The sequence below is a fragment of the Callospermophilus lateralis genome, chromosome 1, assembly GCF_048772815.1.
Source record: "Callospermophilus lateralis isolate mCalLat2 chromosome 1, mCalLat2.hap1, whole genome shotgun sequence".
NCBI lineage: Eukaryota > Metazoa > Chordata > Mammalia > Rodentia > Sciuridae > Callospermophilus > Callospermophilus lateralis.
Window position 1 is genome coordinate 149,677,356 of NC_135305.1, and position 273,072 is coordinate 149,950,427.

Genomic DNA, 273,072 nt, shown 5'->3' on the forward strand with positions numbered 1-273,072 from the left:
CCTGGACTCGGTGGCTGGAATGCAAAGATGACAAAGAGGTTAAGCAGGCGACCCCTCCCCACCCTGCTCCCTGCCTCGCCTGCCTGGGCGCAGGCGGCCTCGCGGGGTCCCCGCGGGCCTAGCTGAGATGCGGGGCGCCCCAGACTCGCGTGTGGCGCCGGCGGCGCTCGGGCCGCGCTGTCTCCTCCCCTTCCTCCTCCCCCGCCCCCTCCCCCTTCCTCCCGAGCGCGGCCCCGGTCGCCGTCGCCTCCCACCCGCGGGATCCCGGCGTCCGGCAGCGGCTCCTGCGTCCGTCGGTCGGTCGGCGGGGCAGTGTGTCCGCACGGCGGCGAGGGCCGGGGAGGGACCGGCGCGGAGGCGGGACCGCGGGGGAGCCCGGGAGGCGGCGGCTCTGGGCGCGAGCGGAGCCGAGCCAGGCGGAGGAGAGGCGGTGAGCGCGGGGCGACGCGGGGCGACGCGGGGCGACGCGGGGCGCAGGGGACCCACCCCCGGCGCCTGCGGGGTCCGCGCGGGCCGGGCCGGGCGGGGACGGGGCTGCTCCGGGGAGGCGGCCGCGACCTCCAGCTCGCGACTTGGCCCCCACGGTGCCGCGGTCCCCGAGGGGCCCTGGACCGCGCCCGCCGCCGCGCACCCCGCCGCGCACCCCGCATCCTGCGCCCCCCGCGTGCCCGCAGGGCGCGGGTCCGGGTGCCGGGCGACGCGGGCATCGCAGGGGGCTCTGCGGGCGGCGGATCCGGGACCCCGCGCCCCGGTCTCCCCCTTGGGGCCTGTCCCGGCAGCACCGGGCGGCGCGACCCCGACCCCGGAGCCCCCGCCGCCCCCGGCGCCTCCCCATTGTTCTCGGGCGCCCGACGCTCCCGGGAAGGGGGAGGGGGCCGCGCTCGCCTCTTAAAGGGCCCTGTCCCCTCTGTGTCCCGCAGGTCGCGAGCGCCAGTGGGGTGGGGCGTGCCGCGGGCCCCCGCCCCCTCGGCCCCGGTCCCCTGCCCAGCTCCGGAGTCGCCAGCCGCACGCACCGGCCCCGGGTCCGCGCCGCATCCCTGCCCTGTGCGTCCTGCGACCACCGAGGCCTTCCCGGACGACGCGGAGAGGGGACGTGGGGGACACGGACGACCCCTTCCACAGGACCGTCGGGAGGGGCGGGTCCGAGGCCGGGAGAGCCGCCCCGCCGAAGCCGGGCGCGGCGCCTGGGACGCAGTCGGGGCGCAGAGGCTGGCGGAGCGCCGCGGGGAGCAGCAGGCTGGGCCCGGGCTCCGGGCGACAGACAGGCCCTGCGTGGCGGGAGGAAGAGGAGCGAGGCCGGCAGGGAGGAGGCTGGACCTGGAGCAGAGGCGGCTGCCTCCCTCCCTCCCTCGATCGCCGGCGCGGGGGACCCTCCCCGCAGAGAAGGACCCTGCCTGGTTCCCCGGCCGCGACTGCCAGCCGGGAAGGGGTCCTCGGAGCCTGCGTGGCGCCCCAGGTCCGCTTGACTGAGGCCTCCGGGCCGCGGAGAGGGGCCCACATCCTGCCGCCCCTCGGGAGACGAAGTTCCCCGCCAGCTCCCGGGCCCAGGAGGACTTGGGCCTCCCGTGTGGGGACCTGGCCCCAGAGGCAGCAGCGGCCATGTCAAGGCCAGGCCAGGGCGTGATGGTGCCGGGGAGCGGGCTGGGCTTCCCGCCGCAGAACGTGGCCCGGGTGGTGGTGTGGGAGTGGCTGAACGAGCACAGCCGCTGGCGGCCCTACACGGCCACCGTGTGCCACCACATCGAGAACGTGCTCAAGGAGGATGCCCGCGGCTCCGTGGTCCTGGGCCAGGTGGACGCCCAGCTGGTGCCCTACATCATCGACCTGCAGTCCATGCACCAGTTCCGCCAGGACACAGGTGAGCAGCCCCCTCCATCCCCAATGCTGCAATCCCACCCTGCGGCCCTGAGAGGGGGCCTGGGACCTGCTGATCCCCCAGGAAAAGGGCCAGGCAGCAACCCAGCAGAAGCTGGGGGACTCGGCAGATTACGTCTCCTGTCACAGCCTCTCTTTCCTCATCTGCAAAATGGACAGAACCCTCTCTCACGGCTGAGTGAGGAACAAAGAAACATGGAGGGATCTGAGCACAGACCCTGGGGGAGCTTTATCGGAAGAAGGACTGGGCACACCTGGCCTCGCTGGGTGTCCCTTCTCCCACCCCCTGCAGCCCTGTTATTCTAGTTACTAGTCCCATTTCACAGATGAGGAAACCGAGGGCCCCAGAAGCTGAGTGATTCAAACTCAGACTGGCTGTGCAGCCTGGCAGCAGGCCCCGAGCCAGGGCCCCTGGCTGGCCTGGCACGCTGGCTGCAAGTGTGGATGGTGCTGAGGCATGGTGACGGCCGTGGTCGTTGCTGGGGGACAGGGGAGCCGGTGGTGTGGGGGGTGACGAGGGAGCAGCGAGTACCAGAGGTGCCCTGGTGGTGGCAGGGGGTTGTCACACAATGATGGAGGTGGTGGATCTGATGGTGGGATCAGCTGGCGGTGGTGACGCTGGTGGTTGTCCTGGTGCAGAGCTCCGAGCACTGCTGCCGGGTGCTGAGGATGGAGGGCACGGTGTTGGTGGCGGCCTTGGTGGCCCTGTGGTGTGGGTGGCAGTGCCCAGCATGTGGGTGATCGTATCAGGAGTGGTGTGACGGTGCTGATGCTTGCTCCTTGGTGATGTGACCAGTGAGGATGGTGACAGAGATGGTCCTGCTCTCTTGGTGCCCGGATTTGTCACTGTGGTGGGAGCTCTCGGAGCCGCTGCCCAGGGGTCTCCAGCGAGCCGGGCGGGCGGAGGGCAGTGGCGAGATCCTGCCTCTCGGAGGCTGCCAGAGAATCCCTGGTGAGCTGGCCCCGAGCTGGTGGGGGTTGGGGAAGCGCCTGTGAATCCCTGAGTGACAGAACCGTGTGTAACAACCTTGGGGACAATAGGATGCTCTCCTCCTCTCCAGAGCCAGGCTGCCCCTACGCTATCCACTCACCACGTGCGGCTGCCTCCTGAGCTGTGGCCAGGATGATGGAAAACTTAGAATTCAGCCCTGTCCCACTCACCACCCTCTGGGTGCTCAGGAGCCCTGGCAGCTTCTGTAGGGGGCAGCGCAGACTCCGTCCCTGCAGAAAGTCCTGCTGGGCTGCACTGCTCAGATCCCTGCAGGACACCACAGCGTGCTCCCCGAGCCCAGGAGCCCAGGAGGTCCCTCAGCAATGGCTTACTGAGGTGGCATCTCAGGGTCTCTGTCTCCATAACTCCAGCGGCAGTCCCAGGTCGCGCCAATCATTCTCGCATTCTATCCTGTGGTCCTTTGTCGAGGTGTCAGGCTCTGTGCTGACCCTGGGCCACAGCAGGAAGCCAGACTGGTCCTTAGCAAGGCTGGGAAACCTACCAGGAAGGTCCCCGGGTAGCCAAGGAGCAGGCAAACACATGACCATTCAGATAGTCAGCCGCAGGTCTGAACGCATGGGATGGACCTGTCGGGGGGCGCTCAGGGAAGGACAGTCTGAGGAAGCCATGTCAGAAGAAGGAGTCAGTGTTCCAGGCAGAGGGAACAGTCAATGCAAAGGTCCTGGGGTGAGCAGGAGCAGAATACATTCAGGTCAGTTGTGTTTGGATTGCAAGATGAGGCCTGAACAAGGAGCAGACACTCAGACCCGGACACTGTGAAAGGGGGTGAGAAATCAACCTCCAGTCCTCGTGCTGTTCCTCAAGGGGAGCACGCAGGCCCTGATGGAGGAGTGGGAAGTGCTGGGCTTCCCAAACCCTATTCCCTTTATCCTGAGCGGAGGGCCTGTCCCCTGGGCCTGATGGCAGCAGGGAGCGGCTTTCTTGGCCAGTGGGCCTTTTGCAGGCGCTCAGCCAGTGCAGGCTGAGGGATCCTCCAGGCCTGACTGGGGGGGGGGGGGGGGCGGGAGTGTTGGGGTCCTTAGAAGCAGAGCAGGGTAGACCAAGCCCTACCCTCTCTCTGCAGCACCCCTGCCTGGATTCCTGGGTCCCAAGACTCCCCAGCTCCCTCCTTCAGCAGGCTCCCACTGTCTACAGCACCCCCGCCGCTGCCCCTGCCCCAGGAGCCCAGCCCCATTCACTTCCTGCACCCCCAGGCCCCCCCCCCCCCGGGCTGCACACCCCACACCTGCCCCTGTTTGCAGGAAAAGGGAAAAACACCACTCATCTCCCTGCAGGCTCCTGGATGCCTGCCAAGACCCCCCAGGGAGGGAGGCTGGCCGGAACCGCTGGGGCTGGTGGGGGACCTAGGATTCCCGGAAATCTGCTGGAGGGACGGGCAAGCTGCCTCCCCGCAGCAGACTTGCTGTAGATTTTCGCCCCACTTCACCCAGGAGGAGAGCCACGTCAAGAAGGGACCTCTTGACCTCACTGGTCACGGTGCAAGGGTGAGCCGGACCAGCCGGCAGTACCCCGGGCACCAGGTTCCCCTCTGCTCTGACCAGCTGTGCAGGTGCAGCCTTAGCCTGGTGTCATCACCTCTCTGGGTCTCAGTTTCCACATCTATGAAATGGGCAAGAGTACCCCACCACTAGCAAGGTGGTTGGATTGCTGGAGAGCACTGAGTCTATTTGATCCCATGAACATCAACTAATGCCCCATGGTGTGAACCTACTCTGTGTCCACACTACATGTGAGAGAGATGAGGAAGAGATTCTAAGCCTTGAAAAGTTTGTATCACACAAACACCAACATAAAACCGTAAAACCCAAAACTTGTGTGTATGTGCTGAAATGCACAAGGCTTGCATCTAGATTTGCTATTTATGAAATTCTCCCTAAGCTCATTGAAGCTAAACTTTCCGTTTGCGGGGGCAGAGATATGAGCAGGGTCTGGTGTTTCTGGGACCCTAGTGCAGAAGCTGGTAGGCTTTTCTGGTCGGGCAGATGGTAAGTCTTTTGGCCTGTGGGACCAACAGTCTCCTGTGACTACTCAACCCTGAAAGCAGTCACAGGATGATATGCAAATGAGAGACTGTGGCCGTGTCCTAATAAACTAGTTGTGGACACTGAAATCTGAATTTCCTCTCTTCCCAGCTCATGAATTAATCTTCAACTGTTTAAAAACCTAAAAACCATTCTCAGAACCTGAGCTGTATACAGAAGCAGCCAGCCGGTGGGTTGACCCCCAGGCTGCAGTCGGTGACCCCTGACCTCTAATATTTTCATAAGGTGCCCACAGGGTAAGACAGCGCTGGTGTCCGGGGACACCCTGTGGCACAGATGCGCCTGATGGCGTGTGCAGAGTTCCCACAGGTGTGCAGATGTATGCAAGGCCCAGACGGGTGGTCTGCCGCTTACCCAAACGCCCTGTCCCTGCCCCTTCTCAGCCAGTAGGACACCCAGGCATCAGGCTGGGCTCCAGGGGACAGCCTGGCTGTTGGGGGCTGCTATTTTCCAGTGACTCCTGCTCCCCTTCCCCTGCTGGGGGCAGAGGTCCCCTTTGAGGTCCCCAGGCCTGGAGCCCTGAAGCAGAGCCCCCCCATGGGGACAGAGCTGTGACCGGGCCCAGCTGATGGGGCGGGCTAACTGAGGTGACCCAGGCCAAGGGCTGGAGGGCACAGCCAGAGGCAGGCAGGGACATACTCCCTGGCTTGCATGAGGGGTCCATGCTGGGGACACTCCTGCTGAGACGCTTGCTCAGTTGACCCCAGAGCTGTCCTCGTCTTCCTTTGTCTGTGGACGCACCAAGATGGCCACAGACGGGCAGGCCACCGGAGGGGTTGGCCCTGCGGACAGAGCTTGGTGCCTTAGGCCCTGGTGAGGCCCCGCCCCCAGCATGGGGGAAGGCGTGGGGCGGGGCTTTCTGCCCCCAGGGGGTGTGGGCTTCCCCAGGGGCGTGGCATCCCGCCGTGGAGGCGTGGCCTCGCAGGGCCTGAGCCAGACCCTGAATTTCCCCGACAGGGCGAGACAGGGGGTGACTCAGCCTCTTCCCCGAGGCTCTCAGATGGCTCCCACCTCCTGTGGTCAGGGAAAGGCGGGGGCACCATCTGACTGACCTCTGAGCGGCCTCCCGCCCATTCTTCAGAAGGGACAGCGAGGCCAGGGGCAGCCAGGCGGGGGACTGTCCATATCCTGTGCAGGAGGCCCCAAACCTGAAGCGCCTGGCGCTCAGGACTGTCAGACAGGAGTGGCAGGTGGGGGCTGGTCTCAGCATATCTCAGCCTCGTCCCTGCCCCGTAGCCTGTGTCCCCCTCAGCCCTGTGCCCCCCTCTGCCCAGCAGGGAAGGTCCTGTCTAAAGACACTTCACTTTGGAGACCAAGTAGGGCTACAGGAGAGAGTGGGGTGCTCTCAGGGAAAGTACCTGAGAACTTAGACTCCAGAGGAGACGCCTGAGACCCAGAGAGGGTGAGTGACCTGCCCAGGGTTACACAGCCTGCCGATCCCACGCCGGAGCCCTGGCTTCCCAGACAGTCCCCCAGGGCAGAAGGCAGGTGCCATTGACGCCAAGGTTGAAAGAGCCCCTTCCCCTCATGCCTTCGGAGATCCCGGGGCTGTCAGGGTCTGAACCAAGGCAGGCACAGGCAGAGCTACCCTGGGGCCCCCGGGCCCAGCTCCCTGGTACGGGACCCCTGGGGACCCTCTGCAGGCAATTTGGGAGGAACCAGGACTGGCGGGGGGGGGGGGCAGGGAGAGTCCAGCTCCCGGTGGCCGTGGATCCAGCTAATAGGTGGGCACCTCCCACCACCCGATCACAATGCCTACTTCCCTCCATGTCAGGCCCGTCCATTTGGCCCGCGGCCGCTCGTCCAGTTCTGGGAGCCTCTGTTGATACAAGTTCATCATCACGTCCAGTTAAAAGTCATCGGTGCCTGCTCAGTACCCTGGGCGGGGTCTTGGGCCAGGGTCTTCAGAGTCCAGGAACATTGAGTTTAATGGAGATAAAGACAAATAGAGACAGGAAGAGCGTTTGAACCCTCTGACCTGTGAGGCCAGCAGATAAAGACCCGAATTCTAACCTGGCCCCTTGCTGGCTGTGTGACTGTGGGCAAGGCACTCAACCTCTCTGAGCATCAATTTCCTCCTGTGTAAAATGGGGATAAGAACAGCCCCTACCCAAGGTTGCAATGAGGATTAAATGAGATAGTGTGGGAAGCGCGCACACACTCCCGCTCAGGGAGGAGGACCTCTCCTCACTGGAGAGGTCTGGTGGTCTTGAGCTCTGGGGCTGAGCGGCCTTCCTGTAGGAGGACCCCTGGGCACGAGGGTGAGGGCTTCAGTGGGTAGAACGAGAGAGGAGCTCCCAGGGGAGGGAACAGCACCAGCGCAGCCTGCAGAGAGCAGAGGCCTGGGTCAGAGGGCGCGTGATGGAGGCTGGGGAGAGGCGGCCTCCTGGGACCCACGGGACCTGGCAGGCGCGGCTGCCAGCTGCTGCCCTTTAGCGGCCAGGCCCTGGGGACCCAGCGCCACACTGCAGGACCAGCCTGCTGCCTCATGGGCCTGGCGCAGGTGGAGGGGGGCTGACAGGCTCCCCTGTCTCACACAGTGACGCAGGAGCACAGGCAGGGACCGCGGCCTGCTGGGCAGGCCCCACGGTGGGTCCCAGATGCACACCCAGGGCCGCAGCTCAGGGGACAGCCCCTCGCCAGCTCCCCCTGTGCCCGGTACCTTGGACAGCGCCACGGGGACCTGCCCGGCTGTGAGTGGGGCGGATTCTGGGTCCATCACCGCCCTTTCTGGCTCCTCTCAGCGCCCACCTTCTCCTCCTTCACCTGTCTGCAGCCTTGCCCCCCAGCCACACCCCAGCCTCTTCCCCAGCCCCAGCCTCCAGCCTCTTCCCCCAGCCTCGCTCCCCAGCCTCTTCTTTCCCAGGGGGCTGTGGAGTCTGACCAAGAGATGAGGGAAGGGACAGGAGGAGAGTAGAGAAGGGGCTGAGGCAGGGATAGGCTGGAGTGGGATGGGGGCCGAACCCTGGGACGGGGTGCCTGAGGGGGTCTTGCTGGCGAGGAGGGTCAGACTCTGAGTCCTCTTGCTGGCCACTGGCTGGGGAGGGGGCGGGGGTGGCAGGGGGTGCCTGTGATGGGCGGTGACCCACGTTCCCTCCCAGAGCCTCCATTACCTGGAATATGGACCCAACCACACCCCATCCTGTGCCTTGCGGTCAGCGTTCACCCAACAGGAGTTCAGTGAGCACCTACTGTGTGCCAGCCCTGGCCCCAGACACTAGGAATGCCACAAGAGACAGGTGGGCACCGCTGTGCTGGTGGGTGAGGGGGCGATGCAGGAAGCCAGGCACCAAGGAGTCCCCGGGGTATGGAGCCGTTTCCAACCCCGGGGCCCCAGGAGCGGCGAGGCAGGGGACTGTCTCCTGCAGGTCCCACACGGCTGTGCCCTTGCTCTGTCACCCTGGCCGAGGGCCTGTCCCTCTCTGGGCTCCTCCACGGTCCCTCTGGAGCAACTCGAGGCTGCCACCTCCCTCTGCCCAGGCTGCCGTGGCAGACGGTGACAGGGTGCAGGGGAGCCTGGCAGCGGGACCCAGAGCCCAGCACCCTGAGTGCAGAACCCAGGACCTGCCGTCAGGAGAGGCAGTCCCGACCCAGCCCCAGCCGTGTGGCCTCCTCCTGAGCCACTGCCGAGTCCCCCTCCCACAGGGGCACCGGGGACCCAGGGTCTACCCAAAGTCCTGGCCCAGGGCTGGGGGGAGCGCTGCCCCGCCCCCGCTGCCCCTGTTCTTGGGGTCAAGGTTCACTCATGCCAAGGCGGTAGGCCCCTGGTGGCCCCTGGTGGCCATGGGGAGGCCCGGGTTCGAGATCCATCTCTAATGGGCTTGGTGGCCTGGGCCAGGTTTCTTCCTCTGGGCCCCAGTTCCTGGCCCCTTCCCCGCCTGGGCCGCGGGCAGCAGGGTGGCGGGGGTAGGGACAGCAGGGTGGGTGGGGAGGGGGAGGGGGTGGTTTCCAACTCTCTGCTTCTCCTGCACCAGGTATGCAGTAGGTGCTCAATAACGACTTGGAGGTTTGAATGAGGTGACGGAGACTGTGTTCCCGTGCCTGTTGCCAAGGAGGCCCATCTTGTGGTCATGGCTCTGGATATTTGGGACATTTGTCCATGTCACTCCCCCAGGCTGAGGCCACCGGCCTTGGAGGGGCCACAGGACCTGGGGGAAGACAGACCCCTCCACCCTCCCGAGCCTCGCGCCTTCTTGGGCTGCTGCAGGGGCCAGGTTCAGTGGGAGCCCCAAGGAGCAGGGGAGCGATGCCCCCTAAGGATGGCCGAGGAGAGGACAGAGTGCTGTGCTGAGCCAGGAAGATGGAGTGGGAAACGGGGGCGGGGGTGGAAGAGCATTCTACCCAGAGGGAACAGCAGGCGCAGACACCCAGAGGCACGGCCACACGGTGCCCTGAGGGAACAGCTGGAGTCCAGGTGTGGTTACAGTGCCAGCCCGTGCAGACAGCGTGCGGGGGACCTCGAGGGCTGAGCTAGGGAACTGAGCTGGTCACAAGGACACTTGGGAGCCACTGATGGGTGTTGAGCTAAAGAGTTCCACGGTCAGACTTGGGTTTGTGGAAAAGCCCTCTGGCGGCCATGTTAGACTGCATCATTGGGTGAAGGGGCGTGAGCTGGCTGACTGCAGTGGTGTGAGCGGTCACAGTGGCTTAGGCCAGAATGTGGAAGTAAAGAGAAGTCCAGTCCCCGGCTGAACCCATCCTGGCACAGTAGCGCGGTGGCTGTGTGACTCTGGGCAAGTCACTTTCCCTCTCTGTGTTTCACTCAGCTTTTGTACAAAACATTAAAAGTGAGACCAGCCCCTTGGTCATACAGGAGGCACTGGGAGCCATGCCTGACACGAGGTCGCCCTCTGTATTAATGATCCCAGCCGTCACACGGGCAGGAAGGAGCAGCTCAGAGGGCTGGGGCAGGAGAGGATGAGCTGTCCCTTCCGTCCCTCCCCATCTCTGTCCCACTCTGGCCTGTCACCGCTGTGCCAGGACATCAGAATCCAGTGTGTGGGGATCTGGGTGCCAGGAAGCCCCCACCCTGGCCCTTGGGCACGCCCAGCCTCCTAGGAGAGGCCACTCTGAGAGCGGGCGTCCCCTCGGTGTCCCCCAGGTGGGCTGGGACGCCATCCCCTCCACCACCCGGCCTGGCTGCCAGGAGCCCCTGGGGATCACTGGAGCATCCCAAGCAGAAGCCGCTAATGGGCCGCGGTTTAGTGTGATGAGCCCTAGGGGACCGTCACAGAACTGAAGGCCACCGCGGGATTATTGATCGCGGGCAGTGGGCACAGGAGGAGCGGGACCCACAGGCCTCACAGCCGTCACCACGGAGGGAGGGCACGGCTCGCCATGGCAGGGGTGCTGTTGGGAGAGGCCTTGGCACCCCCAGATCACCAGCCAGGGCAGAGGGAGAGGCCACCGTCCCCAGGCCATCACCATCCATCTGGGGCTGGAGACCGCCATGCTGCCACACCACCTCCGGCCTCAGTGTCCCCCTCCAGAGCATGGGCGCATGAGCGCACCCAGGAGGGCAGCGGCCACCGAGCTCTGGGCTCTGGTCAGACCAGCCACCTGCAAGTGGCCCTGAGTATGTCCCTAAATCCCCCCCCCCGTGCCCTGCCTCCTGGGGTCTGAGGTGACGCTACCTCACAGGCCCCTGGGGAGCTCCTGGAACCCGGCCAGCGTGGGGCCTGGCATGCGGGGACCTCGGGCACGCCCCCAGCCACGGCGTCACCTGACAGGATGTCCCATGACCACCTCCCTCGGCCCCCTTCCCCCCAGGGTCTCAGTGCCCCTGACTGAGATCACTTCCGTCTGGGAAGCTACCCCAGAGGGAGGGGACCCTGTGGCCGAGGCTGGCCCAGCCGGGGAGGAATGGTTGGCAGGCCAAGGGGCAGGCCGTGGGGGCTCAGGGCCTCCCCCCTCCCCATGGACCCACTGGCTTCCTCTTAAGACCAAGAGTTGGGGGGCCGAGACCCGCATCCCCTCCTCGAAGTGTGGGGGGTCAGATGGAGACCGAGTAGCCAGGGCAGGAACCTCGCCCCGCTGACCACTGCAGGCCAGCTGAGGGAGGGGGCTCCCTGCCGTGGGGGTACCTGGGCTAGCACCAGGCTCAGCCGAACCCCTCAGAAACCAGTGCAGCCTGGCCTCCCCTTCATGGCGGATCACTGTTCCCAGCCCTCGGCCCTCACCCTCCCAAGACTTCCTACCTCTGGACCTCAGTTTCCTCATCTGTAAAATGGGAATGATCCAGGCGGGGTGAGATGGCGCATAGTAGGGGCTCAGCGAGGCCGCTCTTGCATCATTGCTGTTGCCTTCCTACCTCTGCCCTCTTGGCCTCCGCTCTTGCTGCCCCTCAGCCTCCTGTCTGGGCCTCTGGGTTTCCTGTTTTCCTTTCTCTTCATCCTCAAACTCTTCCGTCTCTGATCTCTGATCCACACTCCCTCCCTGTCTGCCTGCCGCCCACACCCCTGTCCCTGGGAGCCAGCCCCAAGTCCTCCCACTGACACTTGACCAAAGCCCTCGCCCCTCCCCGGGTTCAGCTGGAATGAGGGTGGAATTTTTCGACCAAACATTCTTCAAACCCAAGGAGGGAAGGAGGGAGTGACTTTAAAGGCAGTCGGCTCAGGGAGACGGGGCCTGCGACGGGGGCGCTGGACACCGCCGTCCCTGAGTGCGGATGTGGCTCCTTGTGGATCCGGTGTCCTGGAGGCTGGAAGGTTCTGGGGGCCACTCAAGTACACCCACAGAATGACTGGAAGGACCAGTTGAGCCTCCAGGCCACCAGCCCAAGGCCGTGCCCGTCCTCCTCTCCAGCCTCGTCTTAGACCGTTGTTCTGTCCGCAAATCTAGGCCAAGGCCACTGCAGAGGAGCCTTTGGGTTTCCAGCTCTGCTCCCTTAGAAATCTCAAGATCCAAGTCCAGGCAGGTCACCAGGGCGCCAGCTCCCTCCAGCCTGGTCCTCTGGTCCTCAGCCGGCCAAGGGCAGGAGAGCTGGACAAGGGGCAGGCAGCGGCCGCAGGCCCAGCGGGATGAGGCCCGGTGGGGAGGGCATCAGCCGCCCTAATTACTCCGCTCTCCAGGTTCCAATCTGGTTTCAAAAGGGCCCCAGGGACACAGCCCTTAATAAGTACCAGTAAACAGGCAGGCAATCGATGGCTGGTGGACGAGCCCGGAGAGAGGGAGGCCTGGGCTGGCGGCCAGAGCAGCCTGCGGAGCCTGGCTGCAGAGGGGCCGCACCCAGCTTTGGGCCCTCGGGCTCCCCCAGCTGCAGGTCCACTCCCCACTCCCTCTCCACCAGGACCCCAAGCTCCTCCTCTGCTCCAGGCTTTACGTCTGGGTCGTAAATCTGACCTGACCCTTTTCTTTCCAGAAGCCATAACAATGAGGGAGATTAAGAACAAAAACAACTAATGTGGGTGCAAAGAGTGTTCAAAAAGCTGCTTTACCAACAATGTCGGGAGACCCTGGAAGGCTTGCTAGAGGGGGTGGGCCAGCAGAAGACCCTGGTGATGAACAGGTGGGGGGGGCTGGGTGTGATGACCATCATGTGATCACATGTGGCCGAGTGCTCTGCTAAGTACTTTCTTCTTGTCTCCCGGTAATTCTTTGGGGGAAAGTATGAACACCCCCACTTTACAGATAAGGACGCCGCTCTGTGTGGAGCCCGGGTTTGCACCTCTGAGGCTTCTGAGCTGCTTCCCACCACACACACAGCCTCCACCCTCCCTGACAGCTTGGGGCTTGATAGCATGGTCCCCATCTCTTCCTGTCCCCTCCAACACAGCACCTTGATCCTTGAGGCTCACAGGACATGGGGTTTGCCTGTCACACCCCCTCCTGTTGCAGATGGGGAAACTGAGGCTCTGGAAGAGGGGGACTAGCGCACCAGAGCAGGTGGAGAGAGGACCTGGGGATGCTCACTGGCTGCTCCCTCCCAATCCTGCCCCGGGGGAGCCTCGCCAGGGGAGAAATCGATGCTCGCACACTCAATTAAAAAGATAAGTCAGCCAGCAGGTGGGGGTGGCCCCGAGGCCGGAGTCTTCCTGAGATTGGCTGGAACATGGCAGGGGCCCAGGGACCTCGTTCCCTGGGGCCACTCTCCCCACGACCTCCGCCGGCCTCTCTGTATCCACAGCTCTGTGCCTCGGTCTCCCCAGCTCTCGGGCCCCGGGCGCTGGGGGTGTAGAGGTAAGCAGAGCCGCTGAGATCCCCACCTCGGGAGCCGACAGCTGGAGGGGACACAATGAAGGAGCCCCAGGTTACGTGTCATGTCAGGCCCTGGGGAAGAGCCAGGGAGAGAGAGAAAGCAAGGTGACAGGCAGCTGTCCCAGGGCAGCCCACTTATTAGGGGGCCTGGAGAGGTCTTCCCAGGGCGGTGACGTCTCAGTGGAGACCTGAAGGAGAAAAGAGCCCTGAGAATGCCCGGACGCGGCTAGGTCACATTCAGACAGGGGACAACCGAAGCAAGGGCCCTGAGGAGGGACAGTGCTTGAGACATTTGGGGACAGCAAGCAGGCCAGGGTGGCTGGCGTGCAGTGAGAGGGGACAGGAGGTAATAAGCCAGACGGCGCAGGGTTTTGTAGGTCACAGCAGAGACTTTGGCTTTTACTCGCAGGGAGCCCAAAGCGCTGGGGATTGTAAGCAAAGCCGAGGCTGATGTGACAGGCTGAGCCGGATCTCGGGGCTGCCATGCGGGGACAGATGGCAGTGGGCAAGGGCAGTCGCTCAAACTAGTTATGAGTCTCCTGCAAAAGTCCAAGCCGTGAGGTGCATGGCTTGGCACAGGTGGGGTGGGTGAGGTGGGGGGATGGTCACGTGTTTGAAGGCGAGGTGACTGGGCTGTGGACACGGGGAATGTAGGAGGTGGATGCAGAAATCCAGGAGGAGTCCAAGCCCACTTTCATGATGAGACCCCTGAGGCCCGGGGAGGCTTCCGGGCCAGGCATTCCTTCTGCAGATGCCAAAGGATCCCAGCAAAAGAGGCTCTGCCAAGTCCCGCAGCCGGGACCTCTGGTGAGCGCTGGTTAACCTAGAGTGTCTCATGGAGCCTTGCTCTCGGGCAGTACCCAGAGCTCCGGCAAACGAGGACCAGTCCCTGGCTGGAAGTGAAGTCTCAGTGCCCTAGTTTTCAAAATGGGGCACCCGTTAGTACCCACCTGGCCGGGTATCCGGCCGCTCTTACATGGGCTTCGAAGGAGCGCTCAGCAGAGCTCTCTAAAGAGCAGCAAGTCAGCAAATGTTTGTTGAAGGAAGGGACAACTAGAAAAAGAGATGAATGAAAAAAAATTAATAAGTGGAGGAGAGAATGGAGAAGGTCGGTGTGGGTACAGGGTTTGAAGCGGAAAAGAGCAGCCCAACCCAAACGGACCCGTGCGCCCACGAACGGATTCACCCGCTCCTTCAGCCGCATCTCCTGAGAGCAGTGCTGGGGACATGGCTGTCCACAGACGGGCAGCCCCTGTCCTTGGGGCGGTCACATTCTAGCAGAGGGAGACAGAACCCAAGATAAGTGGGTAAAATGGAAAGTGTATCAGACGAGAAAGTGGAACAGCGCAGGAGAGAAGGAAGCATGTGGGGCGCACAGGAGGTGGTGACCGCAGGCGTGACTGGTGCAGGGATGAAGGTGTGAACTAAGGCTGCAGAATAGGCGCAGGTGTGACTGGGAAGCGTAATGGGTGGCCGCAGGCGTCGACCAACTAGCGGAATGATTGCTGAATGATGGAAGGAGCGCACGGGTGCGTGGACGGAGGCGCGGCCATGTGGGTGGAGGCGTGGCTATGTGAATAGAGGCGTGGCTACGTGAATGGAGGCGTGGCTACGTGATTGGAGGCGTGGCTACGTGAATGGAGGCTTGGCTACGTGGACAGAGGCATGGCTATGTGGAAGGAGGCGTGTTTATGTGGCTGTGTGGATGGAGGCGTGGCTGTGGCTGTATGGATGGAGGCGTGGCTATGTGGGCAGAGGCGTGGCTATGTGGAAGGAGGCGTGGCTACGTGAACAGAGGTGTGGCTATGTGAGTGGAGGCGTGGCTACGTGAACAGAGGTGTGGCTATGTGGACGGAGGCGTGGCTATGTGAGTGAACGAAGGAAAGAATTATGGAATGAATAAATGGAGGAGGGCCGGGATCCACCAGCTAAGATGAGCAGATGACCCAGCCCGGAGTGAATGAGTGAGCTCATGGCAAGAACTGCATGCCACTCCACAGCTGGCCTGGCTCCCTGCTGGTGGGGTCCTGCCTGGTCTGAGCAGCCCCACCTCCTCCGCCCTCCTCCCTCAGGACTCTGCGCCTGGCGTGGCTGGGGCGCTCACTGTCCTGGGCCCCTCAGGCCTTGCTGACTTCCTTCCCCAGCTGTCCTGGACGGAGCCTTGGCTCACTTTCCCACCCCGTCCTCGGCTTCACATCCCACCCGCCAGGCGAGGCATGCGCAGGACCTTCCGCCCTCTCCCCAGCCTAGACGGACCCCCCAGTCTGTACTGAGCCCTGGTCCCCTGCCCGTGCTGACCTCCCTCCCCTCCCTGCGTGTGCTGACTCCCCCCTCTTGGTTACTCCCCCCTGGGGACCTGTGCTGAGTCCCCCTGCCCCTCCACCTGTGCTGTACCCCAGCCCTCTGACCTGACCTGACCCCTACCAGGACTGGCAGTCCCCACCCACCTGCGGGCCTTGCCCTTCGCTGACGCCCCCTCCCCCATCACAGGCACCATGCGACCTGTGCGGCGAAACTTCTACGACCCGTCATCGGCGCCAGGCAAGGGCATCGTGTGGGAGTGGGAGAACGACGGCGGCGCATGGACGGCCTACGACATGGACATCTGTATCACCATCCAGAACGCCTACGAGAAGCAGCACCCGTGGCTCGACCTCTCGTCGCTCGGCTTCTGCTACCTCATCTACTTCAACAGCATGTCGCAGATGAACCGCCAGACGCGCCGCCGCCGTCGCCTGCGCCGCCGCCTGGACCTGGCCTACCCGCTCACTGTGGGCTCCATCCCCAAGTCGCAGTCGTGGCCCGTGGGCGCCAGCTCGGGCCAGCCCTGCTCCTGCCAGCAATGCCTGCTGGTCAACAGCACGCGCGCCGCTTCCAACGCCATCCTGGCCTCGCAGCGCCGCAAGGCGCCCTCCGCGCCCTCCGCGCCACCCGCGCCCCCGCCACCACCGCCCGGAGGGCCACCTGGCACGCTCGCCGTGCGCCCCAGCGCCACCTTCGCGGGCGCCGCGCTCTGGGCCGCGCCCGCCACCGGCCCCGCGGAACCCACGCCGCCCCCCGGGGTGCCCCCGAGGAGCCCGAGCGCCCCCAGCGGCGCGCCCACCCCCGGGCAGAACAACCTCAACCGGCCCGGGCCCCAGCGCACCACCAGCGTGAGCGCGCGAGCCTCCATCCCACCCGGGTAAGACGGGGCCCTGGGGGAGGGGGCTGTGTCACTGCCGGTCAGGAGAAAGCTCAGCCGCCCACTAGAGCCTGGAGCCAAGATTGCAACAACAATGCAAATGGCCATTAATGTAGCACCCTTAAGAATTCACCCTGTGGCTTGCTTTACCTGAGGCTGTAAAGCGTTGCCCAGGATGTATCTTCTGCACAAGGACCTATGAGGTGAGTATCCTCGCCATCCCCGAGGCACAGGTGAGGGCCCTGAATCACAAAATATTCCCCAAGATGACGCCATTCACCCCCCAGGCAAGCACTGCCGCACCTTGCGGTCGTAGCTAGTTCCTCTGCATCCCCATTTATTCCCCTGAACAACTCAGCGTTCCCATGGTACAGACAGGGAGACTGAGGTGTGGTGACTTCTGAGGGTCATTCGGGGAGAGCAGAGATTGGCGCCCAGACCTTAGGATTCCTGTGTGCATTCTGCTGTCTTAGTGAGTTTGGGGCCTTGGGGCCCATCTGAGTCCCTGAGGCTCTTCCAGGGCTGAAATCAAGCTTTGGCCGCTTGCCCATAGTATTTCCCTGTAATCTGCACCAGAAGTATCACCATCACTTTGGGTTAACTTGCTGGTCTTCAAACTGGGCTCCAGGGACCCTGGGATGACTTGGAATAGCCGCAGGGGCTGGGAGGGGCTGCAGGGAAGACCGGCGAGCAGGAGCCGGGGCCCTCTGCCCTCTCATTAGCCAGAGCAGCTCCGCTGCTGGAATTCCCTTGTCCAATCTGGCTTTGCCAACAGAAGTTCACTCGGAAAGAACCCCCGTCGTTACTGAGTCTGGAAATCCCTGGGCTAAGGCGCTCCAAGCCCCAGGACCGGGAGCCAGGGAGCTCCTGCTGGCTGCTCACCCTGGGGCTCAGGCCTGATCTGAGCAGAGGGCCCGGCCTGACCCTCCTACTGAGAGTCCTCAGCCTGGGCCAGAGAGGAAGGAACAGGTGGGTGTGGGCTGTGGTCCTCCAGGGGAGGTGGCAGAAAAGCCAACTCTATCTGTACCACCTTGGACAGCCCAGGAGACTGGCAGTAATGACCTGAGTGCACGACCTTCAGGATCACCACCAGAATCTCCTTGTAATAGAATAGAAAGGACAAGATTGGGTAGGATAGGACAAAGTGGCATGTAGCATAGTTCCAACAACTTAAAATTCGCATAATTTCTGTACACGCTTAAGACCTTGCCAGACAAAATTAATTTGCCTTTGATGAAATGTGTTTTCTTCTTCTTCTTCTTCTCCTCTTCCTCCTCCCACTTCCCTCCCTCCTTCTCCTCCTCCTCCTTTGTATTAGGGACCGATCCCAGGGACACTTTATCACCGAGCCACACCCCAGTCCTTTTAAATTTTTTTTTTTTAATTTAGAGGCAGAGTCTCATTAAGTTGCTGAGGCTGGCCTTGAACTTGGGATCTTCCCTCAGCCTTCCAAGTCGCTGGGATTACAAGCCTGTGCCACCGTGCCCAGCTGTCACTGATGAAAGTTTTGAGAGCCATTGTTCTAGGGCAGGCTGGGAATTACTCAGCTTTTCTCACCCAGTATTAATTCTCCAAATGGGGACTATCCCTCATCCACGGAGCTGCAGAAGACAATGCAGTGAATGTCTTCGTGGAGCATGCAGATGGCCAGGGAGGTGGACCTAGGGCCATAAAGGAGTCTTTGGATCTGACCTCTGGAGAGAGGGCAGAACTGGGGGACAGGACAGTATAGGAAGAGGGAGCGGTGGTCAGGGAGGACCTCTGAGGAGGGCGCAGATGTGAAGCAGGGCTGTTCCAGGCAGCGGGACGCACGTGCATCTCCAGGGGACTTGAAGGCCTGGACGCTCAGGGCAGGAGGAGTGAGGCGGATGCAGGCTGCAGTGTGGGGCACCAGCCAGAGGGAGAAGGGCATCCCGGGCAGGATGAGTGCCTAGGGGTGGGTAGGAATGAATCCAGAAGATTCTGGAGGCTCCCTTGGGGCAGCGGGCGCTGAGGTTCTTTCCAGATGGGGTAACAGAGCCGGTCCTGGGGCCTCCAGGGAGTCCGCGGTCGGTGCTGCCTGCAGTGGGAGCCACAGAGTGCTCTGGAGCTCAAGAGGGCTGTGGGAAGGAAGGCTTCTCCCTGGGGTCCTCCTGGGACCTGCTGGAGGTCTCTCCTTCCCAGCCCCTCTTTGTCCCCCTGGGAGCTACTTCTGACCTTCCCTGAACTCAGACACTGGCCTGAAAGGTGGGTGACAGGCAGGGGCACTGCCCGGGCCTCCCTCCTCCCACCCCCGCCATGCCGTGTGGACGCTGCCCAGCCTCACCCCAGACCCTGGGCACACAGGCGGGCCAAGGGCCTCCAGGGCTGAGCACGGACAGGCAGACCCACCCCGCTGCGCAGGCCCCGCTTCCTCCACGCTAAGCCTCCTGTTGCCAGGGCAACCGAGGCCAGCGCATCACCTGGTGAAAAGGGACTGGGGCTGGGGGCGGGTCTCCCTCTGCACCCTGGCCCCACTCAGCCCCTGTCCTCCCCCCTCCCTCCGCCTGTGTCGGTGTTAGCTGGCCAGGGCTGTGGGGACACAGTGCCCCACTGAATGGCTTGGACACCAGACATGTGTCCTTTAGTTCTGGCCACTGGAATTCTGAGATGGAGGTGCAGGCAGGGCTGGTTCCTCCTGAGGCCTCACAAGGTCCTACTGTGTGCTGAGTTTCCATCCTTTAAAGGGACACCAGTCCTGCTGGATTAGGACCCACCCAGGACCTTGCTCCAACTCAGGGGGCCTCATTCTGAGGTCCTGGGTGAGAATTCTGGGGCCAGGTCACCCGGCCCTTGGCCACCCTCTGAGCATCTCCTCTGTCCCTCCGCCGTCCAGGACTTGCTCTCTCTGGCTCTGTCTGTCTGTCTTCAGCCTCCTCCCCTCAGCTCCTCCATCTCCCTTCTCCCCACCCTTCTGGTTGGGTGACCTTGGGCAAGTGACTTTGCCTCTCTGGCCTCCTTTTCCCCACCTGACAGACAGAGCTGCAGCCACCACCTCTCACAGTCGCAGTTGGCAGAGCTGATGACAGGCAGATGCTTTCCCACCATCCCCCTGACCAGTGTGCAGGGGGCACAGGACGCTCCAGACAGCCCCCACCTCAGACCTGGAGTGAGGGAACATGCCCAGAGAGGGAGACGAACCTGCCCAGAGTCACACAGCCAGTGGGGGTAGAGTGTCCACCTGGCTGGAGGTTTTTTCCACGTGCTCTGTGCTGGGGCAGGAGCCAGCTGGCCGTCTGGGCTTGGGGGACGTGCAGGGGTGGGGAAGATCCGTCCTGTCTCCTGACAGGTCAGCGTCCAGCACTTTGGAACACAGCTGTGGGGCAGGGGAACCAGACTCAGAGTTTCCATCCCACGTGGGAGGTGGGGAGAGGGACAGCTGCGGCCTGTTTCTATTTATTGAGCATCACTGTGTCCCAGGCGCGACTTCAGTCTCTACACGCATCACCTCTCAGCTGTGGCGAAACCCCCACGACGGGTCCTGTTATCTCTGTTTCCAAATGAGGACAGGGAGGCTAAGACACTTGCTCAAGGTCAAGCACTTAAGACCCCAATTTGAAAACCCAAGTTAGCCAGGGTATTAAAGTGCCCACCTATGTCCCCATGCCATTTTGGGCCATGGTCCGGAGGGTATCAGGGAGTCCAAGGGAAGGGGCGGACCTGCAGAGGCCAAGTGTCGGCCCAGCTTCAGCACAATCTTGCTGTATGACCTACCCGAAACCATCACCCTCTCTGGTCTTCAGTTTTTGCTTCATGTCAAAGCACCTGCCTCCTCAAGTCTGCACCCATTCCCTCCCCTCCGTATGAACCTTGTGCAACACTGCCAACCCAACAGGCCAAGGAGGGACCCTCTAAGTTTTCACATCTCTCTCTGGATGCTGAGGACCTCCTGCCATTGGCTGACGCAGCAGACGGTGGGGAGATGGGCTTGGGAGTTGTTTTGGTGGTTCCCTCTTTTTGGGTTTTTTGGTTTAAATTTCTTGCTGTGATTTTATTTGTTGCTGTGGTTCTTTCCCAGGAATTACCTATAATAGGCTCAAAGGTCTTCATAGAGCAAAAGGTACCACCGGCTCAGTCCTGTCCTGGCACAGTCCTGTCCTGGCCTGGTCCCTGCGGCCTCTGGCTTCGCCCTCCCCCTTTTCTGGCCCAGCTGGTGCTAGGGCTGTGACTCTGCCTCCCACGAGGCTGAGGCCGAGCCAGAGGCTCCCCACCCAGCCCCCACCTGAGGCACTTCCTGCCCTGCTCCCTGGGAGGCCAGACCGCACCCCCTGCACCACGCTGCACCACGTGGCCACTCAGGCCGTGGGAACAGCAGCCTCCCTCCCTCCCCACCTGGCCAAGCGCTGGGGGGCCCTGAGACCAGCGGTGAGAGAGGGTGACCCCCAAGCCCCCAGGCCTCTGGATAAGGCTGATCCCCAGATGTCAGTCACCGTCAGATCCCTCTTCAGGAGGTACGCAGGAGGGAGGGGTCCGTTGACAGAGAGGCAGATGGACATGCTCTCCTGCCCCTCCACCCACTGCTGCCAGGGCCCAGGGCTCCCCAGGGAGCTGCCTGGTGTATGCCAGGGACCTGAGGCCAGCAGGAGCTGGACACAGCCATCAGAGAGAGTGAGGAGTCTTGGGGATGGGATGGGGGAGGGGCAGGGGCCAGGTGCAGGCAAGAGATGAAACCCCAGCTGACCCGCAGGGAGTGACCACGTGATCCCCTGGCCATGTACATACTGGCACAGCCCCCAATCCAGCGTCCCTGGGCTGAGCCACCCCACAGTCCAGGTCCCCAGGCTTCAGCCCAGCTCTGGGGCTCAGAGGCTTCTGGAGTCTGGATCGATCCCAGATGGTCCCAGACCAACCTGGTGTGGTCATCCTGCACTCTGACCCAGAAACCCCAGGACCTGGTGCCCGCTGCTCCACTCGCCAGCTGGGGGACCTAGGTGAAGTCACCTCCCATCTCTGCAATCCTCACAAATAGGTTTCGGGGACACAGCTGTCCCAGTGGCAGTGACCTCGGGAGGTGTGTGAAACTGCATCTCGGCCTATTGGTTAGGAGTGCTGGGATTGATTGGTGATGCCTGCCACGGGCGCCCGGTGGGTGGCAGTAGTGTGTACGAGGTCGATTTGGTGTCTCTGCTGTCACCTTGTCTCTGGGAGTGGAGTCACATTTGAAATTAAAATTGGAATCACTGTTTCCGAGGACACCAGCCCCTTCCCCCAGGAGACCAGGTTCCTAACTGCCCCCCCCTTCTGGCACTTACCCAGAGTGCATTTCATAGTGTGTCAATCCCGGGGTCGCGGGGTGGGTTGTGGGTCAGACATTTCTAGCAGCTCACAATCTGGTAGAAGAGATAAGGGTGGAGCCACGCAGAGAGAAAATGCTTTCCTCCTCAGAAAAACAAACACCGTCCTTTTGGGTGAAAAGAAGAAATAGATATGACTCCACTGTGGTCAGGTCAGAAGAGGCCGTGCAGATGGTGGCCTCTGAGGTGTCTCCAAAGGGCAGAGGGAAATCAGGGATGGATAGTGTAGGCGGGCAGTGGAAACCCTGTGGTGGAAGTACCCGGATGGACACGGGCAGGGAACTGTGTGAGGAACAGCCTAAGCAGGTCTCCCTGCATCCTCCCGTCCTACCAAGCATCGCCTCCCAGCCACAGTGGGCAGCATCTGCTCTTCCTTGGCGGGGAGACGAGATGCAGCCCATCCCTGCCTCCCAGACTAACCCTGGGACCCTTTTTTTTTTTTTTTCCCTCAGCCTCTAATCCATGATAAGAGAAATTGCTTCAGGTAGCCACTCCCAAAACCCTAGCCACAGAAGCCCTGCCGGGCAGCATTTCCTAAAGCAAGGTGTCGGCCTGCCCTGCCAGATGCCCCTTAGTGACACCTGGATGAATGCCAGCAATGAACCTCCCGGAGCCGGGAAGCTGCAGGGGATTGCTCTCTGGGACTCTGTGAGTCACTTCAAACCTGTGCAGAGGATGTCTAAGGAGACTGTGTCCCGAGCAGAGCATGTGCTCGTGAGTCACCTGCTCGGAAGAGCCCCACAGAATCCACTCCTGCAAGGAGCGTGCATTGAACATCTACTAGGTGCTTATCTGCTGGTGGGAAGTCAGGTGGTCAAGACAGCTGGGCCCCAGCAGGTGTCATTCAGCCGAGAGGAGTCAGCCGCTGGGAGCTGGGGGCAGGGGGTGAAGCCTTCCTTCCTGCGGAGGACACAGTAGGATTCCTGGTAAAGGGACTGTGCTCCTGCTGGAGGAGCAGCTGAGGTGTCTGGAGTGGAGGGTGGAGAGGTAGGAGATGGGTCACAGGCAGGGACAGGCCAGATGGCACAGGGCCTGGACATGCTCAGCAACTGTTATGACACGAAAACAAAAATAAGTAAGGTAAGGACAAAGACAGGGATGTCACTCCACTATGGTGACCTTTGAGCAGAGACCTGGGTCAAGCAATTCCCTGGGGATATCTGAGAAAGCGTATCCTGGGCACGGAGCCAGCACATGCAAAGGCCCTGGGGTAGGAATGTGCGTGTCATGGTGAGGGACACAGGGACACCAGGGTGGCAGGAGGGAAGCAGTGCCAGGTGCGTGCACAGGAAACAGGGTTGGAAGAGGAGACAGGGTCAGGTGATGGGGAGAGGTTCTGAGCCCTGCGGGAGCCACGGGGACCCAGAGCCAGGAGCACCCCGGTCTGATACAGGACTGAGAAGGGTGGCCACAGCTGCATCCCTGCCCTGGGTGAGCCAGATCTGGCTTCTGGCCAGAGCAGATTTCAAAAGGGCCGCAGGATTCCTCAGACCTGATGGCTGGGCCCCCCGGAGGCAGGGCAGGGGTGATGGTGGTCCCCCTCTGGAGGCCCGCGGCGGCAAGCGGTGTCCAGGCGGGAGGATGTTCTCACTGCCGGGAGGAAACGCACGTCCCACATCAAAAGGGGGCCCTGGGCGGCTCCCACGCTGGGCGTCATGGGAACCCAGCTACCCAGGGTTCTCGCAGGCGGCCTGCAGATGGAGACGGCTGGGGGCCACCTTGGGACTGTCCCCCTCGTTCAGCAGTGGGTACATTTAAAAAAATAAAAACGCCCCGCCGTCACACGCGCTCACAGCCTCTCCCAGGGCCAGACTGGCTTTCGTAAACCAGGGCTTTCTGGGCTTTCAGATATTTTGGGGCTCCAAGGTCTAAAACCTTCTTGGGGCACCCTCTGCCTAGCTCCCAGGCCAAAGGCTCAGCAAGACCAGGTCATCAGTGGGGCCAGACTTTGCCCGCACCATAGACCCGGGTAGCCATGGGCCTCTCTGATTGAGAGCAGCTACTGCATGGCTGTGGCGGGATCTGCTCAGCTTGAGGAATGCTGGGGTGGATTGGTGATGTCTGCCATGGGGGGCACCCAGGTGGTGGTATGCATGCTAAAGAGTTCTCTGTCCACCATTTGATTGATGGTCCTGGATTGGAGGGACGTTCTCTTCTCATGAGACTCAAAGCAAGGAAGAAGGGTGGGCAGACCCCGGCCTGGAGGTGTTTGAGGGCAGAGTCTGGATGAGGAGCACTGGGGACATGCCTGTCTGCTGTCCTATAAAGCATGCGGGAAGTCCTAGAAGGTCCTGGGAGATTGTGACAACCTGAGAAGGGCAGATGGATCCTCAGCCCCACCAGCTTTGAGCCCCAGCAGGTGCCAGGAGAAGAGCGCCCTCCCTCCGCCCCTGTACCGGCCACGAGCTCTGCCCGTGTGGACCCTCAAGACCCAGCCCCTTACAGATGGGAAACCAGGGCACCGCACCTCGCCCACCTGCCCTGACAGGTCCCGGGACACCCAGGGCCTGTCCTCCCACCCCGCCATCCTCAGGGGATGTGTGCAGTGACAACATCACCCCAGGACCTCCTCCATGGCTGGACTCTGATGTCTCTTTCAGGCCCTGGAGGGGTCTGGGGTGAACTACAGCCCATCTGTGTGGTCGAGTGGCCACAAGATGAGAACTGTGTGTGTGTGTGTGGGGGGGGCCCTTCTGTGCTGGGCGTCTGTGTGCCAGCGTGGGGTGCAGATCAGAGTGTGAGCACCTGTGTCCCCCTATGAGGGAAGGAGAGAGTGTGTGAGCATGTCCCAGCTTCTTGCCACTCAGTGTCTTCCCCAAGCATCTGTGTTTATCTGTGTGCAGGGAAGTGGGCCCCCTGGTATGTGTGCACGTTAATTTGTCACAAGTTCCCTGGGACTGTGTTTGTGTGTCTCTGTGCATGTGTGTAGTGTGTTCCTTGGGAGGTTTTGTGTGTGTGTGTGTGTGTGTGTGTGTGTGTTCGTTCCCAGGCATACGTAGGCACAGTGTCTCTGCGGATGTGTGTGTGCCTGTTTCTGGACCCACCACAGTGGTCCAAGCCTGCCAAGGGCACCATTTGCTTGAAGAGGCACCCCAGCCAACAACCCCGAGCCAACTGTGCCTACTGGGGACAAGTGACCAGGCAGCATTGGCCAGGCTCCTACCTCTGCAGGCCAGCCAAGAGGCTGCTGCTCCTGCTTCAGCTGTCCCTGTCCCCTCCCTTCTTGACCCCACCCCCACCCCAAGGAGAATCCCCCGCCCTCAGACGCTGCTGTTCTTCCCAACATGTCCAACCTGGGCTCCAAGCCCAGCAGACGGACACCGTTCGCCTGCATCAGCCGGAGCTAAAGCCATGAAGATTCGGGCAGGCAAGTGTCCAGTCCCCCAGCAGCCCCCCGTGTGAGCCTCCACTTACAGAGCTTAAGAGACTTGCTCCAGGCTGACAGAGCAGCCCTTCCTACTGTGGCTCCCTCTCTCAGATGGAGAGGAGTCACACCATGACTTAGGGGAGGAGGCTCAGCAGAGAAATCCCTTGGCCAGAGGTGTTGGTAACGATGCAGGTGACAGGATGTGGGTGACAGTGAGAATGCAGGTGACAGTGAGGATGTGGGTAACGGTGAGGATACAGGTGACGGTGAGGATACAGGTGACGGTGAGGATGCTGATAATACTTTGGAGTCTTTACTGGGTGCTAGGAATTGTGCTCAGCTCTGGACTTGGGAAATTTCATTGAATTCTCACAGCAAACAAAAAAGGAGGTACCTCGTCACCCCCTGCTGCAGATGGGGAAGCAGACTGGGAGAGGCGGAATGATGTGCTGGGGCTCACGGCTGAGCAGGGGCTCAGGGGAAGCGGAAGCATCTCTGGTACTTTTCCCCAGGGGCTACCTTAGTCCCAAGCACTGATGTTGGTGAATTTTGTGGAAGGAATGTTCATCATCAGATGTCTTTGAAAGACCTGGATGGACTATTGCCGACCCTGTACCCTTACACGGACCCACCAGCGCCTTCAGGGTGCTCTCAGACTCCTTAAGACTCTCCGAGGGAGGGTCAAGTGTTTCCTACTTTATTTTATCCCTGAGTTCTTTCCCAGGATGTTTTATGGGTATTGGCCACATCAGAGCCGACTTAGTGCCCTAAATCACTGATAGTTGGATTTAGGGCACAGTCACCAGGGGAATGGAGGAGGCCGGCTGTCGAGTGCAGAGTCCGAGCTGAGCCCAAGGGACAATCCCACAGAGTCGCAGCCTTCCTGACCACACCACACCCCGAAATAGGATGCCACGGTAGGAGTGGTGTCGTGCACCAAGAGATCAGGGTGTGCCCAGGGGTCAGAGACCCAAGGCAAACGAGACCCTCTAATGGGGTCAGGGGGCTGGTGTCCAGCTGCCGCCTCTTTTCTTATTCCCGCAGTGTCCCCGCGCTCCCAGTGAAGAACTTGAATGGTACCGGACCGGTCCATCCGGCCCTGGCAGGTGGGTTGCAAGCCAGAAGGGGACCAGAAGGATGCAGTTCCGCCCATCAGCCCCATGGCTCCGCCCCTTGGCTGCTGGTGGGCGGATCCAGGAAAACGCCCACTAGTATTGGGTGCACTAGGCTCCGACTAGGGGTGGGGCTCAGTGGGTGGAGTCAGGGGCGGGGAATTTGATGGGGGCGTGGGCCTGAAGGAGCATCTGTCCATTAGTGAGGAAGGGCAGACATGAGCGTGGGCGTGGCCAGGGAGACGCACCACCCCTGGTGTCTCGCCCCGCCCCCAGGGATGACTGGGATCCTGCTGTGTGCCGCGGGGCTGCCAGTGTGCCTGACGCGTGCTCCCAAGCCCATCCTGCACCCGCCGCCGGTCAGCAAGAGCGATGTCAAGCCCGTGCCCGGTGTGCCCGGAGTGTGCCGCAAGACCAAGAAGAAGCACCTTAAGAAGAGTATGCCTTCCGCAACCCTGCCAACCCCGGCCTCTAGTTTGTTAAAACTTGTAACCTCCCCTGTCCCCGTCCCTGACCCACCACATCCTTCGGGAACTCCCATTATAGCTAGCCCCCAGCAAACCTCGCACCTCTGGGCAGCCCTTTATCCCTAACCCGTCCCCAGGCAAGCCCGGGGCAGAGGCGAGACTCTGGATGCCCTCAAGCCCCGCCTCTTGTGTCCCCTGCAGGTAAGAACCCCGAGGATGTGGTTCGAAGGTACATGCAGAAGGTGAAAAACCCACCTGATGAGGTGAGTTCCTGGGGAGGGGTCGGGCCTCGCACCACGCTGCAGACTTCTCTGGGGTTTAGGTAATAGGGGTCCCTTCCCGCAGCAGGCTCTTGCCACTTGGCTTCTGTGAGGTCTCTTGATGACCAGAAGCACTTGAGGTTAATAGAATCACATCTGTCAATCTTTTGAAGATTGACATGAAATTTCACGTCACATTTCCCCCAAAATGTTTTTAAAGTTTTGTTTTTGAGAGTTAAGCCATTAGTACATCTGGAGGGGGTGGAGGGCGAGGGAGCCGTCTCCTCTGGGACCTGAGGGTGTCCTCTCTTCCTCTGCCAAATGGCTGCTGCCTATGGTGGCCGAAGGTCCGGCCCTTCCCCTCCCCAGAGCTCATTCCCCCTTCCTGCCCCCAAGGATTGCACCATCTGCATGGAGCGGCTTGTCACCGCGTCGGGCTATGAGGGTGTGCTGCGGCACAAGGGCGTGCGGCCCGAGCTCGTGGGCCGCCTGGGCCGCTGTGGCCACATGTACCACCTGCTGTGCCTCGTGGCCATGTACTCCAACGGCAACAAGGTGAGCTGCGCAGGCAGGAGGGGAGCCGGCAGGGGCGGGCGCCTGGGCACTCACACCTCCCACCCCCACCCAGGATGGCAGCCTGCAGTGCCCCACCTGCAAAGCCATCTATGGGGAGAAGACAGGGACCCAGCCACCTGGGAAGATGGAGTTCCACCTCATCCCCCACTCGCTGCCCGGCTTCGCCGACACCCAGACCATCCGCATCGTCTACGACATCCCCACGGGCATTCAGGTGAGGCTACCGGCCCCTCAGGCCCCCACCTCAACGCCTTCCCCACCGGAGTCCTCCACCTGCTGTGGCTTAAGTCCCTGCCGCCCCTCCCCATAGGGCCCTGAGCACCCCAATCCGGGGAAGAAGTTCACCGCCAGAGGATTCCCGCGCCACTGCTATCTGCCCAACAACGAGAAGGGCCGGAAGGTGGGTGCCGACAAGGGCGCAGGAGCTGGACACAGGCAGGGGCCCCAGCTACTGTCAGCCTGGGCCTGCAGTCCCAGTTATCCCCAACCTTGCACCCCAGTGATATTGACCACAACCATCTCCTTCATACACCTCATCTCCTTTACCAGCCTGCTGAGGTCTAAGTTGGACCCCGTTTTACAGATAAAGAAATGAGGCTTCAGAGAAGGCAAGTAATTTGCCCATCATCACACAGCAAAGAAGTGTTAGAGCTATGATTTGAGCCCAAGCAGTTCAAGCCCTCCACGGCCACACTGTATATTGATCTTTTTTCTTTTCTTTTCTTTTCTTTTTTTTTTTCTTAGTACCAGGGGTTGAGCTCAGGGGCACTTGACCACTAAGCCACATCCCCAGACCTATTTCATATTTTATTTAGAGACAGGGTCTCACTGAGCTGCTTAGTGTCTTGCTGTTGCTAAGGCTGGCTTTGAACTCTCGATCCCCCTGCCTCAGCCTCCCAAGAAGCTGAGCTTATAGGCGTGCACCACCCACCGCGCCCAGCTTGCTTTCTTTTTCAAGAGAAGCCAGACATTGAGATTTTCCGTGTGGAATTTCCAGGCTTCTGAATGTTCCCGACTAATCCACAAAGCAGCTATTTAATACAGCATGGGGTCTAAACCAAGGACAGCCACCAGCCACCCGTTTGAGACCCTTACTTTACAGCAGACAGGGGGAAGGGAGGCAGGATGGGGCTGGGGGTGGAGGCACTGCCGCTGGGTGGGAGTGGGGGCTGCCTGTGACCATGCCCTGCCCCCGCCTCCCAGGTGCTGAGGCTGCTCATCACCGCCTGGGAGAGGAGGCTCATCTTCACCATCGGCACCTCCAACACCACGGGCGAGTCGGACACCGTGGTGTGGAATGAGATCCATCACAAGACGGAGTTCGGCTCCAACCTCACAGGCCACGGCTACCCAGACGCCAGCTACCTAGACAATGTGCTGGCCGAGCTCACCGCGCAGGGGGTGTCCGAGGCTGCCGCCAAGGCCTGAGGCTCGGCCTGCCCACCCTCCCTCCTGCTTTGCCCTGGCGGCTCATGCCTCGCTCTGCCAGGTGTGCCCTGGTGGCCCGTGTTCGGGGCTGGGGCAGGAGCCCGCAGGTGGAGCCCGAAGCATTCTGGGGACTTGGCTAGTGGCAACTGGGATGATGGGAAGAGGACAGGCCACGGGGCTCCCACCATAGCTCGAAGAACAGGCTGCAGAGAGAGTACCGGCAACCGCAGCGACCTCCCTACCAAAAAGACAGCGACCCCCCCCTCATGTCAACACACGTGTCCTGTTGAACACATGCACGCACACCCACGTGCCTCTACTTGCCCCCAAATTGGGGGAGAAGAGACAGAAAGATCCCATGATACCCCGTGTGCGTCCCACATCTGTTCCCGTGGCTTCTGTACCGCTTGTCTGCACAGAGGACCCATGGCAGGCATGAAGGGGCCTGCTGAGGCTCCCGGGAGGACACGGGAGTCCACCCCTGGGCCTCACCCACCCTGTATCATCCCGTCTCTGCCCCCCACGGGCTGCGCACTGAGTCCCGGGGAGGAAGGCCCCAGGTGACCAATCTTACAGAGGGCTGGACCACAGCGACCCGGGGCAAGGGACATCTTATTTTGTGCTCGTGTCTGTCTCTTCTTCCTTCTGGGACCCTGAACCCCGCCTCTTGTCCCATCTCCAGCCTTATGTCTGTCCCAGATGAAAGCTCTTCTTTCCTCCCGCCCCATCTCCTGGCCAGATCACGCCCATCTTTGAGACCCAAAGGCTGTAGCTTCTGGCTCGAGGAGAGAGAGGAGGCCTTAATCAAGCCAGCGCCTCGACGAGGGACAGCGGACAGCAAAGAGTTACTTTCCCCCTCCTCGGGAGCAGGCGGTGGGGTGGTTGAGAGTCTCCGGCCAACCAGGGGCCCGTTGCCCAGGCAACTCACCAGCTCCGCCTCTGTTGATTGGCTGCCGCGGAGGACGTCAGCCAAGATTTAAAGGGACGCCAGCGACTGCTCTTTTGAAAACCTACCTGTCCCACTGTGGGTGGAGAAATAAATGGTCTTTCTCCTCCTCGCCCAGCCCCGTCTCTTCCTGCAAGCGGTGTGGGTGGGGCGTCCCTGTTGCTGGGACTTTAGGGACATTGGGGGTGATGGTAACCTCAGGGCCACCACCTGGGGCAGCTGGAGAAGAAGCAGGGTTCCCATCATCCTCATGCCCTGGAGCAGAAGGGCAGGTGGGTGGCTGGAGCAGAGGCAGACCCTCCGAGCTCCCAAGGAGGTAGAGGGGACAGCGACTTCACACGAGCAAAAGGTAGTGCACCCACCTGCTCCCTGACCCAGTGACGTGAGAGGATGAACTCGGGCTGGGAGACTCCGGGAAAATACGGGGAAGCAGAGACACACTGTGATCAGCCCGTTCGGGTCTTCGAAACCCTAGACTCTGTCTTCAGGGAGACAGGGCAGACCCCAGGGTCGCCAAGCGTGAAAGGTTAGCCGCAGCCACAGGCCGGGACGCGGCGTGGCAGCGGTGCATGTTGTGGCTCCTGGTGACCCCTGCTGGCCACCCGCGGAATAGCGCTCTGTCCTGGTGCGCTTGGTGCCTGGCCAGGTAGGCTTGGGCTTCAGTCCCACACTCCATGCAAAAACTTGGAGGCCCTTGTGGCTCTGCCAGCGTCTGTGGCTCCTTTTCAAAATTCTCACCCCCAACAGAGAAACTTGCCCACCGCCGGGACCCGTAATTCTCAGACGCGAGGTTCACCACTCACTTGGAGAAAACCCTGATTCCTGCCCCCACAAGTCCGCAGGCTCTGGATCCGTGGTTGGGAGAGACCCCGGAATCTGTATTTCTAACAAACAGCCCAAGAGGTGGGCTTTGGCCCTCCTCTGCCCCCGAGGGACCTAGATAGAAACCAGATTGAAAGCCCCACACCAGGGGCTGGGGACGTGGCTCAAGTGGTAGCGCATTCTCCTGGCATATGCGAGGCACTGGGTTCGATCCTCAGCACCACATAAAGATATTGTGTCCCCCTAAAACTAAAAAAAATAAATATTTTTTTTTTAAAAAGCCACACAGCGAAGCTCACTCCCTCCACTTTTTATACAGGGCAAAAGCTGGTCCACGGTCTCTCAGGCTATGAATCTGACACACCTGGGCTCCCAGCCTCCAATCTCCCAGAGGGCACCTGATTCTGGAAGCTGGGGTTGGAGCCCGCAGGCAAGGACAATATACAGAAGGACAGTGAGGTTACAGGGATTAGCTGATGTGAAAACAGGAAGAGCTGAGCCCATGGGGGCGACAAGGCCACAAGGGCATTGGGATTCCAGGTACAGCTGTATCCAGCAGCTCAGGGCAAGGCTGGCTTCCTAGGTGTGGGTAGAGGCTAGACCAATGAAGAAGACTCCAGGCTCAGAAAAGTCAAGTTCCTCCACCTGTCCACTCCAGTCCCATTCAACCTGAAGACTCCATTCATTCTGCGCAAGGCTGACCCCTGCCAAAGGCCTGCCTGTCTGGACTCAGGGCACACAGGCCTAGAAGGGTCTCTGAGAGTTTCCAGGAAGCAGCGCTGAAGAGGCTCAGGACAGCCAGGGTGCACTGAGGAGGCTCTGGGGCTCCTTGCTCCTCCTTCCAGACTGGCCCTGAGCGTCTTAGGGCGCCGGGGGGCCGGGGGCCACCTTCCCCTGCCCCTGCCCCTGGAACTCCTCGTGGGCGCGATCCAGGTCTTCCAGCACCTCCAGCAGGCGGGCCGCCGCTGCCCTCTGCCGGGCCAGGACCTCGGGGCAGGTCCCTGGGAGGGAGACGAGAGGACCGCAGGGGCCTGGCTGGCTGAGGGTGGCCACAGCGCCTGGTCCCATAGCTCTCTCATGCTGCAGACTTGCTTTGTGCCCCTAAGTCCCCAGATGTGACAGTGGGTGGGAAACGGGGAGGGAGGGACACAGGGGTCCATTTGGGAAGCCATGAGGACGTGTCTGTGAGGGAGAACGGAACCACCTCATCCTTACCGAGGGTGGCACTAGGACCCCTGCCCGTGTCCTCCTCCAGGTCTGGGTCCAGACTGGAATCCTCTAGGAATTTCATCCTGGTGATTGACAGGGACAAAGCCAAGACTCAGGTAGAAGGATCCTAAATCCAGACCTAAGGTTCGTCTGCAATTCCCAGTCCTGCTCCCTGTTGGTCGCAGAAGTTATAGGTGCCCACGTCCGATCACCATTGTCACAGCAAACATTCATGAGTGCCAGACACGGATCTCGGAGACACAGAGAGATGAAGTCACTTGCCTCAGATCACACAGCATAACAATAATTCTTGGCAGGACTTGAAAGCTGTGGGTCCGGGCCTGCAGAGAGCTTTGCCTGGCTTGGCTCATTTGATCCTTAGGACAATACTGAGAGGGAGCCACTACTATCCGCCCCACTTTCCCCATAAAGAAACTGAACAGCGGAGAAGTTAGGTAACTCGCTCCCTATCCAGGGGCCAGGAAAGGAGCCCAGGAGTTGTGTCCCGCCATCAGAACCCACTCGACAACCAGCCAGGACAAACCTCGGTCACTAAATAAAGAGAAAGTGAAGACCCACTTTCAAGGTCCCACGGTGAGCTCAGGAGGCCAGGATTTTAGGTGACCCTGCCGTGTCTCTAGAGCATCAGGTAGAACAACCCCAAGATCCCTCTGCCCGACTCTGCAGACACCGGTCCCCCCACCCCAGCCCCGCAAGCTGCGCCAGTTTGGTGGAAACAGTGACCGCACCAACACCGACCCATCACCGGACGCCACCGTGACAGCAGCAGCAGCCCTGGGTACTCGCCTGAGCTGGTCCCGCCCCAGAAGCAGCTGCCGATACACCATCTGGGTCTCAGCATCGGGATCCAGAGGGTCGCTCCAGTCCCCCAGGGTGATGGCTGAGTGTGTGCGACTGCAACCCGCAGCTGAAGGGGACACGCAGCGTCAGGCGCTCCCCCTCCCCCCTCCCCCCTCTCCCGCCCAGCGTCTCCAAGCCGGGGCCCTCAATCGCACCCTTCTCTGGAGTCCCACCCGCTCTGCTCTGGTCAAGCCCTGGGCTCCCCCAGGAACCTCCTCCCTGGCCTCCCTGCCTCCACTCTCAACGGCCCCAGGCCTGCTCCCTGGACTCCAAAGCCTCGCTATTCTTCTTTTTCTCCTTCCACATTCTGGGACCCAGGGCGCAGACACCCCCACCCTGTCTCACCCCGGGCCTTTGCTCAGGCTGTTCCTCTGCCCGTTCTCACCCACCCTGTCTCCACGCCACTCAGGCCTCAGCTAGCGCCACCTCTTCCCGGAAGCCCTCCTGGATCCCCCTACCCCCCGTCTCGGGGCTGGATCAGGGCATTCTCTGGAGTCCCCAAAGCCCCGTGTAGATGCTTGTAAAGTTGCACTGACATTGTCTGGCTGAGGGTGGAGACGAAGCTCGGGGGTAGAGGGCCTGCTGATCATGCCGCAGACCCCAAGGTCGGTCCCCAGCTCCCTGGAGAGCCTGCACAGGTCTGCGGCTCTGGGTGGTAGAGAGAGTACTTAAAAATAGCACCTCGCAGTAAGGAGCACTGCGGGCCAAGCAGTGTCCTAGCCACTCTGTTCCAGTTAATTGTCTGCCCTATTAACTTACTCCTCACAGGAACCCTGAGCTTGGTACTACTGTCCACCCCATCTCACAGTTGAGACTGAGGCCTAGAGACGTTAAGTAACTTGCTTAAGGTTGCACAGCCCTCCCGGACGGAAATAGGATTCCCGCCAATGGACAGGTGGGAAGGGCAGAACCCGCAGTCTCCCCTGCCCCTCACCTGGGCGCTCAGCCTGCAGGCAACAGGTCCAGCGCCCGCCGCGGAAGGCACCAGGGTGGCAGGCGGCCAGCTTGTCCTGGTTGGGGGCGCTGGCTTTGCGCAGGGCCGACAGCCATTGGTTGAGCTCGTTCACGTTCTGCAGGGAGTGGGCGTGGTCAGGGGTGGGGCGGGGCCAAAGCGCACCCTCCGCCCCCTCGGGGCAGGGCCTCACCTTGCACTGCAGGTAGGTGGTGTGCAGCGCCCCCGCGCCGTCCTGCGTCACCACCTGCATCACGTGGGGCAACTGGAAGGCGCCCTCGTCCACGCGCTCCACGGCGCGGATGTGCGACACCGGGATGGAGCTGCGCTCCTAGGGAAGAGGGGTGTCTCTGCAGGGCAGGCTGCTGGCAGGGGCGGGGTGGCCCAGGGGGCAGCTCTAGGTGTGTGCCTCGGTGGAGCCCCCAGGGCAGAGCACGTTGGACCCTTACAGCTGCGCTCCGTGTCCTTGTCCCTTAGCTGTGACTTCCTTCTCTGGGCCTCAGTTGCCATCATCATCATCACGGTCATCTTCAAAGCCGCTTGGAAAGTGACCCGAGCACTTTCCATTTATCAACGCATTTAATCACCACAACAAACGGCTCAGGTTAGGTTTGTAACTCTCCCCAATTTGCAGATGAGGAAACTGAGGCCCAAGAAGAGAGAGGACCCTTCTGAGACCACTCACGTGGTGGAGCCAGAACGGGAACCCCGGGAGTCCATGCCTAAAAATACCTATATAAATAAAATCCAAGTGACAGCTGGGTCCCCACCAGCGCGAGTCACACAGCGGGTGCGCGCGCAAGAACGCGTGGTCCGCATGCGTCCAGGTCTGGGTTAGCTGGGAATGCCAGCCCCTTGTGGCCATTGCCTGAGACAGGGCCTGGCGGTAGGAGGCAGTCGGTGAATGTTTGCTGAGTGAATGAGCAACCGAGCCAATGCCCGGATGGCGGCCTCCACAGCCAGCCACACCCGAGTCTAAGACCCGGGGCACAGGCCGGCAGGGGGCAAGCGCTGTCCCTGCGCTGGGCCTCTCCACCCCGGGAGGACGCGTCCGCACATGAGGTGGACACTTCTGCAGGACGTTGGTTGGCGCGTGTAGGATCAGGATCATGCCTGTCCCTTCCTGTGCCTGTCCCTTCCTGTGCCCGAACTGGCCCCAGCTGTGAGTTTGGAGGTGCCAAGGTGCCCTGGGGCCTCAGTTTCCCTCTGGGTGCAAAGCATCTGGGGGAGGGGCAGCCCCCCCCCCCAACCGCGCCCCGCAGCCCGAGCCCCACCTGCCCCTCGGGGCCCTTGGCGCAGGCCAGGTGCTCCCCGCTGAGCCAGAAGTAGCGCTTCTTGAAGGCGAAGCGCGTGGCCAGGCCGGCGGGCTCCTCCTTGCGCTTCTGCAGGTAGCCTTCTCGAAGTGTCACCGAGGGCGGGACCAGGGCCCTCGCTGGGCCACCAGCCTCTGGGAAATGGGAAAGGAAGGCCGAGACAGTGAGCCCTTTCTGTCCAGCGCCACCTGCCCTGCCGGCCTGCCAGGACCTCCAAGGCTCTGGACTCCACCGGGACAAAGCCGGCCCTGGCCCCTCTCCCACCCAGGGACCTGCAGGCAGTGGCGTGGGCGGCCAGCAGGGGGAGCCCAGCCCAGAGACACCCCTTGGATCCAGCCCCTCCAGAGGGACCCAGGCCCGCCACAGCCTGGACGGTGTCCACAGGTTGCTCCCATGGGACTTGGAACTATGTGGTGACCTGGGGCCCATACTGTAAAATGGACTCAACCCCAATTCCTCTGCTTAAGACTCTCCCGGGCTCCACTTCTCTCCAAGTCAAAGACAAAAATCCTTCCGGTGCCTGTGAGGCCCCAAGGACCCAGCTCCCTGGGCTCCCTGCTCCTCGCACCCTCTCACTCTTTCTCAGTGGCCCTCCCTGCAGCATTCCTCCTACCTCAGGGCCTTTGCATGTGCTGTTCCTGCCTGGAACACTCCTCCTGGGATCCCTGCAGCTCTCGGTCCTCCTTCAGGTGTTTATTCTGATATCACCAAGTGATGCCCTTCCTGCGCACCCAACCTAAAAGCTCAACCTGCCGCTACCTCTCAACACGCCCCCCCACACCTCTTTTTCTCCTCAGCACTTACAACTCCCTCACCCTCCACATAATTTGCTAATTCATTTTGTTTACAGTCCACTAGAATAAAACTTCTACAACAGCAGGATCTTCTTCGGTCTCATTGGCTGCTATACTCCAAGCACCCACAAAGGTGACTGTTATATAACTTAATAGATATTTGCCGCTGGTGTGCCCACCAAGGCCCACTCCTCTGTTGGCTGAGATGGCCTAGAGGACAAGGCCTGAGTTCTGCTCATCTCTGGGACTTGGCATTTCTGCCAGGGAATGTTTGTTGACGACTAAGCAGATCTGCAGGCCCACAGTCTCCATGCTGAGAACGTGGGGATGGGGAGAGGTCCCGAGTGCTCTCAGTGGGGTGATGCGCTAGGTGTGGGGGCCATGGGAACTCACCCTCATCCCCATCCACGTCCACCAGCTGGTCCAGGAAGGCCCGCACGCGAGAGACACTCTGCAGCAGGAAGGGGTGCAGGGGTGCCATCCACAGTTCCTTGCCCTGGCCCAGCTGCTGGCCCAGGTTTCCAATGCTCTGCACAGCCTGGGGCAGGGAGCAGGGACACCAGGGTCACTGAGAGGCAAGGGTCCTCTGTGGACCCAGATCAGGGCTTTGGGTGGTACCTACTCCTCCCTCCCTCCCTCCCTCCCCTTTTGAGAATCCACAGCCCAGTCACTTTATTCTGTTCCCTCCCAAGACTAGACCCACCCAGGGCAGCCCGATCCTGTACTCAGGAGCCCACCAGAGCCTCAGGTTCCTGCCGCTTTGCCAAAGATGGTCTAATTCTCACTAAGGTGTGAAGGACTGCTAGCCTGCTCCCCCGTGCCTCCTGGAAGGGCGGAGATTTCCTTATGAACAAAGGAAACTGGGAGGCACCCTGGGCAGCCGGTGAGGGGTGCTCTGGGGTCTCCTGGGGTTTCTGGCCTCCGGGGCGGTTCCTGTCAGGCTGCTCCCTGGCTAAGAGGACCCAGGACGGCTCCCCACTGCAGGCACCTTGGCCAGCAGCAGCAGCGAGCGGCTGGTCTGGGGGTCCGCGTGCTGGTCCCGGAGGTCAAAGAGCTTTGGCGTGAGGATGGCCGGGGCGAAAAACCGCAGGAAGAGGAAGCCGCTCACGGCCAGGTACTTCACGTCCTGGGGGAGAGCGGCAGGTGAGAGGGGCCGGAGCCCCCAGCCCGGGGACCCCAGGCAGCGAAGACCAGGAAGCGAGCAGAGGGAAGGACAGGGTCGGAGGCCCAGCCCCGCCAAGGAGGGCCTTGTTCCTCCAGCTGGGTGACGGGGTGACGCCACAACACTGCAAAACCAGGCTTAGCCAGACACCCTTGCTGGGACAAAGACATGGCCCCGCCAGGGAGGCACCACTGTTATTCCAGATTTACACAGGAGGAAGCAGAACCTCAGAGAGGGCAGGTGACTTGTTTGAGGTCACACAGCTGATGAGCGGAGGAAACGGGATTCAAATCCAAGCGTAGGACTCCTGGTAACAACAACAGCCCAGAATCTTCTCCAGACAGCCCTGCATTTCCTGCTCACCCTCCGAGGGATTGTATCCTCACTTTATAGAGGAGGCAACTGAGGCCCCGAAAAGGAAGGTCATTTCCCCAAGGCCACACAGCTGAATGTGGCAGAGCCAGGATTTGCGCCCCAGGCTGGTGGGAGCTGTGTTCTTCTGCACTGTCTCGCCATCCGACCAGGTGGCGGGGGCACACACTCACTGCCAAGAGCTAAACCTAGACCACCACGCTGAGTCCTCAAATAACCTGGGGGGGGGGATCCTGTTATCCCCAACTTCCAGATGAGGAAACTGAGGCTGGGCGGCAAACCCAGGGCAGCAGGCTCCAGAGCCCCTCCCATGCGCACCTGCCCCTGGCTGTTGCCCCCTGCAGGCTGGAGGGAGCACTGCGCCCTTCGCTGCCAGCCTGGGCCGGGCGCTTGGCTCCTCCCTCCAGGCTGCGCCTCCCTCTCCCCAAGCCGGCTCCCCCTCACACTCGCGAGGTGTATGGAGCTGACAACATGCGCCCCTGCTTATTTAGGGGTGGCAGCCACACCCCACACGACGCCCTCAGGCGTGGGCCAGCTTCCTGGGGCATCTCGGTCTTGCCTGGGACCTGCAGGAGCTGGGCACCGCGGCGCCCAAGGAAGGCCTCTCCCCTCCATCTGGACCCTGGGCTGCCCCCGAGGTCCCTCCTGCCCCCTTTCTTGGTGGGTCCTTCACGGGGTGCTCTGGCACCCTCCTCCCGACCCTCCAGGGCCTGAGCGAGGTCCTGCTGCCCACCACCTTGGAGGCAAGGCCTTGCTTCTCCCCGGGGCTGGGCCACCAGGGCAGGCTCCCCCCGCCGCTCCTGCCACCGCGGTGAGACTCTAGCAAAGCGGGACACCAGGGACCCCGCGCTCACTCCCAGTGGGTGGGGGAGAGGGGCCGCTCCTGCTGGGCATCAAACAAGGTTCCCTGACCCTCCAGCAGGGGCTTGGACTTCTCTGGGCCTCAGTTTCCCGTGTTCAAGCAGGAGTGTCCAGGAGAGAGGGCAGAGGGCACAAGTGCTGAGCCAGGTGCCAGGAATTGGGCCACCGCGTCTCAGACACTCAAAGTCTCAGATCTTCCTGCAAAGTGAACCTCAGGCCTGCGTTTCTGCCACTTGGCCCTGTGGAAATTAGTGTTGCAGGGCACGGGACACCCGCCTGTGATCCCAGCAACTCCGGGAGGCTGAGGCAGGAGGATCGTGAGTTCAAGGCCAGCCTCGGCAACGCAGCAAGGCCCTAAGCACCTCAGGGAGACCCTGTCTCTAAGTAAAAATATTTAAAAAGGGGGTTGGGGACGTGGCTCCGTGGTGAAGCAGCCCTGGGTTCCATCCCCAGGACCAAAAAAAAAAAAGAAAGAAATAAGAAAAAAGTCTCAACTGAGATCATCTGTAGGCCAGGACGGTGACAGCCGCCTCAGAGGTGTGCTGAGCCTTAAGCCAGTCCAACCCCTGATCTGTCATGACTGGCCCAAGGTGTCTGGGGGCTGTTGGTGGTGGTGATTTTAGTGCCACCGTTTATAAACCAGAGACCTCACAGAGAACCCAGAGGTTGGCCTTCGAGGAGCGCCACCCTGAGGACGTGCAATCCTGGCCTCCACTCCCCAGTGGACCTTGAGACACACCTGGGAGGCGCGGTTTGCCACAGCCCCCGCCATGCCCCACTGCCCCGCGTCTGCTCTGCTCACCGCCTGCCTGAACCCCGCGTCCCACCTCCTGTCTCAGGGTGGCCGAGCCCTAGAGAGCAGGGAGTCAGGTGGAGCGCCCTGGCTTCCTACAGAGCAGCCCTGTCCCCTCGTCTGTCTCAGCTGAAACACAGGAAGGGCTCGCTTGGCACCGACTCCACCATGGGTGGCGAGGAGCGCAGAATCAGAGCCAGCCCCGGCCCTTCCTTGCTGTGGGACTCCCGCCCTGGGCCTCAGTTTCCTTCTCTGGGAAATGGGAGTGACACGGAGATCCGCTGTGCCCGGCGGGTGTGAAGGTTGGATCAGAAGGTGAAGACGCGAGTCCTTGAAAACAAGATCCGGCCCCCCGGGCGCTGCCTGGGACCCTCAGCCCTGGTCCCACCCCTGCACCGGCTCCCGGTGCCACAAGCTGCCACCGCACCCCGCCCCCCCCACCTGCCCGGGCGCAGGGCGCACCTGGTGCTCGGCCTGCGGGAAGCGCTCTGCCACACAGAGGCGCAGCTGCTTGAAGGCGCGTCGCATGGCGGGCGGGCAGCACCCCACGGAGCCCACGATGGCATCCACGATGGCCCCCAGGTAGCCGGTCAGCAGCCCCAGGCTGCTCTCCCGCACCTGGTCCTCTGAGGGTGCACCCTTGAAGGAGATCCTCCTGGGGGACCAGAGAGACCTTGGTCTGCTGGCCGGAAACACCTCCGCCCCCGCACTGGTACTAGGGATGGAGCCCAGGGCCCTAGCCACTGCGCACAGCCCTTTTATTTATTTATTTATTTTTTAAATTTTGAGACAGGGATCACTAAGTTGCTGAGGCTGGCCTCCAACTTGCGATCCTCCTGCCTCAGCCTCCCATGCTGCTGGGATCACAGGCGTGTGCCGGTTGCGCTTCTTGCTCTTGCTTGATTGCCCCGAGCTTACTCCCACCTCCAGGTCTTTGTACTGGCCTGGGACCTTCTTGTCTCTATGTTCAGCTTAAATGTCACCCCCTCAGAGCAGACATGCCCCTTTTCACAAACCCTGGTTTAGTGCATTTTTAGTGGGGTCAGGAGAGACACCTACTCCCACCACAGGGCCCTTGCACTTGCTGATCCCCCTGCCCAGAGCATTTTTCCACCAAATTTCCACATGACTCCTTCCCTCGAAGCCTTCAAGCCTTTGCCTGAATGTCCCCTGCCACTAGCCAGGAGTATCATGAGCCCCTCCCAGCGTCACCCACCCCCCACTGACCACCTCCAGTGACCTTCTTCAGGTTGATGGTGACCTGCCTCCCACAGAGTGGGGCTTTGTCCCCTCGGTTCCCAGCTGTCTCCTCCATGTTGGGCCCAGAGCCTGGCAAGCAACTGTTATTTTGCTGAGTGGATGACAGGGTAGTGGCCCTTTCTCCCACATCTCGTCTCCCTCCTCCTCTGAGGCCGAGGGTCTGCCCAGCCCGGCCCCACACTCAGAACTCCCTGGAGCAGGCTGAAGGCTCTCAACCCCTCCTTGCCCTGGGCTAAGGCCGCTGGCACTGTGTCACCTAACCCCAGTGAAGACCTGATTCATGAGGTAGCCCGATTGTTCCCTTTGAACAGATAAAGAAGCTGAGGCTCAGAGAGGTCCCCTTGCAAATGGGTGGCCGAGCTGGCCCTGGAACTCAGGACCACCAGCTCCAGCATCTGCCCCACTCCCAGGTCCCAGGTGCCCGTGGAGTCTCCCAGTGTCCAGGTGAGCTGGGGAGAGCCCGCAGCTTGAAGCTTCACAGATGGACTTTGCTCTTTTGGTCAAGGTCTGGGCTCAAGCTCCTGTTTTGTACCTTCCCAGCTGTGTGACCTTAGGCAGACGGCCTTCCCTCTCTGAGCCTCTGTTCCCTCAACTGTAAAAAGGCGGCCTCATGCCTGCCTCTGAGGGGACTGGAACATGTGGGCAGGCCCCAAAGGGAAGGAGACACCCTCTGCTGTCCCCACCAGGGCCCAGCAACCAGCTCCTCTGGCCCTGCAGAAGGGGAGAAGATTCTGGAAAGAAAAGAGGAGGAGCCCAGAGGGGCATGGATGACTCCATCCCGGCCCTGGTCCCTCCCTGTCTCACGGGGCTTTGGCTGGTTCCAGGTGAGGTCTCCGCAGCACAGGGGTCAGTCCCTGGGCTCCACTCACCTGGCCCGGCCCAGGTCCATCTTGCAGGGGTCCAGCTCCACGTACTTCTTCTCCTCAAAGATGCGGCTGACCACTGGCTTGAGGACCTCGTGCAGGTAGCGCATGCCCACGAGCTGGGAGCAGGGGCACCACAAAGAACAGCTGAGGGCTGGGGGGGGACCCTGAGCTGGGGACAAGGGCCCTGCAGGGAGAGGGTTGGGGGCCTGGCATGCCCACGGGCACCACCCAAGGAGAACCGGCCACCAGCCCCAGTACCGCAGCTCAGCCACCAGTGCCACCAAGGCCAGCCAAGCTCTCGGGCCCAGGTGGCACTGGGAGGGGAGGAAGGGAGTCCCCAAGGGAGCGGCCCTGACCCCACTGGACGCAGACTCACCTTCATGAACTGCTCCATGGACTTGGAAGCCAGAGAGTTGGAGCGGAAGAGCGTGTTGGGGTCGGCTGCGGGGAGGTGAGTGTCACTGGGTCTGGCAGCTGCACCCAGCGGAGCCCAGGCACCCGAGACAGGGGCCCTGACCCTCCTGGCTTCAAGCATCAGGGAGACTCCAACATCTCTTGGTTCACAGTACCAACCCCAGAGAGGTCAAGCAAGCTGCCTGTGGTCACACAGCTCCCAGGTGGCCAGACCAGAGTCTGGGCCTGGGAGGCTGACTGGGGGGTGTGCAGCAAGGGATCCGCAGGCAGGAACCCCAGCCTCAGCCCAAGGCCCTGTGCTACCCCAGGGCCCCCGCAGACCCTGCCCCGGGAGGACAGCGGGCAACTCACTGGTGCGGGCCACCTCTCTGCGGGTGAGGTAGCCCAGCAGGGGCCCGGCCAGGCCCTGGCCCAGGAAGAGCTTCACCAGGGTGGTGGCCAGGTCCCGGCGGCAGTCCCCCGAGGCCACCTCCTCCAGCACAGCCAGGGGGCTGGCAGTGTCCTCCTGGGCAGGGACAGGAAGCCAAGAGGTGACCTGGGGCCCGGGACCCCGGAGCCAGGAGCCCAAATGGGGTTCCCTGGGCAGGGGGTGCCCCCACCTCGGCCGGCGCCCTCACGGCGTCCAGGAGCAGCGCCCTGAGCGGCTGGTAGCGCCCCGGGGGCAGCACGCGGTCCTCCGAGAGCCGCACCTTCAGCCGCAGGGCCCCCAGGCTGCCCCTGAGGGACGAGAACACAAGTACGCATGGGCAGGGGGACCCTGGCACTGGGGCCTGGGCAGGTGTCACAGCCTGGGTGGCGTGCACACCTGGGGACAGGGGTGGGCAGGTGTGAACTGAGGCCCGCAGGTGCAGGCAGGGAAGGACCCGGGAGACCCCATGGCCAGCGAGAAGGAGTGTGTTGCGACCCTCGGCTCTGAGAGGACATCAAGGTCGCCCCTGTTCCCGCTGGCCAGGGGACGGGGGAGGTGGACACGCTGGACACAGCTCATCCAGCAAATGTGGTCACCCACAGAGAACGATGAATAAGGAGCACCGTCTGGGGCTGGCCATCGAGGACCCGCCCACCGCCCGGGGACCCTCCCCCACACCTACCCAGAATCCTCCTCGGGGCGGGACAAGGGCAGGAGGCGGAACCAGCCGCTGGGCGGCTTCTGCTGCAGGGTCTGGGGCGGGAACTCCACCTGTGGGGACGCACCCCTCAGCGGGCTCCTAGAAGAGCTGAGGCTGCCCAGCCACAGTGCGGAGGCAGGACCTGCCAGGGGTCACCTCTGCTCTCCCAGTCCCAAATCGTTAGCTCCTGCCAGGGAACTTGGGGCCTCCAGGGGACACTGAATTTACAATTGAGGCAACTAAGGCCCAGAGAGGTGGTGTGACTTGCCCAGGGTCACCAGGCTGCTAGAGACAGCAGACTGGACGGGGTCATCTTCAGCTGTTCAGAGATGCAAACGGCAACACCAACAGGCTTCAAGACAGTCCAGGAGACCCCTAAGTCCCCGCCCTTCCCTTGTGTCAAATAACAAGTTTTCAGAGATAGACTTCACATCCTTCCATTGACCCCTTTAAAGTGCGCTCGATGGATTCTCGGATTCTCACAGTTGTTCGATCCTTGCTATGAATCTCAGAACATTCCCTCCCATTCCCTAGAAAGCCCCACTCCCCAGCCCAGCCCCTGGCGGATACACGGCCCTCTGTCCACCTCTCTCTGTCAGTGGAATCCTACAGTTTGGATTCCAGTGGGCTGACTACTTTCATTGTCTTCAAGTCTTATGAGGTGTAGCATGCACAGGTCAGTGTTTTATCTTTTTCGTAGCTGAATAATATTCCACTGTATGGGCATACCACATTGTGTTCTTCTGTTGGTGGATACTTGGTTGTTTCCACTCTGGGCCACTCTCAACAATGCTGCTATGAACATTCATGTCAAAGTGTGAACACGGGTTTTCATTCCTCTTATGTATACAGGGGTGGAATTGCCGGGTCATAGGAGAATTCCATCTTCAACGGTTTGAGAACCTGCCAGACTGTTTCCCACAGCTGGACCATTTTACATCAGGCAGTGCGGACATCCACCTCCCTCTTACTTAATCTTGCCTCCTGCTATGGTCAGCCTTGAGCATGCGCCCCCCCCCCCCACCATCCCAGTCACCCTGCTGTTCCCCGGAGGCACTGGGGAGCCACGGAGGGTGCTGCAGGGGCGGTGCTCACCATGCCCAGGAAGTCGTTCTTGCCCACCATGTCCCAGTCCCAGAGCTCCACCCGCAGCGGGGACTGGGCACCCGGCGTCGCCCACAGCTCCAGCACCTCGTTCCAGTGTGGGAAGCGCGTCTTCTTGATGGTCTAGGGGTGCGGGCGGGTGGTGAGGGGCCAGCGCAGGGCCCCGCCCCGCCCGCAACGCCGCCTGCTCACCCCGTCCCTGCTCACCGACGTCTCCGCGCTCTGGCCGCCCCAGAACACACGAGCGAAAGGGTCAGAGGTGCCAGAGATGTCCCGCGGGGCCAGGTCCCTGGGGACAGACGAGGGGAGAAGTGAGGGGACCCGGGACCCACGAGGACCAAGACCCAAGCTGGACCTTGGGCAGGGGGCTCAAGGTCACGGGTTCCGATAGCATTGGTTTCCAAGGCAACCAGCGGTTCTGCACAGGGGCCCAGCTGTGGCTGAGCTTCCGCACCTCCCAGGCCCAGGGAGAAGGGACTAGCGTGTCCCCCTCTCCCAGCTGAAACTGAGGCACAGAAGGTCCAGCCCACGGAGGTGCAGTGGGGAGGGAGGGGCCTCGGCCACCCGCAGGCCCTACAGGACGACTCTTCGGCTGGGGGACACTAGGGAAAGTGAATGCCCCTCTCTGAGCCCCAGTTTCCTCATCTGGAAAATGGCAGAAACAGCAGACCAACCCTACGGCCTGGGGTGAAGGAGAGGGAGATGGCCGAGTCCAGGGCACAGGGCAAGGACACAGCGCCCAGTGGGTGGCAGGCCTCAGTCACTCATTCACTCAACAAACATGCATGCCCACACCCCGCCTGGGAACAAAGAGACGGCAGGAGACGGGGACCCTGTACCTCCCATTGCCATGACAACTCGAGCCGCACCCCAGTCACCATCCCCATCCCTCCCTCTTGAGGCCCCCAAATCCGGGAACACCCCCACTGGGGGCTGCAGGCTGCTCCCTCCCCAGCCCTGCCGCATCCCAAGCCTTTGGTTTCCTAGGAGCCAACACAGTTGCTAAGCAACAGCCACCGTCCCTCTCCTGCTCTCACTAGGCTCCTGCACAGCCTCACGGCTGGGGAGGGGGCCACGGGCAGAAAGCAGTCGGAGCCTCCTTAGCCTGCGCTGCCTCCTCGAGGCTCCTTCAGCCTGACTCCGGGAGCCCCAGCTGGGACCACGCTGGGGCAGAGACCTGGAGGTGGAGGCAGAGGCCCAGAGAGGGCAGTGAAGGGATTCATGGTCACACAGCAAGCTAGAAATGGAGATCCTCCCCGCTCTGGATGAGCAGCGGCCTAAGAGTGAGGGTGGGGGGTGAGGGAGGAGGGAATTACAGTGAGAAGTGGGAGAAGGAAGGTGTGGGTCCCCTGGCCCTGTCTCTGTCTTCCCACTGACTCCTCTGGGCCAGGACCACCCACCCCGCACTCTCATTTCCATCCCTGGGGTGGGCTTGTGACTCAGGCCTAACCAAGCAGACAGGGCCACCGTTTCCAAAGTAGGCCTGGGCCCCACACCCAGCCGACACTACTCGGAAATGGTGAGAAACAGAACTTCTCTGTCAATTGGAGCAGCTCGGTTGGTAGGATGCCAGCCTGGGACCGCAAGCGCCCTCTTGTCCCCACCTTGGGAGAGGCTGCCTAAGACCGAAGCTAACACAGAGGACAGCGGAGCCAAAGACACGTACAGATCCCTGATGCCGCCCTGTGAGCACCTGGATCCAGCCATACCAGAAGCTACATGCCCGTTCCATGAGCCATTAAAATGGCGCTTCTGATTAAGCCAGTCTGAACTGAGTCGGTTATAATCGGATGAATGTCTGCCTGGCCATCCTGGGGAGAGTCTAGCCTCTTATTGCCGATCCCTGAGCGCCCAACAAAATTGTGCTTCCTTTTGCAATCTGTTGAGCTTGGGCCGTTGTCCACACAGCATCCCAGCTCAGAAGTGCACCAGGTGAGAGGAGGAAGGCCAGGCACAGGGGACACCCAGGGGTTCCTGCTCATTTTCAGAACTCCCCCCACACCCCATGCCACTTCCATCAGGGCCATACCTGGCTTGAAGCACGTGGCAGCGGAGACACCGGCCGCGGGCATCCTCCTGCACCTGCACGGCCAGGCAGACCTCACCTTGCACCTCCGAGTCCGGGTGCACAGGGCTCAGGTTGATCCAGCTGTCGATCCCTGGAGGGCACAGGCGCTAATGCTGAGTGAGCCCCCACGGGCGCCAGGCGCCGGCTTAGCTTAAACCCCAGAGCCCGAAGCTCTCGTGGAGCCTGGGCCCAGGCAGCCTCCTCCTGCGGATGACGCGAGTCCCTGCTCAGATGGCGAGAGCAAGGCCAGGCAGAGACCCAGACCCCACAGCTAGGAAAGGGCAGAAGAGCTGGAGCCTTGTCAGGGACCCGGATCCCTCCTCCAGCTCTGGGAAACCCTGGGCTCTTGGTTCTGTCCCGTTTACTCCCTCTCCTCCCGTTTGGAGCTGCAGTTGACCGGATATTAGACCTTCCCGGTCCTCCCCCAGGCCTCTGCCTGCTCTTGTGCATCTTTCTTCTCCTTGTTCCCTAAAGTGGAGTCTGGATGATTCTTCTGGACTCTGGTTCACTGGGCTCTCCCTGCAGCTCTGCATGAGCTGACGTTTAACTCGGTTTAGGTTAGAATTAAAACCAAGGTGAACTAAAAACCTAGTATTGGACTTCAATAGTTGTAATTTTCTAGAAAAGTTTTGTTCAGTTACTTTTTTCTGGGGGGGATGGGGAGGGGTACCAGGGACTGAACTCAGGGGCACTTGACACTGAGACCCATCCCCAGCCCTATTTTGGATTTTATTTAGAGACAAGGTCTCACTGAGTTGCTTAGGGCCTCACTAAGTTGCTGAGGCTGGCTTTGAACTCACGATCCTCCTGCCTCAGCCTCCCCAGCCGCTAGGATGACAGGCATGCACCACCGCACCCAGCTCATTTGGTTACATTTTAAAATACACCTGTTTATTCACGTTTTCATTCATTCATTCTTTGTGCTATTGGGGATCAGACCCGGGCCGTACGCATGCTAGGCACGCATTCTCAACCAGATCTGCTTATTTTTCTTTAAATTATTGCTTTAACATTTTGTTGTTCATGTTGGTCTTTCTTGTGGCTACCCATTTTATTTCTTTAAATATTTGATTTTTTAGCCAGGCGTGATGGCGCATGCCTGTCATCCCAGCAGCTGGGGAGGCTAAGGCAAGAGAATCGCAAATTCAAAGCCAGCCTCAGCAATGGTGAGGCACTAAGCAACTCAGTGAGACCCTGTCTCTAAATAAAGTATAAAATAGGGCTGGGGACGGGGCTCAGTGGCTGAGTGCCCCTGGGTTCAATCCCTGGTACCAAAGACATCACAACACAGTCTGAAGCCTTGGTGACCCTGGAGCCCACGGCACGTGGTGATCATCCATGGTGCAGTCTTGTCTGTGTGACCTTCCCCTGTAGGACACCTCCACCTCGGGGGTGTGGAGCCCTGGAGAGGGGCACTCCCTGCTCACCCTGGGAGCCTTGAGGGGCTCCGTCTCAGGGGCTGTCCTTGTTCTGGGTGACTCTGCCAACACGGATGCTGACGTCTGCTCCCAGGGAGACCCTTCCTCGTCCCCTGGCTTGCCCCTCCCCTCCCTGCAGGTTCAGCCTGTGGCTGAGGGTGGGGAGACACTCAGAGGGGTTTCTTCTAGACGGCAAATCCAAGGAGGTCCTGGGGATGCTCAGTGACTGGGGATCTCCCGTGATGTGGCAGGAGGGCACGTCTGAAGTTCCCTGTGTTGCTGGACGCAGAAGTCCCCCATCTAGCATCTATCTCCACGTCCCCACCCCCAATCCAGGATGTCATCGGCTTCCTGTCACTTGATCATTGCCACAGACCCCTAACTCCTCTCCCAGGTCTACCCTTGTCCCTTCGGGTAGCAGTAACCCCAAGGCAACCACAGGGACCTCCTGAAGACACACTCAGGCCCTGCTGTCACTCCTCCTTCTGATAAGCTAGCTCCCATCTCTCCCCGGTCTTGCTCAAGAACCATCAATGGCTCCCCATTGCTTCCGGAAGAAAACCCAGACTCCAGCCTGCATCCACAGCTGTCTCTGTGGACCCCACCCGGCTCTGCCGAGGGCTGACTCTGCAGGAGTCCCCAGGGGCTCCTGGACCCCAGTGGCTTCCAGAGCCGCCTCCTCCCTGTGCTCCGGGAAACCTCGCTTGGCCACGCCCACCCTCACCACCCCGCCCAACGCCACCTCCACTGCCTGTCCAGCTCCCACCCGGGGACACTCCCAGGCCACTCTCTCTCCTTGCCCTGTTCTGGAGAGAGGCGCTTCATCTTCCTGTCTAGATCAGAACTTGGGATCCTCCCGCCTCAGCCTCCCAGGTGGCTGGCTTACAGGCGTGGCTCGCAGCCCCCAGTCCCTATTTCTTGTGCTGTTTAAAAAATCTCTAGGGCTGGGGTGTGGCTCAGCACGTGGGAGGCCTGGGTTCCATCGCAGCACATGACAGAGACAGAGAGGGACAGGGAGGGAGAAAGAGGAGAAGATTCTAGAGGGGCCCTCGAGGCTCTGACCATCCTGGAAGAAGCCGGAGTCCCTGGGAAGGAGGAAAATCTCGCCCCTTTTGATGAAGTGAGATGCTCAACCACGTCCAGGGAAGAACTGCTCAATGCATGGACTGAATTTGAAGGTGAAAACAGAAACCACAGCGGACATCATTTTCCACCAAGGGTGCCCCTGCTCACCCCGGGGGTCAGCCGTGATGGCCTCCTTGCTCAGGGAGATCTTGCCGATGACGTCATCGTGCCTGCGGGAAGGCAGAGGGGAGTCAGGGAGCAGCGGCAGCCCTCAAGGGCTGGGCGGTGACCTCAAGCCTCACCTCCTGAGCGCCCCGCCTGCCCCCACGCACCCGACGGTGTCCTCGTCCAGCACATACAGGGCCAGGTGGTGGAAATCCAGGGGCAGATGAACCGTGTATTCCTCGCCCCAGAAGGGGCTCAGGCTCCGCCAGATGGTGGCTGTTCTGCAAGAGGCAGGAGGGGAGGCTGGGCACCCTGAGACCCCCCCTCCCCCCCCCCCATGCTCCGCCTCAGGCCCAAAGCTCGGGAGGCCCCACTGTGGACTGAGACCCTGCAACCTGGAGCCGAAATACACCTTTGCTCCTTCAAGTGATTTTCCTCAGTAATTTTGTCACAGCAACAGGAACCCACAAGCACCCACCCAGGGACACACATGTGCATGAGTACGTGTGCACACACACATGCACAGGGATACACATGGACACACAGACACTCCCAGATACACCAAGGAAGCCAGAGACACACGCGTATGGATACACATATGCATGCTCAGAAATTTCTAGAAACACATTCATAAATACAGTCACCCAAATAGACACGTCAGAACATAGAGACACACAAAGACCCAGAGACACACACAAACTACAGCTATACACAGCTCACTCACACACACACACCCCCGACACACACACACACTCACACCCACCCAATTCCATTTGCTCCTTCACTCCATGGCCTCCACCCAGATTGAGGGAGCAGCCTGGTGATTGGGGGACCGCTCCATGTGTCCAGGCAAGTAAGGTGCGGGAGAGAGGGGTGGGGGAGGGGGAAGTCTTCCTGCAGGAGTTAGTCAGGCAAAAAGGAGCCAGATGATGAGGACAGGTGGTCTAGGTGGCAGGACAGCATGTGCAAAGGCCCCAAGGCAGGAACGAACGTTTCAGGAAAGTGTTGGGTGGAAAACGAGGGAGCGTCAAGGGCCACCGTGAAGTCAGAAGGGGCAAAGCACCCGGGGTTTCACAGCATGCAGCTAGCCAGGGTGACCACAGGGGGCTAGGGACCAAGACAAGCAGGCAAGGGGCAGGGGCTCGCAGCATCGGGCCCTGGCAGCCTGCAGACGCACTTCCTCTGACCCAACAGGGAAGAAAGAATCGGCTCAGCCCACTGAAGATGCACCCAGAGTCATGGCTGCAAATCGGGGGCTTCCTCCCTGGCGCTCCCTTCTCGTCTCACTGCCCCAAAGGAGAGCGCATGCGCAAGTGTGCACACGCACCGCCCCCCCATGCCCAAATGGCCCCACCTTCCACCTCAGCGTCTTCCCACCCAGGTCCCCTCAAGCTCCCCACCCCGTGACCCAGGTGGCTCCTCACAACCCAAAAAGGGGGACTCAGCAGCCCAGGGTCACATGAAAAATCAATCTGTGGGTCTGGGGGCAGCATCACGGGACAGGGCCAGGGGGCGCCTGGGCACAGGCAGAACGACGCAGGTCAGCCAGGGTGCTGCAGCTGACCCCCAAGGTGGCCTCCCCACCCCCACTCCCGGCCCATCTGGACCAGAACTGGCGCCAGAAGCATCCTGAATCCTGCCGTCTCCATAGGAACAGAGGCCTCCGCTGCCCGCCCACCCGCCTCAGGCCCGCGGGGGCTGAGCGCTGTCCCTCGGCTGCGGGTGGGAGCCCCGCGCAGCCGGCACCACGCCCCCTTCAAAGACCCGTGCACTGAACACGACAGCTCACCCTCGCGGGTTCACTCCCGTGTGACCAAGTAGGCGGACCCTGGTGCTCACGTGTGCACACCTGTGTATATCCATGTCACACGCCACACACGGGCACACACAGCCCTGCAGGCCTGCACACCCACAAGGACAGCCACACGTGGTCACATGCACTCACACCCGCTCTGCGACACCCACACCCACACTCACAAGCAGGCCATGCGGGGCAGGCATAGCCGGATGCACACCCGCTCACACACACGTGCACAAGTGCCCACAGCACCAGCAGGCCCGGAACAGCCAGTCCAGCCGAGCGTGCGGTGCCCGCCCCCAGGGAGGCCACTGTGGGAGGCACAGACTGGCAGTGGCTGAGTCAGCCCCAGGGACGCAGCAGGAGCATCGTAGGTCTCAGGGAAGGGCATCAGCGGCCAGTGGGGCTGGATGGGGACAGCAGCTGGCAGCCTTGGCCAGGCAGAGAGTGGCCACCTTCAGCCCACACTTCGCCTGGGGGGGTAACAGTGACCTTCCAGATCCTCTTTAAAATGTGGGTTCCCATTCCTGGATTCCAGGACTGGAAGGCATCCTCCCCCAGCTCCCTGGGCCCCTCCTCACCTAGCCACCACCTCGTCATCCACTTTCACGAGGCAGTAGGGGTCGCTGCTTCCAGAGCTGTGGAAGAGATGGGAAAGGGTACCCATGGGTGGGAGTTCCCATCCACCTTCATTATTCAGGTAGGGTGAGCCAAGGCCCAGAGAGGGGAGGAGACTTGCCCAGGGTCACACAGCATGTTGATCAGAGGCAAGACCCATAGCATGCCTGGCCCACCACACGCATGGGCTCTGGGCTTCCACTGCAGAAGTGGAACACTAAAGCCAGAAAGTCTACTCTAACAGCCAGGAAGCTCAGAGCACTGGCCAAGGGCCTGCACTGGGGGTCTCGGACACTTGGCGGCACCCTGCCACCACCCGTGGTATAAGCCTGGCAGGTCCCGTCCCCTCTCTGGGCCTCTGTTTTGCTGTTCTAGAAACTGGACATGGCTGAACACAAGCCTCTTGGGGGTTGGAGGGACCAACGGACAGAGGGATCATGGGCCAGTCCCCGAGCCCTCCCTGATGGGGCCCCCATGCCACCTGCTGGGACAAGCACCGTCCCCCAGATCTTCATTTTGGGGGTGTTTCCCTGGAGAGCAGAATCCCCATCCTCAGCAGGATGAACCTACAGGCACAGGCTGGGGACCCCAGGGGACGTCTGTGTGGCCTCCTGCAGCTGGCCAGCTCTGGCCCTCCTCGCGACAGCGGCTACGGGGAATCCTAGGCCGTCCCCGAGGGCCTCATTCTAACCTCCTCCAAAGGCACCTCCTCAGAGGGCAGCCCTGACCACCAGGTCCTGCGGGCCAGGCGCGCGGCTGCTGAGGTCGCTGAGGCAGGACCATCTGGTCCCCTTTCCAGGCTCCACCTCGGAACTTCCTTCCCAGGGTGCCCAGGACTCCTTCCCCCTCCAGCTCCATCCCACCTGCAGGACCGGGTGACCCCAGCCTCCGCTCCCCCACCCTCTGGACCCTGTGGCTGAGTGACACCTGTGTCTCCATGGCCTGTGTGGGGCTCTTTGTCCCTGAGCCGCCCTTGGGCAGAACCCACCCTCAGCTTCCCCAGCGCACACATGGGTCACCCCTGCTGGGACCCACCAGCCCTCCCCATGGACCCGGCCTGACCCCAGGTCCCTCTTGGGAGCCAAGTTCCACACGTCAACCCCGGGCTCTGACGCACAGTGGCCTTATCAGGCCCCTATCGGGTAGGGGCGGCGGTGGCACCAGGGGCGGGCTTCGTCCGGACCCTGATCTCCCAGACTCTTGGCCTCTCCCACGGCCCCAGCTCAGGCGCGGGAAAGCAGCCCTGCCCAGTCTGTTCTGCGCCCTGCCTTGGCCAGCATTCAAAGCTGAGCTGTGCCGCCTCAGGCAGGTGCCTGGGGTCCGCAGTCTCCCCATTAGTAAAGCAGAAGTGCAGAGCCTAGGGCCTGGCCGTAGGAGCCCCGGTGACTGACAGCCTGCGTGAATCATGACCACTCCTCATGCCCGGACTGAGAGGGCACTGGCCACCAGGAGCCCCTGCAGTACAGCCACCCCAAGAGGCAGGGTGGCTGGGTCCCCAGCTGGGCAGAATGAGGCCCCCTTGTCCTTGCTGTGGGCCATCACCCACCTCAGAGCTCACCTTGACCAGGAAAATCGAGAGAGCAGGGGTGGCTGGGAGAGGTAGGAATGATACGTGCCTCAGATCCTTCCCTAGAGAACCAGGAGCCGAGGCCAATATCCTGGCAGGAGCCGAGGCCAGCGTGCTGGCCCAGGGACAACACTGGCCACCTCCTCTCAGGACTGACGGAGGAGCCAGACCTCAGCAAAATGGGCAGCCACTTTCTGGATGGGGCCCTTCAACTCTCCAGCAATGGGCAGGTCCGACCCTGGCCTCTGCCCCACCAGGTCCATAATCTCTACTTCTCAGGAACTCTGAGGACGTCCCAGAAAGAGGGTGACATAAGATACACTCGCGCGTTTGCTCTCATTGCAGTCTGTCTGGGGTGTTGATGGGAAAGGAGGTGGCCGGGTTGCTCTAGTGAGGGGCGGGGAGGCAGCAGGCTCCTGAGGTCAGAGGCAGGGTACTCCTGGCTGGGGTCCACGGCTCGGGGGGATTAGGGCAGGACTGAGCCCCAACCTTGGCATGGGCAGAGGCTCCCAGCCCGGGAACCTGCTCCCATCCTGCCACAGGTTCTCCCTCCAGGTCCCCCAAGTTCACAGCTGTACCTGAGATCCAGATGGAGACTCCATCCAGAGCTCCCTCAGCCCCAGGGGAGGGAGACCCAGGCCCAGAGAGAAGCAGGTTCAAGGTCACCAGGCAAATGCCCTCCCAAGGATTCCACCCCTGTCTTGCAGCTGCCACCCTCAGGGCGGCCCCTCCCCCACCTCGTTCTGCTGATTCAGCAACTGCTGACTCAGCCTGGGGAACCACAGCAGGGGCTGAGACTGAGGGGACCCCAAGGGTGCCCAGCCCCATCACAAGGGCAGGGGAGGGGCTGGAGGGGCAGTTGACTCTTTAAGTGGCTGAACATCCAGGGAAGGCCACTGGGCTGTGGCCACACTGGGTGCTCAGGGCTCTGAGCCCTGAGGGCCACATGGGATGCTTTGCAACCTGAAGGTGACACACACAGATTGTTAGGGCCCTTTTGATCCCCACACTCTGGGGCTCCTCCCTGAGGCCCGGTCATGGCCACCTGCCCACACCCCTCTCCCCACCCCCCAGGCCTGGAGAAGAGGCTCCACCGGCCCCTGCCTGGACTGAGGAAGCCACTCCGCAGCTCCCTCCTGGCTTGGATAGGATTCCCCCGGGGCCACCCCAGCAGCACGTCCCAGGGACAAAGGCCTCCCATCCCGGGGCCGGGGCGGGGCAGGTGCCAATCCTGGGCGCCCCCTCTCAGGGTATCGGTGGGCAAGGGGCCTCTCGCCCACCCTCGCGAAGGCGGACTTGCCCCCATACCGGCTCCCAGCCGAGACCCCAGTCCTCCCGCCGACGCTCCCGCACGGGGACGGGCGAGTCCAGCCCACCCGTGCCTGGCGCCCCTCGCCCCCAGGCGCCCGGGGTACTCACACGTCCTTGGCGGGCAGCGCCCGGCCCTCCACCACGCGGATATTCAGGGAGCTGCTCTTGGCCATGGCGCCTGGCCCCAAACTTTGCGGGCAGAAGGGCGCCCAGGTTCCGAGGCTGGACCAGGGGCGCCTACATGTCACCAGCTGCAAGCTGGCAGCCCTGCCCCGGGTCCCGGCGCCACCTGTCCGAGACGCGCGTAGCTGGACGGGAGGTTTCCGAAGGAGGAGCAATGGGTGCCCGGGGAGGGGGCGTCCGCCCGGACTCCACAGGTAGTCGCCGCGCTCCGGACAGGCGGGGCGCGCGGGCGGGGACCCTCGGCTCTTGCCGGGCGCCTGGGGATCGGCGAGGACCGACTGGGCGGGCAAGGGGCGGCCGGAGGCCCAGGTCCTTCCCCCCAATCCCGCCTCCCGCGGGGTCCCCCGCCCGCCCTCGGCCCGGCTCGCGCGCCCCCTGCCGGCACCCCGGTGGCGCGCGGGAGCTCACCGGCTGCGGCGACCCGGGTGCGCCCGGGCGGGCTCGGCAGGTGGGGCAGGGCCGCGGCCGTGATGGGCGTGGCCATGGCTCTGGTGAAGTTGGCCTCGGGCTCCAGAGGCACAGTCGGCACCTGCTGGTCCCCGATCCAGCGCGGTCCCTTCTCTCCCGCCCTCCAGGCACCGCCTCCCGGTGCAACCTCCCGGGCTCGCCCAGGAGCGGCATCCGCGGTCGGCGGGAGGCGTCGCTAGAGAGAGTGGCACCTTCCCTGGGGGTCCGTCCAGAGTCCAGCCAGGGACCCCGAACGTCCCCCTCCGTCTCCTCTTAGTTTGCAATGAGCCCTGAGTGTGACACGGCTCTCAGACGTCACGGGCTGGCACTGCGGGGGAGGACGCCGCGGCCGGAGGGGGAGGGGAGCTCGGAGATCACCGCTGCCACCACGGTGATAAGAGCCAGTAGGTCCCTGGAACGCTGACCGCGGGCCAGGCAGTGTCCCGCATTATCTCGACTCAGCCCTCCTAAGAACTCGGTGCTCTCCGCACTGCTTAGTGTTGCCCCCATTTTGTGAATAAAGAAACTGAGGTTCAGAGAGGTTAAATGGCTTGGCAGACATCAAAACAGTCAGTTTGCCTTCCTGGGTTCGAATCCTGGCTCTGCCAGTTGGCCGCTGCATGGCCTTGGGAAAGCCAGTTACCCCTCTGTGCCTTGGCTTGGTTTTCCCTCATCTTTTCAGTGGGGACGATGACATGGTATCTCACTCCCCGGGCTTTGAATTAAATGAGATAATGTGCTCAAGGTCTGAGGACAGTGATAGACACCTTGTAAGTTTTCAGTGAGTGTTTGATATTATCATTGTCCCTCAAGGTCCAACTAAATGCCACGTCTCCTGGGAAGGCTTCCAGGAGGCTCTTCCAACCCAAGCAGAGATTTTCTTCCCTTTCTGTCTGCTACCGCGGCTCCAGGTTTGTACATGTGACAAGTTTTTAATGAGATAATGTGAGCAGAAGGGCCAGTCTTGGGGTAGACACTTAGATTTATTTTTTCCTGACAGCTCATGTGTACTTGCTCAAGACCTCTTAAGCTGGCACGGAGCCTGGTCCACTCAGGGCTGGGCACCAACGGGAGGGCCCTGCAGCACGGAGCACAGTCAACACCCAAACCGGCAGGACAGGGAGTGCCCTGCCCCGTCATAGGAGCCACCTAAAAGTCTGCTTCCTGAGCTCCCCCCACACACCCCAGCCAGGCTGGGAAGGATTTGGAGCCCTGGACTTCTCTCCCCAGCTGGTTATGCCTGGTGAGTCCTCATGCCCCAGAGACTGGGCCTCAGTGGCCCTGCCCGGGAAATGGACCAAGCAGAAGCAGCCCAGGGGCTTGCAGCATTAACAGACCCTCAGGAGGATACGAGGCTGGATTCAGGGTGGGACCCAGAACCCTGGTAGCCCCAGAGGAGTGGTCAAACTCCCTGCCCCCACGGTCTTCAGCAGTCACCCTAGATTGCCCCCAAAGTAAGTATCCAATCCGGGAGGAACCCAGTACGTGCTGTGTGGCCACAGCTTCTAGACAGGGTCCTGCGCCACCCCTCCCCCTCCTGGGTGGGGGCATCGGGCTGAGCCCTTTCCTCCAGGGACCAGGGAAAGGCCATCCTGCACCCCGGGAGTCCTGGTGGAACCCGAGGGGCCCATCTTCCTGAGCTGAGCAGGGAATCCATTCCCCATCACCCCACCAGGCCCCCAGGGAGAATCACCAGAGCTACAGGCAGCCCGGCCCCCAGGGAGCCAGCTCCGCCACCAGCTCCACATCTGGCGTCTGACCCTTCAGTGCACCTGGGGCTGTGGCCACGCTCCCTGAATGTTCCGCATGGCCTGGCCACTTCCTGTTGTTCCGAGAGGCTGTGAGTTCTCCTAGGACAGCACCTGTCAAGGGGCCAAAGGGAAAGAGTGGTCCCCAGAGGTGGTATGACCTGCTGGGCCACCAGCTGGGAAAGGTGGATGGGAGGCCTGTTGTTCTCATGGGTTATTATGAGAGTTAGTCAGGAGAGAAGGTGAGGTGCCTGGTGTCCTTCCTGGCACATAGTAGGTGCTCAAGAAACAGTCAGGCTCCTCCCCCCTGAACTCCTTAAAGGCAAACCCACTGTGTCTTCTTGCCTTGCCAGCTCTCTTTGTAGTCAGCACCTGTGGGCTGCAGACAGCAGATCTTAAGGGGGTGCAGTGCTGGCCTCCAAGTCCAAGGTTTAGGTCGTGCTGACCTGGATATCTGTAGGCAAGTGTGCTCCCTCCTAGTGTCTCAGTTTCCTCGTCTGTAAACTGGGACTAATATAAGTGCCATCTCAGAATGTATGTGAGCCTGGAGGAGAGGGTCAGATGCTCAGCACTGCTAGTATACAGCAAATGCTCACCAGTGTCCAGGCCATGGGGGCACATCCTGATTCCACACCTGTGCCTGATCCCGAGCCCCACTTGGTGGCTTGGTTTTGAGGCCACCTGGGTGCCGATGACTTGGCGGGGGTGCAGCCCCAGACCTGGCCCCAAATTCCTGGGATGAGTGACGCCAGGTTTCAGGGATCAGTGCTGTTCCAGACTGCAGAGTTGGAGGAATCTGGGGATTTTTTCCCTGCTAAAAAATCTGATAGAGAGATCCCCAGGTGCTGGCCACCCGGTAGGCCTCACTGCCCAGGCCTGGCCATGTCCTCCCTCGTCTAACAGACGAGCCAGGACCCACCGGAGCTCACAGATGGAGCAGGGAGGGCTCCTCGTGCTGAGGGGGGTCAGCCTGGGCGCAGGCAGTGCTGAGCAGGCCTGTTCCCACCTGCTGGTAAGATCTCAGGTGCACGTGACTTTCCAGCCCCATGGTCAGTAAAACCACCTTGGGAACTTGAAATTGACCACGATAGGAAAAATTACACCATGGAAATTGGCAAACTTTTTTTGAGAGTCAGTTTACCCACACACCACTGGACATGGGACTCCCCAGCCTCACGGGCCTCTGGAAAACTCCTGAATTCAACCCCTTAGACTTTCACACACACACACACACACACACCCCAGTCCCACCACCTCCTCTCATCTTCCTTTTTTGTCCTCCCAGTACCAGAGGTGAAAGGACATAAAACACAGATATCTATCTGCTGGGTGCAGTGGCACACACCTGTAATCCCAGCTACTCAGGAGGCTGAGGCAGGAGGATGCCAAATTCAAGTCCAGCCTAGTCAACTGAGAAAGATCCTGTCCTCCCAGAAATTAAAAACGTGCTGGGAGTGCATCTCAGTGATAGATACTTGCTGACCATGCTTGAGGTCCTGGGTTCAATTCCCAGAACCACAAAAAAAAATAAATAAACAAATAAATAAAGCACAATGTAACATCAATGCAGTGGAATATTACATGGTTATTAAAAAGGATACCATCAAACAATATTTAATGGCAAGAAAATATTTTTTAAAATGGTGCGGGGGGGGGGGCGGGAAACAACACGTACAACTTATATACAGCATGATCTTAATGCCATAAAAGAGTCTATGTGTGTGTGCGTCATGGTCACTGACTCTTCAACAGGTTCGTATTGAGCGTCTGCTGTGTCCTGGGCCATGAGGATAGAGGAGGGGACAGTTCCACTCTGCTTTCCTGGGGCTCTCAGAAGAGTGCAGGAAATGGACAAAAGTAATAGATACTAAGCTGGGCGCAGTGGTGCATGCCTGTCATCCTAGGGGCTCGGGAGGCTGAGGCAGGAGGATCTCTTGAGTCCAGGAGTTCAGGGCCAGCCCCCGCAGCAGAGAGAAACTCCAGCTTCATGCTGGCTCCAGTTTCTGAAGAGCCGCTATCCTTCCTGGGCAGCCCCTGCGCGGCCCACAGGAAGCCCCGGGAGGGGGCGGGCCGACGGCGCCACCCCTGCCCACCGCGTGCCCGGCTGGCCCAGCTCCCAGCCTGGTCCTTGTTCTCTGGTTCCGTGGTATCTACATCCTCATCTTATCTCCTAAATGTCAGGGACAACGTCTGATTCATGTCGCACCTCCCACGCCTCTTGGCACAGAGCACTCGACACACTCGCTGGGTGAAGCAGAACTCGGCTCCCCGGGGGGTTGGGGCCAGCCTCTTTCCGTCTGTCTGCGGGTCTGTCTGTCCCTCTATTACTTTTCTGTCCTCTCTGCTCTCGGGTGTTGATGAGGGTGGCTTCCTCCGTACCCTGCACTCTCAATCCTCTAGACCTCAGCCTCCCCTCCTGGGAAGTGAGGCTCCTTTTGAGGCCGAGGCTGGGGCAAGGCAGGGGGCCCCTGGCTCGGGCGAGGTGAGGCCGCTCTCTGTCTCACACACGAAGACTGCCTGTGGTGGCCAGGCGGGACTCCAGGCCGGAGGAGACGTGGGAGGAGCGGGCCGGGTTTCCAGAACCCGCCTGTGCCAGCTGCCAGGAAGCAGGGCTGCTGCGTCCCCTCCTCCCTGAAAACAAGGTGTCTGTCTCCCGGCGGCACCGGCTCCCTCCCCGAAGGCCCCTCCGCCCAGCCTCGGAATGGAGAAGAGGAAGGGGAAGCCACCCAACGTGAACTGGGGGTGGGGCAGTGGATATTTCCAGAGCTGTGGGTTTGTGGCCAAGGGCCAGGCCAGCTGGAAACGGTGTCCTGCTGTCACTCCGCAGCCCAGCCAAACCCATCCCCCAGGAGGTGGGGACAGGGACTGAGGAGGCTGAGCTGGCAGGAGCCTGGAACCAGCCCCACAGCATGGCAGAGGACTTAGAAGCAGTCCCTGTTTAACAGAGAGGCCGCTGAGGCCTGGGGGTGGTGTGCCGCGTCCCCCAGAGATGAAGGCCCCTCTCGGTCCTGGGGACTCCCTCCTCCGTGCCAAGCCATGAGCCACTCCAGGGCAGTCATAGGTTGCACTCTCTCCGTTCACACTAACACCAGCTCCTTAACTACACTGGGCCCTGGTGCTTCCTCCGTGGTCACTTGTAGCACAGATCTGGCCCCTTCTTGGCCCTCCCCATCCCTGACTTACCCCTTTGTGCCACACACCAACCTACAGACTTTTGTTCTCTTGTAGGAGCACAGCTACACCCTCCTGCCCCAGGACCTTTGCAAATGCTGTCCCTTCCATCTGGACCACTCCTCCTGTCCTTGACTCAACCCTCCCGACCCTTCAGGTCTGAGCTTCCCTGCCCCTCTCTTCACAGTGTAATGACACATTGCTGGGTTGTTTGAGTCCTCTGACCTCCCCACTGGCCTGTAAGCCCCACGAGGACAGGTATTATCTTGTTTGCTGCTGTAAACTCTGCATCCACCTATACTGCCTGGCGAAGATAGTAGGTGCTCAATAAAAAATTGCAAAAGGTGTCTAAGAGCGTAGAAATTAGACAGGCTACACACCAGCCTTCCTGCCTCAGCGTCCCCTGAGGCAGGAAGGAAAGAAAAGGGGCTGGGGAGGGAAAGACCCAAGAAGGGCCCCCACATGTCTGCAGTCTTGTGGTTGAGGGGGGAGGGAGTTCCACACCCAGGTGGCCTCAACACCAACTGCACCAAATGCACCCTAGGTACCAGGAGAGGGCAGAACACGGGACCTCGTTGAAATTAAAAATGTTGCTTTGCAAAAAGACCATGTGAGAGGGAAATGCAAAGGAAAACCACAGCGAGACATCGCCTCGCCCCAGTTTGAACAGCCACCACTAAAAAGAAAAAAAAATAATAACACACACTGGCAAAGATTCCAAGAAAGGGGAGGCTCCTAGTCCCCGGTGGGATGTAAATTAGCCTAACCAAAAACAGCCAGGAGGGTCCTCAAGAAGCTGAAAATAGAATCCCAGCCCTCCAGCATCTGCCCGTAAGTGGGTCTTGGCTGGAGAGGAGTCAGTGCACTAAGATCTGCATACCGCAGCCAGAGCGAGAGGGAACCAACCTCGGCAGCAATCGAAGGGTCAAAGATACAGTGGAACGTTATTTAGCCATAAAAAGAGAAATCCTGTCATTGCCAACGGGGACAAGCCTGGAGGACACTGTGTTGGGTGAAATAAGCCAGGCTCAGAGAGGCAGATGACCCCGTGTCCTCACCCACAGAGGGAGGCTGACAGTGTGGACGTCACAGAAGCAGAGAAAGAGATGGTGGCCACCAGAGGCTGGAGGGGACCTGGGGTGGGGATGAGTCACAGCGAGGCCGATAAGTTTGCAAAGTTAGAGCTTGGTGGGAGGAACGTGCTTTGTATATCTCAAAATAGCCAGAAGACAGGGCTTTGCACGTTCTCACTGCGTAGAAATAATAAATATGGGCTGGGGTGCACCTAGACATAGAGCGCCTGCCCAGTGTGCGTGAGGCCCCGCGCTCAGTCACCCATGTGGCAAAAAAGAAAAACAAAGAGAAAATTCATATTTGAGGAGATAGATATGAAAATTATCCTGATCTGATCACTGGACTTTCTTTACATACATCAAAATATCACACAAAAAGTGTAAAATTATGTGCCTATTAAAAATGATTTTTTTCCAGGTATAGTGGTGCATGCCTGTAATCCCAGCGATTCAGGAGGCTGAGGCTGGAGGATTGCAAGTTTGAGGCCAGCTTCATCAATTTGGCTAGACCTAAGCAATTTAGTGAGACTGTGTCTCAAAGTTAAAAAATAACACAGAAAAGTCTGGTGATGTGGCTCAGTGGTTAAGTGCCCCTGGGTTCAATCCTCGGTGCAGAGAGAGAGACATTGCCAGCTAGGTGTAGTGGTGCACACCTGTAAACCCAGCACCTTGGGAGGCTGAGGCAGGAGGATCTCCAGTTCAAGGCCAGCCTTACCAATTTAGCAATTTAATGAGGTCCTGTCTTAAAGTAAAAAAGGGCTGGGGATGTTGCTCAATGGTAAAGCACCCCTGGGTTCAACTTCAGTACAAATAATAAATAAATAATAAAAATAGAAACAAAGAAACAAAAAAAAATTTTTAAAGGGTTGGGGTATAACTCAGTGGTAGACTATGCCTTGGTTCAATCCCCAGCCACAAAATAAATAAATAAATAAATAAATAAATAAATAAATAAATAAAAATGAAGAATTTTCAAATGTTCGCTACTGTCATATATAACTAAAAAGAACAAGAACAACAAAAGAAGTTTAAAATGTGGTATATTACAGAAAAGAATGAAAAAACAATACAGAGGGGGAGAAAATGTTCCACCAAGAACTACTCAGAATAACTAGATAGGCGTCTAGAACATATAAAGAATTCTCACAGAGAGAATCTCAAAACTCAGCACAGAAAAATAACCCAACTGGAACAGGGTGAGATGTGGGCTGAGCTCCGGGGTGGAGCGCTGGCCCTGCGAGGGTGAGCCTGGGTCCTATCCCAGGCACTGAAGAAAAGAAAAAAACAAAAACAAAAAACTGTATCTACTGTATGATTCTATTTATATAACACTTCTTTTTTTCCTTTTGGACTGAGGATTGAACCCAGGGGAGCTTTACTACTCAGCTGCATCTCAGATCGTTTTATCTTTTTTATTATTTATTTTTTTAGTACAGGGGATTGAACTCAGGGGCACTCGACCCCTGAGCCACATCCCCAGCCCTATTTTGCATTTTATTTAGAGTCAGGGTCTCACTGAGTTGCTTAGGGCCTTGCTTTTGCTGAGGCTGGCTTTGAACTCATGATCCTCCTGCCTCAGCCTCCCGAGCAGCGGGGTTGACAGGTGTGCACCATCAACCAGACTATAACATTCTTGAGGAGACAAAACTATACAAACGCGTGGTTGCCAGGGGTGCGGGAGGGACATAAAAACTGTTAAATACAAATGACTGAAGGCCATGGCATGGAACTCAGCTCCTGCACAGACCAAACTAAAAATCAAAATGGAATCATGAAATTAAGAGGTTTATCTGACCTTCCCAGAAATTAGGATTAGAGAGATAACAAGTTAAATTTCCCAAACAGGCCAGTGTCCCCGGACACTGTAATGAAGTTTTGCTGCTTTGATCCCTACACAAAAGAAGTCACCTGAAATAACCTAATGTTGGCTCAGGGGGTCTTCCTAGCCTGTCTCCCTGCCTTGGAAGGAAAGGAGTTTTGAATGGTCAGGGTGATTTTAATTTCTCTTTGCCCTTTCTTCAAGCCCCTCCATTTCTGTAACGCCCTCCTCTGCTTCAGTCATCAATATATTTATTCTATTTTTTTTGTGGAATAATGTGTTGCCAAACCCTAGAATTGAACATAGGCCAATTAAGCTCCTCCCACTGGGGCCTGGGCCTAGCTCAGGGGCGGAGCCAGTGTCTACCAAGAGCTAAGCCCTGGCTGGGTCCCTCCCTCCCTCCCTCCCTCGCTCCTTCCTTCCTTCCTTCCTCCCTCCCTCCCTCCTTCCTTCCTTCCCTCCCTCCCTCCTTCCCTCCCTCCTTCTTTCCTTCCTTGGTCTGGCAATGTTGCCAATGCTGGCCTCAAACCACACCCACCCTGAGGGGAGCCTCCTGTGCCAGCCTCCCAAGAAGCTGGGACTATAGGTATACACCATCCAAGCCAAGGCCCTGGCTCAATCCCCAGCACTGCAAAAGAGAAAGCAGGAAAAAAAAATGGTAGACCCATTCTGATAAACCATTTGTAGTTTTTTGGATTATTATTATTATTATTATTATTATTATTTATTTGTACCAGGAATTGGCATCTAGCCACTGAGCCACATCCGCAGTCCTTTCTATTTTTTTATTTTGAGATAGGGTCTCGTTAAATTGCTGAGGGCCTCACTAAGTTGCTGAGGCTGGCAACCCTCCTGCCTCAGCCTCCTGAGCCGCTGGGATTACATGCAGTTTTTGATACAGTTAAAAATTCACTCAACAGACAAGTCAACAATAATTCTACACTTACATACTCACACAAGTGAAATGACAATTTATGTTCACACAAAACCTGCACATCAATGCAGGATGTATTTGCTTTTGCCTAGAACCGTAAACAACACAGCTGTCCTCCATCTGAGGAAAGAATCAAGGAACTGTAGAATAAATACTACTCAGCAATAAAAAATCATGGACTTCCGATTTGGGTCTTTGCTTGACAAATACTAAATGAATATTGCTAATTGAAGGAAGACAGATACAAGGGGCTACCTTGATTCATACACACCTATGATATTCCAAGAAAGAAGAAACTGTCAAGGACAGGGAACAAGTCTTGTGGTTGCCAAAAGCTGGGTAGGTTACAAACAGGCACAGGATTTCTAGGGATGATGGACATGTTTCCTATCTTGATTGGGATGGTGGTTACACAATTTTATGCATTTGCCTCAACCCTAAGAACCATATGTGGAAAAATGAATTTTATTACATGTATATCATACCTCCAATTTTTATTTAAGAAAAAAAAAAATGAGCCAGGTACAGTGGTGCACATCTGTAATCCCAGAGACTAGGGAGGCTGAGGCAGGAGGATCACAAACTTGAGGTCTGTCTCAGCACCTTTGTGAGACCCTCAACAACTTAGCAAGACTGTGGAATGGGTTGGGATATGGCTAAGTGGTAAAGTGCCCCTGGTTCAATCCCAGTACCAAAAAATGAGAGAAAAAAATGAGATGATGTGGCTCAAGCGGTAGTGTGCTCGCCTGGCATGCATGCAGCCAGGGTTCGATCCTCAGCACCACATAAAAACAAAGATGTTGTGTCCGCTGAAAAACTAAAAAATAAATAAATAATATTTTAAAATTCTTTAAAAAAAAATGAGATCATGTATTGTAGCTTGACATCAGTTCATGCAGAAAGAAAATATGTGCAATTCAATGTAAAATGCTCAAAAACAAAATGTACATTATTATTAATATTATTATTATTATTATTACTATTATTATCTGTTTTGCTATACTAGGGTTTGAACCCCGGAAGCTTTATCTCTGAGTTATATCCCAGCTATTTTTATTTTAATTTATTTATTTTTTAAGCCCTAAATTCTTTTGGATGGTTGAGTGGACACACAGGCACATTAGTGAGGCCCAGGCCCACCCAGCCGGGAAGAGGTTTGGCCAGTCGTGGCAAATTCTTTTTATTTCTGTACTGGGGATTGAACCCAGGGGCGCTCTACCACCGAGCCGCGTCCCCAAGCCGTTTTATATTTTATTCACTTATTGATTCATTTTCAGTACTGGGAATTGAACGCGGGGGAACTTTACTACCGAATCCCAAGCTCTTTTTAATTATTATCTACAGACAGGGTCTCACTAAATTGCTCAGGGCCTCCCTAAATTACCGAGGCTGGCTTTGAACTCGCGATCCTCCTACCTCAGCCTCCCAAGACGCTGGGATGACAGGCGTGCGCCCCCGCGCCGGCCTCCCTTGGCAACAACTTGGTGGAGGACCCCCCTCCCCACTGCACCCGAGGTGGAGGAGCTGGGTGGGGGGAGGGCCTCCCGCCTCCGCCCCTCCCTTCCTCCCTCTCCCAGGGCGGGTTCCCCTGGCCGCAGCCTGGCAATGGAATGTTGTGTCGTTGGTTGCCCAGGCAACCAGGGTCCGCTTGGCCACTGCCTCCCGGGAGTCCTGCGCGCGCGGCCGCGTTCCCAGGGCCTCGTAGGCTCCTGCAAGACTCCAGCAGGTTCAAAGACAGAGAGGCGAGCGCGGGGACGATGGCAGTGCCCTGGGAGGACTATTTCCGGCTGATCTTGCAGGAGAAGCTGTCCCAGTGAGTGTGAAGCAGACAGGGAGGAAGGCAGCGGTGGGCGGGTGGCCCGCGCCTGCTCCCCCAGCCCCTGGGTCCTCGTTCCTCTGGACAGTTCACAGTGAGAAAGAAGAAGCTGAGGTTCTCAGAGGCACCGCGACTTCCGCGAGGGCTCAGGCATTAAATCCTTTGCCCCAAGGTGGAGAGGAAGGGAGGTGACCCTTGGGCTGCTCCCCCACCGGGAAACAGCGTTTTGGGGAGGAGTGCCTGCATTGAATTGGCCGGTGCCACCGAGTGTCCCAACCTCAGTCCGAGCATCTGCAAAATGGGTCGGTGGGGGTGTCCCCGATCACAGTGGGCAACCCTTGCCACATGAAACCTTAGTCTAGCCCCTCTAGGAGAGCAGGTCACCTGGATCCTGCCACTTCTGGCCAGCTCCCTGACTGCGTCTAACAGGGTCACCCTGGAGCTGGGCCCAGGAGGGAGCAGGTCCCCCACCCACAGCCTTCCCTCAAACACCATCCCTCGCCCACCGAGGTCACCCGCCCGGCCCTCCGTCAGCCCTGCTCTCAGCTAGTGCCCTGAAGGGACCCCTTCTGCCCTCCCCAGCCCTCCCTGACCCCTGTGTTCCCTGCGGAATCTCCAGAGCTGGTCACTGGGCTCCTGCAGCTGTGTGCCTAGTTTCTTTTTCTTTTTTCTTGTCACAACAGCCACAGGAGATTCTTCTCTGCTCCAAACCCCTCCTGGCTCCCATCCCACTCAGGGTCCAGCCCAAAGTCCTCCCTCACCATGACCGCTGCAACCTGCCCTGGGCACCCCTCTGCTCTCAATCCCCGCCTCCCACCTCCTGGCTCTTTTCTCTGGCCTCGCCGCCCCCCTCTGCCCCTTCCCTGGGGTCTTGGCATGGCTGTCCTGGTCTCTGTCCCCTGGAGACGTCCACAGGGCCTCTCCCTCCTCTCGGACCCCCCCCCCCCCCGTCTCTGTTTTGCTGTCCCCTCTGCAGAGGGATTTCCTGACTCCCTGTGGAAGTTCCCCTGGTCTGCTTACATCGTCATCTTGGGGTCTGCCATGCCCTACCAGTACTATAATTGATTAGCTTGATCTTCTGTGGTCCCAGGAGAATTCCAGCTCCTGGGGGCGGGGGGCAGGGACTTTCTTTTTTGTCTTCTTTGCAGTGGCCCCAGCACCAAGAGAAGTCCTGACACACAGCAGGTGCTCAGGTCAACCTGCCCAATGAGTGAAGAATTCAGTAGCCAGTGGTGGCTGGCGGGGACATCTGGGCTCGAGGGTGGAATTGGGGAGCCCTGATTTTTGCTTCCTTGACCTCCACCTCCTTCTCGAGCCACTCTAGGAAGACACCAGAGGAGAGTGTGGACCACTTCCCACCCGTGCTGCGCCTCCTGGAGAAGAGGAAAGAGCTGGCAGCTGCAGACAGGGGTCTGCAGGCCCAGAGGGAGGTGAGCTTCCTCTGGGAGACTGTTCGGACCAGGCACGTCCCCATCCTGAGCCTTGCCTTCCTCTTCTCTCAAGAGGAGAATTGAGTGAGAGAGGTTGTGGGTGCATTGAGCACCTACTTGTGCTGGGCATTGCATTGGGATCTGGAGTGCCATCACAGTCCCTGCCTTCACTAGGCTTACAGTCTAGAGAGGAAAAGAGACAAGTGACCAGATGGGGATCGTTACAAGAGGGAGCACTGGGCCGAGGCCATCGGAGCCCAGAGGAAGCCCCTGTTTCCCTGTGGGAGTGGTCAAGGAGGACTTCCTGGAGGAAGGTCTTGGGACTCAAGAGGGGCAATTGGGCTTATTCAGCAAGGGGAGATGGGTTCGGGAGGGGGTGGGAAAGAAACAGGCAAAAGGGACCATCCTATGCAAAGACAGGGAGGCAAGGACAAAGCACAGATGACCAAGTGGCTGGATGACAGTTTCAGGAGGAGAGGCTGAGACCAGGCAGGGCAGGGACACAGGCTTTCAGGCTACAGGAGGGTGTCTGGGCTTCTTCCTGGAGCGGGAGAGCGGTGGCTGGATTCGAGCAGGGACAGTGGATCGGAGGGGTTAAGTGTGAACTGAAAGCATCGGATGACTTGACTCCCCAAACTCAGAGCCACCCTGCTCTTCACCCCCAGGAGTTCCACACCGCGATGACAGCCCTGGAACAGCGCTGGGCAGAGCTGGCACAGAAAGAGCAGCAGCTCAAGGGGTCCTTTGTCCGCTTTGACAAGTTCCTGCAGGTAGGTGGCGACGGCTGGGGGAGGTCACAGGGACCACACCGTACAACCCAACAGGGGCCAGGGGTCCACACAAGTAAAAGGATGGATTTAGTAACGCAAAAGGGACAGCCTGAGAGGAGGGGGAGGGGCGTGGGGCCCAAATCTGAGATTGGGCCGAACTTGGCCCGCGGGCGGGTGTTTGTCACCCTTGGTGGCTCAGCGTGCGTGTCGGGGCGAGGAGGAGACGGAGGCGAGCTCCAGCTCCGCAAGTTCCCGAGTCCCATGGGTCGCGGGTCCCGCTCCCCAGGACGCGGAGATTCGGCGCGGCCGCGCGCTGCAACGTGCGGCGGAGGAGCGACACCGCGCGGACCGCCAGGGGGCGGAGGTGCTGCGGCTGCGGGCTGAGCTCCAGGAGCTGCGGCGGGAGCGCGCGCGTCTGCAGCGCCGGCTGCAGAGGCTGGAGCCGTGCGCGCGCCTACTGGAGCGAACGCTGGAAAAGCTGCCCGAGGTGAGCTGGGGAGCACAGCTGGGGCCCAGCTCCACCGTGCAGCGACAGAGTCCCCTGGCATGGACGGAGCACTAATGGAGCGCTGACTATATGCAGGCACCATCACTTACTGAGTGCTCACTGTATACCGGCAGCACGCTTTGTTCCTGAATCATCCCCACAGTCAGTGAAGTGGGTTCTGTTAGTGTCAACCCCATTTTACAGAAAGTCAACTCAGCCGATGTCACATAATTAGGCAAGTGTGTGTGGCAGGTGGGGAGAATTCGGATAATCAACAGGTATCACTAATTGAATGAATCCAGGAACGAATGTTAACCAGGCAGTGAGGCTTGATGGTGGCGGTCGGAAGGTGGAGTAGGGCTCACATCTGACACCCTGGGGCCAGCGAGGTGCGACGCCCCCCTTTCACAGTTGAACAAATCGAGGCGCCGCTGGAGCGTTGGCGGCCCAGGCGCGGAGGGCAGGGCCAAGGGAATCCTTCTCCGGTCCCAGTTCCAGGAGGTCCCAGAGCTGGTGGCTCGTTTCGACACCCTGGCAGACACGCAGGTGGCCCTGAGGCTCACGGAGCGAGAGCGGCTGGCGGAGCTCGAGGCGACGCGGGCGCAGCTCCAGCGGCTGCGGGACAGCGAGCAGGACGAGCTCCTCGCGCAGGCGCAGCGGCGAGCAGAGCTGCGGGAGCGACTGGAGTCCGCGCGGGAGCGCGCGCTGCAGTGGGTGCGGCCTGCCGGGAGGCGCGTGCCGGGCGCCACCGCGCACTCTGGAGGGGCGGGCTGCGCTAACAGGGGGGTGTCAGACGTGAGAGTGCGCTACAGGCCCCAGAGGCTGGCCCGCGTGACATGCCGAGCTCCTTCCCGCAGGTGCACCTGTCTGGTGTAGGTGGATGGGGGAAGCCCCAGCCCTTGGAGGACCCGTTCCCGACTTAACCGGGAGCCGGGCGGGTGTATGGTCTCCAGGAATCTAAGTGGATTCAGATCCAGAACACGGCAGCCGAGAAGACCCTGCTCCTGGGCCGCGCGAGGATGTCAGCGCTCAACCTGTTCCAGACAGTGTGCCAGCACCGGAGGCAGCCACCAGCCCTGGACATCGAAGACACTGAGGGGCAGCTGGAGCAGGTGAGGCTTCCCCGGTGATGTCATGTCCTTCTTCAGAAACACCCAGCGCCTCAAAACCCTCCCACCGCAACACCTTCTCTGGCTAAGCTCGGCGCTAGCCCCGGATGTGGGCTCCATCAGCGCCCAGGAACCCTGCCTTTCATCTCGGCTCTGACGGTGACCTTGACTGCTGTGCAGAAGACAGCCCCATGCCCCTCGGCCTCAGGGCACCTTGTGCCGAGTGTCAGGTGCCTGCTGGACACCCCAGGTTTGTGCCCAGTCTCAGCAACAGCTCTGAGAAAGCGTACACTCTCTCCTGACACGAGGAGTCTCGGCCTCTTTAGGGAGCCTGAGCACAGATCAGACACCATATATCCTTTCGGCCCAGTGGTGCCACCAATCGTCCCTGTGGACGGAGCACACCTGGCTTCTCAAGGTTGAAGAGGCATAAGACACACAACATGGCCTCCAAGGCCTCTTCCTTTTGCAGTACTGAGCACTGAACCCAGGGCCTTGCACAGACTAGACGAGTGTTCTGCCACCAAGCTACATTCCTAGGTCTTTTCAAAATTCGAGATAGGGCCTCAATAAGTTGTCCAGGTCTCAAACTTCCCACCCTCCTGCCTCAGCCTCCAGAGTTGCTGGGTTACAGGTGTGCACCACCACACCTAGCAATTTCATTATGCTTTTTCCATCTTTGCTGGAGGGTTCCCTTCTCAGATGCTCCCTTAGGTGAGAAACCTGAAGGCAGCCCAGGGATGGTGGGTGGTGAGCTGGCCACCAACACCTATGACAGTGGATCTATGGATTCCTAGTATTATGTTCATATTACAATAAAAGAGGGCCACCCATCTATGGAGATGAACAGATCACAAACCAATGAGTATGCCCCACCCAACGAACCCCACATCCAGGACATGGACACATGGAAACATAAACTGAGTGATAAATAACACCTCTATGGTAACTTTGTTGCTCGGTTTCAGTCCTATACATAGGACACTGGGACATAACGGGTTTTTAAAAAGGGTGACATGAGGAGTGAACACCAACAGCTGGAAATATGGACTGTCTGGGGAGGAGTTGCCCTGAACAGCCCTGGGAACCAGGTGGCTTTGCTGCTGCCCCATAACCAGGCCTCCGGCCCCTACCCCTGCCTAACCAGGGAGGAGGCTGGCCATCCAATAGAGGCTGGGATGTGCCATGGCTGCACTCGGTCCCCCAGGTGAAGCTCTTCATCCTGGACCTCTCTGCCATGCTGACCAGACATCGCCAGCCTGAGCCGGTGGCCGCCACCTCCCAGCCCTGACCCAGGCGAGTGGTGAGCGGGAGCTGAGGGACCCAGCCCTGGGAGGAGGCCCCACACTCCCTAGGGGTGCAGGCTCTGGGCCACCCTGACCTGTTTTCCCAGGAGGAAGACGGAGCTGCGCCTGCCCAGGCCGCAGTGTCTAGATGCGTGTCTGTGTGATCAAGGTGGACCAGCAAGGGGCTGCGGGCAACGTGCGGGGCACCCCCTACCCAGAGGCCGCACACCCAGAGGCCTGCAGGCTCTGTACTCCGCAGGGGATGGGCCGTCCTGAGGGGCAGCCGCTGGAGGCTCCTGACTCTGAGAACCTCAACAGGGTGACAGGAGCTCTGAGCAGGACAGAAGCAGGATGGCTCTGACCTCTCACAGCCAGAGAGCAGCAGCTGGCCCTGTGGCCCCAGCTCGCCTGTCCTGAGCCCGCACAGGCAGCTGACTCCCCTCTGAGCCAATAGAGCACCCTCAGGGGATCCAGGTGGCATCACATGGGGCGTACACACTCTCAACTGGTACATTAGCTGTGCGACCTGTGTCTCCCCCTTGTCTCTCCAAGAAGACTCTACACTCAGGTCGCACAGAGGCACTCAATAAAGGTTTATCATGTTGAAAACCATCACTGAGTCTGAGGCACTCGGGGCTGGGACCATGTGACCATGACCTCTGAACCCAGAACTCACAGCAGCAGCAGCAGTGACTCAGTTGCCACCTTGGGTCCTGCCTGTCTGGCTTTGCTGGCAAACTCCTACATAGGCTCCAAGGCCTGACTCCAGTGTCCCTTGGTAGAGGCAGGGGCTGCCCCTGTGGCCAGAGGCACTTCCTTCCCACAGGGCACAAGCTCCTGCAGGCAGCCCCCCAGTAGCGTGTGGGAAATAACTGCTCGTGTCCACACTGGGGCCAGGCTGCGGGCTGAGTCTGGTCCTTACATCCTCTTCCTCATCTTGCCCTTCCTGGAGGGGGCACCCCGGCCAAAGGCGCCCTGCTGCAGCTCCCGGACCCGGCGGCGGTTGCGAGTGGAGAGCTGTTTGAGGCCCCCGCGCTGCAAGAAGCGCATCTTCTGGGCCCGGCGTCTCTGCTTCAGGATCTGCTGCTTGGTCTTGAGCTCGGAGCGCACATGGCCTGTGGGGGCACCTGGGGCGCGGGGCTGGGATGCACCTGCCAGGACATGAATCGGGGGCTGAGCAGCTCCTCCCTGCCCCTGTCCCTGCTCTGCTCAATGCTGTGGCCCCCAGTGGCTGGTATGCAGTGGGAGAGGGAAAGAGGAGACTCAAAGGCAGCCGAAGAGAGGGAGGAGGGGACAGAGGAGGCAGCGCTGGCAGGAGGACACCAGAGGAGTGGGCCTGCGACCTGGGCAGGAGACAGGCAGGCCCTGGCAGCCCCAGGCACAGAGGGCAGGCAGCGGCCAGCCCCACCGGGCTGTGGAGATAAGTAGAGGCTAAGGCCACCCAAGGGATCCTGGGACATGGTGCCAAGTTCCCCTCTCCCCAGGGGTGGATCCAGGTGGAGGGTGGCAGGCAGCTGGGCAGCCTGCGTTCAGTCCCTGTCCTCACCCCGGTTTCCCTGCTTATAAAGTAGGCACTGTCTCCTAGCCCCACAGGTCATGTGTGACATGTCGAGGACACAGCCTGTACCTCCCTAACAGTAGGCTAACCAGCAGTGTTTGGGGGCAGGGTTAGAAGGGGCCCAGCTGCAGATGAATCCCTTCAGAGCATGAGGAGGACTGAGTGGGGTCGGAGGGCAGGCAGTGGCCTCTCTGCTCCTCAGGCTGCCCCAGGGCCTTGCACACAGGGGTCTGCCCCAGGGACTGCTCCATGCCGGTCCATGCCAGAGTCTGTGGTCACTAAAGACTCTGGCAGACGGAGTGGCTTCTGATCCCATCCCAGGTGGATCAAATCAACCAAGCCCCAGGTGGCCCAGGGGTATACTCGCCAGCCCTCACTTCCAAGGACATCTCCCAACCTCCCCCCATCGCCTCCTCCCTGGACCAAAGCGGACTCCTGACCGTCAGCTCTTGTAAAAAGAACGCTACAGTGTGCCAGAGAGAACCCCAGTCCTGCCAGCAGGACTCCCCGCGCTCGCTCCCCCAGGTCCAACCGCCAGCAGCCGAGGTTGGTGCAGGCGAGATGGTTTTGTCATGGCCATCCCAGAGCCTCCCTCTGAGGTGGGCGGATCAGGGACAGGCACCAAGTGGCACAGCTCTTCCAGTGCCTGTCAGCGGGTGCTAGTGACTGGGGGAGCCCAGGTCAAGTCCACTGAAGGACTTCACAGGGGCAGTGGTTTTGAGCCCACAATCAGCCGGCCTGGGGGCAGGGTCTTGTTGGTGAGTGGGCAGTGGGAGCTCCGAGGCCTTGGCAGTGCCCAGCTGGGCCTCCTCTCTGTGCCTGCTTTTCCCTAATGTGACTACACCTGCTCTGTCCACCAGCGTGCTCACCTTCCCCGCCCTGCTACTCACCTTGGCCACGCCCCCGCTTCCCACCTCTTCGGGCTGGACCTCGACCGTCAAATGTCCCTTCCTCCTCTGAGTCACGATCATCAATTTTCTGTTTCTGTTTCCACTTCTGGTAGCTGGGAAGGCATGTTAAGGAAACTTCACGTGGTACCCTACTGCCCACTACAGTGGACACAAGCCCCGCCCTGGCAGAGAAGGCCCCTGAGAAAGCAGCCCTACCCTGTCCCTTCCCCACCCTTGGCCCCGCCCCCCAGCAAGTATAGGCCCTTGGCACAGGAGGCCCCCAAGGAAGCAGCCACCCCGCCCCTCTGGATACAGGTCCCGCTTGTAGGAGCTGCTGATGTAGCGGCCGCTCTCGGTCTTGATCTTCTTTTTGTCCTCCTGTCCTGACTGTCCCACAAACCGCTTCTTCTTCCGGTCCCTGGTAGAGGAGTTAGTGGGGCTGCCATGAGGGAGATGGCCTGGGACGCTCAGGTTCCCTGTGGGGCCTGTTCCCTCACCGGGACCCCTGCATGGGCCCTGGGCCATCAAAGGAAAGCAGTGCTGCCACGCCCAGGGCCCAGCAGGTGCTCTGCCCACCTCACCTCACCTTTCCTTGGCAGCCCAGGGGGTTAGGGGGTCAGAGGACTGGCATCGGCACTGCAGTGGGGGTTGGGGTCCTGGAAGGTTCCAATCCCCACCTACCAGTTCCTGGCTTTGTGACCCAGGTAGAGTGGCACTGAGAGCCCTCATGAGCAAAACTGGTCATAAGCTTGTCAGGAGAGCTGGCAGGAAGAACCCTGCAGTGTGCGACCAGATCACGGGCGGGCAGGCAAGGAAGGGGCACAGACAGGGGGCTGCAGCAGACAGCCCCCACCAGTGGGTACGCCCACTTGCACTCACCACTTGAGCTGCTGCTGGCCTCTGGTCAGGTTCTGCGCTTCGTCCCCCATCAGGTCCAGGACGGCACCAGCCACCTGCTGCTCGAAGGCTCCCCCGATCCCACTGACACTGAGCCTGAAGGGAGGGTGTGCAAGGTAAGGGGGGATGACGTGGCCCAGAGGGTCCCGGTGCCCACCCAAGACCCAGCTGGCCACTCACCCCCGCTCGCTGTCGAAGTCCTTGGGTCGGTAGGGGACGTAGAACTCCTGGTGTCGCTGCTGGGCCTCCGCTCTCCGTCTCTTGGCTCCCCCGTGAGGTGCTGGCCTCTGCCGCTTCTGGCCCACGACCTCTGTGAAGACATGCTGCAGGCAGGAGGCCCAGCGTCACAACTGTGGCCCCTGGGGAGCCACTATGGCTCTCCACATCCACTGCCCAGCCAGAGCTTCCAGGGGCTTTCAAGTCTGGCTTTCCCATTTTTGGGGTACTGGGGATTGAATGCAGAGGTGCTTCACCACCGAGCCACTTCCCCAGCCCTTTTTATTTTTTATTTTGAGACAGGGTCTCCTTAAGTCGCAGGGAACCTCACCAAGTCGCTGAGGCTGGCTTTGAATTGATCCTCCTGCCTCAGCCTCCCAAGCTGCTGGGCCTACAGTCGTGGGCCACCGTGCCCAGCATGGCTTTCCCATTCATTAGCTGGTGAACAGGTCTCCCGTGGGACCCATTTCCCCATCTGCATGTGCAGCATAACCCCTGCCTTGGCCATCAGAGGCAGGATGGATGAGGAGACAGGGTGCCGACTCTGAGACCCTCATTCTAGTCCCAGCTTGGCCCCCAAACTGTGTGACCGAGGCGAAGCCCTAGCATCTGCGCCGGGGCTTGTTCCACACAAGGACTCACTGGGGCCTTCAGCTATGCCCGTGCCCACCAAACCCTCCACCAACGGGACCAGAGAGAGAGACAGGTGCTGTCACCGGCCAGGGACCTTCTGCCAGGCAAGTGGGACACTTCAGGACCCATCACGATCCTCCAGCTGCCTTTCAGAGGTCACTATCTGATGCTGCTCCTGTCACCTGGCTGCTGCCCACATCCCTCCTCTGCCCCTTCCAACCTGCCTGAGCCTCAGCCTGGAACGGACAATGACCCACCGACAGCGCCTCAGGGCCAGGGCAGGCGCGGCTGCCACTCACCACAAGCCCTGGGCCCTCTTGCTCTTCCGACCGGGCAGTGGCGCCCTCCCTCTGGTCAGCCCTCCTGCGGGTGTGGAGGCCCAAGGCCTCGCTGCTGGGTCTGACATATCTGACCCCCGACCCCCGAGTGACTGTGCTCTGCAGACACTGAGCCTGGGGCCCGGGCTTTAGAGGACGGAGATGGGCGCCTCCCCAAGGAGGGCCCAAAGCCCCAAGGACAGCCCTGTGGGCTGCTGGGACATAACCACCCTTCCCCCAGTCCCAGCTCCAGGGCCCCAGGTCGAGCCGGTACCTCTACGTCCTCTCCCTCGCCCTCCTCTTCCTTCTCGGGCTGCTCCTGAGGTGCAGGGCAGTGCTGGGAGGGGCCAGCCAGACCTTTCTGACGCTCCTGTTGCTCCTTTCGTCCCTGCTGGAAGCTGGCGATGGCTTTGCGGTCCTTTTGCCGCTTGGCACGCATCACCTGGCTACTCAGGTCCCGGCTGGAGGCATTGATCTCAAAGATGGTCTGTGCAGGAGACACCAAGTTGGTTGCCTATGGGCCCCCTGCCCACTCTCGCCAGCTGGGTGAGCCCTCTGTGGACATCCCTCCTGGTGGCTAGATAGGCATGCTGGTTAACTGCATTTCACAGTGAGAGAGGGGGCCCAGAGCAGGTGAGTAACTTGCCCCAGGTCACACAGCTAGGGAAAGCCAGAGCTTGGCAGTCACCCCCAGTCCATCTAGACCCCAAGTCGGTGCACCCCACGGGCACTCTGCAGCTCTGTGTGCTGCTAGCTGGCAGGCCACCTGCGACCTTCCCTGCTTTTGTGCACCCCACTCCAGGTGCAAAAGGTGCACTTGTCCAGGGAGAGCAAGGGGGAGGGAGGGAAGCGGGCTGGGGAAGACGAGCATCCAGACCCAAGCAGGCCGAGGGCCCATCACTCCCACTGTGAGCCTCAGTCACTCTGGAGATGGGGGACAGCTGCCCCACAGGGCCTGCAGTGGCCCAGCAGGGTCCGGGCTGATGGCGTCTCTGGAAGCCGAGGAGCCAGGGCTGAGGGCTGGAAACCCCAAGCTCAGATGGACCCTGCCGCAGGGTCCCCCGGGGGCCAGCAGCACCTTGCGATCCCGGTCCTGGCAGGACCTGCGTGCCCCACCCTCCTCACTCACCGAGCGTGCACGGTAGCTCCTGATGCCGTCCACCAGCCTCAGCCGCTGCAGCTCCCCCTCCCCGAAGCGCGCACCTGGCAGGGAGAGGGCGTGAGGACGGGGCTGCAGGGCTAGGCTGCCGCCTGCCCACCACCCCACTCCCGGGGCAGGACTCACTGAAGAGGGGGTGCAGGCCCAGCCCAGCCACGTCCAGCTCCTTGGCCCTCTTGATGGACTCGGGCGACGGTGCTGGCCGCGAGCGCACGTACTGCTGCTGGGCGTTGTCGGCCACGCGGCCCAGGCTCCGCAGTTCCAGGGACGCCTCCAGGGTGCTCCTCAGGCCGCAGTCCTCGTCGTCCACCACACTCTGCGGCACCCTGCCCAGCACGCCATCGGCGCCCGCAGCACCTGCCAGCCCACAGGGTGCACTAAGGGCAAGCTGCTGGCCCACCTGCCCTGGCCCTGTGCGCCCCCCCAGGTGCTCCAGCGGTCACTGTTAGAGCAGCTGCCACATCAGACTTGACTTCGCCAGAACAGGGGCCAGCACGGGCCCGGAGGTGGCTGCTGTGTGTGTAGACGAAGTCCCAGCAGAGCGGCCGCCATTACTGACGCACTGACCACAGCTCTGCGAGCACTGGGGGGTGGGGGCGGTCCTCTCCTGGGGTCAGATCCAGCCTGCCGCCTCCCAAGGCCAGCACAGGGCGCCCACCTACATGCACCATGGACCACGGACCCTCAGTGCTGCCCCGGCCTCCCCTCACCTGAAGGCTCCTGGTGGGGTGGCGCCAGGGCCAGGGAGCGGCCCAGGAACAGGTGCAGGTCCAGCAGGTAGGGAACCTCGTCTGGGGCCACCAGGGAGTAGGCTGTGCCACTTCGGCCAGCGCGGGCCACACGGCCTGAAGAGGAGATGGTGGTTCAAGCATGATAGCCACTGGGCTGGGCACTCGCAGTGGCTAAAAGGGTGAAGTGTGTTACAAACATTCTATGGGGATGGAGGAAAGGACCCGGTGACAGCTTTGTCACCAGAGAGCAATAGGAACAGCGATGGGGGGTCTCTGAAAGGACGACAGGGTTCCATGCCCACTTTGCCACCCGGCTGCGACCTGGCCAGCTAGTCACCCCCCTGGCCTCCATCTCCCCACCTGTGAAGGCACCGTCGCCCATACAGGCCAAGCAGCATGCAAGGGACATGGCGCCTGCTGCCAGCCTCCCACCGTGAGTGGGGACTGGACCGTGTTCCCAGCCAAGCTGAAGTCCCCATGGCCAGTGCCCCAAATGTGGCCTCCACGGGACACAGTGGCACTGCTGCTCTAACTACTTAAAACAAGGCCGTGCAAGGAGGGTGGGCCCTCCATCCCAGGGGACAGCTGGTGCTCTGTAACGGCGACCCAAGCACACGGACACGCTGTGACATTGGTGACAAAGAGGTTAGGCAGGGCCGGGTTGAGCAAAGCCCTGGGGAAAGGTTAACGGAGCAGGTGGCCAGGCAGGGCCGAGGGGAGGCAGCCCAGATCCCGGCCCGACAGAGTGGGAGGGACCTGTGTAGGACAGACTGGTAGAGACGGCCCCTGGGGCAGCCAAGGACACGGAGTCTCAGGGAGGGGACCCCGAGGAGACCAAAAGGCCATGCTGTCAAGTGCCACAGCAAGAGAAAGACACAGCCCAGGATAGGGCGAGTGGCCTCTGCAGAAGCAGAACTGCACTGCCCAGCAGGACCTGCCCGCCTGCATCCCCACGCCCCGGCTCCCAGCAGACCTCGTGCTCACCCACGCGGTGCAGGAAGAGCTTGCCCTTGGCGGGGAAGCTGTAGTTGATGACGTTGTCCAGCAGCGGGATGTCCAGGCCCCGGGCGGCCAGGTCGGTCACGATGAGGGCAGAGCACTTGCCGTGTGTGAACCTGGCCAGGTTGATCTTGCGGGCCGTCTGGTCCAGGGCGCTGTAGATGTGGGCGCAGCTGACCCGCTGGGCCGTCAGCAGCTGCTCAGAGGAGGGCAGGAGGGAGGTGAGGGACGTGAGGGAGGTGAAGGAGGCTCTGGGCCGGGGGGGCCGGGCAGGGCGCCATGTGCAGAGGCCAGCCCTGCCGGCCCACAGCCTGGCACCGCTCAGTGACCTCAACTTGGAACCCTCACCAGTATCACTTCCTGGCCAGCTCCTGCCCAGGTGGTGGGCACAGAGGGCTCACCAGGACAGCCTGGGCTGACCCTCTCCGGGCCTCCCTGCCCTCGGTTGAGGGGAGAGCCATGCTACTCACGGAGGCCCTGTTCCGAGGACTGAGCCCACAGCACTGTGTGCAGAAGAGCCCGGAACCCAGCAGGCAGGTGACTGTCACTGTTCTCTAAGAACTGCTGTTGGCCTCATGCACAGGTGACCTTAGCTACACAGGGGAGGCTGAGTGAGGAGATAGGAGCCGTGTCCTGGGACAACAGGGCCAGGTGTGCTGAGGGTTGGGAGACAGTGAGGGGCTGGGCAGGGCCCGCAGCCTCCTGGGCGACTGGGACTCCGTAGACAGGGTCACGCTGGTACCCATGTTTGACACAAGCCAGGGAACTGCCTGCACTCCCAGGGTACCTCACACCCCCATGGGTGTGAACTGTGCCCGACACACTGAAGGCTGACACCCAGCTGCAGAGTGACAGGATGGCCGGGAGATGGCTCACAGCAGCCTTGACAGAGGGGAAAGCAGATGGATGGAGCCAGGCCAGGGGCTGTGAACAGCTGTGCCCAGGCCGCCAGGACCCAGAGCGACCACCTAGCCTTTCTGTGTGCTCAGGATCTGCTCAGGGAAGGGAGAGCCCTGCCCTCCCTGCAGCCCCAGCCCCACGCCCTCTGGTGGCCACACTGAGAAGAGCAGGTCCAGGCTCAGGAGGAAGATGGCGCTGCTCCCTTCCCCACCTCGTGGCACACCAGGCCCACGCACCTCCGTGAGGTACTCGGCGTGGTGCTTGGTGGCCACGAACACTACCGTCTGGTCCTGGGGCCGCACGACGTTGCGCAGCAGGTGCAGCAGCACTGCGGCCTTGGTGTCCTCGCGCACCAGGAGGAAGGAGGTCTGCGGAGAGAGGGAGCTGGTGGGCTCTTGGCCAGCCATAGGCCTGCAAGGTCCCTCATCCCCCAGCCACGGGCCTGAGCAAGGGGCCCGCGGTGGCCTCACCTTGAGCTGCTCATTCAGCTTGGCGTCCACGTCCAGCCGGATGAGCACGGGCTCCGTGAGGCCTGCGGGGGCACAGGGGAGATGGGGTCACCAAGGGCTGGGACAAACAACCTTGCCCGAGTCCAGAGCCACCCTGCCACTCACCTGCCCGGGCAAATTCCACCAGCAGCTTAGGCAGCGTGGCAGAGAAGAGCACCGTCTGGTGGCCCCCGGGGAGGCGGCCGATGATCTCCTGCAGCTGCTCCGCAAACCCCATTTCAAAGAGCCTGGAGGGGAGGAGGCGCTGGATGCTGGGGGGGTCCACCTGGAGCTCCCAGCCAACCCACCAACCTCACGGCCACCCTCACGGCCAAGGCCTCCCCACTTGTGCTGACATCCGACTCTCACGTTTAACCCAACTTGCCCTTTCCTTAAGGCACAACCTCAGCCTAAGTGACCATGACCTTGAGATTCTCACCCTGTTGCCCGTGTCCTGAGCCCCGTGCAGGGGTCGGTACCCACGAGTCTCCACCTTTCCGCCCCAGGGCACCCTGCGCGTGCGGTCCCTCCCTCCCGAGGCAGCCACGGCCCAGGGACACCCACGATTTGACCAAGTTGGCAAAGCTGAAGAAACAGTGGGGTTGGGTCCCCCTTTCTGGCTCGAGTCCATGCTCTCGACTCTCTTGCTGTTTCTTTGAAAACATGTGCTAGACCTTAATTATTCTTTTTAATATTCTTAAAATGTAAAACTAAAAAATATGGGTCCAAGGTACCCCAGATGAGCTCTGGCACCTCCTGTGATCTGCAGCCCGCGTATGGAGACCGTGGCCACGCAGGTCTCTCTGGACAGAGCCCTCCCCCTGGCCGGCCAGCCCCATGCCCTCTCCTTCCTAGCTGGGGGCAGCCGCAACAGTGCTGGGGGCACCCGCAGCCTCACCTGTCGGCTTCATCGAAAACCACATACTCCACGCTCTGCAGCTTCAGGTTCATCTCCACAGCCACGTGCACCAACCGCCCAGGGGTGGCGATGATTCTGGAAGGGGTGCACAGGCAAGGTCACCCCAGTCACGGCACCACCACAGTCCCCTGCCACACACCAGCCACTGGCATTAGCCCGGGTCTACCAACTCACATGTCAGGATTTTCGTGCAGGGCTGCGAACTGGTCTTCCATTCTGGGGAAAAGAGAGTCCGGTTGACAGGAGAGTCTCTGCCCTTTCCCGTAACCAGACGCCCAGCGAGTCCCCACACCCTTTCCCAGGGACACAGATCCTAGACTTGCAACCAGGGAAAGGCTACCACTGAGACGCTGGGCAAAGGCACGGCCAGGACCAAAGGTACCAGCTGAGATGTACAAACAGCTCCCGAAAATACAGGCTCGCCTTCAGAACCCGCCTTTTCCCCACCGTGACTCGAGACAGCCGGGGGCTGCTTCTAACCCATGGTGCTGCCCAGCAGCTAACCCTGGCACTGCCACTTCAACCAGAACCCAGGTGCCCGACCGTGCCTGCCTCTGGGGCATGAATCTCAAGGTCAGTCCTCCTCTACAGTATTCATGGGGCACCTGAAGGAGCCAGGATCCTGGGACAGGCACAGCTTAGGAAGGCTGGGCCTTCCCACAGCCACAGACAGGAGAGAGAAAACCCTATGTGGCGCCGTGGACTCGCCATAATCCCTGCAGCTCGGGGGGCCGAGGGGGAAGGATCTCGAGTTCAAAGCCAGCCTCAGAAACTCAGAAAGGCCCTGAGTGACTCAGTGAGGCCCTGTCTCTAAACACAGAATGAAGAAAGCTCGAATATGGCTCAGTGCTTAAGAGCCCCTGCATCCAATCTCTGGTAACAAAGCAAAATAAAATCAAATTAAATTTCACTCAAGGGAAACTCAGACTTGAGAGCGACCATAACAGCAGCTTCCCGAGGGCAGAACGCAGGGGCTGCCTGGAGGAGACACTGCACAGAGGCGGGAGAATGGACCAGGCCTAGCTCTACTGCAGAATCTCCTCACAGCCCTGGACCCTTCACCTCCAAACCGGCCATCTGTGAGCAGATGTAGCACCTTCTCCCTGGGGGAGGCAGCCCCCAAGGAATGACACACCTGGCAGTGAGCCGCTGCTCCCAGGCCCCCATTTTTCCTTTGGGTACTGGAGATTAAACTCGGGGGCACCCAACCACTAAGCCATGTCCCAGCCCTATTTGGTATTACAGGGTCTCACTTTGAACTCGCGATCCTCCGGCCTCAGCCTCCCCAGCTGCTGGAACAAGAGGCGTACCCCTCGCACCCGCCTGGGTCAGGCCTTCATTTTTCACATGCTACTTTGAATCGACCCTCAGCATGGCGCCCACACCACCCAGGCCTGGTTGACCCTGGGAGCCAGGAGCCGCCGCTCGGGAACCTCAGGACCGGCCTGAGCTGCGGGCGGTGGGCCACCCTTCCAGCACTCTCCATGCGCCTGTGCGTGTGAGTTGGTCTGAACATGGAGAGAAGCTGCCATTAGACTGAGCAGCAGGGGCTCGGTCAATCCAGTGTCCTGGAGCACAGGGGCACGTGGGCACGCTGGTGACTGTGGCGCAGGGGGACCAGGGCATGGGGTGAGGGGGGTCCTTACTTGTCCCCACCCAGGATCAGGGCAGTCTTGAGGCCAGTGAACTTGCCCAGCTGTGGAGAGGGAAAGGAAAGAAAGAAATCGCTTGAGAGGGTGACACCAGAGGACCCGCCCCACACATGGCCCCCGGGGACCCAGGTCAGCCCGAGCTGCAGACCCCACCCCAACGCACCTCCTTAGTGAACTTCATGGTCTGCAGGGCCAGCTCCCGGGTGGGCGAGAGGATGAGGGCGCGGGCCCCGGTCTGGGCGCTGTGGGCCTTGAGCCGCTCGAACATGGGGAGCAGGAAGCAGGCCGTCTTGCCGCTGCCGGTCCGGGCCATGGCTACCACGTCCTTGCCGTCCAGGATCACTGGGATGGTCTGCAGACACAGGCGAGTGGCGGGGTGGTCAGTTCCTGCCCAATCCAGTGGGGAGTGGGCAGAGGAGGGGCTCTCAGCGATGGGCAGGGCCTGTCCCAGCCCTGATGGCATTCCTGCAGACACCCGTCCTGCCTCCTGGGATCAGGGGCCACCTTCTTCAGGGTGAGCTAGGTTCCACCTCCTTCTAGGCTTCCTCCTCAGGACCCAAGGAAAGTCTCCCAGGAGCTGACAGCTGAGGACAAGCCCATAACCCCAGTGATGATGGGTCCTGTGGGCGGCCTGGCAGGCCCGGCAGTCCTAGGGGGCATGACCCAGGGCCAAGCCTCTACTCTGCTGGCCCAACATCCTCCATGTGTGAAATGGGTGAGCTAGAGAACAGGGGGCAAGATTTGTGACATCTGGGACAAGGGGTGGCCGTCACAAGGCCAGAAAGGTGGGCAAAGCCACGCGACCCTCCCAGCCCTTACCTTCCTCTGGATGGGCGTCGGCACCTTGTAGCCCTTCTTCATGATGCCTTTGAACACGGGGTAGCTCAGGCCTGCAGGAGACAGGGACAGTCAGGGCTGGAGTGGCCCCGGAGGGCACAGAACAACCTACAAGACAGATGACTGCATCACGGACAGACAGATACCCAGGAAAAGACATCAGCAAGGCAGAATCTTAAAGAGTAAATGAGACTTAACAGGCAAGTCTGCCACGTACAGCGTGGGGGGGCACACCTGTAATCCCAGGTGCTGGGGAGACTGAGGCAGGAGGATCGCAAGTTTGAGAATAGCCTTAGCAACCCAGCAAGACCCTGAGTCAAAAAATAAAAAAGGGCTGGGGATGTGGCTCAGCGGTGAAGCCCCCCAGGTACCAGGTTCAATCCTCAGTGGGGCTGGGGGGGGGGGGTCTGCCAACCGCAGTGGACACAGCTCATGCGGATGCCGGTGTGAGCCCACTCATAATGCCAAGAGCTGACAAGGGTCTCCGAAGGTGCCTGTGTGACATGATCACGGACACCTTGAGATCTTGAGAGGATGTGGGGTTTGCTTCAGAATCACCAGGCTGGTGAGGAGGTTAAGTGTTGAAGTCAGTTGAAGCTAGGTGACAGATATGTGACACTCGCTCTATTGTATGCAGGTGTTGAGAAGTGAAGCTCGGGTGCTGGAGAGGAGGTTTGGGGCCCAGTAGGGTGTGGGCTGGGGGAGCTGGCGCCCTTGAGATTCGAGAGCACAGTTCCAGCAGCTTGTGTCCCATCTTTCATCTTTGGGATTCAGAAAGGCACATGAGACCCTGTTTGGCTCTCCTTTGGTCACTGATGACGTTTAGCACGTTGTTGTTGAGCTCAGCGGCGGTGTGGACTGCCTTTGTGAACTGACCACCCATCCTCTTCGCCTACTTCTCCCTCAGGATGCTTTCTTACTGATTCATAAGTTCTTTGTACACTAGGGCTGATGACTTTTTGTCCCATAGCTTGCAAATTTATTCCTGACACAGCATTATTTTTAGCGCTTTCTGGCATACACGTATCTAACCAAAAGAAATCAAATTACATGATTCAGGTCACACTTGGAAAGCTGTCCTTTCTTAAGGTTTTATACGTATAATATTACATATACATATGGTTATGATTTTTCCCATACCAGGGATTGAACCCAGGGACACTCAACCACTGAGCCACACCCGGGCCTTTTTTGTATTTTATTTAGAGAGAGGGCCTTGCTGAGTTGCTAGAGCTTTGCTAAGCCACCCCCTTTTTTATATCTTTATTTTATTTATTGAGATTTTTTTTTTTTTTTTTTTAAAGTGGTGCTGGGGATCGAACTCAGTGTCTCAAGCGTGCCAGGCAAGCACTCTACCACTGAGCCCCAGCCCTCACACTTTTTATCCCTTACTGAGACAGGGTCTTGCTAAGTCACTGAGGCTGGCTTTGAGTCTGCAATCCTCCTGCCTCGGCCTCCCGAACTGGGGCTTATAGATGTGTGCCACTGCTCCTGGCTGGATTATGAACACATTCATTTTGATGTCACATCCTTGCCACAGCAGCTGAAGGTTTTCAGGAACAGGAGGGTTCAGCTTTGTTTCTGCTACAGGTGCTCCGCCACCTTCCCCACCTCTGTCCCGCTGCCATGCCATGCTGTCACACAGCGAACCCTCTGCTGGGTCTGGCTGTGCCTGCACTGTGTCACTGTTTCTGGGGCTTGTTCTGCATGCTTTCTCCTTGCTTCAGGCCTGTTGTCCCCAGAAGACCCTGAAGGCCTTGGTCTCCAGGTCTGCTGTGCTAGTCCACCTAACCCCTGGCACAGTGCTGGGCCAAGAGCAGACCCTGCAGCTCAGTGCAGAGGGCAGATGACCTGCTGCTGCTGCTCCCTGAAGCCCTGGATGCTCCGGGGGCGCACCCACCCATGGACTGGAAGCCTCCAGACTTCTTCTTCTTCTTGTTCTGGGCTCGCACCATCTCCCGGGTGTCTGGTTCCACATCTGAGGTGCACTCTGAGGTGGGAAAGGTAGGCAGGGGCCTGCCAGGTCCCAGCTGGGAGAAGAGAACAGACCAGGCACAATCACTCCAAGCAGTCAGACCCTGGAGGCAGAGGGGGCTGCCCACGGCCTGTCTCTCCACCTCCATCAATTTCTAACAGGTCGTCCTCAGCTGAGCCAGGACACAGCATGAGTGCCCAGTGTGCTCTGCAGACACCCTGCCTGGGGCCCAATTCCAACTCTGTCTCTGTCTTGTACAGACTGTGAGCTAAGAATGTTTTTCACATCTTAAAGGATTACATTTAAAAAAAAAAAAAAAAAAAAAGGGTCAAAGAAGACCAGGACTTCATACAGTCCCACAAAGCCTAAGATTTGTCACATGGCCCTTACCAGGGACAGTCTGTCATGAAAAGGTGAGCAAGATATCCGGAACCACAAGCGCCTGCCACACTGACTGCATGAGTGGCATATATAGACACGGTGTAGTTATCTTTTCAATAATTTTTGGAGCACATATAATCACCTGCCTTCCACACAGTGGGGGCACAGAGAGGTTAAGCAACTTCTCCTGCATCCCACAGCTGGTGCAGGGCTGGGCCACAGCAAAACCCCTGGTGTCCACAACACAGTCTGACTCCTCCTCCGCACTCACCACCTATGCTGCCTGCATCCTCACTGCCTCTAGCAATTTCTTGGCACCCACTGGAGCACCTACTTAGTGCCAGGCGCTGGCCGGGCTGGGAAAATGGAATGAGGCCTTATCCCAGCCCTACCCGGGGTGCAGTCTTTTCACTTCATATAAATGCCCATTTATTCATCACCATACCCGGGGCCTATTCCGTGCCAGGCACAGCTGGGCACAGACTGTGAAGAGCAACGGGCGGCAGCTCTTCTGGCAGCTTGGTGTTCACACTCATTTGCATTCATTTGGCACTCGGTAGTGGAATGCCACAGGCCTTCAAGCCAGATCACCCCGAGTTTGAGTGCGGGCTGCACTCACTCTAGCTCTGTGATCCTAGTCAAGTTTTTTAACCTCAATTTCCTCCTTGGGAAAATGGGGATTCCAATAGTTAGCCATAGGCGGGGGTGAGGCTCGTATAGCTCTCAGCTCGGGGCCTGAGACATAGTAAATGGTCAACAAACACGAAATGAGCTTGTTTTTAGTTTCCCAGCGGCCTGGGGGCGTCACTGTCTCAAGCTACTTGGGTCTGGCATCCCCTTAATTCAATTTCCCAAGACCGTCCCAAACTTTGTCAGACCTTCCGCACCCGCACTTTTCATTGGACGGCTGGGACACGGGGATCCGCCCCCTGGGCCGAGATAACCAATGAGGAGCGCGCGACCCAGGGCCGGCTGCAAGGCCCGAAGGCCCGGGCGCCAAAGGAGCGGGGCTGCGGCCGCGGGTCGCGATTGAGCCCGACTACCGCCCGTGTGGCCCGGCGGGCGGCCCTGAGCCCCGTCCTGGCGCGACAGACCCCCTCCCCGCGCCTCCCGGGGTGACTGCGGCCGTGAGGCGCTGCCTGGAGCCGCCCCGCGAGCGCCAGCCGCACACTCCTACCTTCCCCGCCCGGGCGTCATCTTCCGCCCGAATCTCAAACTCGCCGTCCTCCGAGTCGCTGTCGCGGGCCTGGGAGGCCGCGCCCCGGCGCTTTCGGAGCCCCTTCTTCTTCCTCCACTGGGCCATAGCAGCTGGCGACCGAGGCCCGGCCGCACCGCGCTTGCCGGCCGCCATGCGGGCCGGGCGCTCCGAACCCGGAAGGGGGCGGAGCCTGCGGGACGTACCAACTGCGCGGGGCGGGGGGGGGCGGTGCCCGGGCCGCGCGGTCTCAGCGGCGCCAGGGCTCTCGGGCCGCCCAGGAGGCCTGTGCCCACGTCCCCGGCTGCGTGCGCGGCCCTCCGCGTGGCTTTGGGCTACTCTGGGGCGGCCGGAACTGGACGCTCCCCGCAGGCGCCTATGGTCCGCGCCGCGTCTGTCCAGCTGCTCGCTGGTTGCTGTTTGCGGGATGCGGAGCACGGGTCACTAGGTGCCCTGGTGACTCCGCGGCGCCCCGTGTCGGGGCGGCCTGAGCTACCCAGGGTCCCGAGCCCCTGGCATTCCAGGCTGCAGATTAGGAACTTGAATGCAGTGTGCGCTGCGGGTGCCCGAGCAGCCCCGCCCCACCGCCGAGGGGTCCAGACCCGGCGCGAAGGAGGCGCGGGGAGGGGGACCTGAAGGTGTCCCCGACGTTCGCAAGCCGAGTCGCGCAGGTAGGAAACTAACCCAAGAATGCAGAGACCCTGGGCTCGAACTTGGGCATCACCGCATGTGGGGAGAGTGCGAACCCCGGTAGCAGAGTGGTTAAGCGCACAGGCTTGGACTGCCCATCACGTTCGATTCGTGCTTCTCCTGTTTTCGGTTTCTTAGGCAGGACCGCCATGTGTGACTTCACCTTTTGAAGCCTCTGATTTGTGATCTGTAAAATGGATGTAATCAAAGCTACTTCCGGGGGCTGTTGAGAGGATTAAATGAGACAATGCTTGTAAAGCTCTTTGCACGAGGTAGGCCTGAGATCACCTGATTCTCCTGACCCCCTGTCTCCCCTCACACCCTAATTTTTTTTTCTAGCTGGGGCCTGCCGTTATACCCCTAGTCATTCTACAAATATTTGTTAAGCACATATTATTTACTCATTGAATATTTGCCAGTAGTACCCTTTTCCCATCATGAAGGGGAACAAATTTCTAGAATGCCCTTGGGTTGGTTGCTCCCCTTTGAGAAGGACAGATCCTGGGAGAACTAGACCCTTTTGCCCTTGGGATGAGGATGGGGACTTCAGGGACAGCCAGTCTTCCTCCACTGCTATTGGCTCAGGGCTGCCACCTGACCCCTTTCACAGAGAGCTCTAGAGGCAGGGCCTGGCGGGCAGAGCGAACCTGCTGTCACCCAGGACCCTGGGCAGCATGAAGACCCCCGTGGAGCTGGCCATCAGTGGGATGCAGACCCTCCACCTTCAGCACCGCTGCCGGGGTGGCTACCGGGTCAAGGCCAAGGCGTCCTACGTGGATGAGACTCTGTTTGGCAGCCCTGTGAGCCCCAGGCCCCCCCCACCAGATTTTGACCCACCCTGGGTGCAGAAGAGTGACAGCACCAGAGGACCAGTCACCAGGGCATCACCATCGCAAGCCTCGCTGTCCAAGGGAAGTTGTGAGACCACCCCCTCTAGGAGTAGCACCCCGACCCTTACGCCAAAAAAGAAGAACAAGTACAGGTAACCAGGGTGGGAGATGCACTCCTGTGCTCTGTATAGTCACCTGGGTTCCTGTTACAGCCTTGCTGTTTGCTGCTGTGTGACCTTGGGCTAACACCTTGACTTCTCTGAGCTGCATTTTTTTCTACCAGGTAGTATTGTGGAGAGGATGGAATGGAGGGGTGCATGGTGCTTGGTGCCGTAACCTAACTCTGAGGAAGCTCTCAGTAAATGGTCATATTAATGACTGTGAAGTTGGGACCCCCAACTTCAGATGACGTAGATGTACTCCTGAGGCCCAGAGAAGTCAGACGACTTTTCCAAGATCACAGAGAAAGTTGTAGAGTATTAAAGCGATTGATCTTTGAAAGGATAAAAAATTCTGTTTCAGAATTTCAGCAAGTCATTTTGAAAATGGGTCTTGCTGCCCTTCGTGAACACGTCAGAAAAATAGAAGCTGATGCTAACAGTTATTAGTTAATTATAATTAGATTATTTGGATTATTTCAAATTAATGTAGCCTGGCGGGAGGTTCTAGTTGTGACCCACAGGACTGTGTCCTGTAATTTGTAATTGTGTTTTGGACAAGGACACAGAAAACTAGTACGTTACCCAGGCGATAGAGCAAAATAGCACAAGCTGGTGGCTTAAACCACACCAATGTGTTTGGTCACAACCCTGCAAGCTAGAGGTCCCCGTCAGGTGCTGGAGGTCTCATTTCTCCTGAGGCCTCTCTCCCTGGCTCACGGAGGGCCATGTCACTGTCTCCTCGCAGACTGGGCAGGTATGCACTCTTAGGATCTCTTAAGGACACCAGTCCTATTCTATCAGGGGTCCATCATTACAGTCTCAGAATTTGGCTCATAACAACTGGCTGTTATGGTTTGGGAGGTGTTCCCCAAAAGCTCACTCTGAGACCATGCTAGAAGGTTTAGAGGAGGGATGATTGGGTTATAAGAGCCTTAATCCAATCGGTGGATTAGTCTCCTGATGGGGATTAACTGGTAACTGACTAGGGTGTGGCTGGAGAGGTGGGTCCCTGGGGGTGTGGCCTTGGGGCATAAATTTTGTAACTGGGCAGTGGAGTCTCTCTGTCTCTGTTTCTTGATCATCTAGAAGCCAGCCGGGCCATTCCACCGCACTCTTGCACCTGGAGCCGGCTGTCTGTGGACTGAGACCTCTGAAACCATGAGCTCCCAAATAAACTTTTCCTCTCCTAAAACTGTTCTGGTCAGATCTTTTAGTCATAGCAGTGAAAAAGCTGACTAAACCACTGGCCAATTCAATTTTAGGGTGTTCTAAGGCAGGTGGAGGGCATGTGTCAGATAGAGAAATGAGAGTGGAAATGGTACCTGTGAAGAGACTAAAATCAACAAAGATCAGAGCAGGATCCAGGCATCATGGCAGTTGAGAGTGATAGTTCCAGACCTCGAGGCAGGGTCAGGATGAGATTAACAACACTGACACCCAAGTGTCAGTGGAAAGTCACTGACACCCAAGAAGTCGCTGGAATGCTGATGTGCCTGGAGGCAGTATCAACAGAAGCATGCTGTCCATGACAGTGGAGGTGACACTGGACCCCAAGCTCATGGAATTTTCTGGATGTGACAAGTTAAGGAGTGTGTAGAAGATAAGGATGTCATTGAGCCAGAACCCTGGTGCTGTACAGATGCAGGCAACAGACAGATGTGGTTTGAGCAGCTAAACCCAGAAGCAAAAGGTAGCCTTCTCAGAGGCTTGAGCGCTCTCAGTTCTGCCTAAACATCATGGGCCTGGCACCTAATAGGTATAAATTATTGCCAAAGGAATCTGATTAAGAATAGAGATCTGGAAAGCACGCAGGTGTGATTCAGCGATCAGTAGCTTGGAACCTTGAGCCGGGCGTGGTTTGAGGATGTTTGCAATGTTCTTGTGTGTTAGTTTTCTGTTGCGATCACAAAATAACCTGAGGAAACTGAAGGAAGGTTGTTTGGCTCAGGGTTTCAGAGGCCTCGAGACCACAGTTGACTGGCTGCGTTGTTTCTGGGCCTGTCTCGAGGCAAAGCTTCGAGGTGGAAGGTCATGGTGGCCCAGAGCTGCTCAGCTCGTGGTGGTCAGCAAGTAGAGATGGGGGAGGGAGGAGCTGGGGACACAATCTGCCCTTCCAGGGTATAGCCCCACCTCCTCCAGTTTCCACCACCTCCCAATGCTGCCATTCAAATGATGAACCCGCCAGGGGATTTATCCACAGATGAGGTCAGAGCCTCATGATCCAGTCACTTCCCGAGGCCCCACCTCTGAACATTGCTGCCCTGGGTACCAAGCCTTCAACACCAGCCTTTGGGGGACAGTCCAGATCCAAGGGATACCTGTGCCTCGGTTTCCTTATCTACAAAATGAGATTAATTTTGATATCTCGGTTTGCATTTTGTGAGAAATTAAACAATAACGCATGTGACGTGCTGAGCCCTGGGCCCGCAGAAGAGAAGTCCTCGGTGAGTATCCCACACTGTAAAAAGCTCTGGTGGAATGGCCCGGCTGGCTTCGTGACACATCCTCTGTCAGCCAGGCACCGGCCAGCGCAATGTCAAATACAACCAGAGACAGTAGGACTGCAGAGGACCAACAAGATCCCTGGGGCAAAGAAGAAAACCTCATGGGAGGAAGGCAAAGGATAATAACTAGGGGCTGGGGCTGGGGATGTGCCTCAAGTGGTAGAGTGCTTGCCTAGCACGCGTGAGGCACTGGGTTCAATCCTCAGCACCATATAAAAATAAAAAAATAAGGCCAGGTGCAGTGGCCCACACCTGTAATCCCGGTTCAGGAGGCTGAGGCAGGAGGATCACAAGTTCAAAGCCAGCCTCAGAAATTTAGTGAGGCCCTAAGCAACTTGGGAGACCCTGTCTCTCATAAAATACAAATAGGGCTGGGGATGTGCCTCAGTGGTCGAGTGCCCCTGAGTTAAATCCCCAATACCCCCCAAAATAAAATAAAATAAAGGTATCGTGTCTATCTACAACTAAAGTATTTAAAAACAAAAGAACTGGTTGCATGCCAGTTGGCCCTCTGCATTCTTGGTTTCCACATCTGTGGATCAGAACTGTTTGGGGACAATAATTGCATCTGTGTTGAATAATGTACAGACTTTTTTCCCCCATGATTCCCTAAACAATATAGTACAACAACCATTTACGTCATCACCTTGATGAGGTCTCATAAATAATCGTCAGTAATCTGGGGGTGATTTTTAACTATCTGGGAGGACGTGTGTAGGTCACATGCAAGGTCTGTGTTATTTTACACAAGTGACTCGAGCATCCACAGATTTTGGTCTTCAGGAGGCCTCGTGAAACCAGTCCCCCTGCATGGGACAACTGTAATTGGAACTCTCCGGGGCAAATGACAGAAAACTTATCCAAACTAGCTTCAGCAGAAAAAAGGCACTTGGGGCCTGTATAACAGGGGTTCAAGCTGTCATGAGGACTCTGAGTCCTGCCTCCCCTGCGTGTCTTCTGTCCCCAGAAAGGAATGCACTGGCACAAGCTGCTTGGACCTAGCAAGGCCGAGGCCAGGTGGCAAGAGAGGTCTCTCTGCTAGTTTCCTCAAAAATCCAAAGGCAGGTTTTCATTGGCTCGACTTGGGTCATGTGCCTACTCCCAGACCAATCAGAGCTAAAAGGATGGGAAATGCAAATTGGCCGGCCCTGGGCCCTCGCCAGGGCGAGGGTCTGGATGCTTCCCAGGGGCAGCGAATGGGAGGGGACAGTGGCCTCCCTGCATGTGCTGAGCTGGGCGGCGGGGACCCCGGGGTCTGCGGCGGCACTCGGGGGCTGGTCGCAGCTCACTGCCTGCTCTTCCCTCCAGGCTCGTCCGTCGCTCCCCGTCCTACTGCGATGAGTCACTGTTCGGCTCCCGACCCGCCGGCCCGGAGGCCTCTGGGATGGCGAAGGGGGATGCCGCCAAGCTTCGAGCCCTCCTCTGGACTCCGCCAGCCACCCCCAGGGGCGGCCACTCGCCGCGCCCCAGGGAGACCCCGCTGCGAGCCATCCATCCAGCTGGTCCCTCCAAGACGGGGCCCGGGGTGGCCGCAGATGCCCATGAGCTGCCCTCTGGTGGCCGCGGAGCCCCTCACCCCCCAGGGCGGGGGCGCTCCCAGTCCCTCACCCACCTGAACACCCCCAGCGCTGGCTGCCCAGCCCACGGAGAGGGAACCCAGGCCCCCAGGCCCTCTACTTCGGGGGTCACCTTCCGGAGCCCCCTGGTGACTCCCAGGGCTCGCTCAGTCAGTGCCTCAGTGCCCGCCACCCCGCGCCAAGGTGGGGCCACCCAGAAACCAAAGCCCCCTTGGAAGTGAGCTTCCTGCATCAGGTTTGCCTGGCTGGCACCCCGTGGGGGTCCCCAGGGAGACCAGCCTCTCCTGTGCATCCCTTCACCCTGACGGTCTGTCCTTCCTGCCTTCTCCCCTGATGTGGATGGACGGCCACCCTGGAGTTGACTCTCTGGCCCAGTCCTAGCCACTTGAAGCAGTGCCAACCCAGGCCCCCCAACCTCCTGCTGGCCAAGTGCAGATTGCCAATGGAGGGTCCCTCCTCCTCCCTCAGGACCAGCCTGCTACTGAGGACGCAGCCTTCTCTGGGTCCAGTGGCCACAGAGGTGTTTTCCTGGGCTGCATTTCAGTGGGGGAACACGAGGGCATCTGAGGACCTTGTGGGTGGACATTTTTCATTTAAACATTCATGTGTTTATTTCATGTATGAAATGTGTCATTCGCTCATCAAGGCCACGAGTGTCACTTGCTTATTCCCTTCTTGGGTATAGGCCGTTGTTAGGCCTGACTTGATTTAAATAAAGGAAAACCTGACAGCCAGTGTGGGGACATGACGCAGATGCCAGGGGCTCCTGGCTCCTCAAGTTTGGGGGCTCAGGCCTGAAGGCATCATGGAAAGCCGCCCCTGCCAACTGTCCAGCTGGCGTCACTAGCCAGTAGGTCACTGCCGCTCCCCGGGTTAGAACATGGACCCTGATGGTTTTGTTTTGAAATCAAAAGGGGCATATGCATTTCCCACCTTAGAAGAAATGTTCAGTGCTTTACAATGAAGAGCCCAAGAAGGTGAATTGTTTTAACAATGAAGAGCCCAAGTGTCGGGTGCACCTGGAGGGGACTTGGGACGAAGTCCTGGGCCTCTGTGCTGCTGCAGGACCCCCGGGGCCAGGGTGACCCCGGCATCCAGCTGGCGGGATGGGGCTGGACCCCAGGCCTCTCCTACTCCCTCCTCCCCTAAGCACCAGGTCCAGGGAGCCTGGTGGGAACCCTCATTGCTACACTGGTGATGCCTTGGGGAGGGGAAGGGGGGACATGGCTGGGGAAGGACCCACAGTGCCCAGGATGAGGGCACGATGTGAATGCCTGCAGGGGTCAGAGGGCCACAAGGGAAGTAGACAGCGGTACAAACATGCTTTTGCGTTTTAAACTTGGGCTGTGTGAACTTCCTGGGACTTTCAGAGGATTGCTTGTTTTTTCTTGAAACATCCACCTCTCAATGGCTTCCCCCTTCCCATTTTAACAGGCAAGGGCTGGAAATGCCTCTTTTTCCTGTCATCTACACCAAAAGCTAGCCATAGTCCAGCGGGATGCTTGTTGGCCAGCATCAGGGCACAGTGTGTGGGAGGCCACTGGGAGCCTCCTCGGAACTGGGCCACCTGCAGTCTACACTGTCTGGGGTGGGGAGCTGCAGACCTGAGAGTTGAAGAGATTTTTCTAGAAAAAAAAAGCAGCGAAGTTGCTAAGTGATAGCTCCCAGTGTGTTCAACTTCATGGGGGCCAGGAGGCTGCAGGTGTGCACCATCTGGACCGTGAGCTTGCATGGGCCAGAGGGCAAGCCGCCCATCCCAGGGCAGCCCGAAGCCCTGCCTGGTCCTGGTCTGTCCCCTGCAGGTTGCTGTGACTCACACCCTGCTCTGCCCAGGTGGGTGATGTGTCTGTCACAGTCTTGGCAGCTTCCAGCCTGGGACAGGGGGCTGCAGTCCATGGTCTCATTTCCCACTGGGGCTGAAGGAGGGAATGGTTGCCTGTGGATGGACACCTAGCTGCACACAGAGCTGGGCACCTGTGGGCACCCATAGGCAGCACCCAGCCCACAGCCAAGTAAAGACAGCTTCATTTGTAGGATGCTTCTTTGAATGTAGTTTTTTTAAAAAAAAAAAATTTTAATTTAAAACAAACAAAGCCCCGGATGGCGGATGGCGGATGGCGGTCTCTGCACTCTGGTGCCGCTGGCCTGGTTTGGGGAGGAGGTGCGGCCTGGGGGCAGGCGAAGCCTGGGCGGGCTCACTTTTTGCCCTTGCTCTTCTCCTTGCCCTTGCCCTTCTCCTTGCCCTTGCCCTTCTCCTTGCCCTTCTCCTTGCCCTTGCCCTTGCCCAGGCCCTTGCCCTTGCCCTGGCCCAGGCCCTTGCCCTTGACCTGGCCCAGGCCTTTGCCCTTGATCTGGCTTAGGCCTTTGCCCTTGCCCTTGCCCTTGCCCCTCTTCTTCCTCTTGGACTTGAGCATGGAGCGGACCAGGTAGCCCTTCCACACGGCCTGGATGAGCGTGGCGGCCCTGACCATGCGCAGCATCTCGCGCTCGGCCTCCATCCTCTTCTTGGTGTTGACCTCCCTCTCGGCCAGGATCTGGGAGAACTCCTCCACCAGCACCGCGTGCCTCAGCTTCAGCTCCTCCAGCTGCAGCTTCTCCTCCTTGTGGATGAGGTCCAGGTCCTCGTACTCCTCCTGGGGGTCAGAGGCGGCAGGCCCCTCCTGCTGTGACAGATGCCCTCCGCTTCCCCTCCCTCCTCCTGTTTCCTTCCAGTAACAGGACAAGGCTAGGTGGGCAAGGTCCCTGTCACAAGGAACCCACGACCCTTATTGGACCATTTTTGGTGAGGCTGGGGAGGGAGCCATGCTGGGCAGGTACGGTACCACTGAGCGACAGGACCCTCACAGGGACTAGAGAAATGAGCTGTAGCCCCAAGGCGCCCCTCCCAGGGGCACTCAGTCAGATAGAAGGACAATGCCCCCTGGTTCTTCTGAGAGCAGAGCTGGCCTTGAGCCACATGGGCTGATGTCATCTCCCCAGGCCTCCCTACCTCAGAAGTGGGTGGGCGCTTGGGGATTCCCAAATCTGTAGGCTATGGGTCCCCAGCCCTTCCTGCAGACCCTGCTCTGGGGACTGAAGTCCCTCCACTGCCTCTAGATCAGATGCAGGCACAAGCTCAGAAAAGTAAAGTTCCCTTGCTTCAGGTCACTCAGCTGATAAGTGACACTAAATTGGGACCTTCGGGTGACAGTGGGGACTTTCCTCACTGCTGAACCCAACACCTGGTTCATCTCAGTGGAAGCCTGCTGAGTGACTGTGGTGGAGACTGACTTCTGTGGGCTCCCGCGGTGGAGTACAGGATGTGACCACCAGGGGGCGCCGGGACCGCCAGCCCTTGGCGCAGGCGCTTCCCTTGGCTACGCAGCCTGGGGCCTCTCCTTGCCTACTTTGGCCTCTCTGCCCAGCCTGGAGGAGCCCTTGAGACGACTTGTGGGGCGGCTCCGGGGACCATCCTGGGACCTTTCCTCCATTCCTCCTATTCCTCGAGGATCTGGCTTGGGAAGCCACCAGAAAGAGACTTAGTGACAAATACCTGCTTTTCACTCATCTCCGAGTCATACTTCTGGATCCAGTTCTCGATTTCTGTCTCCACTTTATATTTTTTCTAGAAAAAAAACCCCACAAAAGCCCACAGTCGTGATTTGATGGGATAATGCGGACCCGGACAGCCCTGAGCAATGCACGCAGGCCCCTGTGTGGCACTGTTCTCCCGCCTCGCCTGCTGCGCCACTACGGCAGCCTCATCCTCCATTTCACAGATGAGGAAACCGAGGCTCAGACCTGCTCACTCGCTTGCCTCAAGGGACAGAGCTAGTGGGTGGTCTGTCAGCAGTGGCTCTGAGGACACTCTAGGCAGGGGGAGCAGCAGGTGCCAAGGCCCTGAGGTGGGAACAAACTTGAGGTGTTTAAGACACACTGAGCCTGTGTGGCTAGAACGGAGTGGCCAGGATGGGAGTGGTCCCTGAAGACACCCAAGTGTCACTGAAGGGGTGACCTTGAAGCTTTGGATTCTCATATAAGGGAGAGGGGAAGCCACTGGGTGGATCTAGGTGCTTTTAGAGGATCAGCTCACAGGCATATGACAGAATGTTATTCAGCCAGAAAAAGGATCGAGGCAATGACACGTGCTACCACGTGCTACCTTGAGGACAAGGTGCTGAGTGGCAGGAACCAGGGTGCCCAGGATCAGTGAATCCTAGAAGCAGAAAGGAGGCCCCTCTGCAGCCCCCGTGTCCCCCGCCCGCAGGCACCTTCCTCAGCGCCTGCTCGGCCTCCCGGTTCTCCATGACCAGGTTGTGGTACTGTGAGCGAAGGGTCAGGATCTCTTGCTGGAGCTTGGCCAGCCTGGCCTGCGACGCCCGGGAGTCGGCCTTCTGCTGCTTCTCGGCCTCCTGCTTGGTGCGCAGGAGGCTGCTCTCGGAGAACTTGAGCACCTGGTGCAGGTGGTTTTTCAGTTCTTGGATCACAAAGTTCTCCTTCTCCACCTGCGCAGGACGGGAGGGTGGCAGTCACACCCACGCCGTCACCAGCAGGCTCAGGACGGGCGCCACCCCTGCCCTTCCCTTGGGGCCTGGCATGCCACCTGCCACCCTCCTCGCTGAGTCCTGCTCTGGACCCATGAGGGGTAGGGACAGGGACATTTGATGGCAAGGGAGGCCAGTGCTCTTGTGCACAGCTGCAGCGGCTCTTCAACACCCTGGGTCCCCTCTGGCCACCGTAGGGCTGTGCCTGCCCATGCTGGCAGCCTGGGGCGCTGCCCCAGGCTCAGGACTGACTCCCTGGGCACACACCCGGGCGGGGCAACATGGAGAGCCTGTCCCGGGACAAGGCTTTGTGATCGAGGTGTGGGTTTCAGGTCGAGCAGCATGACCGGCACTCAGCACTTTGCTTAAGAATCCCCAAGGCATGCTTGACTGACACTGTCCCTCATTTTCCACTGATACTCAATGATATAGTGACATGTGCCCATCTGGAAAAATGGCATTTGACCCCAGAGCTAGAAAATCCCATGCTGGCTCTACCACCTGGACGGGACCCACAAAGCTGGCTGTGGCCCTCGCCCTGTCCCTAGATGGTGGCCTCTCCCATCTTACCTGCCCTGACTGAGGACCTCTGGGCCTTACCCTTCCCACCCCCAAATATTTACCCCCTATCATGCAGGCTCAGTGCCAGACACAGGAGAAGGGCTCCTGCTTCCTCGTGGGGGGCTAGCCCCAAATCAGTAATCATACGGCTCCTCCGACACCTCCAAGGGGTGTCTTAAGGGACAGACCCAGTGAGGACTGCGGGGCAGGGGCGGCTGCCTTGGGCCTTGGCTCTCTTGCCCCCTGTCATGGTGGACAGGAGTGGAGGAGTCCTCAGCCCCCCACCCGGGCTGCCTCCCGGAGACGCTGTGGTGCAGAGCATCTGACTGAGACTGTGCCCCAGAGACAAAGGACCTGTCCTGGCCTCTCTTTGTGCTGGGCATGGCCAAGGCACAGGCCCTCTGGCTGGCTGGGGCAGAGGAGGGCCCCTGGCTACAGCTAAAAACGCAGTCACCTCATAGGTGATCTAGATAGAAAACCCTGGAAAGAAAACTGTATGTAAAGCCCAAGGTGTGGGTGGTCTGGTCTGAGGAAGGTGCTTCTCTGTGGGCGAGGTCCCTTCTTGACCTTCCCAGGGCTTCCGCCTGCCCTGGCCTGGCCTGTAGCAGGATCCCTGGGGTGGGCCACTCTCTGCCCCCTTTCCAGGCCCTTCTGGGTCCCCTCCCTGCTCACTGGCTCCCTGGGTTTCTGAGCACTGCAGGCCTATTGCCACCTCAGGATCTAGGCACACACTTGATAGACCCAACCTGATCTTTTCTTAAAATTGGGCATCTCGCCACAAAACCATGAAAAGATAATTTTGGCTTTACTATAAATTACTGCAAATTCTGAACCTGCTTGGAATGCCTGCCCATGCCTTGAACTCACCCATGCCTGGCTCTCTGACCAGAGAGCAGCCCTCTCTGAAACTTAGTGACACCTCGTAAATATTGGCCTTCCCTGGCCAGACAACGACCCTCTCTGAGGCTCTAATGGTCCTCATAGATTCTGACGTTGGGGCCAGCAAAAAATGTAAACTACCATCAGTGTGATGCTCGTCAGAGTTCTGTTATCTGTGACCCCCCTTTGTGTAACTTTCTGGGCTATAAAGCTGGGCTGCAGGAAAGGTGGGGTTGCTGTCTTGTTACCCCCGTTTTGGGTGGGAGAGGCAGCCCGGCCGGTCGAAATAATAAGCTTGTTTTAATTTGATTTTAATTGGAGTCAATGGTCTTCTCTTGCATCCTGGTCTAACACACTGTCCCCACCTGGATCAGGGCTCAGCAAACTGAGGCCGGGGGTTCCAAACCCAGGAGGCCACCTGTGTTTGTGAGTAAAGTTTGATGGGCACACACTGCACAGAGCTGCTCTCAGGCAGAGTCACATGGAATGGTGGCAGCAGGGCCTGGGCGGCCACAAATCCTGCTTCCCTGCTCCCCACAACTGACTTGAGGCTTCTGCGCCACGGGCTGGGTTTGCTCCCGCCTGTCCTGCAGGTCTCCAGTTCTGGGTCCCTGGCCCCTCTGGCCTCGCCCTGGTTCCATCCTTTAGCACCCTGTACTGGCCCTTCCTCGCACTTCCCAGCCTGATATTCACGAGCCTTTGCCAACCCCCCCTGCTCCCGGGGCCCTGTGACCCACCCTTGGGGGAGGAGAGGAGAGGAGTGGGGACCCGGGCCTCCAGAACCACCTGCGCCTTACCTCGGAGTCCCTGTTCTTCATCCTTGCGGTCAGCTCCGTCTCCAGAGCGTCGATGACCTCTTGGTTCCTTCGGTGGCGCCTGGTGATGTCCTGGATGAACTGGGCTCTGTCCCTTGCCTCCATGGGGCTGGTGAGGAGCCTCTCAAACAGGAAGCCCCGCAGCTCCTCCAGGCCCTCGATGAAGCGCTGCGCCTCGGGGCTCCTGCCCAGCGCCTGCAGCCGCAGCAGCCTGGCCGCCGGGGGGTCGGTCAGCAGCAGGCGCAGGATGTCCCTGCTGGAGTCGCGGACCTTCTGCATCTGAGGCTGCAGGCTGGCCTTGAGTTGCGCCACGGCTGCCAGGCAGTCCTGGAACCACGCCTCCTCCTCAGCCTCGTCCTCCTCCGCCACCTGCAGCTGCAGCTCCTTCTCCTGCAGGTCGCTGAAGGTCCCCAGCAGCACCTGGCAGAGGTCTCCGTGCTCCCTCACTGCCGCCACCACGCCCTCGCTGGGCATCCCCTCCAGGGCCTCCGGGTGGGTGATGGCGTAGGACAGCAGGGTCACCAGCTCCACCTTGTAGATGGCCTCATCCAGGACGGACATGATCCTCTTGGCCTCGATGGTGGTGAGCTTGGACTTGGAGGGGACCGGAGGCTTCACCAGGTTGCCTGGCTTCTGCCACGCCTCCGTCCTCAGGGGCATCTTGCTGAAGGAGGGCCCTTGGTGGAGAGGGGTCACAGCGAGGGTGTCCAAGGCCATCTCGCTGGCAGTCCTCCCCGTCTTCGTGGGCCCCAGGAGATGGAGGCTTTGGGGGGCCAAGGGGCTTTTGTGCTTCTACTGTGTCCTGCAGTCCTGCAAGGAAGGAGCCGGTGTTCAGTGCCACGGGCCCAGGAGCTCATGGGGAGGGGGCACTTTCCCACAGAACCTTGTGGTGGTATTTGGGCCACCAGGGTGCAGGGCCCAGGCAGAGGTGAGCCACAGGGCCAAGTGCCACCGTTGGGAAAAGAGACCCTGCTGTGAGGATTTTAATCAAGGATTTGTGGGTGGCACAGAGTGGCAAGGTCACCCCAGGAAGACGAAGCCACCCAGCTACTGCTAATGGGAGGGGGTGAGCTGGGGACCTGGGTCACCATGGGAAGCTCAAGCCACAGCCATCAGCTCCCAGAGGAGGAGAGCGGGGCTCGCAGGCCCTGCAGCCTGAGGCGGAGGGATGGGAAGCAGCCCCTTCCTGCCTCCTCACGCTCTGCTCAGACACCAGACTCGCCCCTGGACCAACACCAGAGGGAAGCCCATGGACAAGGGAGCCAGGCACACGGCCTGCAGGCGTCCCCTGTGAAGACCCCCGAGCAGGACAGGCACAGGACAAACCACGGAGCGCAGGGCACGCAGGACTAGGAACAGCACATTTCCAAGGATTTCGAGGGCTGGTTTTAAAAGATGCTGGCTGGGGCTGGGAGCACTGAAGGGTAACTCCAAATACAACCTAAAAAATGGTTTCACTCAAAATGCAACGTGAGATCTTGGATTGGATCCTGGAACAGAGAAGGGACATCAGTGGGACAACCAGAGGAATCAAGCCCCACGGCGGAGTTAGCAGCCTTGTTCCCTTAGTGACACCGTGGACTGACTGGATAGGACGTCGACCTTCCGGAGCCAGGCATGCCCCGCAGGCTTGGCAATGCTTCTGTAAATCGACGATTATTACAAAATAAAACGGCTTATTCAAAAGGCCATTTCAGAAAAACCCAGGGTGGCAATGAGCAGTTCTGACCTGTGTCCCCCATTGCACAGGCTCAGCGGCTCGGTCCTGGAACAGCCCCAGGTGGGCTCAGAGTCTCTCTGGGGCCCTGGGATCCTCAGGATGGCGGGACCCTTCCTGCACAAGGCCCAGGCGTGAGGGCTCAGTAAGTGACTGGTATAAGTCCCAGGTCAGGGACTCGGTGGTTCACATGCACCCACCCAGGGGCGATGGCTCAGGGTCAGCGGGCCTCCCAACGTACCAGGACCAAGATGGACCCCCCCTCCCAGCCAGCTTCTCTCCTCGCCCGTTCCCCTCTGCCCACGAACTCTCTCTCCAGGCTGAGGGTCGCCACCTGAGTCCCTAGGTGGACCTGCGCACTGTCTCCTCTCTCTTCTAAGAAGTGAGCTCCAATGAAGTAGGGCTTCCTCCATCTTGACCTCAACCATTTACCCAGCACGGAAGACCCTGGCCATCACCTGGGGAAGAGATGTCCACTTGGGGTCACCCTGTGCTCTCCACTTTCCTACTCTGCCTGTGGATGTGAGAGATGTTTTAAAAAGTCACTAGGACTTGAAGAGTGAGGAAGAGTTTTGAATTTGGGTGACAGGGAGAGAACGGCAGGACCCGTGGAGGACTCTGGAGGGGAGGAGGACGCAGGCTGTGTCACCGCAGGGTCGTGGCTGCCTAACTGGAGCGGAGGGTGGGCGGTGGTGTCTGGGCCTTCCCTGATCCGGTTGTCAGTGACGGCACCCGGGTTCTCTCTGGGGGAAGGCAGTCTCTCATTCTGTGGGCAGTTGCTGTGATATGCAGAAACGTCTCCAAGGCCCAGGTGCCATCGGCTTGGTCCCCATCCTGGGGTGCTCTTGGGAGGAGTGGAGGCTTAGGAGGTGGGGCCTGGTGTGAGAAAGATGGGTCCCTGGCGGGGCTAGGTCCCCCTAGAGGGGGAGACTGGACCTGCTCCTGCTCTTTCTTTGGTGCAGGGATTGAGCCAGGGTGCTTAACCACGGAGCCACACTCCCAGCCCTTTTTACGTTTTATTTTGAGACAGTGTCTCACTAAGTTCCTAAGGGCCTCACTAAGTTGCCCAGGCTGGCCTTGAACTTGCTTAGGCCCTCTGGGTCACTAGGATGGCAGGCGTGGGCACTGCACCTGATCTCACTCTCTTGCTTCCTGGCCACCAAGAGGCGAGCAATCTCCTCATCAAGTGCTTCCACCATGAGATCCTGTTCTGCCACAGGTTCAAGCACACAGAGCCCACAAGCCCTGGACTGAAGTCCCGAAACACAAGCCCAATAAACCCTTCCTCTTCCGAAGTTGTTGAGCATCTTGTCAGAGTGACAGGAAGCTCACAGCAGTCTTGGTGGGGCTGTCAATCAAAGAGCCCTCCCACTCTCCTAGGAGCATGAGTCCTGATTCGAGGGTGGGAAACCCTAGGAACTGATGCTTCACGTTGTTTCTGAAGCTCCTGCTGCCAAGACCCCAGAACCTCCTGACCAGTGTCCATTCTGAGGCCTGGTTCAGCCTTTCCTTCAGCATTTTGCTTAGCCAGGGCCAGTTTCTGTTACTTGTGATCAAAGACTCCTAGCTGATAAAATACCAGCGGCAACTATGTGCAAGGCCCTGGGTTCAACTCCCAGCACTGACCCCACAGGATCAGAAGGCCCTGGGGCTGGAGCTGCAAAGGCGAAGGAGAAGTGGTGTCTGAAGCCCACAGAAGATCATCTTCAATTCACCAAACCAAAGAGTAAAGAAAGAGAAGAGGAAGGAATCAGGAAAACACTGGAGCCGGGTGCAGGGGCGTGTCCCTGTCATCCCAGCGGCTCAGGAGGCTGAGGCAGGAGGATTGCGAGTTCTAAGCCAGCCTCAGCAGCTTAGTGAGGCTCTAAGAAAATCAGTGAGACCCCGTCTCTAAATAAAATCCAAAATGGGGCTGGGGATGTGGCTCGGTGGTTAAGCACCCCTGAGTTCGATACCCAGTACTCCAGAAAAGAAAGAAAGAAAACACGTGTGGTGACTAAGAACAAGGAAGAAAGAGGCCAGCAAGGTGCTGTATGTCTGGTTCCCTGACTAGCAGCGTGGACCCGAGTCAGCAGGTTCTTCGGGAGCTGCGGAGGGAGGTGAAGAAGGTCACATTGTCTGTACCCCCTTGATTCCCACCCACTTCCTGCTCTCCAGTCAACGTCCTCAGTTCCTCTGAGATCTTTCCTGAAGATAAAGTTTTGGGGGCAGCCCTGGGGTTCTGGGGTCCGAGGATGCGGACCTTCACCCCAAGGCTGCAGAATGCATGTGAACGAAGCACTTAGGAGCACTCTTCTCCCCTCTGTCCCCCAGAGCTCTCGGGCATACATCAAAAGACGGAGGCTAGAAACGAGAGACGTTCTAGGAAATGTTTCCAATTTGCTTTCAGCCAAATTACCTCCCCTGCTTTAAAGGGCAAACTTGTTTTCTTTGATTATGACGAGGACCGTCAGCTCTTGACAGCTCATTTGGGTGGACAAGAAAGACCCCGTGGAGCTAGGACTTGGGGGGAATCGCGGCTGACTCCCTGACAAAATCGCTGCAGAATCTCTTTTCCTTGAATTCTAATGTGATCATCTCATGTCCCTTTTAATGCCACCAGCCTTAATATTTAAATCATTTTCAACTTCAGCCTCCCCTCTTAAGCTTCCTGCCCTGAGTGAGGCAGGATGGTTAATGGACGGGGAACGTTAATTGGATCTTCCCTTTATTTGTCATTAATTCTGCTGATGAACTTTATAAATGGAAATATATCTTTATCATGCAAATTATACCTCGGCTTCATTCAAATGGGCCTCTTGGATATTTTATTACTTTCGCTCTCAGAGCATTTGGGAAAAAAATAAAAAAGACTTGAGCTAAGTGATCTATTTTTTTTCCCTTGGAGAGAAAAAGGGGAAGAAGGTCCCACACCCACCAGCACTCTCCAAGTCCAGCAGTGGCACCCAGAGAGTCACAGGGTGGTGAACCAACAGGACTGGAGTGGGGTGGGTCTCAGGTTAAGGAATTCCACAGCAGTGTCAGCTGACTCTCCAGAACTTTCCACGCTGCTCTTTTTTTTTTTTTTTTTTACCAGGAATTGAACTCAGGGGCACTCGACCACTGAGCCACATCCCTAGCCCTATTTTGTATTTTATTTAGAGACAGGGTCTCGATGAGGTGCTTAGCACCTCGCTAAATTGTTGAGGCTGGCTTTGAACTCGAGATCCTCCTGCCTCAGCCTCCCAAGTGGCTGGGATGACAGGCATACACCACCGTGCCTGGCCCTGTGAATGACTTCCCATAATCCCCCCAATCTAGAGGTGGGTGCCACTGTGACCTCCAGTTTACCCAGGAGGACGGGGAGCAGAGAGACTCGAGGACTCCAGCTGGTAAGCCACAGAGCAGGATTTCAGCCCAGGCCGGCTGGCTCAGGCACCTGCATCCCGCAGCCCATATTTCGTGCAGTCTAGTTAGTTCTTTAGACACAGCTGCTCACAAAGTTGCCCCGGCTGGCCTCGAACTCACGATCCTCCTGCCTCAGCTCCCTGGTCACCTGGATCGCAGGCGTGAGCCCTGTGCCCAGCAGTCTTTTGACTTCAATGTTGACTTCTATGGTGGACAGCGTAGAATGAGATTTCTGGGCCAATTTCAGTGAATCCTGTCAAGTAGAGACCTCGAGAACCGTGCTCAAGGTCCAGTTCCCGAGCACCGGAGCTATTTAAGAACTCCAGGGCAGGGCTGGGGCTCAGTGGGCGCGTGCCTGCCCAGAGGGCAGGAGCCCTGGGTTCGACTCCAAAAAAAGTTCAATAAGATTCATGAATAAGTTAAATATTCTTTAAAAATAAATAAATAAATAAAACTGTAGGGCTGGGGTGCTGGCTCAGTGGTAGAGCACTTGCCTGGGGTGTGTGAGGCCCTGGGTTCAATCTTCAGCACCACATATAAATAAATAAAGTAAAAAAATCTACTGACAACTAAAAAATATTTTAAAATACCTGAAACACGAATATATATATTCATAATCATATCTATTCTTATTTGTTGTTATTGTAAGTACATATACACATGCATATATAAATGTATGTATATGTACATAATTAACAATAATGCATGTGTGTGTAGGTTTCCTGGTTGAGGTATATTTTACAAGTGCATGTGTGTGTGTGTGTGTGTGTGTGTGTGTGAACAACCTCAGCTGGGAGCAGCGGCACACCCCTGTAATCCCAGCGACTCAGGAGGCTCAGGCAGGAGGGTTGCAAGTTGGAGGCCAGCCTGGGCAACCTATCGAGATCTTGTCTCAAAATAAAAGGAGCTGGGGACATGGCTCAGGGGTAGAGCACTCTGGGTTCAACCACTAGTACCACCAACAAAACATAACCCAGGATGGCCTCAGTAGAGGGAGGCAGGGACATTCCTGCCCCTGTGATGGGCTGCTGGTCGCCAGTAGTGGCACTGCAGGAACGTCGTGGGAAGGGGCCAGACTTCCAGAGTCAGTAGGGAGGAGATAGGGAAGTGATGGCAATGGGGCGGGGTGGTCTTGATACTGGGTGGGAGGATAGAAGAATGTGTTTAGAAACAGTACTAAGGCTGTCGATCCTCAGCCTTAATAAACAAAATAAACATATTGTGTCCATGTATAACTAAAAAATTTCTTTAAAAAAGAAAGAAGTAGTATTGAAACACTATAAAACTCCCAGTAGAAAACAGGGGAGTCAATCTTCATGACTTGGACTTGGCTTTGGATTCCTAGATACGACATCAACAGAGTGAGACACATAAGAAAAAACAGATGAACTGGAATCCCAAACTCTAAAGTCCTTGTGCATTAAGTGATGTCATCTAGAAAGTAAAGCGACGACCTCTAACAGCAGAAAAGACTTGCAAATCACACACCTGATGAGGCTTCTGCAGCCAGAGTCTAGAAAGAACCCAAAAGCCCAACAACGAAAACAACCTGATTAAAACATGGAGAAAGGGCGGCCTGGGCTCAGGGCGGCCTGGGCCTGCCATCCCCCGCCACTGTAAAAACAAACAAAACAACACACCGCAGACATTCCTCCCAAGAAAATATACAAATGGGCAATAAGCCCATGAAGATGCCCAGCACCATCAGTCACCAGGCAAATGCAAACCCAAACTACCAGATACCTCTTCCTACTCCCCAGGATGGCTGCAGTTTTCCTCTTTTATTTATTTATTTACTGGGGGTTGAACCCAGGGGCACTAAACTACAGAGCCACATCCCCAGCCCCTTTTTATATTTTATTTTGAGACAGGGTCTCCATAAGTTGCTTAGGGCCTTGCTAAATTGCTGAGGCTGGCTCTAAACTCATGATCTTGCTGCCTCAGTCTCCTGAGCTACTAGGATTAGGCTGCAATTTTTTTTTAAGTGGAAAATAGCAAGTGTGGATGAGGATGTCCTGCAGTTGGAACCTCATTTACAACCAGTGAGACTGGAAAGTGAGAATCACTGTGTAAAAAAACTTTGGTGGTTCCCCAAAAACTTACAACTGGAATCACCATACGACAGAGCAAGTCCACTCCTAGGTGTCCACCAAAAGCGCTGGAGAGGAGGCCTTCAGGGGCACCTGTGCGTCGGGAGGCAGCGATAGTTACAAGCCAAAGGGGGAGACACTGTTATGTTTGGATGTGGGCGTGCCCCAAAAGCCCAAAGTGAGACAGTGCGAGAAGGTTTGGGGGAGAAATGATTGGGTTGTCGCTTCACTTACTCAGTGAATTAACCCACCTGGGATTCACTGGGAGGTACCTGGGGGCCTGGGCTGAGGCTGGAGGAGGAGGGCCTTGGGGGCGCGGCTATGGGTGCATATTTTGTATCCAGAGAGCGGAGTCCCTCTGCTTCCCGGTCACCACGGGAGCTGCTGCCCTCTGCCACACAATTCTGCCTGACATCCTGCCTCACCTCGAGCCCCAAGGAGCGGAGCCCTCCAACTTCCCTCCTCCACAACTGTTCTGGTGGGTCTTTAGTCACAGCGGCAAAAAAGCTGACTAGAACAACCACCCAAGGGTCCATCACCAAATGACGGGATAAAGGAAGTGTCCTATATTCACACCGTGGAATATTAGCCATAAAAAGAACCGAGTGGCGAGGCTACGACACGGGCAACCTTGAAAACATGCTAAGTCAAGTCACCTGTTCAGAGTGAGGGTGGTGGCCAGCATGCTCTGGCCCTGCTCGGGCCTCCGTGCCACAAGTAAAATTGACAAATATCATATGTAAATATATAATCATTGTATCATTTTATAATATAAAATATATTATGATTATATTAAGATAAAATATAATAAAATGAAAATATAGAATAATATAATGTATTACAAACTATAATAATTATATTTATTTATTTTTTTTTGAGAGAGAATTTTAATATTTATTTATCTTTTTTAGTATTTGGCGGACACAACATCTTTGTTTGTATGTGGTGCTGAGGATCGAACCTGGGCCGCACGCATGCCAGGCGAGCGCGCTACCGCTTGAGCCACATCCCCAGCCCAATAATTATATTTATATAAAATAAAAAAGTATATATGTTAATTATATATATATATGTCAGAAAAGCTGGAGATCGCTGGCACGGTGCTCGCCCCTATAGTCCCAGCCACTCAGGAGGCAGGCGCAGGAGGACAGTTTGAGCCCCAGAGGCGGAGACCTGCCTGGGCACAGGGACACCAGGGCCTGATCCCATGGTGTGACCGTCAGGAAGGGAACCGAGCCGGGGCGTGGGAGGTGCTGCGGGGCAAGAGGGGGGTTAGCGTTTATGGGGTGCAGATTCCTGGGGGCGATGAAAGAGTTTGGAAATAGGTTCTGATGGTCGCACAGCATGTGTATGTAATTTTTTTTTTAAAAATTATTAGTTATTGATTTATTTATTTATATGTGCTGCTGAGGATTGAACCCAGTGCCTCACACATGCTCGGCAAGCCGTCTACCACTGAGCCACATCCCCCGCCCCGTGTGTATGTAATTGATTCCACTGAATCGAATACTTCAAGTGCTTAAAATGGCAGATTTCATGTTACATATTTTACCACCACAACAAAAGAAAAAAAAAGTTTAAATCCCGAGAGAACACTTGGAAGTTCTTTTGAACTGACCGAGATGCGCCTCACACCTGCTCCACACCCCTGTGGGCTGACGGGTGTCACAGAGCTGCTCGCCGGACCAGGAAGGCTCTTTCCCATTCAGCGTCACCTGAGTTTCTCTCCCTGAGAGGCCACTGCTGTGGTTTCTGCCAGATTTACACACAGAGCCACACTATGATCAACTCAATTTTTTAAAGAATTTTTTCATTCCTAAGTTCTTTTGAATAAAAAGGAAACTATATCTCCATTGTAACTGGAAAAGTGTCACTTTCGCCAGGTGTGGTGGTGCAGGTCTGTAATTCCAGTGGTTTGGGAGGCTGAGGCAGGAGGAAAGCATGTTGGAGGCCAGCCTCAGCAACTTAGCAAGGCCCAAAGCAACTTAATGAGGCCTTAACTGTAAGTTAAAAAATAAAAAATAGAAAGGGCTGGGGATGTGTCTCAGTGGTTAAGTGCCCCTGGGTTAAATTCCCAGTACCTACCCCCACCTCCCCAAAAAGAAAGAAACCTAGGACTGAGGGTGTAGCTCAGGGATAGAGGAGATGCTCAGAATTTATGAGACTCTGAGTTCAACCCCCAGCACACACACACACACACACACACACACACACACACACACACAAGACCTGAAGCCAGGTGGCAGTGGTTCACACCTATAATCTCTGTGACTCAGAAGGCTGAGGCAGGAGAATTACAAGTTCAAGGCCAGTCTCAGCAACTTTGTTATTTTTGTTTGTTTGGTTTGGTTTTGGGGATTGAACTCACAGGCACTCGACCACTGAGCCACATCCCCAGCTCTATTTTGTATTTTATTTAGAGACAGGGAGGGTCTCATTGAGTTGCTTAGTGCCTTGCCGTTGCTGAGGCTGGCTTTGAACTTGCAATCCTCTTGCCTCAGCCTCCCCAAGTTGCTGGGATTACAGGTGAGTGATACCACTCCTGGCTCAGCCTCAGCAACTTTGTAACACTCTCAGCAATTTATCAAGAACATGCCTCAAAATACCAAATAAAGCTGGGCATGGTGACAGATATTACATGCCTATAATCCCAGCAGCATGGGGAGGCTGAGGCAGGAGAGTCTTGAGTTCAAAGCCAGCCTCAGTAACGAAGGGAGGCCCTAAGCATCTCAGAGAGACCTGTCTCTAAAAAAAAATATAAAAAAGGGCTGGGAGTGTGGCTCAATGGTTAACCACTCCTGGGTTCAGATTTCCAACACCAAAGAAAGGGAGAAACTTGAACCAACAGAACCAAGTAAACAAACCCTCCCTTAGTGGCACCTCCCATTGAGAATTCCCAGCACGTGCGCTCCTGGGCAACTGAAGGATTTCCTCACTGGGTTTTGGCTGCAGCTTCCTGGCCCCGTTCCTCTTCCTTCCTGTGACTGGACAGTACAAAGGCCACGTTCAGCTTCCACGTGAGAGCACTTGGAGGGTGACCTAGGGTGCCCCATGGCTGGGGTATAGTGGCAGAGACAGCAGTTCTCGTGAGATGGAGCTCATGGTCTTTGCTCTTATTTTCTACCCTAATGAAAACTTTGTGATTTCTGCACCATGGCAGGCTGAACCAAGCTGGGTCATGGATTCCCCAATGTGCACCGCTGATTTCGTGGACTCTTGACAGCTCTGGGCTGGAACAGTTCCCACTACCTGCCTGTCTTACCCCCAATGTTCTGCTGATGACTCACGACTCAGGACTCTGCTTATGACTCAGGAACGAGACTCCTGGACACTTACCTCCAAATCTACCTGCTAGTGGCTGGGTAGAGGCTCGCCTTGGAGGCTGCAGGGTTTCCTGTTGGCGTCAGGAAGCCCCCGCAGCCTGCCTACACGCTGGCCTCAGAGAGCTCTTTGTGCTCTACCTGAGCCTTCCCGGCCCAGGTCAGGGAAAGCCAGGGGCCATACAGGGAGGGCAGCAAGGAAAACCGCAATCCCAAGCAACTCCTGCCAAGTAGATGCTCAATAAACACGGCTGTTGAATGAACGAAAAGACGGCAAGTCCACCTTTACCAATAGGCCTGCTTCTTTGCAGGGAGATGCAGGCACCACAGGGGACTGTTACTTCACAGAACCTGTTATGCCCCCAGTTAGAACCAGGAAATAGTCACATCTTAGTAGTGAAAGTTGTGAGCCAAGGTTCAACTATGGGTTGTCTCTTATTCCCATGCTCAGGGCTGAGAATTCTAAAATAAAAAAGATCTAAATCTAATTGGTTTTTTCTTTTTCATAGTTTAGGAGGATATGTTTTTCTACTGCCACTTTTGATCTATTACAGTACCTCTCTTGTCCCTTTTGAGGGCCCAGGTTTTATGGACGGCATTGGTTGGCCAAAGGTGCCCAGGTGGGGGGGACACTGGGTGCTAGAGCACTGCAGACGGTGCTCCTCTGTAGGGGTGGCCGTAGCCCTGGCTCCAGGGCCTCCAGGGCAGTTTGGCTGTAACGTTGGAGCTTCAGGCCCCTGGCCACAGCGAAGGCCTGAGCACGTTCCCCTGACCTCCCGGCTTCGATTCTTCACCTCGGCAGTAGAAGAGAAAACCAGGAGCCTCCTGGAGAAGCCTAGTCTGGGGTTCAGTCCCAAGCTCCCACTTTCCAGCTGTGGCTTGGGAAAGATGCCCGACCTGGCCAGGCTCCGGCTCCCTCTGCTCTAAGTGGGGACAGGGAGGACCCCCTTGACAGGACTGTGTGACATGGAATCCTGTGTGACTTTACTGCTACTTTACATGATACCATCCAGTATCAGCCCTGAGGCCTTCTTAAAATAGAAGATGTACTTTTCCTCAAAATAATGTTTGGAGCAGAAGGGTTTACGAAGAGCCAAAACGGAACCTCGGTGGCTCCTTTGTACTATTTCTATTTTTAATTTGGCTGATTTTTACATTCCTGCTGCGTTTTTGCTGGAGGTGGAGGAGGGCTGGGCTCCCTCCAGCCACTGGCCAGGACCCCATCTCCTCCACCTTCCAATCAGGGCGGTTAACCCCTCTTTTGGTTATAGTGGCCTTTAGAAATGTTCATTTCTGGTTAACTAGACCTGTAGACGACATAATTTTGCTTATTTCAGAAAGAAATTCCTAGTAGTGAGTTTAGAGATTTCTTTTTTTTTTCTTTTTAATATTTTTTTAGTTGTAGTTGGACACAATATCTTTGTTTGTTTTCATGTGGTGCTGAGGATCGAACCCAGTGTCCCACACGTGCCCGGCAGGCACCCTACCTCTGAGCCCCAGCCCCAGCCCCAAGTTTAGAGATTTCTAAAATAAACTTTCTCCACTTGAAAAAAAAAAAAAATAACCACTATACACCTAGAAGAATGGTCCCAGGGCTGGGGTGTGGCTCAGTGGTGGGGAGCTTGCCTTGCCCAGTGCCTGCAAGGCCCGGGTTCAACACACACACACAGATGCCAAGCCAGGACACTGCAGGGCACCAGGTTTGGGAGAACGGGGGCAGGAGTGTCATCCTCCCTGGAGGATGTGCAGAGCAGGGCAGCCACTTTGCAAGGTTGTTTGATGTCATTTTTTACAAAACTCAGCGTGCTGTTAGCATTCAATCCAGCAATTGCCCTATTTGTTATTTACCCCGAGTTGAAAACTTCTATCTGCTTATCCACCGCTCCCCACTGCCACAGATGTTTTTTTTTTTTTTTTTTAAATAGAGAGGGAGAGAGAGAGAGAGTTTTTTTTTTTTTTAATATTTATTTTTTAGTTTTCGGCGGACACAACATCTTTGTTTGTATGTGGTGCTGAGGATCGAACCCGGGCCGTACGCATGCCAGGCGAGCGCGCTACCGCTTGAGCCACATCCCCAGCCCCCAAAGCAGTACTTTTGAGCTCTCTCCAGCGAGTGTGATGTGAGGTGAAGCGAGGTGACCTCTGCGGATGACCCTGTTGCGACCCCACTCAGGCCACGGTGGATGTCACCTGGGCTCACGGCAGAAGGAAACCAACTGCAGTTCTATGAGAGGGTGGTAAGAATGAAGGGGTCATTTTTCCCAGCCTCGCTCTGTGGACCCCCCAACTCCAGCCTAGAGGTCTGCTGGGCTCCCCGAGTTCCCCATGCATCACCCAGTCCCGCTCCTCCTTGGCTCCGGGGGCTGGCATCTTCGGCCTCCACCCATTTGATGCCAACAGCATTATCTGGTTCTGACCAGCTAGAGACAAAATGTCTCCAGACATTGCCAAATGAAATGTCCCAGGTCGGGGCAGAGGGGGCAGACGCTGCTCCAGTTGAGAACACTGGTCTAGAAACCCTGGTCTCCCTTAGCCTACTCCCAGCCCCATCCGGAGGCCAGCCTCTGCCCAGGTTTAGCGCGTGTAGCCCAGGGCTGCTCTCTGTCCATCTAAAGTCACCATCCTCTAGAAGGAGGGCCGGGCTTACCTGCTGGGTGTTAGGAAATGGGGTGCTACCCTACCTGCTAGAGGCTCTTGGGACAACCCTGGGAAGTCCCTTATCTCTCGGAGAATGGGAGGCACCACCTGTCCTAGCCACATCAAAAGGGGGCTGGGTGGAGGAGGGAAGAAGGATGGGAAGCCGGTCAAAGTGTGAGGATGGCCTAAGGCCTGAGCCTAAGCAACTCCATTTTAAAAACTCCAGTTTGAAACCTGCAGTCTCCCCAGGCACACCCACAGAGCCCTCCAGTATGACCTCAAACAAGTCACTTCCTGTCACCCTGATAAACAGAGTGAAGCCCCTGGCAGGCTGTCCTGGCCTGATCAGAGGGAAAGATCAGGGTGGAGACCACCAGACCAGATGTTTCTGCACCTAGGGTAAATGATGTCACTGAGAAATCTGGTGGTAGCTGATAAGAATTGAAAGGGGGGTCAAAAAACCCCAAAATTTAGTATAAATATTAGAGCACATGAACAGGGATTCAGCCAGCTGAAACAAGGACGCACTCCAGCTGGAGAGCCTGATGAGGACCTGACATCCCATCACTTGTCACCGTTTCCTGAGCCTCTGTGTGATCCTCACCGCTCTCAAACTCTACTGCCTCGTCTGGACCTTGGTGAGAGCAGCAACTTCTCCCTACGACCCCCTCCTCAACCGGTCATCCACTCCACGCCAGGAAAAGCCTGCCTTGGTTCCAGACCTGGTTGCTGTGGTCTGAGTGAGTGTGCATCTGCTGGATGTAAAGCCCAAGGCTTGAGACTTTTGAACTTAGCACGCGGAGGAAATGTCTGTCATTAGCCTATAGTGATTAAGTGTGTTTTGCAGGGCTTAGAATTCATCTAGAGTTGTTTGCTATGGATTGATTATGTCTATTGCAGTGCCCAGCATTAAGGATTGTCGTTTTCTTGATTAAGAACCTATAGAGTGAAACTGTATGGAGTAATTTGAGTGAATAAAGCACTGAAAGGGGCAGAAGTGCATGGACATTCTTTATTTCTCCCCTCGACTGCATACGTTGCAATTTTGCCCTCTCACGACATAAAGCCACAGGCCCTCTTCACGGTGAGGGGTCATTACGCCTCAGTGAGGCAAAGACCAGGTGGTGCCTTGGCCTCACTGCCCTGAGCCCTTCTCCTGGGCACAGAGGGACATGTGTGGGAATTTAGCAATCGAGCAAGCGGCGCAGACTCAGCCCTTTAATTAAGTTCTTGCTGGGACAGAGGATAAACCCCAAGCTGAAAGCCTGGCATTTACCCGGATGACGTCTGCCTGGAATGTGTCCCTGCAGGAATGCCTGGCTGAACCAGAGTCCTGGCTGGGTGCTCCGGGTGGCCAGTCAGCCTGGAGGCAGGGAGGCTCTGCCTCCACAACCTCGATTAAGGCTGCCTTCAGCCCAAGGGTGTTTGGGCTCCAGACAGAGGGTGCGCCTGGCAGAGGGAATGCTAGGTTTCATTCTTGCCTTGGACACATTCAGGTGGGGCATGACAGAACAGTGACCCAGGGAAGCATCCTCTCCACCTCCCGATGGCACCGCACTGTCACTGCTTGGCCTTCCAGCCTGGCCTGGTGGTTACATCGGTTCTCCTTCTTACTTCCTCTTGACCCCCTTCCAGGTGGACAGGGAGTAGGTGTCTGGTTCAGCTGAGTTAGAGGATTCAGCATGGCTGCTTCCCTTCCTGCTCCAGAGGAAGAGGCTAAGAGACCCCAAGAGTTTTAGGCCCCGAGTGAGTGGCCTGGTCAGATACACCGCCTGGGCCTAGGTGTGGTGGAAAGGCTGGTAGGTGCAAGACAGCAGGGGGACCGGGCTGAGAAGGCTGTCACCGTGGGCCTCGGGAAAAGCGAAGGTGGCCTCAACAGGGGCGAGGCAGTGATTCTGGAGGTAAGCAGAGGAAGAAGGTGAGGACAGAGCACAGGATGAGGCCCATTTCTCTGGCATGGGTTGCTTAGGGCCTCACTAAGTTGGTGAGGCTGGCTTTGAACTTGAGATCCTCCTGCCTCAGCCTCCTGAGCAGCTGGGATGACAGGTGTGCACCACCTTGCCTGGTTTACATTTAACTTTTAAAGAAAGTGCCAGACTATAATTCAGATGGTTGTGCCTTTTGATGTCCTCACCAGCAGTACTGGAGAGAGAGCTCCAGCTTCTCTGTTCCACACCAATTCTATTAACATGCTGATTAACTGTTCTTCAAGTGTTTGATCTTGCGTTTCTGGAACAAGCTCACTTGGTCATGGTGTATGATCCTTTTTATGTGTTGCTGGATTTGATTTGCTAATATTTTGCATGTATTTTCTTGAGGGACACTGGCATGTAATGGGGCTTGGTAAATTTTTTTCTTTCTATAGAGGGTCAAGTAGGAAATGTTTTTGGCTTTGTGCCTACTGTAGCCTCTTCTACTGGGGAAAAAGCAGGCATAAATAATAGGTAAATAAGTTGGTTGTCATGTTCCAATAAAACGTTATTTAAAAAAGAGGTGACAAGCCAGACTTGGCCCGTGGCCCCTGGTCTGCTGACCCCTGGCTCCACAGCTCCTTTGCCCATAATGTCTCTTCCTGGCCTCGGCCTTGGGAAAATCAGCTTGGGCAGGACAAAGGGAAGTATTTCCTCTGCCTCTCTTTACTAAAAGAGTTTGGGTAGGACTAGTATGATTTATTCTTTATGTATTTGATGGAATTCAGAGTGAAGACCCCTAGTCCTGGGCTTTAATTTGAAGGAAGATTTCACATTTCTAACTCAATTTCTTGTTATAAGTCTATTCAAATTTTCTCTTTCTTCTTGAGTCATTTTAAATAATTCGTTTACTTCATTTGTCTTAATTTTTGGGTATAAAATTATAATTTTAATTTCTGTAAGACACCGGGCATGGTGACGTGTGGCTGTAATCCCAGTGACTCTGGACACTGAGGCAGGAGGATCACAAATTAGAGGCCAGACTGGGCAACTTAGTGAGACCATGTCTCAAAATCAAATAAAAAGGGCTGGGATGCAGCTCAGTGTTCGCCAAGCATGTGCAAAAATAAAATAAAATAAACCTCTTATTTCTGTAAACCTTTTCTTTTTTTCTTTTCTCTCTTTTGGGTACTGGGGATGGAACTCAGGGCCTCACACATGCTACACATTCTACCAGTGAGCTCCAGCTCCAGCCCAAATTTCTGTCATCCTAATTTGGGTAATTTGTATACTCTCTAATTTTTTAGGTCAGCCCAGCTGCAGTTTCCTGGTGTATGGACCCTCCTGTCAATATTAAGTGCTCTTCACTGAGTTAATGATCTCTCTCTCTTTTTTAAAAAAATATTTTCTTAGCTGTCAATGGACTCTATTTTATTTATTTTTATGCAGTGCTGAGAATCAAACCCAGTGCCTCACACATGCTAGGCAAGTGCTCTACCACTGAGCCACAACCCCAGCTTTAATAATATCTCTTGTCTTAGTTTTGTTTGATAGTATCGTAGCTGCGTAGCTGCGGGACCTTGCGTGGTTTGCTTTCAAACTATGTGTGTCTTTCAAATCTAAGGTATGCCTGTCCACCCCACCTTTAGATTAAAGTTTTTATCATTTCTATTTATCTATTTACATGCAGTTATTCATATCTGCTGGCTCTCCACCTCATTCTATTGTTTTTTATTCCTCTCATATAGTCTTGTTTCCCTGCTAAGTTGCCTTTTACTATATTAAATAAGTATTTAGTGCATTTTTAAATTCTTGTCTTTTTAAAGATATTGAGGTTTTCCCGTTTCTGCTTTCCCAGTACTGGGGACTGGACCCCCTTAATGTCTACCACTGAGCTCCATCTCCAGCCTTTTCACAATTTGGAGGTAGGGGTCTTGCTACATTGCCCTGGTCAGCCTTGAACTTGGGACGCTCCTGCCTTAGCCTCCTGAGCAGCTGGGATTATAGGTATGCACCTGGCTATTTTTTTAGTTTTAGGGGTTGATCTAGGGATTATAATGTGCATCTTAATTTATCAGTCTATTTTAGAATAATAATAGCTTAACTTTGGTGCAGTGATTCTTCTTCCTCTTTCTTTATTTTGTGTTTTTAAAACTCTTTCCGGTGTTGGGGATAGAACCTCACGCAAGGGCTCTGTTCCTGAGCCACATCCCCAGTCCAGTTTTGTCCAGTTATTGTCACAAATATCATATCTTTTTTATACATCTAACAGCATCATGCTATAAATACTGCTTTGTACAATCTAATATTTTTTTTTAGTGAAGAGATAACATGAGGAAAATATGCTGGTATTTTCTATTTGATGAGTCCTTGTTTCCATGCCTTCTTTTAATTTAAGCCTGGTTTCTTTTGAATGTATTTAAAATAGCTGCTTTGAAGTCTTTGTCTATAAATCAGACGTCTGGAGACAGATAGTTTCTGTCCTCCCTTGCTCTGGGGTATGCTTGCATTTCTTCTTTCTTTGCTCATCTCACAACTATTTGTTGAACGCTGGAAATTTCAGACAATAATTGTAGCAACTGTGATTCTAATTTTTTCCCCTGTTGACAGTTGCTCTTGTTTTGCTTGCGAGTTGGCTCAGTCACTCCCTGCACTAAATCTGTCAAGTCAGTGTCCTCTAAATGTGCAACTCTGCTTAATTTTTTCTTCCTTTTTTTGGGTACTGGGGATTGAACCCAGAGGCACTCAACCACTGAGCCACATCCCCAGTCCTATTTTGTACTTTATTTAGAGACAGGGCCTCACTGAGTTGCTTAGCGCCTCGCTGTTGCTGAGGCTGGCTTTGAACTGGCAATCCTCCTGCCTCAGCTTCCTGAGCCGCTGGGATCACAGGTATGTGCCACCGCGCCTGGCGTTTTCCTTCCTTTTTAAACTTGACTTCTTCTGTGGTCGTGTATCTTATAGTTTAAAATTCAGCCCCAAACTGGTAAGAGTATGTGCTTAAATACTTTGAATCTATAAGTCTTCCATTCTCGGCTGCAGATGCAATCTTCAAGTCCACCTGAACTTTAGCTCCTTCTGGGCCCACTGGCCTCTCCTCTGCGAGTCTACACAGGCTCCACTGGCCAGGACTGTGTATGTGGCTGGCCTTATTAAGGCCCATGGCCGTCTCAGTTCCCAAACTCCAAGTCTGCTGCCCAGCACTTGCCCAGCTAAGACTAAACCTTGGACCGTGGGAGCCACTGGCCCACTTTGATACAGGGTGCCACTTTAGCCAGTCAGGCTCTACATCAAGGGAGACCCAGGAGGCAGTGGCAGGGACGCTGCCGGTTGTCATGGACCCCCAGCTCTCATGGAACTCTCATGCCAGAGCTGGGGGTGGGGGCGTTCAGAGAAGGCCTAGGTAAGTACCGCCAGCTCAGTTTCAGTCGGGTTCATGAACACGCCAGGTGTCCTAGGCCCTTGGTCAGTCTTCAGAGTGCTAAAGGTGCAGTGGGAAGTTTTATTCAGCTTCATAGTTTTTTTTTTTTTTTTAATTCAGGTAAAATAAACATAGCAAAGTTTACCCTTTTAACAATCTGTAAGGGTACAGTTCAGGGGCATTAAGATTGTTGCATTCATAATTATGTGCAAACATCACCACTGTCTACTCCTCACTGTTCCACTTTCTGTCTCTATGTGTGTGTGTGTATATTATATACACCCTATATCAGTGAAATCATATAAAATTTGTCATTTCGTGTCTGACTTCCTTTCACATAGCATATCATCATGTTTCACCCATGTTGTAGCATTTTTCTGAATTTTATTCTGTCTCATGGTTGAATAATATTCCACTATGTGGATATACCACAGTGTGTTTAACCATCCATCCATGAACGGACTATATAGTGGCATTTTGAGGAGGGAATTTTTCCACTTCTTCACTCTCCATTCATACTACACTGTTTCATTATTGACTATCTCCCAAATTAGACTGTGCTCCATGAAGGGAGCAATGGAGCTTTTTAAATTGATTGCTCTATCCCCAGCACCCATAGTAAGCACTCAGTAGATACCTGAATATTTAAGGTAGGAACCAGGAGAATTTCCTCAGATCTGTTTTAAGCCGGGAGAGTTAAGACCAGATGTATTTTAGGGGAAAAAAACGGTTGCCACTATTTGCTGAGCACTTACTATGTTGCCCATGCCAACTTCTTTATAGCCTTATCTCATTTAATCCTTACAAGCAACTCTTTGTCTTAAGAATGTATGAGCTGGAGAGGCTGAGGCAGGAGGATTGCAAAATACAAAAGACATAAATTGTATAATCAAAATACCTTTTTTTTTTTAGGGGATGTGTGGTACTGGGGATTGAACCTAGGGCCTCCTACATGCTAGGCAAGCACTCTGCCGCTGACTGAGTTATATATCCTCCAGCCCCCAAAATACTCTGATTTAAGCATTCACTCAAACGAGATGCCTTCCTTGTATGTCGTCCTTAGGTGGGATGATGCCGGACTTAAAAAGTACCCCCTCAAGTCCTCCATCTACATTTGACTTGAAGTAAGTTCAGTGTGATGCGCCTCCGATTGACTGGTATTCGGGTCTGGGGACGAGGGCCTTGCAAGGGACAGGTGGAAGGGGCACAGTAGGGGCAGGTCCCAGTAGATGTCCTGTGGTCCTCGCAGGCACCAAGAGGGAGGTCCAGACTGGGGCAGGGGCTGGGGGCGAGATGCTGAAGCTGGGATGGGGGCTGCTGATTTCTATGGGGGCCAAAGGAGGCTGGACGAGAGCTCACTCCACCCTTCTCCCGGCGGACGCTTCCTCGCCCGGTTACTCACCTTCTCCGAGGGCTCCAGGTTTCTCCACGCACTGTTGTCTCCGTCGTCCCCGCGTTGCTAGGTTACCCGCCAATCTCAGAAGGTGGGACTCGGAGTCTGACAGACTTTCCGTTTCACCATTCAATTCCCGGTTTCTCTCTGTCAGCTCCTCCTCCTGGGTTCTGACCAATCAGGATCGTCGTCCCTCTGACGTTCCACCAATTGAAAGATCTGGGACTCCCTCGGGTTCGGGCCGAGCGAGTAACGCGGAGAGTATGGGAGGGGGAGGGAGGCGGAGCTTCTTTGTTCCGCCTCCTCCCAGAGAGGCGGGCGGCGAGTCCGGCGCCAGCAGTGGGCGAGAACTGCGGAAGGACGCGAGGCTTGACCAATCAGAGCTCATCTGGCAGCCCGGGTGGCCAATAGGCCACGGCGGAAGGGAAACGGGGCGGGCCGGCGGGGTTGAGGGGCCGGTAGGCGGCGGATCGGAGAGCTGGCGCAGCTGCTGTGGTGGCAGCAGCTGAAGTGGCGGTGGCGGTGGCGGCTGCAACAGCTCTGGACTCGGGGCTTTGGTGGCGGCGCCGGCGGGCTGGGCTGCGCGGTGCAGACGCCTGTGTGCGATCCGGGTTCCTGGGGCAGTGCGTGTAAGAATCCAAGGGTGCGGGGGCTTGGCCCGAGGGAGAGGGCAGGGGTCGGGGGTCAAAGGTTGCCGGAGTGAGGGGTCGCGGCAGGGCAGCGGGTGTGGGTGGTGGACAGCGGGGTTCAGGGCGACCTCGGGGAAGTCGCAGCGGTGCTTTTCCCTTCCATCCTGGGCTGGCACTTTGCACCCCTTTTGCCTCCCGTTTCCTGGGGCGACCCTCGCGTGGGGACCCTGATGGGAGCCTGGAGCACCTGGAGCTGGCGCTCCTGCCTCTTCCTTCCTCAGCCCGCTCATCTCCCCGCAGTCCCCAGGTGACCCTGCGGGAAACTCGTGCCCGGGGCAGGCTGCCCCAGCGGACGGCCGGTGGTGGCCAACTCAGTGTCCCCTTTCTCCAGGGGTGACCTTTCGGGTCCTCTGTAGAGGGAGAGTCGGAGCCTGTGGAAGGAGCAGTGGACTAGGACCCCGGAATCCCGAGTTCCAGCTCTACGGGTCCACTGTGTGACCTTGGACAATTCCCTTCCCCTCTCTGGGCCCCATTTTTCTCTCTGTAAAATGATGGGTTTGAATTCAAATTGGGGAACCGGTTCTGGGAGGAAAAGGTAAGGTTTAAGCAGGGAGAGTCCCTGAATTCAGACTGCCTGAATTGAAATCTGGCTGCCACAACTTTCCTTGCTGTTTAGGGAGTTGGGCAAGTTGACCAATCTAAGACCCAGTTTCCAAATCTGTAAAGAGAGGTGTTTGAATTTGTCGGCAGCAGTACTGTCCACATTTTGAGCCTCGTGATCCTTTTTGTGGGTGTGTGGGGGCTCAGCTATGTATTATAGGCTGCTCAGTGGTACCCCTGGCCTCTGCTTACTAACAATCCCTCCCAATTTATGACAATCAAAATGTCTCTAGATCTTGTTAGTGTTCCCTGGGCCATATCACCCCAGTTGAGAGCCACTGAGCTAGGGCAACACATGCGTGTGTTAAACAGCTAAAACACAAACACTACTTGCTATGATGATACTTTTTGTCATGACAAAGTTTAGAAACCTCTTCTTGATGAGTTGAGAGGGTTAATAGTCTCCTGTCTTCAAAATAAATACCGGAGAGATAATTATCAAAGCTGAGAAATGTCTACAAGGAAGTTCTTTAATATATTCTTTCTACTTTTGTTTGAGAATATCCATGATAAAAAGTTAAACCAGAGACTGAGGATACAGCTCAGTGGGAGAATATGTGCTTAGCATGTTTGAAGCCTCGGGTTCACCCTAGCACCAAAAAGAAAAAAAAGAAAAAAAAAAAAAGAAGAAGAAAAGAAAAAAAAAGAAGAAGAAGAAAAGAAAAAAAAATGTTGACCCAAAACCAAAATGAAGCATAATTCTTAAGACAGCCTAATATTAGGTAGGGTCTCATTTGAGATTTCCTCTTCTGCTTCCCTCTAGTGAGATCTAAAAGCAAACAATCCCCAGATCTGGGGAAACTTTAAAAAAAATCCTGTCACAGGAAGTCTGCGGGGCGGAGAGCTACAGGCTTAGCCATCTACTTCTGCCTCCTTGTTTTAAAAAGATGTGCTGTTCCCCTGTGATGCACAGGGATCTGCTCAGAGATATTCGGTGATTCATTAAAGAAAATTGCCCAGTTGCCATTCAGCGGGTCCATCTGGAGGCAATGTTGATTGAGCTCAGAGGTCACAGTTGAGGAAAGATCTTGCTACTCGATTTTCAAGTTCAAAGGTCTTTAGATGGATCTGCTGAGTCTCGGCATTTCTTTTGGCCCTCCTAGGCGGAAATGGGGAGGTATAAATAGAAACTCTAACAGGCTAGTTCTGAGTGTTTTAAATTGGGAGTTAGGGATGAGCACTTCTGCTGAGTGATACGGACATCATTTAAAAAAAAAATTACTTTCCCCTTTTCTTTCCTCCTCAAGCACCTAAACATTAGGAGAACAGTGTCTGTATGAGAAGGGAGTATGTTGCTTACCACCATGGTCCAGAGTAATCTTGAGAGTGTGTGTGTCTCAGAGGCTGCTTAGGAAAACCAATATGGAAGTTGTTAGTCAAAAAGAAAAAAAAAGTGAAAAAAGAGATTAGCAATCGTGGATGACCTGTCATGCTAACTCTTCATTAGTATTGAAGTTAGGTGCTGCCTGACTATAAGAGCTTGGGGACTTGGAGGAGTTGTAGCCTCCTGGGAATATGGGATTAGGGTCAGGCTGCACGGTTCAAAGCTTGGCGTTCTATCTGTGTGTTCTTAGGAAAGTTATTTAACCTCTCTGTGCCGGAAGTGTCCCCTTCTGCAACTGTCATAGTAATTGTACCTATCCCTAGGGTGATTATGAGGCTTCAGTTGACTTTTACTTGTACAGAGCATATACTCACTGAGTATTAAGTACTAATTATTTTAATGCTTTTTTTTTGGTCTTCAAAATCTTTACAACATTCACACCCAGCTAAGTGTGAAGAGGGGTGGAGGTAGAACCGGTCAGCCCTATCTTACTCTCCAGATGTCATTCCCCAACTGCACTTTTCATTCTGTGGCTGCCCTTCCCCATGTCATAAAGCGATGACACTTTTGTGACTATTTTTAAATCGAGATAATAGTTCACGCACTGCGCATTTACCACAGCCTCCATAATTCAGTGGTTTCGAGTGCAGTCATGGGGTCATGCTGCCATCACCAATACCAAATCCAGAACCCATTCATCCTCTCTGGCTATGTTTTAATAATTATCTTTCTTTTTTATCCTCCAGATTCTAGAAGATGTCCCTCATGGAGGAGGTTCTAAGAAGCACCTCTGGCTCAGTGGCTGTGAAAGAGCAGCTGTGTGAAGCCCTGGCCATTGCCTCCTGAGGACCGTGGGGAGGAAACCATGGCCGTGAGCTTAGATGACGACGTGCCCCTTATCCTGACCTTGGACGAGGGCGGCAGTGCCCCTCTGGCTCCCTCCAACGGCCTGGGTCAAGAGGAGCTGCCCAGCAAAAGTAAGACGGTGGACTGAGCGGCAGGGACCAGGGCTTTTCGATTTCAGGGTGACAGATGACGTGGGCCTTGGTCTGCTAGAAGAGGCAGGTGCCCTTTGCCTGTCCCCACACTTGAGGCTTCTAGTGCCACAGCCCCACCATTGCAGAGCCTGGGCGGGGGTCTGTGTGCCTCCCGGAGCCCGGTGGGCCTTGGCCACTCCCGCCCAACACCTGCAATGCCTTGGCTTTTTGTCCATGGGTGCTTGGCAGGGACCTTGGGCCATCCTGCTCCTTGGCCAGCTTCCCTGTCCCATTCCTTGTTAAAAAAAGAAACAGATTTCGACACCAGCCTCCGTCTGTCCCAATCTGGAACCGTTGGCAGGAGGAGCAGTGCCGACTGCTTCTCTCGGCTCCCTCTCAGTCCCTGCGAAGCCCAGGCAGGGTGGAGGGGGCGCATCGATCGCCGTCCATTGATTTGAGGGTTTGGGGTTTTACTCTGTCCTCCTCGGAACCAAAGCCTAGCACAGTGCGAACCCCAGAGAGGTGGTGAGCTTTAAATTTTTAAAATTTTAAGTGAGTCTCTGGCAGAGCGAGAGGCCTTCAGATGCATTCTGGTCCTGCTCCCAAAGGCGCCTGCTGTCTCTGCGCAGGCTGCGGCTCAGACGCTTAGAATAACTGGCCTTTCCAGCAGGCTCCTAAGGCGTCAGGGCTCCTGAGCCAATGGACACCGTCTGCCCTTGTTCCCACTTGCAACCAGGCGGCCCGAGCCTGGCTCTCCCATCTCCTTTGTCCAGAGGAGACGCAGCTGGGTGAGGGAGCTCAGCCACCACCCCGGGGTGGACGTGAAGGAGAGCAGTGTCACTGCGGGCGTGTGTGTCCCACCAACAGACCTGTCTTTACTGCAGCATGCTCACCCCCATCTGGGGTGGCGGGGCCGGCCTCTGAAGGAGGGTTAGCACACACTCCAGATCTCCCTTCAGCGCCACCAGGCCAAGAAAGCAGTGGCTCCAATTTCTGGCTCCAGCTGTTTTCTTTCTAAGATCCCCTTGCAAGGTACAGAATGCTCCCTGTTTCACAGAGTTGGAAACCAAGGCTCAGAGAGGTAGAGTAACTTTGCCAAGGCCACGGATCTGGCAAGTGGTTGAGCAGAGATTTGAACTTAGGACAATCTGCCTTGGGTTTCTTTCCCTTCTCCCCACATTTCCTCCTCCTCCTGCTCCTCCTGCTCCTCCTGCTCCTCCTGCTCCTCCCCTCCCCCTCTTCCCCCTCCCCCTCTTCCCCTCCCCCCTTCCCCTTTCCCCTCTTCCCCCTCCCCCTCTTCCTCCTCCCCCTCCTCCTCCTGCTCCTCCTCCTGCTTCTGCTCCTCCTTCTGCTTCTGCTCCTCCTTCTCCTCCTTCCTCTTCTTTTTCTTTTTTTTTCTTCATAAGGTTTTAATAAACGTGAGTGCAACTCCTTGGCTTTTTTAAAATTTTTTTTTAGTTGTAGCTGGTACAATATCTTTATTTATTTTTATGTGGTGCTGAGGATTGAACGCAGTGCTTCATGTGTGCAAGGCAAGTGCTCTACTACTGAGCCACACCCTCAGCCCCTCCTTAGCTTTTTATTTAATTTTTAAGATTTTATCCCTCCTGGGGATCAAACCCAGGGCATAGTACATGCTGGGCTCTTAGCATTTATAAATATTATCTCATCAGATGATCTGAAGGTGGTTCTTGTCATCCTCTATGTGTGTAGAGAAGTGGCCTTGAGGATGTGAGGTCATTGGTCCAGGCACAGACCAGGTCAGGGAGGCCCTCACATGCTCCTGGGAGTGGGCTGGAAGGTGGGGCTTGCAATGGCCCGGCTCAGATTCTAAGTGGAAGCCCTGCTGCATCTTATAAATCCCCATAAAGCCTTGGAACTCAGGTGGGGTGTCCGGCTGTCCTGTGGGATAAAAGTGGGAAGATCAACCCAGCTCCTGTCGAGATCAGACTTTGAACTGGGGACAGAGCCTGATGGGCAGGAAGTAGGCCAGGGAGACAGTGAGGCCCCAGCGAGGCCGTTCTCCCTTGCTGAAGTTGGTGGCTCATTTTGGTTTGTTTCTTGAGAACAGAGAGGTTGCTGCCTCCAGGACCTGGTGTCTCCGCAGGGTTTTAGTGCCGTGGTCTCACGATGTCTCTTCAAGTGCTAACGCCGGAGAACTAGTGGGTCTGACCCCCGGGCCTGACTGGGGAGCATAGCGGGGCTGCCCCGGGACAGGGACTCACCCGGAGGCCCGCTCGGCCTTGGCGAGGGCCAAGTTGGGTCCAGCTTGGGAGTTGGCACTGACCCGCTCCCTCAGGCCTGCTGTCTGGACGCCCCGTCTGCAGCCGAGTTTCCTCTGGGAGCTCCTGGGAACCTTCCCACCCTTAGGACACAGCCCAGCTGTCCTGCTGGCCTGCAAATCCTTGTGTATTCCACCGCCCTCTTGCCTGGCCGCTTCTGATTCCTGTCCTGTCCCACAATGTCACACTGCTGTCTCAACCCTCTGCGCCTCGCTGGGGAGCCCTGGAGGCCCTGCGACGCCTTCTCTTTGAAGCCTCCCCTGAGCCCCATCCCCTCCCTGCCAGAGCTGGTCACTGGCTGCTCCTTCCTGCTTTGCTGTCTCGGTGAGTTGTCCGTTTTCACCAGTGGCCCACCGTGTGGTGATTACTTGTTAAACCATCTGGTCACCTACTGGGCCCCGCATTTCCAGATCTCGCAGCTTGGTGCCTGCAGAGGTCCCAAGCCGAGGTCTGGAGTTGGTGGGCGTGGTGGCTGTCTGAAGGCCAGATGGGCGGCGCCACTCCTGGCGTCTTCTCTGTCTTCTCCTAAGGTGGCTGATTCCCATTTTCCCAGCAGTCTCCAGGAGACCCCTAGCCTAGCCAGTCCATGACCACAAACCCTTGGGGGACTAAGGACAGAGACGGTCACTGGAGCTGGCAGCACCATGGCACAGGTCACTGAGAACCACCCAGCTTCCCATGGTGTGAGCCTTGGTGGAGCCTGGGCTCTTGTCCTGACCTGCAGCTTGGCGCCCTTCTCTACCTGCTTCTGTGTCAGTCCGCCCAGGTGGCCTCAAAGCACCGGGGACGAGGGGGCTGCCGCCTGGAGGCCGGGGCCCAAGATCAAGGTGGCGGCAGGGTTGGTTTCTTCTTGTGTTCTGCTGCGTCCTCAGCTCAGTCCATGGGTCTGTCTTCTGATAAGGACTCTGTCCTCTAGGGTTAGAGCCACCCGTGTGACCTCGTCGTACCTTCTTATCCTCTGAGGCTCAGCCTCCAGATGCAGCCTCGTTCTGAGGTACTAGAGCTCCGAGCTTCAGCCTGTGAATTTTGAGGGGACACAGTTGAGCCCGTGACACTCCTCACCTCTGTCAGATGCAGGTCCCCAGGAGGTGGGCTGGCCGCCTGTGACTTTTAACCCAGTGCTAAGGCCTTGTCCCTGTAGGAAGCCAGAAGGTGGCGCTTTCTCCTGTGTGGCGGGTGGGATTTGATCCTCGGCTTGCCGGTCCACAAGTGGCTGCTGAGATGCTGATGAGTGACTCACAGGCAGAATAGGCCGGTTGACACGGGGCAGGTAGGAGCAGGGGAGCCTGGAAGTCGGGAGTCACCTTGAAGCCGTCCCTGGCGCTGGCCTTTGGTAGGGCATTCCGCGGTGGCGCGGTCTGCTGTGCACGTGAGCAGCAGCCTACACTGAGCTGGTGGGCGGGGCAGCGCAGTCTGGGGGACCCCAGGGAGATGCTGGTCCTGCCCAGCTTTTCCCTCCTGTGCCCTCTGAACCCAGATGCTGCCTGAGGTGGCCTGTACCTACCCCATGCCCTTTCTGGATGGGGAAGGGCGATGGCCAGGCTGGTGGTACTGGGTTGTTCCTGGTTTCTGGGTGACAAGCTATTCAGGAATGAGGCCAAGGTGACAGAGCAGGGAGCTCCCCTGCCTCACCTGTCACCCGCTGTACTGTGAGGAGTTAGTTTCCTGGGTCGCTGTCCCCGGCCGGAGCCTGCGTGTGACACCGGCTCCTCTCCCGAGTTCCGGAGCCAGAGCCTGCGGGCCTGAGGCTCGGCCAAGGCTGGCCAGAGCTATTGACCCCTGCAGATGTGGCCGAGGGGAGCTGGGAGGAAGCTGTGGGCAGCTCCCAAGGGTCGTGAGCCAGGGCGGGTTCCAGAGTTTGGCCTTGGCTGTCCCTCAGACTGGGCGTCACCTTCGTGCTTGTCTAGGGGTGCAGGGTGCCCGAGGGACTTGTCACTGTGACACTGTTGAGCAGGCGGTTGAGAGAGTGGGTTCTGAGACAGGCTCTGGTGTGGGTCAGGGTGGCCTCTGCCAGGCAGGCTGCTGGGGCTGGGGTTGGGAGCCTCACATGTGATCGCGGGGTAAGCACTGGGCCAGTCAGTGACCTTAGGATCGGGGTCAGAGACGGCGCTGCTGCTCTGGAAGGCCGACTGTGAGCGGGGCTGCCCACCCAGGCCAGAGCGCGAGTCCTTTCTGCCTTACTTATTACCCTGAGGTGGCTGCCATCCTACAGAGGCCGAGGCAGCAGTTAGGTGTCCTCTGCCTTCTTGGAGGGGGCCTGTGGCCCTGCTGGAGTCCCTCCCTGGTGTTTTAGGGCCTGCCAGGGCAGAATGCTGGGCAGCACCAGGCCGTGGGCAGCACAAGCCCCCAGTGCCGAGCCGCGCCCTGTAGCAGGGACTCGAGTCTTTCACTTCCATGGCTCTGGTCTCTTCCCGGGGGTCTTGTCTGTTGTGTTGGGCCCCCTGCCCTTCTGACACAAAATGCCATCTCTGCCCTCTGAGCACAGCAGGCCGCCTGGAGGTGGTAGCCGTGATGACCTTGGGGAGGTCTGAGTTCATGTTCTCTGAAAGCGCTTCATGAGCCAGAACCATCAGCAGCCAGCGTCCGAGTCAGGAAGGGGACACAGAGGGCTTAGAGGGTCCCAGCGGGACCTCGATGGCTGCAGTTGCAGGGTCCTTGTGGGGCTGCTTCAGATTACAGCACAGTAGCCCAGAGTGGGAGCAGCGGGGTTCCTGATGGCCCCTCCCAGGGAGCCCAGGAGCGGCTCTCCATGCCCACCGGTGCCCCTTACAGCCCTATTGGAGCATCTCCTGACGCGGGCCCTTCCTGCCCTGTTGGGTGCTCAGTGGTCACCGTGACCGTGGCTGGCGAGCCCCTGCTCTGGGCTGGTGCTGGGTGAACGCTTTGCTGGTGCTCTCTGCATCTGGGGGTCTTCCAAGTGCCTCTCTGAGGTCGGTGCCCTCAGGGCATCTTGCAGAAGAGGACACTGAGGCTCCCGGCAGCTGGAACCTCCCCGGCTCCCACCGCCCCTTCGGTGGCACCCGAACCCACGTCTCCTGATGCAGGCAAGACCCAGCTGCAGCCCGCGTGAAGGGGAGCTTTCCGAGGAGCCGGGTGTCCAGGGTTTCTCTTGGGAAATTGGTTTCTACTTTTTCTCTTTTAGAAGTCAAGCTCGTCTACCAGGCGCTGGTCCAAGGCGTCCATGCCTGGATAGCAAACCCACCGCCTTATGTGACGGGTGTGGGGCTCCCGGACAAGGGAACACCTGTCCCCAGCTCAAGCCTGGCGTGGCCCTTCCCCAGGGCGTCCCGTATGGCAGTGGCGTATGCGTCCCATTGGAGAAGTTGGAACCAGAAGATTCGGGCTGGGAATGGAAACTGGCAGGAGCCAGGATTAGAGCTGGAAGAGAAAGGCTGAGGAGGGGGAGCAGGCAGCGGCCGGGCAGATCAGAGGGCCACACGGACAGTGGGGTGGTTGCTTCCCAGTGGCACATGACCCTGCGTCACACTTGCCAGAGAAATGTCCCCGGCTGTCTGGATGACGGGTTTGGAGCTTGTGTCACGTTTACACAGGGACCCCCTCTGCCTCGCTGGCTCCTCGATGGGGCTGCTTGGCTCATTACAGACACTCCTCCCCCTCTGGCTCACTCACCATCCAGAGGAAGTGACTTGTACTCCCCTGGGTCCCTGGGACTGTGCCCTGGGAGGGCAGCTGCCGCTGGGCTCGGCTGGTGTTGCAGACACTCTCCACGTATTTCAAGAGCAGTCAGCGCAGGCGTTGACCCTGGCTCTGGTCTGTGGACCCCAGCAGCTGATCCGGACTCAGTGAAGCCCAGTCGGCTGCCCCCACCCCTACCTAGAGCCAGCTCAGCCTTTGTCTTCTGCTCAGGACAAACCACCTCAAATTAAAGAAAGCAGTGGCCTTCCTGGGACCTAGAGGTCTGCCTCTGAGCGCTGGGCCTAGGGAGAGCCCTGGGCCGGGGGCCGGGCAGGTCAGGGTGTCAGGTGGGCCAGGCAGGGCCAGCGGCCCGTCTCCAGGGGCTCCTTCACTTTGCCTTTGTGTTCGTGAATTATCACCATATGGAGGTACGTGGAAGGACGAGGAAGGACTTGGAGCGAGTGAGTGGCAGCACATGGTGACATCTGGGGCTGGCTTGGCTTTCTTGTGTTGTGTTTTTTTCCCGGTCCTGTGGATGGAACCAGGGCCACTCAGCCATCAGCCACATCTCCAGCCCGTTTTACTCTGAGACAGGGTCTCCCTGAGCTGCCCGGGGTGGCCTCAGACCCGCTGTCCTCCTGCCACAGCCTCCCTGCAGGGACAGCTGGGCTTGCAGGAGGATTCAGGAGGAGTGTGGGCAGGGACAAGGGGTGGGAGGAGGAGGCAGCATCTCATCTTCCTGTTTGGGAGTCAGGAGCTGCCCCCCCCCCCCCCCCCCCCCCCCCCGCAGAGGATGAGTGGGCCGTCTTGAAAGGGGTGGTGATGGGCCTGGATGCCTGTGGGTGTCGTCTTTCACCTATTTAAATATTGTGGTTCTTACACTAGGGACTTTCTTTGTGGTCCACATTTAGGAACTGGTCTGGTGGTGGAGGAAAGGAGCGTCCTCGGGTCTTAAGTTTGTAAGGAAGGCATATTTTTAAAATAAGGTTTTGCAGTTTTTAAATAAAATAGCAAAGGGCTGATGAACAGGAAGTGAAAGATTGTCCACAGAGAGGGGGAGCAGGGCCAGGTGCAGGACATGGAGGGCGGGGGCTCTCCTTGTCCCACCAGGCCCTGCTGGGACATGGGGGTGTCCTGCTGGAGCGGGGCAGGCTGCCTCAGGGTGATTGGAAATGAGCGGCCAGACTGGGTGGCCTGGTGGTAGCCCCAGGACATGGTTGTGCCTCTTTTTTTGGCCCAAGGGATGCTCTAAGAGGGAATAGACTGCCAAGCCACGAGCAGCCTCCCCTGCCTCCGACACAGCCCGGCCTCCACGCCACCCCCCCTGCCTGGTGCTGCCGTGCATTGGAGTTTGCGTGCCATCCCCAGGTGAACTCTGCTGGCACAGTGCCGTGGGGGAGCCAGGGAGCTGGGCCCTGGGGGAGTGGCAGCTGGCGTGTGCCCAGGGTGTTGTAGGAAGGTGGAGCCAGGGCTGTGGACAGTGGCTGGTGGGGATTGGATCTGGGGGTGGTGAGAGCCCCCTGGGGTCAGACGCCGGGTTTGAACCCAGCACTGCTGTTCGCCACCAGAGCCTGGGCCTGTCGGGACCTCTCCAAGCTTTGGTCTCCTCATCCATGAAGTGACACCAGCACCAATACACCTCTTATGACTGTCCTGAGTCTACAAGGACAGTGTGCTCCACAGCAAGTTTGGAGCTGCCTCCTACGCGGTGCGGCCCTGTGCGTGGTCAACGGGTCAGCGGGAGCCAGCTGTGGATGCCTAGGGTGTTGGGACGGAGCTGGCCTGGTCAAGTGGGTGCAGAGCCACTGTGTGGGGTCAGAAGGTGATGAGATGGCAGAGCCTCTTGCCACTGGCCAACTCTGGATGCTGTTTCCATGGTAACCCTCCAGAGGCCTTGGGTGGGTCAGCCCTGAGAAGGGGCAGCTTTTCTTTCTGGAGGTTGGAGGTGGGGAGTGGAGGCTGTGCCATGGAGGCGGGGTGCAGGTTTGGCCTATTCTGATTGGCTCCCTGACCAGCCTCACAGCGCCCCCCCTCCCTGGGTGGGTGTGCAGGTCTCGAAGCCCCTGGCTGCTCCTGCCTCTTAGAGGGACTCAGGAAATGGCTGGATGATGCCGAACTGAAGAGAACCCTCGCAGGGGCCTGGTGTGGGGCCCGAGGTGCCTCTTGGGGCACAGACCCGGCAGCCTTGGGCAGGAGGAACCCCGTGAGAGCCAGGCGGGCCGGGGTGGGCGTGGCTGTGCCTGGCCCTGCCCCACCTCTGCTCTGCCCTCCCCACCCCATCAGGCGCTGTCCTCAGTGCAGCCCCGTCAGCTCTCCTGGCTGAACAAACGCTTCTCACTGCTTCCAAGCTTCCGGCTGATAAGTGCCCGCTTTGTCTCATGCAGCAACAGGACCCAAACAATCCGTCCTGACCTGGGCTTGACCAGGCAGCTCTCCATCCGTGCAGCCCGCAGCCGGGCCCTTAGGCTCCCTCCTCTCCCCTGGATGGAGAACCTGTCCTCAGGACGTCTCCCTTCCTCCTGTATGTGGATTCAGATCCTAACGTGCACTCTTGGTCTCCCTGCGCATGTTGGCTGTGGGCGCCAGAGCCCAGCACTGATCCAGCAGCAGTGTCTTCTGTTTGTCTTTTGGTGCTGGGGTTGAACTCATAGGCACTTTACCCTGGGCTACATCCCCAGTCTTTTTTTTTTTTTTTGAGATGGCCTCAAATTGCTGAGGCTGGCCTCAAACTTGCCATCCTCTTGCCTTGGCCTCCTGGGTCACTGAAATTACGGGCGTGGACCACTGCCCCCAGCCTTTATGTTTAAGGTCTGAATAATCTAGGAATTTGGTTTTCCCACAGAAGGCTCAGTTTTGCCTAGTGAACTCCGAGGAGGTGAGCTTCTCGGGGGCTTTCCAGCCTTGGCTGCATGGAGAATGCCGCACAGACTCCCTGGGGTGCTGAGCAGGCATCTCCCTGCTCCTGGGCCCGAGAGCGAATCCAGGAGGTGCAGACCAGTGGCCTTCACTCTACATTAAGTGACATCTTCCCTGGAGCCATCCTTGTCCCCCGTTGGCAGAGCGGTGGGGGCTGGGGACAACTGTCAGGAGCAGGTGCAGTGGTGTCTAAGTGGTTTGTCCTACAGTCCCTGCAGAGTAGAGGTGTCCCTCCCTGTCTTGCAGGTGTGGAGTGGGGAGGTCGGAGGGCGGGTAGCACGGCTCGTCCTCAGCAAGCGTTGTTGGGACCCAGGGCCAGGCAGATGCTGGCCGCGAAGGACTCTGTTGCTCCTGGTCAGAGCCCTGCCTCCTCTGTTGTGGGGCCTGGAGCATCTCTCCACCCAGACTCCATAGCACACACCTGTAATCCCATCGAGGAGGGAGACTGAAGCAGGAGGATCGCAGGCTCAAGGCCAGCCTCAGCAATTTAGGCTCTAAGCAACTAAGCAAGAACCTGTCTCAAAAGAGAAAAAAAAGGGCCTGGGAATGTGTCTCAGTGGTTGAGCGCCCCCAACTCTGTGCACAGTGCCGAGTAGCTGAGGAGCCATAAATGCATCACCTCTTTGGCCCGACTCTTGTTTTGGGGTATTGTCCTGGGGACTGAACCAGGCTTTGTGCATACTTGGAAGTGCTATGCCACCCAGCCACACCCCCAGTCCTTTGTTATTTCATTTTGAGGCAGGGTCTTGTCAAGTCACCCGAGTCGCTGGACCTACAGGTGGCACATGCCAGGCGTGCCCAGGCTCTTGAGTGGAATGAGGCAGAGTCCTTGGAGACCTGTGCTCTGGTCCTGCGGCCTGCCCGGCCTCTGTTCTCTCACTCCAAAGTCTTCGAGCCTGGGGCTGGCACTAGGTCTCTAACAAGCGCATCATCCGTTATCTTCTCGTCATCTTCTCGTGTAAACCAATTCCACTGCAGGGCCTGCGGTGTCTCTGGCCTCAGGTGTACTGCTGTGGGCATTTTTTAGCTGCAGACCGAGCCCTTTCTTCCAGGCCTCTCCTGCCCGCTGTGGGCAGTGGCTGTGTCCCTCAGCCTCCTGTCCCCCATGCCCAGGCCGCTCGCTCCCAGCTCCGTCCCCGGGGAAGGACTGGGTGCCGGTCAGGTTTGCCGTGTGGTCTTATACAGATGGTGGATCCCAGTGAGTGACGGGGGTATGGGGCCGAGCTAGGGAGAGCCTTGTGTGGTGTGGACAGTACCTCTCGTGTCATGCAGCGTCACGTTGGCGTTTGTGAATCCCATTCCCTCCAGAGGACACTCTGCCGGCTTGTGGGTTTCTTTCTGGCGTCTCTGTGTCGCCCACAGTGAGGGCTGGTGGGATGGGACGGGAAGGTGCCCTCAACTGCCGGCTGCTGCTTTGGTGCTGATTTGTGACACAGCTAGGCCTCTTGCTGGAAGTCCAGGTTTTACAAAAGCAGCAGCAGGTCTTGGGTACACAAACCCTGGGCCCTTGATAAACAGGCATGGAGTGACCTATTTGGGAGTGAGTCACCAGATTCCAAAAACATCCAGTGTCCTGGGTGACTCTGTCACAGCTTAGCCCTTGGAGCCATCTGGGGTGCTGGAGAGGCTCAGTGACATGTGACCAGCTCGGAAATAGCCAGGGCGGGCGAGCTTCCCCTGGAGCCACCTGCTGGATGGAGCGCAGGTCTCTGCTCCTGGGCCGGGCGCCCTTGTGTCTGGATGCCATGTCCGCGGGTGCCGACCCCACCCTCCCTCACACTGAGCGCCCCGCACCATACTGTCCCCCAGCTGCCCACAGCCTCCTTTTGGCAGGTGGTGGCTCCGTTTCCTCCCATTGTTCTTCTCTTGCTGGAGCTCAGCCCGGGTGACGCGTCTGTGTGGTAGTGGCTTGGAAGCCGCCCAAGCTGCGGGATGCGACGGCTTTTACTTGTGGGTGGTCGTCCACAGGCGTGGTGTCTTCTCTCCGTGGCTCTTGAGGGTCCCCTCTTCTTGCTGGCCTGCCTGTTGGCAGTCACAGTTGTCCTGCGGCCAGTCTAGAAGTGTCCCCCGGGCTCAGAGTTTGTCAGCCCACGTCCTCCAGCCTCGGGGCTGCTAGTGCGTGTGGTCCTGCTGCGCACCGTCCGTTCCTCCTGGGGGCCAGGCAGAGGGTCAGGGGGGCCTGGAGGCCTGCGGGGCAGCTTGGGGAATCCTAGCTGTGGGAACCCGCATGTGCTAGAGAGTGGCGCTGTCCCCACTCAGCAGCACTTTGACAGTCCCTCGGTGGCCTTCTGCACGGTCGTGACTTGGAGCTGAGCAGCATCGAGTGAGCTGCTGAGCTTGTTTCTCCTGGGTGTCAGTTTCTTCCTCTATGAAATGGGGACAAGAATATTTGCAGCCAGGTGGACACAAAGGTAAGTGGGAAGTGGCGTGTCAGGCCCGGTACCAGCTCCGTGCTGGAAACTGAACGCCACTGAGGCCGCCCCGGAGTCTGCCATCAGCGGAGCATCAGTGCTGCCCTCTTCTGAGCCCCTGAGTGGTGATCAGAGGACCCTCTCCACTGGGAACTGGAGCCCTTCCTGCCTTTTGTTAATTCCTCACTTCCTGGTTTTCTGCATCTCCTTGAGGGTTTTGTGGTAGTAGCCGGGGGACAGTGAGCAGGTTCCTGGCTGCAGCTGGGGGACAGTGGGCAGATCCTGGCCGTATGGGCTGCACAGCACCAGAACCCCACCTCCGCCCGCTGTCCTTTCCCTGTTGGTACTGGGGACTGAACCCCGGGGCTGCTCTACCGCTGAGCCGCTCCCTCAGCCCTTCTTATTTGCATTTTGAGACGGGGATCTCACTAAGTTGCTGAGGCCGGCCTTGAAGTTGTGAGCCCCTGAGCCGCCGGGATCACAGGCGTGTGCCTCTGCACCTTGCTCACCTCCTGCCATTGTCCTCTTGGTCTTTGGCTGTTTCTTGACGATGCTCTGTGGACTGCCCTCCCCACCTGACAGGGAAACTGAGGTAAAGGAAGGGAAGACTGGCTCAGTGCCTGGCCACCGCCTGTCCCAGGCTTTCATCTCCCTGGAGATATGGTGTGCCCAAGCCACCAAGTCCCGGGACACAGGCTTCCTTCCTGCGTTCACTTCCCTGTGGTGTCCCCTGTCCCATGCCCAGAGCCACCTATAGCAGTAGCAGACTCACCTACTGGGTCCAGCCAGCCCCCTGGGAATGACTGTGTGGCCCCGGCTCCAGCCCCGGCTCACGGGCCCATCAATGGGCACACTGGCCACCCTGGTGCAGGGTGAGTCTGGCCGACTGTGCTCTGAGCCACGCCTTGTCTGCTGCCCTCTCCCAGGAGCCATAGAGCACCAGGGAGAGGGGAGAGGAGGCTTCCTCCCCATCCCCATGCAGGGTTCTCAATTAGCATTTCTGATGCTTCCAAGTGAAGGGAGGACAGATGTTTGCACAGGTGCTGGCTCCTCACTAGGAGGCCAGGCAAGCGTGCTCTGTCTGTGTGTGTGTGTGTGTGTGTGTGTGTGTGTGTGTGTGTTAGCCTGGGCCACACCAGCGTTTGTTGAAAGCCCGAGCACTCTGTTGAACACATGGAGGCGGGGAGCCCTCCGTGTCCTGGAATACCTACGGCTGGCAGCAGGCAGTGCAGGGCCAGGTTGATGCTCGAGGATCAAAGGGGCCCTCATGTTCTCCCTCACCAAGAATTTCCAGTGGACATTGGCAAGACAAGACATGGTTCTCCACCCCGGGAAGGGTAACTAGAAGAGTAGACAAGAAGATGATCCTGAGAGCCGGGTGCGGTGGCACACGCCTGTCATCCCAGCGGCTTGGGAGGCTGAGGCTGGAGGATCATAGTCACCTAGGCAACTTAGCAAGGCCCTAAGTGAGACCCTGTCTCAAAGAATGAAAAATGCTGGGGATGTGGCTCAGTGATAAAGTGGCCCCAGGTTCCATTTCTATTTCCAATAAGAGAAAAAAAAAAAAGAAGAAGAAAAGAAAGTGACCCTCGGGTCCCTGGGAGCGGAGCCTGCTCTGCAGGTGCGTGGCTTTGCCCAGCATGGTCTTCATAGATGGCTGAGGAGTTGACCAAGACCAGCTCCTTTGGCTTTTTGCAGACGGGATGCCTGCACAGAGTGTCCACCGTGAGAACCCAGTGGCTCCAGTTCGCCTTCATGACCTGGCGGATGGCCCAGCTGCCTCCCAGCTGCCTTGAAGGGGCCGAGAAGGTGGGAGCTCAGGCTGCCTGGGCTCAAACCCCAGCCCTGCAGCTTCTTCCTCTGTGACCTGGGGCAGGTCACTTAGCCTTCGGGGTCTGAGGTGCTGCTCAGCAAGCTGGGGCTGTGATATGTCTGGCTCAGGGGTGCTGGTGACGAGAACCTTGCAGCTGCACCAGGCGCCTGGCCAGCCCTGAGTGCGGGTCTTCCTGTCCTTCCACTGTCACTTCCCACTGCATCTGTCTGCCCCAGGCCCTGGGCTCTGGGTCGCTGAGCCTCTGCAGATCCCCAGACGTGCCCTGTCACGTGCCCCTCTGTGCCTCATGCCTGACTGCCCTGTTCTGGAACATGTCCTCTCCCCACACTGACCACCCCAAAGGCCTCCCGACACTGCCTGCTGTCCAGAGTGAGTGCAGCCTTTAGGCCCTTGTAACTGATGAACGACTTCAGTGTGCCCGACTCTCCTTCCTTCTGTCACCTCCATATTCGGAGCTTCAAGGAGACAAATGGTCATAGGTTTATATTTTCTAATCCAGCCCTCAGTACAATGCTGGTACACAGTAGGTGCTGAATAAATACCTCCTTAAATCAAGCCACGTGTTTGGCTATAGGAGTTAGCCTTTCTAGACAGTGGTGTGTACGCCGGATCCAGCTGGAGGCTGAAGATTGCATGTTGGAGGCCAGCCTCAGTATCTTAGAGACCCTGTCTCAAAATAGAAAAAAAAACAGGACTGGGGACATGACTCAGTGGTAGAGCACCTGGGTTCAGTCCCCAGAACCAAAAGGAGACGAGCAGGGTCTCCCGAGGTTGTGTCTGCAGCCCTGTGGTAGTGTGGGGGCAGCACCACAGGCTGCAGCTGACCGGGTGACGTCCATTCCCTGGCCTCCCGGCCCTGCTGCTTTCATGTGTCCCTGCTCTGGGCTCCCAGGAGCCTGTGGTCTCTGGCCTGCTCCTGCCTGCTCTCCTCCTCTGTGTAGCCGCCTGCTCTCCACCTCTGGCCCTGTCCTGCCATGGCCCTCCAGGACTGGCCCCAGGGATGGTTCCTTTGGACTTGACCACTGAAGCACCTGTCAGGTGAGCACAGTGAGGGTGGCCGGAGCCCTTCTGCCAGGCCTCCTCTCCGCCTCTGCAGAGCCTTGGCAGGACAGGCTTTGGGCCCCGTGCCAGCCATTCAGCCGGGAGGGCTCTGTGCCAGTCCTCGCCTTGCTGGAGGTCAGGAAGTTTGCTGGGGTCTCCTGCCCACTGATCCTCCACTGGCTTGCAGGGTAGCGTGGCTGTGCTCTCCACCATCTTGCTGCCGGTTACAGAGAGGAGGAGGGGAGCGGCCTCTCTCTTCCGCCTGGGACCCCCACTCTGTTTCCATCTGGGGCCTGAAGCGCTGGCCGCACAGAAGCGCTGTGGCACCTGTGCCTGCGAAGCTCAGCAGCACCAGGATTCCTTTCCTCTCCTTCAGTGCCTTCCCAGAGTGGGGCCCGTAGCCACTACCCAGGGTGGCCAGGCGCTCACTGTCTGCTGGGCGCGGGTCTCTGGAGGCCAGAGCTCTGTGGGCTTCACCTCTGTGCTTGGGGTTCTCCTGCCCCAGCTCCAGGGGAGTGGGGGGAGAAGGGCGGCTCTGGGGAGGGACATCATGAGCAGGGGACCTGAGGCATCTAGGGCTGCACCTGTCCGAAGAGGATGTGTGTGTGTGTGTGTGTGTGGGTGGGTGGGTGTTCAAGATTGTGTGACGGCTGCGGGCGTAGCTCAAGGGGAGCAGCGCCTGGTGTGCACCAGGCCCTGGGTTCCATCCCCAGCAACGCCACCAGTGCTCTCTCCTAGAGAGAGAGAGAGAGAGAGAGGGTTAGTGGAGGAAGGGGCACAAGGGTGGGAGTATGAGTGTGTGACATTGTGAGCATTTTAAAAACTGCGATGGAGAAAGGTGGAGACAGAAATGGTTTGGAGCCCCAGTGTCACTCCACCCGAGAAAGCTCACGCTCTGCCAAGTGACCCTGTGGGTTTATTCAAAGCGACCTCTGTCCCCAGGCCTAAGACCGAGGCCCAGGATTTAAGGCCCAGGATTTACCCAGGGGAGCTGACCCAGCACCTGCGGGTGGGGGTGGCCGGGCCTGCCCCGCCCCCCTGCCTGGCGCACTCCTGGCAGCATATGGAAGCTGTTTCTGTTTATTCAGTGGCTCCAGGGCTCCGCGTGCTGGGCTCCAGCGAGCAAGCGGAAACCCTGGATTCTCTGCAGGGCCCTTTTGGAGGCTCCACACAGGGCAGCCAGCTGTTTGCTGAGAGCCTGGGCCTGTTACATCAGCAGAGGGGCGAGGCCATCTGTGCAGTCAGGTCACCCTGGCCGCCTGCTCTGCGTGCAGCTGCCTGTGTTCTGGGTTGGTGTGTGTGTGTGTGTGTGGGGGGGGGGGGTGTTGTAGCTCCGTGCTGTCAGCCCAGCGCTTTCTTCCCGTTCCTTTCCGTGTCCTCCCGTGGCCGCAGGCTCACCTCCTTGGGCTGACTGCCAAGCTCGAGGAGGGAGGATCAGAGGCAGGGACCTCCTGGATCTTCAGTGGCCATGGTTTGGCCTGAGGGGCATGCCAGTCTGCCATCCTGGGTTTTGTAGAGCGCTCTGCCTGGCACAGCGAGTACAGAGTGCGCTGTTCCCCTCTGTGGGCTCCCCCAGGCACAGTGCTCTTCCTGGTTGCCAGGAATGTTCCAGTGGCATCCTGGGCCTTCCGAAGCCTCCCGTGGAGACGCTCCCTGCTGCGAGGGCCTAGAGGCTGCTTCTCCCTCTAGCCACGGGCATCCCCTGTCCTTAGTTTCCAGCCCAGCCACCTTCCAGACCAGGCGGAAATACAGAGGCGGGGGCTTCCTGCCCTGGTCCTGACCGAGGCTGTGGAGGCCTGGCAGCCCGCCCGCCCTGTGGTGAGGTCGGGCCTGTTCCTCCGGCTGGGCCCTTAGGGTATGCTCTGCTCCTCGCCTCGCAGGTCACCTGGAAGCACTGTCCTGGCAAGGACTAGGTCAGAGAGGTCCTACAGGGTCGACTCTGACCTGGCCTCCGATAGTCCCCACTGGAGAGGCTTGTCCCAGCCCACAGGGTGGAGCTAGTAGGGTGGTGTTGGTGTGACCCCCCCACATTTGCGTGGTGACCTTGGAGCCTGTGTTTCTCCAGGAAATGCAGAAGCAGGCTCCGGACTCAGTGGGCAGGAGGATGCCAGGGCAGGGTCGCAGGGCAGCGCCAGGGTCTGCACAGCACAGGCAGAGGACCTGGAACGACTGACTGGGCCTTCTGTGCCACCGGACAGATTGTCCTCTGGTCCTCACGCCTGGTGGTAACCCATCAGAGCCTTGGGGAGTGCTACTCCGAGGACACGGAGGGCTGGCCCCGATCAGTCCTGGGAGCAGGACTCACTCCTACAGCAGTGCCCCACCTAAATGCCCAGGCCCATGTGGGGTCCCACCCACCTAGCGCTCCCCTGGCCTCCCCCCCTGCGGCTCCTGCCCCAACCTCAGCCGCCCTTGCCCCTGGGAAGCATTTGGGGGGTTTCCATCTCCTTTTCAGCGGCACTTCTTGGCCTGGGAAGCAGAGCAGGGAATGGAGCCCCGCAGGTGGCGGCTCTGCCTCCGCAGCCTAGGAAGTGCTTTTGGACCTGGCTGTTGTATAGAAGGAATGGGGGGGCGGCCCCTGCCTGCGCTGAGCCCTCTCTGTAATCCCTAAATGTGCCGCCAGCCACAGGCACCAGGTGAAGAAGCCTTTTCCACATCACCTGGGGCTTCCTTGAAAAGCCTGTCAGCCGTGTGGCCCAGGCCTGTCAGCCTCGTGTGAGAGTCACAAACAAGCCACCCGCTTTGCCTTCCTGGGGCTGGAGAGCTTGCTGGCTCTGTTTTGGGGCAGTGCAAGGAGGCCTGTGGCTGGAAGTAGGAACAAAGTCCTGGAGGGAGCCCTGCCCTCCTGGCTCTCTCCCCAGCTCCCTCCCAGCCTCCTCCCCAGCTCCCTCCCCAGCCCCCTCCCCAGCTCCCTCCCCAGCCCCCTCCCCAGCTCCCTCCCCAGCCCCCTCCCCAGCTCCCTCCCAGCCCCCTCCCCAGCCCCCTCTGAAGCTCCCTCCCGCTCCCTCCCCAGCTCTGCAGCCAGTTTCCCTTTGCTTCTCTCTTTAAGCCTCCGCCCTGAATTACCATGTGCAAAATCATCTTTCTGCAGCCAGTTTTCAGAAGAATGATATTTACAAATGCAAAAAGATCATGTCCCCCTGGTCCGCCCCCTCGGCCTGCCCCTGCTCTCTGGGTCCCTGGGTGGTCCATCCTCCCCAGGTCCCTGGGCCAGGGCCTGCTTCTTGTTCCCTGCCTCAATCCCCGTTGTGTGTGGCAGCATGTGGGGTCTCTAGGGCAGGGTCTCCTGGTTCACCCCTTGTACCTCCTGCCCCACACTGTGCTGGGCCTCCAGGTGCTGTAGTGAACAAGACAGACATCCCTGTCCCCAGCTGATGTTCCAGGCAGGGAAACAAGCCCCCAGGTGAGGTAGTGGGAATCTAGCCACCCGAGGAAGCACCAGGCAGTGTGAGAGGCTGGTGAGCCTGATGCCAGTGTGGCTTCGCAGGGGGTGGGGGCGGGGCCAGACAGGGAAGAGGGGACCAGAGGTGCAAGGACTAGTAGGAGGAAAGTTCCAGGCATGTTCCAGAGTGACAGGGAGTCATCCAGCGGGAGGGAGGCGGGACGAGGTGACCACAGGGGAGTTGGGGGCCTTCCGCAGGGCAAAGGAGAGGTACCATCAGCCTGGGGTTCTGAGGATGCTGTTACGGTAGATTCAGAGTCCAGCCTCCAGAGGCTGCTCTGGGGTAGAGGCAGCAGGGAGCAGGAGAGGCTTGCTCTGGCCCAGAGAGGAGGCTCAGGCCCCCGCAGACAGAGCGCACAGGCACCGAGGAGAGGTTTTCACAGTTGTTGTTCGGTTGCCCTAAACTCTTATACTTATTTAGACGTCAAAATTTGATCTATGGTCGCCATACACATTCTCAGAGAGCTCGTGGTCCAGGCACGCCCAGCCTGGGCTGTCCTGTGGCACCCTGGGAGGGACCACCCTCCGGCTTCCTGAGGCCCCTGCTGCCCCAGGCTCTGCTGACGTGGCTGTCCCACTGCTGGCCAGGGAAGACACGCTCCCAGCACCCGCACTGCCCTCTGCCTGTCCACAAGTCACCTGTGGCCCATGGGGTGTGTCTGGAAGCTCTGGCCAGGGCGAGGGACAGTCTCTGCACCACCTGTCACTTTTGTTTGGGGTCACAGTTACTAAACCAGTCCCACAGCTGCATGCTGTCAGTCCGCGATGGCCCGTGGGGAACAGCTGGTGTGTAGAGCCATCCTCCTGTCCCTCTGGGAGGGGTGAGTGATGAATGATGGTGCTGAGGGAAGTTCTAGATGGGCAGCCGGAAGACCTGGCTTTGTGGTCGTCGGCCCCACTGCGCCGCACGCATCACACCCTTCTCAACGCTCAGTGTCCCCATTGAGAAGTGTGCCTCAGTGAAGCGGTCCTCGGGGTCCTTCCAGATGTGACAGTCACTGTGTCAGATGGCAGAAGATACACCAGAATCTGGGCAGGGACGCTCTGTAGTTGTGTTTCTCAAACTCTGTGGACAGGGCCGGTACTTTGATAAGACGCGGTGGAGACAGGTTGCTAGGAGAGGGTACGCCACGCCGGAGCGCCCCCCCCCCCCACTCCTGGGCTGCATCCTGGGTCAGGCACGCCCTGCCCACACGCTGGCTCCTACCTGCAAACTCAGGGAGAGACAGGACTTTGCAGTTGACCGGGCATGGCCGCCCTCTCCTGGCAGTTCCTGATCAGAAGTACCCTTTGTTTGTGACCAGCAGCCCCGTGAGTGCTGTCTTCCTGCTGTTTCCTACTGGCTGTCACCTTACCTGCTGGCTTCCTGCCAACTGTGCCCGTGGCAGCAGCCAAACCCTCGATTCCTTATCTTCCTACAGGTGTATCACAGATGTATCATCCAGGATGTGAATCTTCACCCTCGATTCACTTCTCCCCAATAAATTCACAGGCCAAGAGCCATTTCCTGGGGCCCTAGTTTCCCATGAGTTCAGTGGAGACTCCACATTCTTGAGACAAATCCAACTCAAACACACTCAGATCCTATCGCCTCGGGTTTTGGAAGTTAAGGGTCCCCAGGGTGCAGCCACCTTATCTCCAGCTGTTGCTGTTCTCTGTTGATGTCCGTCTCTTGGCAGCCGAGGAGGGAAAGAGCCCCCTGAATTGGTGTGGGAGGAGTTCCAAGCACAGCCCTGGCTGGCTGGGCGGGGGTCAGCACCCACACCTGCGCCACCCTGTGCCAAGCAGGGCGGGGGCTTTTATTGCCTAACCCAGGTCAGCTGCCTGGGAGCCAGGGTGGCTCAGCCAGAGCAGGCAGTGTGGACACAGGGCAGGGAGGGGGCATTCCCCAGAGCGGCCAGCAGGCGCTGGAGGAGGAGGGCGCCCATGTCAGCAAGGACAGGCAGCGGCTGACCCTGCCTCAGGGGCACATCCAGGCCTTTAGATGTTCCCAGAAGCAGGATCTCAACAGAAGTCTACAGAAAGAGGACCCCGAGTCTGGGCCCTGCCATTCCTCCCCGCCCTAGGTCCCCCTCGCCGCCCCAGGCCCCCCTCGCCGCCCCAGGCCACCCGCCTCGGAGTTCTCCTTCTTCCTTCGGGACTCCTCTCTGAGAATAAGCAGAGGTGGGCTTCCTCCCCACGCACTGCACCCTCCGTGTCCTCGTCTCCTCACTTAAGAGAGACCGAGCGATGGTCAGCCCTCGCGATTCTTGCTGTCCTTAGCACACAGGGTGAGCGCTGCCTTTCAGGTGACAGGTGTGTGTGAGCGGGCGGTGACTGCTGGCCCTTCTGCCTGCGGCCTGCTCTCTAATGTCTCTCCTCTCCCCATGCAGATGGGGGCAGCCATGCCGCCCACGACTCCCGGGCCCCCAGTCTGGTCTCTGGCGGAGAGAGCCCCCCCTCCAGCCCCTCCAGCCACAACTGGGAGATGAACTATCAAGAGGCAGCCATCTACCTCCAGGTGAGTGTCTCCTGGCCGGCCCCTGGGGAGCAGAGTCCCCATGCTGCCCTCTTGACTTGCCGGGCGCCCCGCTTTATGGCCTTCGTCCTGGGGCAGGTCTGCCGGCCACGGGGTACTGAGGAACTTCATCCTTTCCCATCCAGCCTGCGGCTGCTCTCACCTCCACTGCATAGCATGGTTTTTATTTGTTCACTTTTTTGGAAAAAAATAAGACAGTAATGCTTTTCTGTAAAAGTGATACATGCTCGTCATCACAAACCGAGGGACGTGGAGGAAATGAAGGAACGGGCACCCGGCCAATCCTGTCCCCGTGGTTTCCTTCTGTATTAAGTATGCACGCCCAGGCAAGGGGCATCCACCTGGAATCCAGCCGCTCAGGAGGTAGGAGGGCTGCAAGGTCAAGGCCAGCCCAGCGCTGAGTGAGAGCCTGTTTCAGATCAAACATGAGAAGGGCTGGGGTGACTCTCAGTGGTAAGGAGCCTGGCTCCACCCCAGTGCCCCTAAGAAAACCAACCAACCCACCACCAGGCAGAGCCAGGCCTGGAGGGTCACTCTGGTAGTCCCCCTCCTCGGGAGGCCAGGGGAGGGCCTGCTGGAGCCCAGATGTTCAAGGCCAGTCTGGGCAACAGAGCAGGACTCCATATCCAAAACAAGTCACGTGCTGTCTGTGGCTATGTGATCCGCTGGTGTCCTTTGTCAGGGAGGCGCCCAGGGCCTTGTGCACCCTGGGCAGGCGCTGCACCCCGAGCACACCCCGAGCCATAGTCTGCATTTTGTTAATAGTGCGCAGCACACGCTTTTCTCTTGTATTATGATCTCATGTAAATGTCATCCCAGTGACTTTAGATGACATCGGGGGAGTCAGCCTCATTCACTCAGCTGTTGTGAAGACCTGGGTTTGTTCTCTTCTCGCGCTCCCTGATTCTGCATGGTGACCCCGTGCTCTTACTGCAGACTGGGGGACGGGCGAATGGGTGGGAGGGGTCGCATTTCCGGGGGCCTCCTCAGCCAGCAAGAGTCTGTTCCCTGGAGACCTGCCCTCTACCACCAGCCCAGCCACTCGGCCTCTGTGCCTGATCTTGTCACGGTCGAATTCTGGTCTCTTGTCCATTCAGTGAGGATTTGGGTGAAGAATAGGATTTTTCTTAAATTCATTTGAATGATGATTTTCCTCATCTCTTTTCTCTGAAGCAGTTCTCCCCTGCAAGGATTTGTATTGTCATGTAAAAAAAAAAAAAAGATGTCATTCAGTCCAGGTGTCCACTCGGTGTTGTCCAGCTGTCTGTCTGTGTCTGTGTTTTCACACAGAGCCGCGCAGGTGCCTTGGCTCCTCTGCAGATGTTTGATTCAAGTAGAGGCCATAGAAACAGTGCAGGGACACTGTAGGGAGCTGGGTTCGCCTGTTAGTGTCCCTTCCCTGAGGGCAGAGCCAGGGACTCAGGAATCTGGTAATTCCTTCTCTCCCTAAGCAGGGGAGAGTGCTGGTGATGGAGTGGGGGACACAGCGTAAGTGGGGGCCGTCCGGCCTCAAGGGACCATTCCCCACCTGGGCAGCCAACCTCGGTGGCTTCGCAGGCACTTCCCCAGCTGCTGGGCTGCTGGCACTGGCTCTGTCTTCTCGAGTGGCGGAGGCTAGTGCGAGATGTGACGTGGAGTGAGCCGCCACAGGAAGGCGGCACTGTCCGCATCACGCTGAGGTCGCAGAGGTGGAGGTTGAACGGGGTCACCAGGGCGGGCAGAGCAGGTGAGGTAGTAAAGCTTCCGTCAGACAGGAGGACTGAGTCCCTGAGACCCTTGTCCAGCATGGTGACCGTGGTTAATGATGTAGTGTGTCTGTTTCAGAATTGCTGAGAGGGTCAATTTAAAAAAAATTTTTGAAATACTTTTTTTAGTTGTAGGTGGACACAATATCTATTTATGTATTTTTATGTGGTGCTAAGGATGGGCCTCAAGGCAAGTGCTCTATTGCTCAGCCCCAGCCCAGCCCCTAGAGAGTAGATTTTAAATGTTCCCACTACAAAAAAAAAAAAAAAAAAAAAGAGAGAGAGAGAAAAAAGAAAGGTGAATAGGGGTGAGTATTGATTAGTTGATTTTGTCACTCCATAACAGATCCTATATCCAAACATCATCATGCCCCATAAATAAGTGCAATTATCATCTGTCCAAAAAATGGGATTAGGATGCGGACAGCCTGAGTTAATAAGAGTTGGTGGGTCCCCCACCGGGCAGCTCTCCCTGGGCTTTGAAGGGTCCTAAAGGCATGGTGTTGGCCCATTTTCCTGTGAACGCTGAGATAATTTCCATCTTTGCTGCTGTGACCAAAAGACCCAACAAAAACAACTTTAGAGGAGAAAAAGTGTATTTGGGGCTCCTGGTTTCAGAGGGCTCAGTCCACAGGTGGCCTGAGGGGAGGCAGGACCTCGTGGCAGAAGAGCATGGCCCAGGGGAGCAGCTGGGAACGTGGCTCCAGGAAGCAGAGGGGGCAGAGACTGGACACCCTGGACAGATCATGAATCCGGGGCACCCCCAGAACCCACCTCCTCAGCCACACCCCCTGCCCCGTCACCCCGAGCCCATCCCTATCAGGCGATTAGCGCGCTGGCTGGTCAAGGCTCTCCTGACCTGGGGCTTCTCCTCTGACCGTCCTGCTTCTCACGTGAGCTTTCGGGCGCCCACTCTGGACCCACCAGGCACCAGCCCTGGGTCTTGAGCAGTTGCTGTCTCTCTGGCCTGTCCAGGGGGTGAGGCGGGGCCATTTGCGCCCAAGTTCTTCCCTGTCCTTGCCTGGGCCTGCCCCTCTCCCTCCCACTGCACCTCTGGGTCACCCGGAGTCACCCTGGCTGGCGCGCCCACACGCCCGTCCTTTCAGGAAGGCGAGAACAACGACAAGTTCTTCACCCACCCCAAGGATGCCAGGGCGCTGGGGGCCTACCTCTTCGTACACAACCACCTCTTCTACCTGATGGAGCTGCTTACTGCCCTGCTGCTGCTGTTGCTGTCCCTGTGCGAGGCACCTGCCGTCCCCGCACTCAGGCTCGGCATTTACGTGAGTGCCTGGGGCTGGTGAGTGGGACTTTCTGGGGCAGACAGCAGGAGGGAACATTCTAGAAGGGCAGGGGCTGCAACAGACCTGAAACAAGCTCAGGGCGGCCACTGAAGCCCTGAGGACCCCACAGTCTCACTGGGTGAGTGGGGTCAGCAGCCTCCCCAGGAGTCTGTCAGGGAGGGGTCCCACTGGTGTCCCTCAGGACCACTACCCACCCTCGGTCACCCCACTGCCTGCACACTGTCTCCAACCTCGATGAGAAGGCAGTTAGCTGGGGCCACTGGTAGCAGGAGGACAGTCCAGTCCCACAGATGTCCTTGCCCAGCAGAGCCCTTAGTCAGCATGGGGCCTGGTAGTGTGTGGGAGCGCCATGTCCCTTGCTCAAGCAGGAACAGGAAAGGACACCCTCGCTGAGCAGCCTGGGCCCCAGGCCCTGTGACCCTTTCCCAGCTACCCCGTCCCCACCACTCCTCCACGCTCTGCTCCTGGAGCTGGCTCTCCCTCCTCAGGGGGACCCTGTCCCCTGGAGGACACAGCACCCTGAGCAGACGAGGCTCATTTAGGGTCTTCCCTGCGTTCTTGTCCTGGTGCCAACTGGGGAACGAGACTGAGGGGCCACTTCTGCTCAGAGCCTGGTCTCTCAGACTTTTGGATTGTCCCCTTGGTTTTAAGTCCCTATTCCATGCTGCTTTAATGTTCTTCTCTGGGTCTTTTGTAAATTTCATGGTGTCCTTCCTGGAACTAGATGGGAGTCTTGTCGCCCCTCTGCGCCTCTCCTCGCACCCTAGGCCCAGCCTCTCTCCAGGTGCACAGTCCATGTGTGGAGATTTTCTGGGGACGCTCCGCATCCAGGGCTGTGTGTGTTAGGAAGGGGCCCTGGCAGGCCTGGGGGTGGGGCCAAGACAGTGACCCTGGGTGGTGGCCTGCCACGCCCCATGCCTGGTTGCAGGTCCACGCCACCCTAGAGCTGTTCGCGCTGATGGTGGTGGTGTTCGAGCTCTGCATGAAATCACGGTGGTTGGGCCTCCACACCTTCATCCGGCACAAGCGGACCATGGTCAAGGTGATGTGTCTGTCTGCCCGTTGTGTGGCACCTGTTTCTCCCGTGGGTGCTTCAAACCTGTATCTTTGGACTGATTTAAAATCCCCCACGGATATCACCCCGGGTCCTGCCAGCCTCGGCACGTCCCCAAGTGTCCTGGGGGTACCAGCACAGTCCTGGGGCTCCATGTTGGCACACTCTAGGTCACCGTAGGTGGGTGCCCTACACAGTACACATGCAGCCAAGAGGAAGGGAGGGGTCCGCTCAGCCTGCTGGCCCCGCACTGACCGCCCCAGCGTTGTGCACCTCTTGCGTGGCAGAGGAGGCCTCAGTAGGGCGAGTCGGGGTGGCGCTCGGCAATGTGACGAGTGTGCACGCCCGTCTAGGAGAATGTCCTCAGGGAGCGGCGGTCAGGCTGGGCCCAGACCTCCAGGGCCTTCTGGTGGGAGTGGACGTGGGGGAGGCTGGTGGATGCCGAGGGCAGGTGACGGTGGGCTGTGGGGGGGAGCAGTCCCTGGGACGCTTCCCCCGGGGCCACACGTCTGCTGGGTGCGCTGGGGTGGGGGCTGGCTGTGGCCTGATGCCCTGGGCCTGCCGTCCAGACCTGCGTCCTGGTGGTGCAGTTCGCGGAGGCCATCGTGGTGCTGGTGCGGCAGACATCCCATGTGCGTGTGACCCGGGCCCTACGCTGCATTTTCCTGGTGGACTGCCGGTACTGCGGCGGCGTTCGGCGGTAAGGCCCCGGGCAGGCTGTGTGGATGGGCCCTGCTGCGGGTGGCCTTGACCTCTGGCCTGTGGAGCCGGAGCCCCTGCTGGCCTGGCACGGGCAGGCGGGTCCTGTGGGTTGAGCTTCCTGACTCCACGTCCAGGGCCCTGTCCGTCCTGCCTGCTGCCCTCTGGGGCCAGCTCCCCACTGAGCGTGGCACTTGGTTGTCACCTGCTGGGCACAGTAGCACTCGCCCCAGCAGGTGACCGTGTGAAGCATCGTGGTGGATCCGGCAGGCCCTCCTGGCGCCTCCCCGGGCTCCAGGACCACACCGATGCCAGCCCACACCCAGAGTCACATGTCTCTGGAGACCCATCCAAGACTGTCTCGTGGGGGACCTGTGGTGACAGTGGCCAGCAGTGCCTCCTCTGTGCCAATGGCAGGGTGGGAACAACGTCCCGGGGCGGCCCTAGGGTATCTCTGGGAGCTGACCTTGGTGCCCGAGGCCCTGTGCTTGGCCTGCTGCCCTTCCTGCACTTGCAGGCCCTCTTCACCTGGGCCACGGGGACGGGTGCTATGTCTGTCACACCTGCCCTGTTCCCGCCCGCCGCCCCGGGCCGGTCCCCAGCCCAGCCGCCCCTCTCTCCCCAGCAACCTGCGGCAGATCTTCCAGTCCTTGCCCCCCTTCATGGACATCCTGCTTCTGCTGCTCTTCTTCATGATCATCTTCGCCATCCTTGGTGAGCACCCCGTGCCCTTCAGGAAGACGTTCTCAGTGGGCAGTGTCTGGTCCCTTCAGGCTGCTGTCATCAAGGACTGTGGGCTGGGTGGCTTGGAAATGGGAATGTACTGCCCACGGTCCTGGAGGCTGCGAGTCCCAGGTCAGCGTGCCCCAGACCCAGCGTCTGGTGAGGGTGGTTCCCAGTCGGTAGCTGGCACCTTCCTCTTGCATCTCACGCGAGGGGGTCTCTGGGGCCTCTTGGATTCTTTTTTTTTGCAACATTGGGGGTTGAACCCTAAGCCCTCTACCACTGAGTTGCATCCTCAAGCCTCTTTTTTTTTTTTTTTTTTTTTTTTTTTGCGGTGCTGAGGATTGAACCCAGGGCCTGTGCGTGCGAGAGAAGCCCTCTACCAACTGCGCTGTGTCCCCAGCCCACTTTTTTATTTTGAGACAAGGTCTCACTAAGTTGCCCAGACTGGTCGATCGTACCTCTGACCCTCCTGCCTCGGCCTCCCACGTGGCTGAGAACCCCAGGTGGGCACCGCAGCCCGGGTGGCAGGTTGCTCTCTTGTCCCCATTGGGCTTATGCCTTTTGATACGTGCAGACGTAGCTCCTTGGCCCTCAGTACAGTGGGCATGCCCCCGGTCTGCTGCTGTGGACACTGGCCACATTCAGACCCGCTGCGGCGCGTGGTTTGGTGCTGCCCAGTGCAGGTGCCCCGGTTCCCCTGCGGCATGTGCCTGCTCCTTTGGCTCAGCATCCAGCCTCACAGGAGGCCCCCCGGGGCCAGCCTTTGTCACCTGGAAGAGGTCTGGGCTCTTTAGACAGGCAGTGTGACCTGGCATCCTGGCCCAGGCTCATGGTGGGTTCCAGCATGCCACAGAGGCATGTCCCCAGAGACCCCTGGGTGGTGACAGCCCCAGAACCGAGGAGCCCTCATGACCACCCAGTCCTGAGCCGTGTCCTCCCACTCCTCCCACCTGCCCTGGGTGAATCACATTGTGCTTCTTGGGGGACAATTGTATCTGAGGGTGGAGAGTCCCCCTTTTCTCACTCAGGATTCCAAGGACTTGGGACAGCTCATCCTGGGACAGGAATGGTGACCCTCCCCAGGACCCGGGCTCAGGGGAGCAGCAGGACCCCTTTGGGACTTGACTTGGCCACTCTGTCCTCCAGGCCAGGGCTCCAGATCCAGCCCCCAGATGGGCTTTTTTGGTCTGCAGAGCTGGGGCGGCTCTTTAGACCCAGACCCCGCAAAATACAGGTCCGCAGCCATCTAAAGAAAGGCCGTCCATCCTGGGCACGTTTCCGGGGGCAGTGGGCCCCCAGAGCGCAGAGCACCAGCTCCTTCAAACAGCATGACCTCTTAGTCCCATAGCCCCCTCCACGCCTGGGGCCCAGCGCGGCTGCCACGTGTGTGACATTCAGTTTCCTGGCCCTGGGACTCCCGCTCTCACACCTCTGGTCTTCCTCTGCCACCCTCCAGGTTTCTACTTGTTCTCCTCCAACCCTGCTGACCCGGTAAGCAGCTGAGGCCGCGGTCTCTTCCTGTGGCTGTCCCTCAAGGGGGCTGGAGTGAGCGCAAGGCAGGTTGAGAAGGGACACTCTGCCTGGCTCCTGGCCCCTGAGAGCCACAGACCTGAGCTCTTGGTCACCTCAGGTCCGAGGCAGTCGCTCCTGACCCTTGAGGAGGGCATCCAAGACCAGGTGTGGAATGCCAGGACACTGGCAGAGCAGTGCAGGGACCAGGCTCCTTGCCCAGACATGTCCCCCGAAGTTGGTGGCCTGCCCCTGCCAGAGGGTGCCTCTGTGCTCTGCCCTCCTCGGGGCTCCTGGGGGGAGGGGAGCAGGTGGGCAGAGCTGGTGCTACAGGTGGCCTGGCCACAGTGTGCCCTCACGTGTCCCTGCGCCCCCCACAGTACTTCCACACGCTGGAGGACAGCATCGTCAGCCTGTTCGTCCTCCTGACCACGGCCAAGTGAGTCCGGGCGCCCTCCCCTCCGTGGGCCCATCCAAGGGCACTGCATACCTTGGCTGCCATGCTCCACTCGGGGCTCAGCCTCAGGGCCCAGCGTGGGCTGCGCAGGGAACTGTCCTGCGCCAGGCATGTCCCTAGAGGCCCTGTGGCTGACCCTGTGCGTGTCAGTTTCCCAGATGTGATGATGCCCGCCTACGCCCGGAGCCCCTGGTCCTGCGCCTTCTTCATCGTGTACCTGTCCATCGAGCTGTACTTCATCATGAACCTGGTAAGAGTCTGGGCGGGCCACTGGTGGGGCCCAGGCTCCTGGCAGGTGTGACGTTTGGGGACTGTGTCAGGTCCCCCTGTTGGTGGCATCTTCTTGGGGTCAGTGCTGCTGCCGACGGTGCTGGGTTTCAGGCCAGGGCTGCTCAGGGATCTTGTCATTCTTGAAGCACAGGCAGAGTGACCCTGGAGACTGGTGTCCACCCTGCCCAGCCAGGCTGCAGGGTACTTCAGACCTGAGGGTGGAGCACCTCACCCCCCACCCCACCCCCCCGCCAGGGGCTGTTGTGACTGCGACAGATGCAGAAACTGCAAGTGTGAGACGAGTAGAGGAGTGAGCCCAGGGCACAGCCCAGTGTGGCCCTGTGGGCAGACCCCGGGGCCCTGCCCAGCCACCCTCGCCCTGTGCCCACAGGCCAGGAGCACTGTGTGCCTGTGCCCCGCTCATCAGGAACCCCAGGATCTGGCTGGAGCACCCTCCACTCAGGAGACGTGCACCCTGAGCACTCAAGGGCTCTGGGGGTGCCTGCTGAGGGAGGCTGGCCACCAGGTCAGCCTCTAGGTCCCCGCCAGCGCTGGGTGAGACCACGCGTCAGCGCCAGAGCTGGCAGGGGGCTTTTTGTCCCTGAGGGGGAGCCTGGGACCGGGTGCTGGCCAGCGCTATTCCCCAGTGAGCTGCCCCCAGCCTGTTAGGCTTATTGGTCAATTTCCAGAAAGAAAGAAGACGCTTTCTCTGGGCAGACTTGTGAAATCTAGACATTTCTAGTTTCAAAAAAGGAGACACCTTCTTTTTATGACCAAGTTTAAAAGACAGTGACCTCCCACGCCCTTGCGTGAGCCCTACCCTGTGACCTATTTAGAACTGTCTGTTGGGAAAAGCAAGGGCTTGTCCCCTCACTCACACCACAGTCACGGAGGCTCCTTGGACCTCTCCAGGGAGGAGCCTTCTCTCCACCAGTAAGCCATCTGAGGCCCCTGGTGGCCTCTAACCTGGCTGCGTTGACCCCGTCCGCCTGGAGGTACTCCAGAACTCAGGGTCATAAGTGCAGCCACGCAGGGTGGAGGCCCAGGGAGGCTGTCGGAGCCTCCACGCCCTCACTGTCCCCTGCCCTGCCGCCTGCACTCGGCCTCTCTGGGCGGTCTCTCCTCCAGGCCACAGGACAGCTGCCTGTGGAAAGGCGAGGGGCCGTGGCCTATTGGATGGGAGCTTGGCTTCCTGTGACCACCTCGGGGAGGAGGACCTCTCCCTCCTGTGGCCGACTTTGGGAGGCAGTTGGGGCAGGAACCGTGGGTGAAAACCAAAAATTATATAATGTCGTGGGTGCAACAGTCTGGGGCAAGGGTCAGCGACCTGGCCCATGCCGGGTCGTAAAGTTCCATTGTCAAATGGCCACGCACACCGGCTGGCTCATTTCTGTGGCTTGTTTCACAGAACAACTGGTGTGGCCAGCTGGGAGTGGTGGCCAGCTGCCTGGCCTTCATAGCCTGAAATATTGGCTGCGTGGCCCAGCTAGGGAAGAGTCGCTCATAGTGACCTGCACAGAGTAAATGGGGGGCCGATGTGAAGGTGGGAAGGGCAGGAGAGCACCCTCAAACGCCTGTGAAAGATGGGGTGTTTCCAGAAAGGGATTCTGTCACATGCCCCCTCCCGCCCCCTGCCCTCTAGTAATGCAGCTGGTGTCCTTGAGCTGAGGGTACCAGGCATCCCTGAGGCTGCTTCCTGAGCACGGCCTCCTCCTCCCCTTATTTCTGGGCCACCCATGAAGCCCTGACGCACAAGTACTGGGAGCAGGAGGAAGAACACTGCCATGATGTCTCTTCCTGCCCCTCTTGCTGCTTCCTTGTCCCCTCACTTGTCCCCGGCCCAGCCAGGGACAGGTGGCAGTGAATGGCTCCTGTAGAGAGCCACCAGAGTCATGTATCCTAGGGTGCATGCGGGGGTCTCCAGTCCCCTCGGCTGGCTGGTGACGCCTTCCTGCCGGTCCGGCCCTGCAGGGCGCACAGTCAGGCTCTGCCTCCCCCGCAGCTCCTGGCCGTGGTGTTCGACACCTTCAGTGACATCGAGAAGCGCAAGTTCAAGTCTCTGCTGCTGCATAAGAGGACCGCCATCCAGCACGCCTACCGCCTCCTCGTCAGCCAGCGGGTAGGGGCGCGGGCAGGGGTGGGCCTTGCTTTGCCCCTGCCTGGAGCAGCCCCTGAACCTGGTGGGGCCAGAGACTTCGCAGACCAGAGTCCTGCCAGGGAGAAGGAGCAGGGCCTGGGATGTGTGCTGGCGTCCAGCCTGGCTGCCCTGGGTGGGGAACAGTCTGGGCTGGATCCCCGATCCACCTCCTGTCCTCCGCCCCCCAGAGGCCCGCGGGCATCTCCTACAGGCAGTTCGAAGGCCTAATGCGCTTCTACAAGCCTCGGATGAGCGCCCGGGAGCGCTTTCTGACTTTCAAGGCCCTGAATCAGAGCGACTCACCTCTGCTCAGGTGAGAGCCGGTGCCAGTGGGAGCAGCGCAGCCAGACACGGCGTTCACCCCAGGAGCTGGGGCGCCAGGGCAGCGGGAGCAGGTGGCAGAGGCTCATTAGATTTCCGTTTGTCCCTGAGCTTCTACGGGTGGGTGGTGTGTGAGTCACAGAGGTCCAACTGCCAAGCAGGCTGGATGAAAAAGGAACGTCTGCCCTGGCCCAGCCGGTGGCACTGCAGCCCAGGGCAGGGGTCATCCAGTGGGCGGAGGGGGTGGACATGCGCACACACACGCGCCTGGCACAGCTGCAGAGAACTGAGCCAAGGACTCGGTGGGCAGAAGGGTCTCCGGGCTGTGTCTGAGGCTCTGAAGCAGCCTTCTACTGGGGTGTGCTCAGTCCAGCCTTTCCCCTGGGGCCTCTGCTGGAGGACGCTAAACGTCCATCTCGAAATCTCGGTCCTCTGCGGCTGCTCCCGGGCGTGGAGACTGTCAGCATCAGTGTGGACCACGGGGATCAGTCAGCATGGCTGGTTGATTGGGTGACCCAAGTCCCCCGGGACAAGAGATCAGAGGACATGCTGGGACTCACGAGCTGTCCCCTGCTCCCTGTGAGTGCGGGAGCGGGGGCTCGGGGTGGTGCCAGCGTGTGCCTCCTCCTTTTGCTCTGACAGCCTGAAGGACTTCTATGACATCTATGAAGTCGCCGCCCTCAAGTGGAAGGCGAGTACCCGGGAGAGGACGAGGGGCGGGCAGGTGGGCGCCCAGCGGGAACAGGGACAGAGGCCTCAGAGGTGCAGCCCTGGCACCTCGCACAGCAGGGCCCAGCCCCCACGTCAGCCCCCGTGTGGTGTCGCAGGGTTGTGGTTAAGCGCATCCAGTTTTTGTGAAGTCAGGCGAGTTAGCCCAGCTTCCCAGGTGCCTGGCTCACCTGTGGGAGCAAGTTCCCTCTGGAGGGAGTCCGGGACCAGGGGAAAGTCGGGCAGGAGCCCCGCACACTCCAGTTGCCCCGTGGCTGCCCTGCTGCTGTCGCTCAGCTGTTCTGGGTCAGCTGCGCTGGCAGGGAGGAGGGGCCACGCCCTGGCCTGACTCCTGCGCCCACTGCCCTGCAGGTCAAGAGAAACCGAGAGCACTGGTTCGACGAGCTTCCCAGGACCGCGTTCCTCATCTTCAAAGGTGAGGTCCAGCTGGGGCAGGTGGGGGTCTCGGAGGCCACAGGCAGACATTCGTGGGGGTGGCCTGGTGCAGAGCCAGAGCCCAGTGTGCGTGGCACAACAGCAGTGGGACCTTCTGGATGCTTCCTCACTTAGACCAAAGCAATAGTATTCATTGAAGAAAATCTAGAAAGTCAGCTCATTGGAAGAAAGTGAAATTTATCCACCCCAAGATGGCCACTCGGCTCTCTGACCTGGGCCTTTCTGATGTTTTCTGGTGCGTTTACAACAATAGAGGACTTTGAATCTTGGCAGTTCTGCGTGGATGTGTGGTTGGCCCACAGGGACTTTCTTGTGTCATAGCCTAAGCCTGGGTCTGGGCTCTTGGGAACAAGGCTGAGCTGCCGCGTGCATACCGGGATGCTTCCCACAGCCGGGCCCTTGCTGGGCACGGGTTTTCTCTGCCCCATGGATGACCGTTAGCTGAATGGGTGGGTGGACAGGTAGGCCGGGCTGAGGAGCAGCAGCGGAAGTCCCACACTGGGCACAGCTTGGCTGTGCTCTGTGGGTTCCAGGTGCGTCCCCTTGGGGTCCAAGCAGAAGCACGGGCTCCCTCAGGCAGGCCCTCCTTCTGCAGCCCCGGGCATCAGTGTCCTGGTTGACCTGTCATGAAGTGTGTGGCTGGGGACAGTGTCCTTCAGGTGAGGATTTCATTTGAATGTTTCCTCTCCAAACAGGAATCAACATCCTGGTGAAGTCCAAGGCCTTCCAGTATTTCATGTGTAAGTGTGGCCTGTCCCTGCTCCCGGCCCTTCCCTCCTGAGCCTTTGCTGTCCTACACGGTGGAGGGGAAACAGTTGTGCAACTGACTACAGAAGATGCCCAGTCTGGTCAGCAGGTGTAGCTCAGTGGACAGCATGTGTGAGGCCCCGGGTTCCCTCCCCGGCACTAAGTCAGTCAATAATGGAGGGAGGAAGACCATGCCGGTGCTCCTGTGTGCCAGCATCTGGGATGGCAGATGTCACCGCAGGCCAGGCCTTCCTGGTAGTCTGGACCCTCACTCCAGCTCCTCGTCCGTTTAGATCAGGATGTGTTCAGACACGTTCCAGAACAGGTTGCTGTTTCTCCTCAGGCTGTTTGAGTCTGCAGGTTCTTTCCCATCCCTTTCTCCCTCTTTGTTGGGGGGAGTGGGTACCAGAGATTGAACTCAGGGACATTTGTCCACTCAGCCCCATCCCCAGCCTTATTTTGTATTTTATTTAGAGACAGGGTCTCACTGAGTTGCTTAGTGCCTCACTTTTGCTGAGGCTGGCTTGAACTCGATCCTCCTGCCTTAGCCTCCCGAGCCTCTGGGATGACAGCCATGTGCCACCAAGCCCTGTTCTTCTTTTCTCCCTCTTGCAGTGTTCAGTTGAGGAAATGGGGCTGTTAGTCCTTTCTCTTGGTTTTGCATGCTCCCCTGGTGCGTATTTCCTATCATTTGGACACCAAGACTCTGCTAGTAACTTCTAAGCTAATTTAAAATAAAAACTCAGTTACCCCTAGCATATCAAGTGCTCAGTAGCCTCAAACAGTGACCAAACTGTATAGATAAGAATATCTCCATCACCACAGAAGCTTCTCTTGGACAGAATCAGACTACAGGCTCAAGCAGATTCAGTCTTTGCAAGGAGCTTGGGTCCCTTTAGCAGGAAGTCGTGTTTAGAGACCACAGTCAGACGTGCTGGGGGTGCTCCTGGCTTGGGATTGGTGACTATTACTAGGCTTTTCCATGGAAGTGGCTAGCATTTCTACCTTTTTAAAAAAAATATATTTATTTTTTAGTTGTAGGTGGATACAGTACTTTTTTATTTATTCATTCATTTATTTATTTTTCTGTGGTGCTGAGGATCGAACCCAGGGCGATGCACGTGTGAGGCAAGACCTCTACCACTGAGCCCCAGCCCCAGCCCAGCATATTACCTTTTAAAAGATAACTGTGTGGAGCGTGGTGGCGCACACCTGTAATCCCAGTGGCTTGGGAGGCTGAGGCAGGAGGATCTCAAGTTCAAAGCCAGGCTCAGCAATTTAGCAAGGCCCTGAGCAACTCAGTGAGACCCTGTCTCTACATAAATAAAGTTTAAAAAAGGGCTGGGGATGTGGCTCAGTGGTTAAGTGCTCCTGGGCTCAATCCCTGGTACCAAATGAATAAGTAAATAAATAGAACAGTAAGTAACGACTATTGCGTGTTCATCCTGATACTCAGTGTTCAGGACTGCCAGGTGCCTGCCTCACTCCAGGTACTCTGCCACACTGACGCACAGGTGCCCGACACCACTGGCATAGTCACTCAGTCCCAGCACAGTCCCAGGGGTGTGGGGACTAGCCGCATCCCTCTGGGCTATTCGGCCACTGTTTGGCTCACCGGTGCCTCCTCCGGGTGGATACGCGTTTGTCTTCCTTTGTTTCATCTTGTTTTTGATTTTGGGGGATTGCTTCTGATTATGTAGACTATTTATATGGTTCCGAGTCAGATCTGCAAAACACACACACTCAGGAAGTTGAGACTTTCCCTGTCACTTCCCCCGTGGGTGACTTTCATTATGGTTTTTCTTCCTGATTTTTAAACACTCTAAGGTGTCTCTCCCTGTCTGAAGCTGACAGAGGCGCACTGGACACTTTCTTTCCCGGTGAACCTGTCCTAGAGGCCCCACCGGCTCCCTCCTCACCCCAGTTGCAGGCTGCCTTATGCACAGCAGTGATCTTTCATCCAGCGCCTGCATGACCATTTAAGTGGCACTGCCGGGAGCCGCTGGCTGTATTCTTCCTTTTGGGTTTTGGCGAGTCCTTGTTGGGGGATCCCCGGCCGAGGGCCTGCTGGGTGAGGGGCTCGGTGCTCTGCACCTCTGCCAAGTAGCTCACGGAGTCCCTCACAGACGCCCCAGGGGACGGTTTTCCATCCTCAACCCCCTGCATGTGCCCTGCATTCACACCAACGGGGCATAGTCCGGACGTCTCCTGGTGTCCTGGCGGTGACGTAGAGGGGGCTTTGTGGCACTCCTGGCTGTCCCCGAGTGGAGCCCTACTGACTGGGCTCCACAGTGAGATCCCTGAGCAGGAGGGAGCTCCCCCTTGGTGGGTGGGGTGGCCCTGTTCTCTGTTCGCCCCAGAGCTTTCCAGGAGTCAACCAGGGACGCAGCTGCCACTGCAGGGTCCCGAGCCCCCTGTCCTGTCTGTCCCCTTGTGGCCTATTTCAGACTTGGTGGTAGCAGTCAACGGGATGTGGATCCTTGTGGAGACATTTATGCTGAAAGGTGAGCTGAGGCTGGGGTGCCCCCTCCCTGCTGACCGCTCACCCTGAGCGGGCTCCTCTGTCTTGCAGGCGGGAACTTCTTCTCCAAGCGCGTGCCCTGGAGTTACCTGGTCTTTCTCACCAGTAAGTTCCTGGAGCCTCGCGGCCAGGGGCCTTGGCTTCCCCAAACAGGGACCCTCGGGGAGGGGGCGGAAGCCTAGCCTTGTCCCTCCTCCGGGTTTCTCCTCGCCCTCGGGGCAGGTCCAGGCCCAGGTTTGACCTCCCCCAGCACAGTGGCCTCCAGCTCACCAGGCCTGGCAAGCCTGCCCCTTGCCACTCTCACTGTCCTTGCTCACACGCGTGGAGACTTGCGACCTGTCCACACCCACACCTTCCTCGGCCTGTGCCCAGGCTCCTTCTGTGTGAGCTCCTTGCCCCTCTCTCTTCCTGGCCTCCTTGTCCCATCAGGGACTTCCCTGACACCATGTTGTCCCCTTCACTGCCCAGACCCCAGGCCCGGCCAGCAGGCGTGGCCTAGCGTCACCCACTGGTGCCCACACGACCCCTGGCATGGGAGGTGCCCAGGGAGTGTGTCCGCAAATGCCTGGGTTCTGGGCCATCCCCAAAGAGGACGGGGCAGCCCCGTCGTCCCCCACCTGGGCCAGGCCCTGTGGCCTTGGGAGCCCCAAGGACACGCCTGAGCCGAGCGGGCAGGGGGGGCGCGCGGGGTGCTGACCGCCGCCTTGTCCACAGTCTACGGGGTGGAGCTGTTCCTGAAAGTTGCTGGCCTGGGCCCCGTGGAGTACCTGTCCTCAGGCTGGAACCTGTGAGTGGGCCGCTCTTGCCAGCCCGGAGTCTCCTCTGTGCCCCGCCATCCTGTCCCCTCCCCGCACCCCCTCATCGTGTCCCCTCCCTGCACCCCACCATCCTGTCCCCTACCTGCGCCCCGCCATCCTGTCCCCGCTGTGCCCCTCCATTGTGTCCTGTCCCCCCTGTGCCCCGCCATGTGTCCCCTCCTTGTGGCCTGCCATCATGTCCTCCCCTGTGCCCTGCCATTGTGTCCTCTCCCTGCCATCGAGTCCCCTTGCCATCCTGTCCCCCCTGGGACGCGGGGGGAAGGCTGAGAGCAGCAGGTCTGTCTCCCTGGAGCAGCTCTGCACATCCCAGGGCCGCCCAGGGCCCAGCTCTCGTCAGAAGCCCCTCGTCACCAGCCCCCCTCCAGGAAGTGGCCCTGAGGTCCCTTAGGCCCCTCTGGAGTCTTGTCCTCCTTTCCTGAAACCAAGTGCCTACAGCGAGGGCCCCACCCTGCCCTCCTTGAGCTCAGGCGTCCCTCCCCTCCCGTTGAAGGCCACTCACCTGTGACGTGTGGCCTTTTGGGTAGAGTCAAGCCAGTCCACCAGAGGAGTCCAGGACGGGAGGGCAGCGGGGGCACTGCAGCCTCAGAGCTTGGGAGGTCGAGGCCAGAGGCTCAAGACCTGCGTGGGCCACCCGTGGGCCACCTGGAAGACCACTCCAGGGGAAGGAGAAAGGCGGGGGCCAGCTCAGCGGTTGGGCGCTCCCCTAGCAGGAAGGAATCACCAGGTTCCATCCCCAGCACTCAGAAAAAGTGCCAGAAAGTCCAGGAGATTGTGTGTGTCTGAGGGAAGGGCCAGTGTCCCACTCTGGTGGGGGTCTCGCCGGAGTCCCCCTCTCTCCCTCACAAGGTCTCTTGGGATGGACAGGCCCCAGTGTGACAGAGGTCCTGGGCACAGCAGAGGCTGTGCCTGCTGCTCTCTGTCATTAGACCGTTGCAGAGCCACCAGGTGTTTGTCCCCCAGAGCTCGTGTGAGGCCTGATCCCTGGACCTGCACTGACAGGCCTGGCCCGCTGGACCTCAGTGACCATAAGGCAGCAGGAGGGTGCTCCCTGGGCCTGGCTGGACGTGGCCCCTCGTGGCCTGCCTTTGCCCTGCTGGTCCCGACTTTTAGAGACTAGGAGTGGATGGAGGAGGGTCCTCGGCCCCTGGGCCGCTGGCAGCCCCTGCTTCTCTCCCGGACCAGGTTCGACTTCTCCGTCACGGCCTTCGCCCTCCTGGGACTGCTAGCTCTGGCCCTCAACATGGAACCCTTCTATTTCATAGTGGTCCTGCGTCCCCTCCAGCTGCTAAGGTGACAGGGGCTGGGGACAGAGGGAGGGTGAAGAACTCTGGGGAAGTGGAGGGACCCAGAATGAGCCCGAGACCTGGGGCTGGAGTCTGCAGATGTCACAGCCCTACAGACACAGCCTGAGCAGGGCCACTGCCTTCCCCTGGGGCACATGGGCCCCGTGTTCCTGGCCATGTGAGCGCCCCAGATCCTGGTTCATGGGAGCTCGGCCACCACCCATACCATATGCCCAGAGTCGCCAGTCAGACTGGCTCAGCAGGGACACGCAGGGCGCCGGGTGCTTCCCTGGCCCCGCCTCTGGGAGGGGACTCCCCTCCACCCACAGCATCTGCCTCTCTGGGCCCCTCAGAAGTGGGGACTCCTCCCCGCCTGCCCACCTGCAGCCCACGTCCTTCCTGGAGGGAGGAAGGCAGGCGGCTGGGGCCTACCATGGAGGCAGAGCCTGCTGCTGCGGTGTCCAAGGCTGGGCCTGCATGTCCCTCCCCTCAGGCTGCCACCCTCTGTTGATGAGCCCCTCTGTGGGCCTGGTGCCTGTCCCCTCCTCCACAGCAGGGCTTTGCCCACAGGCCACCTGCTTCATTTGTAAACTGGTGGGTGGTAGCTGCCGCCTCCTCCCCCATGATGCCCTAGGAGACGTGGCATTGCTCCACCCCAGGGACAGTGTCCCGTCCACTCTGGGGCCCCGTCCAGCTGCATGCGTCATGAGGCCCCACATTCCCACCTGGGCACATCCTGCCTCTATGCCTGATGGCTCTCTGCCGTTGCCCAGGTTGTTTAAGCTGAAGAAGCGATACCGCAACGTGCTGGACACCATGTTTGAGCTGCTGCCCCGGATGGCCAGGTACTGCCCTTCCTCCTGATCCGCAGGTCCAGGCACCAGGAGGCTCGTGCCCCGTGGGGGCCGGGAGTTGGGTGGTAGTGGGGCAAGGAGGCCCAGGAAGGACTGGAACTCGAGGGTCGAGGGTCTCGAAGGAGGCCGATCTGACCACACAGGTCCCCGGCACCGCTCTCCTCTACTGACCTGTCTTGAGTATCTAGTAGGGGGGCGGGGAGCTGCCAACTCACTTACCCCCGTGTCTGCGTCCACAGGTAAGGGCACCTGTGACCTGCCTTCACAGGTAAGGGCGAGTCTCTGGCCAAGGGGCGCCTGTCCCTAGAGTCCTGCACTGAGCCGTCCTACCCCATGCGGGAGCCGCAGGCCCCTCCCCTGCAGGCACGGTCCAGTCGGTCCAGTCGGTCCAGTCGCTAGCCTGGCTAGGGGCATGCCTCTCCTGCAGTCAGCTCAGGGTCCCAGGAGGCCGGGCACCGCAGGAGCCGGCCCCGCCTGGCCCCCTGTCACCTGTGCTTTTGCGCCCCCAGCCTCGGCCTCACCCTGCTCACCTTCTACTACGCCTTCGCCATCGTGGGCATGGAGTTCTTCTGTGGCCTGCTGTACCCCAACTGCTGCAAGTGAGTCAGCTGCTACACCCCCTGGGCCTGCCGCCTGCGCCTTGGCCCCAGCTGGGACTGCACTGGCCCAGCCTCCAGGTCCCTGTCAAGCTATGGCACCTACAGGCCTGGGGTGGTTCTGTGTGGCTCTCAGTGCTCAGGGTGCCCGGCGCCGTAGGGGGGCTCTGGACAGGGTCAACTCGGGTGAGGGGATCGGAGCAAGTCCCCTGGGCCCCAGCAGGGCTCAGGAGCTGTGCTGCCTGCAGCTGCCCTTCCCCAGACCACAGTGGCTCAAGTCACTTCCTTCCAGGAGTGGCCAGGGACCTAGGGGCAGCCTGTTAGGATGGGACAGATGGACACATGGCAGGAAGACTGTGAGGCTCAAGATGGAGTGGGAGGGAGACCGGTGACCGCCCTGCCCTGGTCCTTCTGAGCCAACTCACAGGACCGCAGGCGCTGCCGTCACCTCTCAGTTCAGTGTCCTCTTTTAGGTGCGTCAGTGTGGCCTCTCTAAGTGCTAATAAAGTAACGTGGACATTGTTGAGCTGAGCTTGTGGCCGGAGGCCGTGCTGGCCAGGCACAGACCTTACAGCAGAGGAGCTTCTTCAAGGGCATGACCCAGCTGTGTGGCCAGGTGGCACCACTGGCCAGAGGCTCAGGTCCCTGCCTTCTGAAAAGCCCCCGTGGCCCAAGCTGACCTTCCAGAGTGTTCACGTGGAACTTAACAAAAGGGCCACAAAGGACGAGTGGGGAACGGGAAGTTGGCCTCCTCACAGGGGCGAAGCTCTGGGAGCCTGGAGCAAGGTGCCACCTCGGAGCCACCCTCTGGCTGGGCACATGCAGAGGTGGCCTTGGAGCTGTGAGACCTGGTGAAGGCAGCTGGGGGCAGAGCCAGCAGGGTCAGGGGCCAGAGAGGGCTGGGAGGAAACCCAGTCCCGGCCAACAGTGGAGCCAGGCCGGGCCTCGTCTACACAAGCTGTTCCGGAAATGACAGCCGTGTCCTGACCCGCCTGCCCTCGCCTCCCCAGCACCAGCACGGTGGCGGACGCCTACCGCTGGCTGAACCGCACGGAGGGCAACAGCACAGTGGTGGAGGAGGGCTACTACTACCTCAACAACTTCGACAACATCCTGAACAGCTTCGGTGAGCCAGGGACGGCTCCTTTGACACCGCAGGCCCCAGAGGTGGCATGGCTGTCCCTCCTGAACCACTGACCACCCTTCTGTGGAGTCCCTTCTGGCCCCGCTGGAGGGCTGGAGTCCAGGCCAGGCCGAGGGCTCCCTTGGCCATCAGATTTTATTCCTTTGCCTGAAACTTCCCCAGTTTGGGGGAAAGGACTTCACACCTCAGCTGGGAGGGTGCAGGCTGGCACTAGAGCGCAGGCCACAGTGCCAGCCACAGAGGCACCCAACCACACTAATGCTGTGACAGGGTCCTACGCTGCCCCAGCTGAGGCCTACCCCAGCTCTGTCCTGTCCCCCCCATGGGGGCAGGGGTGGAGGGACGTGGTCCTGCAGGTGGGGAAGGGGGCCCCTCCTGACAGCGCAGGTCCGCACCCAGGAAGACCTGCCCCAGCCCTGGGCTGTCACGGGCTGTCGAGGCAAAGGGGGTGCCCTTTGGGGAAAGGCCAAGATGGCAGGACTCCCCACGGAGCAGGTGCCCAGGGAGGCTGGCCTGTGTCCACTCTGTGGCTTTGGTGCCTGTGTCCAGGGGAGGGAGTGGCCTTGAGCTGTCTGTAAGGAGGGCTCTGATCGCATGCCCCTTCCCCTCCTTCCGCAGTGACCTTGTTCGAGCTCACGGTTGTCAACAACTGGTACATCATCATGGTAAGGGCTCGGCGCCGGGGCTCCCCCGTCCTCGGGGCCCCTCACCACGCAGGGCCTGGAGGCCCATGTCAGGCTGGCCAGGCTCAGCGGGGGCCATGGCACAGGCTGGCATCGCCTTCCCCCTCCCAAGCCCCACGCCGCCCGAGCCTGGCTGTCTCGCCACATGGGTGTCGAGGGGCCGTGTGGCCTGAGGTCCCAGTTCAGAAGGCCAAGGCGGGATCTGGGCCACGTGGGGAGACGCTGTCTCTGAAGGGAAGCGCTAGGCACACGTCCCCCTCTCTTAGCTCCCCAAGCCCACCCTTCTTCTGATAGAGACCCCAGGGCCACTGGCCTTCCTGGGTCACACCCCAGGCTTCCACAGTGGGAAGGAAGTTTGAGACCCAGGGGAGCGAGGACCCTCTCCTCTGTCTTCCACAAGCAAAAGCAAATGAGGACGGGTCTGTGGAGTGGGGAGGCCTGGTCCTGGGTAGGGCCAGGGACAGCCTGGAGCCGCCCTACCCGCTCCCCCGCTTGCTCTACAGGAAGGGGTCACCTCGCAGACCTCCCACTGGAGCCGCCTGTACTTCATGACCTTCTACATCGTGACCATGGTAGGCCCTGCCCGCACCTGGGCCGCAGCATCTCACTGGGCTCCCAAGGTGCTCACAGCCACTGACCCACCCCCTCCCTCCTGGCCAGGTGGTGATGACCATCATCGTGGCCTTCATCCTGGAAGCCTTCGTCTTCCGAATGAACTACAGCCGCCAGAACCAGGGCTCGGAAGGTCTGTTGGGGCGCGTCTTGGGCACTGCTGCCCCTCTGCTTGCCTGTCTGTCTGTCTCAGCCTTGGCAGGCTGACCATGGTTGTCTGTCCCTCGGGACCCTCCTGCCTAGGTCTCCTCCTTGTATTGATTTTCCACCATCTGATAGCAGAACAGTGCTCACGACCTCATTTTAAACTAAAGACATGCGTGTCACAGTTTAAGGTTGGACAGAGCAGGGCCTGGTGTGGCAGCCACACCCCTTGTCTCTCGGCCTGGCCGGGGGAGGTGGTATGAGCCGTTTCCTCTGTTAGTTCCGCCACGTTTCTGAACATCAAGTTTGTGCCACTGCAGTTGAGGCGCTGTGGACCCAGCCGACTGGGTGGAGGCCAGTGGGGCTCCCTCTGTGGCCGACCTCGGGAAGGTGGTGCCCCCAGATGCCCATCTTCCTTCCTACTGACCCCTTATTTCCAGCTTCTCCACCAGAGCTGCCTGTGCACCTGTCCCCACATGTCCCCTCTCTCTCTGGGAACAATCTGGCCCTCCTGAGGCCTCTGTGTGCAGGAGGCTGACACCCAGAGCAGAAGGGAGGGGGTCCCAGATGCCAGCTGGAGGGGGTGACATGGGACCCCGCAGGGGGCCCCAGGGAGGTGGCTGCAGAGCTGCAGGCTCCATGCCACCCCTCCCTGCAGTTGACAGTGGCATCACCCTGGAGAAAGAGATCTCCAAAGAGGAGCTGGTGGCCATGCTGGAGCTCTACCGGGGGGCGCCCGGGGCCACCTCCGACGTCACCCGGCTGCTCGAGACCCTCTCACAGATGGAGAAGTACCAGGTGAGGGGTGGGGTTAGCGTGGCTGCTCCCCTCCTCGCTAGTGTCGGTGGCGCTCTTGGGTGGCAGGAGGCTGTGCCTTGGCATGGGGGGCCCTGCAGCCACATCCAGTAGCCTTCGCCCTTCTCCAGCAAAACTCCCTGACGTTCCTGGGACGGAGATCGAGGACCAAAAGCGACCTGAGCCTGAAGATGTACCAGGAGGAGATCCAGGTAGGGCTCATGGCCACCCTCCCCAGCGGCATCCTGGAGGGGCCGCCAGTGCCTGAGGTGTCGGGACGGACAGCTGGCTCAGCCTCCACACCCGTCTGGCCTGTCCTGGGTGCCACTGCCCTGATGAGTCTCCAGCACCTGTCACTCTGAGCGGGAGCTGCAGCCTCAACTATGCACAGCAGGAGGGACAGGGAGGGCTGGGGACGTGGCCACTTGGACGAGGATGTGCTGCCCAGAGAAGGGGCCACCTTCCTTCACCTGCAGCCGAGCGTCACCTGGTGGGAGTGACCCCCTGTGCATGGCCCACCGCGGGGATTGGCCGATTGTTTTTGTTTTGTTTTTAAGAGAAAAGATAAGTTACAGTTCCTTCCTTCCCACCATCTCCCAACCTTTCCATGTTGGTGACTGTGCTAAGTACCTGAGTGCTACGTAGGCTGTGACACCGATGCCCTTTAGTCTAGTTGGCCTTCCTGGGCAGAGAGGCAGTGCCCAGTGAGCTTAGGGTCAGAGACATGGAAACGGTGTTGGGCCCAGCTCTGGGTTCCATTCCCACTGTGACAGGGGACAGAGCAGTGGGATGAGTGCTCAGGAACACGTGGGATCCCCTCTGGGGAGAAGGCTGCCTTCTGTCTCTCTGAAGTTCTGTCCCCTCCTGCTGAGGCCACGGCAGAGGCACGGCCCTGGGGTGACCTGGGTACCTGGGTACCTGGGTACTTCCTGAACCCCAGGGTGGCCGGTTGAGGGCCTTGGCCAGTGCGTTTGGCTGCTGTGGAGGGCTCCGGAAGCCCCTTTATGGAACCCCCCGAGCCTGGCCTGATAACCAGGCTGCCCTCACAAGGCCAGCACCCCCCTGATCCCTGCTGGGCTCACAGGCAGGCTCCCACCCACCAGTCTGTGGTTCGGGTTCTTTTAAAAATGTGGGGTGACAATCTTTAACGCCATCATCCACATACCCAGTTCCTGGAAGTCTACTGCTCCACACAGGCCTGGGGGGCAAGTGGATCCCTCTGAACGGCTCGTTGCCCTCTCGGGGGGCATTAGCATCTGGCGGTTAGACCCCAGCTCCACACAGCTTCAGAGCCCGGGCTTCCTCTGGTGGGGACCCACTGTGCCAAGCTCAGAGGGGTGGCCTGGGGACCCCTTCGTGAATGCCTGTCGTGGGTGGGCACTGTTACTGCTGAGCCTCCGTCAGGGTGCCCACCTCTGTGCACAGAGAAGAGGCCTCATTGCCACCTCTGGGGGAGGGTGGTACCCCAGGACTCCCATGGGTGGGGCAGGGGTCCAGCCCAGGGGGTGGGCCGGCACATCTGCCCCATCCCCCAGCTGGGGCGGGAGCAGTGCAGGACGGGCGAGGAGGGTGGCCCTCAGCACGCCGTCTCTCCCTAGGAGTGGTACGAGGAGCACGCTCGGGAGCAGGAGAAGCAGCTGGGCAGCGTCACCATCCCCACCGCCCCGCAGCCCCCTGGTGGCCGCCTGCGCTCCCAGACTGTCACCTAGCCCCAGCGGGGATGCCGTCTCTTCTATGCAATAACACGTAGTATTACCTTCCCACCATGTACCAAGATGACGTGGGGACGCACATCGCATACGTGGACGCCTCACATGGATGCACACACCTGCAGAGAGGAGAGCCGAGGACCAGCTGACCTTGGGGTCGCCCGGCCCGTCTTCCTGAACCCCAGGGTGGCCGGTTGAGGGCCTTGGCCAGTGCGTTTGGCCGCTGTGGAGGGCTCCAGAAGCCCCTTTATGGAACCCCTGAGCCTGGCCTGATAACCAGGCCGCCCTCGCAAGGCCAGCCCCCCACCCCCCGTGTCCCTGCTGGGCTCACAGGCAGGCTCCCACCCACCAGTGTCCCCACTGACCCTGTGGCCTTGTCACAGCACCTGTGTCTGGCTCTAGGGACAAAACCACTAAGGAAGGAAGGAACCCAAGTGCTCCGGGCAGTGTCATAGATGCTCCTGTGGCCCACGCCTGTGACCTGTGGGAGAGTGAGGAGGACCGAGGTCACGCCTGTGGGCAGCTCTCAGGAGCCAGATGGGCGCTGGAGACACACTAGCTGGCCTGGGATCCTGCCCCCTGAGCTGCCCCGAGCCCCTCCCACCCTGCGGTCCAGACCTTGTCGCTGGATGTCCTTCTACAGTGACTTTGTGCAGAATCCAGGCCACCAAGAAGAGGGGCAGGCGAGAGGCCCAGGGCCCTGCTGGTTCCTGAGGGACCTCTTGGCTCACTCCCCCTCCTTGCGATCCACTGGGGTGGCAGCTTATGCCGGGGACAGCGGTGGCCCTTCACACGTGTGTGTATCCTCGCTGCTGGATTGGAGCAGGCCACTCAGGGACAATCATGGGGACAAGCAGTGGCAGCCCCAGCACAGCCCCCACCGCACCTTGGGCGCTGAGGCCAGAGTGGGCTTGGCCTGACCTTGGTTGGCCAGGAGTCCAGGCAAACACTCGGCCATGGGCGCCCCGGGGTGTCCGAGCAAGGCAGTGTTGGTGGTGGTGGCAGAGTGGGGTCAGAGGGGGCTTTGGCCCAGCTGTCCTGGCAGGTGCCAGCAGACGCGGGGGAGGATAGACGGCCAGGAGCAGGCACCAGCCTGGCATCCTGGGCCAACCTGGCTCCAGCCACCTCCACACTTCCTGTGGCCTGGGGCAAGGGGTGGACAGAGGGCCCTGGAGCCCGATCCCAGGGAGCCTGATCCCCATGGCCCCACGGCCAGCAGCAGCCTCTGCAGGCCTGGGGCAGTCGCTCTTAAAGCCCTTGGGGAAACTGAGTCCTTAAGCCGCGATCCCGGGGTTGTCAGGAGGCTGACGTTGCCTCTTGGTCTTTGGAGGGCCACTGGCCATGAGGGAGCTCAACGTGGAGCCCCAGGCCACACCCTTCTCTCCAGAGAAGGGACTTCATTTGCACAATCGGGTGCCTTTTACCTTGTGTATTCAAACGGGCATTTTGGAAGCAGGGAGGGGGCAGTTGCTAGAGGAGGACAGGGGTTCCTGACCTGAGCACCCAGGGCCCTTCTAGTCCCTTCCTCTACCCGGGGGCTGAGCCCCCAACAGGAGGCCGGCCCTGTTCCAGGGGTGCCCGGTCCATTCCCAGTCCTGGCCTGGCAGAGCCCCTGGCTTCAGTCAGAACCAGTTGGGCAAGGTGTGCCGACAGGAGGGGGCACTGGGGACAGCTGTCTCCACAGGTTCCCTGTGGTCCTGTCCAGCTGACCCTCAAGGTCTCCCACCAAGCAGGGCACAGCTGTCACCCCAGATGTGATCCCTGAGTGTCTTAGGACCTCCTCTAGCTCAGATGCCTCCCTCACCTGTTACAGCTGAAGGGGACCAGGTGGCCCTTGCTGCCAGCCGGGTCACAGCCTGGCAGGGGTAGCGTGGCCCTGTGCACCCTTCCTGGTGAGGCGGTGGCACTTTGGGGAGGACGCCTCCTGCCCCCTGCTTCTCCCCACCCAGCCTTACTCCACCTCGCAGACAATCATTTTGTACGACGGCAGGGCGGCGCTGGGGTCTTGTACAGGTGACTTGTTACCTGGGGACCTGCCGTGTCCCCTGATTCCTGGCGCATTAATAAAAGCCTCTGCTTTGTACATGTGGCTGCTGCCTCGTGGCTTGTGTCGGGGAGAGGGCAGAGGTCCTACGATGGCCGTCCCAGGCCCCAAGCCCCAAGCCCCAGCCTTGCCAAGGGGCCTGCCACCAGCCAGTTACCACCTGGCCCCGGCTGCAGAAGGATGGCCAAGTCTGTGCTGCTCAGAAAATACTTCAAATATTTAATCCTGTTTTTTTTTATTTGGGAAAATGGTGGCGAGTCCCTCTTGACCAAGGGCATAGGGCAGTGGGCAGCAGTTGCTTCCTGAGAAGGCCAGAGGCCCTGGCACTCCCTGAGGTGGGCGCAGGCCCGTGGGCAAACTCCTGGTATGCAGCGGGGGAGCCCCGAGTTCTAGAGTCCAGGGCCACCGTCCCACATGTGGCCCTGCATGTGGCAGGGCCACGGCCCGAGGGCTGTGCAGTCCTGGTTGAGCAGATGTGCTGATCCACCTGGTTCTTGTGGCTTTGGGAACCTGGCAACTGGAGAGCTACGCGGGCCGTCCCTGTGGGTCTGACACCCGGGGGCTCACCTGGCCCCTCACCTGAATCACCTGAGGGAGCAGGAGGCCCCAAGGCCAGTGAGAGGGAGGGCAGGTCGCCAGGGCCGCAGCCAGGCCGACTCCTTTGCCCCAGGCCCAGCCCTTCCCTCTGAGGACTCTGGGTCACTCAGGAGGTCTGGCTTCCCCTGGAGTCAGGCCACAGCCAGGCCACTCCCCAGAGGCCAGCAGCGGGGCTGGGGTCCAGGCCAGAGGGGCTCAGCTGATGTGCCCCGGCAGCAAGAGCCACCTGTGGAACTGCCCACTCCAGTCCCCAGCAGGAGGCTGCAGGAGCCCCCTCGGTGCCACCAACACACCACAGGTGGCCTTGGTCATGTCCTGTTCAAGTGAATCACTCCGAACTCGGTGAGCAAGGCCACGGCCAGGAAGCCCAGGTAGAAGAGCAGCAGGCAGACGCCATAGGTCCTGCGGAGCCGGAAGCACTGCAGGGGCACCGCCAGCAGGGAGAAGGCCAGGCTGAGGCCCAGGGCGCCGGCCAGCACCCACACCAGCAGGCCCTCGGGCTGCAGCTGCGGAGAACAAGACAGCGCCTGGGCCACCTGTGGGGGCGGACCCCACCCGGGACCCAGCTGTGACCCCAGAAGCAGCAACCTCCAGTCCCACCTGCCTGGGAGCTTCTCATCAGAAATGGGACGGGTGGACAGTCGGACGGATGGACAGATAATAAAGCAACCGTAGCAGAATGTCAGTGGGCCTGGGGTGGGCACACGTGTGTCACCCTACAACCCTGTCAGCTGTTCTATGCTGAGCCTTTGTGATGACATTGAAAGTGAGCATTTTGAAGGAACGGTGGCTGCTCAGATTCCGCCCAGGGTCTCTGTGCGGGGCCCTCAGGAACACTGGCTGCTTCTGTGCCACCCTGGTCCCGTCTGGTAGGTGTTATGATCACCTCTGTTTTAGAGACGAGGAAGCTAAGACTTGGACAGAGCCCAGGAGTTCACGAGCAGCTTGGGCAACTCAGCAAGATTCCAGCTCAAAAGAAATAAGCCAGCCAGGCGCAGTGACCTGTGACCTGTTCCGGAGGCTGAGGCTGGAGGGCTGCAAGTTCAAGGCCAGCCTGGGCAACTTAGCGAGACCGACCACAACTCAAAAAATTAGAGTGCTTGCCTAGAATGTGCCAAGCCCTGGGTTCAATCCGCAAGGTAAATAATAAAAATCAAAAATCTTTTCTAAAAAAGAGCAACTTGTGTTTTCCCCCGACAGTCCCAAGGACATCTGCCCAACCTAGTGTCTCTTGTCTCTCGCAACCTAATGGCTGAGCGCTTACACACACACACACACACACACACACACACACAGAAGGAACAGGCTGGGGGGGGGGGAGCTAGCGCCTCTATTCGGAATGGCCTTAGAATCCATGATGAGAAGGGAGCTCTGGAGCCCATGAGGGTGACCATGTGTAGCAGTGTCGCCTCTCCGAGAAGCCAACTTCCCAAGCCCACGCAGCCATTTGCTAGCCGGCCTGGACAGCACGCAGGGCCACGGATTGCAAGTCAGCGGCAGAGGGTCAGTTCAGGACCCCCGGCTCCCAGAGACCGGGGAGCGACTTGATCTCCACCAGCTACCAGTCCCCGGCCCCCCAGTGCTTCCCCTGCAGGGGCTTAAACCAGCCTCGGCCACCCACACCCCTCCTTCTCCAGCAGCCCGGGCTGCCTGGGCAGGCGGCCGTCAGGTTCTGCTGGCCTCAGGTTTCATCTGCAAGGAGAGAGCGCTGCCCAGACCCTGGCTACCTTCTTCTCTAGAACGTGACTAACTGGCCACAGGAGCCACCTGCGTCACTCAGTCCTTCCTATTCCAGCCTGGCCCTGTCTCCCACCTGTCAGGACAGTCTCCCGCATGGGCACCCGGGCAGCTGGGTGAAGATGCAGCGCAGGCTGGGTGCAGCCCAGAGCGGGAGCTTGGCTCAGCATGCAGGGAGAGGTCCCTGGTTCAGGGCCCAGCACCCCGCACATTCCCAGACACCCCCCAGGGGTCAGGAGGCCACAGGGGCCCTGAGAACCTGCCACCCACAGTGCGTCTCAGACCTTCCTGAACCCGCGGGCGCCTGCCTTCCTCTCTTCCCAGTGCCCCGCGGGCAGCCCTGGGACCCGCGATCAGCTTGGCCCTGTCCCTACTCAGGAGGCCTGGAGGTGCCATCTACCCCATTTTACAGGTAGGAAGCTGAGGCACACTCCAAGTCACACAGCAAGAGACTTCAGGACGGCCTGGACCCAGCGGGCCGGCAGGTGAGCACCGCCTGCGTCCTACTCTGACTCCTAGCTGCTTCGGCGACGCAAAAGGAACGCGCTTGTTTCAACTCAGCAGATATTCTCACTTCAGTTGTCGGGAATTCACGGACCCGACCCCAGGAAGTGGGAGTCGATGAGTGGGAAGGGTCTCCCGGCCCTGTGGGGTGCTCCTCTGTCCTCGCCCAGGTCCTCTCTACCCCTCCCTCTGTCCCTCCCCCTCCCCCTCCCTCTGTCCCTCCCCCTTCCCCCTCCCTCCTTCCCTCTCTTTCCTTTTTTTCTTCTTATTCATTTGTTTCTGAACCCAGGGATGCTCTGCCCCCCAAGCCCCCCCCCAGCCCCCAAGTCCCCCGAGTCCCCGCTCACCTTCACCTCGGGGACGTGGCCCCAGGCTATCTGCAGCAGGCAACCCAGCCCCACGCCCACCAGGATGTCTGCAGCCAGCTCAGGAAGCTCCACAGGGCAGCAGCCACGACCCTCCCGCCCCCCTGCTGGGACTTGGGGTGCCAGGGCCAGAAGGAGCCTGGCTTTGTCATCTGTGCCTACTGCCCACGTCCAGGGGCCCCACGGAAGAGCCGGGCTCCAAGATTAGTGCCTGGAAGAGGGTGTGCTGAGCGCGTTTCGCACTCAGGCCTCATGACCGAATGAGGGGTCAGGAGGGCTTGGCACCGTGAGCCCCACAGAGGGAGCCGCCACAGTCCCCGGGAACCCAGGATAGTGCGTGGCGTGGGTCAAGGCCATCTCCAGGACAGCGGGCTCAAAGCCCTTAGGGCTAGGGGCAGCCAGCGGTGGAGGCTGGCCTCGTGCACAGGCCCGGGTTGGACCCCAGCAGCCACCAAAGAAAGGTGGCCAGGAGAAAGGCCCTCTTCCCGGGGCCACCCGGCTGCCCTCTGCCCAGGTGGACCAGGGCCTGGGAACAGCGGCCCCAGGGCAGACCTGGCCCTGCCTGCTCGGCACAGTCTCATAGAGCTTGGCGCCAACACATTCTTTCCCCACCTGTCCCTCCACCGCAGAGGCCAGGGGCCAGGGGAGACCGCTGCCCGGGGAACACTGACTCCCCACAGCCCAAGGACCCGGCGCCCTGGGACCCTGCCCAGTGCTGGCCAGCACAGCCCGGAAGGATACTGAAGATGATGCCTCCGAAGCAGGCCGAGAACGCCATCCGCGGGTAGCCCTGGCGGGCCAGCGTGAGGTCTGAGAAGGCATCTGCAAAAGCGTGGCCTTGAGTGGCAGGTGGCTCCCGGCCCCTCACCACCAGACACTGCGGCCACAGTGTCCGGGGACAGGAGTCTCCCACTCTTCCCACGCCCTCCCAGCAGGACTGACTCGGCTACGGGATGACCTGCTGCTCCCCACATCACACCTGAGTCCCACCTGCTGCGGGAGGGGACGGCCACACAGTGCCTCTGTGGATCAGGAAAAGCTGTACCCGAGAGCCAAGTGGAGGGAGGCCTGGATTTTAGGTCCCCCCTCCCTTGTCTGGATGCCCGGATGCAATGCATAACCTGGCCAACTGTACCTGGCTGCTGTAGCTGTATTAAGCATGGTTGGCTGCAGTGGGCACTGCATCCTGCCTGAACTCTAAGAAGCCACCCAGTGCCCAGGTGTCAGAGATTGGGGAAGAGGTAGAGACTCTGTAGTTTCCTGGCTCAGAGACAGTTCAGGCCATGTCACCCCAGGGCACCGTGCACATGCTGAAGACAGACCGCTGCCCACATGCACCTCTGGCTGGGGCCGAGGACGGGACTCTGCTGGCCCAGAACCCAGCCCGGGGAGTCACCTCCAATGCTGTTGCCCCAGGCCAGCAGCGTGAGCCCCAGGACCGTGTTGCTCAGCCGGAAAACCACGCCCAGGGAGCGCAGGATGTGCACCACCTCCGTGGCAGCCGCGTTGATCCACAGGGCGCTGGTCAGGAAGCCCAGGAAGGCGAAGAGCTGTGGACGAGACGCACCCTGCTGGGACCCGGCCAGTGACCGGGACACGGCCTCCACTTCACATCCGTAGGACGAGACAAGAGGCAGAGAGGGAGCCGAGAACGTGACCAAGGCCCGCGCGGGGGAGCGCTCGGCAAGGGTCAGCACGGTCATCTTTGGGGGAAAGGGTTCCTCACAACTGTCATCAAATGCCACCCATCACCCCCAACAGCCCCCTCCCGCCAACCCCGCCCAGCCCCCACCCACAGCGCTCGGTGCCCATCTCCACGGATCTGCTGTCACGACACTTGTGTAAGTGCAGTCACTCAGCACCGTCCTCGGCCAGCAGCAGGCATGGGCGCCGGGACCCCAGCTGCTCGGAAGGCTGAGGAAGGAGGACAGAAGCTCGAGGCCAACCTGGGCCACTTAGCAAGGCCCCACCTCAAAACAAAAGTTTGGAAAGGGCCAGGGACAGAGCGCTGGGGATGGGACCTGGTCCAGCAAGCAGGAGACCCTGGGTCCAAGACCTAGTCGCTAAAAAGAACCCAAAGCAAACCAGAACAAAACCCGCATTTTTGTCAATAAATATAACATATGTTGGGCTGGGGATGTGGCTCAAGCGGTAGCGCGCTCGCCTGGCATGCGTGTGGCCCGGGTTCAATCCTCAGCACCACATACAAACAAAGATGTTGTGTCTGCCGAAAACTAAAAAATAAATATTAAAATTCTCTCTCTCTCTCTCCCTCCCTCCCTCCATCTCTCACTCTCTCTTTTAAAAAAAAGAAGAAAAAAAAAGAAATATAACATGAAAAATTTTAAGTGATTTCTTTCTGGTGCTGGGGACGGAGCCCGGGCTCCCACGAGCCAGGAAAGGGCCATGCTGCTGGGCTACATCCACGGCCTGAGAACTTTGAGGGGGTTTTTGAAGAAGAAGTCCACATGCACTGCCTGAAAGTCCCTGGCCTGCGAGACTGGAGGGAATGGAAGAGCCGCCACACAGACCCCCCATCCCGGGGTGTCACCACCGGGAGCACAGATGCTTCCTCACCAGCTCTGGGAACAGACTGGTGGGTCCTCAGGAAGCAAATACAGCTGCCATTGCCCCAGCAACGGCACCCCAGGGACGTGCACAGAGGACAGGAGAGCGGGTTTCCACACAGAGCCCTTCACACAGGCGCTGACCATGGGGGGAAGGCAGCCCCCCAGCTGCCTAGGGCTGCGCGGAGCCAATGCACCAGGCCACGTGCTGCAGCGTGAGATACGCATGTCACAGCATCCAGAGTGGGGCCGCAGGTGCCAGAGGCCGGGAGAGGACGGTGCTGACTCTGTGGGGCTGAGTTCTTCCTGGGGTGAAGACGTCCTGGATGGACGGGGACGATGGCCACCCCACCCCATGGACACACCAACACTGCCGCGGGGTGGGCGGGAACTGTGCGGCCTGGGAGTTGCACCTCCATAAACCAGAGGATCCCCCAAATAACGGTGACTTGGACAGGAGCCCTCAGGTCCCCGTCACAGGAGAAAGTGACCACTGGCCCATGCCCCAGACACCGAGGGGGCCCAGTCTTACCCAGTGGAGCCTGGGGGGCACCTCGTTGGAGGTGGCAAAGAAGGTCACGGAAGCCACCGCGGTGCCCGCAATCACCACCACCGCCCACACGGGGAAGAGCCCGCCAATCTCGTAGACGCCATCTGCGGAGGAGACCAGTACTGCAGCCCCAGCAGGACCTGCCCCACTGCTCCTGGGGCCCCCAGAGTGACGGGGGACCCCGAGATCTGGTGGGGAGTCCCAGCCCCATGGATGACGGTAGATACTCCCCCGGCCAGCACTGCCCACACGGCCCCTGCCCTCCATGGGTCACGCAAAACCCTGACCAGGCTTGTGCCCGCTGTGCCCGCCCCCACCTCCGCGCAGCCATCAGGACCAGCCCGGTGCCCGGCTGAGCTCCAAGGCGGCTCCTGGGCGGGCAGCGGACTCCCAAGCAGCCCCACCCGGCCCTCTCCTATCAGCAAGGGGGAGGCTCCAGAGCCTCGCACCCGACACTAAGGGGGCCTTCCGCAGGGGACACCCCAGAGTTCTGTGCGCCCCGCTTCGTTCGCCACCAGGAGGTGGTACCGGCTTCAAAGAAAGCCAAAGGTCCAAACGCCCAGACACGCACTTAAGACCTGGTCCTCTCTGTAGTCTGGCTCTTGGTCTGACATCTGATGGGCGTAAGAACTGAGGGGGGCTAAGTTCACAAAGTCCTGAACACAGTACGGGACAGGTGACCGACAGGGGACTGACAGGTGACCAACGGCATTCAGTGTCTGCTAGTGCTGGCTCTGGCACGTGCCACCTGGGTGAGACCTTTGTCCAGCACTTGCCGACCTGTGCTGGAGGAATGTTGGAGGGTGGCCGCAGGCAGGGGCCAGGGAGAGCTCGCTGGAGTCCAGCGAGCAGCAGGGCCGGGTCGAGGCCCAGGAAGAGGGAAGAGCTGGGGAGGGAAGGGCCCAGAGAGGCCAGAGGTGCTGCCTTCCAGTCCCAGAGGCCTCCAGAGAGCCATGGATGGGATCCCCCTAAGAGGCACTGGGGAGCCATTGAGAACTCTAGAGGAGTGACCAGTGTGTGAAGGGCAGCACTTTGGAATGAGCCTGTGCCAGGCTGGACCTGCCACCACCAGATGATCAGGGACGTGTGGGCAAGACATGGAACACCCCAGAAGGGCACCTCAAGGGGTCCCTGCTCCATCCTCTCCTGTCTGGGGGACGTCTCCATCACCTGCCAATCCCAGTGTGCACGTGGCTTGGAGCCGGGCCCCGGAGGACGGGAGGAAGGACCTTAGGTCCACTGCGTCTGTTTCCGCAGGACCATGGATTTTCTGGAAATGAGGCCAATCCTGCCGGTGCAGGTGATGGGCTTCCTGGCCAGGGATTCTGTCTGACTCAAGAACTGACTTGGGGACATCGAGTCCAGTGGAGCAGCCTCAGGGGCGGCCAAGAAGCTGGCCTGAGCAGGGAGGGCTCTGGACCCCTCTTCAGGGAGCCAGGGAGGGGCTAGGGACCCGCTGGGGCAGAGCCTTGCCCGGCTGCCCCAGGCCTGGCTTGGCCCCCGGCCCTGCGAGACCAGACCAACCACGCGACTGGGAAAGCAAGCTCCAGGCCAGGCAGGGCGCCCAGCACACGGGATGGAGGCAGCGATGGACAGAGAGCCCCAGGGACACACTGTGTCCTCTCCTCCCAGCCTCCTGAGGAGCTGGACGATGGAGGGGAAAGGGTGCCATGAGGCACTAAAGTCAGACAACAGGAAGAAATCTGAACAGCAAGAGTTGGAAGATGTCTGATGAGACCCGTGTCCCCTCCACTGGAGGGGACAGACATGAGGAGGCTATTCTGGGCCAGAGGGGACGCTGATGCACTGAGGACCAGCAGATGACATTAGCAAGGGACAGTGCTGAGCTAGCCAGGCACTCCCCCCGAGGCGAGGAAGGCACTGGGCAGCTGGTCTGGACGGCAGGTGTCCCTTCTTAGGTCTGGCCAGCCTGGCCTCCATGGCCCAGAGCCTGAGAAGTCCACATCTGAAGTTTGGCGTGAAGTCCCCACAGGTTTTGTTTTTCGATTAGCTGGACATTTTTACGGGCTGGGGACAGCGCCTGGGCCTCACACAGGCTGGGGCCTCTGGCCCCTGGGCTCCCCCTTCCCCCCTCCGCTTCTAACACCAGGCGGACAGGCCAGGGTGGACGTGACCGCAGTGTCACCGTCTGCAGCCAGCAGGCCTGGGCCAGCTGAAGGTCCCTGGACAAGCGTCCAGCTGGGGTCCCTGAGGCCTGGGCACACAGAGGCAGCTCCAGGTCTGGACTTTGCTGCCCCAGGGCCTGCCTACTGTGGCCGGGGAGAGGACGCGGGGCAGCCCAGGGGTGGGACACTCACAGGCCCCCGACTGCAGGGTCAGGACCAGGACCAGAGGGCTGACCACCAGGTGCAGGCAGTTGAGGGGCCGCTTCCAGTTCCGGTCGTCCTTGTCTGGATCCACGACGGGCACGGTGAGGAGCAGCAGGAACTCCACGGGCAGCTGCGAAGCGGGCAAGGGGGGAGGGTGTTGGTGGGGAGGCCGAGTCCTGGCCGGCCACGCACAGAGCTTGGCAGCCCCTGAACAGGACCCAGCGCAGAAGCACCCTCGGGACAGCATGGGCTGGGCACATACAGTTCCCATCGCCGCGCACTGAGCAAGTGAAGATGGTCAAGTGCATTCTCGCACGTTCTGAGGCAGAGGGCCCAAGGCCCAGGGGTCAGCAGGACCATGTTCCTGCTGAAAGCTCCAGGGGACTGTTCGTTCCCTTTTGCAGCTCCCAGGGACCCCTGCCTCCCTGGAATCCTGGCCTCATGCCATCCCAACCTTCCTGACTCTTCCTCTGATGTGACCCTTCTGCCTCCCTCTCTCCTGATGAGGACCCTGTGATTACACAGGACCCCCCAGAATATCAGATAAGCTCCCCATCTCGAGACCGCAGACCACACCCCCAAAGCCCTCTGTCCCGTCAGGCGGCGCATCCATGGGCTCTGGGGATCAGGACCAGGGTGTCCTCAGGGGTCATTATTCACCCTACCATGGGACCCCGACAGGGACTATAAATAATTCAGAAGCAGGCCCGAGAGGCTAAGGAACCCGTCGACAGCCACCCAGAGGGGTGGGCAGCACCCTGTGTCCCGCTATGTCTACTTGGTCACCAGCACGAGGTGCCCGCTCTACCCCAGGCCCTGTGCTCGGCCCTCACACATGCACTGTTGGCGAGCGTGGCGGGAGCAGAGCCTTTCCTGCACCGTGTGTCGTGGCCTCTCCCAGTAAGGAAAGAACACGCTCCAGGTGCCCACTGGGCCCAGAACGAAACCCTGGGCAGGCCTGCACCACCAGACTGTCGGCAGTCATCACCCTTGTCACTGTAAGTGAATGAGAGTCTCGGGCTCGTTTGTTACTCAGCATTGCTGTGGCAACAACTTGCTGTTACAGCCTCACCAGGGGGAAGGCACTGGACCATCCCCACTGCACGGGGGGAAACTGAGGCCCGGAGGATCGTGATTGGCCCATGGTCACGACGCACCCAGAGCCACCGCGGGAAGCAAACAGCTCACCATTTGTCCCCAGGACTGAGGAGGCCTAAAACATGTCCATGCTGGAGGTTTCTTGGTTACCTCCAGGAGCCCACAGGGGCTGAGGCCAGATGAGGAAGGTGGCAGTGGTGGACCTGTCCTGGGGACCCAGCTCGGAGCTAGACCTCGGGGACACCAAGCCTCAGAAGCAGTGGGTGAACAGGCCTTGACCCCTCCCTGGCCCCAGCCCTGGCCCCTCACCCGGAAGGTCCCCTCCCCCTCTCTGTCCTTCATGGAGGGCAGTGCCCAGGTCAGGCCCTGGCCAGGGCTCAGTGGGCGCACCTTGAGCACCTTGAGGGCCCTCCAGGACGCTGACTTGCTTCTCCATGCCCTGAGGTCCAGGGGGTTCAGGGCGTGGACCAGGATGCGGGCCGTGCTCTCCTCCTGGCTGAACAGTGGCCGGAACTCGTCGCCTGTGTGTGGAGGCAGCGCGGGTGTGGCCGCTCAGAGGGCCCCTCCTTGGCCCTGGCGCCCCACCCAGCGGGCCCAGGGCGCGAGACTCACCGTAGTCGTAGCTGTTGGTGTTGGAAGACACAGGCTCCTCCTCGGAATCAGACTGCGTCTCTGCAGGAGGCGTCCACAGGGGCTGAGCTGAGAGCCCAGACCACGGGCACCACTCTGGGGGACACTCAGGACAGGGCCTTTTTTGATGTTGTTGTTAGTACCGGGGATTGGACTCAGGGGCACTCGACCACTGGGCCACGTCCCCAGCCCTATTCTGAATTTTATTTAGAGACAGGGTCTCACTGAGTTGCTTAGCGCCTCACTTTTGCTGAGGCTTGGTTTGAACTCGAGAGCCTCCTGCCTCAGCCTCCCGAGCCGCTGGGATGACAGGCGCGAGTCACCATACCCGGCAGGCCAGGGCCATTTTAGGGGAGCACGAGTCAGTCCCTTGTATTTGTTTCTTCTTGGTGCTGGGGACCAAGCCAGGGCCTCGTGTGTCTAGGGGACGCCCTATCACTGAGCTCCACTCGGCCTCCGCCGTCTCCGGCCGGCTCAGGAAACCGTCCCCAGCCAGGACGCCCAGCTCACAAAGTGCGAGTGCGCGGAACTAGTGCTGACCTCCTAGGGACATCCGAAGACAACCTGGGTCCCACTTCCTGACTTCAGTCCTGTACTTTAGAGAGTTTGGAACCCTGTATGGTCCCAACTAGTCGGAACTTTCCTTAGGAGGCTCTGGACTCTTCCAGGACTGGAAGGAGAACGGTCCCTTGAGCTGCAGCCCTCATTCTCCCTCTCCAGGCCTCGATCCCCTGGCACCCAGCCCACAGGGCTGCAGGAAAGCACGGGGGTGACACTTGACAGGACAAGCTCTGACGGCTCAGCTGGCAGAGAGGAGAGGGAGGGAAAATCTCAGCCGATTCCCGTAGGAGGAGTTACCAGCACCTGCTCGGCACCTGGAGCGTCCTACCCTCTGGAGCTCACCGTCCATCAGCCACACGAGGGCCGACAGCAGACGGCTGTGGGCCCCCAGCTGTCCCTTCTGGCACTGAGGTAAGGGAGCAGCCTTGGGGGTCTGGGTTTGAGGGTCCTTCCTGTCTGTGCTCCTCCAGTTTCTTGACCTCGGGGCTTGCCCCCCAAGGCTGCCTCCTTCCTAGTAAAAGGCGGGTGGGGCGAGGTGGTGCCGCCCGCCATCCCAGCGCCTCGGGGACTCCCAAGTTCAAGACCAGCCTGGGCAACGTAGCGAGACCCTGTCTCAGAATCGAAAGTAAAGAAGGCTCCAAGGGCAGCGCGGGGCCTCGGGGCACGTGGCAGTGATGCTGGGCACGGCATGGTGGGGAGCCAGGGAACGGGGGCCAGCGGACAAGGCCAGGGGCTGAGCCAGCTCAGGGAGGGACCTGGCGGAGGGAGGGGGACTGTGACCACAAAGGGATGGGCCTCAAGGGACCTGAGATGGCCCTCAGGGGCCTGGCGGTTCCCGGTCCCCTGGTCCTCTCCTGGGGACTTGCCTGGTGTCCCTGGCATGGAGTAGACCAGGGACTTTCTCCGCTGCCATCGGTAGATCCAGGTGCACAGGATCACGGTGACCACGTAGAACACGTAAAAGCCCAGGTAGCCTGCGCACAGGGGGACGTCGGCAAGTGCCGTTCTGGCCACGGGGCCACCAGCCAGGGCTGGCAGCTCCATCTGGAGCCCGTCCTCCATCCTGTGGGCCTCACCACCCCAGGCCGGGGCATCGGGTCCAGCCCAGGTGGCCACAGGTCAGAGCCTGGGAGTCGGCCCTGCTCCCTCCTGCAGGGGCCACATCTCGAGGGCCTGACCCTCTGTCCAGCCCCGGCCCTGCCTTCGGCCACAGGGCGGCTGGTGCCAGCTCCGGGCTGCAGGTCCCCGCTGGTCCCCTGACGTGCCCTCCTGGAGCCGTCGGGAGGAAGCGTGGCTGCCGGGATGTGGCTGTGCCCCTGGTCAGGAGTGGGGACTGCAGATGCTCTGGACGGCCCCCCCTGCCCCTTTGGTCACTGGGGCCATTTAGTCCCTGTTGGTTCCGTCCTTGGAATCAAGTCGACCCTCCACCCCACCGGCCACCTCTTGCGTCCCTGAGCTCCTGGCCACCCCAGGGATGGCTCCTGTCCCCTGAGCCTGCTCACCCAGGGCCCACGCCAGCGTGACCCTGCCAAGGTAGAGCGCAGTGAAGGTCAGGAACACGGCGGCCATGTAGAAGGCGATGTCCCTGAGGAAGGGCCTGGAGGCGGCCAGGAAGGGGTGCAGGATGGTGATGCCTCCGGCCACCACGGTGGTCACCAGCACACCTGCGCCTGGAGGACAGCAGCCAGGCTCAGCCAGGGACGCCCCACTGCCAGCCGCCCCCCAGGGCCACACTCACCGAACAGAGCGCCGATGGCCAGGCCAGCCGTGCGCGGGTCCGAGAAAGCCACCAGGGCACTGAAGATGTCTGGGGCGCCGTTCCCAAAGGCCAGGAAGGTGACGCCATGGGAACGGGTCAAGGGTCCACCCAGGGCCTCTCTGCTGCGAGCCACCCCGGGCCTCCTCCCCACCCTCCCGCCCTCCTGCCCAGCAGTCAAGGATACTGCCACGTTGTGGGACAGCTTGAGGACGCTGGAGATGGCCCACAGGTTGGGGCAGAAACTGGGGAGCAGACAGGGCACCTTGCCACCCAGCCATCTGGCCACCTGGCCCAGCCCTGCCCAGGGCCCCTGCCCCCTGCCCCTTGTCCCCCAGGTCCCAACCCTCTACCCCATCCCCACCCTCTGCCCCCCACCCCACCCCTGTCCCCTGCTCCTGCCCACGTCCTCCTGCCCCCTGCCCCCTGCCCCAGGTCCCCACCCCCTGCCCCCAGGACTCAGGGCCATCCCTGAGGGTCACTTCCCCACTCAGGCCCAGGGTCAGACTCACAACTTGGCTGCGGTGACTCCCAGAATCAGAAACAGGTAGAGCAGCCAGAACACCTGGGGGGGAGGGACAGTGGAGCCCAGGCCCTCCCGAGCCACCGTCCCTCACCAGCAGCCCAGACTCACGTAGAGGGTGACAGCCAGAGGGAGCAGGCTGGCGGGGAAGTGGCAGAAGATGCCCTCCAGGTAGTCCAGGTAGCCCCCACCACTGCGGCAGTCGGGGGTGGCCCTGACGAAGTCGCAGCGGTCAGAAGCATTCAGGCCACACACGTCGCGACACTGCAGGGGCAGGGGACACCAGGGACAGAGATGGAGAGGGCCGCTGGACCAGGGCTCTCTGAGCCGGAGGATGTGACCTCCCTCCGGCCTGTCCCCAGGTCCCCCAGGTCCTCCAAGAGCCAACGGCACACTTTTATTTTGAAAGATGAATTCGCGTCTGAAATTAAGGCAGATAACTCAGGCAAACATGTTTGTTTCAAAAGGAAACAAAACAAGAAAGTTTTAAAATGTTTCTTGCTGTTGTTCTGCAGTGTCAGGGTTGAACCACGGCCTGTGCAAGGGCCCTGGGGTGCAGCTCATCCCCATCCAAGACCCTGGAACCCCTCTTCTCATCCCGTCCTCCAGATCTCTCCCCTGTCCCCAGTGGCCCCCACATGATCAGTCTGGAGCACATCCTGACACACACCTCCCGGTTCTGTGATGTCTGTATGCACACCTGACCTACAAACTTGTCTGCGGGATGAGTTTACTCTAAGTCTCATTTCTGTAACTTGCTTTCACCAAGGAACAGATATGTCCATATTCACATACAAAAAGACACAACAGACTGGTGATCTCAACGTGGAAGCACAGTGTCTTTCACCCAGCTCCTCGGGAAGCTGAGGCGGGAGGATAGCAAGTTCAAGGCCAGCCTGGGCCACTTAGTGGGACCCTGTGTCAAAATGAAAAGGGGCTGGGGCTGGGGCTCAGGGTAGAGCACCCTTGGGGTCAGTCCCCAGCACTGCGAGAAAACAGCACAAATCAAATAAAACATATTTAAATTAATCTGCACAACAATCCTGCGAAGAAGGTACGATCCTGATGCCCATTATGTAGATGAGGAGACTGAGGCGATGTCCCCGAGTGGACCTGGGACATCGTGGATTGCAGCCCGTGCAGCTGGAGCTGTTTTCGCTATTTTCCCCAGAGCTGGGAGTTGAACCCAGGGCCTTGCACACGCTGGGCGAGCACCCTACTGCTGGGCCACATCCCCCACCCCTTTTTCATTGAGACAGAATCTCACTAAGTTGCTGAGGCTGGCCTCCAACTTTCAATCCTCCTGCCCCAGCCTCCCAAGTCACTGGGATGACAGTGTGCCCCACCGCGCCAGCTCTGAGCTGCTGGCTTTAACCACCACCGACTCCGGCTCACTGCTGTCCTTAGTAACTGCGGCAGTTTTCACTCAATGGACGACAGACAAGCAAGGCCACCATTTCCTTATTGCCGGGCACATGGTGTGATTCATTTTCCAACATCAGCGACCACCAACTTCCTTGCATATGACTCTCCAGGCACACATGCGGATATTTTGAGGGAGAGAATTCTAGAAGTGACAGTGCTGAGTCACAGTTTGTCCCACTTGGGTGCCCTCTAGGAGCACACTCAGGCCTGGTGTTTCAGGAAGGAATGGAGGACGTGGGGGAAGTGGGGTGGAACCAGCCCCGGGCTGCAGGAGCTCCGGCCAGGGCCAGGGACGGGAATTCACGCTCCAGCTCACTTGTGCCCAGCGTGCCCAGCAGTCCTGCAGGACACCGACCTCTGGAGGCCAAGGAGCCCCCCGAAACACAGGCAGGGCCCTGATGGTGTGTGACAGAGGGACGGGTCACTGAAACAGACCTTGCCAAAGTCCCCTCCCCAAGCTCTCCCACTAGAAAGGGGAACCAGCAGATCTCTGCCTGCCCCTGCCCTGGCACGGGATGTCTGGCCCCGCCACGGTCACAGGGCTGTCACTACAAGCCCCCGGCTGCCGGGAAGCCCAGCGCTCCCTTCATGAGCCGCTGGCCACGGTATTTCTTCTTTATCCCCAGGGCGCTGGGCTCGTTGGGGCTGGCGAGGGACCCGGAGCCTCCTGCACTCTCCTGCAGGTGCTCACCACTGAGCTGCGCCGCTGGCCCTTCCTATTGACCTGCAGGAGCTCCCGTGTCATGGTGATGGCCTTAGAGATGTCACCATATGCCTAGGAGCCTACATGTGCTCCTCCTCCCTCTTGTTCCAAAGCTTTGTCCATGACACCCGCCCGTCAGCGCAGCTACTGCCCGAACTAGACAAGCTGCCTGGTGCGGGGACGCACGCCACCATCCCGCGACCTGGGAGGCTGAGGCAGGAGGATGGCAAGTTTGAGGCCAGCCTCAGCAACTGAGCAAGACCCTGTCTCAAAAAATAAACGTGGTGGGGATGTGGCTCAGGGGTAGAGCGCCCCGGGTTCAATCCCCAGTGCTCGGAAAGAGAAGAAAAAACAAAGTGTTTCTTTTTTTTTTCCTCATGACATGTGAAATTAAACAAAGTCCAAATGTCCATGTCCCTCGGCGTTGCCTGGGCACCACCACATCCCTCATTCACGTGCTGCCCCCAGAGGGTGGCTGCCGAGGTCATGTGGCCACAAAACCAGAAATATTTCTCCTCTGGTCCTGTACGTAAAAAGTCTGCTCCCGAGGCTGGAGTGCGGGTGTGACGGTCACAACCCGGCCTGGGCATCTCTGGGCGGCCAACTATTGTTCCCAGCAAGAACACGCGGGTGAGGCCGTCCGCCCCCAGCACAGGGAGAAAGGCCGGGGTGAGTGGTCCACGGCCCCAGCCCGCACTCCGACACAAAGCCAGCCCTCCTGCCCTGTGGAGGGACGGGCTTCACCTCCATCCTAACCCGGGCCCCATCCTAACCCAGGCCCTGACTCTGCTGAGGCCCAGGACTTCCCAGGGGAATGAGGTCACCCAGGGGGCTTCTGGCAGGAGAGGGTCCCACCCAGCCCAGAGAGGGAGGACCCAGGGTGGGAGTCCTGGGAAAGCAGGTGCTGCCCGGGTCACCTCCTGTTCCACTGAGCCACGTCCCCACCCGCAGCAGTGATGGCCCTGCCCTGAGCTGCGGACACTGAGCCCCTCAGGACGGGCCCAGGGGTGGAATTCCGACTGGAGTCCTTCTAGACAGGATTCAGTCCTTCCTTGGGCAAAGAAATGAACCTCGGTTCCCTCCTCTGAGTCATGGGGACAATAACCCCCTGATAAGGAAATTAGAGGTGACCCAATCATGGCCAGACCAGCACCCAGTAGGTGCTCAGTAAATATCAGGGGCAACTTTATCATCTGAGTCTTCGGTGGGGGAGGTGCTGCGACTTGAACCTGGGGCCTCAGGCTGAGCAGGTCCCCCACGCTGAGCCTCACCCTCAGCCCCACGCTTTGGATCTGTACCTTTCTCTTCCCCTCCTGGTCCTGGGGATGAACCCAGGGCGGCTCTACCCTGAGCTACATTCCCAGCCCTTTTTATCTTATTTTATTTTTTTTTAATGAGATAGGGTTTTGCTAAATCACCAAGGCTGACCTCCAACTTGGGATCCTCCTGCCTCAGCCTCCGGAGTCTCTGGGATTATGGGTCCACGCCACTGTACCCAGCTCACTCTATGTTCAGTTGGTGGCGCTCTGGGTCAGGCTGGTGACTTCCCAGCCTCCTCTGACCTCCTGAGTCTCTGCCTCAGCCTCAGGAGATCCCACGGGACACCATGTCTAGGGGTCAGGGTGGACAGGGCAGGGACCAGGCCCGTGATCTAAAACCAGAAGACTGCTTGGAGTTTTGGCCAGTGAATGGCACATGCCCAGCCCAAGACCTTCAAGTTGTAAAACAAAATCCTGTCTAAAAGAAAAGAGCAGAAGCCGCCCAGCAGAGAAGTCCACAGGTGTGATTTGTCCCCAGGGCCCTCAGCTCCCAACCCTGAACCAACAGGGCCATGTGGACGACAGGGTCAGCAGGACAGATGGGGAGGCCTGGGTGACACCCAGATTTGCCAGCTTGCTGTGTAACCTTTGGGAAGCCCCTTGACGTCTCTGGGCTTTGGTTTCTATACAGGGGTCACGAATGTTTCATTTCGTGCTCTTCTGCCTTTGCTTGAAGATCTAATGTGGGAACACAGGTGGCTAGAGTCTACCCTGGCTCCACCAAGAGCCAAAGAATTAAGCAACCAGGTGGTTAAGGGGACACTTCAAGACTTTCTGTTTAGTTAGTTAGCACCTGGGATATTTCATAAAGGGTCTTTCCTGAATGTCCCCTGCTGTCAAGGCACCTCCTCCTGCAAATGCAGTCAGGACGGGGGGCTGGCACAGAGTCTTGGGCTCACGTGAATGATGTACGTGTGGCCGCGTTCCACAGAAACATAATTAAGGCCAGGCGCAGTATTGCACACCCGTGATCCCAGCAGCTCGGGAGGCTGAGGCAGGAGGATCGCAGGTTCAAAGCCAGGCTCAGCAAAAGCAAAGCCCTAAGCAACTCAGTGAGACCTTGTCTCTAAATAAAATACCAAATAGGGCTGGGGATGGGGCTCAGGGGTCGAGTGCCCCTGGGTTCCATCCCGGGTAACCCCTCAAAGAAAATGTAATTAGGACCCTCGTATGCACATCCCGTAATTCCCGTGACATGGAGAGAGCTCTCTTTTGTTCAAAAGCCAGCAGCGGTCTGGGTTTGCCCCAGGTTGTGTTCCTGGCCCCTGACCAGGGGTCAGATGAACGAACCCGTGTCCAGATACTCTCCTGGTCCACAGTTGGTACTCAGTGACATCAGCTGCGCCCCCTTTCTCCAGGGGGAGACTGACCTTCTGTCCTGGCCCCTCTGACCTCCAGGGTCAGCCCCAAGTGTCCAGCATCTGGCCACCGACAATCTCATTGCATCTGTGCTCCTCTTCCCCAGAGACCTTAGTGGCCCACACCAGACCTGTCCCCGGGTGCTGAGGCCACACTCAGCCAGCCTGCACTAAGGCCCCGGGTGGCTCTGGACATCCTGTTCCTGTCGCTCCCCTAAGTCCCCAGTAAGACTCAGTGCCAGGGCCACTGCCACACCTCACCAGTTAGCCTGTGCCAGGGTGTCCCTGCTCCCGGCTTCTGTCCCCACCGCCCAGCCCTCACGTCGGCCAGTGGGGCTCCTGTAAACCGTGGGTCACTCCCTCCGTCCTGGGCCCCAACCCCTCCCGTGGCTCCGTGGGACCCTGGGACAGCCCACGTCTGCACAGGGACCACCCGTTTCCCTGCCCCAAGAGGCAGCGATTTCACAACCACAAGCCACCTCTCCACCTGTGAACCGGGCATAACTGTCCCGCGGCTCCGTGTGTGGGCGCCGGCAGTGACCCCTGCTGGAGGAGACCCCTGACCCCTGCCGAGAAGACCCCGCAGGGCCAACGTGAGCACCACCCCCCCCCCCCCCCCCCGCCACGAGCAGGCCCCGCCTTCATTCCCACTTGGGATCTGCTGCAGCCCCTCCTCCTGCAGACCTCAGGCTGGGGCCACGTGGGGCCCCTGGAGGCGTCTCTGGGCCCAGCAGGCACTGGAGGGGCCCTCTTGCCTCAACCCCAGGACCCACACGGCTCCTCCGGGGGCTCCCTGTCCGAGTCCACGGATCCCCAGGCCTTCGGTTGGTCCGGCCTGGAACTACTCGTGCCTCTCTCACCACTGTGCCCACCTGACCCAGCAGGATGCCCTGCTTCCTGTCCCTCCATTTCGTGCCTGTCCCTCACACCCGCCCTGTGCCCCTGGATGACCAGAGCGTCCTCCCATCTCCCTCCCACCAACCTCTCCCCTCTCAACCCGTTCTCTCCACAGCAACCAGAGGTCCCTTGAACAAATAAACTGGATTCTGACCTCCCCCTGTTTAAAACCCTCCAGGGGCTACCAACTGCCATAAACCAGTCACCTCCAGCCTCTGCCCACAGGGCCTTTCACAACTGGCCACTACTCCCTCCTGGTCTTCCCTGAGCCCATCCTGGCCTCTGTGCTGCTCCAGGAACACACCAAGCTCACTCCCACCTCAGGGCCTTTGTACTTGCTGGTCCTCCTGCCCCAGTGCTCTCCCTCCAGATGTTCCCTCTCCATTCAGGGCTCAGCTCAAAGGTCACTTCCTCCAGAATCATTCTGTGACCCAACCTGAAGTCGCTCGAAACCTCACACCCCTCCCCGCACCACTTTATCTACTCTTTGCTGAACACAGCACGTTACCATCGGAAAGCCACCAGCTTACTCCTGTCTGTCCCTGCCTAGGAGACCGTCTGCACAGGGAGGCCAGGATGTCTGTCTGTTCTTCCTTGTTATATCCAGGACTCCGTTCAGTGCCCAGCACATAGTGGATGCTCACTTATACACATCTCCCCAGCCTTTGCTGAGGCTGGCTTTGAGCTTGTGATCCTCCTGCCTCAGCCTCCCCCGCTGCTGGGGTTACAGGCATGTGCCACCGTGTCCAGCAATAATAAATGTTTGTTAATGGAATGAATGCACCCCTGCCCGACCCCAGCTTCTGCCTGGATACTCACATCTGCCATGGGAGTCTGGTTCACAGCCAGGGCTGGAATTGAGGGGCTGATATGGGTCCCCGTTGATGGGCCCCAGGCCCCAGACACTGTCTCCACCATCAGGAGCACACAGAGCCGTCTCAGCACCCTGGGAGATCCAGCCATCTACTGGCCATTGACCCCACAGCGCCTGAGCCTCGCTCCACTTCCACGTCTGTAGGAAGTCAGCTCCAATGGCAGGTGCTCCAGCAGCCTAGGGGGCGGAGTGAGAGAGGGGACAGTATTACGGAAGATCCCAGGACACAGCAAGAGGGGCTCCAGACCAGTTAAGGTGCTGCCCTCCCTCTTCCCCCTACCCAACCACAGTGCAGATGGAGCTTGGTGAGCAGAGTCAGGGCCCTGACTGTGTGGCGTGCAGGTCACACGGTGGCCTTCCTCAGCCCCCAGGGAGCCTCTACCAGAACTGCCCCCATCACAGGACACACAGACACCTGGCCCCGGAATATCAGGGCTGAGACAGGAACACCAGGGCTGGAAGGGGTTTCAGACAATCCAGAGACACATGCCTCTGGGGCCGCAGGGGGAGGTAACAGTGGTGGACCCAGAAATTCCTCAGAATCAAGGCAAACATACTTCTTGGATGTCCTTGCCCGTGGCTGCCAGTCTGAGAGGCCAGCCATCGGTCCCACAGCCTGCTAAGCAATCTGTCATTCTGTTTTATAAAGAGCCAAGAGCACAGGGTGCGTGCCACACAACTGCTACTCCAGCGACTGGGGAGGCTGAGGCAGGAGGATTGCAGACAGAGGCGCACCCGGCAATAATAAATATTATTATAAATCAATAAATATTTAGTGAGACCCTGTCTCACAATAAAAAAGAAGGGGCTGGGGTCGTGGCTCAGCAGCAGAGCACTTGCCTCGCACGTGTGAGGCCCTGGGTTCGATCCTCAGCACCACACCAAAATAAATAAGTAAAATAAAGGTACTGTGTCCAACTACAACTAAAAAAATATTAATATTAAAATTAAAAGAAAAAGAGCTGGGATGCAGCTCAGGGATAAAGTGCCCCTGGTTTCAATCTCCAGGACCAAAAAAAAGAGCACTAAGCTCTTTACTAGAATACCGCACTCAGTCAAAACCCTGTTCTCATTCCCATTTCACAAAGGAGCAAACTGAGACATGATGCGGTGAAGTCAGTCCTGTCTCCCCTCCTGGCCACCTCTCCCTCATCCAGTTGCCATCACCCTTGCTACTTTAAGAGGTTGGGACTCAGAGGAATTCTGCAGCCTGCCCAAGGTCACAAGGCAAGGTGGTGGGCCACAAAGTCATCAGCTCCTCTGGTGAGGAAATGAGGCTCAGAGGGAAGTCAATTGCTCAAAGCCACTGGCCTCCTGGCAGTGGCAGGGGGCTGGGTGCTGGCATCTGCCTGTCCCCTAACAACCGTGGATAAGGGCTTCATTTTTCCTTCAAAGAAATTCAACTGGGAGGACTTGGTCCACATGGCCAGGGTGAGTCTGTTTATTTTTGCCACCAGGAAAAACAAGGTCGATGCCGAAGTTTTTCTCTTTTTCTTGGTGATTCTTTGAACAGATGTTTCTCAATGTCTTGGTGGCTCAGTGTGGAGGGAGGAGGAGGAAGAGGAGGAGGTGGAGGAGGAGGAGGCCCAGAGGAAGAGAAGGGAACCTGAGGGCACAGGGGGCGACTGTGGCACGGAGTTCCCTCACCTGCTGACCAGCTGCGCTGTCCTCCTGGACTCCAAAGCGAGTTGGAGCCTCTCCACCTGGCAGCGACCTGGACGGAAAAACACCTGCCTGGCAGTTGGGTGTCTGCCGCGGACTGTCCGTGCAGCCACGGGGAGGTCACTTCTCTCCGAGCCTCCGATGGCTCATCTGTAAAATGAACACACATGCTGGCCCGCGGAGCATGCGGTCAACGCCCCTGGTGTCCCCAGCGCACGAGGACCAGCAGGTATCTGGTCTCTACTGGCCGCCGACTTCCTTTCACTTCCCAAATAAGCCTGATGGGGCCCCTCCCGTGGCGGGTCCCCGGGTCCAGTGCTGGTGCGAAGGGACTGGGACAGGAGAGCGGGTTGCGCTTTCTGGGCGCGAGCCCTCGGGACTCTGCTGCCCAGTTCCACTCGGGGCGGGCGCTGAGGAGTCGAAGTTGGGGTGCCGGGTCCGCCGGCAGCGGGCGGGCCGCGCCGCTTACCTCGGGCCGGGCCTGGGATCTGCACACTCCGCGCCTCCCCCCGTCGGGCCTCGCGGCCTCCCGGTCCCTCCGGGGCGCGCCCGACCTTCCGCCCCGCGCCTCTGGCCAGGGCGCCCCGCCCGGAGTCACCCGGGCAGCTCGCCCCGCCCTCCAGGCCCCGCCCGGCCCCGCCCCTCCGGCTCGCCCCGCCCTTCCACCTTGCCCCGCCCACACCCTTAAAGGTACAGGCTGCGGAGGGGGGCGGAGGGGGGCGGGGGCGGCAAGAGCGAGTCTGATCCCGCTGTCCACTTTCCCTTCCGTCCCCAGCCTTTAGTTCTGCTTTCACCACGAAAGCAGAAGCAGGAGGCAGCAGGAGGCCAGAGAGGGAGCAGTTAGAGGGTGAACGGGGAGACTCCCTTCCCAGGGCGGGATCCTGGTATTGAAAGGCGATGGGAAGAACTAGGGACGATCCGAGTGGGGAAGGCCACACCTATCTGCAAACATCCGCCCCGATTTGAGGTTCCTGATGAAGCTCCTTTTTCCCTCTGCTGGCATCCCGTTTATGCTCTGCAGGGGCTGGCACCGGACCTGAGGCACTTGGGGGCAGGGCCACTCCTGCTGTTCCATCTCCGAAGTGACAGCGCTCATCCCACCTTTCTGACCTCTTAACCCCCACCCCCTTGCACCCTGGGCCAGAGGCTAGTCATTCCCTGAACACGCCCAGACCTTACACACAGCCACACATCTGGGCTCCTCCAAGCCGCTGCCCCATGCCACCCCCGTCCTCCTCCCCCTGACAAACTTTTCCATTATTGTTATTATTATTTACTTTTGAGATAGGGCTCACTAAGCTGCTGAAGCTGGCCTCCTACCTTCTGATCCTCCAGCCTCCACTTTCTGAGTCACTGGGATTCCAAGGGTGTGTTCAGCCACCACACCCGGCCCAGCCCATCTTACTCAGGCCCAACTCAAAAGTCACCTATCTGCAAACATCTGCCTTGAGGTGAGGTTCCTGACCAAGCTCCTATTTCCCTCCCTAGCATCCCTTTTTCAGGGCTCCCCCCTGTCCTGTGCTTTCTTCTCCATCCGCACTCTCCGTGGGGCTCCCTACCTCTAGTGCTCGCCTCTAATTCCCATCCCGGTGGGTGACGGGGTCCCAAGCACAAGTTTGGAATCACAGAGCACTAGGCTTCCGTGTGACCTTCTAGAACTACTCAGACTCTCTGAGCTCAGTTTCCTTCTCTGTAAAATGGGGAGGACAGTGGTGCCTACCCCCTGGGGTCTGGAGAGGTGACACTGTATAAAGTCCCAAACCCCGTTCCTGGTGCTAAGTCCGCGTTCCGTTGATGGAAGACACTGTTGTCACTCTTATCTCATTATTACTACAATGTGGCCATTAGGTGCCTGTGTGCCCCATTTTCTGGGAACCCCTCATAGCAGGGCCCAGGCCCAACCTGTCCCCATGTATGGGCAGCCAGCAAGCACATGGATGCCTGTATCAAGTGCTGAACTTGTTCTGGGGTCAGCTGGCCCCCTCCCCCTCTGCCACCTGCTGCCTGGGGAAGTAGCTCCAGAATTGCTGAGTTTGAAGCCAAAGTCCTCCTCCCCTAAGGGGCTCTGACCCTGGGATTCAGGCGCCCAGCCAGGGGAAGGCCTCAATGTCACCATGGTAGGTCAACTGGTTAGGCAGGTCACAACCTCTCTGTCTCCCAGGATTGGACTGGATTGGGGGCCTGCAGAGGGAGCATGAGTATCTCTGGAGAGACCCCTGGAGAGGTCCAGGGAGGAGAGGAAACTGGGGACATGGCAAGGAGACAGATGAGGCCTGCAAGATAGCCCCCGGTTCACCACGCTCAGTGGACAGTCAGGGCCTCTTTTCCAGGCAGGGAAGGGCCAGTGGTACCTGGTAGGAGCCGCCTGAGAAGTCACTCGGACCCAGCTTCAGATTTCAGCTTTGACGTTTGCCAGCCACTTGACCGGGAACAAATCATGTCCTCTCTCTGAGCCTGGGTTTCCTCATCTGGAAGCGGAGATAAAAGCAGGACTTTGGGTCCCTTGCTCACTGGGCTTCGGGGGGTGGGGGGACTCTTTGAAATTCTATACACAGAGCAAAGCCCACACCGCAGTGCCTGGTGGGTGAAAGAATCCAATAAATGGAAGCTTGTTCTCGTTCTCATTAATGTACTACTGAGGATTAAAGAATCGGACTGACTGGCGTCCCCGGGGACAATGCTGATTTCCTTTCCTTGGAGACAAGGGTTCTGTGCTTGTATAAGTCACCTCGGGCTGCATAACATACCACCCCCAGAGACAGGGACCTGACATGACAACATTTTGTTATCTGTGTCCCTGAGGCTCCTGAACTTGCGAAGGGCTCAGCTTAGTGGTTCTGGCTCAGATGCCTCCTGTGTGTGTGGTCACCGTGGCTGGGGCTGGGGCAGATGGCCGGGGGCTGCCTGGGGATGTGTCCTCCTTCATCTAGTCTCGTGTTTTTCCACAGGATCCCTCTGTGGGAGCTGATTTCTGAGACTCTTAGTCCATGGTGGCCTGGTGGGGGCTGTGGGGGGGGGGGCGCGGACTGGCCGACAGGGGACCGCACAAAGGTTTCAGAGAACAACAAAGAAGCTCTGATGGATTTTATGACTTAGTTGTGGAAGTGACATGGTCCCATCATTTCCCTTGCACTACAGTCACACCCACCCAGATTCAAGGAGAGGAAATGGACTCTACCTCTCCGTGCAAGGTCGGACAAAGTCGCATGGTAGGAAGAGAATGTGAGACGAGGTGTGACCACATTTGGAAAACACAGACTGTCACCCGCCTCAGTCCAATGAAGTCCCCAATAGAGAATGCTTAGGCAAGGAGAAGAGCAGCAGAGGGGAGCTGTATTTGCTGGCAGGTGGGGAAGGGACCCTCAAACCCCATTGGGTAGACTGCTTCCTACAACATCCCTTCTGGGCCGAGCCTGTCCTTGTCCTCTGAACAAAGGCCACGACAATCAAAATAAACTGTTTGCAGAGTAGCATTTATTCTGTGCACACCCATGCCATCGCAATGACCTCATTTTACTGAGAAGGGAGACTGACCTCAGGGAGAGGCAGCCGCCTGTCCACAGGGCACCCTTTGGGAAGTAGCCTGGATGGGACTGCGCCCCAGGCTGAGAGATGGCACTAGAGACTCCACTCACTCCCCAGGCCGGGCGTCCTCCTTCCTCAGAGGTAAGGCCAGGGCCTCTCCACGCTCGGCATGCTTGCTTCAGAGGCCCAGGGTGTGGGCGCCTGCCCCAGAAATAACGTAGGAACCTGGGGATGGCAGAAGCAGAAGCAGGAAGGGGAACTTAAAGAGGAAAGAAAATAAGACTTTTCATTTTTGTAGTTCTGGGAATGGAACCCAGGGTCTCGCTCATGCTAGGCAAGTTCTCTCCCACTGGGCTGTATCCTTAACCCTTTGTAGTTTTTATTTTGAGACTGGGTCTCGCTAAGTTGCCCAGGATGGCCTCCAACTTGTGATCCTCCTGCCTCAGCCTCCCAAGTGGCTCGGATTACACATGTGGGCCTCTGCACCTGGCTACAGTCAGAACTTTCAGTTTTAGCCTCTGTCCAGGAGACGCTGAAGGCTCCTTAAGGGTTCCTGAGCCTCACCTTCAACTGAGGCAAGTTTGCACCAATCCTGGCAGCTCCTGGCAAATAGTCACAGGACACCTACTTACACCTCCCCAGGGCGGATGCTCCGGACCTTTCCCGCAGACTGCACCAGTTGTGAGAGTTTCTTTACTGGCATTGCTAGGAGGCATCTCGGTTAGAATAATCCTTCTAGAAAGTGACTTGACCATTGGCCGATGTTCACCTTAAGTGCCCTTTGTCCCGGGCTGCTTCGCTCCTGGGGCTTTTTCTGTGATCCCAGCTACTGGGGTGGGGGTGGGCATGGGGGTTGAGGCAGGAGGATCGAAAGTTTGAAGTCAGTGACAGCAACTTGGCAGGACCTAGTCTCAAAATAAAAATTCCAAAGGGTCAAGGATACAGCCCCGTGGCAGCGCGCTCCTGGGTTCCAGCCCCAGTCCTGCAAAACAGAATAGAACAAGCCCAAACCTGGACCAACCCCCCCCCCCCCCCGCCCCCGAAAGCCCTAAGCCCCCAGGAATTCTTAGCTGGCTGCGCCTGACCACTGCTGCACACCATCTGGAAACTGAAAAATGCCAAAGCCCTTCCTCCCAGATGGTGACTTTAGTCTACAGTGGCGTGTGAACACACCAAGGAGAAATGTCATCCACATTTTGGGCGCAGTGACCTTAGACAAATTCAGTGTTCTTAGAGGCACCAACACTGATGAGGAACATTCACTGGGTGTCCCTGAACAAGGTCTTAATTCTCCCTGTGTCCTGTGAGTTAGGTCCTGTTTTGGGCCCCTTTTTAGAGATGAGTAAACTGAGCACACAATGATGACATCGTCTTGGCTCAGTACTCTCAGGGAATGAGCGTTGGAGAGGGGCGGTCTGCAGGGTTCAGCGGCTACAATAGGACCTTTCTGACGGAGGCGGCGCAGTTATGTTGAGTGACTAAGAGGGTCGGGAACTCAGTAGAGTGCGCCCCCTGGTGGCCACAACGGGCAGCTTCCACGCTGCTTGCGAACTGAGTTCAAATCGCTGTTCGGTTTCCTGTTGAGTGACTTCAACAAATCACTTTGTCTGCTGGAGTCCCAGTTTTCCCCGTGAAAGTTCAGACTTCTTCGTATATTAGGGATGCAAGCCCTTTTTCTATGATACATGCTCTAAAATGTCTTCCTTTTTTCCCCCAGTTCTCTTTCAACTTTGCTTATGAAGTTTTTAATATGCAAAAGTTTAAAACAGTATGTAATCAAATGCATCAATCTTTTATCGCATCTGGTTTTGGAGTCACAGTTAGCACTTTTTTTGGTATGTGGTACTGGATACTGACCCCAGGGGTACTCTTACCACTGAGCTATACCCCAGCCCCCATCGTACCCCCCACCCCCACACCGTTATTATTTTCCAGACAGGATCTCACTAAGTTGCTGAGCCTGGCCTCAAACTTGTGATCCTCCTACCTAAACTTCCAGAGTCACTGGGATTAGAGACATGGGCCATGGCACCTGGCTTATAGTTAGCTTTTTCCAGACATAAGTTGTAGAGTAACTAACTGTATGGTTTCGTTTTCTACATTGAGATTCTGATCAATTAGGATTTATTCTTGTGCATTGTGTGATCCTGGATTTAAAAAGGGGAAAAAATGGCATTTTGGGGACAGATAGATAAATTGGAGTAAAGATCCCACATTAGATAATAGTGTTAAATTAATGGTAATTTTCCTGAGTGCTTACAGTTGTACCTCAGTATCAGAGGTAGATTGGTTCCAGGCCACCCTTCTTCCATACAGAAATCTGTAAATGCTCAAATCCCTTATACAAAATGGCCCCAAATTTGTTTATAATCTATTTGTTTATAACATATAATATATATCTTCTCATATATTAAATTATTTATATATAATTTATAGTACCTAATACAATGTAAATTCTATATAAATAGCTATATTGTATTGTTTGGAGAATAATAACAAGAGAAAAAATTCTATACATGTGTAATCTGTAGTACAATTTTTTTTGGAGGGGGGGGTACTGGGGATTGAACCCAGGGGGCTCTCTTACCACTGAACTGTACCCCTAGCCCTTTTAATTTTAATTTTGAGGCAGGGGATTCTTTAAGTTGTTGAGGCTGGCCTCGAACTTGCAATCCTTCTGCCTCAGCCTCCTGAGTAGCTGGGATGACAGGAGTGCGCCACCCCCCCTTTTTTTTTTTCATATCTTCCATCCTTGGGTTGACTCCCTGGAGGACCGACTGTAATGGTATTGTCATTATGTAAGACAATGTCTTTGCTATTAGGAAAAGCATGTTGCAGCCTGCAGGGTTGACAGGTCACTGTGCCTTCAATTAAGTCTCAAATAGTTCAGGGAAACTATATATAGAGAGGTTAATCCGATGTGACCAGATACCAGCAAGTGGTGGCGGGTATAAGACTATTTCTTATCCTTGCAACTTTTCTTGAGGTTTGAAAATTTGCAAAGTAAAGCGCTGAGGCGGAAGTGTGCTACGACGCATTTTCACAGGAAAGGAGGCGTAGGGAGGGCGGGGGCTGAGGGTTGCTCCGCCCCCTTACCACAGGCCCCGCCCCAACAAGGCCCCGCCCCCAACCCCAAGCCCCAGCCTCTGATCCCAGGCCCCAGCCCCTGACCCCAGGCCCCGCCCCTAACCCAGGCCCCGCCCCTAACCCCTAGGACCCGCCCTCCCCGGAAACCAAGGGCCAGGCCCCGCCCCGCGGAGCGCAGTCACGTGATCCAGGCTGCGGCGCGGGGCTCCGCGCGGTCATGGTGGCCCCGATGTACGGGTCCCCCGGCGGCCGCCTGGCCCGGGCGCTGACGCGGGCCCTGGCGCTGGCCCTGGTGCTGGCTTTGCTGGTCGGGCTGTTCCTGAGCGGCCTGGCGGGCGCGATTCCGGCCCCGGGGGACCGCTGGAAGCACCACAGACCGGCACCACCCGCCTCCCGCAGCCGCTCGGTGCTTCTGGACGCCGCGTCGGGCCAGCTGCGCCTGGTGGACGGTCGCCACCCCGAGGCCGTGGCCTGGGCCAACCTCACCAACGCCATCCACGAGACCGGGTAAGGGTTGGCCCGCCCCCAGCGCAGGGCCAGCCCCGGGCGCCAGGCCTGCCTGTCCCTGGGGCCGTCCGCCTGCGGGGACTGCCCCGCGGTCTCCCTGGGAGTCACTTCTTCCCTCTAAGGCTGCAGCATCGCCCTCCGGACCAGCTCCCCGGTTGGGAGGGCCTGGTGCAACACCCCTCACCTCACGAGGGCCAGTCACTTGCCTTCAGCTAGTGGTGACAATACTTTTGTCCCCCAGAGGCCACAGTGTCTGCATCTGGAGCAAGTCATGGCTGCTGGGTAATACAGTAATTCCTGTCCCCACTGGAGTCACAGGGATTAGCTCTCTTCTCCAGACTTCAGTTCCCACCACAGAGGCCAGCACCGTGTCCCCAGGCTTGAACTTGGCGGCAGCTTCCAGGGGTCAGTCTAGCTCACACTTGCTTACCTGTGGCTTGCTCCATGGGTGCCGGCCCCCTGCCTCCCTTCCAGAACCAGGGCAGCGGGGTGGAGCCTGGTTCCATGCCACTGGGAAAGCAGAAGTTTCCTCTGGTGACATAGATGCAGATAGGACCTCCACTAGGGCTCTGCCCCTCCCCCTGCTGTGTCCTGGTCCCGGGAGGTCCTTGGCCAGATACTCTGGAGCCAAGGGCTGTGCTTGAAGTCACGACGGTTCTCCTGGTTGCTGGGATGCAGGCTGTCACTCTGAGGTCTCTCCCCTGGCTCCTCTGCCTGTCTGGGCTCCCATGTCACCATCTGTGGCCCAGATTCTGAAGCCATCCCTGGTTGGGGAGTTGTGTGATGCCCCTCTCAGGCCTTCACAGGGGCTTGTTTGTATTCCCTCCTTCTGGTGCCTGGCCTTAGGGACAGTAGAGAGGTGAGCAGGCCCCTCTCTAAGTGGGACAGACGATGCTGGAAGGGAAACCAGAGTTGGTGGGAATGGGGACCTCAGAGCCTTGTCAGCTGGCCCAGGTCCTGGATCCAGGTTCTCTGGGGAGTCGCAGGGAACCCTTTGTATGTCCTACCTGGCCACAGCCCAGGGCTCAGACAACGCTGTCCCCTACAGCAGGCATGGCCCCCTCCCACCTGCCCAGTGTCCTGGCATCCGCTGTCCCTTCAGGTGTTGGGGAGACAGGATGCTGAGGACACTCTGTGCTGGTGGCCCCCAGAAGGTTCTGCAGACACAGGAGTTGTTGGGGCTGAGCTGGCAGGGCTCCCGGGAGAGGAGACACAGATGGAGTTGACGTCCGTGGAGGGAACTAGAGCTCTGTGGCTAGCCACGGGGGCCACTGTGACTCCGGGATCTGGTGACCCATTCTCTGATGACTCACACATTTTTTGCCTGCTTGGTAGAGCCAAGAGGGCATGCCAGACCTCTGCCTGGATACCAGCCAGGAAGGAGACATGGAAGGACGGCCCAGCATAGAGGAGGCTTCGGCCTCAGGGGGCCCCTTCCATCAGCAGTTCGCCAGCAGTGGGGACTGCAGTGTAGGGGGCATCGTACAGGCACGAAACTGAGGTCCTCAGAGACAGCCTCTGGAGACTCAGGCAGGATGAAAGAAACACCTCTGGGGCCTCCTGCTCCCAGCCCGCAGAATCTCTGATTTCACTGTTTTGGAGAGAGATGTCCCCCGGCTAGGCATGAACCTCCCTTTCTGGGGATTTCGTCTCCCAGGATCCTGGGGTTTCCCCTCCTTTTTGGTTGTATTTGTACCTGACTTCGTACCTGTGCCTGTCACGCATCCTAGAACCATTTAAGATTCGATGCTTGGAGATTGGAGATGCCGCTGGTGGCAGTCTGCCGCAGCTGGCTCTGGTGTGGGCCTGGACAGCAGCCCCCTCCGCCTTCGCTGTTCTTCCTCCCTGATCTGATCCCCCAGCCAGTGCCTTATCCTCAAGGCTGCTTGGAGTAAATCACCTTGAGCTGAACGTGCTAAGAGACTAACAAACCAGCCAACATTCCATGTCCCCCAGCCAGCGAAAAAAGCCAGCCAGGAGTGTGGACAAGCGGTGTCTTTGGAAAGTCACGATAGGCCAGCCTGTGCCATCGCGAGGGATGAGAGAGCATGACTCCACCAGAGGCATCCCGCGTGCTGGAGCACGTCAGGTGGTCATGGGAGGCCTTTGGGACCCCTGCTTGTCCCATGGCTTTTCTTCTGTACTGGGGATTGAATGCAGGGGCTCTCGGCCACTGAGTGCCTCCCTAGCCCTTCTTATTTCATCTTGAGACAGTTGCCCTGGAACTGCCCTGGACCGTGTGATCCTCGTGTCTCAGCCTCCGGAGTGGCTGGGATTGCAGGTGCGCACCACTGTGCCCGGCCAGCACTGTGCCCGGCCAGCCCGATATGTCCCTCCCCTCACTGGATTTCCCCAGGGCGATGAGCATCGAGTGCTGATGTTTCCAACTGAGCCTCTAGAGGCTGCCTCAGTTGGACCCAGGAGTTGTTTTAGAGACATCAGCTGCTCCTGAGATAGAGTCAATATGGCCCGTAGATCTTCCAGAAGGAGAAACGGTTAAGGAACGCCATCAAGGCTGCCGACGTGTGAACCTGTCATCAAAGGGCACTAACGACAGGGCAGACACGATCCTCTTGGCTTCCGCCTCTGTTTATCCACGAAGATCAGCAGTTTGAGAAGAAAGCGAGCAGGAAGGATGTGTTTTCGTAAGTTCGTGCAGTTACTAGAGCGCTCAGATGTTCTCCTGGCCAGTGGCCGGGTCATCTTTCTGAGAGTTATCAACAGGCCCAGCGCCACCAGGAATTCCAGAGGCCGTCGCCATCGTCCCATGTCACAAATGGGGAAGCTGAGGCTGGAAAGACGGAGCAGGGTGGCAGGAGGCAGAGACTCAGAGTCAGCGTCAGGGTCCATTTCAAGTCACTGTGGGGGCACTTTCCGTGGTGACCATGGCTGTGGCCTCGGGGGTGAGGCAGTGTTGGCCTTGTGGGGTCCTGGGAGAAGGGGCTAGAGTGGGGCGCGGGGCCCCAGCCAGCCCAGGGGCTCCTCAGCCACAGACGGGCACCTTTCCCACCGTGGTTTTCTGGAAGGACCAGGGTTGCTGCGCAGATGCCACCAATTTGGGTTTTCTCAGGCTCAGTCAGGACACGTGGCTCCCACGCAGTCGGAACCAGTGGTCACCTTGCAGCAGAGGCAGGAGGAAGTGAGAGCGTCGCTCCCTCGAAGGGCAGTGATGGATGCCCTGCTGTGGCCCGTGGGGCCCAGGAGACAGGGTCTCATCCTCCTGCCCAGCCCGAAGGAGCCCATGCTGCCCTTCTTTTTAAATTTTTTGGGGGATTATTATGAAAGTACTCATTTTTTTTAGATATTTTTTCTGTTTTTTTGCAGTCCGGGGCGGACCCGGGGTCCTGCATGTCTGGGCGGGTGCTCTGCCCCAGCCACCTTCCTCGCCCTGGTTGAGTTTTTTCCCCAGGGTAAAAATACTCGCAGTTTTCAAGGGTGGCACAGGGCATGGGAAATGGGGGCCTCCGTCTTCTCTAGAAGAACCTCTTCCAGAATCTTCACTGCAGACACGGGCCCCGACATACCTGCGCCCACGTTTGCACACAGGGGTGTAGACACGTGTCCTATGGCCCCATTCAGCCCTCTTGTCCCTCCCCACCTCCCTCTCCCTAACTTTATCTGACACTGTCCTCCCTCCTCACGTGGCAGTGGCTGCAGGGTCCTGGAAAGCAGCTGCGTGGTGGACGGCTGGGCTGGGCCAGTCCCTGGTGAGGGATGCGTCGGCGGCTGGCTCTCCACGGCTTGGGCAGAAGCACTGTGTGCAGGGCCCGCCCTCCCTGGTCCCCACTGGCAGGGCTGTGCAAGGACCTGGTCACAGGCGGAATTCCTGGGCCCTTCCGCCTCCATGGTGGCGGTGCTGTGGCCCTGACTCTGCCTTGAAGCGGCAGTTTCTGGCCATGGTCAGCGGAGGCCGCCCCTGGCCCCAGGTTGCCCACGGTGCTCGCCTCGAGTGGCTTTGGGGTTTTCTGTGACTCAGTCTGACGCCCCTCGCCTGCAGCCTCCCGGCTCATGAGGCACCTGCCGCTGGGCACCCGATCTTCCTCGCTCACCCAGCCCTCGCCTCCCGGCTCTCACACACTCTCCATGAGACACACTGAGTGAGCAAGTGTCCCCTCCTGGCACTTGCCACACCGTCCTCTGAAGTGGGAGTCACTGTGACCATTTCACAGAGGAGGAAACCAGGGCTTAGGGAGGTGGAGCCTTGTCCCAGCGGCTGGGGGAGGGCTGCTGGGGACCCAGAGGACCTGGGGACAGGAGCCCAAGCTCTTGTCCTTCACCCTCCTTGAAAGGTAAAACCTTCATTCCTGTCCCTCGAGTCTCTCGGTCGCTATCCATCGTTGTACGTGAGTCACCAGCCTTGAGGGTCATGGCTCTTGGCTTCCTCTGGTGAGAACCGTGTCCCCTCTGAGCTGAGCCTGTGGTGTGTGCCCTTCGTCCCAGAAACTCAGGAGGCTGAGGCAGGAGAGTCACATGAGCCCGAGAGATGGAGGCCAGCCCTAGCAGCACAGCCAAACCCCTTCCCAAACCAACCAGCCGACAAACGATGCCCCCTTCCAGGATTCGGTTGCCCTTTAAGAAAGGGCTGAGGCTGTAGCTCGGTGGCGGAACGCCTCAGTCTCCAGTACTGCAGTAAGTAAGTAAATAGAGAAAGAGAGTTCCCCTAGTTACAGAGGTGACATGGTCATGCTAGGATTCATTTTAGATGAGGGAAGGGGGCTGGAGGTGTGGCTTGGGGGTGGGGTGCTGGCCTAGCTACGCAGGTTCTTGGATTCAGTCCCCAGTTCAGCAAAACAGAGGGAAAGGAAACCCCAGGTTGTGGGCCTGCAGGAGTGTTCACCACAGAGAGGGAGTGACCCACCATGGGTGGTGCCTGGGGCTCGGGCCCTGTGCCCGTCTTCCTATCTGGAACCAGACTCCTCCCGAGGCTCTCGGGTGACCTGGAGTGGGCCAGAGGAGCAGGACCCAGCCTGCCTGGAGCCATCCTGCCTCCGCTTTTGGTACCCTGTGCACCAGCTAGCGCTGTGCACCAGTCTGTGTAACAAACTAGCCCCCAGGCCCAGGGCTTAGGCCAACAGCTCCTGACCTCCACAGGTCTGAGGGCGGCTGGGGTCACCACTTCGTGCTGCAGGCGTGGTCTGCTTGTGTTTCATATTTCTGGAACGAGCAGGCTGGCCGGGGCGTGTGCCACAATGGCAGGGACAGAGGCAGCAAAGGGCAAGTGGAAACACGGGATCCTCCTGAAGGCTAACCCTGTCACTGCCGAGCATGTCCCATTGGCTAGAGCAAGCCACGCGGGTGACGGATCCCAGGTCCAGGGATGCCTGGCTCCAGGCCGCAGGGTGTCTGCCGCAGCCCCGTGTGACTGTGTTTTACTTTCCTCCCTGTGGCTGAGCCACACAGCCCGTCTCAAGGACTGTGGGGTTGTCATGAGGGAACGGTGGCTTAACAAGTTCCACGGAGCGAGACCCTTGCCGGGCACTGGGGAAGTTGATGGGCCATTGTTGGCCAGGAGCTGTTTGTCTGTCCTGATAGAATCAGAGCTGGACATGGCCGCATCTGGCTGCGGGTAGCTTTGCAGGGTCCCTGCCACCAACCAGTGTCCCCACCTTCCTTCCCCAGGTGGGCCTTCCTGGAGCTGGGCACAAGTGGCAGCTACAATGACAGCCTGCAGGCCTACGCGGCCGGCGTGGTGGAGGCCTCCGTGTCCGAGGAGGTAAGGCCACGCTGGGCCTGGGTCCCAGCTGCCCTGTCCCTTCCCAGCCAGTGTCACCTGGGGCTGAGTCACCATGTATTCCTTGACGCCTACAGAGAAATACGTGGCATAGCGCCAGTTTCCACAGCCCGATCAGACAGTGAACACCCGACCGACGCTCAGGAGCGGCCCGTGCCACCCGAGCCCAGCCCGCGGCTCCGAGTGCCCACTGCCATACTCCGTCCCCCTTGCTTTGTGGAGACACTGCCCACACCATGACACTCACTGTTTAGAAACCTACAGTTGGTTGGCTGGCCGTGCACAGGATGGCTCAGAAGGACATAGGGAGGGGCGGGGTGCTGGCCAGGCTGTGCAGGGTGAGCAGGACATGGGTCAGGGTGTGTTCCAGTGGGACGGCGACAGGCCAGGTCCCTGGGCCACCAGCCCTGTGCCTCCTCCCTACCTGGGCTGCCTGTGCCTCCGCCGGGAGGTGGGCGTGCGGGCTGCACATCACTGCAGCAGAACACCTGGGCCAGGTTGTTCCCGAGCCTCGGGAGGCTGAGGCAGGAGGGTTGGGAGTTCTGGACCAGCCTTAGCAACTTAGGCCCTCTCTCAAAAATAATGATAATAGGGGCTGGGGCTCAGAGGTAGAGTGTGAGGCCCTGGGTTCAACCCTCAGTACCACATAAAGTAAAATAAAGACACGTGTCCACCTAAAATATTTATAAAAATAAAATATTTAAAAAAATAAAATAAAAAGGACTGGCGACATCGCTCATGGTACCCCTGGGTTCCATCCTCGGTATCATAAATAAATGAATAAGTAAGTAAATAAATCATACCAAAGTTGGTAACTATGAAGCTAACAGGTGGCGGGGGACTGAGGGGGCGGCTCCGAGGTGGAGCGCGCCTAGGTGGGCAAGAGGTGAGAAAGGTTTATGTGCTGGCTCACGGGGCCAGAGCATCTGTCCACCACTGGGCAGGCCCAGTGTGTCTGGCCCGGCAGGGGTCTGAGGGCCATGGCAGGAGCCTGGGGGCTGTGGCAGGTGCAGTGGGCACAGGTTGCCCACCTGGGAGCTGGATGCAGACAAGGAAGAGGAAAGCCCTGGCCTCGGGGTCCCCTTTAAGGACATGCCCCCAGTAACCTAAGCCTCTCACTAGGCCCCGCCTCCTGCAGGCTCTACCCCCAGCAGCCCCTGGGGGTCAAGCCTTGGGGACCTCCAGCTTCCAGACCACAGCAGCAGAGATGGTGGCCACGGAGCCCTGAGGTTGGAGTGGCTTGTGAGCATGGCTGTGGGCACCCAGCCACCCAAGAGCCACAAGGCTGGCAGACCTTGGCCATGGGGTTGGTGGGGTGGACTGGTCACTGTGGCTGGCTGGACTGGTCTTGGCTGGCTCGTGGAGCTCCTGTAGTATGCTGGCAGGTCATTCACTGTCCAGGGCTCAGCACTGCATCAGCTGGGGTGACAGGCAGCGCCCGGTTCAGGTCCCCACCAACAGGGGAGCCCAGGTCTTCCTGAGGCTCGCCACAGCATCCGCCAAGAGGGGGCTGCATTGTCCCCTGCTGTGGCCTCGGTGCTGGGGACAGAGAGGAGCTGCTCAGAACAGGAGGCAGATGGCTGGGTCCCCAGGTGCTCTAGGCTCTGCCCGCCAAAGCCCCTAGAGGAAGGGGCCGGAGGGCCGGGGCATGGGAGGACGGGCCCCTAGGCTGGAGCCTGTGGCCCCTCAGCGCCCCCTCCCCGCAGCTCATCTACATGCACTGGATGAACACCGTGGTCAACTACTGCGGCCCCTTCGAGTACGAGGTCGGCTACTGCGAGAAGCTCAAGCACTTCCTGGAGGCCAACCTCGAGTGGATGCAGCGGGAGATGCAGTGGGACCAGGATTCCGGGTACTGGCACCAGGTGGGCCTGCTGGGCTCTGCGCTCCGGGGCCAGCCCAGCTGCCTGCCCAGCCTTTGAGTCCCCCTACCTGGCCCCCGTCCCCCCATCTGTCCCACTCTACCTGCCTGTCCTTCCATCGTTCCCTTGATGGCGCGCCTGCTGTCTGTCCTGTCCCCATGTCCAGCCCAGCCTGCTTTTCTCCCGTCAAAGAAGTGGAGACCTGGTTCGTGGCCAGCACCCTGTTCTCCTTCACACGGGGAGGCTCTGGGCAGGGTGATCGTTTTGGGGATGGTGACAGCAGCAGGAGGAAGCAGGTGGGGAGGCTGAGCACCCAGGCAGGCTGGGTACAGGGACCTTCTCCTTCCCGGGAGCTGCTGGGCAGGCAGCTCATGAAGAGGGCAAGGCCAGGGGGCACCCTGCTGGCTGCTGGCCACATCCTCAGTGCAGTCAGTACACGGTGGCTTCCCTAGAAAGCCGCCAGGGGGCAGCCCTCTGTAATGTGGCTGTCAGGACTGTTGCCACAGACTGTGGGCCTCGTTTGCACCGTGTCCCTCTCTCAGCTTCTCAGTGTCCACCCACCTGCCGGACTGCTAGGATGGCTCCTGTGCCCACCCACTCACCCCAGCCCATCGCTCCCGACCCTCTGTCAGTCTGTCCATCCATCTGTTCACCTTCCCACCACTTCACCACCTCTCTGTGCATCTGTCACCCATCCGCTCACCTCTCATCTGTCCACCTGTCCATCACCCATCTGCTCCCTCCTCCAGCCATTCAGCCCTCGTCCATCCATCCATCCTCCCCTCATTCGTCTGTCTGTCCACCGTCCATCCGTCTTGCCTGTGCTTGCTGAGGGCCTGGGGAGAGCTCACACATGCCAGGCCCCGTGAGGCTCGTGGTCACAGGGTGCTCGTGGTCACGGGGTGCCGAGGCAGAGCTGCCGCAGGGAGGAGCCTTGGCCATGGGGGCCAGGTTTCCTGAGGCAGCAACTCTAAGCTTGGAGCAGGGACAGTGGCATTGGGATGGGGGCTGGGAGGCTTCCTGCAAGAGGTGGCTTTTGAGTTGGACTTTTAAGCAGAGGTGATGTGGGGTGCACCAGGTGTGGACGTCATCAGTTCATGGAAGGCAGGAGAGGGCCTGGCAGGGAGGGGCAGGGCTGGCCTCTCCTGCTCAGGCTGCAGCCCAGGCTGGCCCCACTGCAGGGGTGCGGACCTCACCTCCCGGCACCCATCCTCGCCCCCCAGGTGCGGCTGACCCTGCTGCAGCTGAAGGGCCTGGAGGACAGCTATGAAGGCCGCGTGTCCTTCCCAACTGGGAAGTTCACCATCAAGCCCCTGGGGTTCCTGTAAGTGCCCCCAGGTGTTGCAGGGTGGGGAAGGGCACGCCTCACAGATGGCAGGTCCATCGCCAGCTCGGCCTTTCTCGTTTCACAGCCGCGGACTGGCCAGCTGACCTCCAGAGCCTTGGCTGGCCAGTGACAGGCGCAGCAGGCTGCTCACCTCCCGCCCCGTCCCTCCTCAGCCTGTTGCAGATCTCTGGGGACCTGGAAGATCTAGAGCCCGCCCTGAACAAGACCAGGACCAGGGCTGTCCTTGGCTCAGGGTCCTGCTCCGCCCTCATCAAGCTGCTGCCCGGCCAGCGTGACCTCCTGGTGGCCCACAACACCTGGAACTCCTACCAGCACATGCTACGCATCATCAAGAAGTACACGTTCCAGTTCCGGGAGGGCCCCCAGGGTAGGTGGGCTCCTTTGTGTGCGTGAGGGGCGGAGGGGCGGGGCGCCGGAGGGGCGGGGCGCCGGAGGGGCGGGGCGCCGGAGGGGCGGGGCGCCGGAGGGGCGGGGCGCCGGAGGGGCGGGGCGCCGGAGGGGCGGGGCGCCGGAGGGGCGGGGCGCCGGAGGGGCGGGGCGCCGGAGGGGCGGGGCCCCGGAGGGGCGGGGCCCCGGAGGGGCGGGGCCCCGGAGGGGCGGGGCCCCGGAGGGGCGGGGCCCCGGAGGGGCGGGGCCCCGGAGGGGCGGGGCCCCGGAGGGGCGGGGCCCCGGAGGGGCGCTTTGGCAGTCCCTGCTATACACACAGGGTTACCAGGGCAGTTCCAAGAGGGGTTTTTATTTGATTTTTTCAAATAAAAATTCTTGGGTTTTTTTTAATTCGATTTTTCAGTGCTGGAGGTTGAGCCAGGGCCCTGTTCATACTAAGCAGGGGCTTCCCACTGAGCTGCGCCCCCATCCTTTTTATTTTTTATTTGAGACAGAGTCTGGCTAAGGTGCTGAGGCTGGCCTTGAACTTGTGATCCTCTTGCCTCAGCCTCCTGAGATCCTGGGATGACAGGCGGGCACCACTGTGCCCTGCTAGCCCCATTTTAAATAATTTTTTTAAAGTCATAGAATGTCAGAAAACTCCGTAGAACACCTCACTTCAATACCCCTCACTTCTGAGAACAAAGTAGTTATGTTTTATTGTGCTTTCCTAGATTTGAAAACAAGGTGCTTTGATTTTCTGTTGTGCTTCACTTTATTCTGTGAGCAAGAGGTGAGCTCAGCTGCCCCAGGTGAGGGCTGGGGCTCCTGTCCCCCACCTGGGCCAAGGCTGCGGTCGGTCACAGTATGGTTTGGATAGGGCTGGACTTGTGGGGGTGCGTTTTGTGTATGTATCTGTTCTAAAATTAATAGACGCGTGTTTAAGAGAAGCCTGAGACCGGGGTGCATCGAGTGGACACCCTAGGGAGCTCCGCATCCCCCCACCTCACGATTGGCCGCACACCTGTGCTGTTTGTCGCAGCGATGGATGGGGATCCATACGTTGGTTCTCATCGGGGCATTGGGCAGTTTTATGGGCTTGACACGTGCCTGGGGACACATCCCTACCCCTGGGCCATTGTACAGACCCTTTTCACTGCCCTGAAGTGTCTGCTGACCCGACACTGCCACCGGTAGTCCCGTGAGCCACCCACAGCCTGTGCGCCTCCTCCTGTAGCTGGGCCCACCAGGAGTGGACCAGCCGGGCAGAGCCGAGAAGCGGGGGTGGGCAAGCCCTGGTCGGAGCAGCGGGGCCTAAAATGTGGTTTACGGGGTCAGACTCAGCAGACCAGCTCCACCGCCGGCCACGAGGGCGTCTCTGCCACGGCCTGGCCCCAGGGGGGTCACTGTTCTCATCAAGCTTGCCTTCTGTCTGGAGATAGTGACCCCCAGGCTGGGCTTCTGGCGTGACTTTATCGATGCGCACTGTAGCTGTGTACTGGGAGCGGAAGCGTGGCTGGGTACACAGCCATGCGGCCTCCTGAAGCCACACAGGACCCCTCCACTGCCCAGGACGCTCCCCGGGTCCCCGAGATTGTCCCTTGCTGCCCTCCCCAGGCGGCCACTGTTCTGACTGCTTTCTTATTATGTTAGTTTGTGTGTTCTAGAAGTTTATTTAAGCCCTTAACCGGTTTATTTAAAACTAATTGTTGTAGTTTTATTTTTTATTGAAAAATTTTTTTTTATTGAGGCAAAAATCATAATGTAAACCCAACCATCTTCAAGTGCAGCGTCCTTTCTATCTGGTTCCAAAACATTTCCCTTGCCCCTGGCGGGAGACCCTGTGCCCACCAGGCAGCTGGTCCCCATGTGTGACCTTCCTGGGGCTGGCTTCTTTCCCGCAGTGTGATGGTCTCCAGGCTCGGCCACATTGTGGCGGGTGTTGGTGCTCTGGTCCTCTTTGTGGCTGAGTAGTACTCCATGGTGTGGGTGGCTCGTGGCTCCCCCACCCACCAGCTGGTGGATACTGGGTCATTGCCACCTGTCGGACCCCTGTACTGCTTCTAACAGTTGACTTACAGGGACCCTGAGCTTATGACTTGAATCCTTACAGCCCCCTGGGTGGGGCCGCAGTGGGGGGTATTCCCATTTTGCAGGGAAGTAAACTGAGGCTCAGAGAGGCGGAGTGACTTGTCCCAGGGAAACTCAGCATCTCCTTTCTGGGTCTGGCCCTCTTAATGGCCACCCTCTTACAATTAAAAAGCGAGATGCCAGTAAACAAACTGCATATGGAGAGAAAGGGATAAACATGTTTGTCACTGGTGGCTTTTGCTGCTTGCTCTTACTAGTTTCTTATGGTGTTGGGGTGGAGCCCAGGCCTCCTGCGCTAGGTGAGCCTCCACCGTGAGCTCCTGCCTAGCCCACGTGTGCATTCTATATCAGTCTCCTCATTTGCTAAAGGACAGAAGCGACTGGGTGGGAGCGGCTTGCTCTCTTGAGACCCACGTCCCAGCAGGGCCTGCCTGACCGGCGCCGGCCGCTCTCTCCCCAGAGGACGCCCTCCTGGTTCCTGGGAATCAGATGGTCTTCTCATCCTACCCCGGCACCATCTTCTCCTGTGATGACTTCTACATCCTGGGCAGCCAGCTGGTGAGTTGAACCAGTCACCTGTGTCCCCTCCCTGAGGACGTGTCTCACTGTGTCTCACCGCTGAGCTGGGACAGGAGGTGTTTGCTTGGATGCGGTGACCGGTGACCGAGCTGCACCCTGTGGCTGGGCCCCAGTGAGAGCGGAGATGGAGGGTGGGATGGCTGCAGCCCTGCCTTCGCCCCAGGCCCTGGCTGCTCCTCCCGTGCTGCTGGCTGGCCCCTCATCAGGGCTTGTTAAATGCGGGTCCCCAAAGCCTGCATTGGCCTGGACTGTGTGGGGGCCCTGTCCCCATGAGCCACTGGTCCTGGGGCCCAGGTCCTCGGGAGCCTCTGGTCCTGGGGACCCTGGAGATGCCCTTGACCTTGGCGACCTGGTTTGCTTTTCCGGCGGAGGTTCACCCCCACTGTCCTTGTCCCTCATCTTGCTCTCTGTGGGCGAAGCCCCCGCAGCCCGGCGGGTTTCTGAATAGCTGTTGTTGTTGGTGAGCTGTTTGTGCTGTCTCCCTGGCTGGCGCCCAGCCCTGTTTAGAAATCTGTCCCTGGCACTTCTCGCCAAGCCTTGCGCCTGGATTGCCAGGGCAACCGACCAGGAGAGAGCTTTCTGAGGCACCCTCGGGGCCCAGGTGCCAGTCCTGGGAGGGCAGGGGGGGACTCCTGGCCTCCTCCATGCCTGCTCTGAGTGTGGGAAGGGCCTGGAGGGCCGTGGTCTGTTTCTTTGTCCTGGTTCTGGCAGTGGCACCTGGGGTGCTCCACCTGAGCCACATCCCGAGCCCTTTTTACTTATTTATTTCCTGAGATGGTTCCAGATTTGCTGAGGCCGACCTCAAGCGTGGGGTCCTCCTACCTCGGCCTCCTGAGTCTCTGGGATTTCATAGTGACATGGGTTTTATTTTTAACCACCAAGAAGGCACTGTTTACAGAACAAGCAGGGGACGGAGCAGGGTCCCTGGAGAGGGGCAGGAGGCAGCTGGAGGCCGGGTGGGCATCTGCCCTTGGCTCCAGGATGGGCTGAGACAGGCAGAGGATTCTCTGTTGCATGGCCCCCAGACTCTGGGCCTGAGTCCAGGTTCATGGCCTCAGGCCATCGGCCTTCCCTGAGGCTGGCCTGGGAATAGGGCACTGTCTCAGGGAGAGCAGACCACTTGGTGAGGGGTCTGCAGGAGCAGCACTTTGGGCTTCCCGGGCTGGGTCAGCTCCTCAGCCTTTCTCCGCAGTGCAGGTCGGGGGAAGCAGTGAGGAGCCGGGGCGGCGGGGGGGTGCAGCAGGGCTGGGGATCTGGCAGGGGCAGAGCTGTGGGACTGCCCAGGCCCTGCCCAGGCTCAGGCCCCGTCCTGCGCATCAGTAGACCAGGGACTGCTATTGCCCAGGGCCAGGGTCCCTGCAGCCCTGCCCCTGAGGCGGCCCCTGTGCTCCCCAGGTGGCGCTGGAGACCACCATCGGCAACAGGAACGCAGCCCTGTGGAAGTACGTGCAGCCCGAGGGCTGTGTGCTGGAGTGGATCCGCAACCTGGTGGCCAACCGCCTGGCCCTGGATGGAACCATCTGGACAGATGTCTTCAAGAGGTTCAACAGTGGCACGTGAGTGTCTCTGGGCCATGGCCCCACCCTGGACACAGCCCTCCTGCCACAGACCCCAGGGACCTAGGGGCTGGCAGGTACCAGAGGCCTCTCCTGTTCTGCACCGGCAGGCCGCTGGGGAGGCCCAGGCTTAGGAAGGGAAGGACACGACCCCCCCCCCCCAGGCTCCTGGCTCAGGGAGGGGCCCTGGGGGCAGGGCAGGAAGGGCTCTGGAAATGGGGCAAGGCAGAGGAACTGGCCTTTGTCCTGACCGGTAGCTGAGGGCTGTTCCCAGCAGGCCAGCAGCAGGGGCCTGAGCGCCTGTGGGTACCTGCCTCACTGCAGTGCCAGGGTGAGGGCTGGTGGCCCCGGGGGGCTGGGCAGGGGCTGGGCGGGTGGCCCAGGCCACTCAGTCCCCTGCTGGGCCCTCTAGGTACAACAACCAGTGGATGATTGTGGACTACAAGGCCTTTGTCCCCGGACAGACCAGCCCAGGGGGCAGGGTGCTCACGGTCCTGGAGCAGCTCCCGTGAGTACCTCTGGGTGGAGGCCCCCTGGGTGGAGGCCCTGGTGGCAAGCCTCGTGGGAGGGCTGGGGTCCCCGAGACGGGAGGGGCAGCTGGTGCACCCTGGTTGGCTCCGGCAGGAGGGGGGCGGGGCCCTGAGCCAGGCCTGCTCTGGGACCCCTCCTGACGGCCTCCGCTCTGTCCTGCCCAGGGGCCTGGTGGTGGTGGCCGACAAGACCTCGGACCTCTACGACATGACCTACTGGGCCAGCTACAACATCCCGTAGGTGCCCCGCCCGCTCTCCTCCGCTTGTCTGCTCCCTGGGCGCCAGGGCCAGGCCTTCCCCAGTAGTGTTAGCGCCACAGCAGGAACCAGGCAGGTCCTGAGGGCTTCGCGGTGTAGTTGAGTGACCTGGTCAGCAGCGTGCGAGCAGTGCCCGGCTCCCTGTGTGGAACCTACCAAGGGTGGCGCGGGGTGGCCCAACCCAGGGGTGTGCCCAAGCTGGTTGGCAGCTGCCACTCCAGCACTCATTGCTTCGTTTGGTCCTGGTGACCCTAGGCCTGGGGGCCATTGTCTGGTTTCATGGGTGCAGAACTCGAGGCCCCGGGACAGCGCCCACCCTCGCAGGCTGCAGAGCTGGGTGATGGGGCCAGGGTCCCAGCCATGACTGTGGCACCCCAGCCCGGTCACCCTGCCAGCCACCAGAGCAGAGCCGTCCCCCCTGGGTCCCAGCTCCTGGGTCATTGTGACTGTTCTGGAGTGACCGCCTGCCTCCTCCTGGCCCATGGCCCTGCCTTGCGCCGTCACTAGAGTCATGGTGACTCTCTTTGTCCCACAGGGCCTTCGAGACAGTGTTCAATGCCAGCGGGCTGCAGGCGCTGGTGGCCCAGTACGGGAACTGGTTTTCCTACGACAAGAACCCCCGCGCCCAGATCTTCCAGCGGAACCAGTCCCTGGTGAGGGACATGGACTCCATGATCCGGCTGATGAGGTGGGCCAGGGGCGGGTCAGGGGAGCCTCCCGGGGTCACACCTCGGGACAGCCCAGGCTGCGGCAGTGGTCACAGTGCTTGCCAGCAGCAATTGGTGGCCCCGACCTGGGCCTGTGGCTGCCTGCAGATGCCTGGGCCCTGGGCAGATGCTGGGACAGGCGTGGCACTGGGAGGTGCAGGCAGACCTCCCGACCGCCCGCCTCAGGGCACCCTGTCCTTGGGGCTGCGAAGCCCTCAGAGGGCCCGGACTCATGCAGACAGGTGGCTCAGGCACCTGAGTCCCAGGGACGAGACCAGGCTCCCAGGAGGGGCTGCGCGGAGACCTGGGCGTGCGCGAGGCCCCGGGAGCCCAGGGGCCGGCAGTGGGAGGAGCGGGCTTAAGACCAGGCCTCACGGCGATCTATCCCCCAGGTACAACAACTTCCTGCACGACCCCCTCTCGCTGTGTGAGGCCTGCAGCCCCCAGCCCAATGGGGAGAACGCCATCTCCGCCCGCTCCGACCTCAACCCTGCCAACGGCTCCTACCCGTTCCAGGCCCTGCACCAGCGCTTGCACGGGGGCATCGACGTGAAGGTGTGCGGCCCTGGGGCTGGACGGGCCTGGGGAGGAGCGGAGGCCGGGGGCAGCTGCAGGTGGGGTCAGGCTTGGCTCTGGGCTGCAGTCGAGGTGACGGCCATTTAGACTCAGGGTTAGGGTCAGGCTGGGGCTGGGGCTGCCCAGTGCCCAGGCTCAGCCACATGCTCTGTCCCCAGGTGACCAACATGTCCCTGGTGAAGGCACTGGGCCTGTTGGCGGCCAGCGGGCCCACGTGGGACCAGGTGCCGCCCTTCCAGTGGAGCACCTCTCCCTTCAGTGACAAGCTGCACATGGGCCACCCCGACCTCTGGAAGTTCCCGCCCCTGAAGGTCTCCTGGGGCTGAGCCCGTCGCCCGCTGCCCCTGCCTTGCTGGCCCACAGGCACCCGCTGCCCCCGACCTGCCACATCCCTGCCACTCTGCCCCGCTGCTCCCAAGCTGGGCTGGGGCTGTCCGGGTCACTCCTGTCCTGGGGTCTCTTCCCAGGGCTGGGCACAGACCCGAGGGACTCAGAAAGACTCAGGGTCCCCACAAATTGGGTGGGAGCCCCTGTGCCATCTCCTGTCTGCAGCTCCCTCCCTTCCTCCCGCTTCTGTCTCTGCCACCTCGGGGACTGTCCTCATGCTCTGTCCACCTGAAGCCGAGGGAGAGTCCTGGGCTGGGGCCCTGGACCTCTACTGGGCCAGGAGGCCTGTTCCAGCCCAGCCTCCAGCCTCCTGCCTCCTGAGCGGCCTGGGACTGGTGAGGGGCAGCCCTGGGGTCTAGGCACATCTCTGGTTGGTGTCGCTGACCCCAGCCACAGCCCCTGCCCCCCACCCCTCGCCTGCTCCCTGGACAGCTTCCTCAAAGACAGAAACTTGAAACAAAACCAAAGTTTCTGGCCACTGGCGGCTGGAGGGTCTCGAGTGCCCTCTGTCCCCGGACAGGTGGGAGTGTGGCCCCGCGTTCCTGCCTGGTGTCCCCCTCTCCGGGGCCAGGGGAGGCGGACTGCAGGCTGTGCCGCCATTAAACTAGAGAGGCCATGGCTGCTGTGCCGCTTGGGTCGCAGGCGGCACCTCCCTCCCTGGCCTGGGCCCTGCAGCGTCCACCGTGCAGCCTGCTCATTCTCCATCTGTCCGTCCAGTCGTTCACGTGCCAGCCCACCTGCCCCCGTCCTTCCTCACGGCCATCCTTCTGTCCCTCCCTCCTGTGCAGCCATCAGAAAGGACCTGTTGTCACCCCCACAGTGGGTGGTGCCACCTTTGTCCCCCTCTGCTTCTCTGCATCTGCTTCCCTCTCTGTCCATCCGTGCCATCTTGGGGACTCCGTCTGTCCCATGCCCTGTCCCCCCTGAAGGCCTCCACCTTGCACCTTTAGCCGTCTGTCCACCTGTCTCTCCATGCGTCCAGCCGTCCCAGGGACCTTAGGAGCACCTGCTGTGTGCAGGTCCTTCCTGAGCCCTGCTGTGGGGCACAGACCAGTGCGGACAGCCCTCCCATCTGACCTCGTGTGGCCCGCCTGTGACAAGACTCCTGTGCTCCCCACCCGGGGACGGACAGGGAAAGTGTGCAACCCCAGAGTTTCACCCGTGGGTTCGTCCTGGGCCCACTCTGCTGGCTGTAGACTCCCCTCTGAGCCCCGGCCACCTCGTCTGTAAAGCAGGCAGTGATGTTCCCCTGGACTGTGACCAGGGTCTCTGCAGGGGCCTCGCACTTCACATTACCAACTCCTGCTGACCCTCAGCACCGCGGGAGGCCCCGGCACCTTAAAGGAGAAGGTCTACAAGGCTCCCCGCTCCGCGAAGCTCGCCCCCAGGATGGAGACGCAGCCGCTCTGGGGAGAATAAAGCGCAGTGAGGCTGATCCGCCTTCTCACTGGCCTCCCGGTCCCTGTGTGTGGCTGTCCACATCGTGGGTCTCCTGTGCAGTGCTGGGTGTTCTACCCCCGGCTGCTTCCCCAGCCCTTTAAGTAGCTGGCCTTGAACTTGGGGTCCTCCCGCCTCAGCCTCCCCAGTCACTGGGGTCATAGGTATGTGTCCCTGCGCCCGGGCACAATGTAGCACAAAAGCCAACCCTGTGGCCCCGCCCTGGCTGCGGGGGTTGGGGTCATGGAGGGGGCTCAGCCCAGGGACGCTCTCCCGTTCCCTGTGCGTCTTCGTGGGGAGCAGGGTCTGTGTTTCTGCAGGGTCTACACACTGGTTTCAAGTCCGCCCAGGGCTTCCCTGTCCCCGAAACCTGTGTCCAGTGTGAGATGACAACCCTGGGTGTGGGGCCACACCACTGGGCTCCCAGGGGCTCTGACTCCCGGGGAGGACTGGACTCAGGGTGAGGCTGGCCTCTGAGCCCTGCTCCAGGTGGTTCTGTCCCCAGCATAGGTGGCCCGTGGTCAGCCGGGGTCCCTCACCTGGGGACGACCCAGCAGGGCGCAGAGGCAGGGGCGAGACCGCAGGGGACAGAAAGCCTCACAGTCGCTGTGTCATAAATACATAGTCGTCTTTTCCAGTGAAAAAGTGCTCGTTAGAAAAAGGAGTAGCTGACCTCCGGGAGGGCGGCCGAGGGCCTCGGGCTGGACTAGCCCCGTCGCCTCCCCAGGCAGCTGAGGAGGTAGGGCCCGTGGTCCAGGCCCCCAGTGGCACTCAGCCCCTCCCCCCAGGGTCCTGGTGTCACTTGTGGGCAGTCATCCTAGCAGGGGTGGCCAGGGACAGCTGCAGAGCAGCCACACAGACGCGAGGTTCAGTCCATGGCTGCGCCTGCCGCTGCCCACCTGGTCCTTGGCCCAGCGGCCAGTGATGCGGGTCCAGGCTCACTGCCAGGCCCAGGTCACTGCACGTGGGACTTGGGGACTCCAGCCCCAGGGTGGCCCGGCCAGGGGCACTGCGGGTGCCCTCACTTGGGTAGGCCATTCTTCATGCCCAGCTGTTCCTTGAGGGACCACAGCTGGGCCAGGCTGATGTTGCTGCCCCCACAGACGATGACTACCAGGTTGGGCAGCGGGGCGTGCAGCTTCCCCTCCCCCTGCAGTTTCTTGACCACGTGGCTGTAGACGGCGGCCAGGGCCGCCCCGCAGGCCGGTTCCACCAGGATCTTCTCATCATCTGCCAGGGACAGTGAGGGATGGTGGGCCCAGGGGAGCGGTAGGCCGCTGAGGGGACTTGGGGGCAGCGAGCCAGTCGGCTCTGAGCCCCGGAAGGTCCTGGGCCGCGCCTCCCACTGTCACCCTCAACAGGGGCCTGGGTTTCGCCCTAGGTTGACATTGACTAGTGATCACCATCGCCAAAGCCCCAGTTAAAGAGGGTCCTGAGGCACGGTCTGGGCGAGGGTGTCACAAGTGGTCACCTTCCACTAGTGGGGCGTACTAGGTGAGGATGGGAGGCAGGAACGCAGGGGACTGGGGTGAACGGGACCCCGTGGTGCGCCGAGGACAGTGGCACATACCCACAAACTTCTCGATGGCGGCCACAGCCTCCTGGTCCGAGACCACTTCAGAGAAGATGGGGTGCTCCCGAGACAGCTTCAGGGCCTGCGCGCTCACCGTGTTCACGCCCAGAGCCTTGGCAACGCTGGCCGGAGCCGGGGTCAGCAGACAGGAGGGAGGCAGGGGCGGGCGGGGGAGACAGGGTGGCTGTGAGCGGAGCCACAGCAGGTGGCAGGGACCCCAGATGGCGGGGTCTGCTGCGCACAGATGGTTTGGATCGGGGTCAGTAGTGTACATCTGTGTTAGACACTCACGAGCAAAAGCACCCTGCCACTCCCACGGGACCCCCGCTCTGGTCCACCAGGCTAGTCCTCGCTGAGCCTTGTGCGGCCCTGCCGCTCCCTCCTGCCCTGTCCTTCAAGGCTCAGGATGAAAGATGCCTCCTCCAGGACGTCTTCCAGGGCTGCTCGGACCCTGACCTCAGGTGGTCCTGCCCACTGCAGCATCAGGCCAAGCACTTCCCCAGCGTCATGGAATTCTGCTGTTATTCGTTGGTTTGACTTAACAGACGGGAAATTGAGGCAGAACCTGCCGCCACCTGCCCAAGGTCCACATGCCCAGGGCCTGGCAGCGCTGGGGCTCTGAGCAGGGTCCATGTGACTCTGGGACCTTGCTGGAGGCTGTGTGGACACTCTCCCAGCCTCCCTGGGTGACCACTGGTCCTATCCCCAGCTCATCTCCCAGGAGCATCTCGAGGGCGCCCCCGTGGCCCTAAGGCAGTTTACAGTAGGCGCTCAGCAGTGGCTTCTGCGCCAACCTGGCTGCGGCAGAGACCAGCCCAGCAGCCTCCAGGGAGGCCGGCTGGGAAACCCAAAGGTCCCCCCGGGGCTCAGGCTCCGCCGTGCGCGCTGAGCCTGCTCTGCCCTCTCTTCTAGCTGCCCCGTGGATGCCTGGCGTGAGGACATCTCCCCGTCCCCGGCAGCCAGGCGCGGCCACCTGACTAAGTTCTGGCCCGTGAGAGGTCATCGGAAGCACATGTCCCCAACTTGCCATGAGGTGTGCTTCACCGGGGAAGTGATGCACTTGGTGGGAACCGTCCTTGGAATCTTGGTTTGGACCTCTCCCCAGAGCATGGATTTGAGGTGCCATCCTTTCTTGCGGTGCCGGGCAGTGGCACACAGCTCTGGTCAGCTGATGGCAAGGGGCCACCCACTCTATGGCACTGTGCTGCTAAGTGGGGGTGTCAGGTTGGATGTATGCCGCTCACTTTTGACTTGAAATATTTTCAACAAGTGACGGTTTATCAGGATGTCACCCTGGAGCAGAGTTATAAATCAAGGAACAGCTGCATTTTGTGTCTTTAAAGGTTAGCGCCTAACCTCTCCCTGCTTCCTTCTTCCTGCCTGATGGAACGTGGATGTGATAGTTGGCATGCAAGCCATCATTTTGGACCATAAGGCCACATGCCAAAGACAGTAGAGCGAGGTGCCCAAGGAACACTGGTCCCTGACTTTCTGGAATGGCTTCTGGATTTGCCACCTCTAGACTTTCAAAGAGAAATCAAGTTCCATGTTGTTTAAGCCACTCACTGTCTGTGACCCTGGGCGAGTGACCAAAACCTTGGGCTCCTCGCTGTGCAGTGGGTGGCCCCAGGAGCCAGCTCCCGGCCACCCTGAGGGAGGCTCCCCGGGGGGCACCTTCGGGCTCTCACCTGGTGATCCTGGGCAGGGAGACCAGCTTGCCCGCGGTGGTGGCGGCATGGAAGCTGTGGGCACCGATGGTCTCCATGGCGATGACAGGCACATCCCCCCAGCCCACCTCCTGCAGTCCCTGGACCACTCCGCACAGCAGGCCCCCGCCGCCCACGGACAGCGCAATGGCGCCTGGCTTGGTGCCCAGGCTTTCCTTCAGCTCTCTGATGAGGGAGGTGTGGCCTTCCCTGGGGAGTGGCACCGGTGACAGGTCAGTGCTGGGCTTCCTGCAGGCACCGGGCAGGGCCCGAGGCACCCTGGCAGGTGGGTCAGCATGTGCCCTGGGGCTGGGCAGCTGGTCCCCTGCTCCAGGTGCCATCCTGATGCCAGCCGCCAGGCTCTGTGTCTACTTGGGGCCTTGCTCTGGCCAGCAGTGCCAGCTATGAACGTGGCAATGGGCAGGGCTGAGAGGCCAGTGGCCAGGGCTGCGGGGCAGCTCCACACAGTTCCCGGGTCCCCGAGGGCCACCTGACTAGAGGACCTCTTTCCCTGGACTTCCTCCCACTGTGCTCTCCCGTGGACAGGTCACGGGCGCAGCCAAGAGAACCGGCATCTCGCGTGGTGACGAGCGTCACAGCCCAGTGGTACCCGGGAGTGGCTGCCCGTGTGCCAAGTGACCCCAAGCTGCACTCACCAGATGAGGGGGTCATCGAAGGGGGGGACGTAGACCCAGCCGGGGTTGTTCTTGGCCAGTGCCTTGGCCATCTCGAAGGCCTCGTCCAGCGTCTGCGAGGTCAGGGGTGGGGACAGTCAAGGCGATGGGCCTGGTCGGCCGCCCGTGCCCCAACAGCCTGAGGGTGGGCACTCACCTCGCCCACCACCTCCACCATGGCGCCTTCCCCCTTGAGCCGCTCCACAGTGAGAGCCGGTGTGGTGCTGGGCACGACGATGGTGGCCGGGATGCCCAGCTTCCTGGCGGCGTACGCGGCCGCCATGCCTGCATTGCCCGCTGCCAGGAGGGGTGGGCTGGAGGTCAGCGCCCGAGGGCCAGGACTGCTGGACCTCCACCTACAGCTCAGGCCTCCCCACACCCCACTGGCCTCCTCCTGGAATTCCAAACCCGGCTACTGCAAAGGTTTGCCACCCATCATAGCTGGGATACCCAGGTCCCAGAGAGGCGAAGCACCTGGCCTCAGCACACACAGCGGAGGACTGGCGGGGGAGGCTGGTCACTTACCAGAGGAGCACACAAAATGCTCACAGCCTTGCTCAGCCCACTGTGGGGAGAAGAGGGGAAGGGTCAGGTCCACCTCCGTGTCTTTTCTTTCTTTTTTGTGTACTGGGGATTGAATCCAGGGGAGCTCTGCCCTGGATCTACCATCCCAGCCCTTTTAATTTTGAGCAAGAGTCTCACTAAATTGCTGAGGTTGGCCTCAAACTTTTCAATCCTGCCTCAACCTCCCAAGTTGCAGGATGACAGGTGTGCCCCAGCAGGCTTGGCCTGCCTCCTCGTTTTCGCCTGGGCTCCTCCCTCCCCCTGGAATATCTCCTCTCCCTCATCTTCCCCCTCCTCTCCCTCCTCCTTTCCCCTCTCTCCCTCCTCCTCCTCCTCCTCTCCCTCCTCCTGCTCCCCTCCTTCCCTCCTCCCCCTCTTCTCCCTCCTCCTCCCCTCCTCCCCCTCTTCTCCCTCCTCCTCCCCTCCTCTCCCTCCTCCTCCTCCCCCTCCTCTCCCTCCTCCTCCCCTCCTCCCCCTCCTCTCCCTCCTCCCCCTCTTCTCCCTCCTCCTCCCCTCCTCTCCCTCCTCCTCCCCTCCTCTCCCTCCTTTCCTCCTCCCCCTCTTTTCCCTCCTCCTCCCCTCCTCCCCCTCTTCTCCCTCCTCCTCCCCTCCTCCCCCTCTTCTCCCTCCTCCTCCCCTCCTCTCCCTCCTCCTCCTCCCCCTCCTCTCCCTCCTCCCCCTCTTCTCCCTCCTCCTCCCCTCCTCTCCCTCCTGCTCCCCTCCCCTCCCCCTCCCCCTCCCCCTCCCTCTCCGGGATTTGTTCTGCTCTAGTCTCTCTGCGTCTTCCTTCCAGAGCCTGGCTCAGGGTTGGCTCCATAGGGACCCTCCTGCACAATCACCTGTTAGTCGGGGGACGTCCTAGCATGCAGTGCATGTGGGGAGCCGCCCCATAGCCTGCATCTCCGCTTGGTCCACCCAGCCCTGGCCCTGCCCTGTCCAGGAAGGGGGCTGCCACCTGCCCAGATGGCACCTGACCCGTCCTGTACCGTCTTGCAGAGGTGCCCGATGCCCCGGATCTTGAAGGAGCCAGAGGGTTGGGCACTGTCCATCTTAAGATAGACGCTGGTGCCGGCCACTTTGGACAGGGCCATGCTGTCCCGGATGGGTGTCTTCACGTGCAGGGGCTCTCCAGACGCCATCGCTGGGACAAAGGTCAGAAGCCCGGAGCGTCAGGAGAGTGGGCACCATGCTGGCTGTGGGCACCCCGAGGCCAGTGGCCCCGCCCCTCATTCCCCGGGGAGAAGGACAAAGTGGGCAGTAGAGTACAGGCGAAAGTGCCCGGGTCCCCACAGGCACAGTACAGCTGCCTCCCTGGCAGGACCTCAGGACACTACCAAAAAACTGTTGGGCAGGGGGCTTCTCGGGAGGCCGCTCAGCCCCCACGCCTCTGTGCTGGCTGGGTCCTGCCACAAACACAGACATTTCTGTCGTCTGGGGATGAAGCCAGGGCCTCGGCGTGCAGGGTGACCGAGCCAGCCCGGCTCCACTGTTGTCCTTAGTCATCACCCTCCAGTGGTCAGCACGAGCCGGGAACCATGATGTCATTCGGGGCTTTTCCCGATCCTGGGAGGTGGTCAGGCTCAGGTCAGGTTTTCCAAGACGGCCACCACAGTCCTTCCCACCAGGACACACCTCTCATGAAGCCACACCGTGACACGCAGGCCAAGCTTCCTCCCGAGCCCTGGGCTCCCGTGACTTGGGGGCAGGGACACTATGTAATGTCCAAACTGCGGCGTGTCAGCAAATGTTTAGCAATCAAGGGACTGAAAGCCCTGACAGTGACGCGGGCCACCTCTGTGACGTCCCTACTCTTGCCAGGGACAATTCCAAATGTCCAATGTGGAGCTGGGAAGGGAGGGACACAGCCACCTCTGGAGTCTGCAGAGTGGCTGCTGTCATCACTGTCCCAAGCCGAGGTCAGAACAGCCGGCTGGTCAGAACAGTGGGCTCCCTCCCTGGATGGAGGCCCCTGGGGTCCACCCAGGGTCGGGAGGTCCCAGCTGGCGGTGATGTCCACTGTGAGACGTGGGGTAGGGGAGCTTCGCAGTGAGTCTGGCTCAGCCGTCATCCCCCTGCGCCCTGAGAGGACCCCAGGTACGCACCGCCCCCTTGAGCCCTGTGGAGCCCACAGCACCGCTGCCGGCTGCAGCCGTTTCTGGGTAGTTGGTGACACAGCGGCCACACCAGCATGTCCTAGGTCACAGCAGGGAGGCGGGGCAGGTCTGGGGCAGGCTTCTCGAGCTCAGGGTCTCCCCAGGACCTTGGTGTGGCTCAGGCCACCCCTCCTGCGCTGGCTCTGGGTGGTTACAGTGGAGATGGCCAAGAATCCAGTCCACGCACACCCCCGTGGCCTTTCCGTCCGTCCCTCTCTCTTACTGAAAGCCACAGGGAGACTCATGCCCCCAACCTGGGCTGGGGCAGAGGAGATCACAGGTGGCCGGCTCAAGGGCCTATCTGGTGTCCCCGCACCCCAAGAAGCCTGGCACCAGAGGCAGCTAGCCCGTGCCCCAACTTCCCGTCCCTCACCTGGGTGCTCCTGACTCAGGAAGCCCCCTCCCCCAGACTGGCTCAGACATCCCCGTGGGGGGTCCTGGCCACGGCACCAGCCTTAGTGCCCTCACATGTGGGAGCCCCAAGCTGTCTGGGCTGACAGGGCCCTGAGGCCTCCCCCCTTACATCTCCTGAATGCAATCAGAGAGCAGGGCCTGACCCCGACAGTGGACACTGGTTCTGACCACAGACAGAGGAGGCCTGCACAGCTCCCCATGCCCTGGCTGCCAGTGCAGGAGCCCACCCCAGGGACCCCGGGGGCATCTGGAGGACCCTGTCCTGCAGGTCACGATTCTTCCCACAGATGTGGAGCCAGGTGGGGGGCCTGGCACAGGAAAGCCACCCCTGCCTCTGTGCACCCGCCTTGGGTTGTCACCCCCACCCTCGCCCTCTCACTCGGCCGTGGCAGGTGCTCAGCAAATGTCACCGGTTATTATTAAGTGCTCTCTCATTTCATCTGCAGCAAGCTCCCATTGTCACCCCCAACTGACAGGTAGGAACACTGAGGCTCAGAGCGGGCCGCGCACCCAGCCGCTGGCTCCAGAGCAAGTCACCGGCCCTGTCACCCCTTGTCCCCTGGCAAACCCTGGCTGGTCCTGGGGTGTGACTGAGGATAGGGCCACTTACCAGGCACAGTGAAGGAGCTGGACGTCTGGACAGAGTGAGGGAGTGAGAGGGAGATGGTGTTGATGGTCTCAGGGACCCAGGGAGGTAGCTGGACTGGCCCGAATCCTCCCTGGGCTCCTGCTTTATGCCTCGGGCAGCCAATGGGCTAGCAGGGCCGGCCCCGCCCCCGCCCCGCCCCCACCCCGCCCCCCTCAGAAGCTGGGGTTCCCGGAGGTGGGGAGCTGCTACTCTCCTGTCCACAGGGTCCTCCTGCCTTCCCCCCACCTCAGTGTCTTCACTTGCAAACAGGACAACACCTTTCCCAGGGACCATTATAAGAAATCTAAAGTCCCTGGTGTGTGCTTGGCTACGATTGGTGACAGAGAAACAATAGCCACAATAATAAGTGTCCAGCCACAGGGAAGGTGGGGACTGTTATTACCACCACCTCACAGCCAGGAGACGGGGGTTTCAGAGGTGGTCACTTGCCCCAGGTCACAGAGCTCGGAAGAGGCAGGAGTTGGGATGGGGACCCAGGCAGCCTGACCCCCAAACTTGCAATCCAAGCACAGTTCTTCATTGCTGTCCCTGATCCTCCTTCAAGAGTCTTTTGGCACATGGGAGCAGGTGGCCAAGACTCGGGGGCCAGAGCTCCAGCCTGGCCTGTGGTGCACAGCTGTGTAGCCCTGGGCAAGCCACTTTCGCCCCCTGCCACCATCATGTGTTCACTTGTACAGTGGGTGACAATGGCATCTCCCTCCTGATCTCAGAAGATGGGAGAAGGTATTACGTAAAGGGCCAGGAACTGAATGAGTCTACAGTAAGTTAGTCACCACCACCATCACCACCTCCATCACCACAACCACCAACATCACTATCATCACCATCATCACCACCACCATCATCATCATTATCACCACCATCACCACCACCATCACCAACATCACTATCATCACCATCATCTCCACCACCATCATCATCATTATCACCACCATCACCACCATCACCAACATCACTATCATCACCATCATCTCCACCACCATCACCAACATCACTAACACCACCACCACCACCACCAACATCATTATCATCATCATCATCATCATTATCACCATCACCAACATCACTAACACCACCACCACCGTCACAACCATCACCACCACCACCATCACCACCACCAACATCACTATCATCACCATCATCACCACCACCATCACCAACATCACTAACACCACCACCACCACCATCACCCATCACCACTATCACCACCACCATCACCATCATCATCATCACCACCATCACCACCACCACCAACATCACTATCATCACCATCATCTCCACCACCATCATCATCATTATCACCACCATCACCAACACCATCACCAACATCACTATCATCACCATCATCTCCACCACCATCACCAACATCACTACCATCACCATCACCACCACCATCACCAACATCACTATCATCACCATCATCTCCACCACCATCACCAACATCACTAACACCACCACCACCATCACAACCATCACCATCACCATCACCATCACCAACATCACTAGCACCACCACCACCATCATCATTATCACCACCATCACCACCATCACCCATCACCACTATCACCACCACCATCACCATCATCATCATCACCACCATCACCACCAACACCAATATCACTATCATCATCACTACCACCATTATCATCACTATCACCAACCATCACCACCATCATTATTGCCACCACCACCACCACCATCACTACCAACACCACCATCACTATCATCATCACCACAACCATCACCATCACTACCACCAACATCATAATCAACACCTCCACCATCAAGGAACTGGAGCATGTTGCATTTGAAAACTCCCTTCAGTCCTTGGGTCTGTCCCTGGCTGTGAGCAGAGGTCCGTCTGTCCACACGCGCACACACGCACTCACAATCTGGCTAGTTCTTTCCCTGGGCCTCTCAACAAAGCTCTCTTGTCGTCAGGCCGGGAGTAGAATGTCGATGAGCTGGAGGGCGACCAGGGGAGACGAGGCGGCCAGGGCACACACGGCTCGCACAGCCACGCCCCTCCGTGGGACAGGCTGTCCCGTTTTGCTGGCTCTCCCTGGTTTTGCATGACATTTCCAAGCCCCCTCCCTAGCAGGATGTCCACGGGGGTGTGGGCGGGGGACACGAGGTGGCAGAGCTGGAGGGCTGTGGGCACCCTACAGACAGCCACTCTCACGTGTCTAATTGTATACAGCCGGCGCCCACGCGGCCAGAGATGGGCAGATCCCACACCACGTGTCTGCCACGTGGGGTCACCCACCCCAGGGGAGCAGGGGGTGGGCATTTTGGGCCCCACGTGGAAGGCGAGGAGACCGGCTCAGAGGCTGGGACGCCTGCCAAAGGCCAGCAGTGGCAAGTGGCAGCTCGGGAGTGCGAATTCGGGGACTCTGAGTCCTTTGTGGACACAAGGCCAGTGGGGGTAGGGGACAGAGGGCACATGGCCAGCCTGGTCACATTCGGAAGCCCCAGATTTAGGTTTAAAGAGCATCTCCATATGAGGTAATGGTGGCCCAGGTGACAGGACTGAAGGGAGACGTCCCCTTTGTCACCCTCCCTCCTTCATCTCCGTCTCACGGATGCTGGGAAGGGAGCTGGGGCTGCAGGTGGCAGGGACTAGGGGACAACTCTCTCCTGAGATCTGCCTGTCTGACCCACTTATTTCAACCAAGATGTGTCGTGTCATCGTTGGAACAGACAAATAAGAACACAAGGGGACAGAGAGAGGGCACCCGGCCCGTCCTGGAGCCCGGCCGGCCCTTCATGTCTGGAAAGAACAACTCGACTGGGAAAACAATTCACATGCCGGACGATTCACTCACGCACAGGGTTGCGACTTTGGAACCTGAAGAAACCCTGTGCCGGCAGCAGACGTTGCTCATCCTCTCTCCCCTGCGCCCTGGCAACTGTCAATCCACCTGTCTCCAAGGCGCTGCCTGCTCTTGGATCATTCTCCTTCCCCTGTGCCTGGCTTCGGTCACTTAACAGTGTCTCCCAGGTTCCTCCATGTGGCAGCGTGACGCCGTACCCTTTCCTTTTAGAACACATAATATTTCATCATAAGGACATCACCACATTTTATTTATCTGTGCAAACATTTTCCAAGTTCAAATCAACTTGCTGTGTGACCTGTGTAATATGCCAGCACTTCTCTGTGCCTCCATATCTATGATTAGATTTGTTATAAGGTTTTAATAACTTAATTGACGTAAAACCGTCAGGATAGTGCCTGGTGCAGACTGTGTACTCAGGAAGCAATGGTCAGCTGGGCACGGTGGCGCCCACCTGTGATCGCAGCACCTTGGGGGCTGAGGCAGGAGGATCACAAGTTCAAAGCCAGCCTGGGCAACTTAGTGAGGCCCTAAGCAGCTCAGTGAGATCCTGTCTCTAAATAAAACACAAAATAGGGCTGGGGACGTGGCTTAGTGGTGGAGCACCCCTGAGTTCAATCCCCGGCACCAAAAAAAAAAAAAAAAAAATGGCCATTTTTAGTTTCTGGTGTTCAAAGGGCACTTGTGTCCCTGGCTCTGGGTGACGGACAGAGCACAGAAGCCCTCTTTTCCCACCTGGGTCTCCTTGGAAAGGTCTTGGGAATCGGGAGGGACGTCGAGGCCGGCCTCTCCCCATTAACAGATGGACAAACTGAGGACTCGCTCTGCCCCGGGGGAGGCAGGAGCCTGGCTGGGGAACCTTGGGCAAGCGTCTCCCACGCCCCACGTCCCACGTCCCACGTCCCCACGTCGGCTGCTGTTACATCACACCTTTCTGGGAAGTGTTCCCTGTCCCCGAGGACAGTCAGGTCAGAGTGTCCTTGGGAGCCAGTGGGGGTGTGACGGGTGTTTTCACAGCTGGGGGGTGGGTGCTGTCCCCTGGCCTCCCTGGTTGGCAGGCAGCTCTGGTGTCTTTGATTAGCTCAGGTCTCAGAGTCCTGTGTCCATTCCCCCGGGCTGGCACTGCCACCCAGCTGTGTGACCTCGGGGTGGTCACCTCACGGCCCTGGCTTCCTTTCCCATCCTTGAGATGGGGACAAAGACGCGGCCAGGCATTGCAAGGTTAGAGGCTGGGCCTGAGCGAGGGCCTGAGGCCAGCAGCTGTGCCCGTCCCCACCTTTTTCCTTGCCCCCCACTCTCCCGGACTTTGGGGTCCCCCTTGGTGCTCAGCAGTCCTTCCTGCCTGCTCCCCGCTGGGCCTGGGCTGGAGCTCTGGGGCGCTCTGCAGCCAGGCGGCCCGGTCTCTCCCCAGTGGGGCCACAGCAGCCCAGAACGGGCTGTGCCGCCTCCTGCCTGCTCCCCGCAGCCCCTGCCCCCTTCTTGGGCCTCCAACCACTCGCTGCCTCCGTCCCTCACGGTACGGTATCCACTGCAGCCTGAGCTCCCGGCACCTAGAATCCAGCCAACCTCTACCGCTAGCGCCTGCCCAAGCCCTGGGATCCTGGGCCTGGGCCTTGGATCTTCTTCCCACAGGTCCACCTGGCTCCCCTCCACACCCCTGGGTGTCGACTTGCCTGTCACCTTCACGGAGGGGGTTCCCTGGCCCCCATCTAAAACCACCCCGCCCACCCTTGTCTGCACAACTTGCCGCCCCACACCCGCTGGCCTGTGAATCCCTGCGCTGAATTCCCTGCACCCAGGCCAGGCTTGGCACACAGTAGGAGCTCAGTAAACTCGGCTTAGTTCACTGTCAAATGAAACACAGGAAAGCATCTGAGAAGTTCAACAAGGACAAAGGGGGATGCCGAGAGGTTCCGAGAGGTCCCGGGCTCCGTGCAGCCTGGGCCCTGGAGGGCCTCGGATCGACCCCACCCCACCCCTGCGAGCCCGGGCACCTGCTCCAAGAGGAGGCTCCCCACTCCTGTTTCAGAGGACAGGCCCGGCCCTAAGCCTGGGCACTTCCAACCCCCACGCGGCCTCCAAGGACCGGCTTTCCCACCTCCCGCCCGCTCCTCCCCTGGCCTCCCTCTCTTTCTTACTCTGGGGACTGAACCAGGGGCGCTGGACCACTGGGCCGCCTCCCCAGCCCTTTGACATTCTGAACTTCGAGGCAGGGTCTCGCTCAGTGGCTTGGGGCCTTGTGGGAAGAAGGTCTTCTATCTAAAAAGCCGTTGTTCCTTATCTAACTGTGACTCCCCCAACCCCCTGGAGAAGTTGACATTTTTTTTTCTTTGTGAAATGGATCCGATCCAGCCTGGTCTCCCTGTTTTGGACGCGGTGCACCTGTGGCCACAGTCCAGCTTTCGAATTGGGTCCTAACGGGACCTTTTTTGTCCTATTAGATGGTGCTGCCTGTGGCCTTTCAGCTTTGCGTCATCTCCAAATGTGGCAAACAGCTTCTCGGTGGGACCTTGTGTCTAAAACTGCCACCACGGCCGAGGTCAGGCACCTGCAACCAGGCGGAGCCTCCCGCTGGGGTTATTGTCATGCATGGTGGACACACGGGAGGGGGAGTCCCAGCGGCTTGGGAGGCTGAGGCAGGAGGATCCTGAGTTCAAAGCCAGCCTCAGCAACAGTGAGGCCCTAAGCAACTCAGGGAGCCCCTGTCTCCAAATAAAATACAAAATAGGGCTGGGGATGGGGCTCAGTGGGTGAGTGCCCCTGAGTTCAGTCCCTGGTACCCCCCCCCCAAAAAAAAAAAAAAGAAAAAGAAAGCCCAAGACTTCTCAGCAGAGTCCAGTCTCAGCCACGCGGACGGACCACCTGCGCCAACCCACACCTCCCTGGGCCTCCCTGACCTGGCTTCGTGTCATGTCAAGCCGATACTTCGTCTGTGTCATGGGGGGGGGGTCCCTTCTTCTAGGGTGTCAGGGGTGTTCAGGGGACCAGGACAGCAGTGGGGGTGCTGCTGGGTCCATGGTGGTCTGCTCCCACCCCAGGTGGCCCAGGGTCATCCCAGCTGTGCTCCTGGTATCCTGTGTCAACCATTCTGCAGCAGGCGGGAGGCAAACTCAAGGTGTCCCGGGGCTTGGCCTCCACCCTAGCTCCTTGTGCTTCTCCCAGAATCTGAAATGGCGGCCACAAGCTGCCTCTTCCTCTCTCTCTCTCTCTTTTTTCTTTTGGGGGCACCAGGGACTGAACCCAGGGGCACTCAACCACTGAGCCACGTCCCCAGCCCTATTTAGAGACAGGGTCTCACTGAGTTGCTTAGGGCCTCGCTGTTGCTGAGGCTGGCCTTGAACTTGCCATCCTCCTGCCTCCGGCTCCTGAGCTGCTGGGTTGACAGGCGCGGGCCACCGTCCCAGCTGCCCCTACTTCTTTTCCCTTCTCCCCCATCACGTATCACCGCCGTCTCCTGGGAGGCACAGACTGAGATCTAACTAGATCCTTGCGACTGCTCAGAACTCCATGACCTAATAACCACCCTCAGACTCACTCGCCACCCTCTGCCCCTTTGCTTCACTTTTATATAAAAAAAAAATTTTAAATAATTAAAATTAGAGGGGCAGAGAGAGAGAGAGAGAGAGAGGAGAGAGAGAGAATCAGAGAGAGAAAGACAGAGACAGAGAGAGAGAGAGGGACAGAGACAGAGACCTCCGCACCAGGGTCTCAAACTGTTCCAACCCTTGCAGGGCCAACAGGGGCCCTTGGGTGTCGGGTCAGCGTGGGGAGCGGTCAGGACGGGCTGGGTCAGGGCGGCCGTCCTACAGAGGACAGGGCCACTCAGCCGTGGCCTGTGAGTGCGGCCCAGCCTGAGACCCCTGGCTCCGGCGACTGCCTCCTCTAACAGGGCTGAAGACGCTGCCCTTGGCGGGCACCATGATGCCGGGGGCCGAGAGGTGGGCCACTTGCTGTCGCCTGCCCTGCTGCCCCTGCCCCACGGCCCTGCTCCTTCGTCATCTGGTGAAACTCGGAAGGTGCGTGACGCAGGGTACCCGCGAAATGTGCCACCCGGGTGGTGACGATCGCGGTGTGGAGACTCCGTCCTCTCTTCATGCAGTGACCCCGTCTGGGAACACCAGCTGCGGGAGAGGATGGCGAAATGAAGCTTAATGAGTAGCCAGGGGACAGGCCAGGGTGGCTGGGTGGCAGGCCGAGGTGTCAGGGACGGGACTGGCTGACGAACATGGCCAGTGGCCCGGCCCGCCCTGCCAGCCTCTCCTCACTGCAGCCGGAGCTTGGCTCCGGCCCCTGGGTCTGAGCCCTGGCTCTGCTGCTGTGTGACCTTGGGAAAGTGCCTGGGTCTCTGAGCCTGTTTTCTCCATGCACTTCCCCAGGTAGTCATAAGTGTTCTGTGACAGAAGGACGCCACACTCCCAGACCTCAGGCATTCCCCCCTTTGCAATCTGTGTCATATTGTCACGTCACCTCTTTCCTAGGGGTCATAATGACAGCAAAGAGCAGCAAGAACACCCAACCCCGAGCACCGGCCACTTCTCTAAAGGCTTCACAGACATTTGCTCATTGACTCTCCCATCAGCTCTCGTAGGAAAGGATTATTTCTATCCCCATCTTACAGCTGGGAAATCAAGGCACAGAGAGGTCAGGTGACTTGCCTGAGGTCACACAGCCAGGAAACAGCAGAGCTATGCTTGTACCATGGCCTGGCTCTGGGGTCTTCGATCTAACACCTCGGCACACCGCCACACTGGGACATTCTTCTATGCTTAATACTTTAAAGAGATTGCATTTAAACATTTTAACACCTCACTTCTCCCTAAGCATTAATATCCACAAAATTATGGGTTTGATATTATGTGTACACACACACACACACACACACACACACACACACAGTGTATATGTCTCCTAATGCACACAGAAGTAAACTCCCAACTATTTAAAAATCTCCAACTATTTAAAAGCTATTTCTGCTAGTCAATATAAAAGGGCTGGTATACAGTAGGCATGAAATAAGTGCAGCTGTGCTTCCTGTCTAAGCCCTAGCCATGTGCTGGAGCCGGCCCAGATCCCTCGCCCCTGCTGCCCCCTGGTAAACCTCTGCCCTCTGACCTCCTGGGGTGTGACTGTCACGTATCAGGTGTCCCTCTCTCTCCCTGGTTTGACCACCTGGCAAGGACAGGGCACCTGGCAAGGGTGGGGCGTGCTCAGTGTGAGGCTGGGGAGAAACTCGCCAGAGTCCTCACGGCGGGCGGCGACCATCTAGACAGCGCCACTTGACGCCACGTGTCCAGGAGCTGATCCTCAACCCCAGGAGGTCACACATGGTCCAGGGGGGACACACAACACTGGGTCCTCCTGGGAGCTCGACTTTACAGACAGGGAAACTGAGGCCCAGGCGTGTGTGCGTGGCTGGGGTTCACCAGGGAGGTGGCAATGGAGACGTCAGTCAGACCCAGTCGCCTCCAGGCCTAACGCCCTCCGTGGCTCCCCAGTGCCCCTGGGCAAGGTTGAGGTGCCTGTCACTGGCTCAGACATCCCTGTGGCTCCTGCCCCGTCCACTGTCCCCAAGCCACTTGCTGCTCAGCCCCACTCACCTCCCAGCTGTCCCCATCCCTAGCAGAGATGACAATTCCTCTTTTGTGCACCCAAAGGTGCTGTGACGACAGGGGACGCCTTATCTTGTCTGAGGCTAAAGGTCCCAGGGATCGGCACATAGTAGGTGTCCAATAAATAGTTATTGAGTGAATGGATCAGTGGTCAGCCGCTCATCTGAGCAGTAACTGGGCCCCGGAGTGGGGTGTGAAATCTCCAAGCCCCTCTCATATGACAGATGACGGTCACCTCCTTGTCCCTGCTTTCCCGTTTCAAGGGATGGGGTTTGGCCTGGGATGAGCCCTGGGCTCGGAGGGAGATTGGGAGAAGTCTCTCACGGGAGGGGGTCTAGCATCTCTGCCCCTCGATAGCTGGGCATCCACGGCCAAGTGAGTGTCCCTCTCTGAGCCTCCCTTTGCTCCTCCATCTGACAGGGGAAATGCACATGGGGAGGCTGGGGCGGCTGTGAGCCTCAACCTCCCTTGCTTTCCGCCTCTGTCCCAGGCAGCCTTGGGTGGGAGCTGCCCCTTTAACACAGGAGGCGGGGCCAGGGCCAGGGAGGCTGGCAGAGGCTGGCAGGGGCTGGCCGGCAGCAGCCAGGGCCCAGCTGGCTTGGGGACAGCTCAGGTAGGTGAGGAGCCCAGAGCAGCAGTGTTGCTGGGGCCCGGGGTGTGCGTGTGAGTGGGGGGGGTCCTGGTTGGGGGCCAAGGTCAGCTGGGTGGACGGGCAGAGGGAGCAGCGAGGTCTGAGCCCTCCCTGGGGATGTGCATCCGCTCAGGGTGCCCTGCAGGGGACCCTGGGTCTACAGCAGGTCCTGCTGGCCAGAGGGCAGGGCTGGGCACCCCACCAGGGACCGGCCCCAGGCTCCACGGGGATTTGACTGTGGAGGGCCACCCAGGTAGCCCTCAGGGTCAAGGCGTGGAAAGCGAGGGCCCCTTACCCCAGTTCATGGGAGACCATGAGGCCCGTGAGAAGGGACAGCCGGGCCCTGCATTGCTGGGATGGATCTGGGCCCCAGCCCCGGGTCCCCACTGCCTGTCCCACGGGGAGCAGGCCTAGGCTGCCACCTCGGTCCTGGTGGCTGCCACTCTGGCAAGCACTGCATGTCCCTGGGCCAAGGCCTCAGTCCGCCTAGCCCTAAGGGACCAACCTGGACTTGATAAGGCTGCCGGCCTTTAACTGATGCCTGCTGTCTCTGGGGGGATGGTTGCTATAACGAAGGGGGCTGGAGACGCGTGGGGACCGAGCTGGGGGCACTTGACGCCTGAAGAAGTTGGCAGTTATGTATCAGATGCCCACACCCTTCATCGTGGCCACGCTAACAAGCAGGGGATGAGCAGCAGACGCAGCCCACACTTCCTAGCTGGATGACCTTCGCAGCTGTGTGACCTTGGAGGCGACCCCTCTGGGCCTCCTGGGCTAGTAAATGGCCTCGGTGCTGTGTGAGCGTCAGATAAGAGGAGACAGAGGGTGCCTGGCAGAGTGCCCGACTCCCAGCAAGTCCTCGCGGCTGTCAGGCCAAAGTCCGCGCCCTCAGCACATGGCCCGGCTCAATCCTGCCACCACCCTGGGACACACAGCTCCTCTCGCCTGTGGTATGGCCAGTTTGCTCTCGCTTTCCGGGTCTTAGTGTCGATGTCCCACCTCCTGCAGGTCTTTCCTGGCCTGCACACCCAAAACAGGTCCCCTTGATCTTTATTCACAAATACCTGCCTGTGTTTCCGCCCGCAGTTTCCACCATTTCTGATCATTTTGTTTGTCTGTGCTGATATTTGTTGCATGCTGTTCTCCTCATCAGACAGTCAGCTCTGAAGTGGACGCCTGCCTGCTTCACTGTGCTGTCCCCAGTTCCTGGGTCAAGGCCTGCACCTTGTGGGTGCTTTAGAGACAGGATAGAGTAAGGGTGAGTGTGCTGGCATTGTTAAAAGGCCCCAGTGAGGTAGTACCCCAGAGAACCCGGCCACTGTCTGCCACCTACTAGGAATTCGACCACTGGTAGCTGTTATCCTTATTCACGCACACCGCAACCTGAGAATTGGGGACTGTATTTATCGCCATTTGACAGAAGGGGAAACAGGCACAGAGAGCTCAAGACACTTGCTTGGGTCACATAGCCAAGGAGCTCAGAGCTGGTTTCTAACTTTGATCCTAACGCCCAGACTTTTGGGTTCCAGAATTGGGATGAGATTGTGGAGAGGCTCGGACTTCGCCCTGCCTTGTAGGGCGAGGGTGGGGAAGGTAAGGAGGTCCCAAGGGCACAGGGTCAGATGAAGGGCTAGGAAACCTGGTCCTCTCTGCTCTGCGGCCCTCGGAGACTAAGCGCAGACCCCAAGTCGGGCGGTGTAGGGTGTGGCGCGCCCCCTGGTGGCCACCGTGGAGCAGCGTCCGCCCAGGGGCTGTTCCTTCCCTGCCCATCCGCCCACCTGCTCTGGACCTTGGGACTGCAGAAATGCTCTCCCCGTGTCCCATAGACCCCCTGTGACGACCTACGGGTCAGAACAGAGTTCAAGGCCTCGCCCTCTGGGTGGAGTCAGGCCCCTGGGGAGGAGGCTCGCCCAGTCCCAGCCCCGCCCCTCACTCCTGCTTCACCCAGCCCCACCAGAGCGGGTGACAAAGAAACTTTTAGAAATTAAACCTTTAAATCCCTCGACCAGCCATGAAACCAAGCAGCGGTCACATATAATGAGATGCTTAGAATTTCCTTCGTTTCTTTTTAATTCTTAAAATTTTCATGGTCCTGGGGATTGAACCCAGGGGCGCTCTATCCCCGAGCCACACCCCCAGCCCCTTTTGTTTTATTTTGAGACAGGGTCTCGCTAAGTTGCTGAGACTGGCCTCAAACTTTCCATCCTCCTGCCTTAGCCTCCCAAGTAGGTGGGATAGCAGGTGTGAGTTACACAACCTTGCTTTTTAAAAGTAGCACCATTGACATAATTTACATGAAATCAGATCATCTCACTCTAAGTATGGAGTGCAATAAGTTTGGACAAATGTATACAGTGGTGAAACCATGTACTTTTTTTTAAAGTGCTTTTAGGGACACATGCTGACATGTTTATGGATGTGATAATCAGGGGAATAATGGTCATAGCAATAATGGAGAAAATAAGAATTCAGGAAGCAGGACGGACAGGGATGAGGGTGCAGGCCTTGTGTCCACGCTCACTGAGGCCATGTGATGGCCCCAAGGAATTGCAACCTGGTTCTGGATGCCACTGGACCCCAGGGGTCGCTCCTTCCTGTGTGGACTCCTGTAATTCCGACTGCCCACCTGGATAGCGAGGTCTGGCCTCTGCCTGGCACATCGTAGGTGCTCAGTGTCCCAAGGGGACTTGGATGAACTCATTCGTCATGAGGGTCACATCCTGCCCGATCAGCCTCCTGGGCAGAGGGGAGGCTGAGGCCCAGAGAGGTGCAGGCGCTGGCCTGGGTCTCCCAGCTCGGCAGGCAGCGGGGCTCAGGGTGCCCAGGCCCAGGGCCTCAGCCTCCCCGCCTCTTGCCTGGGGCCCTGAGGACCGTGTGCCCCTGCAGGGCCGTCCCCCTGGTGGCTGGGATGGAGGGCGCCCCGGCTGGCCACTTCCACACAGCCACGCCTCTGCTGGAGAGCTGGGCGCTGTCCCGGGAGGCGGGCGTGAAGGTCCTCCTCAAGTGTGACAACATGCAGCCGGCCGGCTCCTTCAAGATCCGGGGCATCGGGCACTTCTGCCAGCAGGTGAGGGCATGTGGGCTGAGGGGAGGGTGCGGCCAGCTGCCCTGCACTGGCCTCAAGGCCGCCCGCCTGGGCTAGCCCCTGACGCCATTCCTTCTCTCCCCAGATGGCCAAGAGGGGGTGCAAACACCTGGTGTGCTCCTCAGGTGACCCCACCCCTTTCTGCTTTGTGGGGGTCCCCGGGGCAGGGCTGGGGAGGAGAACCTGTCTGGGGTGACTGTAGATGTCCAGGGCTTGGCCTCTTTATCAGGGTCAAATCTCAGGCAGCCATCTCTTATGTCCTCTCCTGGGCTTCTTCCCAGAATTGGGGACTCAGGGTGGTAGCACCAGGTTTAAGCTGCAGGTTCCAAGAACTGAACATCCTCAGGCTCTGTGGCTTTCAGGCCCAGCTGGATCCAGGCGGCCTCTTGTGCGGTTCTTCCTTTCCTATTTCTTTCTCTCCTCTCCATTGGCCTCACGACAGCAAGATGTCTGCAGGAGGGACCTGCTGTCTGCTATCTCCTGACTCGAATGAAGAGAAAAACTTCTCCGCAGCCTTAGAATTCCTCTTTGTGGCCCAGCCTGGGTCACTACTCATCCCTAAGCCAGTCGTGGGTGGAGAGGTCAAGTTCTCCGGTTGGCTCAGTTTAGATCAGGTGTCCACCTCTGCAGCCAGGGGACGAGTCAGCGGGGGGCATAAGCGTGACTCCCAAGGGGGTGGAGGGAGAGCTGGGGGTGTCAACAGGCCCGGGCCGCTCTGCACACGTCACCCCTTCTCTGACCCCAGGGGGCAACGCGGGCATCGCTGCTGCTTACTCTGCTCGGAAGCTTGGCATCCCGGCCACCATCGTGCTGCCCGAGTCCACTTCCCTGCAGGTGGTGACGAGGCTGCGGGGCCAGGGGGCCGAGGTGCAGCTGGCTGGAAAGGTGAGGACCCAGGGAAGACAGCAGCCCGGGACGTCCCCACCCCTCCCGCTCCTGGGGGAGTCGCCTCCTAGGTCGACTCAGGACGGCTGAGCCGAGGAGGGAGAGAGGGCGCTATGCTGCACTGAGGGCTGGGACCCCACTCGCCTCTCCTTGTCCTCAAAACACCTCCTCTGGTGACCCCATCTCTCCAGCCACCCTTCCATTAGGTAGCTTCTCACCTCCTCTCTCCCTCTGGGGCCTCCCACCTACTCATGGACTCATCCACCCAGCCAGCCATCCAACCCACCCACCACCCATCCACACACTTATCCATCCACCCATCCACCCACCCATCCATCCATCCACCCATCCACACACTTATCCATCCACCCACCACCCACCCACCCACCCATCCACACACTTATCCATCCACCCATCCACCCACCCATCCACCCATCCACACACTTATCCATCCACCCATCCACCCACCCATCCACCCATCCACACACTTATCCATCCACCCATCCACCCACCCATCCACCCACCACCCACCCACCCACCCATCCATCCACCCACCACCCATCCACCCACCACCCATCCACCCACCACCCATCCATCCATCCACCCACCACCCATCCACCCACCACCCATCCACCCACCACCCATCCACCCACCACCCATCCACCCATCCACCCACCACCCATCCACCCACCACCCATCCACCCATCCATCCATCCATCTACCCATCCACCTACCATCCACCCATCCACCCATCCACACACCACCCATCCACCCATCCACCCATCCACCCACCCACCATCCACCCATCCATCCACCCACCCACCACCCATCCACCCACCACCCATCCACCCACCACCCATCCACCCATCCACCCACCCATCCACCCACCCATCCACCCACCACCCATCCACCCATCCACCCATCCACCCACCACCCATCCACCCACCCACCATCCACCCACCCATCACCCGCCCGCCCACTCATTCACCCGACCATCCTGTACCCGCCCCTCCCGACCATCCTAGTCCCCGGTGCCTGCCTGGGCCTGCCGTGTCAGGGGTCCTGGGTGTGGGCAGGACCCTGTGGGCTCTGCTCGGGCACTGGCGTGTGTTGGGAGACGCAGGTGTCCAGCTGGGGTCAGCTCGGTTGGTGTGGGCAGGACCCTGTGGGCTCTGCTCGGGCACTGGCGTGTGTTGGGAGACGCAGGTGTCCAGCTGGGGTCAGCTCGGTTGGTGGTGCTATGAAGCCCAGGCCCCAGGGGAGGCAGCAGCTGCTGCTGGAGGGGGCCGTGTGGCCCAAGCCCAAGCCCACGCTGGGCAGAGGCTCTGCTGCCCTCCCTGGGCTCGTGGAGGCAGCGTCCCCTGCTGCACAGGGCAGAGGCAGGTCGTCCGGGGCCCCGCAGCACCCTCTCCTCACGGCCATGGCCAGAGGGTCTCAGATGGAATGTGACGTCCCTTCAGACCTTTGCTCAGAGCCCACGCTGTGCGTCCTGCCACTGGCCATGGCCAGAGCAAGTCCCAGGTGGACACCAGCATCAAGGGGCCGGGTGGGCTTGGCCACAGGCACGCACTTGTGACGAAGGAGCAGTGGGGACCTGGACACGGGTCACAGCTCAGCAGGCTGCGCCTCAGGGTTGGGGAGGGGGACCCGGAAAGCCCCCCCAGAAGGGTCCCCTCAGTTCAGTCTTGAAGGAGAAATATAGTCCTCTCTGTGGAGAAAGGGGACAGAGGTGAGGCCCTGGGCAAAGGCCTGGCAAGGGGGCCAGCAGGGTGCGTCCAGCTGAAGCCCCGCATCCAGGGGAGGAGTCGGGAGGAGAGGGCGGAGGGAGGGCCGTTGCCCCGTGGAGCAGGGAGGCTGTAGGCACGGCCAATCTGGGCTCCCACGGAGGGCAGTGGGGAGCCAGGGAAGGCTCTGAGCAGGGGGGACGGGTGGCTCCACTCGCTTGCTCCGGGCAGGGATGGGAGGTGGGCAGTAGAGGAGGCAGAGCTGGGAGGAGGCTGCCCTGGGCCTCCAGGAGGGAGGCTGGGGGCCGCGGGGTTTGAGTCTAGCTTTGTCTCCCTGATTCAGAGCAGCGAGGCCCGTCTTTCCACGAACTCCCATGGGCAGGACCCTTTCCTGGGCTTCTCTCCTGTGGGCGAGTCCTCTGCGCGGGCCGGGCCCCGGGGGCTGAGGTCCTGGAGGGCGCACAGGGTGGTTTCTGGCTCCGTGACCTTCCCTGCCTCGCCTGGGCAGGGGGCTGTTGCCTGCCCTTAGCTCCTCTCTGTGGATTCCCTGGGGTCGGTTGAGTGGGGTCCCTCTCACCTGGGGTCTTGGTGTGGGTCCCCCAGAGTGGGCCCTGAACAGGACCAGGTGCCTGTAGTTCCCGGGGGTGCCTGCAGGGGGCGCCTTCAGTGGCAGGAGGCAGGAGGGAAGGAAGCCCCAACACCAGGAGTGAGCCGGTCACCTGGGGACGACTGGGATCCCAAGGCCGTCCCTAGGTTGTCCCTCCGAGGGTGGGAAGCGGTGGCAGTCACCCGCAACGCCCACTTCTTGTTGGTGGAGGGCTGGCCTCCCTCTGTCCATGCCGTGGTTCTTCCTGCCACCTTGCCCTCTTCCTGGCCGAGTCCCACGCTCAGGGAACACTGCGAGGGGACCCTCCAGCTCCCTGGATCTGGGCGTCTGGGAGCCTCGGCACCTGCTCTGGTCTCTGCGGAGCCGGCGCCTGGGGCTTCGGAGGGTCCCCTCTGCTTCTCCTCAGGTCTGGGATGATGCCAATCTGAGGGCACAGGAGTTGGCCAAGAGGGACGGCTGGGTGAACGTCCCCCCGTTTGACCACCCTCTGATATGGTAAGAGGAGGCCCAGCACGGGAGACCCTCACCAAGTCAGGTCCTGCCCTGGACAGAAGGGAAAGCAAGGCCCGGGGGAAAAGACGCTTCCACAGTGGACAGAGGGGGTCCAGGCCCTGCCTCTGCTGCTCGGGGACCCTGTGACTGCACAGCAACCCACCTCCCTGCACCCCAGGATCCAGATCTGTGAGACGGAAAGGGTGACGCTAAGTCCCCCTGACAGACGGAACATGGGCTTTGGGGCCCACCCCAGGCTAAGGGCCTTCCCTGTGCCCTCCTGTGTATCCTCCCCAAAGCCCTTGGGGGCACTGTTGTTAAAACCGTTTCACAGGCCAGACCACAGAGGCACAGAGGGGTTAAGCAATTTGCCCAACATCACACAGCCAGTACTAGCCCCACAACTTCATTCAGCTGAGTCCAAGTGACAGGCCTGTCCCCTCAACCACGTGCACTAACATTTTGCCTCTTACCAAAGTTGTTGGGGGACTCATTGGGGTCATGTCCAGGAAAGTGCCTGGGAGGTGGTGGTGGGGGTGACTGAAGGAAGGAATGCAGGGGACGACGGGCCCCCACAGGGACTCTCCTGCCTGCTGGCTGTGGGGAGGGGACGGAGAGGGATTTGTGCATATGTGGGGGCAGGGAGCCCAGCCCTAGAGACTCCCCTATCCAGGAACCTGTGGTGTCCCCCCCCACTCCTCTCTCCAGGGAAGGCAACGCCAGCCTGGTGCGGGAGCTGAAGGCCACCCTGGGGACCCCCCCAGGTGCCGTGGTCCTGGCAGTGGGCGGCGGGGGACTCCTGGCAGGAGTGGTGGCCGGCCTGGTGGAGGTGGGCTGGCAGCACGTGCCCATCATCGCCATGGAGACCCGAGGGGCGCACAGCTTCAACGCCGCCGTGGAGGCAGGCAAGCTGGTCACGCTGCCGGACATCACCAGGTGAGCCCCTGCCAGGCGCTGGAGGGGGCCATGGGCGGGCTGCTGTGCCCAGCGCCTCCTGTCCCAGCCAGCAGGGTGGACAAGGTCCGAAAGGGGTCTCCTTGTCCCCCAGGCACAGTACTGAGGATCTGATTGGGAAATGATGAGCAGCAGAGGAAGGGTGGGGTCCGCCAAGCCTCACCCACTAATAGAGCAAGTCCTCCTTGGTCGGCTCCGTTGAAGAGCAGGTTGAGCCAGATGCAGGGCAGTTAGGAAATGAAGACACCAAGCTGCCCCGGACAACCAAGTGGCCGGCTGTCCTGCCCCCAAAGGGGGAGGGCTCCCTGGGGCTTTGCCTCCTGTCTGTGTGCCCCACAGTTACAGACAGTGAACCTCTTGTGTCCAGGCTTCCCCGGTGGAAGGGCCAGGGTGACTGCTGCTGCACTGGTCATTCTCAGGGTCCAGGAGTCTGGCGCCTGGGGGGCTCTGGACAGGGGGCATAGTCTTCGCAGGGTGTGGGCCGGTGGGGACCAGCTCCCCCAGCTCCCTGCTCTCCCTGACCTGCCTGCCTCGTGCAGCGTGGCCAAGAGCCTGGGTGCCAAGACGGTGGCTGCGCGGGCCCTGGAGTGCACGCGGGAGTGCAGGGTCCTGTCTGAGGTGGTGGACGACGCGGAGGCCGTGAGCGCTGTGCAGCGGTTCCTGGGTGAGTGGCACGGCCCCGCTGGCCCAGGACCCAGCAAGTCCCCAGTGCACTGGCTGAGGTGCTGTCAGCGCCCGACCCAGGCAGGGCATGGGCAGTTGTGCTGTGGGGCCCTGGAGCAGGTGGGGCAGGTGGAGGAGGGTGTCCCTGCCTCTGCACGTCCATCCCTGGCCCTGCCCGCTATCCGTTTCCTAGGACAGAGGGCCAGTGACTGAGTCACTGTGGCACCTCCTCTAGGAAGCCCCCAGGTCTCCACCACAGTGCCCAGGCCGGGGACCTCCTGTGCACCAGCCCCTGGGTGCATCCCCGCTGGTTCCCATTTGTCGCCACCAGAGGGCCAGCTCCACGAGGGCGGGGCCGGGTGGTGTCCCCTGGGGTCCTTCCAGCACAGGCTCCAGCAGTGGGCCCCGCGGGGATCTGCTGGCTGAAGGGATGGGAGGGAGCGGGGCATGGAGAGTGGGCCGGGCAGGGATGGAGAGTGGGCGGGGCAGGGATGGAGAGTGGGCGGGGGATGGAGAATGGGCGGGGCAGCCATGGGCGGGGCAGCCATGGGCGAGACTGATGCGTGATGTCGAGACGGACGGATGGAATGGATGGACGGATGGACGGGCACAATGATGAATAGACATATTGATGGATGGACAGACAGACAATCGAATGATGGAAAGGAGACGGATGGATGGATACGTTGATGGATGGCCACGGTGACGGATGGACAGACAGGCTAGTGATGAATGGAGGAGTGGACGACTGGAGAGATAGATGGTGGGGTGATTCCTGAGAGAGGGTCAGGCGAGTGACAGATTGTGAGGAGGTGGCCGGGTGGCCCGTGGAGCGGGGGGCCAGCTGAGCCTGGCCTCCCTCTGCTCCCGCCCCCCAGATGATGAGCGCTTGCTGGTGGAGCCCGCCTGCGGTGCAGCCCTGGCCTTCATCTACTCGGGCCTCCTGGGGACGCTGCAGGCTGAGGGCCGCCTAGGCCCCCTGGCCTCTGTCGTGGTCATCGTTTGTGGGGGCAACGGCATCAACAGCGGAGAGCTGCAGGCTCTGAAAGCCAAGCTGGGCCAAAGCTGAGGGTCCCCAAGACCCGCCCCCGAAGGCTATGGACTCGTGTGGCTGGTTCAGGGCCTCTGCTCCAGGGGATGACTGTGGGAGCTGCCTGGATATTCAAGATGGCGGCCTCCTCCTCCTCCTCCTCCTCCTCCTCCTCCTCCTCCTCCTCCAGGAAGCCCTCCAGAACTGCTCCTGGGGCTCCTGGCAGCCACAGCCAATAAAGCCCTCTGGGCCAAGTTTGCTGTCTCCCGTGGATCCCGTCTTTCTCCCTCCGCTAGCTCAAGGAGGCACGGTGACAATCCTAATCCTGTCCTGTGACAGGTGACTGCCCACACCCAGCTGTGCTACAGGAAGCCAGCCAGCCCAGGTCCTATGAGGGCTCCTCTCACCTACAGGACCAGCTCAGGGGGCCTGGGTCAGGAAGGACAGGGACATTGTCTCTCATCAGATCTTAGGGGGAGGACAGTGTCTATTGAGTGAGTCACGTGCCAGGGACTCTTCTAGAACTTTCTACCCACCGTCTTCCTTCATCTCCTCAGAGGTGCTATGAAGTAGAAGCCATTATTCCTGCCCCTGCTTTACAGATAGGAATATGGAACAGGGAAGTGGACAGAGGTCACCCAAGGACACAGCAAGGAGGGACCCAGCCAGGTTCAAACTCTTCAATGTCAAATGTCACTCCATGTGGCTGGGGGCTCACCGTGCGGGAGGTGGTGAAGGCGGGGTTTATGGGAAGGGGTAGGAACCCAGGTGGTCTGGACGCAGGTGACCCCGGGGAGCAGGAGCCCAGGGCCCCTGGAGGTGCCTCTTAGGAAGCAGGATGGAAAGTCCACTTCCTTGTGGCCACAAGGGGGCAGCAAAGGGTCTCCTTCGGGGCCAGCTGGCCCAGGGCAGGAGGCCGGCACCCTTGGGGTTCTCCTGGGCTCTACCTCTGTGGGCCCCTCACTGGCCGGGAGTGCCGAGGCCCCAGAGATGGGCCACAGGGTCTTGGCACCAAGGAGCCTTTTCTAACCCCTCGCAGCCCTGTTAGGAGACAACTCAGAGGTCTGGACCACCAGACCTACCGCAGAGCCCGCCTCCCACCCCTCCTGCAGCCCCCTCTCCTGCCTCCTGTGGGCTGTGTGACCTTGGACAAGTGCCCACCCTCTCTGGGCCTCAGGCTTCCCCTCAGTGATGTACGAGGCCCTCTCACCGCTGCTGATCTCCCTCCTTATGCCAGGAAGCCCCCTCTCCTTGCTCAGGAGCAGGGTCAGAGCCTGCGGTGACCAGTGGGGCTCCCTGTCTCATTCTCTCTTTAATCTGTGGTTGCCAGGGATGCCGCCCCCAGAGACCCCAGAACCAGGCCCTATTTCCTGGGAGAAAATTCACTTTGTGGATTCCCCAGGACAGAGAAGACCTTATGAGCTCAGGAGCTGGATGCAGCCGGACCTGCACCCACTCTGCTCCTGCTGACCAGCATGGTGACACAAAGGTGACCCCTGAGTGCCTCAGTGTGCTTTCCGTAAAGCAGGCTGTGGAGGGTTGTCACTATGGTTGGCTATAGGCAGTCTTTCAATAAATGCCTACTGTTTCTGTCCCCTAAGCCTCCCTCCTCCCACAACCCAGGTGGGGAGGAATTAGGATTTATTCACATGTGGACTCCTTTCACCTTACCTCATAATGATCCTCGTGGTGGGGTAGTATCATTATCCCTATTTTGTAAATGAGGAAACTGAGGCACAGAGCAGTTGAGCCACTTAGCCTGGGTCACACAGCTGTATGGCAACCCTGATATGTAAAGAGTATGTAATCCCTACTGCTCTGCCACTTCCTTTCCTTTGCTGCCACTGTGTCCCAGGTGCTCTGTCTCCCAGGGGGCCCCGCCTGCCTCATGTCTGTGGCTGTGTCCCTGGGACAGGCCTCAGCTGCTGCTTGCCCCTCTCCTGGTCTCTGGAGCTGCAGATAAGAAGCCGAAGGGGCTGTTGACCCTGTCCAGATAACACACATCAGTGGGTCAGTGTGGCCCCTCCTGGTTGACACCCAAGGCATGTGGAGGAAGGGAGGAAGGGTCAGGGCTCAGAGAAGGGACAGGAGCCCTTACGATTGGCTGCAGCAGGGCCGGCCGTGCAGGTGGAGACTCTTATCACTCTGCCTCTGCCTTCTGGGGCCTCCAAGGAGGTAACCGGGACAGGGTGTCTCTGTGTTTGTCCAGGGCTGCGCCGGGAACACTGCAGACCAGGTCACCAGGTGTGCACATGTGAGATACACCCAGCCTCCCACGCCCGCTGCAGCTCCTTGCAGTGGAGGCCCCTCTGTCCTCCACCTGGTTGGTCCCAACACCTCGGCCAAGGGCCTCGTCTCCATCTGGTCCTCAGTCCTGCCTTCAAGCCAGGTGACAGGGAGACGCAGGCAAAGGTAGTGTTCTGACCCCAGAACTGGGTGGTGCAGGCTCAGCTGCTGCCGCGTGTCCCTCCCCAGCCTGGGCAAGAGCCCTGTCCAGGGTCCAGCCAATGCTGCTGCCTTGCGGATAATGGCCTGACCCTCCTAAGGGGAAGGGGCGGCTCAGGGTGGCTTTGTGTCTGAGTCCCCTCTGGCCGCTATGATGAAATCCTGAAGAGCTGGCAGCATGACTGGTGGGGGTTTATAAAATAATAGAAATGTATTGATCACAGTTCTGGAGGCCGCAAAGTTCAAGGTCAAGGTGATGAGGCCTCAAACGTCTTCGCACTCCAACCTCACACAGCAGAGGGGCAAACGGTGGTCCCTGGGCGCCTCTTTCTTCAGACACAAATCCCCCCATTAGAGTTCTGTCCCCATGACCTAAACACCCGCTCTTAATGCCATTGCTGTGGGGTCAGGGTTTCGACATAAATTTAGGGGGGACACGTGCATTCTGATGGTGGCACTTCCTGTCCCGAGTCTTCTGTTGTGTGCACACCTGTGACCCTGCACGCGTGTTTGCACGCACCTGAGCGCACTCGTACGCCCCTGTCCATCAGGAGCCTGCTTGGTGCTTTGCAATTTTGCACTTGACATTTATAATCCCGTCACCAGCCACAGCTCCCGCCTCCAGGTCCACAGTGAAGCGGGTCCGGGGTTGTGCCTGTGGGAGCGGGAAAGCTCCTGCCGCTTCCCGGAATCCAGGGGAGGAGCACGTACTCCCGCCTGAGCCAATCCGAGCATTGCATCTCCCCGGACCACAGCGATTGGCTCCAGGGTGGACCCAGCCTCCGGGCTGTCCAATCAGAATGGCTCCCGGGGTTTTGGCAGGGAAGCAGAGCATCCCTGGACCCTTCGACTTGGCAAGTCAGTAAATCCCGCTCTCGGTGTCGCCTGGGCTTGGGGAGAGGGGTGCGCGCTGGCCACGTGTCTCCAGTTGGCTTGACCTGCTTTGGGCTGCTGGCCCGGGCTCGAGTCTTATCTGGGCTTCGCTCTCAACAAAACGAGGGCAGCCCTCGCTTTGAATCCACTCTTCCTCCTGCTCCAAGGGACCCGGGGGTTCCTGCTGCTTTTACGGAAGAGCGAGGCAAAGCTCCCTGGGATGTTGCTGGCCGGCGGAGGCCAGGGATCGTTTTTCCTAGTGAAAGGGGTGGGCAGGTCTGGGGGAGCCTGGAGCCCCCTCCACCGCTGGAGCGCAAGCCCTCCAGGGAGGCAGTTCCCTCGTTGGAGGGGCTGGGAGGCAGCACCCTTCTTAACGTCTTCTCTCCAAGCCTCCTGGAGGCCGGCAGGGCTGTCTGCAGAGAGCGATGGGGTGGCAGGTCCAGAGAGGGACAGCTGTCCGTGCTGGGACATGGAGAGCAGGGACACAGGCTCTCCCCAAGGCCCTGGCGGGGTGCTTTGTTCTCATGAGGACTCGCTGGGCACCTCGTGTCCCACGCTGGGCGTTTTGGGGAATCCATCCCAGACCCGCACACCTGGTTTCTCTACTTTGTGTTCCTGGTTCGTGTGTGGGGACTGGAAGGGTGGCGGCCATCTGTGCTGGGGAAAAGTGCCTGGGGCCTCCATCCAACATTGACCTCTGCCTGAGGGTCCTTTACCAGGGGTTTCTAAGTCCAGGGGTGCAGCCAAAGCCCCACCCTCATGGAGCTTATGGTCCAGTGCAGAGATGTGGACAAGGACAGACCCTCAGTTAGAAATGTAACTTGTCGGGCTGGGGATGTGGCTCAAGCGGTAGTGCGCTCGCCTGGCATGGGCGCGGCCCGGGTTCGATCCTCAGCACCACATACAGACAAAGATGTTGTGTCCGCCAAGAACTAAAAAATAAATATTAAAAAAAAATTCTCTCTCTCTCTCTCTAAAAAAAAAGAAAAGAAATGTAACTTGTCACCTACTGAGAGCTGCTTCAAGGAAAGATGAGGCAGGGTGAGGAGGGAGAGAATGACAGGGACGAGGTGGGGACTTATTGTGTTAAAGCCATCCTAAGTATCACGCAGTTCTGCTTATACAGTAGGCCAAGATGAGTTTTTAACAGCTAAAGAAAAAAACTTAAATATAAATGTAAGCACAATACTGCCATCCTCCCATCACCAGCAATTCCTTGACACTAACACCCAGTCTTCGTTCCATTTCCCCCAGATGGTCTAAAAAAAAGTCTTGTTGGTTTGTTGGAGGCAGGATCCAGTCTTGACAGAGTATTTGGTTAATTTGGTTCTTAGTCTTTTGTCTATCACAGTTAGTTGGGCTGGTGTGGTGGGAGGTCAAAGAAGCCCTCTTTGAAAAGGTGCAGTTTGAGTTGAGGTCTGAAGGCAATGAAGGAGCAAGCCCTGTGGGGCAGGCAGGGGAAGAGCAGAGGGAACAGGATGTGCAAAGGCCCTGAGGTAGGGTTGTGTGAGCAGGCCAGTGTGGCTGCAGGGGAGAGTAGGAGAAGATGGACAGGGGCCTGGTGGTGTACCTCAGGGTGTGGTACTTGCCTAGCATGTGTGAGACCCTGGGCTTGATCCCCATCACCACCAAAAGAGAATAAATAAATCAATTTAAAAAATGGTGAACAGAGAGGTAAAGGGTATACGGAGGTAGAGGGTAGACAGAAAACTTTGATTTTTCCTCTGGGCATGAGGGAGAGTCAATTGTGGCTGCCTCCCTAAGTCCTGTCCCCAGCCTTGGTCTCTATCTCCTGTTCTGCGCAAGCCTGACCTCTGCAGTGGACATGCTTGGTGCCCCTTCTCTCAGAGCCCGGACCAGGAGGGTGCAGAGAATCCCCAGCTGCCGAGGGTGCTGGCTGTGCCTGCATTGGCATCTTGTCCTGTGCCCTCCGCCTCTAGGCTCCTCCTCCCACCCCCTTTGTAAATCATGCCATGAATTCCCATCTAGACTCTGAGGGTCTAGGTGGACCCTCTCCCCACCCTGCGTCCCATCAGCCTCTCCCCGTTCCAGTGTTTGTGCTTTTTAAACTCCACCAAAAATGTCACGGGCAGGTTTCTCGCTCCGCTTCCAAACTCCCTGATAAATTCCACCAGCAGGGCAACCCCAGGAGAGGTTTTCTGGAGCAAGAAACCCCATAAATCACCCCGCTGCCACTCCGGCGTGGGCAATATCTTATGTAAAAGGTGTTTCCTGGGAGCGCCACAGGCAGGAGAATCCTATTACAAGCCGCCCCATTAATTATCAAGAGTCAAGTCGACCCTTTCCTGCGATTTTTTATCTTAAGTCCGAAAACTGATTACCTTCCCCAATCCTTCCCCTACCAAAAAGATCTGAAGAATAAAATAAATGTTTCAAGAACAAATACCAAAGTTTCTCCTTTCAGAGGGGACCCGGCAGGGAGGGACACCGCTGGGCAGGGTCCTTTTCTCTCTGGCGCTGAGCCTGCGCCTGGTGCATTTCTTGGCCTCTTCGGCCCTTGGAGGTGTGGTCTGTGATTGTCCCATGTTACAGATGGGGAAACTGAGGCTCGCCCGAGGTGACATGTTGGCCCCTTCTTCTGAGATGGCGCAGCGGGCAGAAGATGGGCTTGGCTGGGTGTTGAAAGACCCCGGTTCAAGTCCCAGCTCTCCTTACTGGCTAGAACCCTGGGTAAGTGAGTTAACCTCTCTGAACCTTGGTTTCTTCTTCTGCAAAATGAGGAATAAAAGCATCCTCCTGGGGACAAAGGACACCAGCCAGGCACGTCTCTGGCCTGGATGACAGGAGGCCACTGTGTCCTGATGCAGCCCCGTCTGTTTGCCACCCAGCGGCCAGACAACCAGCAAGAGGCAGATCCACGGACCCCTTCCCCCACTTAAACGGAGGATAAAGAGCTTCCCCTGACCTTCATCCTGCCCCTGCTGACCTTGGAGGTCTCCGTCTCCCTCTCTCCTTCCAGACGCCCAGCCGTGCCAGCCCTGTTCTCTTCCTAAAGCCCACCGAGCCTGTTCATGCCCCTGAGCCGGGGTCTGGGCTGCACCCTGGGTCCTGCCTGCTCCTTCCCTAGATCTCAGCAGAGTCTGCGGCGCCTCACTCAACCCTGAACCCCCAGGTCACCTCCTAGGCAGGACCCTTCTCCTGCAGCCTGCCGCTCAGGACAAGGCAGGGTCTAGGATGAGGCGAGAGAGACCCCTGTCCTGACGCAGAATGGAAGGGGTGCCCCAAACCTCCGCTATAAAAAGGAAACGCTTTAAAAACTAAGATGGATGTAAACGATTCATGATGAATGAAATAGAAAACTCTAGATAAAGACAGGAGCTCACCAGGCACTTGTGTGGCTAACCTGTTCCCTCACCCCTATCCCAGGCCTATCAGAGCCTGTGTAGCTAAAACGTGGCTCATAGAGTCTAGTAAGATGGGGGCACACTTGTAATCCTAGTGACTTGGGAGGCTGAGGCAGGAGGATGGCATTGGAGGCCAGCCTCAGCAACTTAGAGAGGCCCCTGTCTCAAAATGAAAAATAAAAAGGGCTGGGGATGTGGCTCAGGGGTAAAGCACCCCCAGGTTCAATCCCCAGTGCAAAGAAAAGAAAAATTAGCTTGATGTAATCTTATCTGCAATACAGATATAGATTAAACCATCACATCAGTTCCCGTGAATATACACAACTATTATGTATCAGTTAAAAATAAATAATTTAAAAAGGTGGCCCTTTTGTTTGCAATGGGTTATTTTACTTTCATTTTGATGTCTTGAGGTATTAGTTTTAAATGCTATTTATCTGGATTTCTGAGTTTGGGGTGTGCTCGCTTCAGTTCTGCACCCAGGGCCATTACCCACTTGCCTTCCTGTAGGCTGGCCGGCCCGAGCACCCCTCCCCGCTCCCGATTACTCCCTACCCCACCCCCTGTCTTCCTATCTATATTTGCAGTTTTTGTTGATTTTCTCCCTTGGTGACTGTCGTCTCTCTGAGCAGAATATCAGCTCTGGGAGAACCAGGACCAGATCTGTTCACATCTGTGACTGAACCCAGAGGAGCAGCCAGTTCATGGGAGACCTTCCACAAATATTTGCTGAAGAGCTGAATGAACAATCAAATGAACAGAAGGTTCAAGTCAGGTAGAGGGCTCCAGGGTTTCCAGTCCACCCCCCACCCCCACCCCCCATTTTCCACATGAGAAGTCTGTGGCCCAGAGAGGGTGAGGGACCCAGTCGAGGTCACACAGTAATACCATGGCAAAGCCAGTCTTAAACTGAAAACCCATGAGGCTGTGTGGTTACCATGGAGAGGTCTCTGGTCACCTGGAATGGGCCAGTTAGGGGACAGTTCTTTCTGAGTAGACATTCCTGAAACATCCTCCCCTAACCCATCCGCCATCCTGGGTTTTGCCATATGGATGGGTCATCCTCACTCTGGTTCTCTGGTTCAGAGGTTTCCAGAAGCCTCATTAGCAGTGTAAGTGGACAAACAGGGTCACCTCCTAGAACCAGGCAACAGTGGAGACACCCGAGGAGAAGGGGACAACAGCGCTACATTGTCTCCAGCTCCAGAGTGGCTGGGAAACAGGTGCGGCCGCCTAACACCCAGATGGGCTCTGGGGAGGGTGCACCTGGCGTCTCTGCAACTCCCGGCCCCCAGGGTGGCCTGCCCTGCACCGAGGACACCAGTTCTGATGTCAAGGACCCCAAACCGCGTGGGAGGCCCACACCTGCTCCAGCTGGGCCTGCTGCTGCCCGCTGTAGCCTGACGACCTTGCCAGCCTGGAAGGTGGTCCCCACTGTGAGGTCCCTGGAGATAATCTCAGGGCATCCCGCCCTCCCTGGTGTTTTGAACGGACACAAACCTCACCGCTTAAAAATGAGCAAGTCGGGAACATTCAGCCCGTTCAGAGTTCTGGGCAGCCACTTCTTCCTCTTCCAGTTCTAGAACATTCTCGGTTCTGCACAAGGACACCCGCACCTACTGAACTGCCACCCGGTCCCCCGCCCCTGGCAACCGCTGGTCAGCTCTCTGCGCCTGGGACTCCACTGTCCTGGACGTTCCCTGTGAACAGAATCCTCCCGTGTGTGGCTGCCTGGTGACTGGCTTCTGCCACTTAGCACAACTTGGGGGTCCCTCCATGCCGTCCTACGTGCCACGTCCTGTTCCTCTGGTCGTCTGTTAATGGCACATTCCTTTTCAAACAGATTATTAAAACATTCCCCCCCCAGATCTTGACCCTCGCTGTGCTACCCCCCCCCCCCCGTTTCCCACCAGACAGCAGAGAGACTCTTGAAGAAGGTTCTGGAAGATGGTAGTTTTTTTGTCTGTGGAATCTGTGACGTTATTCTTTGTTTAAAAAAAAAAGCTCCAAGCACTTCCTCAAAGAATTGCCAAGAAGAACGGCAGCATCAATCCATGGAAATTAGTGTAACTATGTTATTATTTTTTCATTCATGTTATTAACTCGGTGACTTTCCTCATATCAGGGACTGTTGGGATTTTGATACATGTGGCCTTCTTTCCTCCTAACCATGAGGCTTGAGGTTAGATATTGTTATATCCTTTTAATAGGTGGCAAAGCAGGGGCTCAGAGAGGTTGAGTACCAACCTCAGGTCACACAGCCCCTGGGCTCAGGCTGTGAGCAGCCTGAGAACGTGTCACAGGTACAGTGTGGGTTGAGGTGAGGAGACATGGACAGAGGGGTCCACAAGGGCCAGCTACTTCATCTTCACTTGGTCAGTTTGACCAGCATTAGGGTCTCCCTCAGTTCTTTCCAAGCAAAGAGAATTTTTACCCTCAGATTCGGCCCCAGTGAAAATGGACCATTGAGGGTCTGGAGGTGATGTCTAAGCCGATGCTTCAGGAAATCAATGTGTCCACGGATACCTGGCGGCCACCACTTCCAGGTGCTGCTGTTGTTGGCGGTCCTGAGACGGAACTTTGGGTTGCAAGGGGCTAGCAGATTTGAATTCTGCTCCCACGTCCACTGTGAACTCTCTGTGGGGCTTTAGGCCGCTCTCTTGCCCTCTCTGAGCCTCTGCTTCTTTCTCTGATTAATGAGGAGGGGACACTGATTGTCCCCTTCTAGAACATTCTCTGAAAAGTTAGAAACCACATACAGGGGCTGTGTTGTGGCTTCTGTAATTTGCCAGAAAGCCAAGCCACCTGTTAGGGTGAGGGGTGTCCTCCTAGAGTCCCCGGGAACCCATCAGCAGGTGACGGGGGGTGGTTGCAGGCAGGTGGGGATGGTCCTGAGCCCTGGCATCGAAACCAGTAGGCAGAGCCCAGGGGTGGTGTGGCCCTGGAGGAGCGGCTGGAGAGGTCTCTGTTCATCATCGAAATGGCGCATTTGCAATGATCGGCTGCCCAGGTGTTAATAACGCTAATGGCATAGGAAGGGTAAACTTGGTCACTCGGCTGAACAGAGAAATATGCAGAGAAGCGCCGGGGTTTCCATAAATCAGCCGCGTGCCGCGCGACCAGGGAGGCAGGACTTAAAATTCCAGTCAGGAGATGGGCATTCTCGGGATCTGAGCGGGAGAGGTAATTTATTCTGTTTATATCTTTTTACTGCACTACAGCACTTGGGAGCAGGGCCCTCCGCAGCCATTCTGCATTTTAAATATTAGTCCTGAGCACGGGGGGCCGGCCCTCCTGCTCCGCGGGGCATTTATTTGGGGGCAGCAGAAGAGGGACAGGGACGGCAGTGAGGGGGTTGGGATAGGTGGGGTTGAACTGGTGTTGGCCTGAATTAGGGGTGGTGGGGACAGGTGACAGCCCCTTTTTCCAGAGCTGGGGGGATATCCCACCTCCACACCTTTCAATGGTTTTTTCCCCCACCTTCTTGGAAGCCTTTTATTTTTAAATGATAATAGATCCAGGCGATGGGGAGATAGAAGATGAACGGATACATTAATAGAGAAGGAGAGGGACAAGGACATCCGGGGCAGGGGGAGAACAAGGCAGCCTGGAGAGGCCAGGTCCTCGGGTCTCTGACCTTGGCAATCTGCCTTCGCCCTTTGCCCTTCGGGCCAGCTGCTGTTCAAACGTGGAGGGGGCTTTTTAACAAATCCAGTGGAGGCGCTTGAGGAAGCACCAGCATTGGCCAGGTCCTCTCTAGAAGACCCCCATCCCTGGTGACCGCCTTCCCTCATTCGCTCATTCATTCACTCACTCGCCCAGCCATCTTCCCATCCGTAGGTTTGTGTCATTAGACATCTGTGCAGGGCTCTGTCCCGCACCCAGGGGCAGCACAGATTCTCAAAGCAGAAGAGCCTTGATTCAAAACCCTGTCCGGCCCCATCCACAGCTCACTTTACCCCTTGGACCTCAGGCTCTTCTTCTGTGAAGTGGGGATAACAACACTCATTCAGAAGAGGGTCATGAGGTTTAAGGGGGACTCTCGTCAAGGGGTCCAGGCAGGCAGAATCCTGTAGAACTGGTTGGGGGAAGCTCCATCTAGGCAAAGCCGCCTCGGTGGGGTGGGCCTTGGCGTATATGCCATTTTATCAAACACCCCCTCCCGTCGTACTAAGAAGACGGCTGTGGGTGCTGAATCTGTTTTCTGAAGCCCTCCCCAGAGGCCTTGATGGGGACCCCCAGGTTATCTAGGGATCTCCTGATTCAACGAGGCTTCTCCCCCTCCTGGTTCTTCCTCCACACTGAAGTCTCAGGCACCTGAACGGCAGGTGCTGTGTGACGTGGGCCCACCTGGGTAGGGACGGGGGCGTGTATACAGGCTCGCCGGTGTGTGTTCACACACTGTTCTGAGCACACATGTGTCACCACGGGTGCCTGCCACGCTCCTGCCTGTATCCATGTGTGTCTGCATATGCAGAGGCTTGGGGGGGGGGTGTCCATGTGCCTGGTAATGCCGTCTGCAGGTGGTTTCTGTTGTACACACGTGTTTTCATGGGCGCATGAGCTTGCGCGTGCCCACACATGTCTCTGGTGTGTGTGTGTGTGTGCGTGTGTGGGCACCTGAAGGGGGTATCGGAGTCTGCTGTCACATTGATGAGCCCGCTGACGCCTCCAGGCACAGGTATCTCCTTCAGGCAGGTGGCTGGGTGACAGGACACCGTGGGGCCTGGGCAGTAGCGGTGGCACCCCTGAGGGATGTTCCTCCTGGAGCAGGCATCCTCCCTCCCTCCCTCTCCCTCTCCCCCTCTCTGCCTAGCCCTCCTCCATCTGCCTCCCCCTCCCCCTCCCCCCTTCCCTGCCTCTGTCACCCTGTCACAGCCTGTTCCAGGAGGAGCAGGGGCAGGTCCTCTTTTTCCCAGCTTTCCCTGTCTCTGGTGACAGCCCCTCTGCAAAATCCACACGTGCGCAGGAGTCACCAGGAGCCCAGCAGGGACGGGGTCCACCTTGCAAATTTTCCTCTGGCCTCTAGAATCCAGGGCACCGCTGAGGAAGAGAAGCCCACCCCAGTGCTGGGACTTGAATCTCCGCTCTGTCACTCCCCAGCTGTGTGACCGTGGGCAAGTCCCTTGACCTCTGCGAGCATCCTGATGGGACAAATAATACCTTCCCTGATACAAGTCCAAACAGCCAGCCACCGGAGGACTCATTCCAACAGGGTGGAAGTGGTGGGCACCGGAAGCTGACCCAAACGTCTCCACAGCAGAATTATCTAGACACACGCGCACACGCAGCTCACCCATTCAAGGGATTTTAAGCAATCACAGGGGATGATATAACTCTGATTATGATCAGCTCATGAACCTGGAAGATGTTGCTGGATGAGCCAGAGCAAGTGACCCCAGGGCACCCTCAGGGCACCATTTCTAGTTTCAAAATGAGGGAAAAAATATAAAAAAGCCAGGGAGGAAACGCACCCACCCCAGGACCACAGGGCTCCACCCGCTGGACGACGCCATTTTCTTCTTTTTGTGCGTCTGAAATCTCTACAATTTCCGCAGTGAGCAAGCAGCACCTGTGTGGTCAGGACAGATGTGCTATAAGGGACAGGGGACCGGGGCTCCTGGCTGCTAACCTGGGCTAGCTCCCAGCACCCCAAGTGAGGGTGACGAGGGACACTAGGCACCTATTTTTATCTAGTTCACCTATTTTCCTAACCCTCTAGTGCCTGAGTCGGAAGGGGGTGTCCCTCCAAACCCCACTTTCACAAGTCAGGAAAGCGAGCAAAGAGGGTTGGAGGGGCTTGTTTGGGGGTAGTGGCCTCGGGGCCCCTAAATCTCCCACAGCCCTCTTTCTGCCCTGCCTGCTTTCCCCCATGGACATAAGAAGTACCCAGGACTGGGGAGCGCCCTAGCCCTGTTCCCCACGGGGCCCTTGGGTCCTAACACAGCCTTGCAGATAAAGCTCCTGGGGCCGGCTTCCTTTTCTTTCCTCCTCCATTTTTCTGTTTTGTTTTGTTTTGGGCCAAAGTAAGAGAACATGCACAGGAGTGAAGCTAGAGTCCTTTTCACGTGTTGGAAAAACACCCATCACACATGCATTCACACATCAGGTCTTCTGCCGATGCACACACAGGCCCACTATGTGCTTGAGCCGGCTTGTGGTCACGCTGGGCCTTACTTCAAGCTGGGGAGACCCGGCCTGGCTGTAGCAACCATCAAAAACTGGCCGCCACTTTCACCAACCCAGTGGGCACCCCACAACTGCCCCTTTTGAGAGGCCTTTGTACCCACTGAATCTGTTCCAGGCAGGAGAGAACAATGGTCTCATTCACTCTGTCAAGGTAAGCACAACCAAAGGAAGGAGAAATCAGAGACAAAAGAAAGCCACACAGCGCGGAGGGAAAAAAGAATTTTTTTTATTAATCTTTCTTAAAAAACGTTGATTTTTTTTTGTTTTTTTTTTTTTTTAGGTAAACCTCTTTCTGCCTCCCCTCCCCACTCTGCCCACCCTCCCTCTTAAAAATATAAAAATGTCCAGCCCCCAGATAACTAGAGTACAATAAATAAACAGTAAACACAAAAACATACTTTATTTGTTTCTTCTTTATACAAAATAAGGAAACTAGAAGCGTTCAACTTCCAAAAAAGTATAATATTGTACATCCTGACGGCCCAACTCCAGGCCCTGGGGCAGGGAGGGTGGTCTGCAGGCCAGAGCCCAGCAACTTGGTGCCTCGCCCAGGGGCAGAAGTGGGCGGTGTTCGAGTCCAACCTGGACCCCCAGGCTCAAAATTAATGTCAAAGTAAGGAAGGGCAGGGAGCTGGCCCCGCTGGCCACATCCCAGACAGCCCCACACCCTGGAAGAGCTGACCTTGAGCCTTCGTATTGGCCACCAGGGGGCGCCAGCCTGCAGGTGGCTCTGTCTCCCCCGGTCCCCCTGATGGAGTGTGTGCCTCTCTCGCTCGCCCTCTCCATCTTCTCTCTCTGCCTGACGCTTTCCTCATCTCTCTCTCTCTCTTCCCCTTTCAATCTCTCCTCTTTCTTATAAAAAAAAAATTAAAGATGGAGAAAGCAGAGCGAGAAATGTGATTACAAAATGCCACTCGGATTGCAGAGAGAGAGGAAGGGGGGAAAAAAACCCACGGTCTCCGCCCCTGGCCTCACCCCCTCTCCGTCCAAAGAGCTGGTGGGAGGGCGGGGGCCGGGATCCAGAGCGTGCTTGGAATCTCTTGACCCTCCGGAATATTGACTTTGGTCCCAAGAAATTGCTCACGGCTGCCCGGAGAGCGCTGGCGGGCGGCTGGCTGGAGCTGGAGAGCCCGCGGGGTGCAGATGGGGGTCGGCCCCCCTCGGCGCCCAGCCGAGGAGCAGCTTCCAGTTGAGTGCGGACCCGAGAGAGAACCCCTGAGGGAGATCCAGGCCGCGTCCGCGTCGGGCGTTTTGGTTTCGGAGGCTGCGTCCGGGCTGCGCCCCGGGGGCCGTGCGCAGGGGCGGCCCGGCCGCGGCCTTACCACACGGCGGCCTCGTTGAGCTCGGGGTTAGGATGTGACAGGGGTCCGCTGTAGCCGCTGGTGCCGCTCATGGGGAAGGGCGGGCTGGGCCCGCCGCTGAACACCTCGCCGGGCATGGGGTGCAGCGCGCCCGGCAGCCCCGGCTCGGGGCTCGGCGTGTCCGGGTGCGAGATCATATCGGTGAACCTGGGGTTGTCGGCGGCGTGCGGGCCGGCGAGCGGCGGCTCCAGCGCGCCCAGCGGCGTCGATCCGGGCCCCGAGGCAGCCAGGAAGCTCGAGTCGGCCGGGGACTGCGCCTGCGACGGCGGGCCGTGCGCGAAGAAGTCGTAGTTGCTTCCCGGCGCGTAGTAGTCGCCTTGGTAGTCTGCGGGAGGGAAGCGGGAGCGGAGAGGCAGCAATGAGACACCGCCACGTCCCGGAGGGGCCCGCGGGATCCCGGGAGGAGGCCCCCTGAGACCAAAGCCTGCCTGGGACGCATCGACGTGGTCACCGGCGCAAAAGACCTTACAGACGCGAGAGGGGGCGTTAGTGGGGGACAGCGCGACCATAACTCGAGGTCAGAGACCCAAGGCGGTCTGCAGAGACTGAGGGAGAATGAGGTCCGGGCCCCTGGAGATTGGGGAGGACGCAGCAGACCCTCGGGTAAGGCTGGGGAGAAAGATAATGAGAAATACTCGAGATTGCGAGACACAGCGGCAAGAGAGGCGCAGCGACCCAGGAGACAGACCCGGAATGAGGCAAATCTTCAAGTCCCAGAGACGGAGGGGAACAGCAGTGGTCAGAGACACAGAGACAGCGAAGGACTCCAGAGTCTTAGAGTCGGAGAGGGGCACGGGCAGAGGCAGCGGGGGAAGGCCGTGGCTAGTGGAAAGCGCAAGAGGCACAGCAGCGGGGAGTCACCAGACTTGGAGACCCAGAGATGCCGAGGATCGGGACAGAGAAGCAAGGGCCAGATAGGGATCGGAGGTCGACTAAGAGTCCCGGCTAGAGATACGCCAGAAAAACCGAGGGTGGACGGCGAAAGGCTTAGGAGCAAGACGCAAGATGGAGAGGCAGACGCGTCCAGAGACCCTGAGACCGTGGGCCAGGGAGATGAGCCCAAGAAACTGCTGGAGACGCCGAGGCAGGGGAAGGAGCCTGGTGGTAATAAATGAACCAGCAGGAGCAGAGCATTGCGCGAAACTCTGGCGGCGGGACCACAGAGAGGTTGTCCAGTTGAGCTCCCAGAGGGTAACCTGGACGCAGAGCGGGCAGGCCACCCGAACCCCTTCTCTTCCGCCCCTGAGCCCCACCGACCTGGTCCCGTCTTTTGCCCTGCCAACCAGACCTGCCAACCACAGCCCCTGCAACCCTCCTGGTGGAGGCAGGAGAAAGCCGGCTCTGTTTGAACCGCTTTGCTAGCCATGAACAAACTGAGCCCTGGCCACCCGGCAAAGGGAGAACATTGGAAGGCACCTGGGGTGGTGGCTTGGTTCTCCAGTTTCACCCTGGGTGCACAGGCCAGGGCACCAGGTTCGGAACTATTTGTGAAGGTTTAATCCTTTGCAGAAGCTAATGAGATCTACCTGCTCTCTCGCAAGAAAAAAAAAAAGGACAGATGTGTATTTCCCTGACACATTCAGGGGTTCCAGGACTCCAGGCCACAGATCATCCTCCCTCAACAAATTGTTTCTGCATCAACCCTTGGGCCTCCTTCCACAGCCTCTCCTCCAGGTCTTTGGAGACAGCATGCTTCCCTCCCCACTTGGGCCCCTCAAGTATTAGGGTATGGCCCCCTTTTGAAAGGAGCACTTTGTAGCCTGCTCTAATGTCAACAACCCGCTTTGTACGGTGGGAAAACCAGCTCCTCCATAAGCCAGGGTCTCTTCTGCAAACCCACTCCTCCTACTCAGTCCTGGAGTCTCGGTCACAGGCCAAGTTTCGGACGCCCTCCCCCCTCACCACCGCCGGCCGCCCCCTTTCTTCTCCAAACCCTGAAATCTGTTCAAAATGGGGCGGGGGAGTGTCTGGAGGCGCGCCCTGGAGACAGCTTAGGCTATGGCTAAAACCCTCGCCGGTTACTTTTTTTTTTTTTTTTTTAACTACAAATTCCATTCTCCCCGAAAGTGAAGGAAAAGGTTCAGAAAAGCAAATTTGGGCCCTAAACCGACGGGGATGGGGACGACCGCGGCCCACAGCGAGCCGGCAAACCAGCGAAGGCCGCGGCCCCCGCGCGGTGCGCGCCGCCTCCGCCCATATGGCGGCCGGGCCGGAGGTAATTGGAACAAACGCCGTCTGAAAAGGGCACAAAAGCCGCAGCTGGGGCTTTGTCCGCGCTCCCACGGGGAGCCGCCGGCCCCGCCGCCCGGCCCCTTTCTCGCCCGCTGCCGGCCGCCACCGCCGGGATCTCCCAGCGCGGATTAGGCGGGGCTGCCTCGCTGGGGGCTGGGGAGCCCTGTCCCCCGCTTCATTCCGGGATAAGAGGGGCCCCGGTGTCCTGCCCCCCACCCCAGGCAGGCGCGCAGGGAGAGGAGGCGGCGGGATTGGTGCGGGGCGCCCCGGTTCTCCGGAAAACTTTGGTTAATTACTCAGGCGGGGGAAAAATTCCGGGTCAGTACCGCCCCCCGCACCTCCCCGCTCCCGCCCGAGGTTTTGTGCGGGTGCAACGAGTGGGTGCGTGGAGACCCCGGAGAACACACCCACAATCTGGACTGTCCAGGGCTGGGCAGCGGAGGCTCCCTAATAGGTGCCAGGAGGCCGGTCACCGGGTTCTCTTACCTCCCTCCCGGAGGCCTGGCTCCTGCCTTCCCTCCCTTCCCTGCTTTGTCCCTGGATCTAATTTTTAAAGGGCAGTTGCCTTTCTCAAACTGGGTTACCATCCCAGAGCAGGCCGGCAGCGGAGTCCTGCAGAGGTGTGCAGGCTCTCAGGTTAGGCACTCCCCCAGCTCCGGGAGCTCAGAGGCTCATGAATAAGGAGAAGAAGGAGTTTTCTCTGCCCCCCACCCCGCAACAGTGCTGCTAGTCCCCTGAGCAAAGGACTCAGTGTGCGGGAGATGAGGTGGGAGTGGGCAGTTGGGATGGGTCAGCAAGCCCTTGTGAGGGGAAGGAGGTGGGGGAGAGGAGGAGGGGAGGAGAAGAAAGGGCAGACCAAGTGGGGCGCCCACCCCAGGCTGAGACTGGTAATGCTGAACTTTGGAATTTTCCCTTGGCAATTGGGGTCTCAATCTCTCCAGACCCAAAGACGGGGAAAGTGGACATCAAGCGGCCCCCAATCCAGATGAATCCCTGACTGTCTGGGACTGGAAGGAGGGCCCAGAGCAACTGCTGGCTTGTGGGCTAACAGGGCCAGACTCAAGGGCCACGGTCCCCTCCCCCAGCAAAACAGAAACTACTGCACTGCAAGCCAGGGAGGACGCGGCCCAGGGAGGAGGAGGCTGGAGGGACTCAGCACTATCTCAAGCAGGGTTCCAGCTTCTGCCAAGTACACCAGGCACCTGGGCAAGGGCAGCCGGAGGGCTGTGTGTTCCCGGGTCGCAGGTTCTTGTGGATTTGCCACTGACCGCAGTATACTGAGGCCCTGGGAGTGTGGGGGTCTCTGGGTCTCTTTCTGGGTGTGTCTCGGTGACAGTGTGTGGGGAGTGGAGTGTTCCTGTTGTGCGGGGTTCTGTGTAACCCTCCCTCTACTACCACATCCCTGCAGCAAGCGCGCGGGCCCACGCCCCCTGGGGTGGTAGGTGAGGACAGTGTCATGCTCTCCCGTGTGGTTATTTGTATATCACTGTGCCTGCTTTTGTCCAGGAGGTATCTGTGGATAAGAGTTGATGTCTGTCTGTCCAGGGGTGTCCTTGATCGTGTGTCAATGAGAGGGAGCGAGGGGTGTACCCAGGTGCCCAGCAGTGCGGCTGGGGATGGAGCCGTACTTCCCGCGCGCCCCTTACCTCCATAGTAGGTGTACGGGGTGGACCCCAACATCTCGGACTCGTCCAAGCGGCCCCCCAGCGGACGCATGCGCCGTGGACTCCGGAAGAAGGCGTGTCTCCGGGCGCCCAGCGCGCTCAGCTGTTTCATCCGGCGTTCTTTGGACCGTCGGTTCTGAAACCACACCTAGGAAGGAATTTGGGGCTGTGAGCTCGGGGTCAGGGGTGCCCTGGCTCCTCCCCCTGCCCGGGCTGCCCCTGCTGGAGCCCAGCGCCTTTTGCGCGCCACGACTCCCTTGAGGCGGGGGCCCGGCCGGATTAGGCCGGTAGGGGTGGAGAAGGGCCTCGGCGAACCAGCCAAGGGTGAAGGATTTCGCGGACCCGTGGGGCGACTCATAAAGACTTGGGCTTCCCGGTCCTCCGCTCGCCCGCGGCCTGACGGCTTTATAAAGGCTTCCCGCCCGGCAATCTCTCGCCTCGGCTCCGGAGCCAGCCGGGCTCTGGCCGTTTGTCTGTCTGCCAGCGCATCGGTTGGGGCCGGGCATAGCTTTAATTCGCTGGGAAGATGGGAGGGTGGGAGGGAAGGAGGGGGGTCCTGGACCCCAAAGAGGCTTAAAACCTTCCCTGAACAGGGTGGGGAGCGGAATTCAGAGAGGCAAAGTGGCCAGGTCCACTGTGACATCTTCAGGACAGCGGGGCGGGACTGACTCTTTGGGCTCCAAGTTCTCCACCTCGGGCGGTGCCCAGCTGTCCCCGACCTCGGGTGCACTGTCTGTCCCTAGATCAGAACCCTGCACGTTTCTTAGAGGAGGAGGCTGGGTGGAGGCTTCTTTCGAAGAGACTCCCGGGCCCGGCGCCCCAGTACCGATGGAGAGGAGTGACCCGACCCCGGCCGCACCTGGATGACTCGCATGTTGAGGCCAGTCTCCTGAGCCAGCTGCTCGCGGATGTGGCGTGTGGGTTTGGGCGTGGCGGCGAAGGCGGCCTTGAGCGTCTCCAGCTGTTTGGCTTTGATGGTGGTGCGCGGGCCGCGCCGCTTGGTGCCCGAGTTCTGCTCCTCGTTCTCGTTGTTGGCCGTCTCTTTGTCCGACGAGGTCGAGTTGTCCGTCTCCTTGGGGTCGTCTTGCAGGGGGTCCTGGAGGTCCGGGGACAAACTGCGGTCCGTACAGGATGACACTGCGGGCGGACGGATTGGGAAGGGGGACAGCGGTCGTCAGCGGCCAGTTCCATCCGGACCAGGCTACCGGCGGACTGCGCGGGGTTCCCTCCGAACCTGCGACAGCCCCTCCCCCCCGGGACCCGGCGCCCGCCCACTCTCTCCAGGCGGGGCTGGGCCTTTGAAACCGCTCTTCTCAATCTCAGCCCATCTCAGCTGGGGTCCTGGTACAGAGGGCACGCTCTCTAGAAAACCCACCTTCTTGGAGAGGGGACCGAGCAGTGTGCAGCCCCCCTGCCACCTCCTTTCCTTTCCGCCCTTCCTCCAAATCCCAGAGAATGTCCTCCCAATGCATCTAGAAATTGCCAGGATCCCAAATGACAGAGAGTGAATTGTGCAGTTTCAAATTTGAGGGAGGAGAACTTGGAAAAGCCTCCTGAATTGGAGGAGGGTGCACCCAGCTTCCCTGCAGGACAGGCTCCAAATGTCCTGTCTTCCCCGGTCTTTAATAACCCTCTCTCGGCCCTAGAGCAGCCCAGCGGGTGAGTTAGGATGATGAGCTCTGAGCCCAGTACAGACCCGGGAACCCGGGGAGGCAGAGTGTGCCAGACCCAGGAGTGTGCTAGGGCCACCGGCCAGGGAAAGGCAGAGGCCTCCATACCTGAGTTGAGGCTGCCCTCCTTGAGGCTGGAGGAGCTCAGGTAGTCATCTTTGCACACAAACTTGTTCTCATCGATGACGTAGAGCTCTTCACCCGTGGACAGCTGCTTGTTGCACACCATGCAGGTGAAGCAGTTGAGGTGGAAGACTTTGCTCCGGGCTTTGCGCACCAGGTCGCTGGGGGAGATGCCCTGTGCGCATCCTGCACACTTTGTGCCGAAACGCCTGTGGGACACAAGGTGTCCGTCACATTGAGGTGGGCCTAGTGTCCAGTCCCTCTGATTCCTTCCCATTGCCACGGCTTTCCAAAAGCCTCTATTTCCACATCTGTGCAACAGAACCCTAATTCCGTCTTCCCTGTCTAGAGCAGGAGAAGTGGGACAAATGGCCTGGGCTGTTTTTGGGATGGGGACTGTCCTGTCTCCAGGGGGTTGATTTAGACTCTACTGGGCTGTGAAGCAGGGAGCGGTGGGTGCAGCCTGAAACCAAGTCACAGCTCAGAGCATCCCACGATGCCTTCTTGTCCCCACATCCCAGCCAGATCTGTTTGGGTTGCCCCGGGAGTCCATGCTCTCGAGGTCTGGCGGGGTTCAAAGCCCGGCAGGCTGGGTTGGGATCACATCTTTCCTTTGCCTCCTGGCTCCTTTCTAGTCTTTTGAGGCCCAGGTAGGGCCAATCTGCTGGCCAGCTGGCCCTAGCAGTGGGGGTGGGAGCCCCTTTCCAGGGCTGGACTTGAGCAAGAAGGAGGGAACCTTCTGCTAATTCCCAGCACAAACTGGGAGCCTTTCCTTTTCGAACCATGGAATCAGCTGGATCTAGCCGGGAGCTGTGGACAGCAGGGCCTAAGCGGGGTAGGGACTGAGTTTCAGCCCCACCCCCACCTCTGGCCCTGGCGGGGAGCAGGAGAATGTGACCAGAAAGCCATCCAGAATGCTGCAGGCCAGGACACGAATTCCCTCTTTCCCTACTTCCAGAGCTAATTCCTTTTCTCCCTGGCTTTGCACTCCGGGAGAAAGAGGCCTCCCCCAGGACGGGTAGTGTAAGCTCCCAACGGGAGGGGTGAGGTGCAGGGTGTGTGGGGGGGAGGGCTCAGGACTCTGGGGACCCCACATCCACTCACACCCATGTCTCTAAACAGGGTGAATTTGGGTGACATTGATGTAGTGAGGGCATTAGAAGCCATAAGTCACTTTTGGCCTTATCCGGCAGCGTAATTGGCCATATGCACCTTATCAAAAATCATTAGGCGCTTTGCAAGCACCGCCACATTAGCAGCGCGGGCCTCGGGGCCGGGGAGTTTACACGTGTAAAGGCGCGGCTGACATTTTCTCCTATTCAAATTCCCTGGTGCCGGGTGCTGGGGCCGGCAGGCTGCCTTTCTCTGTGGTGCTAATCACACCCCCCCCCTTCCCTCAGCGCCTGGAATTTGCACTCACAAAGCTGGCTCTGGTGCCCAGTAGAAGCAGGCAGGCTAAGCTGCCCAAAACCCAGCCCTGCAGGATTCTGGGGAAACTGAGGCCCAGAGAAGTGAGCCATCCTGGCCTGTGGGCCCCAAACAGATCGGGAGGTAGGTGCCACAGCCCGGGCTAGACCTCCAAGATCCCGGCTCCCAGCCTCCATTTCGTTGGTGCTGTTCAACATGGGAGGCAATGTTTAAGGGGTTGGGGGAATGGAAGGGCAAATTCCTTCTGCCTGAAGCCAGGGCCGACCTTCCCGACCTTCCCGTGGAGCTGGGAAGTTTCTCTGTGTCCAGGAGGGCACCCTGTCTTGTGCATTCTGCTGAAGGGAGAAGCCTCCAGCAGCCCCTAACTCTGGGGAGAACCGTTCTCCCTCCAAAGGGGCTTGACGCGTGTGTCCTGGGCTTGCAGCTTTGGGCAGGGGAAGGGACGGATGGAGAGCAAGTTTGTCAGGGCTTCCTCCCCTGCCCTCTGCACCGACCCCCTGGAGGGGCAGGGCAGGCCGGGCAGCTGGCCGCGTCCTTCTTCCTCCGCCTGGGCTCGGCCCTTTCCGAGACCGAGGACAGTGAGCAGAGGGCCTTTGCTCCTCGCTACGCTCGTGAGCCCGGGAGGCTGGGATGGGCAACCTGGTCCCCCTTCCCCTGCGCCCTGGTGGAGCGCGGGCAGGGCGGGCTCTTACCTGAAGAAGTCATTTTTGCAGTAGAGCTTGCCCTCGCGCGAGAAGCACTTCTCCGAGAGGTTGGTTTTGCACTCGCAGCACTGAACACATTTGATGTGCCACGCGCGGTCCAGCACGTTCAGCAGAAAGCGGTCGAGGATGGGCCGCTCGCAACCGGCACAGTGCACCATCATAGCCCCGCGCCCTGGCGGCTCCGGCCGCCTCGCCGTCCCTAGGGGCCGCTGGCCCTTGGGCCTCCGGGCCCCGCGGCTGTTCTCCGCCTCTTGTCGCCGCCGCCGCCCGGCGAGTCCGGTCCGGACCTAGACTCAGCCAGTCAAGTCCTTGGACGATCTCTGGCCTGGCTCTAGGCTGCCCAGAGTGGGTTGGTGGGGGGCGGAGTTCACAACCTCATGCCCCAGTTGCGCGCGCCCCGGCGCCTGTTCCGGGCTCCCCCAGGTGTCTCCGGTGGCTGCTGGCCTCGGCACTGCCGGGCGGCTTTCCCCGGTGGCGAAGGCGCCGGCACTTTCCCCCACTTTCAAGCGGTCCCGATCCTCATCTTTGTCTGGCCGCCGCCTAATTCGCGCATCCTTATTCAGATTTGGTGACGTGGCGCGGCACGTAGGGGGCCCAGCGGCCAATGGGCGCGCCGTGGCCATGGCAACCTCTTAAATTTATAGCATATCTAAATTGGCTACAGCGTTGCGGTCCGGACAGAGCAAAAAAAACAAGGCATCCGTATTGTTGAGTATTAGCTTCTACCTGGTTCGGAGGCTAAGTAAGTATTTACCTTCCAGTTTGGGGCTGGGGGAGGGGTGCGGGGCGCGCGACACGAACACGGACTTTTTCTTCCTCTCTCCTCGCCAATATTTGGGGGCCAGGGGTTTCAAGGCCTAGTCAGGGAGGGGCCTCCCTTCCCGTTTTGCCATCCCTGGAACTTGGAGAAGTTGCCCGAGGCCGGGAGCGCGCTCTAGTTCGCCTCTCCTTCCCCTGCCCAGCCCCACCCCCATTGGACTTCTGCACTCCGGTGCCCCCGGGGTCTGAGCCCTGGAGCTGCGACAACGCGGTTCTCTGGACTCTGGATTCTTTTGTCATACACTAAGCTGGGGCCCAGCCGGGCCTTTCTCATGGAAAGAGTGAAGGCCACGCGGCTTGGGTAGCTTTCCCAGCCTGGCCACAGGGCCCAGGCCTCTGCCCAGACCCAGGTTGGGGCGGTGTATGTATGTGTGTGTCGCCTGATCCCCTACGCCAGAGTTTCAGGCCTGAGCGCATCAGTCACTCAGCTCAGAGAGTTGTAGAGGGGGGCGGTGAGGTCCAACCTGGATGGGTCTCCACTCAGGCGACTCAGAGACTCAGAGGTGACCCTCACCACATCTCTCCTTTCCCAGCCACACCTTCCAGATTCCAGATCAGTAGGTCCAGGCGCCAAGGTGAGTGGGTGGCCCCACCGGAGCAGAGAGGCTGGGGATTACTTGGGCACTGTTCTCACTCACCCCACCAGCGGGCTGCTGTGTGTGAAGTTGGGCCCTTCACAGGACCCGGGAGGAGCAGCCCTGGGCTTTCCTAGCTCCACAGGACTCTGAGTTTGTGGGCAATATGTTTGTTTGTTAGTGTGCCTGTATGTGTCCCTGCAGGTCTGGGGGGGGGGGGAGTGTGTGGGCTTGAGAGGGATGAGAGGAGACCAAGGCTTTTTTTTTTTTTTTCTCCCTTGAAGGCCATCGGGCCACCCTCAGGAGCCTCCAAGCTGGGGAGGATGGGACGGTGTGTCTCAGATATTTGTTCTGCTCCTGGGCTGCTCAGAGTGGGTTGGTGGGAGGGCGGCGTTCACAAGAGGGCTGATGGGTAGGGCTTGGGCCCAGAAGACTGTTGTGCCAAGACTTGGCATCGAATGTTTGTTTGGGTGGACTCCCTGAGCTTGTTAGTGTATATTTGCTGTTTGGAGATTGCAATATTTTCATCTGTTTATAGTGTGATCATTTGGGAGTGCATTTTGGTATGTGTTTTTCTGTGTGTGCGTGCAAAAATACATGTTTATAACTGCGTATGGTCCTCCTAATATTTGTGTGTGAGTGTGTGCGTTTTGGTGTTTGTGTGTGTGTGCTTACGTGAGGCAGCATGAATGTGAGGATGTTTGTATGTGTCAGTGTGTTTGTGGAAGATTATTTCTATGTGTGCGTGTTAACACTGATGTGAAAGTATACTCTAAAAAATCTGAGCGTGTGTGTGTGTGTGTGTGTGTGTGTGTGTGTAGATGAGACTCTGCAGGTTTGAGACCCTCCCTGTGTGTGACTGAGGTCTGGCTTGGGCATTTGGGGTGCAGAATTTTGTAGATCTGGGTGCCGTCACTGCGAGTGCCTGCCTGTGTGTTCAGACAGCAAATTTTTGTTTATGTGAGTCCTCTAGGTTGGGGAGGGTGTTTGTATTTGTGTGTGTTCCTAGTAGTGTTTACCTTTCAGGGATTGGGAGGAGTGAGATTTTCGTGTTGGAGCACAAAGATGCGTACTCTCTCCCTGGTTCCTAGTCAGGTCAAGTGTTGTCCCCCACAGTCTCTAGAGGAGAAGGTCTCACTGGCGACAGAGAATCCTTGGGTGCTGGTCTCTGGTGAGTCATTGACCCACCCGCTGGGCCTCTGGAAGAGGAGTCCAAATGGGCTGCTTCTGCTTGCCAGTACTGTCCCCTGACCCTCTGTCTGGCCGGGGACAGGCACTACATAGAACAGTAGTGAGGCTTCTGGCTCAGGAAGAGTTGCTCTCACTTGGCCTCCTAGGCCCAGCTGAGAGAGGCTCTGAGAGCCTCAAAGGAAACTGCAGTTTCTGGTAGCACCTGGCTCTGCCCGCCTGGGGCATGAATGGTCCTTGAGCTCTGGCAGGGCATAGATGGAAAAAAAAAAGAACCCAGAGAGGATGGGAGAGGCCCCAGCTCCTGGGAAGTGCGCGGCCGCCTGCTGCCTTCTCCGTCTTTGTCTCACCGAGCGAGCCAGCGAGGCTCCAGCTCTCACCTCTCTGTTCCAGGCTCTGGCTGGCTCTCAGGCCCAGCGCCTGTTCTGTCTTTCTTGCCGGTTTCTCCCTCCCCTTTCCTTCTATTTTCTCCTTCTCTTTTTGTCTCCCTCAGCTCCTCTCTGCCGGGGCTGCTTTCTGAGTCCAGCGTCTGGCTAATGCTGCGAGTGACTTTTCTCATTGTGCACCCCGTACAGATTTGAGGGTGTGGGGAGAAGTCTCACACCCCCACTCATACCCTCTACGGTGATCACATTCTCTACCCGGGAGCCTCTTCTGCTCCAGACTAGGCACCCGAGTTCACACTCCATGGAGACCTCACAAAAAATTCAAGGACCCAGATCGGTGTGCCTCCCCAGCCCCGCTGGGTCCACGCTCAGCCTGCGCCCCTTAGCTCTTTCTGACTCTTTCTGACAAATCCTCCCTCCCTCTTCTCCAATGCACAGCCGGGCCTTAGCCACTGCGCAGTGGCAGGCCAGGTAAGTCGCAAGATAGGGATGGCTAGCAGAGAGCTGCAGCTGCCCCCGGTCTCCCAGAGCCTGGATAGGGGTGGGTCACCCTGTGCCGGATCCCTGGTTGCAGAAGAGGGTTCTATTTCCAGAAGCCCTGGTCTGATCTTTCAGCTCTTAGAGCAGAATCTGCTCAGGTCGAAGCACTGCCCACCTCTAGGGGCTCGCCCTCCACACAGCCCAACTTCAGTTCCAGGATCGGCTCTGCCCGCCCTCAATGCCCCTCGCTGCCTGGAAGCCTGTGTTGCTTTCACCAGTCCATCACCTTCCCCGGTCCACAGCATCCCTAAACGCCGGCAGACCAACGATTAGAGGCATTATCCCGCCCCAGCAGCGTTAACAGATGGCGACCAGGCAGTGAAATCCCCTCCTATATGTAACTAATAAACCGCTTGTGTCTTAACAGGGTAATGCATGGAGACGCAATGTCACTTATACAAGATGTTGATGGAATTTACTATATAAAAATCTTCCTCCTAGAGTAAAGAGTATCAACATTACAACTCGACAGACGGCGGCGGGATAAGTAAAACAGACAAAAGACAAACAAGATAATAATCTGTTTCCAATCACTTAAGCCCCGTAGAGTTAGTGATCTGCGGTTTGCATATTCCCCCTTGAGTTCGGTAATTAATTACGGGCGAGGAGGCTGCACGCCCGCCCCAAGTGAGAGTTTTAAGGCAGCTGAGGTGGGGCATCGGGTACCTTCCTGGACTCCTCCAGCCAGGGACACGGGGCAGTGGCCGGAAGGAGAGCTCCTCCGGCCTTTCCGAGCCGCCTTTTCCGCAGGTGGAAGGGGAGAACATTTCAGTTGAGCGCCTTGTACTCCTGATCGGGGAGTCGCCGGCCTGGGGGATTCTGCAGAAACGGGGACCAGGGCTTCACCGGAGGCTAGTGGTTCTCCTGGTCCCTCTTAAGGGCACTCCCTCCCTTTGAATAGCCGCGAGTGGCCTGCTTTTTTTGAAGATCGCGCGCGCCGGGGGCCGCGGTGGCTGGGGGGGATCGAGGGGGCGCGCCCCTAGCTCCCGTCTCCCCTCGGTATCTCTGGCGAAGCAGCGGGTCCTCTCGCGACTTCGATCGTTACCGTCTCCCCACCCCCAACTCGCACACCAACTCCCCCCACCCCAAGAGCCGGCGCGGTTTAACATTAAACAAACGCAGCGAGCGCCTGGGAGCTGCGCTCTCGGCCGGGTCTGCGCGGCGGCGGCGGCGTTACAAATTGTAAATTTAAATTGCTCGCCGGATTCATTACCTCCCCTCTTTGATTTCAGCCAGCCGTGAAAAATTATACTGGTGTACCACTGAGAAACTGTTTTGCCGCAAAGAGCCCGCGCCTAATCACTGGCTTTCTCCCTCCGACAAAAGTGTAATTATTTTGTTTGGGGTGTAAATATAGGCCGCGCCGCGCACACACACTCAGCGTCCCGCCGCGCCGCAGCGCACGGCCCGCCGCCGGCGGGAATCTGCCCCGGAGTAGGAGTGGGCGTGGAGCCTGCGCCCGCCGCCTGCAGGCCCGAGCCGCTGGCGGCTGGTTTGGCGCTCTGGCGGGATCCGGCGAGCGGAGGCGGCAGACTGGGTCCCCAACTCTGTCCTCGGGAGTTGGGTTTTGCCGGGAATTGGGTTTTGCCGGAGGACTCTGAGATCCTGTGCACCCAAGCGGACCGGGGTGCACGGCCCAGGGCTGTGATGCTTGGGTCAGGGCGTGGTTTCAGGTCTAGGTGTCCGCGCAGAGATGCCGAAGGGATGGCGAGGGCGGAGTGGGTGAGGGTTTGGTCTCCAGATGGAAGCGGGTGCCCGCCTGCGTGGAACCCTGGACACGCGCACCACCGTGGACGGCTTGATTTCCAGAACCTCTCTGCGGGGCGCAGGGCCTTCCTGACAGTTGAATTGTGCACGGCTTAATTAACGGTCTTGTTAACTGGGCAGACCCGACCTGGGACGTTTAATCAAAAAAGGCAGGGAATCCCTCCCCCTCCCTTTCCCCTCTCTCCACTTCTTCCTTCCTTCTTCCCTCTTTCCTTGGGAGAGCTGCCGGGGACCCTTCCACAAGTTCACTCCTTCTCCAAGACTTTCACTCCAGCTCCAGGAAGGGGCGTTCCTGGGTCTGAACTCAAGCCCAGTCCAGAACTTGAACTTTAAAGAGGACTGCTGGGCCAGAGGGTTCGGGTGGGACAATACCCGCTGGGTCAGGTTTTTGGGGTCTGAGCCTTCTCCAGGCTCCACATCTCCAAGTTGGAGCAGGTGAGGAGGCCATGTCTGAGCCTGAATTCAGCTTTGATCTGAATAGCTTGTTGGGATTTCAGATCCCAACCACCCAGGGAGGGCAGGGACTGAGGTCCTGTTCCTTCCTGCAAGCCCCGTCATGTCCTGGAGGTACCCCAAGCAGTTCCACCACTCAGGCTGCTGGACCAGAACAAGCAGGCTGCATTCACTCCTGGGCGCTCATTCCCAGGGCCACACTCCTGCTCCAGTTTCTGGAAGGTGCAGTCTGGATAGACCCCTGAGGACAAAAGGGGGATCTTGTTGACATCAAAGGAAAGATGCAGTCCAGTCCCTCCACTTGTGAGGGAAAGTCTGGTGTTTTATTCAGAGAGGGAAAGTCCCACACGTGTCCCAGAGCGGCCCTGGCTACCCTGTTTGGTGAAGTAGATTCCAGGCGGCCAACAGCACCGCTCTAGCCCTGGGTGAGCCCTGACCATGGCTGAGATTCTCCTCATCCTTGTCTAGGGCTTGGGCCTGGAGTGGCCCAGTCCTTCTGCATCTGAGGCTGGAGGAGGCTGTGGCCAGGCCTCCTGGCCCTGCTGAGTGTACCTGAGATGGAGGCCATCCACCAGGCCTTGGGAGCTATTGGTAAGAAGATGCCCATAGTTCCACTCCATTCTCCTCATCTCAGATACAAGGGTCCCTGGACTTTCTCATCATTCTTTCTGCAACTAGCTAGTCTGCGTCTTGCTTCTCCTCTGTTCTCTTAGTCTTTATTATATTTTTCTGTTTTGATAGCGCATCTCTCTTTCTCTCTCTCCCTCTCTTCCTTCCCCTCCCCCCACCATTCTCTCCTACTCCCTCTCCCCGCCCCTCCATATCCTACCTCCTTTTTGTTAGCCTAATATGGGTTCCTTTAGAATTCGCCCGACTTTGGCAGCCCGCACTGTGTGTGTGTGTGTGTGTGTGTGTGTGCGTGCGCGCGCGCCCGTGTGTATGCGTGTGTGTATTTCTCGGTTGCTAATGATTGTGTGTTGATAGAGTAATGCAGTGGCCTCATTAGCCTTTGTTTAGAAGGTGTTAAAAGGGAAATCTGCATCGGAAAGCGGCGGTTTACACAGCAGCCGGGCTGAACCCTGCGCGCCACAGCGGGCTGGTGTGTGTGCGGGGGGCGCGGCCACCCCCCCAGGCGCCCACAGCGGCGGATCCAGGGAGGGGGGAGGGGACCAGGGAAGGCGACCCCAGCTCTTTCCTCCCAAGGCGAGTATGTTTACCCCGCTGTGCGCCCTTCTGCTCCGCAGGGACCGCAGCAGGGACCGGGCGTTCTCGGAAACTCCTCCGAGCTGCTCAGCCTGCGCGGTGGCCTTTCTCCCCCGCAGGTTTCTTGGGGAGGAGGGCGGGGAGGGCAGAATGCTGTTTAGAAGAAAAAAAAAAAAATTCAGGGATTTTGGGAGGGGTGTGTGTGTGTGTGTGTGTGTGTGTGTGTGTGGAGGAGTGAGGTGCCTTATCTTGGAGGCGAGTACAAATGAATTCACCGCGATTGGGGTATCTCAGGGCTGGTTGGTTGGTGGCTGAGGTCTCCTTGCGCCCAGCGATGCCCAAACGCGGGCCCCAAGCTTCAGGGGGTCTGCAAAGAATCCTTTCTTTCCTACCAACGCATTGCAGACCCCCGTGACGGCGGTTCGTTCTTAAAGTTACTTTGCCCTTCTGCCCCTGCCCAGGGGCTCCACTGGGGGAACGGATTCCGGAGAATGGAATGGGAGTGTGGCCGCCTATTTCTCCAAGCTCGGCGGAGGCGCAGAATTCATTGACCCCGGGCTAGAGAGCGTGTGTGTGTGTGTGTGTGTGTGTGTGTGTGTTTACGCAGGTGGGTGTGGGATTTGGAGAGCGAGCTTCACGAGCTCGCATTTTCCACATCCTGGGGGAGGCGAGGTTTCTGGCTGAGCAGAACGTGGGAAGAAATCCCTTCTTATCCTGGATCCTACGAAATGACCCATAAAAAACAAATATTTTGAGCAGCCTCGGTGGTGTGTTGAACTCGGAGCCAGATGCTTTTGCGGGCAAAGGGAGAAGCAGCGCTGCGGTGTTGGTGCACGGGAGATGCACAGGCTTGTCCCATGCATCACCCCTCTCTAGGGGGACGTGGCTGCGTTGGAAGACGCGCGGTGTCATCCTATCTGGCTTCTCGGAGTTTTGGTTTTCCCTCCCCTGGATTTGAGGTTGCCGGTCTTGGGGCGAAAAGCTCAGCTGGACCGGGCATTTGTGCGGTGCCAGGAGATGGAGACGCACCCGCGAAGCGCTGGACATCGCAGTGTGTGTGTGTGTGTGTGTGTGTGTGTGTGTGTGTGTGTGTTTTATGTTTGTATTTTTGTTTAAATCCAAGGCGAGGTGTTTGTCTAAGGGACGCGGCCGGGCCCTCGGGCAGTAACACTGAAACGAATTCCAAACCAAATCTGCCCTCGCCATGGAGACCCCCGGCCCCCAACACTCACCCCAATACCAGGTAGACAGAAGCGAGGTTCCCGGTGAACCCAAGTTAACATCGACCCCTCTGATGCAGCGGGATGGGGTCAGGGCCAAGTTCGGAGGAGACGGGAAAAGGATAGAAAAAGGCTTCTACCGCCCTGCTCTGCTCTCTGTCTCTTTCTCTCCCAAGCAGGTTTGTCGCACGAGGCAGGGGCTCGCCTGAGGCGGCTGCAGGGTCTGCAACGAGTTTGGACCTAGACAAAGACAGGAGCCGGGAGCCGGAGCTGGGAGCTGTCCGCGGTGCTGAACCTTACGCACCGCCTTGGGGGCGAGGGGCTGCTGCAGTTGGCCTGCTCCTCGGGGATCCTTGATTTGCGTCTTCACTTTGTGACTCCTGCCGCCCCTTGAATGTATTTCACCCCTTTTCCCTTTGCCTCTCCTTAGAACTGTGTCCTATACTCGGGCCAATATAGAATGCAATCTCAATGGATGAAATGATTGATTAAGAAACGATTTCTTGTTGCTTAGATAAATTCTGAAAGAAAGGCTCATTTTAACTATGTTCCATAAAAGGCACAAGTAGCTCTTCCCAACCCTCCCAAGAAATGAAAATTCACGTTGCAAACAATAGAACGAAACTGTTGTGAATACCACGAATCGGCCCATTGACTTATTGTGAAGAGGAGGCCAGGAGTTTAGATTTAAAATTTTGGTTTGGGGAATACCAGATCCCTGACACTTTAATTTCTGGGGTAGAAAAATCTAGGAGCTGGAAGGCTTGGTGGCTGCACGGGAAGGTGAGGAGACAAAGGCACCTGCCTAATGGAGGAAAGAAAGAGGTTTTGTGAGGGTCCCAGTAAGGGACATAAGTTGGCTTAACCCTTTGAGGCAGAGACGAGAGAGCTTCAGGGATAGCGACCTTTGGGATTACTCAGAGGGGCACGATGCCTTTGGAAAGTGGACACAAAGGGATCATCTGGTGCTTCGTTTTCTAAACATTCTAGGTGTTATCTAGGTGCCAAGCATGGACGCAACTAAGTGTCCACACCTCTGTTCAAATTTGCATGTGGCACCCATCTAGGAGAGTTTGTGTGCTAGGGAGAGGAACAATCACAAACTCTCTCCCTGGGAAAAAGCACCCATTTCGTGCACATGGGTTTGTTCCCAGTGGCATCTCATAGATGCACTGCCTCCTAGGGAGCCCTGAGGCCCCATGGCCTCCTCTCTATTTGATCTTCTCACTACCCTTCAAACCTCCCCACTGCCGAGATGTCAGCCAAGTCCAGCTGTTGACATCACCGTTACATGTGGAGAGGGTTCCCCGTTAATTCAGTGGCACACAACTGGCTGGTTCTCCACCGGAATATTGTAGATATTTTCTTTGCCCATGAAGGCAAAATAACCTGAATTCTCCAACTGGGATCATTTGTAACAAGAGGTTGCATCTATGGGATGGGGACAATGGTACTCCAGTTCCTCCAGATCTGGACTGTTAGCTTCTTATCCAAATACACTTAGATCTGTAATTAAGACCAAAGCCTTGAGGTCACAAGCCTTTCAGCCTCTCAGAACACAGAACCTCAACGTGTCATAAGAGAAGCCCTCACCTTGGGTAGTAAGGCATAAGAAAAACGATAATAAAGTCATTTTTTTGAGTGATCACAATGTGCATTGGATTCCTTAATCTTCACTGCAACTCTGAAAAAAGAGTAGATGTTTATTCTGGACCCATTTTATAGATGAGAAAAACGGAGGCTCTGAAACATTTATTGTTAGTTATGATTACACAGAAAGGACCTGTGTTGCTATCCAGGTTTTGTGGGCTTTGGATCCTGTGCCTGCTATGATACTCCATGCTTTACAGGGGAGCCACACAGATGGCTGCACTGGGGATGGACCAGCGGTGAGACTGATAACTTTTTAAAAAGCATAGTCTCTTTGGTTTCCCAGACCTCCTTGGCTTGTGGTCTGTGTTTGGAAGTGAGCTTAAGTGGTAACTCTGAAAGCAAGAAATAATGGCGAGAAGAGAGGGCTGTCCCTTTATGGGGTGGGGTGGCTCTTCCCCCCGCCCATGGGACCAGCTCAGTGTGAAATTTGGCTCACACCTGGGAGTCGTCTTGGACCCCCCCTCCCCCACCACAGCTCCTCTCCTGCCTCCCATCCAATCCGTCAGCGAAGTCAGCCAGCTCTGCCTCCCCAGCACATCCCAACTCGCCTGCTCCTCACCTTCCTGCATTAGCACTCTGGTTTCAGCCACCCCAGCTCATCTGTTTTATAGCAGCCTCCTCCTGACCAGATCCCCCATTCCCCCAATGCTCACCTCCTCTTCCATCTATTCTCTACAGTATAACTAAGGTTATATTTTAAAATCATAAATCAGATCTTGTCATTTCTGCCTTTAACCCTCCGGCAGCTCCCGTTGCACTTAGAACACAATCCATACTCCTCATCCTGGTGTGAAGGGCTCTTTGTGATTGGCTCCTGCCCACCTCTCCTCGTGGGCTCCCCCTTCCTATCTCTGTACCCTGCACATTCACCCCCCTGCTGGGCCTCACACAGGCCTCGCTTTTCTCACCTCCAGACCTTTGCGCTTGGCTTGCTCTTCTGCCCTCTGATCCTTACAGGGTTGGCTCCTTTCTATCACTGAGGTCTCAGCTCAAATGTCAATTCCTTAAGGAAGTCTTTCCTGACCATTTTACTTAAAAACACTCCCTCCCCAGTCCCTCTGCAGTCTCTATTTTTCTTATAGCCCTTATTTAAAATTTCTTTTTTAGTTGTTGATGAACCTTTATTTTAGTCATTTATTTGTATGTGGTGATGAGAATCAAACCCCGGGCCTCACACGTGGGAGGCAAGTGCTCTACCACCAAGCCACAACCCCAGCCCTTGTAGCCCTTATTAATATCTAGACTTATCCTATTTATTTTTAGTTTATACTCCTGGGGATCCAATCCAGGAGTGCTCTACAACTGAGCCACCTCCTGACCCTTTTTTTTTTTTTTTTTTTTTTTGTCTTGAGGCAGGGTCTCACTGAATTACTGAGGCTGGCCTCAAACTTGTGGTCCTCCTGCCTCAGCCTCCTGAGTAGCTGAGATTACAGGGGAGCACCACCATGCCTGGCTTAGAATCATCTTGATAATATGTTTAGTTGAATATTATCTGTCTTCCTTAATAAAATATCCATTCCATGAGGGCAGAGAGACTGTATATCTTGTCTACTGTTTAACTTCCAAATGCCCAGCTAGGTACTGGAACATAGTTGTTTGGTGCATATTTTTTGGATGAACAAATAATGATGGAGCACACGGATGGCCTCAGAGACGCAGCAGTGGGTGGAGATGGATGGGCAGAGCCGAGGAAGGACTGTGCTTCATTTGTCCATCTTCTGGGGTCTGCAGCTAACTGTGTGCATTCCCATTTTGGATAAAAGAAGAGGAAAAATCTTGCTTAAGGACCCCAAGAGAACACAGTCCTTGGGGTGGGAGTGGGAAATCTGCAGGTTAGGTACAGGATG

General features: G+C 58.9%; 12 protein-coding genes across 21 annotated transcripts; 6 read left to right on the plus strand and 6 right to left on the minus strand.

The window, feature by feature from the left end:
• The first annotated feature begins 1,599 nt into the window (after positions 1 to 1,599).
• On the plus strand, positions 1,600 to 28,828 carry Dtx1 (deltex E3 ubiquitin ligase 1). Its single transcript, XM_077105329.1, has 9 exons — positions 1,600 to 1,858; positions 15,616 to 16,306; positions 26,030 to 26,091; positions 26,374 to 26,535; positions 26,766 to 26,827; positions 27,221 to 27,379; positions 27,453 to 27,614; positions 27,711 to 27,800; positions 28,604 to 28,828. Exons 1-9 carry the CDS (start codon positions 1,600 to 1,602, stop codon positions 28,826 to 28,828), a joined length of 1,872 nt encoding a protein of 623 aa, XP_076961444.1.
• Positions 28,829 to 31,457: 2,629 nt separating this feature from the next.
• On the minus strand, positions 31,458 to 53,879 carry Rasal1 (RAS protein activator like 1). Of its 6 annotated transcripts, none has more exons than XM_077105328.1 (21): positions 53,785 to 53,879; positions 50,762 to 50,818; positions 48,550 to 48,663; positions 48,386 to 48,447; positions 45,696 to 45,825; positions 43,874 to 43,955; positions 43,658 to 43,789; positions 42,545 to 42,633; positions 42,053 to 42,170; positions 41,805 to 41,958; positions 41,416 to 41,480; positions 41,043 to 41,155; positions 39,355 to 39,568; positions 36,714 to 36,851; positions 36,119 to 36,263; positions 34,893 to 35,065; positions 33,812 to 33,949; positions 33,601 to 33,736; positions 32,613 to 32,733; positions 31,836 to 31,888; positions 31,458 to 31,597 (listed from the first exon to the last, which is right to left on the minus strand). In XM_077105328.1, exons 1-21 carry the CDS (start codon positions 53,847 to 53,849, stop codon positions 31,458 to 31,460), a joined length of 2,439 nt encoding a protein of 812 aa, XP_076961443.1. In that variant the 5' UTR covers positions 53,850 to 53,879. The 6 variants fall into 6 exon arrangements, with proteins under 6 accessions (XP_076961443.1, XP_076961433.1, XP_076961431.1 ...); XM_077105318.1 differs by having other exon boundaries at positions 33,812 to 33,865; positions 39,376 to 39,568; positions 53,785 to 53,859; XM_077105316.1 differs by having other exon boundaries at positions 39,376 to 39,568; positions 53,785 to 53,859.
• A 10,929-nt stretch (positions 53,880 to 64,808) lies between these two features.
• Positions 64,809 to 69,954, plus strand: Cfap73 (cilia and flagella associated protein 73). Its single transcript, XM_077110162.1, has 7 exons — positions 64,809 to 64,864; positions 66,192 to 66,297; positions 66,963 to 67,067; positions 67,354 to 67,554; positions 68,047 to 68,268; positions 68,508 to 68,666; positions 69,871 to 69,954. The coding sequence occupies exons 1-7, from the start codon at positions 64,809 to 64,811 to the stop codon at positions 69,952 to 69,954; spliced, it is 933 nt and encodes a 310-aa protein (XP_076966277.1).
• Positions 69,585 to 85,868, minus strand: Ddx54 (DEAD-box helicase 54). Its single transcript, XM_077108979.1, has 20 exons — positions 85,679 to 85,868; positions 84,046 to 84,175; positions 82,128 to 82,198; positions 81,472 to 81,660; positions 81,303 to 81,352; positions 79,831 to 79,872; positions 79,636 to 79,731; positions 78,864 to 78,985; positions 78,720 to 78,781; positions 78,486 to 78,617; positions 77,335 to 77,545; positions 76,330 to 76,464; positions 75,746 to 75,976; positions 75,590 to 75,663; positions 74,735 to 74,947; positions 73,475 to 73,617; positions 73,277 to 73,390; positions 72,711 to 72,815; positions 72,398 to 72,510; positions 69,585 to 71,100 (listed from the first exon to the last, which is right to left on the minus strand). Exons 1-20 carry the CDS (start codon positions 85,850 to 85,852, stop codon positions 70,868 to 70,870), a joined length of 2,640 nt encoding a protein of 879 aa, XP_076965094.1. The 5' UTR covers positions 85,853 to 85,868; the 3' UTR covers positions 69,585 to 70,867.
• A 75-nt stretch (positions 85,869 to 85,943) lies between these two features.
• Positions 85,944 to 92,192, plus strand: Rita1 (RBPJ interacting and tubulin associated 1). The gene is made up of 4 exons (XM_077108980.1): positions 85,944 to 86,367; positions 86,525 to 86,658; positions 86,997 to 87,368; positions 91,190 to 92,192. The coding sequence occupies exons 3-4, from the start codon at positions 87,061 to 87,063 to the stop codon at positions 91,677 to 91,679; spliced, it is 798 nt and encodes a 265-aa protein (XP_076965095.1). The 5' UTR covers positions 85,944 to 86,367; positions 86,525 to 86,658; positions 86,997 to 87,060; the 3' UTR covers positions 91,680 to 92,192.
• A 1,461-nt stretch (positions 92,193 to 93,653) lies between these two features.
• On the minus strand, positions 93,654 to 98,953 carry Drc10 (dynein regulatory complex subunit 10). The gene is made up of 5 exons (XM_077105332.1): positions 98,219 to 98,953; positions 95,709 to 95,942; positions 94,991 to 95,062; positions 93,829 to 94,091; positions 93,654 to 93,744 (listed from the first exon to the last, which is right to left on the minus strand). Exons 1-5 carry the CDS (start codon positions 98,951 to 98,953, stop codon positions 93,654 to 93,656), a joined length of 1,395 nt encoding a protein of 464 aa, XP_076961447.1.
• A 19,639-nt stretch (positions 98,954 to 118,592) lies between these two features.
• Tpcn1 (two pore segment channel 1) lies at positions 118,593 to 167,160 on the plus strand. Of its 3 annotated transcripts, none has more exons than XM_077108988.1 (28): positions 118,593 to 118,754; positions 121,471 to 121,701; positions 141,636 to 141,763; positions 144,633 to 144,809; positions 145,759 to 145,872; positions 146,454 to 146,584; positions 147,209 to 147,297; positions 148,766 to 148,800; positions 149,199 to 149,257; positions 149,426 to 149,525; positions 151,548 to 151,664; positions 151,871 to 151,995; positions 152,646 to 152,694; positions 153,084 to 153,147; positions 153,863 to 153,907; positions 156,362 to 156,418; positions 156,487 to 156,540; positions 157,150 to 157,222; positions 158,436 to 158,543; positions 159,310 to 159,381; positions 159,900 to 159,989; positions 160,997 to 161,112; positions 161,749 to 161,795; positions 162,317 to 162,385; positions 162,474 to 162,558; positions 163,228 to 163,367; positions 163,496 to 163,576; positions 164,963 to 167,160. In XM_077108988.1, exons 2-28 carry the CDS (start codon positions 121,590 to 121,592, stop codon positions 165,071 to 165,073), a joined length of 2,448 nt encoding a protein of 815 aa, XP_076965103.1. In that variant the 5' UTR covers positions 118,593 to 118,754; positions 121,471 to 121,589; the 3' UTR covers positions 165,074 to 167,160. The 3 variants fall into 3 exon arrangements, with proteins under 3 accessions (XP_076965103.1, XP_076965102.1, XP_076965104.1); XM_077108987.1 differs by having other exon boundaries at positions 118,593 to 118,740; XM_077108989.1 differs by lacking the exons at positions 160,997 to 161,112; positions 161,749 to 161,795; positions 162,317 to 162,385; ... (2 more) ...; positions 163,496 to 163,576; positions 164,963 to 167,160 and adding an exon at positions 159,630 to 159,658 and having other exon boundaries at positions 118,593 to 118,740; positions 159,900 to 159,954.
• Positions 167,161 to 167,933: 773 nt separating this feature from the next.
• Positions 167,934 to 189,132, minus strand: Slc8b1 (solute carrier family 8 member B1). Of its 3 annotated transcripts, XM_077108990.1 has the most exons (17): positions 189,043 to 189,132; positions 188,559 to 188,723; positions 186,857 to 187,088; positions 180,447 to 180,599; positions 180,325 to 180,377; positions 179,999 to 180,057; positions 179,795 to 179,899; positions 179,559 to 179,726; positions 178,923 to 179,030; positions 177,478 to 177,537; positions 177,256 to 177,386; positions 175,756 to 175,897; positions 173,420 to 173,541; positions 171,717 to 171,870; positions 171,062 to 171,142; positions 170,303 to 170,370; positions 167,934 to 168,220 (listed from the first exon to the last, which is right to left on the minus strand). In XM_077108990.1, the coding sequence occupies exons 3-17, from the start codon at positions 186,998 to 187,000 to the stop codon at positions 168,023 to 168,025; spliced, it is 1,746 nt and encodes a 581-aa protein (XP_076965105.1). In that variant the 5' UTR covers positions 187,001 to 187,088; positions 188,559 to 188,723; positions 189,043 to 189,132; the 3' UTR covers positions 167,934 to 168,022. The 3 variants fall into 3 exon arrangements, with proteins under 3 accessions (XP_076965105.1, XP_076965106.1, XP_076965107.1); XM_077108991.1 differs by lacking the exons at positions 180,325 to 180,377; positions 186,857 to 187,088; XM_077108992.1 differs by lacking the exons at positions 180,325 to 180,377; positions 188,559 to 188,723; positions 189,043 to 189,132 and having other exon boundaries at positions 186,857 to 186,949.
• A 6,220-nt stretch (positions 189,133 to 195,352) lies between these two features.
• Positions 195,353 to 213,127, plus strand: Plbd2 (phospholipase B domain containing 2). The gene is made up of 12 exons (XM_077108981.1): positions 195,353 to 195,692; positions 201,312 to 201,405; positions 203,130 to 203,288; positions 204,509 to 204,609; positions 204,786 to 205,000; positions 207,551 to 207,648; positions 209,065 to 209,225; positions 209,638 to 209,733; positions 209,921 to 209,992; positions 210,549 to 210,701; positions 211,113 to 211,275; positions 211,455 to 213,127. Exons 1-12 carry the CDS (start codon positions 195,403 to 195,405, stop codon positions 211,620 to 211,622), a joined length of 1,770 nt encoding a protein of 589 aa, XP_076965096.1. The 5' UTR covers positions 195,353 to 195,402; the 3' UTR covers positions 211,623 to 213,127.
• Positions 213,128 to 214,141: 1,014 nt separating this feature from the next.
• Positions 214,142 to 218,776, minus strand: LOC143637957 (L-serine dehydratase/L-threonine deaminase). The gene is made up of 7 exons (XM_077105334.1): positions 218,624 to 218,776; positions 217,599 to 217,638; positions 217,231 to 217,370; positions 217,056 to 217,147; positions 216,382 to 216,609; positions 214,691 to 214,815; positions 214,142 to 214,350 (listed from the first exon to the last, which is right to left on the minus strand). The coding sequence occupies exons 1-7, from the start codon at positions 218,774 to 218,776 to the stop codon at positions 214,142 to 214,144; spliced, it is 987 nt and encodes a 328-aa protein (XP_076961449.1).
• An 870-nt stretch (positions 218,777 to 219,646) lies between these two features.
• LOC143642072 (serine dehydratase-like) lies at positions 219,647 to 239,564 on the plus strand. Its single transcript, XM_077110165.1, has 13 exons — positions 219,647 to 219,731; positions 221,531 to 221,613; positions 223,054 to 223,278; positions 225,099 to 225,203; positions 226,129 to 226,189; positions 227,577 to 227,703; positions 232,814 to 232,994; positions 233,098 to 233,137; positions 233,758 to 233,897; positions 236,635 to 236,723; positions 237,429 to 237,656; positions 238,214 to 238,338; positions 239,216 to 239,564. Exons 1-13 carry the CDS (start codon positions 219,647 to 219,649, stop codon positions 239,404 to 239,406), a joined length of 1,680 nt encoding a protein of 559 aa, XP_076966280.1. The 3' UTR covers positions 239,407 to 239,564.
• Positions 239,565 to 253,557: 13,993 nt separating this feature from the next.
• On the minus strand, positions 253,558 to 261,582 carry Lhx5 (LIM homeobox 5). The gene is made up of 5 exons (XM_077105338.1): positions 261,410 to 261,582; positions 259,275 to 259,498; positions 258,356 to 258,633; positions 257,479 to 257,644; positions 253,558 to 253,925 (listed from the first exon to the last, which is right to left on the minus strand). The coding sequence occupies exons 1-5, from the start codon at positions 261,580 to 261,582 to the stop codon at positions 253,558 to 253,560; spliced, it is 1,209 nt and encodes a 402-aa protein (XP_076961453.1).
• Between the last annotated feature and the right edge of the window lie 11,490 nt (positions 261,583 to 273,072).

Bases quoted from the DNA above. Each gene is read 5' to 3' on its own strand.
- Plbd2 (XM_077108981.1), top strand. From the start codon at position 195,403: ATGGTGGCCCCGATGTACGGGTCCCCCGGCGGCCGCCTGGCCCGGGCG. The intron at 203,289-204,508 runs GTGGGCCTGCTG...CTCGCCCCCCAG, and splicing joins ATTCCGGGTACTGGCACCAG to GTGCGGCTGACCCTGCTGCA. The intron at 207,649-209,064 runs GTGAGTTGAACC...TGTGCTCCCCAG, and splicing joins ACATCCTGGGCAGCCAGCTG to GTGGCGCTGGAGACCACCAT.
- LOC143637957 (XM_077105334.1), bottom strand. From the start codon at position 218,776: ATGGCGTCTGGAGAGCCCCTGCACGTGAAGACACCCATCCGGGACAGC. The intron at 217,639-218,623 runs GTACAGGACGGG...TTCTCCCCACAG, and splicing joins TCGGGCACCTCTGCAAGACG to TGGGCTGAGCAAGGCTGTGA. The intron at 217,371-217,598 runs GTAAGTGACCAG...CCCTCCTGGCAG, and splicing joins GCATTTTGTGTGCTCCTCTG to CGGGCAATGCAGGCATGGCG.
- Slc8b1 (XM_077108990.1), bottom strand. From the start codon at position 187,000: ATGGCTGGATCTCCCAGGGTGCTGAGACGGCTCTGTGTGCTCCTGATG. The intron at 180,378-180,446 runs GTGAGTCTGGGC...CCTCCCCCCCAG, and splicing joins CTCTGGCTGTCACCCTCTAC to GTGTTCTGGCTGCTCTACCT. The intron at 179,900-179,998 runs TATCCTTGACTG...CCCGTTCCCATG, and splicing joins GCTGTCCCACAACGTGGCAG to GCGTCACCTTCCTGGCCTTT.
- Lhx5 (XM_077105338.1), bottom strand. From the start codon at position 261,582: ATGATGGTGCACTGTGCCGGTTGCGAGCGGCCCATCCTCGACCGCTTT. The intron at 258,634-259,274 runs GTATGGAGGCCT...GTCCGCCCGCAG, and splicing joins GGAGGGCAGCCTCAACTCAG to TGTCATCCTGTACGGACCGC. The intron at 257,645-258,355 runs GTGCGGCCGGGG...ATTCCTTCCTAG, and splicing joins TCAACATGCGAGTCATCCAG to GTGTGGTTTCAGAACCGACG.
- Tpcn1 (XM_077108988.1), top strand. From the start codon at position 121,590: ATGGCCGTGAGCTTAGATGACGACGTGCCCCTTATCCTGACCTTGGAC. The intron at 147,298-148,765 runs GTGAGCACCCCG...GCCACCCTCCAG, and splicing joins GATCATCTTCGCCATCCTTG to GTTTCTACTTGTTCTCCTCC. The intron at 152,695-153,083 runs GCGAGTACCCGG...ACTGCCCTGCAG, and splicing joins TCGCCGCCCTCAAGTGGAAG to GTCAAGAGAAACCGAGAGCA.
- LOC143642072 (XM_077110165.1), top strand. From the start codon at position 219,647: ATGTCCACTGTGAGACGTGGGGTAGGGGAGCTTCGCAGTGAGTCTGGC. The intron at 225,204-226,128 runs GTACGGTATCCA...TTGTCCTATTAG, and splicing joins CGCTGCCTCCGTCCCTCACG to ATGGTGCTGCCTGTGGCCTT. The intron at 226,190-227,576 runs GTGGGACCTTGT...CTCCTCTAACAG, and splicing joins ATGTGGCAAACAGCTTCTCG to GGCTGAAGACGCTGCCCTTG.
- Dtx1 (XM_077105329.1), top strand. From the start codon at position 1,600: ATGTCAAGGCCAGGCCAGGGCGTGATGGTGCCGGGGAGCGGGCTGGGC. The intron at 27,615-27,710 runs GTGAGGCTACCG...CCCTCCCCATAG, and splicing joins ACATCCCCACGGGCATTCAG to GGCCCTGAGCACCCCAATCC. The intron at 27,801-28,603 runs GTGGGTGCCGAC...CCCGCCTCCCAG, and splicing joins ACAACGAGAAGGGCCGGAAG to GTGCTGAGGCTGCTCATCAC.
- Rita1 (XM_077108980.1), top strand. From the start codon at position 87,061: ATGAAGACCCCCGTGGAGCTGGCCATCAGTGGGATGCAGACCCTCCAC. The intron at 87,369-91,189 runs GTAACCAGGGTG...TCTTCCCTCCAG, and splicing joins AAAAAGAAGAACAAGTACAG to GCTCGTCCGTCGCTCCCCGT.
- Rasal1 (XM_077105328.1), bottom strand. From the start codon at position 53,849: ATGGCCAAGAGCAGCTCCCTGAATATCCGCGTGGTGGAGGGCCGGGCG. The intron at 41,481-41,804 runs GTGAGTTGCCCG...ACCTCCCCGCAG, and splicing joins CAGAGAGGTGGCCCGCACCA to CCGACCCCAACACGCTCTTC. The intron at 33,737-33,811 runs GTGAGGCCCTGC...CACTCCCTGCAG, and splicing joins CCACCTACCTGCAGTGCAAG to AACGTGAACGAGCTCAACCA.
- Drc10 (XM_077105332.1), bottom strand. From the start codon at position 98,953: ATGGCCTTGGACACCCTCGCTGTGACCCCTCTCCACCAAGGGCCCTCC. The intron at 95,943-98,218 runs GTAAGGCGCAGG...CGTCCTGCGCAG, and splicing joins TGAAGAACAGGGACTCCGAG to GTGGAGAAGGAGAACTTTGT. The intron at 95,063-95,708 runs GTGCCTGCGGGC...TTTTTTTTCTAG, and splicing joins CCGAGCAGGCGCTGAGGAAG to AAAAAATATAAAGTGGAGAC.
- Cfap73 (XM_077110162.1), top strand. From the start codon at position 64,809: ATGGCAGTGCCCTGGGAGGACTATTTCCGGCTGATCTTGCAGGAGAAG. The intron at 64,865-66,191 runs GTGAGTGTGAAG...GAGCCACTCTAG, and splicing joins TTGCAGGAGAAGCTGTCCCA to GAAGACACCAGAGGAGAGTG. The intron at 66,298-66,962 runs GTGAGCTTCCTC...CTTCACCCCCAG, and splicing joins GTCTGCAGGCCCAGAGGGAG to GAGTTCCACACCGCGATGAC.
- Ddx54 (XM_077108979.1), bottom strand. From the start codon at position 85,852: ATGGCGGCCGGCAAGCGCGGTGCGGCCGGGCCTCGGTCGCCAGCTGCT. The intron at 81,661-82,127 runs GTAAGGGCTGGG...CTGTGTCTGCAG, and splicing joins CGACGCCCATCCAGAGGAAG to ACCATCCCAGTGATCCTGGA. The intron at 72,511-72,710 runs GTATCCAGAGGG...ATGCCTTCCCAG, and splicing joins AGCTCCTACAAGCGGGACCT to CTACCAGAAGTGGAAACAGA.